The following is a 213,832-nucleotide window of genomic DNA, read 5'->3' as shown; positions in this document are numbered from 1 at the left end:
GCCAGACGGGCTGCTTTGAGTATTTCTGAAACTGCTGATCTCCTGGGATTTTCACGCACAACAGTCTCTAGAGTTTACACAGAATGGTGCGAAAAACAAAAAAACATCCAGTGAGCGGCGGTTCTGCGGATGGAAACGCCTTGTTGATGAGAGAGGTCAGAGGAGAATGGCCAGACTGGTTGGAGCTGACAGAAAGGCTTCAGTAACTCAGATAACCTCTTTACTACTGTGGTGAGCAGAAAAGCATCTCAGAATGCAACATGTCCAACCTTGAGGCGGATTTCACTTTGGCAGCCAGTTCACATTGAGCTGAAAGCTGATACCTACCCAGTATTAGTATGGTGTTCCTAATAAAGTGCTCGGTGAGTGTACACTAAGATCACTCTGAAGTGGTTTACATGCAGTGGTAATAATCCGTCTCCACAGTGCTGCATCTTTTCTACTTTTCTTTCCCCCCACTGCACCTCTGTTTTTTTTTCCCCCTGTCCACTAAGGAACAGCTCATCTTCCTAGTCAGGATGTGACCAGCTCTTCCTGGCGGCTCTACTGTACTCTGATGTGGTTGTTTTCTCAGCCAGACTTGACCAGTGAGTCAAGAAAGCAGGGAGGCGGTGTGTCAGAACCAGGCCTCCCAGGTTACTGGAAACCTGGACAGGGAGAGGAGCGGGTCAGGGGGCAAGAGTAGGATGATGATGGTGATGATGATAATGGAAGGTGATGAGGAGGAGGCAGCAGAGGATGGTGACAATTGCGTATGGATATGATGGGAAACGGAATTGACAGGAGTAGTAAAGGTGTTGATGATGATTAGGACCGAGCGCTTTTGATGATGCTGACGACGGTGATGACGCAGATGGGTATAATAGACGAAATGAAAGATATTGTGGATGTTTCTTCAGGGTCCCTTGTCACAAAGGGGCCTTCATAACCGTAGCCCGCCGTGTTTCAGGAACCTATGAGGAGTGAGTGATCATGCCCCGGGTGTCCTTGAGCCTGAAGCGAAGTTGGTATATTTAAAGCTGCGGCGTGGCTCGCCATCTGAAAGAAGGACACGCTCTGACTCACGCTTCTTTTTACGAGGGCCTTTGGTTTGTATTCTCTCCGCATGCACACACACACACACACACACACACACACAAACCCTGTCTTTTCTTTTTCCAAGTCTGCCCTCGTATGAGTCTGCCTACAGAGACTGAATATTCAGCTTGGGGAGATGTTAATGTTGGATTTTTCCAGCATCCCGCTCTCAGTGCGTGTATGTTTTCGAACTTGTATCTTTCCAGTGAAAACCTATAGACGGTATTAGTCTGTTCTGCTCAGAGTTGCAGTCCCAAGGTCGATATTCAATCCGTTTGGAAATAGCTTTACGGACGCAAACAGCAGGCTTTCGGCAAACGGCTGCTTATATTCAGCACAGCAAATTATACAGTAGCTGTGGCCAAAGCGCTCAAAAGGAAGGTCACTGAATGGGGAATCTCTCTAACCTCTAAGTGGGGGCATTTGATGGAAACATATGTCTAGACCACAAGGCATTATCGGTATGCCATCCTGCAGGATAAATCGCTGAATAGCCAGGCCACCGGCTCGGCCTCTTTGTCCTTGAGGCGTTCTGTGGATGTACTGTAACTCGGCTGAATGAGGCGGCCCATTGTTTCAGGTTGAGGATAAAGGACTACTTTATATGTGTGTGTGTGTGTGAGAGAGAGAAAAGAGCGGGAGACATGCTTTTTAGCCCCTGCTGAGAGGCTGGGGAAGGACACCTACACGCCAGACACAGGCGCTGTTCTTGTGTGCTACAATCGGGCACTTGACAGGACGGCCCAGGCCGGGTCCTCGCTGGGCCGGGAGCAGAGGGGGGAAAGTATGCAGCGTTTCCCACAGTCCTGGCTAAGGGATCAGGAGAGGGGGCTAAATTTAGGATGAATAAGCACAGTTCAGCCGTTTGTGGGACGTTTCCATGGCTGGAAAAACTCAGCAGTGTGACTGGGAGGTGACTGGAGCACGTTCAGGGAGCGAGAGAGAGAGAGAGAGAGAGAGAAAAGGGCCGGAAGGAGAAGGACAGAGAAATAGGGAGAGTTGAGAGAGAAAAAAGAATCACAAAAACTTTAAACCAGGACATGCTGAGGCTGAGGTTTAGCCTGAGGTATTGGGCACAAGGAAAAGGACACAGAATTGGCTCATGGGAAGATTAGAATGGCTCTAGAAGAACTTATTCTGGAGAAGCAGCTGCTTGGCTGGGAGTTTTTGACTGAAAATGTCTAATTCCCCATGAAGCTGTTGACTATTTTTTGCTGTCAGAAATCCCAGCTCCTTGCAATTGAAGACATGCTGAATACTGTGGGCTAGTTTAGTACTCTAAAAAGAAAGATGCATTTTGTTAGATAAGCCTCTGCAGCAGCCCACAAAACCAGTTTGGATGCCAAAAGAAAACATTATGAACAAGTGGGTGCCTAAAAAAGATATTTGAAAACTACGGTACCTACATTTACAGTTCAGGCATTTTGCTGACACTAATTCAGATTGATTTACAGTGAGTTCAGCAGTAGATTTGGCTTCAATTCCTAGATCACCAACATTACATGCAACAAATAGTAAGGAGTGCAAGGGTCAAAGCCACAGTGCTCATATATTAGGTATAACAAATAATAACTTTATTTGTATAGCACTTTACAGCTTTGCATACAATAAAACCCAAAGAAACAGTGATGTAAAAGTACCACAATCAAATAAATAAAATGAAGTTGAATATAAAAAGAATAAATAAATATAAAATAGGAATAAAAGGTAATACAAGAGATAAACAGATGCAACTAGAAAACAAACAGTAATGCAACTAAAAACAGATGGAACTTTACATAAAAGTGTGTGCCGAACCACATGCCCAGACAATACAAGTTGTCCCCAAAAGAGACAGTAATAAACAAGTGATAAAATGAGAAACACAATAAGGAGCAACTCACGTAAAAGCCAGCCTGTAAAAGTGTGTTTTTAGAAGGCATTTTAAAAGATGAAACTGATTTAGCTGGGCCTCACTTGCTCATAGCCAGGTGTCCCTCGAGTGCTGGCCCTAGAAGGTAGCAGCATACAGGCTGTAGCCATACTGACCCCTTATGTTTACATGGAGTGTTTAGGTTGGCCTCTTAAAGTGTGTGGAGAAGAAGGGAGGTGTTGTTCTTCCCCCCGGGGGTTGTGCTCTTTGCGTCGAGGAGGAGAGACCCCGCCAGTGACTGTGGGAGTCTCTGCTTGTTCGAGCCTGAAGGGAGAGAAAGAGATGCAGAGTTCATGAATATGTGTCTGTCAGTCACAAAGATCCTCTATTTTCACGCGTTTCACTGCATAATTCTCGAAAGGTCAGTGCATGTTTGCACACGCATGTCAGAATAATGTGTATTACCATGGGCTCTGGCTGCACACTTGTACATTGTGTGTGTGCATGTGTGTGTGTGTGTGCATGTGTGTGTGTCTATGCATTTGTGTACATGTATGTATCATATCCTTCTGGTGGTTGTCATATTTGATCATATACTGTATATTGGACAGAGAGATTATATAGGTTTCCCCTATGTAGACTACCGCCTGTTATCTGGAGATGTATGTGCCAGCTGAAAGATTTTCTCTGTTGCTCTCCATCTGTCTCTGTCTCGTTCTCTCTCTGTCTGTCTCTTTCTCTCTCTCTCTCCTTCTCTCGCTCTCTGGCTCTCTGCTCGGTTGGCCAGCCCTCATGTTTCTGTTCAGCTCAAGGTCCTCTCCACCCGAACGGGACGGGGAGGAGGGTCGATGAAAACTTTCGAGCGCTTTGTCCTCTCAGACATCGTTGGCAGCTCTGCCACTCAGTAAACCTTGGAACAGAAAAGGCCGCTCAAGGTTTTTTTCATTACAGTTCTAGCTAAGCCTCTGTTGCCTTTGTTTGCCATTTGATAAATCACACAATATTTCTTTTATACTCGTACTACATGTCTTGTTTGGAGAGGGCAGTGTGCTCGGATATTGCCGAGTGCTGAGCAGCTTGCAATGTTGAAAGCTGGAAGGAGAGATGTTACTGTCTGAAGAAACAAAAAAGTGAAAACTGTATGAACTGAGAATATAATACGGTACACCGCGGGCGATAAAGCAATATTATCGTTTACCGTCTTTCTGTGGAATCATATCCCGATTATATGATGATATTGTGATATCGTGGTACGCAATTCTACCGTCTAAATTGATGATAACAAACAACTTTTTTTTTAAATGAGGCATGGTGGGAATATTATTTGAAAATTTCGTTTTTTTTTTGACATCACACCTAACATTACCATTCGGCTCAATGGGAAGAACATTAACTTTGAATTATTTAACATGTGATTTTGCATACGTGAGCCATATCGTGATATATATCGATATCGCAAAAAGAACGTATGATTATCAAGATACTGATTTCAACCATATCGCCCACACTTTGTGATAAAAAATGTTTTATTTTGTGTAATTTTCCAATGTGTATGTATTTTTATACACATTGTTATATTTTTCACTATGTTGCTGTGGTCTGATGATTAAATGTGAAATATGTATATATAGCACTGGCCAATGAATTAGGGCTGGGCGATATGGACAAAAAATGGACTGAATGGCGATACACGATATATATCTTGGTATTTTCTACGAAGTGGGCTAAATGTTCAGTTGTAAGTCAAAGCCACATGTGAGATGTCACAAGCACTTTTATTAAAACAAGACTGTGATCAAAATAGTTTTAGAACAGTCTGGTAAGTTCAGAAAATGATCACTTTACTGTAATGCAGCCTTTAAAACCAGGAAAAGACAACACTTATGCCATATCACGATATTACGAAATCCAAAATCTAAGATGATATCTAGTCTCATATCACGATATCGATATAATATTGATATATTGCCCAGCCCTACAATGAATATTGAATGAATGAACTTGCATTATACATTATATCTATTAGATGATTCCCCCCAATGGGATAGCACAAGAATGAAAACACCTGTGTCACCTCCTTATTATAATTATAGAGGGAGGTGCACCCATCATCCACAGACACTGATAAAGGCCAGACAGTCAAAAACATTTTGTCTGCAATGGGGAATAAAGTGATCCTCTATTAAAGACTATTTATGTTGAGTGCAGCCCCATTTTGTCGATCCCGTACACCTTTTGGCCCTCCTCTCTTCCTCATCCCCAGTTCTCTCCCACCGACTTCTCCACTTACTATTTAACCGAAACCTGGTGCTGAAACCCACAGGCTGCCACTGCTTATCCATCAGTGGCAATGGACAGTTCCAGTCGAGCCGAAGCCCCGTTCTGTCCTGCTGTCTGTAGGTTAATGAACAGTGGCTGGGCAAACAGCGGGCCTGACTGAATACACAGATAGGACACAGGTGCTTTAAATGCCACCTGGTCAACTAGAAAGAGAGAGAGAGAGAGAGAGAGAAAGAAGAAACAGAGACAGAGAGAGAGACGCACAGAGATAAAACGATGAGAGTTCCCACTAGAACGTAGAGTGAAACCCGGGTCTCTATCGCCTCTCTTTTCCCTATTTGTCTTTCGCTCCATCCCTCCACACACCCACACACACACACACACACACACACACACACACAGACACGTATTCCCTCTCATCACCCCCCTCTCCCGTCACACACTCCATTCATATCTCATTCCTACTTTTTCTCCCCCCTATCTCTCCCCCTCTGCCTCGCTATCTCTCTCCTCTCCTCCATCTGTCTCTGTCTCTCTTTGAAAACCCTTCTCTGCCCCCCCTCTCCCCCCTCCTCCCTCCTTCCCCCTCCATCCCCCCGGTCTTCTAAGCTAATGTTCCCCGGCTAATCCACCAAGACCCTCACGTTCTCTGGGTCAGCTGCATTATCTTACACAGCTACAGGCCACATGAGGTCTGCCTGCTCTCTGCATATATGTGTATTTATGCGTGGGCTGCTTTGCATGCATGTAAGCGTGTGTGCGTCTCCATACTTGTGATGTGTTGTTGGTGTGTTTGTGTGACTGTGTGTGTGTGTGTGTGTTTGATATATTACTGGTGTTTCTCCTGATTACCCAGGCAATCTTTCTATTACTGATGATCCAATTTTCCCCCACTGGGCCTCTCCATCTCAATCGGATTACATCTTAGACTATAGACACAGGAAGAGCTTTGAGGAAAAAAAAAAAAAACCTTCAAATTAAAACCCATCCAGAGAACAGACCACAATAATACCGTTTTCAATTGGAAAGTTATTCTCAGTAGAGTGACCACTCTCTCAACCGTGCCCCAGTTTTCTTCGAAAAACAAAAAAACGAAGAAAGAAAGAAAACATGAAATATGTCCAATTTCATGACAAGGAAAAGCGATGTATTCCAGCTCCCATTCTCCTTCTTTCTCTTTGTATCCCTCTCACTGTCTCACATGCTTGCTTGCTTTCTTCATCTCTCTCTCTCTCTCTCTCTCTCTCTCTCTCTCTCTCTCTCTCTCTCTCAGAGCCCACTCATGGTCATATTCCAAACCTCACATCTCATTTCCCTTCCACGCCCTTATGAGTGTGGGCCGTGCAGCGCATGAAACACACACTTACTCACATACTCACTCACTTACGCACACACACACGCTCATACAGGATGGGCATTGCCATCCGATTCACCCCTTCTGGGAGGGTTTGTGGTTTGGCCACGCGGCTCAAGGTTTGTCCTGGCTGTCAGCATGGAAACTCTGAGAATGTCAGCGTGGCTAAATTAGGTCCAACGCTACTCTGTTAGCGCTGAACCCTGCCACAGGTTAGAGCCCCTTCTCTCTCTCTTTGCTTGTAGTGTAGTGTAAGTTGGCTGGCCTACTTATTTAACCAAAACTGGAGCAGTCAGCATGTAAGCCGACGCTGCTCTTTTCCTCAGATTGAGGCTGCTTTGGAAAGCGAAGCTGTTGTTCAGGTGCTAGACAGAACGCAGCTGAGCAGCTTGAGTGGTAAAGTGGCCTGAAAATGCCACTGAAACATTTAGCTGCTGCTTCTATTAAATATGAAAGGAGGTTAAACTTTTGGTCAAAAATGAAGGGCAAAGCTCATAGGATACAATGATTGGCTCTTCTGAGTTTCTACAATTTATTCATGAAGCTTCAATTGTGGTTGACCCTGCGCTTGTTTCACATCCCTTCAAAATGGCAGCTTATTTTGTGCTAAAAAATAAATAATCTCTCGCTTAATGCCTTTAAATTACAAGAGAATGTATGGGGAAAAACAAACCCTCGCTCATTTTTTATTCTCTTCTACCCGTGTTTGCCCACTGGACTACTTCTGTCAAGGTTTCTCACAGCTTATGCTGTTTTATCCCTTTGATTAATGTATTTTTAATGACTGTGAGTACAGCATCCAGTTATCTGAACCTCACCAGTACTGCTTCTGCTGAAGCTAATACAGAGAGACTTTGTTCCAATAGCTTGAAAATAGCCTACTGTATTTCCCTGCCAAGGTTCTCCTTCAGTAGGCAACTTGTTGCTCTGTTACTGCGCTAACACAGCTGATACAATTGGCAAATTGGCTCATGAGTCTTTGATTTGTTTTAGTGTTTGTGTTAGCGCTTGGATGAAACTAAATTATGTAGTTTCACCTGTAATCATTCACCAGCACCTTCCGCCGCCATTGTTATTTATCCTTTAAGTATGTAATTTGAATAAAAGTGTTATTATACTAAGTGTTTGGAATTTATCTTCTTGTACAATTTAAATATGTACAAGAACTTTTCTATAACAGGAATAGGCTTTGAAACTGGACTGGATTTTCTGAAATTTGCCCATTCTCCTCCACTACTACATGAAAAGGAAATGCCTGTATGAAAGTGAAATCTGTGAAATGAATGTGAGTCTGATTCACATCCCTCACTGCGGCCACAGCGGCCACCAGGTCATCAGATAAGCCTTGGATTCCAGACCCGTCCCTGGAGAAAACGGGATCCCGTTCCATGCAGGGTGTTTCCAGGCCTCTCCTCGGAGCCTTGTTCCCCGAGGCCACGGCAGGATCTGCAGCCTTTTGGGACGTTTGGGGCGAGGAGTGAGGGATCGTGGACAGACAGAACTTACTACTTACACCCCTGCACCTGTTGTTTTACTGAGGCTGAGGGGGGACAGAAGACCGCTTGCTGACATCTGCAGCATGGAGCTCGCTTTTTGAGGCAAATTGAATCCCCACCCCACTCCCACACATACACATATACACACATACATGCCCACACTGTAACATACACTACCAGTCAAAAGTTTGGACACACCTGATTGAATATACTATGTTTTTCATTATCTTAAAGCCATTTTGATCTAAATGCTTATGCTTAAATGCTTGAAATTTGTTTCTTAGACAAATATAAATAGTGAAGTTGTGTATGAATTTCTTTCCAAATCCTTTGTCTTTCCATTAAGGCAAAGGGCGGCTACTTTAAAGAATCTAAAATATAAGATAGTTTTGATTTGATTAATACTTTGGTCGCTGCATAATTCCATTTGTGTTATTTCAGAGTTTTGATGTCTTTACTATTATTCTAAAATGTGGAAAATAGTAAAAATAAAGAAGAATGCGGTGTGTCCAAACTTTTGACTGGTAGTGTAGTCAAACGGAGGGTACCAGGATTTCATGTCCTATCCAGATAACACTGTGCCAGCCCTCATATCAGTGATTTGTCAAGATCTGGTGCCAGGGTGCCAATTTATATTTAGAGGCACAACTGCGAATGATTGTGGTTGGAAGAGAACGCCTTCCCCCCTCTAGCCCATCTCAGACATCTGTCTCTCCGAAACTCAATACTGCCAGGCACTAATGCATGTCCAGGCTTGATTCATGCACTCCATTAGTTTCTATCCTTCTGTCTTCAGGATTTGAGCTGTGCTTGGAAGGAGAGGCAAAGTGTGAGTGGAGAGCTGGACGCAATCTCTTTGATTTCCTTCACGTCAAAGTTTTGGGCTAGGTTCCCTCTCTGAACGCCTTTCCCTCTACAGGTCTTGCGTACACCAATTAAGAAACAACCCAGTTCAATGGATTAGACCTAGTGTTTAGACTGAAGGGGGGATTTGATGGATCCCTGGTGTAAAAACCAGGAAAAAAACATTATGTTTACATTATAAAGACTGGATTAGTGTTGACTTAAATGGAACAAAAGATGTTTTTTTTCCCATGGTGCAATGACCGTATCATTTCATGCCCTGAGTCTCCCCATCACCATGTTACCGTGGAAATAGTGAGAAGATCACATGGCTGTCTTGTCATGCGGGTCATGAGTTGTTCCAGAAGTTTTGTGCGTGTGTGTATATGTGTGTGTGTGTGTGTGTGTGTGTGTTTACACTCACTCTGTCCCAGCACGGGGTAAACCCTCACAGTTGCTTCACCCATAGGTCATATGACCACCAACAGGAAGTGAGGCATGCAGCGCTCCCATCAGTCCCCTGCACAACAACAGTGTGGCACTGGACACCCCCGACTTTATCCCGACTCACTCTCACAGCTCCTTACATGGCGGCTCTATTCTTAGCACATGTGCATGATATGAAGAAGGAGCTGCTGCACACAGTCTTATTCTCATTCAAAGCACAGTCCAACACTGGCCTTGTTGTCCGCTACAGGTTTCAAGTCAACTGGAACTAACCAGACAGGCTCAGTATGGTTTATAATATTGTGGTGTGGAGAGAGAGGAAAAACTGTAGCTGTGGATGTGGTGTAGATAAGTTGAGAAGCTGTATTGCAAAATGATACATATCTGATTTGGAAACAGAAATATCTTACCTTTTGCCTTTTGAATCAGGACCTTTGTCACATGTCACCTTCCTCTCTCTCTCTCCCAATCTTCCCTGTCTCTCCACCCTGAACTGTCTAATAAAGGCTAAAATACCAAAACAATAATCCAAAAGCAAAAAAACAAAATATGGCTATCTCATGAATGAAAGAACCCCAGTGCACTCTTCTTTTGTGTGCAAAAATAAAAAAAAAATAGACTTATTTTCCCTTATTTTTCTATGGCTTGCTTACTGAATTTGCTTACATGTTTTGGCATCAATCATACACACAAAAGAAGAGCGCCTTGGTTTTCTTTTTTCCAATTAATCTTTTACCCCTGACTCTATTTTTGCAAAGAGACGAATGGTTTGGAGAAGCATAAAGCAAGGACACACTTTGCTATTCCTTCTCAAACTGTGGATGTCTCATATTCTGTGAATCTGCACTCGATTGCTCTTCTGAGTTTCAGAGCAAATGAATTCAATTTCATAATATTACATTCAGTTTCAAGTTTACTGGAATTCAGTTTCAAACTAATAAATTCAATTTCAAATTATGCTATTCAGATTCAGTTTTTCAATGCAATTATTCAAGTTAAACAATACAAATTCAAATTATGTGATTCAAATTCAGTTTTTTAATTCAATTATTCAAGTTGAGCAATTCAAATTCAAATATAGGTAAATAATTCAGTAATAATTCAATAATTTCAGTTTCTAGTGACACATATTTCTGCCCATAGTCTCATCTCAAATACCATTCAGATGCAAGTATAAGCATTCACATGACAAAATAAATCTCAAATATAAATCTCATGTTCTGTGACGCACCCGTGGACAGATATTTGAATACAATACTCCATGCTTTAGATGTCCCGGGACACCTGGCTCTGTTTGTAACACTAAACGCAGGCCTGCATGACATATCACATTTAGAATTAACAATCCGCAACATTTTAATATATATAAATGTCACTTTTGGTACTTTCTATCACCGATTGATATAACGCAACAGTGATTCAAATTATATCCAGTTCATCAAAGCTCATGAAATCCTCTGGCACGCAGCAAACGATGCGTTTAACATTCCAGCAGCAGCAGCAGTGGTTTGTTTTAGAATAAATAGGAGTTAGCATGAACAGAGATAGCTACCATGGCTGAACAGACAAAGAAAAGACACTCAAACAGAAAATCCAAGGAAAAAGACCGCCCACACTGTTTGATTGACAGGCGATCTCTGGGAAGTGCAGTGCAGAAACACCACAGAAATGAGCGCTTAGCACCACAGATGTCACCAAAATATTTAAAAAATGAGGAACTCAAGGATTACTACTTTATACTGGATCAACACAAAGCTATTGTTTTTACACCATTGTAAGGCATTTTGCTGTTTTTTCTCCAATGGATGTACTGTAATGCAGATGTACAGATTTAGTTTGCAGATTTTCATATTTTTAAAACGCAGTATATGGTGTTTACATCACTGAAAACAATTGTGCCACCCCCTAACCGCACCGCACCGCACCACACACACACACACACACACACACACACACACACACACACACACACACATCATGTAGAAGACTCTCTGTGGCCCCTGAGCCAAAAAGTTTGCCCAAACTGTCTGTATGGAGGAGAAGCCTGTGCATAATGCTGGTTATTCTAGAGTCATATACCCTTGGGGGAAAAATACAGTCAAAAAAATAAAAAAATAACGTTTCCATTTTAGGTTTTTAGCTGACACTCTAATCCAGAGCGACTCAAGGCAACAGTTGAATGATCTTAAATTAAGTGTCAGAAGCCACCGTGACCAGACAAAAGCAACAAACAATCCTGATTCCCCAAAATGTTTATGTATAATCGAGAGGCAGAAGAGCAGTGCAGAAAAGGTAAAAAAAAAGAAAATCTTTAAATGTAATAATTTGACCATATCGCCCCTAAACATGACATCATAGCACTGTTTAAGTGATCCGTACTCCCTCTGACAAGAGGAAAAAAAAGAACCTCTTCCTCTTTCTCTTTTTTACCTGACTCCAAACACTCCCACCAGTGGTCCAGAGCTGCGCAGCCTCGTCCAATCACGTCGCCTCACAACTCTTCTTCTCGCTCTCTCTGTGCTGGTTACCAAGGAGACAGTGAAGTGAAGTCTGGGAAGTGGAGCAATGGTTCGGCATGAGTGTTTTTTATTTCTTTTCTTCCTGTGACGACATCCTGGGAATGGGACTATTCCCACCTGTGCTAATGATTGTGTCTGTCTGTGTGTGTCGGGTGAAAGGTTACATGAGCATTTGTTTGTGTGTGTGTGTGTGTGAGAGAGAGAGAGAGAGAGAGAGAGAGAGAGAGAGAGAGAGAGAGAGAGAGAGAGAGAGAGAGAGAGAGAGAGAGAGAAAGAGAGAGAGAAAGAGAGAGAGAAAGAGAAATACAAAAAGTCCACACAAGTGCATTGCATGCCCCATATGTATGTATATGATATGCGAGAGAGCAGTTGTGTCATAGGCTGCCACCTGATCCCCACCCTCCCACCTGTTCTCACCATTCCATCTCTTTGATCCCAGAATTCCTGGCGGGATGTGAACGCGCTTCCTCTCGCCAGGAATCTGTCTGGAGCGAGAGGAACACGGAAAGTGGGTATTTTAGGAAGAGCGTGAACCGAACCGAGGTCATTTTGAATAATGAGCTGACCTTGATCCAACTAGGCCAATTTGGACTGGAGCAGTAGTAGAAGGAGAAGCGGGGGATGAGGGGGGGGGGTGAATGAGGAAACCCTGTGAACTCTGGGAACCTGATGAAAAAGTCAGCTGATTGAAGACGACAGCGGCCAGGAGATGATGTGTAAAGCCTTAGAGGTGGTTCTGTCCTTTCCTTTTCTCTCACCCACACACATTCAAACAGACACACACACACACACACACACACACACACACAGTCTAACATGTGCTTACACAACTACACACATGTACACACACACACACACACACACACACACACTTTGGCTTTGACTTTCTGCCCACCTCACGTTCTACCTCATCAGTCTCTTTTGTTAAGAAAGCAGAAAAAGGGATTCTGAAATGAGTCTCGTCTCTTTTGCGAATTCAGCATCCGTCCTTCTGGTTACTATTTGGTTTTCGGTCCATCATTCATCCATCCATCCATCCATCCATCCATCCATCCATCCCTCCGTGTCTCTCAGAGTGGGCTGTAGATTCAGCAGTATTTTTTGTCCCAGGCAGCGGCGGGGGGGTGGGGGTGGGGGGTGGGGGGCAAACAGCTGGGTGTGCTGCAAGTTTTCCGCTGTCACAGCAGTAGAGGTTATAGCATGGAGCCAGCTAGCAGTGAGCAGCGAGGGCCGCTCCAACCCACGAGGACGCACTCACCCAGCAGCTGTAGAAAAACCTTGGCTAAAGTACAGGGACTGTGGGAGGAGGAGGAGAGGGGGGGGGGGTGTCATGACATCCATTGACTCTCTCTCTCTCTCTCTCTCTCTCTCGCTCTCTCTCTCCTCTAACTATCCAATCAAGTGGAAATGGAAAAAAAAAAGAGACAGAGGCTCGATGGAAAGGTGGATGCAGATAGACAGATGGACAGGGGGAACTGGATCTGGGGATGGATTTTTTGGGAGGGGGGGCGCGGGAGATTGGTGTGTGTGTGTGTGTATGTGTGTGTGTGTGTGTGTCAATAGATCTCTCCATACATCCAGAGCCCCATCAGGCTGTTTGTTCACCTGGTTCCCCACGGTCTCTCACAGCCCTCAGATTCAGACACAGCAGATGTGTGATATCTCTCTTTTCATTCTCTCTCTCTCTCTCTTCTTCTTCTTCTTCTTCTCTCTCTCTCTCTGTTTCTCTCTCTTCTCTTCCCCCGCTCTCCCACCCTCTCTCTCCCTCTGTCTGCACTCCTCTTTCCTTTAATTCTCTTACTTCTGGGACCTCAAAAAACCTGCATTTTCCACTACTTTTTTCATGCACTCCTCAATCTCAATGCTACCTCTGATCTTGCTTACCCTTCTTTTCCTCAACCCTCCCACCCTCCTACACACACACACACACACACGCTCTTCTCCACCTCCTTTCCATCTCTGATTACCCCAGCAAACTGTTTGCTGCAGTGCTGTAAACCGTACTGTTGGTAGCCCTCTGCATCTCTCCTCTGCTCTGCCTTTACTTTCTCTAATCCCTCTCCTGAATCATTTATTTGATGGGTGAAATTGGGTAAACACAATAGGGCAGACACACTCACCTACACCTCCTGACCTCTGCTGCACCCTCCCTTCTCTCTATGTATCTGCCTCCCTTTCTCTTTCTATCTGCTCTGTATTATCTCCCACTCTTTCCCTGCTCTGTCTCTGCCTTCTCTCTCTCTTTCTCTCTCTCTCTCTGTCTCTGTCTCTTTTCCCCCCCCCTCCCCTCCCTCTGCCTGCACCTCCAGCTCCAGTGTCAGCACTTCTCTTCTCACCATGTTCATGTTGCTGTGCTTTATGAATAAATCTGGGCTCGCTTGACTCCCGTGAACCCCTCGGCTCACTGAGCCACCGCCGCTGCACGCCCTTGGGACCAAAGGCGCGTGTTGACAGGCTTTGATTTTTAGAATATGTGTGATATGCTCATGCCGGTGTACGATTGAGCCATTTGAGTCAAATCCCTAAGTGAAATAGTATATATGAAGGGTGGCATGCCAAAGCACCGTTTATCCACTTTGGGAGGAAAAAATATTACCTGATGTTTATGACTCAATCGTGAAAATACAGATGATTATATCCCCTAAAATGTTCTATTTTTTTAAGGAAAGGGTTCAACCTAGCTACTAATTTTAATAATGGGTTTTGCTTTCATGCTAGAAATAATTTTGTTAGTTTGAGTGGGTGTCACATTTTTCAAATGACTGATCTCTCAGTTTGAAATGAAGTCCACAAATTTTTCTCAAGTGCCTAACAGCCCAAAGAAGCCATGCATAGTTCAATTTGTCCAGTGTAGTGCTATAACACTGCCAGGGCTGCAGCCACCCATGCTGAAAATGAATGTGCAAACTCCTTGGACGATAAGGCACTTTGGATAAAGCATTAACCAAAATGGCATCTGTTATATGTTAGATTAAAACCCATAAAAGCATAATAGCTCAGTGTTCTTTCTCCGCTTGCTCCCACAGATGCAGATTCTTGACAAGTTCCCAATCGAGGGAGGGCAGAAAGACCCAAAGAAGAGGATCATCCCATTTCTCCCAGGTAATAGCCCGCTCATGAGCTCCTCCGCTCCACACCCCAGCTCCAGTTATCTGAATAGGCTTCCATATTAATAATGTATGACTGGCACTCGCAGGGCGTCAATATGAGCTGGTTACTGATGCCTGGCTGTGCTGTGCTGTGTGTGTGTGTGTGTGTGTGTGTGTGCATGTGTATGTTACTGTGTTACTGCTGACAATGCACTATCTGTGTCTTTGGACTCTGTGTGCTCTCCTGTGTGTGTGTATGTTTAGGTGTGTTTTTTGTTTGGTGATTTTGGACAATTTTCCCTGCGTGTTATTGACTGAGGATATGGTAAGGATGTGTGTCTGTGTCTGTGTGCGTGCATGTGGATGTGCATGTGTGTGTGTGTGTGTGTGGATGTGTGTGTGTGTGTGTGTGTGTCCCCTGGCATCGATTCTAGTCATGCCCCAGATGCTAATATCTCCCGCTGTTAGTCTCAATGTGTAGAGTGACATTCAGGCTCATGGCGACCTACAGTACAGTGTGGCAGTGATCGATGGCGGTGTTTGTGGCAGTTCAATGTCCAGGGCAGAAGGGCTGACAGCGGTCCTGCTAATCACACAGATAATGTGTGTGTGTGTGAGTGTTTGAGTATGTGTGTGTGTGTGTGTGTGGATTTGTGGATATCCGTGTATCCCAGTATGTGTGTTGTGTGCAGATTTCTGTAGATTTATGTGCGCGTGCAAGTGATGTGCAGATTAATCTTTGCTCAGCTGCATGTGTGAATCCCTGTGTTCCTGAGAGAGAGGGAGAGAGAGAGAGAGAGAGAGAGGGAAAGAGAGCATCGAGATGAGCGTAACCCTCCTACAGTGAGAGTGAAATGCTTCCGTCTGTTTAGTGCAGTTTATTTTGGTAGACGCTCTGCTTAAGCCCCATGGCCAACACATGCTCCCAGCATCAAGTGTAAATGCTCTCTCCCTCTCTCTCTCTCTCTCCCTGGAGCCCACTTCTTTCTCTCTCTCTGACATACACACACACACACACATACACACACACAACCACTTTGTAAGCCAACCAAACATCCACCTACCTCTTGTCTATGAAGCCGGTGGCGCCAGATGCAACATTACTGTCTGTCCGCACGTTAAAACGCACCGATGCTTGTTTCGAGATAAGCTCCTCTGCCCTCGCTGCGTGACACTTATGGACTACAATAGACCGCAGTACAGTGTTTCACTTCAGTGCGATAAGTACATAACCTCCTTACAGTAGATGCATAGCACTCCCCGAAGAGCTGATTACGCACTCAACAGCTCCGTCATTGCTTTACAAAGTAACCGGTGGCTGCTGTGCAAATGTGTCTTCGGAAACGGGCTGCAGTGCATAGTAGTTTGATGTTGGCTTCATGTTGTGTGATTCCTAGAGGGACTTATGCATGTTCACGTTCCTTTTAGTTAAACCCCCCCTAACCCCCCCAACTGCACACACACAACACACAACACACAACACACAACACACAACACACAACACACATAACACCGTCCAAGCTCTTCTGCTGTTTTTGGAGTTGACAAGAAGGGTGATATCACTTCCTGCGAAAAGGAGGCAGCTGTCGTCTGGAATGAAAGGCTGGGGGTGGCAGCAATCTCTGTGTGTGTGTGAGTGTGTGTGTTTGTGTGTGTGTGGGGGGGTTAGGGGGCTGGTGGGATGAGGGGGTTGGTGACTTTAATGTTCCCCATGAGCCGGACGGGGAGGAGGGCCCGGTATACATGACCTCTGCGTGTATAAATCCTATTTGCTGTTTAGAAAGCCAAGTCACAGGCAGAGGTCATGGAATCCATAGGGGGACGGGGGCCTTGAGTGTGGGACCCAGATTGGTTTGGTAATAAAGGACCACCGAACGTTACTGACATCTACTGGCGGCCTCGGGTACTACACAAACTACCAGCAAGTCCCGCTCTCTGGGTTACTGCAAAATAAGCTTAAATTTGATATGGGTGGCCATATGGGTGTTTCACAAATATTTGTCAAATATTTACCTCTCTCTTTCCCTCTCTCTTCCTTTCCACCTATCGTCATTCCTCTGGTTCCTCTCTCACCTTCTCCTCCTCCTCCTCCTCCTTTTTTCCTCCAGGCAAAATCCTGTTCCGGAGGAGTCATGTGCGAGACGTGGCTATGAAGAGGCTGCGTTTCATCGATGACTACTGCAGGGTAAAGAGGCCTTACTGTAAACATCCTTCAGCTCCCAATCTGCCTCCGGGGGGAATCGCCCCAGTCTGTTAGGGGTCAGAGGTTATGGGCTGCAGCATCCTTTCACATGCCTGAAACATGGGACATGTGGCTCAGACATAAGTGTGGACGTGGAAAAGTTTTGCGGAGAGTGCTCGCAGTGCAGAAGCTGTGTATCTACGCTATTTCTAGACTTCTCCAGAGTTTGTAATGTGCTCTGACATGTATTTTTGCCGAGGCTATGAAGGACTTGAATTGGCGGGGAAATGTTATGATCTTTTAGTACTACAGTTGAAGGGTTGTTTATTTTCATGTGCTCGTGTGCTGTAGTCAGAAAAGCGAGGCGACCTAGTTGCGCAGAGTTCAACACAACTTCCCAGTCACTGCACTACATGAAACAGACTTCCAGAGCTTCCGTTATTTCAAAGTCCCACACACACTAAAACATTATGCCCTCATTTGACACAGTTCTCATTTAGAAAAAAAAAAGTTCTCCAAATCTCCAAAAAAAAAAAGCCTTCAAGGCTTTGGTCTTTCGTCAGCCTCGAGTTCAAGGGAGACTTGCCTTATCACTTCCTGTTTGCCCCCCCCTTCTTATTTCTTTCTTATTTATCCCTGCTTCAGACTCTTTCCTCCCTCATGCCCTCCCCCTTTCCTTCCTTCCTTCCTCTTGGCACGTAGCCAGCGTCTCTCACATACACCACACTACCGAAGACCATGGAAGTAAACAAACATGGCTCTCATACAATGCATCTGCTCAAGAACTCATGCAGCAGTGAGAGAGCGTATTAGATGAGAATTGGGCTCATATATTTCTATCCATACACACAATTAGGGAGCTGTATAGCTGGATTGCCATACAGCATTAGGAAAGGTTAACCACAGTATCAGCGCCGTAATTGGGACCAAAAGAATTCTCACCTCAAGGCAACCTCAAACTTTAAACCGAAAGCAATTACACACATTTAAAATGAATGTGATCTCAAGCTCAGCACAGCCAAAGCCTTATAAAAAAGCAGAACTGGCTTCCTCATTACCTAAATAACTAAAAGCGCTCTAATGTTTAGACAGTTGCTATAGCAAACCTACTTTTGCCTAGCTCTGGAGTGTGCCGCGCTGTTTACTTCCTACATCCTGTTTATGAGGTAAACAACACAGAGGAAGAATAATTACCCAGTGTTCTCAAAGGATCAGCTCTCTGGGGATTGTGGGATGCTGAGTCCAGCCATCTGTGGGTGCACAGCGAGTTATGGCCTCTTCAATAACAAAGCTTATTCAATAATAGAGGATTCGATGAATGAAATATGAAGCCCGGGCGGTGTATGAGAATTTTAAACGACGGGCCTATACATACATACATGCATAAATTCACCGTCTGGCACCCCAGTATATTGAGCTATGCCTTTGGTGCGAGTTGGCCAGATCATTAAATATAGATGGCTAGATCACAGTGGAATAGTCAGACATATGATCCTCTCTTTGATTGTAGTCCAGCTTTGTCAACGAACATACAGGGAGAGAAAATGTTGGAGGCAGCATGGTCCAAAGTGAGCTGAATGCTTCATCAGTGAGATTTAACGAGTTCACTTCAAAAAGTAGGGAAAGTGACTCATGATTTTACTGTAGGCTGGTCCAACCTTTTTGATTAACAGCTGTTTTGCACTTTTTCTCTCTCTCTCTCTCTCTCTCTCTCTCTCTCTCTCTCTCTCTCTGTAGGCGCTGGTGCGACTCCCCCCTCAGATTTCTCAGAGCGAGGAGGTGCTGCGCTTCTTTGAAACTAAAGCTGAGGACATCAACCCCCCAGTGGAGTGAGTATCTTATATACATACGCACACAAACACACACATATATGCATACAGATACATATGAGTGCAAACCCACACACACAGCTGCATGCTGCATACAGTATGTAAACTTGCACACGCTATAATTAAACGCATACACACGCACAGCACACACATGTAAACATATTCACATAGCATGCATTAAACATTATACATTTTAAACAGGCACAAACACGCGTACAGAGTGATGTCGTTGATGGATTTAATCATGTTTGATCTCAGTGTGCAAGACGAAATTGTGCACAATAACTCAGTTGTTAATCCACACAGCACACATGATCCATGCATTCTCTGCATGTCATGTTTCACACTGAGCCCAAAGTACTGCATGATTATGTAGTTACCGCTCTGTCCCTCCTCACTTTCTAGTCGATTCCTGAAGCAGCTCCTTCTCTCTGACTTCGTTAAAACCTCCTACCAGGCCAGTCAGAGGGGGACAGAGAGAGGAGTTGATGGATGTGAGAGTGGGAGGAGGAGAATGACTTGCCTCATAGCAGGAGATAGCCCCTCTGGGTAGTTTTTAATTAGAGAACACGCTCTCCTCTCCAAACCATCAAATGCCATTGTCTCACTGTTCACTTGTAATGCGTTCCTGCATGCACCAAGACCAGATCCACCTGAGGCTCTGCAACCGAGTCGCTTGTTAGACCCGGGCTATGGCTTTTTTTTTTTGCTGTATTTTAATTACTTTGCTCATTATTTTTTCTTCTTCTTTCTTCTCTTATCCTCTCATCTCTTTCTCCTCTCCTCTCCTCTCCTCTCCTTTCCTCTCATCTCTTTCTCCTCTCCTCTCCTCTCCTCTCCTCTCCTCTCCTCTCCTCTCCTCTCTTCTCTTCTCCTCTCCTCTCCTTCTCCTCTCCTCTCCTCTCCTCTCCTCTCCTCTCAATCTCTCCTGTCAATCTGTAGTTTAGAGTTCTGTCCTTGCCTCTTTCTCTGGCGTGGACCTAGGATGAGAGGAAAGATGGGGGGGAAGCAGAGCAGGCAGGATTTAGTGACCTCTGCCTGCCAGTGTTTTTCAGCAGAGCATAATAGAGTATCTCTCCTCGCCACCACCTCTCCTCCTCCTCCCTCCCTCCCTCTCTCTCTCATTCCCTCCATCTAGCTCGGCCTCATAAATTCAAGTATGTTTAATTGACGTGACAGCTCAAGGTTACAAATACCGAACGCCAACGCTCACTCTTTGATCAACAGCTTTCTTTTCTTCTCCGTCCTATAGCTTTCTCTCTTTCCCTCTGTCTCTTCTCGCCCTCACTGTCTTTCTCTCGCTCTCTCCCTGTCTCTCCAGCTCCGTCTTTCATCCTGTCTCTCATCTGACTTATGCCCTTCAACTCTTCCACGTACATCGTCTCTCTCTCTCTCTCTCTCATCTCGCTCTCTCCCACTCTCTGTCTCGGTGTCATGTATGTGCCAGTGTATATTGGCGCATAGCGAAAGCACATTAATCATGTAGTCGGGCGGGGGGTGGGGGGGGTGGGGGGGTGGGATGAAGTCATACATGTGCAGGAGCATCAATAACATGTCCGCTGTGCCCTCACCACTCGCCGTCTTTTAGCCCCTGTCTATGAGACACACACACTGAGACACACACACACACAGATACACACACACAAGTGTTTTTCAAGTGCTTTAACAAGAAAAAGTTAGAGACTAAGCATAGTTTTGCTTGCTGTTATACACAGTTTACATGCAGACATAAATAAGGACAAGTAAATACACACACGCCCATACACACAACTCAATATAATCACATGCAGAAAGAAAACAAGCACTTACACAAACTAACTCAAGTGAGCACAGACACACACTCACACATTACACATATTGAGGTAGGATCCAGCAAAAGGAGTGCTGCTCCATCATGGCCCTCCCAAGACAAAGCGCACATTAAACCTGTTACCCAGCAGCCCTCCACTCCAAAGCCGAGCACTAGGTGTGCAGCGGGAGTGTTTGTGCCCGGAGATGGTGTATTTATCGAGACCCCTGCCTCAGGAAGCGCGGTACCCCTGTTGGCTTCAGATTAAATCGAGCCAGAACCTTCTCTGCTGTGTCTCTGCCTTCCCTGTTTCCCTCTAGGCTTTCACTCTATCTTAATAAAAGAGGAAAATACTCAAGGGAGTGAAGTGCCCGCTCTCTATTTAACAAAAAAAAGAAAGAAGAAGAAGTTAGAGATTGCCCGGTTAATGGTTAGTAAGACGTCATGATCCGGAGGACTAGATTTGTGTCAGAGCTAAATTGGATGGGTTCCTTTTGTTCCCTACCCATAATGCATCTGCTAAATGAAAATGAATCATGGGGGAGTGTGTTCAGGAATGAGATTGGCCATTGATTTAAAACCATGATTGGAGAGAGTGTGTGTGTAGTTTGTGCGTGTTGGTGTGTCTGTGTGTGTGTGTGTGTGTGTGTGTGTGTGTGTACACCAGTGTGTGTGAGTGAGCAAGTGCGCACGTATGTCTGTCCTAAGTGCTATGGAGAAGGAGAAGTGATTTGAAACCCTAAGAAAGATGGGCTGATGAAGAATGATGTTAATCCATCATGGTTTGTGGGCCTGCGTTGGTGTGTGCGTGTGTGCGTGCGTGTGTGTGTGTGTGTGTGTGTGTGTGTGTATGTGTGTGTGTCCTGTCAGCCCATCTATTAGATCCAAGTGATCTGATAGTGCCTGCTGGTCCACACCTTCCCCACCACCTTCTCCTTTTCCTTTATCTTAATTCCATTTGGTGAGCGCTGCTATGCAAAGATATGTGTGTGTGTGTGTGTGTTGTGTGTGTGTGTTATACGGATGGCCCCAGTTGGATGTTCAGACTGCAGGCAACTTGGTTGATGGTTTGCTCTGTTCTGACCGGCTGTTAGAGGCTCTGATTGCATCTATGTAGTCGTCTCACGCAGCTACAGATTTTTGAACAGTCAAAACACGTATTTATCGCTGCTTTGGTATTGACTTTCATAATGTTACATAATTTTGATGAGTTTGTATACCTGGCAACTGCTAAATAGGCAACATTAATTTAAAATAAACAGAAAGAACAGAACCACTGACGATGGATGCAGCCATTCTCCAAGCATCCTTTTTCACCAATATCTTTATTGGTTTTGTAACATAGCAGCCCTTGGGCTGAAAGAAGCAACAAAGTACAAAAATACAGTCAAATAAAAGCCAGATCAGCCCAACCCTCCCTCCCTAACACCACCACCCACCCATCCCCATAACCCACACATGACCGTCCCACCCACCCACCCACCCCTTCAGGTCCGACCACTAATTCTTTCAGAGTATGTACCTATACAAAGAAAAATAAATAAATAAAAACAGTACAGGAAAGAGAAAAGAAACAGCAATCACTATAAAACAAACATGTCTGACCTACAGTACACAGGACAGTTGGATTCAATACTTGCTTGAATATAAAAGGAGTATTATGTTGTGGACTCTGTCTCCAGAAACGTTAGAAAACCACCCCAAATCTTTTTAAACTCGCCAGGCTTTCCCTTCAGGTTATACATTATCTTTTATTTGGTACACATGACACTAATTCATTAGTCCATCTAGTAGATGTAGGTGGTGCTTTCCATTGCATGGCTATACATTTGTTGGCTGTGATAAGGGCAAGTCTAATAAATTTGAGTTTGTTTTTATTGACCTTTATCATAGATGTGTCACCCAGCAGGGTTACTCTTGGTTCTGTGGGATGTTTATTCCTGTGATGTCATTAAGCACATTGAGTATAGAGGTCCAATATGAATTTAGACATGGGCAGGCCCAGAACGTATGTATCAGTGTTCCTATACCAGTTATACATCTTGGGCAGAACTGGGAATACTGAGGCTTTATTCTGTGCAGCCTGTCAGGGGTATAGTATATTCTATGAATGAGATTATATTGTGTAATTTTATGTCTAGTGTTAAAAGAGAAGTACTGACTACTAATACATAGTGCTTCCCATTCCACTTCCTCCTTCCATTTGCGTTTCACTCCTAACACTTCCCACCCTATGGTTTGATAAATTCCTGAATAAGTATAAGATATAAACCCTCTTACTCCCTGTTTGTCACGCACAAGTTTATCTAGAGGCTCCAAGCATCCTTTTTGAAACGTTTATTCCTGTCGTCATTCAAATTAAAGGTGTAAGAGGACTGAGAAGCTTTGAATGGCTGTAATGGACTTGCTCATGAAACAAAATCACATCACTAGGGAAACAGGGGAGCGCAGAAATGATTGGTTGTTGAAGGCTGATGGCCGTGAAAAGTTCAGTGAATGTACTCCTGGTTGACTTGGTAGTGTTGCTCGCAGTGTGAATGAATGGTAACCATGGCAGTGTTATTGCTGCACTCTAGCCATTGAGCTACACAGCACAGGATATGAAAAACATTCTTCTCACTTCTATCAACCTCCTCTTCCTCGTTCTGCTGCCTCTCCACCTCTTCTTCCTCTATGTTTTTTCTTCTACTACCTCCTTTATTCCCCAATCTCTTCCTTCTCATCCCTCTGACTCTCCCACTTCTGATCCACCCCCCCTCCAATACTTCTACTCATCCTCTATTTGCTCCCTCCATTATGTAGGAGCCATGGAGCATCCCTCCCTCTCTCCTTCTTCCCTCCCACTCTCCAACCTCCGTCTTTCTCCTTCCAGTCGTCGGTCTGTTCCGCTCTGTCCGGTCCGGAGTAACAGACAGGCGACAGAGTCACTCAACCTTAATGGATAAGCCGCTCCACTCCCTTCACTATTAGGATCAATAGCACTCACCGGAGACCACACAGCACAACACAACTCCGGTGTACAGCATGGCGTTTATGGGGTTAAACACTTAAGTGTGTGAGAGTGTTGTGGAGTGGTCAACGGAGCGTATAGCGGGTTAGGTATTGTGTGTGTGTGTGTGTGTGTGTGTGTATGCATGTATGTGCTCCCATGTGTGAAACCCAAACACTAACACACACACGGCATTTATCGATTCATCTCAAATGGAGCGATTGTACGCTTTAGACGCAAGCAATTATATTTCAAAATGGCTTTGTTTTTGTTCCTACCTGACAAGATCCGGTGGCAGGAGAGAGGTTGAGTGTGTTTTTTTTTTTTTGTAGCAACAGTAAATTGGTCTTATTGGGGATTCAAGGCTCTTTGTCTGCCTGCCTGGATTGTTGGGATGGTCTGTTGAGAGAGCGGTTCAGTGCTTCAGTTTGTGTGTTGTATGTTATTTGTTGTAGGCGGGTTATTTCAGTGCATGTTCACATTCTTTCTGTTTCTTTTTTACAGTTTCACCTGAACAGTCCTTCTGTTTTTCTTTCACCGTCTCACAAACACACACACACACACACACAGATACACACATTCACTCGCACAATGTAGTGTATGACTCACTTGTGCTCTCTTTCTCTCTCACTTCCCGACACACACATTTAGACACACACACACACACACACACGAAACATACTTACTCACAGAGTGCTGGGTGTGTCTGGGCTTGGTCTGCTACAGTAATAGCATTGGGAGAGGCAGACTGTATGTGAGCATGATGAATAGAGCAGGCCAGGACAGCTATAGCTACTGTGCTGATGAAATGTGTCCTCCTCATCACTTCCTGGAACAGGAGGAGGAGGAGGGGTCGGGGTGGAGGGTGGGTGACGGGTCCCAAGGGTGAGGGGGGTCAGAGACAGGTGAGTGCGAGACCTGTGATGTGCTCTTGAGCTTCACCGCTCTGACAGCCCGCCCCCCATCTCTCTGACAGGCTATAAAAGACCTAAACAGGATCAATATGTAAGATATGGGATGCGATATATTGACGTTTAGGTTAAAGGGAGGTTTACGCTCTCAGCTCAGCCTCATTTTTAAGACCGGATCGAACCGTGACGTCTTATTTTCATACCTGCTCAGATAGCTCCCTCGCTCTCGGCCCATAAAAATCATATTAAATGAGTCACGCGTTGACAATAGCCTGTGTGTCTCCTCCTCTACGAGGTAAGATTGAATTCTCTTACTGTGATTTGATTAGAAAAGGGGCCATGTGTCTTGCAGCGCGGCACAGAAATCAATCCCATCTATCAAATCTTGAAAAGAACAGAAGACCTTCAGCGGACCTCGCGGTCAGTCGGTCTGTTTCTCTCCTCTGTCTTTCTGTGTTTGAGTGACGCTGACCCCTGTCTGTGGAGCGCAGTACTGCAGCTCCGTGGGACGCTGGGGCTTCAAGCTGATGTCACTCATGTGCAATCAGTGCTCATTTCTGAAGCGAGCGCCCTTTATGTTTAATGTATTTGGACTGGGCATTCACTAGCCGTCTGATCTTTTAGCGTGTGCTGCTTTCAGATGTCCTGCAGTGTGTAATAAGTACAAGAACAGCAACATTTTTTCTCCTGTGGTGCACAAGCCCGACGTCAAAGTACTGAATGCACAGACTTTACAATCTGGGGAGCTTATATTTATCCAGGGAAGGGTTCATGCTGAGCACACATTTGCCGAGCACACATTCATACAGTTTTACACATTTTTCACACATGCACACACGGGAACTGCCCAGTATAACCACGTTCTTCCACTATTTGCCACTGAGCAGCTTGCTTTTGGTATCACACCCTGTAGCTGCATCTACATCCAATTAATGAAGGAAATGTAAGAAATCACCAAGCCCTCTCCTCTTATCTCTTATCTCACTCACCAGTATCTCTCCACATGGTGGCGTACTTCACAATACAAACAGGCCCAAATGGAGTTTCCGCTCTCGGGGCCCTCGGCCGCTTTATCCAGTTCAGCCAGTGCTCCAGTCTCTTGTCCACTCAAGGCAATGGCCTCCCCCGGGGCTTTCTTTCCTCTATAAATGTATCCACTGTCTGGCCAGAAACGCCAGCATTTGCCTCTCTCTTTTTCTCTCCATTTCATTATTTATGTCCATTTTGGCCCCTCGCTTTTCCTGTGTGAGATCTATTTCCACTGGACGGAATTTCTCGCCTTTCCAATGCTTCCTAGACAACCCCCCCCCCCCCCCCCCCCCCCCCTCCCACCCTCTGCTCCCCTTGTGAGACATGAGAATTTTTTCTCTTACTTACTTAGCATTTTTTCCTGTGTCTTGCATTTTTATCCAGTGGATTTGCATGAGACGTTGGCGGTGATTTGTTTTATCTGTCTGGGCCCGTGGTAGGCAATCATATAACTATCAACCTAAATGGCATTATCTCTCCTCTGCAGACCATAACGTTGACAAATTTCCCCATTAATATGCGCATACTGCGTTCCAGCCATGATGAAAATATTGGCCACTTCCCCATAGGCTACCGTACTGTTAGACATGGTTGATGTTATCATTCATCATGCCCCCTCATAACCCTCTCTATGAATAACAATAGGGATCGACCTTGGCTCGCGCTTCTAGGAGGGAGATGTTAGCTCTGCTGTGAGATTATCAGATTATTACTGGGATAAATCATGAACTCGAGTGATTGGTCAGCTTTTGGGGTCTCTCTGCAGGGGATTGCCTAAGTAGCAGGGTTGCCCCTGGTGATGGGGTGAAGCCAGATTTGTTTTTTTGGGGCTAATTAGGAATAAGTGGGTGATGAAGTGTCTGTGTGTGGGAGTGTTTCTGTGCGTATGTTTAAACCAGTGTGATTTGAAAGTGATTTGAAATCACAAGCTTCTGTCAGTACAGTGTATTTGCTGCTCAATCCACAGAGCCCTAACTCTAGAGTAGAGAGAGTAGAGAAATCTTTATTGCTAAATCTGTCATTGATATTGACAAGAAGCCGATATCGCTCTACCTTAAGGTTAAGGTTAGTATGGATTAGGACTTGGGTTAAGGTTAGAGTAAGGGTTAGGATGAGGCATGTAGGAGAGAGGCTTATTGTTAGATGTGTTAAGGGTTAGGAATTACTGAATGAATGTAGTCACTGAAGGTCCTCACAAGTATAGTAATACAAACTTGTGTGTGTGTGTTTTATTTACATGTTACTTAAAATTCTGCAACTCCTTTTCCTTCGGCATATAGGAAGCGTGTATGTGTGTGTGTGTGTCTGTCTGCACTTGTGTACATGAATATATCTCTTATTTCTGTTTGTGTGTGTGTGTGTTTGTGTGTCTGTGTGCAGGGGTGTGTTGAGGTTAATTGATTCCTTGAACCCCTTTTGGAGAGTTAATGCCCAGAAGGGGCTTAAGACTTAGCTTGGCCATGAGGGCTAAAAGACTGGGGACGGCTGAGGGTAATTTGGGGCTCCTGAGGGGCTTAGAGTAGGTGGGTCGGTGGGTGGGTAGGTTAGGGCTAAGGTCCTGATTTGGCTGTGCTTAGGGAGTGTAAGGTGTAGGGATTGGAGGAGAGAGAGAGAGAGAGAGAGAGAGAGAGAGAAAGAGAGAGAGGTTCAGGCAGAATAATCGAGGGAAGTGTTTATTTACTCGTCTTGCAGGCTAGCCTAGCAGGGGGCCATTGAGTCATTAGCTTGCAGTCATTATGCTAATACTGCTAAACACATTGATTAGCCCTTTATCTGCCAACCTACCCATACACTCTTAATGAAAAAAATACGCTGCCTGCATACATGGACAGGTAAAGAAGACCCGCGTTCATATTTACAATTTTAAGCCTTGCAGGGAAATTTATACAAGGGACGTTGTGAAACTCAATTTACTCACCTTTTTATTTATTTAACAATTATAATAATAATAATGATAATAACCTTAAATTCTTCTTTCAGTATATCCAAAATGTAGGGGATCCAGCATGCAAGTGTTTTGTCAAACATAACCTTTATATTTATTCATAGTATTGCCATGATGTCACATGCATGTCCTACCAATGTGGTGCCATATAAACAGCTCATTGGCTGTGGCTGTCATTTGATTTATAACAATCACCTGTTATTTTCCTACCAATATGGCCGTGTGCTGCTACTATGAATATCCTTTTTTTTTTATTTGTCATAGGGTGTTTTGATTTTGTGATATTCAGTATTTTGGATTCACTTTATTCAAATGGTGGTCATCTCATTTTGGAACAAAAGAAAAAGAGTTTACCCACCATTTTCAGCTGATGTGAATCTTAATGATTTAAGTGGTCAAGAGAGGTGGAATGGTACATGTGAAAACAAATTGCAAGTCCAGGCTGCAAAATCTTTTTCTGGATATGGAAAGGAACTGAATTATCTGCCGTTAAATCATGGCCAGTGATTTTCTCTGAGAGGCTTAATACTGCTAACAATTTAATTTAATTTACTATGGCCCTTAAATGCCGACATGCCGACGTTCAGCAGCATTCCTATAATGTACTTTTAGATACCATTCAAGGAATACATCAAGCTAGACAGCAAGAAAAACAAAGTGGAGGATTTGCTTATCATCTGAATGTGTGTTAACTGTGTGAATTTGAGGGAATTGCTGAAAAATGGCAAATGTGCTCAGTCATCCTTCCTTCTGGGTATGTAAAGGTTAAGAAAAATCTATGCTCATTCATTGACAGCCAATGAAACGGCTTAAAATAGCTTGACTAGCCTTTCTACAGTCCACTGACCACTGGACTGACCTGCCTGACCCTTAAACCACATGGCCAGCCGCAGGAAACTGGCCATATCTGTGCTGGCCTGACAGTCAACTTGGAGACCTCTGGAGCTGATAGGACTTGCATGGAAGTGCCCTTGCTTCATGGAGCTGTGGTCAGTGAATACACTGTGACGAAATGTCAGTATGTGATGAAAAGTGTGACGAAATGTGTGTGTGTGTGTGAGCGAGTGTGTGTATGTGAGTGAGTGTGTTGGTGATTGGCCCATCTGTTTATGTTTTTGGTCAGGACATGCATGCCTTCCTTACTACGTCTGACAGATTTGCACACACACACACACACACACACACACACACACACACACACACACACACACGCACACACACAATCATACATTTCTGTGGGTACAGTGAGTCTGCTGCTAGTTGGTGTCTCTGCATCCTTTAAACTCTCTAATTATGTAACTAAAAACAGTTATTTGTTCTTGTCAAAATATAGATATTTCATTATAACATTTTCCTTTTTTAATGGCATTCTTTGGTTCAACTATCAACACAATCTGTTCCACCCTGTAATGTGTAGTCACCACAGGTATAATAGACTTGTTTTCTAATTCTCATCATCAGTAATGGCAAAAGTACTTCCTGAAACACAAGAAAACTTGTATTACCTAGATTGCATCAACAAGACAACAATCTTGGTCTGTGTTTTATGAATACAAGAGAGTTCCATCACTGCAGATTCCTGGGCAGACAGTATTGCTGTTAAACTGATCATAAACTCACAGTGATGATATTGGGGTATGAGTGCCAACATGAAGTTCCTACCTACCTGAGAGTGAATCACTTTAAGACTGTGGTTAGTGTTTTTTGTAGAGGAAGTACAGTATATTTTAATACAGTACTATCGGCAAAAACATACTGTTATTCTGGGACAGGACGGCATTGCTTTGCTTTTAATGGCTGCAACAAATGGCCTTCAAACCCCACATAACCACATAAAATATTTTTTCTCCTCCTCTATAGTATGTACTCTTCACCTTGCCTGTCACCCCTTGCTTCCTCCTTTCCATCTCTCTAGGAGACATAGGAAGAGAGCTGGCAGCCGGAGCTGGTTGCCTGGCCCTCCAGGGAAGAATATGATTTCAGCCTCTGGGACTCGGGTCACTGCCTAGAGAGGCCGGACCCCCAGTTTCTGTTCCCCCTTCTCATCCTCCCACCTCCTCCCACCTTCATTCTCCCCCTTGCCCCCCTCTGCCCCTCCTCTGTGCCCTAATGCTTTGCAGATGCCTCCAAAACCATACCTCTAAAAATATGGACAAAAATAGCCCTCTGTGCTCCCGCTGGCAAGTCTAAATGTAACACTAATTTTAGTTGCTGAGCTAACAGGCTAAACAGTTAACCTCAGTTGTTACTGCCATGTTTATGTCTTGCCTTGCTCAAAATTAGGCTAATTTTGGTTCTAATTAGCTGCTAGTTGTTAGTACGGCTAATGTGCTTGTGCTGACCGATGTTTGCTCATACTTAGTGTTTGAGTGGACTAACATACTTGGGTGTCATGCAGGCTCTTTGCTCTAAGCCCTCTGTGAATGCTTAATGCTGCCGACCACCCACACGTGATCTGAGCAAACCTTTACTTTGACCTGCTTGTGAAACAGTGAAAGCACATGCTATTGATCGGGTCAGTAGGTGCTCGTGTTGTCGAGATTAACACGGAGCTACAACAACTGTACTTTCGGTGAATGTGTCTGATCATTCATCAAGACCAATTAGCCCCAAAGAAACAAATACAGTGCAGCTTTGGTTCAGGCCTGCACTCATAGCTGAGTGATTTGTATGGGCATTTACAGTTGGACCGAAAACTGCTTACGCCTCTGCCTTTCTCCTGATTGGGACTTGTTTATAGAGCTTCGAGGTCGTGTTTGCCTTTCAAACCAAGCACAGCAGGAATAGTTTAACAGGCTCCCTGAGAGTTGGCTACAGTAAAGTACTTTTCATGCTGCTGCTGTTTTCCACCAAACAAAACTCTTTCATTGCCCCCTGTCCTCACCTCGTCGATAGGTTACAACACGCCATTTCCAGGTCTTCACTTTCACCTATAGTCACTCTACACAGATCATTAAACCTTTAGCTCATTCAATTAACACAGCACAACACTGTACATATATACAGTATGAAAACTAAATATGTGCATGTCATTGGACATATTCACTCTGTCAGTAGTTCCCAGATTGGTGACATTTTTACACACCACATCATTTGTATTTCGGTGAACTCTTCATGTAGCTTTTAACGCTGTGTGACCCTGGAGATCCTTGTAAAAAACAAATAAAAAGATAAATAGTAGGTTGGTAGATTGATAGGTAGATACACAGATCACACTAGACCTTCCAGACTAAAATATCAAACCCACTCTGATTCATCACTGTGCTTCCCTTCATCCATTTATGGCTGTTAGTAAACCAGGGAGGCTCTCAGGTTTTTAAAGGGCCAGATAGCCCTAGTAGCTGCTGTAAAGTGTAGCTGCTGTAAGCTGTGTGGGAGGCCTCTTGACCAGTCAACCTGAATCCCTGCTCCTCTGTTAAGTCTATCACACTGGGGAGCACTCACAAGCAGGTGGGCCATGGCAAAAGCGTGGATGAAGGCTAAAGGAAAATGGGCTCAATGCGCAGCAGCATTTTACGATGGGAAATCGCATGAATGAAATGGATGGGAGGACTTCATGGGGGATTTGACTCAATGACTGAAGAGTCAGTGAGTTTTGATGCAAAATTGGAATGGTGACATGAAAGTAAATCTTATTTTGGAAAAGCATTTAAGCTTGTACCTATTTTAAGACCTCCTACAAAATACTTTCTGACAATAGAAACATGTTTTTGAACCATTAAATGATGATTTTCAATGCATTTTTTTTTCCAAATGCAGATGCACTGTATGGTGCACTAGGATTAAACCTAATAATGTGCTTGAACTAGCAGCAGTCTGAGTGGGTGAGAGCCTCAGCACAGGACAAATGGAAATGTGAACACAGCAGTTAAAATTCCCTGGAAATCTTAAACATTCCCTTACACCCGAACAGAGGATATCCGCATCTGTAATGCCACTGCGGCAAGCCTAGAGCAAAAAGGGCAAACATCCTGGCAAATATCCCGCAAGCTCTTGAGGCTTGGCCTATCCACAGCATACTTTCCATTGAAACACATCCAGACATTCCCTAATACAACTCATTGAAAGTCGTCGCCCATTGACTGGAATATTAACCATTCCCCATATATATTAAAGGTCATCTGTCCAACACGGCTCGGGGTGGATGGGACTAGACGAGGGGTCAAGTCCCCCTCTCTCTGTGTGCCACTTTGGTGACAATGAAGCATATTCTGGTTACTAGCACACAGTGACCTCGGCGGAGTGGTCCGTATAAAGGCTTTATTCATCCGCTCTGGCCAGTCACAAAAGGACAGATAGATCAGATCACAGGGGGATGGATGAAGGGAGAGAGGGAAGGAGAAAAAAGAGAGAGTGGGAGAGAGAGAGGGAAAGCAAGAAAAAACAAGGGCAAGGATAGTGACACTAAAGTCCCTGTTGTTGTGTCTTAAATGGGACATGCTGTGGGAGTTGGGGACCTTGAACTGGTCTTTGGTCTCTTGGGTGTGTGTGTGTGTGTGTGTGTGTGTGCACTGCTGAAATGTCGTTGTGCGTGTCTGTGTGTTCCTTTATTAGCCCGAGTGCAGTTGCAGCAAGAGCCAAGGAGAAGTTTTCATTAACCTCACGCAGCGAGAGGTTACTGCTTTGACCACCAGCCAAGCTGTCCCAAGCACTTTTCTGCTCTCTTGGCACTGCAGTATAATCTTATGGGCCTATTTGTCCTGCATCATACCTGACAAGATGAGAGGTCCCTCGTTAATGAAATGGACTGTTTCATAGGGGCCAGCTAGGTTAACTGTCCCAATCAAGGATGCTCTCACGGCAGGTCCCACCCAGGTTGTCGATCCTTAATCTCATGGGAACAACCAGGGCCAATCATACGCACTGACTACTCGCTGACACATACTTACTCATGTTACACATATATGTATGATATATGTATGATATGTAGAGACACACACATCCCACTGTAGTCCCGAGATGTAGCAACAACCATCAGCTGCAGTGTAGTGCTGGTTTTCAAATGAGAGTCTCCAAGTTGCCATTTTAGTCATTAGGGAATGGGACAATATGTATCGAAATGTAATATATCGCAATGCAAAAATGTGAGAATATGTATTGTGGGGCAGAAAAATGAATTGCGATATTAGCTCCATTTTATACTGCTCTGGTAATCAATCAATTGTTGTTTTCATTCTAGCAAGCCAATGCCATTGCTAGAAAGAATTCTGCACAGTCATACTTTGTTGTCATTGAACTTTTATTTATTACATTGTATCGTGGTTGTATTGAATCATGAACCCCATATTTCGTATCGAATCGTAACATGAGATAAGCATATACAGTATATACACACATGTAGACACACGCACACACACACACACACACACACACACATCCCACTGTAGTCCTGGGATGTAGTGACAACCGTCAGCTGCAGTGTGGTGCTGGTCTTTAAATGAGAGTCATGGGTGTCGAGTTGCCATCTGTATTAGTCATCTGCAAGTCACTTCACCTGCTGGTTTTACTGTAACTTCTCTATGTCGTACATGCCGGACATATTTTCAAACAAGAGTGGACATTTCACACAGGAGAGAAGGTTCTGGTGGGATTGGAAACCGCAGCCGGGGGTCTTTCTTAACCGTTACACCATCTCTATCCGCTATGCTGCAGTTTCGTCTCAGTTTTTTTAGCTGTCTTGCGGCGGGATGACTTGGCTAAATCTGAGGTCATACGGAGTTTTTGAACACCCTTTGCGCAAAACTCAAAGGACACATTGATTGTGAGTAGTGCTGAAAGAGACAGAGGACAGGAGGGAGAGAAGGGAGGGAGGGTGAACGGGGGTGATGTTGGACCGATCATCAGGACTGCATTTCTATAAATAACCTCCTGTCTTCCCCTCATCTCTCTCTCTTTGCCCCCCCCCCCCCTCCTTTCCAGCTTCTATCTTTCTTAACCCACTCGCCCCACTTGAGTCCAAAAGTCACTATTGACAAGGGCGAAGGCAGGCGTGCACACACAGCAACCCTCACACACACATACCCCCCCCCCCCAGTTCAGCCTTGTGGCATAATCCAATTAGAATCCATTAAGCAGGACGTCTTAAACTGATCCTCCTCCCCTCAAATGTGGGGATAGGCCACTTTTTTCTCTCTCGGGGGGGGAGGGAGGGGAGGAAGGGAGGAGGAGGAAGAGAAGGAGTGGTGGAGGAGGAGGATGGTGGTGCTGCTTTGGAGTCACGTGACTGATTTGTGTCTGTTGCGGGGAGTACGGGCAGCTGGCCATATTCATCCCTCCCTCCCTCTCTCTCTTGCTCTCTCTCTCTCTCTCTCTCCTTCTCTCTTTCTCCCCCTCTCTCTCTCTCTCTCTCTCTCCCTCACACACTCCCTCACACACATGCATCTGTCGGCACGCAGGCTGACTGTGTGTTTGTGTTGTTGTTGTTTTTTTTTACATGCGTGCGGTTAATGCGGTTTAGGAGTATCACACTCCCAATGCGGTGCTGTACTGTTTGGCTGACCGGCATCCACTGACACTAACCATGTCCCTCTTGTGTTGCTTCTTCCTCAGGGACTATGGCTCCAAGCGCAAGTCAGGTAAGTCACCTGTTTTCACTATCCTTCAACTTCACCCTCCTCTCACTTATCCCCACCCTTCTCAACTTGTTGCTCTCCGTAAACCGCTCTCAGAGCTCCGAGGGGGAATGCTATGCCGCATGACGTATGACTCCTAAACCCCCTCTGTGACTGTGTCTGTTTCCCGTGTGATGAGTCTAATGTCAGCGTGTGGTTTGTTTACTCGTCCCGATGCAGAATCATGACTTACTCTCGTACGTGTCTTGGGATGGGTTCAGAAAGCTGTCAAGCCCTCCCTGGCTGTCTGGCTGTATCTTCGCCTGGGTGGGGTTTTGGAATTGCCTGATAGTTCTGGGAATGTCGAAATAGAGTCATTGACACACATCCCGTTGGGAGAAACTGTTGTTGTTCTCTAGTGCGGCAGTCAGGACATTTGAAAGGATTCCTGGCAGCTGAGGAGTCGTCAGCTGAAGTTGTAGGCGGTGGTTTTTGTGTGACACATGGCCCATGTTTTTGATGTTTTAATAATGAGGAAGGAAGAATGATTTTCATTTTAGACGGAAGGTATGAAGGTATGTTTATGTACTGTAACCCAGGGGCTTTTAGTTGTTTCCTGAGCTGTGGGATTCTGATTTCCTGGGATTTGATTTTCCATAAACAGTAAACGACATCCTATCATAGATTAGTCTTGGACTTGTTCCACTGCATCCAACATGTAAATTCAGTGCAGTAGGCCAATAGGCCATGTAAAAACTGTCTTGTTTGACTATAAAGCTATTCATCCATTCCTCACTGTCAAGGATTTTCAGCCTAATTATCCATCTTAGCGAGTGTATAGGTCTCAGAGGGTATTAGCTACAGTATAGCTGCTTAGCAATAGCGTTGGCACATGTGAGTCACTAATGTGTGTGTCTTTTGAGCCTCTGTGTTTGAGGCTTGGGTGATTGAGGGAATGTTGGGAAATATCAGTCATACCTCTTATGAATTATTAAAGAGAAAATGCAGGAAATACTTTGTGGTTAATGGAGAATGCAATTCTCCCGCTGCAGTTGCCCTAAAAGACTACTTTGTGATTATTTTCGAGTGGCTTAAAGCCCATGTTTGGGAATGGAAATATCCGGAGATGGGTTCTGATAATGAATGGGGAAACGCTTTGCAATGCAATGCAAAAGTAGCAATTCACAGGTTCTAGCCTTTCATTTTGACTTAATTCATAAGAGTTTTGAGTCAGGTCATGGTGATTTTCTCCAAGCAAATCATTATTTACAATGATAGTGAATTTATTTTGGACTGACAGCACAGGAACTCTGTGACCCTGCTGAAACGAATCAGTTCGTCAGTGCCCCAGAGTGAGTTCACCACCAATTCAATTACATCCCCAGTATCCCTCAAAGTGATTTGATTTCTTGGAAACTGATTGCTCCTGCAGATAAGCCGGCTTTTGTTTTTTTCACATCCCCTTAGTGTACAGCAATATGTTTCAAAACAGGTGGCTTTCATACCCTTTGTGTCAGCAAGCCTAACTCTTAGGGATAATAGCCGGTTGGATGCCACTCCACTGACCCATTGATCTGTGCTATGTCCTTAAGTAACAGGAAGTCCATCTGTCTATCAAGATGGTGCAGTGTCTGAATATGTATCTGGATGTGCGTTATCCTCTTAATGAAGGGGAGATGTGATATGCTGCCAGTGAGATGCCCTCTGCACCTAATTTCTTATGACCAAATAAGAATCTAACCAGAATTGCAATAACTAAAACTAAATTTCCTTATGCCAAATGAGTCTGTGTTTGTCTTCTTTGTATAAATTTAGAAGTACTGGCTTAGTACTGGTTAAATTAGATTACAACCCTTGGCTATCTTGAAGGGAAGGATTATTGTGATTCACCACTATATTTGTGTTGTGTTTTACTTGTGCTGTTGCTCTCATTGTAAATCCCTGAGATGTTTTTGAAGACTCCCCATTGAGAGTGTTTAGTAACTGTTACAATCCTTCCATTATCCACTCCACCAAGCCAGAATATGCACTCGTAGTGTAGCTCCTGTTCTTTTGCTACTATATAATCGTAGCTGTTTGCCCAAAGTTAATTTGTCTTTCTCCTTTTACGTCTCTGTTTTTCCATTCAATGCTAAAAAGACTTTTGCTAAGACTTACTCTGACATCCCCAGGTCTTCACTCCCTTTGCTGCTGCACTCCATGGTTACAAACCACACTGCAAACAAGACTAGGTCAAAACCTAGTATATGGCTGGACCACGTGCCACGGCCGACCATTGGTGTAACTAACTCCGCTGTAGACTGTTAATACAGAATAATAGTCCATACATCCATACTGATCTCCGTTCCAGCGCGTCCCGTTTCCTCTCTCCGCCGCTGTCCTCTCCACCGCGCCCACGGCCCGCACTGATCCTTCCGATCCAAGCGGCAGTCGCTCTGCTACCCATCGGTGCCGAAAACACTGTTTGGCGGACACCCGGTGACGCATCGGCGTCGGGACCCCCGCCGAAATCTCAGCCGGATCACCGGGAACAAATCGGCGCCCATCAGCCGGCACCGTGGCCCCGGGAAACTGGTGGAAGGTCGGCAGTAAGCCCTCGGCATGATGAAACCTCCATGCTTGTTTGGGTCTCTCTCTCCGCCGACAGAACAGAGGGCTGTCAGGTGGACTGAACTCGCGCATATGCATCGAAATAAACGGCGATATGATATAATTGTATAGATTCTACTTTAGCTTCAGTTAGCTTCAGCTTACATGCATGATATTGGTCTGCCTGCTTACTGTGTGGGAGAAACGGGCTCCCGATCTCAGCGGAGAAACAAGATGGCAGAGAAAATGAAACTTAAATTTCTGGCTCTGTGATCCTATGATGTGCCACGTGCCACGGCCGACCAATGGTGTAACTTGATCACTCAATCAGTCAGTCAGTCAGTCAGTGAGTGACAGACATTCGCGTTTATAGGGCTGGCCCCGCTGTTGCGGTCCAGCCAAAAATGGCAATCTTAACACGTCAGTTCATCTCATATTCACCTATTTTTGTATTTCACCAGATTCCAATGTCACTTAAAGTGGAAACATGTTTTGGTGACATCTTTGGTGCTAACCGGTCACTCCTGTGGTGTTTTTGCACTGCACTTCCCAGAGATCACTTGGCAATCAAACAGTGTCTCCTTTACTGGATTTCCTGTTGATGAAGTTTGATTTTCTGTAGGGGAAAATTGTCTGTTCAGCCATGGTGGCTATCGCTGCTTATGCTAACTACTAAGTTATTTTCTATATTCCAATCAAGCTACTGCTGCTGCTGCTGGAAATGTAAAACACATCACTTTCTGTGCGGCAGAGGGTTTTCCCCAGGAAAGACCTACCAGACACTGGGTGTTTAGAACAGCAAATGTAAAAGGTTCAGAGGTGGGGACTCGAGTCACATGATTTGGACTGAAGTCAGACTTGAGTCCCAGTTTTAATTTCTTGACACTTGACCTGACTTGGGTTCTGGTGACTTGGGACTTGACTTTAACTTGTACTTTGATGACTTGAAAAGGATTCTAAAGTCTTGACAAAAAATCTTGTGTTTGTGTAAATGACTTAGATTGAAAGTGATGAGATTTGTTCCAGCAGACGACTGAATTTTTAATTCTGTTTTCTGAAATTGTATGGAATGATTTAATTTATTGAAGTTGAAACTGATTATAGAAATCAAACTTGTGATGCTCTTACCAAGTTTTTATCCTATTAAAACCATATTGCATTGAAAAGTATATTTCGTTTTCTTTAAGATATTAAATTGATACTGGACTCTTGATTTGTTCTGACTTGACTTGCTTTTCTACATTTAGACTTGAGACTTGACATTAATGACATGGACTTGACTTGGACTTGACTTGGTAAGCTACATTTAGACTTGGGACTTGACCAAAAATCAACAGACTGGTGCCTCAAGACTTGAGACTGACTTGGGACTTGACCAAAGTGGACTTGGTCTCACCTCTGAAAAGCTTTCATGAACTCGATATCAGTTGAATCACAATCACGTTATATCAATCAGCAATAGAGAGTAGCAAAATGGAAATGTATTTATGAAAATGCCACGTTTTTTTGCTTTAATAGCGCCATTATCTTGAAACAAGTGATCTCACTTATTTTAAGGCGTTGTGAGAAGATTATTGCATCAAATGAAACTAAATACAAGATGAAATTATGTGTTCAGAACATTTTTTGCAGCGCATCTCAACAGAAACCAAACCCTGACTTTAGCTTACCACCAGTTAACAGGGGGGTACAGGGGTCAGTGGTGTTTTTTTTGAGGAGGAGGGTCAGGCCCAGACAGGACCCAGGGAGTTTTTTAGGGGTCCTGACTCTCTACTCCTTCCCTGTCCTGCAGACTAGACATGGTGTACGGTGCCTGAACTCCTCCATGTGAGGGCCAGATGCAGACGGAACGGAGGAGGGTGCTGGGTGGGCTGGAAGGGCCATGGGGGTTGAGAATGTCAGGCAGGCGCTACTTTGTTTACGTGGCACCCTGGATAAGATTTCAGACTGACGTACAAATGGCCAATAGTGTTTACATGGGGGTGGGAGGAGGAGGTGGGGGTGGAGGGGGAGTAGGGGACGGGGACAGCCCTAAGATAGAGGGGTAAAGGACAGGGGAGTGTGTGATTGTTTTGTGCCTGTATCTGTGTGTTGGTGTGTTTACAAGGCTGAGATTAGTAGGCAGGAGTGTGTGTGGAGGGTGATTTGTGTTTGCACGTACTTGTTTGTGTGTGTGTTTGGTTGTCAGCGATAGTTAGGGTCTTAAATGAGGGAACCAGGGCCTCCAAAAATAAAGGGTAGTGACTGCATGACAGAGAGATGCTGAGAAAATACTTAACTATCTTCATCTTCATTATCTCCTATCCTGACAAAAGCATTATTGGTAAATGGACTGCATTTATATAGCGCTTTTCTAGTCTACCGACCACTCAAAATGCTTTACAACAATGCCTACATTCACACACACATTCATACACCGATGGCGGCAAGCTACCATGGGGAGCAATTTGGGGTTCAGTATCTTGCCCAAGGACACTTCGACATGCGGACCGGAGGAGCCGGGGATCGAACCACCGACCTTCTGATTAGTGGATGACTACCTCCTGAGCCACAGCCGCCCCTAATGGTGCAGAAGTGGATGACATATATTGTTTTGTAGCAAATACAGGTCTAATTTCTGTTAAACCGAAATTACTTTTTACCTTTGAAAAATACCAAAAAATAGTTACTGCTGTTTACTTTTGTATTGTTTGCACCACACAGTTCCTCTCTCAATAGACACACATTTACACTCACATCCTCCTGAGACTCACCTCCACATAAGAACTCATAAGAACAAAAACCTCCTCTGTGTTGACTTTTACAGCACATTGAGCGCTTAATTGCAGCAATAATGTCAACAAACTCTTATCACACGTCAGCGTCCGAGATACAGTGAAATGAGTATTGATTTAGGAAGAAAACTGATAATTTTCTTTCCCAACTTTACAGCCGCGAGGCTCAGCAATCTCGATATTGCAGAGCGCTGTGCAGTAAGAGAGTTATTCCCCGAGGAGTGACGGGGCTTGGAGTGCGCGCCTTTGTTTGCACGGCTCTTGTACCTTTATAGCTCATCTCCATTAAATCTGAAAGAGAGATGTTTAAAAAGAGAACTCTGCCCACCGCTTGTGAGTGACGTGACTCAGAACAAAAAGACAGGGAAGCACACAGAGAGAGAGAAAGAGAGAGAGGAGGAAGGTAAAGAGGGGATAGAGAGACACAGAGAGCAGAGGAAGGGACAGAGTCGTGGGAGAGGAAGATATGATTCAAAACAAAGAGAAAGGAAGGCAAAGAGGGTAGAAAGAAAGACGGGGGAGAGAAAGAACGAGAGTGGAGAGAGAGGGAGCGTTGGGACGGAGACTGATGTGATTTTAAAAGAGGGCAAATGAGACTAGAGGGAAAGAGACGGGTACAGAAAGAGAGAGACAGACAGTAGAGAAAGGGCATAAGGAGAGTAAAAGAAAGAGACAGATGTGGTGTGATTAAAAAAAAAAGGGAAAGGCATGCAAAGAAAGAACCAAAGAGAGCAAATAAAAAAGAGGGGTGGCATAGAGTGACGTGACTCAAAGGGAAGCGGTGAGAGAAAGTGTGTAGACAGAGACAGAGAGAATAGGAAAGAGAAAAAGAGTGTAGACAGACAGAGAAAGAGAGAAATCGTGTAGACAGTGCTTAACTGTGGAGCAGATGTGGACTGTGGAGTGATTTGACCTCACCCTGAAGCGTCCGCCCACGTCGTGTCACTCTCACAGCTGGGAATCCAATGTTTGTCATTGCTAATGCCCGTATTTTGCCAGTATTGTGTCACCGCTAACGCCGAGGGCCTGTCACTCAAACTGGCTAGCCCCCCCCCCCCCCCTCTCTGTTTGCATACAAATGTCATTTGTCACCGCAAACGTTTGTGTCAGAGCCGGGGATAAAGTGTTTCATTTCCTTTTTTCCTGTTTTTTTTCTTCTGCTAACCATTGTGTCAATACTGGTTTGCTTCCATCCGCCGTTTGACATCGTTAGCGGGTTTTTTTTCACACTTGACCGCTGTGCTTTTTCACAACTGTCAGATCAATATTGGTTAGCGGTAATGTGTCATTGCTCGCTTGTGTCTCGGTGTCAGGTGATGAGGGATCATCGTTTAGGCTACCAACTGTGTGTCTCGCTGTGTGGTGACAGCAGCTAGCTAGCGGTGTGAATGACTTACAGTAAATGTAATTAGCCCTCTCGCTTGTCTCTGTCTTTCTGTATGTCGTGAGCTTGGAATTAAAAACGTTTGGTTAGACTTTTTTTTTTTGAGTTATCCACCTATTCATGATCTTTAAATGTTACTTTATGCTTGTGTGTGTGTTACTTTGATGCTCAGTATCTCAGAGCTGCACTCCACGCAGATGAAACCGTCTATTTCCAAGTTCACGATGCATCTCTACGTCTCTTTCTCTCCCTGTCTGTCCTCTCTCTCTCTGTTTGTCTTCCCCTTTTTTTTCTTCCCCTTTCATCTCTCATCCTCTTTCAGTTTTCAGTTAGCCAACATGGTCTCCAAAGCCTTGTGTGTGTCATATTGATACTTCGTTATGCCGAACAGTCTAGACAGATGCTCCATTCCTTCTATTCCACAGCCCATAGGTTTTAGCCAGACATAATTCTCTCTTGCCTCAATGCCCATAGTGTTGATTGACTGTGGTGTGTGTGTGTGTGTGTGTGTGTGTGTGTGTGTGTGTGTGTGTGTGTGAGGGGAGGAGGGGGAGGTGGTTATGTCAGCAACAGGAACTTTTCTTTCAAAACACAATCTACTAAGTCGATAGAATAACAAGACAGATGGCTAATAAGCCCCTCCAGTCCAAACCTAGAAAGTAGGACTTTAGAGAAGCCATTTTTCACCGTCCCTAGTCCCTTAATTGCAGGGTAATGGAGACGTTTGGGGTCGCGATTCTAGGAAAATTACCCATGGCGGCAAAGGGGCAGAGAAAACACTGGGTTCTGCTGGATAGTGGCGTCATCACCCAAACCTGAAAGGAATTAGGCATCCATATGTGTGTGTGTGCGTGTGTGTATGTGTTTGTACGAGTGGGAGGTGGGTTAGGACAGAGGACCCAGAGTGGAGAGCAGAGTTAATATCAATCAGATGTTGAGTGCTGCGCGGAAAGCAGCCGTGTGGGCCGTAATCACGGTAGGGCGTTAGTGAGCGGGGTTTGACCCTGGCTGACCTGGGACCAGCCTCTATCCCTCCCTGTGGGACCGACATCAATCTGCCAAAGCTCCCCGGGCTCTGGTGGATAGAGAGAGGGGATTTGACTTTTATTATCTCACGTGAGTCAGGGGAGGGGAGCCGTCCTCTCCTCAGCAGGGGCAGCGCTTGCCTGGATCCACAACCGCATGCTGCTGACGTTGGATAAAAACTCTGGCTCTTCAAAAGGTCAAGTTTATTATTAAGAAAACAGCCTTACTTTCAGATTGACGACCGTTCATTTTTTAAGTTTTGTCATGGGTTTTGAAGTTTCAAAACCCAGAGAGATGTTTTATGGGGTTTCATGGACCGTAGAGAGATGAAACTCCTTCTGCCTATAAAGGACAATGTTAACCTGCAATTGGAGAAAAACAAACTTAGTTACGAGGTCTTTCTGAGACAACAGCCTCAGCCACCTAGCTCTATTTGACTAGCTCCACACGATTGTTATCTATAAGTTAATGTAAGTATTTTTTTTCATACAAATATAGATCAGGTTGAGAATCCCACATCAGCTTTTTTAGAGTTCCTCAATCTAGAAATTTTGGCCTTAGAGAGAAGTGGTAGAAATAGGTGAAGGAAGATGTTTTTGGGGTGGGATGCATGTTCATGTGTAGATGCTGTTTCTGTAAGTTCCCTCCAATGGAAAAAGCCAAAGGAAAGAAAGGCCAAAACCTAGCTGGAAGTGAACATATTAAAAATGAATTGGTCAATCAAAGGGCTTTGTATGGTATATGTAAAGGATGTTTAACTTGTTAAATGTTCATTGGATGAAACTTTATTGATCCCTGTGGGGAAATTTGGAAGTCCCACGTATTAGAGCAAATAGGTGGGGTTGGAGCAGGGTGTGAGTGAGAATACTGTACATCTGTGGGACAGTGAGAGAACAGTTGGAGTGGGTCCAGGGTTGAGTAGTGGATGGCACTGCAGAGAGGGGTGAAGATGGGTGGGACAGAGTAGAGGCTGGTGGGGATCTGAGTGATGTAGTGTAAAATTAAAAAGTGGGCGAACTATAAACTCTCTTTGTTTATGACTATAAGGCTAACAGCCACCAATATGAATAAAAAGTAAGTAGTTTTGTTTTATTTTCTTGAAATGGACCCTATTTTCATCTAACTTCCTTCAATCTAAAACTTCTTGGTGTAATGAGTACTGTAAATTAAATCATAAATTGTTTTATTAACTTGAATAGGTGGGTAAAGGGTGTGGATGTAGTTTAGCCTCCACATCCCTGCCCATAGGGTCTAATGTGCTGGCCTGGGCCTTCCTGGTGTTATTTGGAGGAGACCCAGAACCAAAAACAAACTGGATGGGTCCAGTTTGTTTTTACTGCAGAAATCCCTAAGCTTTTTAAGATTATATTCATTCTTAAAATCTTAGTTTTCTTGCGAGTGAAAAAAATTTGCTAGTGGGGTGAGAAATTTTCACTGGTTTTTATTCTTGAAACAACTGACCTCCATACTAGAATTTTCTTGAATTAAGTGATGTTATCTTAAAAATCTTGAATTGTAGTCAGCTGCTTTACTCTAAGACAATGCTACTTGATCCAAGAAAATTCTTGGAACAAGATGAGTCGCTTTGAAACAAGTGGAATACCCTTGCCTTAAGCAAAAAACAAGTTTACATGATGATGGACATTTTTTTGCAGTGTATGACATTCCTGCTTATCCTCAGTAGCCTGCCCTGCCCTGGTCTTGGTTCCAGCCTCTTCATATTAGTATGGTCACCCATAATACACTTGGCCTAGTTCACAAGCAGTGCTCCTGCCCTAATGTTGGGTTTACTTCCAGCTAGAGAAGAAAAGGATTCTACTGTATGCCAACACTCCCTATTCCATTATGAACTATGAACTTGTGTTTACCAAGGCAACCCATCTCCATCCAAGCTTAATCAGCTGTACATATTGGTCACCCCCCCCCCCCAAGTCCCTGCCTTTTCTGATGCATGGCATTTAATTTCCTGGTTGGGGGCTGAGATGTTTGTTGAGAAAGGGGGGGGTGGGGAGTAAGGAAAGCCTTTAGAGGAGGCCGACGCCCACCTCAGACATTCCAGGAGGTCAGGAGACAGGGATGGAAGAACTGGAGAAAGGCAGCGATGTGAAGAGATGGGGGGGGAAAGAGGATCATGGGAACGAGACAATGGGAATGGTCGGGAAGGAGAGACAGGGATAATGTCTAGACGTGAGAGAGAGAGGAACTGAACAAGGGATGAAGAATGGAGGTGTGTGGATATACAGTACCAAACCATAGGCCGGTCAGGACCACCCTGCTACAGTTTGAATACTTCAGGTCTTCTCTTCCCTCAGATGCACTCCATTCACTCCAGTATGAAGAAAACACTAGGCACAGCATCAGATGCCACAGTACTGACTTTGAGTGTGTGCCTTCCATCTACCAGCCGATCATTCCCAGATGGGAATGGAAGCACTTTCTGTGACACTGCAAAACACTTTGTTTTGATGTCAACATTAGCCCACTGCTAAATTTGCAGCAGTCTCTCTCAGTCTCTTTATATTTTGTTTGCGTTGCAGATAGTAATTCAGAACCTGGTACTGATCAGGAAGCATGAGAAGATAAATGGTCTTGAGATAAGGATGTGCTCTACCATACTGTGTCTCTCTGCATGGTGACAAACTGAATAACTTCTCTCTGCTTCTCTCCTTCCCTCTCTCCATCTGCAGTATGGATGTACGGCTTTACAGACAGCCCAAGGAAAGAGGCCTCAGGTAGCCTTGTGTCCTCACGTTGAATATGCATGCACTCCCGTGTTTTGTGTGAGAGGCTAGCAAAGTCTGTGCGAGCCACATCCCATTTGGTTTCTCAGGTTTTTTTTGTTTTTTTTTCACAGTTGAGCTTTTTCTCAACGTCTGCTTTGCATGCGCTGTCACCATGTCTCTCCTTCCACCCATCTGGTCAAATTCAGCCGCTCAGGCAGGACTGCAATCTATCCATCCATCTCTGCAGACCCGGTTGGCGAACAGAACAGTCGGGCGCGGCGCCAGAGAGCTGCCTGGCCAGAACGTGGACCATAGGTCTGCGTGTGGTGAACCGCCCACGACTGAAATGAGGTGTCAAGTCTGGTTCTTTAGATTTGTCTAGAACACGGGTTCTGCCTGGATTGCACAGATTGATCAGTGCCTGTGACCTCGCTCAACTCAGAGTAGAAAGAAAGGCAGAGAAAGAGAGGGGGAGAAGGGGAGAGAGGAGGAGGAGGGGGCGGGGGGAGAAGAGGCTAAAGTGAAATTGTCTGCACTGCAAATAAACATCTCAGCGAAGAATGTTTTTTTCCTGCAGAAATAAACACACACTTTGACACAAATAAAAGCACAGATTTGCCCATCTGGTGAACATTTAGCAAATGTTCTTTGAGGCATTTAACTATAATTGGGCAATGCTGAGAAAAAAAAAATACAGATATGTTGTTTCCTTCCATTAGCGCTATCAGTACGTCAGCACAAGTTGAGAAAAGCAAGAAACAAAAATTCCCCCTATGAACAAACTGACACCAAAGGTAACCAGTCTTTATGGTTCCTGTTATTTCTCGACATCACACAAACATGCCGTTGTTTCCATAGGAACAGCATGAAGGTTTTGAATAGGTCTGTGCTACTTTATGATCATAGCCTGACCTTGATTTCTCCCTGCACATAGGCTGCTTATGCACTCTGCAGTATGCTATTTATTTCACCTTGTGGGATAGTGATAAAGAAAGACAGAGACAGTGAATACCTGGCCTCACCCAGTGGGGAAGGAAGGTTGCTAGCATTCCCTGGTGTTGCTTGTCTGTTTGTTTGAGTAGTACCATGTGGGGATGCTTAATTAAGTTTTAAGCACTGCACTTCTTCAAGGCTGCATGTTGAGTTGAGCTTTAAATGCATGACTTCACTGCACACCCTTTCACTTGGAACATCTTAATAAACAATGTTACAAGGCTACTGTGAAGACATAGCATTAAGCATTCAGCATTTCCATTGAACTCATTCTAGGTCATTTAGTTAGCTTGTGTTTTTTTCTGAGTGTCAGGTGAGCAGCTTTCTTTATCTATAGAGATACGCAGTAGTTATTAGACCTAATCTTAATGTGAATTGGTTCAGAACTAGGGAGGAGATCTTTGCTTAGATCTTAAAGGACTGTGGCATCAAAAGTACATGCACAACTGCAATGGTGCAATTTATGTTCAAGGTCTAATCCCATTAACGAAATTATAAAGTGGCTGACTGAAGAGAATCTAGCATCTCAGATGCAGTGATAATAAATAATTGGGGAAGATGTAGAAATTTGCTGACAAAGCATGATGCTCGTCTTTTCTTCTCAGGCGCAGTAATTGGCAAGCCTTCATGTCTTTGTTCATTAGAGACTCTTGATGGTTTCAGTATTGTGTCAGTGCTGGTGGTGACTTGCTACTTTCCTTTATGTATGAGGTATATTTTCCATGTTAAATATTAAGCGTAGACATGGTTTCAGTCCGTGTTTTCCATATCTCCCTGCCAGTGTGTGTCTGTATGTGTCTGATAGGGGGTCAGCAGCCAGCCAGGTGCTGGCCAGCCACTGCCTGCCTTCCTAACACAGCTCTTTTCTCTTCCATACAACCATAGCAGCCCCAGCAGGGTCCCTTGCTATCATCTGTCCACTGCATGTTCTCTGTTTTGAACATCTCCTCTCTCTCCTCCCTGTCTTTGTTTACATCTTCTCCAAAATCAATTTCCATAAGAACTCACAGAATGCTTGTGCATTCTGCTCAGGCTGCTGTAGCAGGTGGAGGGCCAAGATGCCTCAAAAAATGCCTTGGGTTATCTCCCCTTTTCCCTTGCGTTTTGGAAATGCTTATGGAAACGGACATAAACAACGTTGCTGTCATAAAGAGACAGGTTGATGCTAACATAGTGTTATGTGCTACGGATGGGCCGCAACCACACAGTGAAGCATACTGATGGTGTGCTTTTTCCAGCATGCCTTAGGGGATAATGTGAGTTACCTGCTGTGATTTGGCTTCATGTATAAACCCGTATAATATGTGTGCAAATGCATGAACTATGTGCACCTTAAAACTTAAGTGACATTTAAAGAGTTTCATTCCAAAATGAGATCCAGTATTTGAAGAATGTGACACCTACTGTGCACTGGCAAGACGATTGCAAGCATGAAAGTTAAACTCATCATTGACTCTTCCTGATGAACACCAGATAGCAAGTTCTATCCAAAATGGATTTATCATTTTGGGGTGAAACACGTCATATGTTATTCTAATTGTGTTGAACAGGTCAGTTGATATTTTGGAATGATCAACTCTTGGCCACACCTCTCTAGGTTGAACTGGCTCATCTGATAGTAATAACATATGAATCCTGTTGGAGGGTGGATTCTCTAAATTACGCATAGCTAAACAGAAATTGAAATGTCTGGTGCCACTTTATGCTGTAAATAAACAGAGATGTGTTTTTTCTGCCTTTTAAAGGATTTTAATTTTTTCAGTTTCGGCTCAATCTCAGGATTTTTATTTTTTAATCCTATTTTGGACACACAACGCCCATTTATTCTTAATGAGCGAATACTGTTATGAGTTTTGCTCTTGCTCTTCTGTGTTCCTGATCACATCTCTGATAAAGACATATTGAGATGCTTAAACAACAAAACACAACAGGATGTGAAAGATAATCTGCCGAAAAGTCCCTCATAATCTGTGTGGGTCATCTCTCTGTGGCCAAACAAGCAAATAGCCGTGTCTGCCACTCAGATCAAACATGCACTGCATGAACTTGGTAAATGAAGTCACTGCTGGCAATGAAAAGGTTAAACATTAGAGAGAGAGAGGGAGAGAGAGAGAAAACAGCGGCCTAACCCCAACTGAAATGCTTTCTTCTTCTGTTTCACATAAACATAGGCCCAGCCTCCCTCTCTCTCTTTCTCTCTCTCTCTCTCTCTCTAGTCCACTCATATGTTTCTATTTAAGGCCAGCAGTGCCGACTACCATGATTGGTGTGTTCGCCCCCCCCCCGACTCCCCGTCCAACGGCTGGCTCCCAAAGGCAGTGGAGGGGAGGCCTTTCCTCTCAACCGCACTGTTGATTTTCCACAGGGAAACTTCTCCTTTCTTCCACTCACTCGCTCCCCAGTCCTCCCCTCCAACCGTTAGCAGCTCCTCTACTTCTCCTCTCTCTTTCTCCCTCTCTGTCTCTCTCCTTGAACCTCAGACCTCGGTTCAGACTATGGATACTCCTTAGATGCGAGATGCAACCCCTGCAAGCATTCTCCACCCCTCCCTTCCCTTTATTTTGATCCCTTCCAATGTTCCTCAGTGCTTTGTTGTGGGCTGGGGGACGACTCAGCTATATGGCCAGAAGTTTGGGATTATGCAGCCTAGTCGTGAGCTCGCGTTCTGATTGGTCAAGGAGGAACAGCGGCGCCGGTGGCGGGGAGCGGGGGTTGGCCGATGGCGGCTTACCGGGTGCACGGCGGCAGCGGTGTAGTTGGTGGCAGCGGGCGTTCGCGAGGGGCCACGGCGGGCAGCTGGCTGACAGCCTGTTTCTTCCCCTCAGGGATTGACAGTTCGGAGCCCATGGTGCTGGAGCAGTACGTGGTGGTGGCCAACTACGAGAGGCAGGAGAACTCGGAGATCAGCCTCAAGGCCGGCGAGACGGTGGACGTGATTGAGAAGAGCGAAAGTGGTGAGTGGCTGTTTTTGCATTTATGTACAGAGCATGTGCACATTACACTCTGACAACCATGCATGCACTCTGTAACATCGGTTCAACATAGGTGGAGAACTGTACATATTGACACAGCATATGTTGTTTACATATGTTAGTAAGTAAAATAAAAGTGTGTGTCCCAAACTAGATACACGGAATTTGTTAAAAATGACATCCTTTTTAGAGCGTACACACTTAGAACCGCCTGACATTATGTTTGTTTGTTTCTGTTTGTGTCTCTCTCTTTGAGCACACATCTGTAGCATAAACACACGTACACATACACAAAGAGACGCATGCTCACTCAGCACCTCTCTGCCTCTGTCTCTCTCCATCTCTCCCTCTCCTCTCTTGCTTTCACTCCCTCCTCTTCTAACCCCTTTGTCCTCAAGAATCCCCCACTCCCGTCTCCCTCCCATCGCTCCGCTCTCCCCTTCTCTCCCCTCTTCTCCCAATCTCCCACCTCCTAACTGGGGCTTGGCACCACCTGGAGGTGCTGTTTGGCCAGCAGCATCGTGTGTGTGTGTGTATATATGAGTGTGTGTGTGTGTGTGGGGGGGGGGGTGTGTATGTGTGTGAGAGTTGGAGGGTGTTGGAGGGAGGGCACTGTTATGGCTAGAGGCCAGTCTCTTGCCTTCTGCAACAAGAATGTCGACTAAATTCATAATTAATTGTCTAGCTTACCATATGTGAGAAGGGAGATGTTGCATCAGTTGTTGCCTGTCTTGGAACTGAGCTGCAGAACGTGAAAAGGCAACATTTGTGAGAAGAGACAGAAAGTAATATCTTCCAATATAAACAATCCATGCAGTTTACCTCTTCAGAATTTCTCAGAATGTCACCACGCTATCAAACAGTCTTATAATAACTTTGTTACTGACAGCAATGCCGAATTCTGAGTTGGGTTGCGAGCGCTGACTTCACTGAGAATATTTAACAAACAGTGAAGCTTAAGTAATAGTGTTTGCATGACAGAGAGAAGCAGCAGTTTGCTTTTCATCTTGCCCCCCACCCCCCCCGTCCAAGTTCTGTTTAGCAATCCCAGAGCTGGATCTCATTTTCCATGCTAGCCACTGACAGCCAGCAGCTTGCACAACTCAAGATGAACAGCACAACAGCTCCGACGTCAGCAGAAAGCCTAAACACACCGCATCCCCTCTTATCTATACACTGATTATGTGTGTGAATTCATTTTCGCACAGCTATCTTGGCTTGCACATCTTTGAGTGATTATGTGACTTAATGAGTCACTTTTCAAATCGAAGCTCACCATTCCTCAAGGCTTGACATTCCTATGAGCGAACTGTAGCTCCATGATACACATCAGCCTGTTTGCTTTTTGCTGTCAGCTTTTTGTTGCATTTCCCATTCGCCCACTGTCAGTATAGAATGAGATCATTGTGAGATAAAGTTTTGACGGAGCGAAGAAGTTGCATGGGAAAAGATTGCTGTTATGATGTGGCTTTTGGTCAAAATATTATACCCAAGGCTAATCGGAAGTTAATGTCATCTGAACTATGACTTCAAGGATGAGGATGCCTTTATTTCTGGCTCGCTTCTCAGCCTTGTTTGTGAAGTTGTGAAGTGTAACTGTCAACTCTTAACTTAAAGGGAGGATTATTTTTTATTTCACGTCACTTCGGTTGCCAGAATTTCTTTGGATTTGGGCGCGTGTTGTTACGTGTTTTGTGTAATGAATATTCAAAAGTAAATTGACTGTCAGTGTGCCAATACCACACAGTAATTGGCTTCAGCGGTGATGTGTTTCCCTATATCCTGCCTGAAAACCTCTGCCTCACCCGACTCATCTGAACCTCGATGTAGTCTGTGGAGGTTTAGCATTAGTTGATGCACTTATCAAGAGCAACTTTTGGGCACGTAGGGGTTCAGTGTCTTGCCCAGCGGTTGGACACATGCACTGTTGTCCTTTACTGGGCCAAAGAAGTGGAGCAGCGATGATGATGGTGATGACATCACTAGGAGGCTATGCCAAGGCAAACACATCTGAGAGCTCGTATAATATCCCTCAACCCCCTTGCCGCTTTCAAGGCTTTGCTGCAGCCTCCCAGTCTGTGTGTGCTTATTTCCTTTGACATTTGCAATGCAGAAATGCTGACAGTAATTTAACACCCCAATCCAACCATTAATTAGCCTGTATTTTCTCACACATCCTCGGCAGTATGTGTCAGTGGAGCACGATGAGGTCTTTTAAGCCTCTCCTGGCAGTGCTGAAATCCATATTTTCCTTTTTTGTTCTTTCAACGTTGCTGTGATCCTCCGCATATTGTGAACACTTGAGCATGGTCCGTGTCACGCCTTGCACATGCCAAGGAGGAACAGCTTCAACCTCAGCAGTTTCAGCACTTTTTCGGTTCCTGCAGTCTTGACCTGATATAGTTATGGGTTCAGCTCCGGAGTCGGATGTTGTTGTTATACCCCTATGAGAAGTTATTGGCCTTGCATACTCAAGTCCAGTTCCAGCTGTTTCACAGTACTGTGTCAACAAGACCCGGCATCCATCCGCAATTGTGCGTGTGTGTATGTGTGTGTGTACTTGGCATGATGGCAATGGTGTGTAGTGAATACTGACTATATCATAAGCTCTTATGGTTTTGTGCGTGTGTGTGGGTGGGTCTCTATGTGTATGCGTCTGTGCCCATGCGGGCGTGTGCATTCTCTGTCAACGTCTGTATCTATGCATCCACGCACGATTATCTTACGATTTACGAGCTGCTATCTAGTAAAGAGAGATTTATGAAGGGCCAGGATGGTGGACACGCCGGAATCTTCTCTGAGAGAGGAGTGGAGGCCACGTCTGGGCCACCATCCTGGTTTTCTCCCTCTGGTTCCTCCTCGGACATGGGAACCACGGCGCGTCTGGAGAGAGGAATGTCCCAGCTGGAAAAAATAAATCTGCATGCGTGACCAGTTAAGTTATATGGTGTTTTGGACTAAAGGGAGGCCGTTGTGATCTTGATGTGAAAGAGTCAGAGAGAAAAGGTCTGCATAGTCACGTAGTATTTGCTAATAATTCTTAGAAACGCCACCCATCTGGTTCTCCAAGAAGGTTTTAACCTCTTGGAGAAGGTTTTAACCTTTTTGGAGCCTAACCTTCTCCAAGAAGGTTTTAACCTCTTGGAGAAGGTTTTAACCTTGTTGGAGTACCAGATGGGTGGCGTTTGCCACATAGGACAATGCAGTGAGTTCTTGAAAAGTTCTTGAAAGCCACTTTATTTAGCTTTCCTGTGATTGACAACTTACCTGGTTGTATCTTAATTGTCCTGATGTGGTAAACCCCATGCATGATGCAGTACAAAGAAATAGCTAAGAATTATTTGCAAATACCATTTGACTGATGTCTGCTAGGCTGTATGCTGTATCATGCATGGAGAGTGCTGAAAGTAATAGCTGCACATGGAAAATTTTTTTTGAGTTGGTTTGACAATATGGATGACTTGAATTTTGTATCTCCCATTGATGTTCTGGATGTCTGTAGAGCACATGACCTCATGAGCAGCGATTCTGCAGATCTTTTATCGCTCAATTTCTGATATCGTCATTTCAGAAAATGAATGGTAAATGTAAGCGACTAGCCTTCCATTCTGTGGCCACAGTAAGATGGGGGAATATGGAAAAAAAAATGCCTTTTTTCCCCGTTTCATCACCCGAGCCTAATGGATCTGCCAGGAGGACCTTGATGCTAAACTGCAAACAGGATCCTTTGGGTTAGTGTGCCGCCCAGCCCACAAAGCCAGCCGGAGAAGCCATTTGCCCAAATATCTTGGCCTTCCTTGTTGCCAAGTTTTAGGGGCATTTTGTCACAGTTGATTTAAAGAGATTAGACAGATTTACTTACCTCTCTCTGGACCTCAACATACACCTCACATAGTCTACAACCTCTTGCCGGGTTGCCAGATTAGGCTAATCCTCAATTTTGGAAGATGATAAAAGTTACTAAATGTTTTTTAGACCTCCATCATAAATTGCTGGAGTCTACATGGAGACATTAAGGAAATCTCCCAGTTATGCACCATTGCTTGTCAGCAGGTAAAATGCTGTTTCAGGGAGAGTCAATGCCAGGAGTTTTGGCAACCTTTTTCTACCACACCTCTCCCAGTACCCAGGGGATCTGGTTAGGCTGGCAGCACTCAGTCTAACCCATAACTTCTTTCCAGAGATTTGTCCTTAGTGCTTTGCTTGGTCTTTTTGGTGTATTTTTCCATGTGCAGATGAGCTTTATAAGAAGAAAGCCCTGAGCTAAAAGTTAGTGTCAAAACCTCACACTGCATTAGGTCATTTGCTGTACAAGCTGCAGTTAGCTTAGGGTAAGCCTTGCCTTCAGGCTACAGAAATGATTGTAGCTTTTGTCTGCTGTAGTGGCTACGAAGTGTCATGGCTTGAATAGAAATACCTCTGAATTTCAGCGCTGATGAGTTCAGTTTGTACTGAATTTACCAATACACAGGACTAACTATCCCTAAGAAACTATCTCCCTAAGAAACAAGGGTAAGTGCCTACACAGAAACCTTGTTTTAACGTTAGAGGCAAAGGAGGTTTTTCTTATGCCCGATAACACGTCTTTTTTTTTTTTTTTTATTAGTGAACATTCAATAACATTTTCTCTTAAGCCCCATGATCTGTGAGGGATAGCCCCATTGAGAACACATTGGCAAAGATGAAAATGGTGGTTGTGACCGTGGGTGTTTTTTTTTTTTTTTTTTAGGGTATAAAAGCTCACTCAACACTCTACCCAAAAAGTCAGCCTCCCATTCACTGGTAATGGAGCAAGTCCAGGCTGAGAATTTCACAGTCAGAGGTCTTTGTTATCATTTTAAGCTTTGGGAGGAAACTGTATATTGAGAATTGAATATGAAATATTGATTTGACTGCCCAAGGCCAAAAAATAATCAAAATCCCAAATTATGAAATTTGTTGATATTTCCCTTTAAAAGTCTTGTCCATGCGGAGGTTTAAAGGGGTTTTTGCATGAGAAAATCTAGTTTGACATACCCTCACCCTTAGGCTGTCAGATGTATGTCTTTAATCAAGGTGCACTGAGGGCTAGCTTAAAGGATGTTCTGGATGAGAGAAACCTGTTTTGGACAGAGTTCACACGGGAGGCTGTAGGCAGGCATTAGCATTGCCTCCAGGCTGTAAAACAGACAGCCAGTATCAATCAGGGTGGTATGTTTGAGCCAAGAGATAGCCTATCATGCTATGCATCACTCTCAGAACACCTCAGCTTAGCCATGTAGCTAGCTTCACCCTCAGGCAGTAAAAAATACTATCCTGCTTCAGTCGCTTTCTGCTCAGAGTTGAGCTCAGACAATCTGCGGATAGCGGGGGCTCACGCGAGACGAGCCGGCCAAAGAGCCACCTTTAGGGGGTAAGGCACAAAACAGCATGTTTCAATTTGCATAGCAAAGAGATGCGCACAAATACTGGCAGAAACCTGATGGATTGCTGTGTGCCTCCCATCCGAGTTTTGGAAGAGCTGCCCTCCTCGCTGGCGGGTGGCTTGTGTTGTGTTTGGGACTCTGGCACACATGCACAGATGCAGAGAGTATGTAAGCACACACACACACACACACACTCCATATGGAAGATCAATGCAGGGGTTTAGCGTGACCCCGCTGAGCGTGATGTTTAGTCAACATGGGTTAATGAAAGCCCCTCGGCTGGCTATCCCCTTACACATGTAACAAGACTGCCTCAGTAACCAGACCCCCGCGTTTTATGAAAACTTCAACCAGGTAACACGAGCCTCGTCCCGGGATGTAGTGCCTCCATCATCTGTCATGTTATACAGTGTCAATAAAGACCAGGGCCTTGAAATTGGCTGTGACTTTCTAGGAAGAAACAGCATGAAAGGGGTCGGGTGCCCTCAGTCTTGCCCCAGTTTGAACTGTGAGACAAAGCTTTGAAGTGTCCGTTAAGGGATTTTTGACGCAGCCATTTTACATGGATGTACATTGGCAATTAGATATGTGATATTTCAAAGCTCCAAAGGGGGTAAGAAACGGTTTCAAAGACAAATTTATTGTGGAGAGAGTCATCTGTTGTCCTTGTAGGGGATTTTGTCTGGTTCTCGGTTGGAAATGTGGTTCAGTCACGTTACTGACGCATTTAATCATGTGCAGCACATCTACTAAATTGATCCAATGGATTTTTTTAATAGACGGAATATACTTTATATGGAATAACATTACGGCATACAATCTGGGTCTGTCAAATTTCATTAATGAGGCTGGTGTAATCTATGATAAAGATGATACTGTGGCTGGTTTCACAGCTGGTTTTAGACAGCCGCAATTGTTGGGCTGCTATTTTAAGCGCATTCTCTCTCGTATCTCCTCTTCTGCTTACTCCGCAGAAAGGCAAGTAAGCAATTCAATACGCTGCCCTGAAAAGCAGCACTGCGTCCCAGCCAGCCTCACTGCTCTCCAGAAGATCTGGTCCTAATTAGAAGCTGAGAGGAGGAAACGAGAATCACAATCACCTCGTGGGTTCCCCCGAACGGCACGTTTCTAACAGGCGTCATTGTCGAAGCCGTCTGATGACTGGCCTGACACTCCCCAAAATGAGAAAGGGAAAGGAAAGTGTTTGGTGTTGTTTTTGGACAGGGAATTTGAGTGGAGTACTGCAGCTTTGAAGCGCCAGCCAAACATCTGCTGGCTCTCCCTCCTTTCCTCCTTTGTCTTTTTCTGTCTTTTCTCTCTCTCTCTCGATCTCTTTCCCTTTCTCCTAAATGCCCCTCTCTTTTAATCTCTGTTTCTCTCCCTCTCTGTCTTGCTCTCTTTCTTGCCCTCTAACTGTCTTTTTTTTACCCTTATTTTTCATATCCACGCATATCCCACATCACATCATGCATCTTCCACCCACCCCAAACCTCTCCCCCTGGGCCCAAGCCTGTGACAGTCCATGATAAGTGTGCTTTGCTCAATTGCTGTACCACTGTGTTCAGTGTGACCTCACACACACCCCCTCCGAGGGAGAAAGCCGGCAATTATTGCCTGCCCAGGCATGGTGCAGTTAGAAACTCCAATTAGAGCTCAACACTGTAAGAAATGCCAATTACCTTGTTCTGTCCTACATATTCATATTTTGTTGTGTATGTGTGTGTGTGTGTGTGTGCATGGTAGTGTGTGTGTGTGTTAGTGTGAGAGAAAGAGATGGCGGCAGGTGTTGCTGTGTAACCTTTCTGTGTATTAGTCATTAGTTCTTCAGCGCCTCATAAATCCTCCAAAACAAGTCCAATTGGGTCTGTTATGTCAGAAAAACCAGCAAGAGGATGTAAATCAATTGAGAAAAAAAAACCCCAGCACAAACGTTAAACCTGCTCTATGAAAGTGTTTGCTTTAGGTAAAAGGTAGCTTTAGATGGGTTTCCACTTCGGCGAGCACCTGGACAATAAAAAGGCCTGACAGCGAGCAGGAAATGAGCCCTCATGTTCTCATCTCATCGAACACAACACATTATTGCTCCGTTTGAGGTCGAGAGGACTCAGCCGAAGCATGGAGCTGCGGGGTGTATTTTGCTCATCTCTGTGACTCACACACAGAGAGACACAGACACACACACACACACACACAGAAGGGGACCCAGCCATCAATAACAAGGTGTGATGATTTCAACCTGTTAAAACAATAGCCCGCCCTTCCATTCTGCTGTATGTACAGATGGCTCCCCAGTATGCACTTCATTACATGGCCACCTTTTATTTGTCCTGTTCAACTGCTGGTTCATTTTCACAGCTGCCCCTGTACTGCTGCCTAACCCCCCCCCCCCACACACACACACACACACACATACACACCCCACCAGGCTAGTGTGACTCTTGTTTTTCCATGGTGAGCCGTGTATATGTACATGTGCAGTGATTCACTGCATTTCAGAGGAAAAGTGGTATTTTTGCTCTGAACTAAGGAGGTCTGTGATCATAGCTTCAACCTCCTCCAAAGTGTGCTTGCGCTTTAAATGAAGCCACACTGAACTGTTCCACAATCAGCAAGATAATCATATACTAATTTGTCAAGAAAGTATTGGACTCATTTCTCATCCATAGGTTGGAAGTTAGAGGACAACAGTTAAACTGACTGATTTCTGACTTTTTGTGCTCTAAATTATACACAGTATAATATTATTATAATAATATTATACACAGTTTCTCCCTGTGTCCACACTTGCACTTGCATGAAATACTGATGTAAAAAAAAAAAATATATACTGTATATATATCTAATCTAATGTATAGGTTACTGTCTGCAGTCTATTTGCAAGTGAATATGTTTTCCCTTTTACAGTTTTCTGTCCCACCTTACCTTCACTGAACAGCGTCTGTGCTTCAGTGGTCAGTTTATGCATCATTCCATGCATATGCCCAGCCAAATTGTGCTTCGGTTTAATTAACTCTGAGTAATTTTGCTCCATCTGGCTGCCAAACCTTTCCCCACATCTCCTCCTACGGGACAGCTTTTCTGTGAAAACTGTCATCTGTCTACAGGCTAATGTGTATGTATGTGTATGCCTGAAAAGATCTTATTCTCATATTCTGATACGAGGGGTCAGCCCATTTCCCCCGGTGCCAATGTTTGCCATGCTGCTAACTCACTCCTACAGAGAGTGAAAATGATTGCTTTTCTCTCTTTCTCTCTCTCTCTCTCTCTCTCTCTCTCTCTCTCTCTCTCTCTCTCTCTCACTCTGTCCATCCGCCCATCTAGCCATCCATCCATCCATCACATGTACATCAACCTTTTCATTTCCTTTTTCACCCTGTATTTGCCTTTCTCTCTCCATCTGTCTCTATCTGTCTCTCATATCTGCATCTCCAGTCTATTTTTTCTACCCTTGGTCTCCAGCCTGTTCTGCCCTCTGTGAGAGGAGTAGCAGTAGGGTGTATGTGTATATTTGAGGGGGTCCAGCAGTCTTTCTGGTGCTCATTTATCTGCTGTTACTGTGCCCACTTTCTCCAGAGCTGGATTTATAAGGGAACTGGGTCCTGTCAAAACCTAGCCCCACACTACCATGTGTGCAGATGATGGAGCCTGAAGCTTGGCGTGTGTGTGTGTGTGTGTGAGAGAGAGAGAGAGAGAGTGAGAGAGAGACTACACTCTGTTTTTGGCTTTTAGGATGTCTTGTGCCTGTGTGTTTCTGTGTGCTTGTGCATATGTGAATAGAACCAGGCTCGCGAAGAGTTATTGTTCATTTTTCTTCACACAGCACAGGCAAATGCACACATATGCCTCTCAGTGCTTGCAAATGGAAGAAATCCATGTCCATGCAGATTATTTTCCCTGTACATGCTCCCACTTGGCTATACCATCTGTAAACACAACATTTTCCTCCATTGGACAACAGTGACTCGAACGGCCTAGCCACTCTTAAGGATTGCCTCAGTGATATAAAGTGCTGGATGTCACTTAATTTTTTTCAGCCAAATGAAAACAAATTGGAAATAGATTTCTTTGGCCCCCCCATAACACACAAATTGTTTCATAATGAACTAGGCATGCTGTCACCCAGTGTAGCCAATTTCTGCCAGCAGGCAGAAATTGGCAAGTAATTTTTGATGCTGACTTAAGCTTTGATGAACAGGTAAAGAGAGTGGTGCAGTCTTGCTGCCTTCAGCTGAGAACGATTTCCAAAATTGTGCCATTTTTATCGTTTAGTAATCTGGACAAAGTAATTCATGCTTTCATCTCCTTACATTTGGACCACTGTAACTCTCTTTATTCTGGCATCAATCAATAGTTTCTCTCAAAAGTTTCTTCTTCTTTGCAGCTAGGATTTTAACTGGTACAAACAGATAAGATCACATCACTCCAATTCTTTTAACCCCCGATGAGGCGCTTTGAGAATCAGTATCATCTTTTAAATCACTTCTTACAACTTATTTTTACTGACGTGCTTTCATGTGAGTCTTTTTTGCTGTTATTTTTCCCATTATATTATTTTTACCTTCTATTTTTACATTTTTATCTTATTCTGTCTTTTTGTTTTTACTTTAGGTATGAGGTTTCCTTTCATTTGATTGATTGTGAACTGCTTTAAGTAAAGTGTTATACAAATAAAGATTATTATTATTAGGACCCTCTCCCTCTCCCCCTCTCTCTTCCTCTCTCTTTCTCCCTCTCTCTTTCTCTCTCTCTCTCTCTCTCTCTCTCTCTCTCCCCCTCTCTCCCGCTCTCTCTCTCTTTACACACACACAGACACACACACACTCCTATCAGCTCCCCCTAAGGTGAGGTACACAGCCGCTGAGGAACTCTACACTTTCCTCTGGTGATGGCAAACAGTCACCTCCAGCCACTGTCAGTGCACAAGATTTATTAATCTGTTTTTCCACCGCATGCCAGGTGGGCTAAAGAGAGGAAGAGCTCCCGGATTTGTCTCTCTGCAGAACTGGTGCTCCCCTCCGTACAGGTGGATCCAATTCTTTCCTAGCTTTTTGAATAGTTGCAATGAATCAGCCTGTAAAACCCCTAATGCGTTTCATATGGGCCAGGCTATTCTTATAGCTGGGCGGACCCTTCGCACGACTTAAAAACAGAGCCCCAGTGAACTGAAGTTCTACAGACGCCGCTGTGGTATGAATCGAATCCTAAACTTAACACTCTGTTCTACATTAGTGGCTCTCAAAGCAGGGTCTGAAGCCCCCTAGGGTCCTTGAACAGTTCCCGGGTTAACACCAAGAAAAATGAGGCCAACTGTTAGATTTTATTATAATTTACTAACCAGTGCAATAGCTGTATGTCCAAGTATGCTGCAACTACCTATGGATTTGGGGGCCTTCAGTTTTTTAACCTATATTTACCCAGGAAATGTTATTTTCTGAGCATGCATGCTCTGCAAAGACCCTGTGAAATGCCATCTTTACTTCCTGGATTTGATGCATTTTGTGTTGAAACAGCATGTTGGGGCAGGACATAACGCAGTGAGGGATCATTCAAAAGTCTAAACCAATGGAGTCAGGGAGAGAAAGGAAATTTAATTGGATGGGAGGGGTGCGGAGGGGTGCGGAGGGGTGCGGAGGGGCGCGATTGTTAAAAAATCTGATAGGTTTATTGGTTAGAATTTTTTATTTACACCTGTTAGTTCAGCATGAGGTCACCATGAAAGATGCTCTGTTTTCCAGGAAGTAAAAGTAATGGGAGTTTAATTCATGGGCACTGTGCATTAATACAGTTACATACAGTACATTCACACCTGGCTCTCCCTTATAAGCACAGTCTCCTACTGCTGGCCATTGAGCAGATCCACTATATGGCACTATAATGATAGTCATTGAGGGAGTAATTGACTCTCCAACCACATTTTCTCAGCCCTTGTGAGTATTCAAACTGGCAGCCTCTGGTCATAGCCTCGCCTGCTTCTCAAAGTTTGACAACTCCTCCTGAGTTTACAAGTCCTCGCACTGTGGTGAGCGCTATTCATCATAACATCAGGCTTCTCAAACCTGGAGCTACGGTGTAAGATTTAATTAGCATAGTATAACTGTCGTGGTGTCAATTCCAATTTCACGAGAAACCACCACCTCCGTAGTCCAACTCGGGCCTCTGGTCTAGGCATGCGGCACGGGCATTAACTCAAACAAGGCCCTAAATTGATCTTGACAGATTCAAAATGAACTACTCTGACCCGTCAAGGAGCCAGACTGCGGCGTAACGTCTGTTCGGGAGTCAAAAGGCAGTAGGTAGGTAGGTAGGTAGGTAGGCAGGCAGGTAGGTGGTACAGAGGGTCCACAGAAAGCTAGTGTGACTTTGAGGAAGTTCAGGGTGGATGGGCTACACTGCAGCTACTGTGCATAACCCCCATGTGTCTGTGGGCCCTCAGGTTGAATTAACTCCTGTGTTGTCTGCTAGACAGGACCCGCTGTGGGGAAATTCAATGGAGACAGTATTTCGCTGGGCTTTTGTGTGTGTGTGTGTGTGTGAGAGAGAGAGAGACAGAGAGAGAGACAGAGAGAGAGAGAGACACTACTTCACTCTCTTGCTGGCCTTGAACATGTTTTTGTATGTTTCTGTGTGTACATCTGTGTGTGTGTGTGTGTGTGTGTGTGTGTGTGTGTGTGTGTGTGTGTGTGCATATCAACCCATGTGTAGTTGGAGGGCTGGTACAGTTTAATTGAGACACTATTTCACTCATTTGGGAGGGCAAAGGGGCTGGTTGGTATGACCCAGACAGCACAATAAGAAGGCGTAATGGAGATAGTATTTCACTCTGTGTGTGTGTGTATGTGTGTGTGTGTGTGTGTGTGTGTGTGTGTGTGTGTGTGTGTGTGCTGCTGTCATAGTCAGGGTGGCGCAGGCCTCACTGTGCTTATATGGGTATAAGTAGAGCTGAGGCCACATGCAGGGGGCAGGGGAGGCTCTCCTGCTGTGGCCTGCTGAGTGTCAACCCAGTAATATTTTAATGCCTGTTAGTGTAGTTGTTGTACAGCATTCTCAGTTTGGCACAGATTAAGCTCAGTGCTGCTTTTGTTGGAGCAGAATTCAGTTTTCTATAGTGCTGCCATTTTAGCAGCACACGTTCCTTAAAATAAAGGCACATTTTACCTGTAAAATACAAAAAAACAACAACAAATGGAGTTTAACAGGCATTTTTAATTGTTTTCACAGATCATGCTCCTAAATGTATTTCTTTTCTTTCTGTCTTGGGTCCCTACATTTTTATTATTTTACAAGTACATGTGTCACTATTGAGCCCTGGTGTTTATTTGAGATTGCTGTGAGAACATACTGTAAGTTGGCCCGGGAAAAACTAAAGATCCTAGATACTGCTGTGGGGCTCAAGATTTCAACTGGCTTTGAAACTTAGTGACATTTGCTGCTTTTAACACATGAAACTATGAGCCGTACTAATGTACAAAGTCGAGAAATACCCGCTTATACTGTAGTATGTTTTATAGAAAAGACAACTTCCTCTATTTACCGTTACTGTTATTTTCCCTATGATACAGCTCTATGATACAGGCATATTTTCCACATCATTCACAACGTGTGTTAATGTGACTGGTGTCTTGCCGGGAAATAAAATAGGGCGTGATGGTTTGATTCACTAAGGCTTCTCACACCACATTAGAAAGCCGAGCCATATGGCTGTAAATACATTAGAGAGGTGATGACTTAATTGTTGGACTCATTTGGAGAAAGAAAAAAAACCAAGTTTGTCTTCGCTTTCATTCTGCCTTTCTGTGTATATCTGTGTCTTGGAACACTCGTTTCTCTTATTCTCTCACTTACACTCACAAGTACATTCTCTCACACTGGACCACACACTCGTAACAAAATTGGGACGGTTGCCAGTTTGAATCTGTGGGATGGCTAGGGACAAATCTGGGTGTGGGTAGTATGAATGGGCAAAGCTCTCCTCTCCCTCAATAACTACTATTAAGTGCCCATGAGCAAGGCACCGAACCCCCTGTGGAGCTTCTCAGTGGCCAAAAGTACAAGACTGTGATTGTACTGAGAGTGTGTGAATGTGTGTAACCCTTCCTCCCGCTTACAAATATTCTTCCATGCTGTCGCTGTAAATAGGAACGTGTCTTTTGATGTGATACATAATCCCGCTCTGTTGCCTAGGCCTCGGCACACACTGTCATGCTAGCCGGTATGTGTTGGTATTATGTGTCATACAGTGTGTTGTAGCCAGAGGAGATAATGAAGCCTCATCTCTCTGTTTTAAGACTTGTGACATGCTTTGCTTCTCCTACTCTTTATGAGACCGTAGTCCAGGCGTCCATCGATCCCACATGTTTGGTGCGCCTCTGAAGTTTGTAAACACCCTCCTCGCTGAAAAATGACACACGCTAGATGTCAAACTATGATCGATGGAGACGATTCGCCTCACTGCTTTTTGCGAGTTTTTTGGTTTTGGTCGCCGCCCCAAAGTGACATGTGTTTTTGTAATTCTGTCAAGTCAGCGCAATGGATACCATAACAGAGTAGCGTAGATGTGACCACAAACTTCTCATTAGTCAATTAGAATAAAGCATGATCTCTCCTCTCCAAGTTACGTCAGGGTAAGGGTGAAGTTGTAACCAATTAAAATGCACAGCAATAATAATGTAAAAATATACTGTAATGCAATACAACTAAATTCTGTTTTCAGAGCGTGGGATCTGATTGAAGGGTGTGTCCCTGCTCACTGTGCTGCCCTGCTTCCTAAAGAAACGAGGGGGAGATGGTCAGGAAAAATGTGGACACAGTTCAGCATGTTGCAGAACTGGTTAGGACAGGTTGCCCAAAAACGAATCCAAAAACGTTGCAGCAACTGTAGCTTCCTCTACCCTAGCCGTTTTTGTTTTATTTGTATTTGTATTGAGCCTTGATTTATCCGAGTTAGACTCGCTGAGATCAAGGATGTCAGGGAAGCCAAGACAGCAGCAGCACATTTAATTACCGACAGAACAACATATTTCATAATGAGTAATAGACAACCTAGGAAAAAGTGGGAAAAATAAAAGAGAGAGAGAGAGGAGAAACAGTGGCACAGTCCTAAAACAACTTACTCAAATCACTGACAGGTCCCAACAGATTAATCTTCCATAGTCCTAACAAGTGCTTTTTAAACCTCTGTTGATCTATGCTGCACTTCAAGCTCCAAAAACACTTCTCTTACTCTGGTGTCCTCCCAGTCTTTCAGCATCGGGTCTGGTTTAGTAATGAAGAGCGCCAAGTAGGTGAAACTTCCAACCCACCATGACTCCACCTCAGATCTGTCTGTCAAGCCGGTACAAAGGAAAGCCCATACCATTAGAAGTGTTAGCACCTACTAAATTAATACGCATGATTGATGCTAAAGCTAGCATAGATGCTGGCTCACAGTAAATTGCGCTGCAGTTCAGAGACTAGCAACGAGTGACACATACTTTCCATTGTTGGATGTAAATCACAATGTGGGAACGAGCTTTGAATCCGAGCACAACGCTATTCACTGTCATCCTTCAGGCTTTGTATAACTGTAAGATGAAGGTTAGCAGTGCTAATATGTCTCTCTCTCTCTCTCCCTCTCTCTTTCTCTCTCTCTCCCTCTCTCTTTCTCTCTCTCTCCCTCTCTCTCTCTCCCTCTCTGTTTCTCTCTCTCTTTCTCTGTCTATCACTCTCTGTCCTTCTGTCCCTCTATCTCTCTCTAGGTTGGTGGTTTGTAAGTACAGCAGAGGAACAAGGTTGGGTGCCGGCCACATACCTGGACTCACAGAATGGAACCAGAGACGATTTGGATCTGGGCACTTCCCGGACTGGAGAAGGTTAGCGCAGTACACACACACACACACACACACACACACACACACACACACACACACACACACACAGAGACACACACACATACACACACACACACAAACTTACATTACTGGATTCATAAAACACAAACACATAAACGTCATTCTGCATGACTCATTATTTTAGAAATGTCTGTTTGGAGCAGGCCTTGATTTCATCATAATTGGGAGACGGTTTTGGCAGGCGGTGTTTTCTGTGCTCACATCTCAATCTGAGACAGAAAGCAGCATAGTTGGGACTAAACACACAAACCCACACACATACTTGCATGCATGCACACACTTCCAGTCACACATTAGGAGCCTTGAAGACCGTAGTCGTAGCACCACACAGAAATGGTACCAGCCCACAGCCAAATGCCTTTTGTCCAAACCAGGCTGTGTGTGCAGAGCAGATATTTTGGCACTCCAGAAAATTCCTTTAAACTCCCGTGGGAGGCTCGACTCTTGCAGGGAGCCTCGTTTTGTCGTGACCTCTTCCACCCTAATGTTTAGTCTGACTGTTTGGAAGGGGCATTTCATCACCGTGCCATAAGCCCCTTTCTGCTTCGTGGCCCAGGGGGATGAAAAATAGTGAAATATAGTACAAACACACTCACACAGAAGTATTTACACCCATGCAAGTATGGACGCACAAAGTATGTTTGCACACATAGTCATGCAGTCACACAAATACATACAACACACACACACTCATTAACTGATGCAGAAGCACATATGCACACACTCATGCACGCAGGGTCACACACACACACACACACACACACACACACACACACACACATTGTTTTCTATCAGTGGTACTGTGTGCCATAGAAACAGGCATGGTGTAATGGTTTAGTGTGCCACAAAGCGCCACTGGACTATCTAACGAACATCCTGTCTCTCATTAAGAAAAGCTAGCCTCCACGCTCCATGGCACTTTGCTCATTCTCCTACACACACACACACACACACACACACACATGCAAACACACAGTGCTATAATGCTGACAGTTCCTGCACAGCTGCCACAGCCCCTATTTCCTTGCTCTCCTAATTCTTTTCACGTATTTACACACTCTCTCTCTCTCTGTCTCTCTCTCTCGCTCTCTCCCTCTCTCTCTCTCTCACACACACACACACACACACACACACACACACACACACACACACACACACACACACACACACCTGTGTAGTTCTCTCAGTCCCTGGAGCTACAATAACAGGCTGATGGACATGGAGCTTTAGTTGCCTGTGGATTGGACCTAGTCATTATGTTGAAAGGGACACACTCATATACCATTTGACATATATACTCTCATTAAGATGCACTGGCTTTCTCATTTTCTTCTTTCGCCGTTCACCCATGCACTCAAGTGAATTTATGCAGGAAGTGCCTGAGCACGCAGGTACACACACACACACACGCATACACACACACTCTCTCTCTCTCCACTTCCACTCTCTATCAGTGTCTCCCATTTTCCCATTAGGCCTGGTGTCTTCATGTTTGCACACATCGTCGCTTCGTATTTCTGATCTCCCTCTTCCCGTCTCCTGTCGTCTCCTACATCTCATTATCTCTGCGCGGTCTGTAACCTAATTCCAGTGACAGCCCGGCTCACTGAAGAGGAACCGACAGACGCAGCCTGGCCCACTGAAATTACCTCGAAATAACATTTCCCTTTGTGCCTTCCCTTAGCTGATATTTCAATTAGGAGGTCAACAGGAGTAGGGTGGCGGTTGGTGGGATGGAGGGGAAGGCAGGGAGGAGAGGAGGGAGAAAGAGAGGAGAGGAGTGGAGGGAATGACAAAGCAACAAAAGGACATAGAGGGAGGGAGGGGCGGATGTAGAGCAGAAGGGAAGATGCAGGGAGAGATGAAAGGATGAAGAGAAAGACGCAGGGATAGGGAGGGAAGTGCAGAGGATGGAGGGAGCGTGCGATGGCGAGTGGAGGAGAAATTAGATTAGATTAACAGAGAAGAGAGATAGAAGACAAGTGTCATTTCCATCCGTCCTTCCCCTCGTTAATGTCTTTCCTCTTCATGTGGCCCCGGAGAATGCATTAAGAGAGGGAAATGACTCATCATGTCGAGATAGGCAAACATAACCACAAATGACCGCTGATTTATCGTATAGACTTTGAACTAATGAGCAGTGCAAGAGGTCGAAACTGGAGACACGAGTTCAGAACACAACAGCTTCAAGATTCTGTACAGTCCCACGGTGCTATATAGACCTAATTAATTATCAGTGTCAATTAATGTGATCTCTGCTCTCTGGCTCCCTAGTTGATCAGCCGCCCTAATTTATTTTATGGAGAGTACAGGAATATTAGGCTCCCTGGTGTGCTAGTTAACATTTACAAACATAGCTTAGAACATATATATGTAATATGCACATACTGTATGTACATGCACTCCTACAGCAGTATGCTTTATTAGGTGTACCTCAATAGTAGCTGGACTCTGTGTGTTCATTGGTTTGTGTCTGATGCTTATTGCTATGCGTACTGCGTAGGGGAATTATGGTATGTGCTCCCGCAGAGCTGTAAGAGCCCTGCATAAGCGAAATACAGGGTGCGCTCGTACACCAGGCAGTACGGTAGAAGTGAAACCAGCTCTAGATCAGTGTGTGATACATTCACAGACCAGGACGTAGCTTGGTGATCTTCTAACTGTAGTAGCTAATAGGGCAGGGCAATATATCAATATTATATCGATTTTGTGATATGAGACTAGATATCGTCTTAGATTTTGGATATCGTAATATCGTGATATGGCATAAGTGTTGTCTTTTCCTGGTTTTAAAGGCTGCATTACAGTAACGTGATGTAATTTTGAACTTACCAGACTGTTCTAGCTGTTCTATTATTTGCCTTTACCCACTTAGTCATTATATCCACATTACTCATGATTATTTATCAAAAATCTCATTGTGTAAATATTTTGTTAAAGCACCAATAGTCATCCCTACAATATTGTTGCAATATCGATATCGAGGTATTTGGTCAAAAATATTGTGATATTTGATTTTGTCCATATCACCCAGCCCTACTTACAACTGAACATTTAGCCCACTTTGTAGAAAATACCGAGATATATATTGTGTATCGCCATTCAGCCTAAAAATACCGAGATATGATTTTTGGTCCATATCGCCTAGCCCTAGTGGCTAAGTAACTAAGATTCTCAAACAGGTGGAGTTTTAAAGTCAACGTAGCTTCACTCACTCCAATCATGCATACCCCCCTCCCCCCCACCCAAGCACCCAGAAAGCACTAGCACACTTGCTACACTTATGTGTTATCACTCATATAAACATATAGCTTCATTTACATTGCCATACATCACTGTCCAGTAAGACAGCAGTCCATGCAAAGTAATCAATGAAGAACCTAAAAAGTAAGGTCTAGTGTTGTATTGTATTGCGTCATGTGAATTAATTTGCGTACGAGAAGAGAATCTGGAGTTGTGTGGAAACTTTGTAAATAAGGTGTGAAGATTCATAGTTCTATTTTTATTAAGTGGATTCTGCTCAATAAAGAACAGACGTGATTTGTACAAAATGAGTTTCTCATATGCTGTACATTGTGATGAAGCGCCCAAGTAGAGAGGAGTGAAGTGTCTGACCTACCTGAATTTGTCTCTTGAAGACCACAGAGCCATGATGTCGTGGTAAACAGGGGAAGAGGTTTGGCACTGTAGTGATTTACAATGCTAACAAGCTAGCAGGGGTTCCAACACATAACTACTGAAGATGGGGAATAGAGCTATTTGGAGATGATTTCTAATGGAGAAGATGTTTGATGTTCCCATAAAGAACCTTAAAGTTTTACTCATAATAGGGAGATTTGTGTCCTTCCATTTTCTTCTCTTGTGCCCATATCCATAATTTTGGATTCACAAAGCCATAAAAGGTGTGGCACACTTAGAATTTGTGCTTTAGTTGAAGGACCAGGCTGCCAGGATTTCAGTTACCAGTGTCCAAATGCACTTAAGCAACACCAGAGAGAATAACATCACAGTATGGTACACACTATAACTCCTGTCTCTGTTACGAGGGGAATTCTCCTTGTCAGAGGGTGGGAAGGACAGTCACTCTCTTTGTCTGACTTGTAAGGAAATATCTACTTGTTTATGACAGAGCCCTAGCTGTCTTCATGCCAGTCAGAGTAAAACCCCATATTGGACCATCACTCTTCCAACATGCCCGCTGGATTGCTTTGATGATATGTGTGGGAGAGGAAAATGGGAAAAACATGTCATTATTTGCTGACGGCCAATGCGAGCTGGACGGCTTGTGCTATCATGCGATTTTTTTTAAAATTTTTGTTTCAAATTCATGAGGGGGATGGTAGAATGGCACAGCAGTGTTTTCTCTCATGTATTCCTGAAAGTAAGGCTGATGCAGGTCATGATGTACGTGAACAGAGATGGCCTCCCACTTCATCCTCCTCAAATCACTCCTCATATGCCATGTTATGTTGCTGCTGGTTTGTGTTTACTCAGTAAATCCAGTTAACTTATATAAGAATTCCTACTATTCAGTTAACATCTACGTGTATTTGAAATTGCAGAATGTGTTTTGGACTGTGTAAGCCTTTGAGCAAAAAACAAAAAAATGACAATGAAAGTTGGGATGTTTTCACAGAACAGCAGCTAACTTGGTATCTTAACATTTTGCTAATAGCTACTTCGCTAATATATATTATAAAGCTTTTTTCCCCATTGCAAGGGATAATCTACTAGCTTCACACTTGACCTCGAAGTTGTTTATTTGCCATCTTCCCATGGGAAAAAAAAAAATCCCTGCTATTAACAACAGCTTTAATGCCTTTGTTCAGTTTGCTAATTCATGCTTCTTACCTCCATGTTTGTTTGTTTTCCCTTTTGGTTGCTCCTCATCCTCATTAGTTACTAAGAGACGCAAAGCGCACCTGAAGAGGCTGGACCGCCGCTGGACCCTGGGGGGCATAGTCAACCGCCAGCAGAGCAGAGGTGAACACGCAGGAAACACACGCACACGCATACACACACACACACACACACACACTCAATACAAAGTTATACATCTAGATATCCCGCAGATGCACTCATGGATGCACATGGACAAGTCTGACCCATCCATACTAACCCATCTACACACACACACGCATACACACACACACACACACACACACACACACACTCACTCGCTGACTCACTTACTCCCTCACGCCCATACCCACACACACACACCTACTCCACATATACTGTAACAAACCAACTCCATAAACACCCTTACATGCAGATGAACATGTACGCAAAACACACACACTCACACTGCACTCTCTCTCTTTCTCTCTCTCTCTCTCTCTCTCTCTTTCTCTCTCTCTCTCTCTCTCTCTCTCTTTCTCTCTCTCTCTCTCACCACAAACCCACACCTACTTCACATACTGTAACAAACAAACATACAGCAGAACTCCTGAGCCTTTCTCCTGGCCCCTCTCTCCCACACTCTCACATACTTTGTGGTCTCATGGTAAACAACCTCATTTACATCCTGGACAGTCCGCCAACAACAACTGGCCTCCAGTCACCAGCAGCAGCAGCAGCAGCATATTGGGTGGCCATGTTTCAGCTCACACAGTAAAACTTCAAAACTTACACGACCAAACTTGGACACTCTTCTTCTCACACTGAGCAACAAAATAATTAGACTACATTAAACAGATTTAGATAATTAGGGCTATTCGCCTCCCACAGCACAAAAGCAACAACCTTGTCGGCTAGTAAGTCCTCTGAACATAAATGATTGTGCAGCAGCGTTGCCACTTAATTAAAGTAAGCTCCCTTAGGTTTTAGATGCTGTTACATTTTAATGACTCTTGCATGTTGTTAGCAATTCTTTTGAAAAAAAAGAAAAAGAAAAAAGGGTGACATGAAAACGTTCTCGTCTGCTTTTCGTATTTTTGTATTTGGCAAGCTCCCCATGGTTTAGTCAAGTCATTATTGCATTGCTTTCATACCGAAAGAGCAACATGAGTCTATGTCTGAAAATACACAGTCACTTCTCATGGGAACGAGTCGGCACTTTCGTATCCAAACGTGTGTCTCAGACTGTCAATAAGACACCTGTCTGGTTCCAGGATTACTAAGAGCTTCCAACAGACGCCTAGTAGTTTTATTTTATTTATGGAAGCTGGACCTGCGTAACCTCTTTAAAACCTCTAACACCCTTTGTTTCCCATTATCATAATACAGCCTGGCTCAACTTGCTTGAGTTACCGCCTTTCCTAGACCAGCCGGGAAGGGGGCATAGATTAGTGGTTCATTGGAGGAGATTTAATACACTCGGGTCTTCTACTCTAGAGGAGCGTATAGTGACTTATACAGGTGAGAAATTCAGTAGTGAGTATTTAGGCCCCTGCTCTGTGTTTTTTTATTTAGTAGAGTAGCTGCAGAGTAAGAGAAAGTTACACACACACACACACACACACACATTCACAGCACAGTAGAACCACAGCCTTATACTGTGTGCCACTCAGCAGGTCAACTGGAGAAGTGCCTTGCTCAAGAGTACCATACTGCTCTACAGAGTCAAACAACAGTAACACTGTTTTGTGTGTTTTAAAAGTAAAATGCCAATATCCCTAAATGCTATTCAGTGATATATAGGCCAGTGTCAACAAAAGTGGATGTTGGGGCAGGAGATACATTTTGAAGTCATTTTTCATTACTCATGCAGTTGCCACTCTCTGGCTTTGCAGGGCAGCATAGTGGTTGCTGTTGAGAGAGAGGGAGGAAATGTTTCTTATTCACTTCCCTTACCCAGCTGATTTGGGGATTCAAACCTTCAGGTCACACTTCTCCATCTACAGTATATCATCATTCATGGACTGGAATTAAAGCGTGCAAACCATATAGCTAGCGAGGGGCATAGTGTTAGCCAGAGCTTGTTCTTAGCCAGGTCTGTTACCTAGCTATGTCTCCCAGAACAGTAAGGCTTGGCTGGAATGAGCCGGTGGAAAGTGTGAAAGTGGGGCAGAAGCCCAATCTGTGGACTGGTTTTAATCACACAGACCTCACAGCCCATCAACTTCTGTAGAGCATGGATGAGTCACCCGGCTAGCTGTCGCCACCAGAGAATGAGGGCATGAAACACTGTCGGAGGCCATGTTCCTGAATTCCAATATCACGCACTAGCACTTTATTTCCTCAGGCACCTGGCCTTGTACATTCTCAGGGCAGAAGTGCCATTTCAGCTCTGTGTTTTTATTTGACCTTGCTTTGTACTCGTTGTGTGCATTCTTTTAATGTACAGTATGTACCTAAATACATACACATACTTGTGAAAAATGTCTTTGTACAGTGGAATTTGCAATCACTATGAATTTTACATCATGGAAAGTGGTCTTCCTCTAACATTGCATTAGCGCTTGGATACCACAGTGAATTATTGTATGTCAATACAAACGCACAGACCAGACTTGCAGGGTACAACTAAATTGCTCGTAACAAAGACTCATATCAACATCAAATCAACATAGCTAATATCATGACAGGCTAACAAAAATACCAAATACTGTAATGGTGGCCAAAATGCAGAAACCGTTGGCCATGTCTGAACACACCCTGTTTGATGCAGTTGTCTTTCAGAGCATTCTGATGAAAGGCAAGTGACTTGAAATCATAGGCTACATATTCATGAAGCTATATATGAAATTTAATATCAGAGTGTGCGTCCGGACCGATGCTGTGTGGATTTGGCCACCACTAGGAACTGGCTCACAGACGATCCCAAAATACAAAATCACAAGTGTTGTAGTTCTTCCTGTTTTGTTTTTTTTCCCCACTTTGCCCCCACTCTCCTTATGTATCTATAGCGACTGCTGCATGACACATTCAGTAATATAACCTTGGGTTAGCCTAGATAGAGACTCTTAAACAATGCTCTGAGACTGTTATGATTTATTGGTAGAAAGAATGGCGTCATATCTTTACAGCCACACAGAAGGTTACAGAGGACTTGAAAGAAACTGTGGACAGAGGAGTTTCAGCTGGCAGTTGGAGCTGCTGGCTGCACTGCAAACAAGCTAACGGCTGCTGGACCAGTAGCCCTTTTTCCACCATAGAAAATAATCTCACCATGAAAGCTTCTGCTGCTGCTGCTGCTGACTGGAATCATGTCAAACGTTTTTGTAGGTTTTCCCACTTTTTCAGTCACCACCTCGACACTTTGTAACTGTATTACTGTCTGTCTACTGTCCAATTACTGTATACTAACTGCCTGTTTCTCTCGTCCTCTACACTTCAGTCAAACCTGGGTCAAACAGTATTTGCAGATAATTCTTAATGTTTGTGTTAAACTCTTTGGTGTACCAGATGACTGGTGTTTCAAGTGTGGGATAATATATTTAGTGTCAGAAAAAGACAAACACCAGAAAGTATTTGAAAGTCAACTAACGATACTCTTCTGGGATTGATACGATGTGTATTGTGTCTTGATGCAGAAAATCCCACCCATCTGGGCGTCCAAGCAGATTTACACAAGCACTAAGAATTCTTTGCAACTACTATTTGACCCAGGTCTGATTTCAAATCTTTGCACCTTTCTCTTATCCTCCCCACTCTCATCTTGTCCTCCCCATTCCCCCTCTTTGCTTTCTGATGGGAGGCACCACTATCTCTGTCAGATAATGCATTGCCGAGCTCGTGATAAGAAGGGGATGAGTGAGGTTTTACAGGTCCGTGTAGGCACTTGAGATACAGTTTGATTTAGTAGCAGTGGCAAAGGACAGGAACAATCATTTTGAATTCATGCCCAGATGTAATTTGCTAATGGAAGAAAGCAGCCGTATAATCTCCAACCCTTTTGCTGACACACATTTCTTTGCCTTTTGCTTCATAAAGAAGAGGAGGACGTGATCTGAGATTGTAACAATAAACCGAGCGCGCACACAGGACTCATTACATTACAATATCCTTTTGTTGAATCCTCATGCTCTGACCCAAAGCCAGCGTCTTGACCTCTGGAGCGGTGTTAATTGGCTACTGACGGCGAGATGACCTCATTGTGTTCTCGGCAGGGCGGAGTCTTGCGCTGCGAGGTTCAACAAGAGCCGTCCTCCGCCCTGCTGGCAGGAGCCCGCGCTTCCACACAGCGCTATCGTTTACAGCAGGTCCCTAATCTGATTTATAGAGTCCTGCTGACCGCCCACTCAACTCACTGTTCTGTCCCCGCGGTGTGATGGGCGGGCCAACACACACAGGCCTGTACACAGAGGCACGTGTGCAGCTCATGACAGATACACACACACACACACACACACGTATAGTAGATATGATTAATAAATGTGATTTGCTTCAGAGTTTTTCATCTTTTGGACATCCCGTTCTCAAGGGCTTACAAGTTGCTACTGTGATCACATTGTAAACAACCACACGCATGAACACACACACTGTCAAACAAGGATGAAGTGAAAGATTTTGTTAATAGTGCATGAATACACAGATAGCAAGCGCACACTTTTAGGTAGACAGACACACATGCACACACACACACCAAATTATGTTGTAAACACCCTCCTTTGTTGCTCCCTGTCCATCTGTAAGTACTCACACTTCACACAGAGCATTTACCACGCCCAACCCTCTGCAGACACACACAGAGAGTCAAGCTAACCCCAATACCCATGCACACTCACCCACACACACACACACACACACACACACACACACACTCCCATTGCTAGCCCAGTTTCAGGGCCAGACATTCCACACTGCTCTACATTATTGACCTCAGCTGCTCTGGAATGACAGGCAGGAGAGGAACATGAATCCCTAACGGCTCGACTTACCCCACCTAATGAAAACACACGTGCAAATGAATGAGCATACACACACACACATACCTCTGAGATATCGCCACTGCTCCTTGCATTTCATTCAGCCATCTCATTCCCCTCAACCACCCAAGGTCACCCCACACACACACACACACACACACACACGCACACACACACACACACCCTCCAGTCTAACTTTCACTGCCTCTACATCCGTTTACATTCCCTTCAACAGCAATTCCTTTCTCGCATTCCTCTGTCACGTTTTTGGTATATATGGTATTTGTTTGGTATTACACTCTGAAATGTGAAGCTACTGGTTTCAAGTGTAGCTCTGCTGTTATTAAAGTCATTAGATAGCATACTGAAATAAATTAACATGCTGTACACTGATCTTCTAACCTCCGTTGGGCAGCCTGGTCCGATTTATCTTCCTATCTTTTGTCTGGTCCCCGGTTCCCTTCTCTTCTCTTGCCTATGTCTAAATCCCCTATCCTTTTACCCTTCCGTATTAAGCCCATTGTAGGATTTCCTTCCCTATCAGGGTCTTGAAAGCCTAGCAGAGCGTGAGAGAGAAGTGGCGGACAGATATGGATCTGAGAAGAGAAATCTTGCTCCAAGTATCTTATCTCCTCTGGGGAGGCCCTGATCTAGCCCTGCTGCTAGAAGAGGGATCTCCCCATGGAGAGAGACTCACACTGTGTCAGGCTTGGCTGGGTCCAAAGTACTTGAATAACACCGACCGGGGTCACAGTTTAGCAGGGATGAGAAAGCGCATGGAGCGAGGGGAGAGGGTCAGCCAGTAGAGGGAGCTGTTTGTTATTATTGTGTAGGACAAGAGGGAGAGGGTTGTATAAGAGGGTTGTGTTTGTGTTGGTATGGAAATAGGCAAAGCATTTTAAGTAGGTCACACTCACCACTTTTTCCTCCTCATAAAGCCCTCTGGGAAGAGTTTGGCCATACAGTAGATTTACCTCTCAAAGTAAGACTGCTTGATGGTAACATGTAACTCACTTTGGCTCACTGTTTCTTTCTCTCTCTCACTCTCTGTCTCTCTCTCTCTGTCCTTTCTCCCCCCCTCTCCCCTCCAGAGGAAAAATATGTGACAATACAGCCATACACCAGTCAAGGGAAGGACGAGGTCAGCTTTGAGAAAGGGGTCACCGTGGAGGTCATCCAAAAGAACCTGGAGGGCTGGTGGTATATCAGGTGAGCGCCGCCTCTGATTGGCCCACACCGAAGATGAGTAAACGGTGCGTCAGCCAACAGAATCCCCACAGCACAGGCCTTGATCCAGTTTCTCTTTGACGGGAATTTGAGGCCAGGGATAGCAGATAAACAAGGGAAATGGAATCTGTCCAAAGTTAAATCTTCGTTTTTTTTCTCATCCACTTTCAAAGCGGACGGGTCCTCAGAGAGCAGTGAGGATGTTGGTAGTCATCAATGCTCGGAGCTGTGATCAAGGCAGTGATCTACTCTAGCTCTCATATGGGTAATGGTATTGAGGAGAAACCATTAACATACAGCACTCTCCACAGATCCACTGGGTGTCCTGCGTGGGATATCTATGTGTATATGTATTTATGTGTGTGTGCGTGCACATGTGCGTGTATGTGTTTGCACATATGTGTGTTGTTTACTCAGCCAATGTGTATTTCCTGCTAGTTGTTTGTTTCCTTGTGACCCTGGGGGCTTACGAGTGGAGCTCCACTGCACTGCTGATTATTATCACATGCTGCCTCGTTGCATCTCTCACACACATAGCCATACATGTACGGGCGTGTGCGCGCACACACACACACACACACACACACACACACACAAACACCTGCTCGCTTTCACACACACACACACACACACACACACACACACACACACATACACATACACACACCCACACCCACACCCACACAAACAGTCCCTGGTGCAAATGGTGCAAAGTAGCACAATCTGCTGGTGTGATATTTGTGGTGTGGGTAATATGTATATACAAACTGCTTGTTCAAACAGCTTGTTCACTCCTCAACACTCATTGCAATGCGCAACGAGTCATTTTAGAGTGTGTTGTCCAACAATAAATAATACTCCAGATGTACCTCTGAGTCATGCTGCTCTCAGTGGGCCATTTTCAACAGTAAAGTCCAAGCATGGGGCTTTTTTTTGTTATGGGGACTCCTTGTGGTCACAGTCGGAGTGAGGAAACAGGGGAGCAGGAACAATCACATCCCTTCTCAATAGAAAATGGCCCACCTAGAGGCAAATGACTCAGAGTTACATCTGGAACGTTACTTATTGTTTCACAAAGCACTTTGAAATGACTAATTTAGCATAGCAATAAGTGCTGAAAAGCTGAAGCAGTCACTCATTGCATATATTATACAGTCTCTGTTTACTAGCCTTAGGCTACTCCTACGTCACAAGAATTAAAATAGCATGATATTTTTGTCAATATGCAGGATCTGATGTATCTATTATTTGTGCTATTTATGGGATGGCACGGTGGCTCAGTGGTTGGCACTGTTGCCTCACAGCAAGAAGGTCCTGGGTTCGAATCCCAGGTCCTTTCTGTGTGGAGTTTGCATGTTCTCCCCGTGTTTGTGTGGGTTTCTTCCTACCATCAAAGACATGTATGTTAGGGTTAATACTCCTGCCCCTGACCAAGGCACTGGCAAAAAGAACTGGAGCGGCTGCCCACTGCTCCTAGTGTGTGTATAGGATGGGTCAAATGCGGAGGACAAATTTCCCACGGGGATAATAAAGTATACAAATACAAATATTTAGGGTGAGAAGCCAAACTTGGATATTATAGGAAAGTTGGGTGGATGAGGCTAGCTATGTCATTGGGGTAATCAAGTCATCACCTCTCATCACAGATATTTCCTTTAATTAGGTCCACAACACCTCAAGAAGTCTCACTAGTAAGTCCTTGCGTCCCAGGACCAACCCCCTCCACACACACTGTCAGCACTGATCAGCCCTGTACTCATCTAAAATGCCTCTACACTAACATTGCACCCACTTTTGACCTTGCACCTAGTCCAACTTTCTGTCATTTCCGACCTCACCATTGATCTCAACAACAACAGGCTAATGGGATGGCCAACCCCTCTGCCTTAAAGTTGCCCTCTCAGCAGTTCAGAAACCACATTGTACCAACAATGGGAGACTAATGGGACAGCTGATCCTTGTGGCTTGAAACAGCCTGCACAGCAGTTTAGAAACCTACAATCACAGCAGAGGGATGGCTGACCCTGCTTACTTGATATATTTTATTATAGGATTTAATGTAAGAGGGTATAATATCAGACGCACAAGAGATGCAATATTTCATTTGTTCTCATGATATATTCTAGGTTTATGGTTCCATTGAAGGCACAGGTCCTATGTTTAATACCATACAAATAGCAAATAGTGAAAAGAAAAATACAATAGGATACAATGAAAGATGAGGATGACCAGTAGCATTATGAATGCCCTCATCATTATGTGTTCTACCCCCAGGTACTTAGGGAAGGAGGGCTGGGCCCCTGCCTCCTACCTGAAGAAGGTGAAAGAGGACTTCTCCCCCCGCAAGAAGACCCTGACAGGCCCTGTGGAGATCATCGGCAACATCATGGAGATCAGCAACCTGCTGCAAAAGAAGTCAGTCAGCGAGAAGGACATCCAAACAGACGGGGAGAGCACCACCATACCCGAGCGCCACATCTCCAAGAGCGAGATCAGCCTGCCCATGCCCTGTAACTCCGAACTGAATGCCGAGACAGGCAGGAGGCTGAGCTCCGGCTCCGGCCATGGCTCCAACAGTCCATGTCTAGGAGTCGGGGCTAGCGCCGTCCTGAATGATAGTAAAGGGAGAGCCGAGCCGGGGTCCCCAGCTGTCGCACGAGTGGCGCCGCATAGAGTGGAAATTGGTGAGTATTCATGGTGTTTTAAGAGTAGATTAGTAGAAGATTTAGTACTCTATAATTTATACCAATGAATAAACCAGTACATGCATTCCAACAGACAGGGTGGAATATGCAGTCTGTGTATGAGAAATTAAGATTGTCATTTTCCTTTTGTGTAGGCTTTGATGCCATAGGTAAGCTACCAGGGTGGTGGTATATTCTGTGACTAAATGAAACAACATAATGGAATAATAGAATTTTTCTTGCACTAATTTGGATGGTGATTTAAATCATTTCTCGGTTTACCACTGACTAATATGGGAAATTTTAAATGTTTGGGTGTGTGGATTTCCGTTTTACTCACATACTAAGAATGTACTTACTGTTTGTTTATGTCTGCTAACATTGCATTCCTGTTTAAAACTAAAGTAAGTAGAGTAAATCGGAAATACTTTTATTTTAATAAGATGTTATTTTGTTCATCAGGGTCTCCAAATCTGAGACAAAAACCTCCCCCGAGAAGAGAAACTAACTTGGTAAGACACAAGTTGGTAAAAATACTTAATACCAAGCTGTTGTTTATTATAGCTATAATACCCAAGAGGGTATGCTTCATTGTGATTTTGTGTATAACGGCAATACGTCAGAATCACAGAAGTACCCATAATCACGGTAAAGAACATACTCACAGATATTACGGTTACAGGTACAATGGTTACAAACATGTACTGGCTAAAAAGATTTCTGAAGCAATATACATGCATGAAGATAATAGCATTAGAAAGCAGGAAATACTCTTGTATGTGTACATTTTTACCATACCCAGCCATCCAACATGTCTAGAGATGTTTTAAGATGTCTTCCTTCATCTTGTGAACCTCCATGTCTTCAGACATCTACAGGCATTGTGAGATATAGTGATAGCTGGATATGATGCTAGCAGCTCAAATCTCTCTTCCCCTGTTGGTGTGCAGGGATTCCAGTTACCCAAGCCACCAGAGCCCCCTGCTGTGGAAGCAGAGTATTACACCATAGCAGAGTTCCAGTCCTCAATCTCTGATGGCATCAGTTTCCGTGGAGGACAAAAGGCTGATGTAAGAGGCCAGATCTACATTTGTTGCCATTGACATTAGACAGTCAGGGCTCATTGAATATGCATGTCAACTGAGCGCTCCCCAGATACACAGGAAAGCTGAGGCAATACAGATACGACCTTGAGATTTCTGCTTGAACGTGATGATGTAGACAGAATTCGCTCTACTGAGAGTCAGGTAGAGATAAGAAGATAAGAAGATAAATGCTTTCAGAGTTTTTTTATGAGTCAAATTGACAATGTTAGACAGTGTGTTAACTCATGACTTTAATGCTTGTGCAACAAGCATTAAAGTCTGCAATGGCAGAAGTAATGCAATGGCAGAAGTAATGCAACGGCAGAAGTAATGCAATGGCAGAAGTAATGACAATGAAAATGTTCTCACATAAGTAATTAATTTCAGTGTCAATCAGTGATTTTTCAATCAGTGATTTTGGTTATTACGCCAATGAACATGTAATGGTCATTTATACTTTGGATCATTATGGCCACAAATAATTTATTTACCACACAGTTTATGATAATGTATCATTATATTATATATCATTATATATTAGCATAAAATGTTTGACCAAATGTTTGACTTTTAAATAGCCTTTATTTTCCCCTTGTTGTTTAGGTGATAGAGAAGAACTCTGGAGGCTGGTGGTATGTGCAGATTGGAGAGATGGAGGGCTGGGCCCCCTGCTCCTACATCGACAAACGCAAGAAGCCCAACCTCAGCCGTCGAACCAGCACACTCACCCGGCCCAAAGTCCCGCCCCCAGCTCCACCTGTCAAGAAGCAAGACTCCGAGGAGGCTCCGCCTTCCAGTAACTCTGCCTCCAAAGCCTCAGAATCACCCAGCAGGCCTGTGTATGAGGAACCAGAATATGATGTTCCCGCTATTGGGTGTGAAGGTGAGTCAGATACAGATTCTCTAAGAGATGAGCGCCCCCTGGATGTGAAGATCAGCAGTGTGATCAGCGATAAGTACCGCAGTTCCCCTCCTGCCTGCAAAGCCTCTGCTCCTGTCTGCAAGGCCTCCCCTGTGTTCAGTCACCGAAGATCCTCTTTCAGGTCTGTGGAAGAGGTAGCTAAGGAGGAGTGTATCTATGAGAATGATGGCTTCAGGCCCAGCAGTGGCGATGAACGATCCTCAGCCAAAGGTTCCAGTGAGCCTAACTCTCCAAGGAGTTACCATTCCTCCACAGTCCCTCGCAAACCCTCTGGCTCCTCACCCTTAGCTGGGAGACCCATGAAGACCATGACCCCAGAGCTGAATCGGAGGAGCCAGACCCTGGGCAGACACATAGATATCAGCTTCAGGTCACAAGAGAACAGCCCTAGGTCTTCTTCAGATGAGTTGAGCAGAGGTCCCAAGAAAGGCCCGGGCTTCAGCCGGGAGGTGGAGCAGAGGATAGGCCAGAGCCCCTCCACCAGGCCCAAGCCCTCTGTCAGACCTAAACCACTCCTGACCAAATCAGAGCCCCAGAGTCCTGAGAGGATGGACATCACCTCTCTGAGACGCCAGCTGAGGCCTACAGGTCAGTTTCGACACAGCCTCAAACCTTCTCGTGGGGATGACTCTGAAACAGCCTCTGTTATTTCTTCAGAGGATTCCATCTGTTCTCGCAGTACCTCAGATCTCTCCTCCATTTACTCCAAAGGGAGCCGTGGTGACTCGGACTTGGAGGGTCCCAGCCTCTACCGCACCATGGATGCCTACAAGAAAGTCCAAGATTCTGAGGTCAGCTTTCCAGCTGGGGTGGAGGTGGAGGTTCTGGAGAAGCAGGAGAGCGGTTGGTGGTACATCCGTTGGGGCACAGAGGAGGGCTGGGCCCCCTCTTACTACCTGGAGCCTATCAGACAGGTGGGTGATGCAGGTGGGTTGGAATCAGATGGACATGGGAGTGGTGGTAGTAAGTCCAACAGCCTGGAGAAAAATGAGCAGCACGTTTTGGCCCTCAATAACATCAATCTTCAGGGCCTGACCCAGCAGCATCAAGGCTTGAGGAGGAACACTCCCCCCATTCCTTCCAAGCCTCCTGGTGGCTTCTCCAAGCCATCTGGAATGGTTAATGGAGGTGTGCGGATGAGGAATGGGGTGCGCCAGGTAGCGGTGAGACCTCAGTCTGTATTTGTGACCACAACACAACCAGCAAAGGACACCCATTACATGACAGGTTCTCTGAGGCGAAATGATTCACTGGGCAGCAGTGATCAGTACCGCTCTGGTTCTGCCACTCTTGGTGTCCGCCGAAATGCCTCCTTTAGCACCGTGCGGCCACATGTGGTTGTGGAAAGTCAGACAAGGCCTGCTGAGCGTTCCAGCCTGGGGTCCTCAGGGAGCGGATTCAGCACGAGCAACGTCCAGGATGCCCTTAGCAGAGTTAGCCAACGCAATGGGATCCCTGTGTCCACAGTCCGACCCAAACCCATAGAGAAGAACCAGCTGATCCACAATAACCTCGGCAGGGACGTGTACGTGTCCATCGCTGACTACCGCGGGGATGAGGAGACCATGGGCTTCTCTGAGGGCACCTGTCTGGAGGTCTTGGAGAGAAACCCCAATGGATGGTGGTACTGCCAGGTGCAGGACAGCCTGCTCCCCCGCAAGGGCTGGGTCCCCTCCAACTACCTAGAGCGGAAAAAATAAAAACAACCCCCACCCCACTCCCCCACCCCCCACCTTCCCATGTCGATGTCTCCAAGGACATGGGTGGCATCGCTCCTTAAGAATGTTACCTAAAATCACCCATAAGCAATATGCCCTTGAATATGTACATTTCTATGTACATTTCTGAAAAGACTGTGTAAAAAAAGATGATGTTTTAATCTTATAATGAAAGACACTTTTAGTGCTGGTTTACTAAAATGTATACGCGGAGGACTGTAAAGATTTTAAGTATTTTGGGTGAGAACGAGAGACAGAAAAATGGGGTTGGCCACCCCTGAGTGAGGAAATTTGAGGCGGACAGTGTCTTTCAGATATGGAATGGTATGAATGGGAATGACACCCTCTAACAGCGGTTTGCATCATGTAATACAGAAGTTGAGCAGGGTAATGGCTAGCCTTATTCCTGCCCATCATTGACTATGATGCCAAATAAGTGCCTTTTGTATATGATCACCTGAATGGAGGTTCTAAGTGGTGGATGGCAGCTCAGTAAATCAAACAAATCTATTAAGAGTGCCATAGGCCTATGAGCGCATGAACACCACCAAAAGTATTTTCCTAACCAATTGAGAGCTCCAGTTTTGGAGTGCTAACCAAGTAAAAAGGTTTGATCTGGAGCGTTGTACGTGAAATTGATTTAAAATACAAAATAAACAAAGAAAAAGAGATGTGAGTGGCTCAAGTCACAAGAGAAGTCACTCATTTTAAGCCACAGTCATCGAGCAACGTAAAACAAATAACCTTTGATTCTCTTTTTTTAGTGTTTTTGTTTCGTTTTTGTTTGTTGTTTATGTTTTTAATGTCTTGTGTGCATTCTAGTCTTCCTTAGAGAAATATTTCTGCTTTCTTGTGACATCCGTTCTCCACCAACAGCCTAGAATTGGAAGAGTTAAAGCTCCTGGCTCATGTCTCCTGCCTTTTGAAGTGACAGGTTTGATACAGTAAAGTGGCATAGCTTTGTTGAGTTACCCCATTTTCAGAGTCCCACAGACAAATGTTCATATTCATGTCTTTAACCAAGATGTAATTATCTGGGATAACAGATACAGTAAAAAAACAACAACCTGTAAAGCTTGAAAAAAAACAGTTAGATATTTTTGTTTCTTGGAGAAGCAGAGGAACAATTTCTAACTTGAGTGCTCTCCAGAACATAGCCACCTCATATGTGGGTAGCTAATACCCTCAAAAATTGAAAACAATTAGTTTACAAAAGTTTTAGGTTTACTGTAGTTTTTTAGTTTCAGAAACAATTGACTTTGTATATATTGCTGCTTTGTATACATATAATAGTACCGCTGCTGCGGTGGTGTAGAAAATAAGTACTGGAAATGCGGTGAAATAATTACCATTGAATCCCAGGGATATACTTGCGTAGCATTGAGCCCAAAATGTGATCAAACCAAAGAGGAATATAATTTCATCGGCTAGTGTTTGTAATTTTACTATTTATTTATGGGTACAAGTAATACAGTGTATTCTACAAAATACCTAAAACGAGGTTTCTGAACTGAAAAAATAAGAATATTTAATTGTTTTCCTATCAATATCTGGAAGCACTTGATACATTGTCCCCACATTATAGAATCAATGGAGCAAGTGGCAAATTTTAAGATTGGATATTGCTGTGCAGTATTGATTTAGACATTAAATAGTAGGCAATAGAGTTTATATTTCTTGTTTTTAAAGGTGTTAAAAAGTGTTAATTGGTGAAAAGTAGTCACCAATCATCTCAAAAATATTTTGTTTTAAATAATTTTCCCAAAAGCCAACAAAAAGCCCCAGAAATGTTTAAGATTCCAAGATGAAATCCAATTTGAAGAATTACTTCAAACGGCTGATGTTCAAGACTGCTGAAATATGTTTTCTAATGAACAGTGTGAGCTCTCAATATGAGGCTCAGCACTAACTTTTCATTTATGTTTCTGCTGGACAGTATTATAGTATTAAACAAAGTACAGTACCTGCTAGATTGCAGTTATCTATTTAGCAAACCATAGCTGTTTTTTTTGTTTGTTTGTCACTGTGTGATCACACATGGACAATAATGAGGATCGAAGTGGTTCTGTTTTGTGAATTAGTGCACTTTAAAACTTTTTTATGGTGCATTAATGTAAAGATGCAGTAAAAACTCAGCATATTATTTATTGATTTTTTGTAATTATTTAATTTGTCTTTTCTAATTTTTTTATTTTTTTTTTTACCTCAAATGAGAGGCTTAACTCTTGTATAGCACAAGAGTTCTCTCAGTTACAGCAAAGATGCCAAAGTCTCTTTCAACAGAATTGGATTGAAATACCACCCTCTTGTGGGCGGTAAGAGGTACTGCAACATGATTTTTACATCTATCCCTCAAGGCTTACTAGCCATCCTACCTCAGTGCAATAACAAATGCGCTGCTGGTCAGTGAGTCTGCCCACAACTGTACATGAATTGAATGTTTGTTTTGTTTTTTTGTTTTTTTTTCTAAGTATGAGTGCAGCTAAAATAATATTTTTTGTAGCACGTTTTTGTATTTGGCAATAACTTATTTTTGAAAGTTCTAAAATTACTTTTTTTTCTATGCTGTGTGCTGCAACTTTAGCAAATCATGGGCACTTCCTTCATCTTTATTGTGCTTTACATAATGCCCGATTTTAAATATATTTATTTTGTACGCTTTTACACTTTATCATGGTTTGACAATCACCTTATTTGCCCTTTTAATAAGCATGGCCTCTCATTCCATTCTTTCAGAATATTATTACATTGCATATACAGAATATTATTGCATACATTAGCCTTCAATCAACTTAGTGGGGTTACAGAATGCAAGATGTCAATTCAATATTCAACAAAACATAATTTTAGTTAATGAGTTTGTGAGCCATGTGAGTTTCTTTCTACAGATTGAAAAGGTAAAATGATAGACGATAATGATAATGATAAAATTGGGATGTTGATATTTGATGTGTCATATTCCATAACATAAATCAGGCAACAAGGCCCCTCCCATCACGACGAAGGCATTATGTAAATGTGTTGAATCACTCTTGACATTTTGCTCCAGCACATATTATTGCATATCGCTTTGTTTGATTGAGCTCAATTTACTTGGCATATTGGCGGCTAAAATTGCAAGGGAATTGTACTGTGTCAAGCATACCATTTAGCTTTGTGGCATCTATCTTTATTTGTATTTTCAATCTTTGACCATTTTTGTTTTTCTTTTCGTAATAATTCTCGTTGTTTCTTTCCTCTTTTTGCCCTATTGTATTTTGTCATAATTCAGAAATGTAACCATGAGGAAATGTGCAATAGGAAATAGGCATCATGCTTCAACAAGAGGAAAAATGTTATTGGAAAAACATAGGTGTAGAAAAACATGAACAACGCCATTATGTCTGTTGGGAGTGGATGGCAGTCTATTCCCATTCAAACTGCCAGTCATGAGCTTTTACCATGATTTCAAGTGTGTCATATTCCTTTGATATAAAGCCCACACTGCTTATCTAAAAGAGCGAAATGTTCAAGGCCCGAACAGCATCAGAAAAACTGTAAACCAAGCCCGCTGGAACAGAGCAAATTGTATGTGCTCCCACCTCATTATCACCTGACATGACGGACATTCATAATAACTAATGGTAACATGAGAATCTGTGCTCCTCCTGCCCCCTGATCAGCGTGAGTGGACAATGAATTATGAACGGCATGGCAGAAACCCAATGACCCGTTCTGTATTGACATTACAGACATCTGGGTCTGCTTCACAGATGGAGAGTCATGGGAGCATCACCAGGGGCCTCGGCTCTGAGCTGTCACGTTTGTGCCTGAATGGAATTTTGATAGTTTCTTGTGTTTTGTGTTTTTTTTTTTTTCTTTTTACCCTGGAGTGTGTCCTCTCTCCACCTACGCAGATGCCTCTCTTGACATTTTCCCCACTGTTGTCAAGCCATGTCAGACTCCTGCCCACCCATCACCGTGGCGAAGGTGACATTTGGAACCGCCGCCGACGTCGGGCAAGAGACGTCAACAGGAGAGTCTCGTTGGTAAACAACAGACCGGGGGAGATGAACGCTCCTTCAGGCCATTGCAGTTCAATCCATCAGCTTCCAAGATGTACACCCGTCTACGCCAAAAATAGAAAACCTTTATTTTTCTCTTTGCAAAGCCCCAGGCAGGCTTCTTCGATGTGAGCCACAGGTGACGACGTCATCGTGCTGAAGATTTCCTGAGGATACACACCGATACACAGTGCAGCCTGTGCAGTTTGGGGCCTGTGTCCATATATCCCTTTGTTTTTGATGGTTTATAGTTAAACTACACCTTGAATTGTGCAGGTTTCTTTTTCAATCATGTCGCTTGTCTTAGGCAAGGGCTTACTGGCTCAAATAGTCTTGATGTAGTTGGCTCTCCACTTAGTGGTTTTGAAAGAAAGTCTACCAATTGAGCTTTTCTTGGCTACACCTCGCTCACGCCTGCACGCATCTACATCGCAGAGTTTGACATTGGTGGAGGGCATATTTTACTGCCTTTACCATGCACACATGAGCGTGCGTGTGCCAATACACACACACAGAGTGATGAGGTGAAGCCATTCATGCCAGAGGAAATAGATTAGGTTCTAGACATATTCCAGGGGGTCAGTCAAGTGAGACAGCTCTGCTATGCTGGCTCCCCTCTGTTCTTCCCCACTCTCTTTTTATTTTAACAAATGGACGGCACCTCTCAGGCGTGAAGCGCCTTAAGCCCTGTAATCCCAGATAGTAGCTGCTGCCATAGCTTATTGCTCCTGGCTACACTTCTTTTCCGTTTCCTACTTCACTCTCCCTCCCTCTCTCTCTCTCTCTCACTCTCTTTCTTCGACACAGCCAAGCCCCTCCGTTCCTGGTGCTAGCTTGATGGAGTAGGCTAGGGAGAAGGATTGAGATATATTAAGTTTCTAGGAGGTTGGGTTTGGGGAGTATGTGTGTGCGTTTAGAGAGAGAGAGAGAGAGAGAGAGTGTGTGTGTTTTGCATGATGAGATGGATTGCGTGCAGGTGTGCTCAGGAGAAGAGAAGTTGGAGGTCAAGGTGGAGATTTGCTATATGTGGGGGGACATAAGATGGATCAGATAGTGGATTCTAGGAGACAGGGAGAGAGCGCAAGAGAGTGAGAGAGGGAGGTGAGAGTAACTCCGCTTTGATTCGAGACGAACGGGGAGTCGACACTATTCCGTACTCCTGCTGTCACTAAGAAAAGTTATTCCTTCCAATAGGGAATCTGTCTCATTGAACTTCTCTACCCGTCTCCCACAACCCAGGCCTAATGAGCTCTCCACTTATGAAGCCGGGCTGTGAAATCGCATCACCCCAAACAGTGTTTTAATTGCAGCACTTGAAGTTTGAAGCCGCCGAGTTCTCGCAATGCACCGGCAATTCAGACAAGGTGGATAGCTCCTCTCGCTCTCACTCTCTGTGCTTAGCATAACTTAGAAACAGCTACTAATCCTGCGTCTGGTTTTAGTTTCTTTTGCTGTCATGGAGTCTTTAGATCTTGTGTTGCCCTGAGGGTGCGAGGAGAGTCGGGCTGGGTATTTAAATGCGTAAAAAAAATACTTTTTTTTTCGTAATGATTTTTGGTGTAAGGCACTGGAAAGGTATCAAATGGTGGATTCCTACAGTGAGATCTCTAATCTTTAATCTTTACTTATTCCTCTGTTTTTATTAAGAAAATGAATTGAATGTGGTCTAATTCAGTGCAGTAAAGCCAATGGAACATACAAATGTAACACAGAGAAGGATTTACTCAGATATCTAATGAAATATGCTTTCAAAAAAATATGTAATTTTCCCAAATTTTATAAAATGTAATATCAGAAATATATTGGTATTCAGAAATTGTCAACAATACCCAGCCCTAGAAGGGAGTGACTGCAGATTTAGGTTAGTGATGGGGAATGTTTGATAGAGGATGGAGGGGTAGGTTTGATAAGAAAGTTACAGTAAGTGTGTGTGAGCAGGTGCAAGGTAATTAGGGGATGATTTTGTAGGTTTTTACTTAAAATTAATATCTAGTGTTTTTGTTGTTTGTGTGTGAAAGGAGAAAAGAAAGTGAAGTGAAGTGGCAGGGCTTACTAGACAGTGTTAGCACTGGGTCCCAAGCCTCTGAATTAGGGAATGTTGATTACCGGTATGTCATTCTAACAACTTAGTTACAGAAACAGTTGTTTAACGCACCAACAGGCATCAGCGGGGTCTGTCTCAGAGCGCCAAAAAGGCTGTGTCGAGGAATGAGGCATGCTGCGTCTTTTTGTCAGTTTCCTTGTCATGCTGAAGCTTTCTCTTTGTCTCTGTTTGAATCCCCATTTCTAATTAGCACAACAGTGTGTCTTAATTAACCTTAGCCAGTCAGATGATATCCCAGCACAACAGCTCCCTAATCAAGGCTACTGCGGCTGCCTCTGCATGGGAGTCTCTGGTGCCAGTTGGAGCTCGGCTGTATCTTCTGGGGAAGCGAGCTGTCAAGAGCTGATTGACGGCCGTGTGTGCTGAGGTAGATTCATGGAAGGTGGAGTCTGTTTTAGCCTTGATAAAGCCTTTGAAGGTGTCGCATTTATAGAATAGCATTCATGTCACTACCATGCTGTGGAAAGTAGTGTGCCAAAACTCTCTGTCATGGAAGCCTGATACCTTGACAAGGTCTCAAACCATCAACCCCGTAGATACACTCTTGATCTGTAACAGTTCTGTTAACCCCGACTTGAACTTAACAACTACGATCTGCTACCAGCATGTCAGCCACAATAACAACTACATGCCTCGAGTTGGACCAAAGGAGGTGCTATTGTTTTGTTTTTCTCTTGTGTTTTTTTATTTTAATTACCATTATTCTTATGCGATACTTGTGTTTAACTCTCGGAAAGTCCTTGTTTTCAAAAGAGATGCCATGAGGAGGCTAAAGAGGAGTGGGTTTGTTCCCGTAATTCCATTGTGAATGTCACTGAATCATCCAGTGATGATGACGTCTTATATCATGACAAGGCCTCACACACCAGTCTGTTCAAAACATCATAATACTGTGCACTAGTGCACTAGAGCAAGAAGCAAATACTATCCCAATTACTTTCTGATCAAAAACATTCTGCACATGTGCATTCCTTTTGAAAACAGGGCGTTTTCTTATCTACCATTTCATTTTGAAAACTCTTGTTCCTTTTTTTGTATCTTGTACATGTTTACATTGTATCTCGCATTGCCCTAAAGAGAAACAATATTAAATGTATTATCTTTGTTGTTTAGCCTGGCCCCTGTTCATTCGTTTTGCATTTCCATACACACCCGGTACAGCAGATAAAGAACAAAGACACATTCACGCTTGTGACATTTCTAGATATTTCTCACCATGAAATAGTATTTGACAGTAATTTTACAGATTGAGACATTTATCTTTATTCACCTTATTGTGCGGGTCAGATTAAGTGAGTTTAGATTTGGAACGGCAGAACAATGCAGCTGGTTATATATAGCAAGGCATGAGTTATGAGAGAAAAGTGTGAGGAGGTTGAGAGCAATGAATGAAGATGAACGAGCTCTCCAGGCCCCAGTTCCCCACTAAAGAGGGGAGACAGGGATTTTGCTCTCCGGTATCCAAACTTGTGCGCAAAGATTTATCACTTGTGTCCAAATGAGCATGAAATATATGCATACACCTCTATGCCATACCAGCACCACAAGCCTCCACCTCTTAAAGGAAGATGTAGCCTTTCAGACCTTTCAGGAGAAAGTGTGTGTGTCTTTCCACAGCAATAAGTCAGACTATCATTCATGTTTTTCTGAGACGGTGATAAGAAATATGGGAAGAAATATCATATAAATAAAACCAATATAGGTTAGTGAAACACGGACAAGTCTACATGCAGTTTATTAATGTCCATGTTGTGTATTTAATATTAAAATGAGAAAGGCATTGTTGAGAAGCCAGCACGTTTGGTAATATTACTTCATTGAAACCATGAATGAAATAAAAAATTGGTCAGAAAAACTGTTGTGTGGTAGGCATAGTCACACACACTAGTCACAGTCATACACTCCAAAGTGAGAAATCCACTAGTTGCAAAATATGACACCTACCCCTTAAAATGGTTGCAGGTATTAAAGTACAACTTACGGTCTATAATTGTTGGCTTGCTAACAAGTTAGAAAGACTTTTGATGACTTAATCAGTTGTATTTTTTAAATATTGAGCAATGAATGTTAGCTAATACTTTTTTTTTGTCCAAGATGCATATTGTGTTTTGGAATGAAACCCTTCATAGGCTACACACACACACACACACACACACACACATACATAAACACAGAGAAGGGAGTGCCATAATAATAAATCCCCACTAGATGGCTGTCTTGAGCCAGTCTTTGCTCAAGCCTTCCCACTGAAAGCACCAAATCCAATACGACAGACAGTATGCATCAACGGTTTTCAGAGGGATTTTCATATGAATAGACCTTCACACTACAAACTCAATATGTACGTTGGCATTGAGACTTGAAATGAAATTCCATTATGATCAATCCTGATATCTATTTTTTTTTCGCAGCATAACTAATAACATTGGACGTTAACATTGAAGGATGATGATCTCCGTAGCGGGGTTATGAATGCTTAGTTGAACGATGACAGGTATTAGATGCACTCGTATGGATTATTCTCATCATGAGATTATTACTCATCTTATTCACATCCCTTAGCGAGCTCTTTTGTGTGGAGCTGAGATTAATCGGTCCATTGCAGATGCTGACAGACAGATGGCTTTCAGACGACTCCAAAGGGATGTTTGGCTGAGGTGCTTCATGGTTCTACAGCACTACAATGTTAGTAGGAGCACACACACACACACACACACACATACACACACAACTTAAGATTCAAAGTAGGGTGTTAGCATTTTCAGCTATTTTCACAGATGACGGTCCTATGCTCCTAAGCCCCTGTCCCCTCCCTGTGGCTGTGAAGCCCCCCAGCAGCTGTGGCAGGGGCCGAGGCCACAGCACATGATGTAACACAGGGCTGCATGGGGCCCCCAGATGACTTCGCATTGTGTTTCACCCGCACCTCATAAGGGCACGACTCCGTACATTTGTGGTATAAACGGCATTTGGTTTCTTTGGGTGTCAGTGTCAAAGGTCAAGCGCACACAAACATTGTGCTGATGCATGGCCATTGCATTGTGGTACTGTAAGCTAAGTGGCACTGCTGTAACCAGTGGTAAGTGAAATATATTGTTAACTCTGTTACATGAAGTAAGGGAATGCCAATACGTATAATAACATCAGTACTGTATATATACCATGTACAGAGAGAGCCATTGTAGGATTTCCACTTTTTACTCCATGCTTCCCGAATTAGTGCTGCACTTTGGCTTCAAACACAAGAGGAAATGTTACGTTTTTCCCTTTTCGGCTTTTTTTGTTGTAATATACTGTTTTGGTTCTACTGTATGCATGCAGTATTAATGCAGGATAGATGCAGGATTAATGCATGAAGGGAGATTTCTATAAAGCCTACCACTGCATGTACTTCTCTTCCATTTCCTTAAAAGATGTATAGACTAGCTTAAAATATTTATATTATCATCTATCCATATTAATCTTGTCTCAGTAGTTATTCAAATATGGAGCAAGCAGACACAGTCAACAGTCTTTTTTTGCTCAAACACGTCTGGAAAGTTTATTGACCACAATCATCCGACTCACATTGAACAGAGCTCACAAACAAACACTTGGAAACTACTGTTGTTTCAAATGAGAAAAAAAGAAAATAAAAAATACAGGTCTGCAAAGTACTTCAACTGCTGTGTCACAACAACGGCCAAACAGCACTATATAGTATTTCAAATGTTGCCCATTGGTTCCAGTCTACACGACCACTACAGCATCCCGCTTTGATGCTTGTCTACCGTTGGTCCCAAAGTTCACTTGGAGTGAACAAACAACTCACGCATGACAAAACAAAAGTACTAAAATCTAAAGAAAAGGGAAAACGTCAATTCTCTAAATCTTCCCAGGTGTGCTCTGCCACACACAGAGTCACGGGGTCACGTCATTATAGAGGCGATGCAGAAGAAAGCAAACACACAAGTAAAGTAGGTTCAGAGGAATTAGTCCACACATCAGTGAAGGACAAATAATAGTACATTACAGGGTCAATAACATTCAAGGGGCCTGTGGAGTATTTTGGAACTTGATGCGAAAAATATAAATGACAAAAATATGACAGTGGCATGGCATCTTCTCATGAAAAGCCAATCTGAGTGTGTGTGTAAAATAATTCACAGATGGAAACGCTCAGCCAAGCGGTTATTTGGCTTGCAAACTGACTGTGGTTTAGCATGATACAATGTGTGGTCCAAAACCCATGATTGTAGGTTCAAAATGTAAAAAACTTAAAGTCCAAAACATGATTGCAGTGTTTTACACCAAGGGAATTACATGTATGTAACGATACTTATGCAAAACAGTGAGAAAAGAAAATGACAAATCAAAATGATTTTTGGATTTGGTCGGAGTGTCGGCACGAAATATAACATGCCATGGTCGAATCCCAGAGAGCAACTATGGCCTAAACATTTAAAAAATTACAATCAGGAGCTTTATAAAGTGACATTTATCATTACCATACAGCGATGGCTTCCAAACTATATAATGATAAGAGCTATAAATACAGAACTGGGTACTAGGGCTTCCTAACATGGGCTTACACACAGGAAGTTAAATTACAAAAAGAACACCTGAAATTCAGGGATTGTAATAAAATCAAGAGTTTATATCTTGCACCCCAAAGCAATGAGGTTGTGATTGTGTACTGCAATATCTCTTATTGCTGCAAGGTACAAGAAAACCTCTTTATCCTTACTTAGGATGTCTGTTAGAAAATAAGAATAAGTTTAGGTTCTTGTGGTTCGGATAAACAACAAAGCAAATCTTATAATCATGATTATCGATCAAAACAAACTTTAAAAAAAACAAAACAGAAAAAACTTTTTTTTTTTCTTTTTTTCAATTCAAGCACACCAATAAAAGTAATTTACCTCTCTAAATACATAAGTTAACATTCAAATGTGAATTAACACTTCAAGCAGTAGCGTAATCAAACTGTATGTGGGAGGGAGGATGTGCGAAACATCGATGTCAGCGTTTGCCGAAAAAGGACAGCTGGCAAACACCATAGCAGCATAGGTTCGAGCCCCATTTGTTGATTATCTACATCATGAAGTACAATGTAGTTCCTCAAAAACAGCCTCTCAGCTTCATGTGATATCCTGTAATCTAAGCTATGGCTTGTAGTTCAGTTGCTGTATATACAGGTGTGAGTGAAATTTGCGGGGGATATATCAAACATTTTATCATAAAATTAGGCTATAGGAATCATATTGTGCTGGACAAGAACAAATATTCAAAATATCAGCTTTTGATACTGCAGTTTTCCCTCAAAGTTCCTCTGCCCCTGAAGTGATTTCTGTAAAGGATCTTTGCTGCTGGTGAAAAGCCTGTACTTTAGTCACAAAGGTTAATATACATATAATTCATATTTTAACTTTGGACCTGTCGTGTATTTAGGTTACAAAAATAACTTTGTGTGAGTTTGTGTGCTTCTTCTTCTCCTCTGAGCGGACATGTTGTGACAGTGTGCGCCACACAACAGCATTATTTGGTATTTTGTACGGGGCCTTGGAAAACACAGCAGAAACACAGAATGCCATACATCCGCGCGTAACAAATGAACCTTCCATGAGTTAAGGCAGGAGGCTGTGTCGTATCTGTGGTGACTGCTGCTACCATGGCAACAATCCTTTGACTTTATGTGTTGTTATGGGAGCTATTTCGAGGGCCTGTCAATTTGTCATGAGAGCTCACAGTGTATTAGGCATGGATATAGGTAGAGTTTGGGAAAATAGTTCACATCTTCTAAAAAAAAAAAAACCCATAGCTGGCCCTGAGGAATATCCAATTACTGTTTTGCCACTTTCTATTTCCTTTCACATGATACAAAAATTCTGAGATGCAGAGGCTGCTAGACACAGGCTTGAAGATTGTGTAACATTTTTCGCCTTATCCTCTCTGTCAATAACGGGGCGTTTCTGAGAGGACAATGCTGATTTCAGTGCAACATACCACACTGCAGAGCAAGCAGCTAGCTAGCGCGACGACACAGCTACCACCAACATTTGCAATAGAACTACCATAAAGGTACATTAATTTGAGAATATACGAGTACAAGAGGTGTTACAATCCTATTTAATATACTCAAGTCCCTGTGCCTCGCATCATTAAATACAACATTACTCATCGATAATTCCCACAACAATGACAGAAATTCATCAGTTCATCACTGCGATGCCAGAAGGACGTCTTCTCTTTTCCACTGCAGTTGGGCTCAGTAACACACAGACACAAGTTGTGACATACTGAGATGAGTATATAAAGCATTACCAGCTGTGGGTGTGCTTTTGCCTGGTTAAGTCGGAAATATGCATCAGGTTGACAGCACACTTCTGAGCCTCAGCCACCCTCTACCACAACATAAAACAGCTATTATTGAGACACAAAGCCCCAAAAATCACTCATTTGCCTCGACGCAAATGGGTGAAAGTCTCTGAATCTTAAAAGATGGCTCAACAAATGAAAGAATGATGAATTGGTTCAGTCTTTTCCTTTCCCTCAAAGTCTTGAAAACTTCCAGAATCTCAGGAGAGAGTGAACACTTCTGGCGAGAAGAAAGTTCTCGCTGCAACCCCCTGCCACTTCAAGTGCCGCCTCCGCAGGGAGGCTGTGAGCAACTCTAAAGTGGAAGAGACCTTCCCAATGAAACGGTACCGACTTTGGAGCAGGTCGTGTGAGATAACCAACCAACAATGATTCTGTGAAAACACCAAATGAAAGTACCAGAGTTCATATTCCCTGAACTTAGAAGTTTCTTTCCCCGACTCAGGGATTTTGCTTCTCGGGAGGCCCCTCCATCCTTATTAAGGGGTCGTCCGCTTACGTGCTGCGGTAGGTCTTGATAATGTCTTTGATCTGCCTTCTGCAGATGGGACAGCAGGCGTTGGACATCTTCTTGAGTTTGAGGCCACAGGTGTAGCAGAGACACATGTGCCCACAGGCGTAGATGACCGTGTCCACCATGTTCTCGTAGCAGATAGAGCACTCGTCGGGCCAAGCCCCACGTCCTGATGGGAACGTAGGTGACTTGGGGAGGCTGACTGGTGAATTGGGGGTTGTTCCTGGTGTGAAATACAGAGGAAGATAAAAAAAGAAAGATGGGGAAAAGAGAGAGAGAGGCACTTAGCTTCAATGATTACAAAGTACCCAAATGAACTGGAGTCACAGAGAAAACTAGATACCATATGCCTATAAAGGTAAATACACATGGAGAAGTGGGGGCAAGCGGCAAACACATTCTGTTGGGGTACAAACACACACCGTTTGGCTCTCTGCTGCCAACAGACTGCAAAATGGTAATATTTAAAAACTGTTAGGTGTAGAGAAATACTGGTACCATCTGTAGGAAGTTGCTTATCGGGTGTATGTTTTGCAATATTTCGAAGACACACATTACATCAGGCCCCTTTACATAACTGAGCTTTGTGATATAACAACACGTGCCAAGCATGTTCTTTTCCCCCCACTTCCAGCTGCAGCTGCAGAAGCAACAGCAGCAGCGGTGGGACGGAGGTCCGGCCAGCGTTCCTGAACGGCCACAGGACGACATCTGCTCACCGTCCCGTAACGAGTCCCACTCAGTACGCTGTGGGGCGATTGATTCCCTGTTTCTGTGGCGCTAGCTCACTATGTAGGTGTACCTACCCCCTGCTGAGCTGCAGTAGGCGGCGGAGCACAACCCTCCGTTCAGGACCGGATCGGAGCTGCCGCTGCCCAGGGCGCTGGGGGTGTGCGGGGAGGAGGAGGGCGAGCTGGGGTTGGATGTGGCCCGCGGATCCCCGAGATGAGTGGAACCTAGACAGAGCAGAAAAACATGGAGAGGATAAGACGTTTGTGTGTGAGGATAAGACGTTTTTGTCAATCAGAATAGGAATTACTTACAGGAATTACTACAAATTTTCTTAACAAATGTGCTGGAATTTGTCTTGGTGACATGGCTGGAGCCTTGGCTTCAAATGTCTTGGAGAGGTGCTTATTGAAGGGTATTCGAACATTGTAAATAAAACAATAAAACATGAAAAAGAGTCCAAGGCACTCTCTCTTGAAAAATAAATAAATAAATAAACAATAAATAAATAAAAAATATATATGTATATATATATATTTTTTTTATTTATTTTTTTATTTTTTTCTCAATGGCTAATGCATAGCATCAAAGGTAAAAAAGGACCAATGTGTCTTTTTCTTTTTTTCTTCTTTGGTTGACAATACTACAGACAATGAACTAAAGGAGGATTAACTGTTTTTTTTCTGTTTTCAGGCATTTCATTTTTAGTCATGAGAGCACTTCTCTAAATTTGTGAGAGTGCAGTTACTTCAGAAGTGCACGCACATTCATCGCTGAGGAGGACTAGAACTCTTCCATCTTTTCTTTTTTGGGAAAGAGCATTTCAAAAGAGAGTAGGCGGACTCCATTCTTTCCACATCCTCCCTCGACACGGTGGGGAAAACAAATCGGAATTCCAAGTACAAGTTTAGGGAACACATGTTGGAATGCCGATGATGCCTAGAAAGACAGGTCAGGCTTTTAAAGGCTGCAGTCCTGTGTGATTGACATGACATCTTGGGTTCAAAGTCACTTGCAACACACAAGTTGAAAATCTGACCTCAAGTTGAAAATCTGATCCATATGATTTACAAAAAGGTATACAAATAGTGTCGGCAGGGATATGCAGCATGAAGTGTTTTATAAAATAATAAATAATACATAAACTTCGTAACGACGTGTCCTCCAGGCAATGTTACACCAATGCTATGATACGCCTTGTCATTTTAAATAACTGTGATAGTTTACCATAATCGTAGGTAGTGAAGATAGTGCAATGACACCAAAATGCTCGACAAATTAACATGCAAATTAGCTGTCTTGCTGAGCAAGCATGTAATCATCCACAAAGAATTCCCATCAAATGCTTTGCTGCGTTTCACGATAAATGGGGGTGACTTTAATTACCTAGCCTAAAGCTTGCTGTCAGAAAATAGCATGCCAACAACTGTGGTGAAACCTTTTTATTTCAGGATGTGAAGACAGACGCTCCGGCAAAAAAGCCTTACTGCGCTGTGGTGAACCTTATTGAGGAACATTTCATGGTATGTCTGTTTTCCTGGACAGTTGGCAGGAAGAATGTGAAACATGAGTCATCTGGTGTGGCACAGGCACCATCAACACTGACCGACAGCATCATGACGGTGCTGCACTAACGAATGTCCCAGCAATCTGCCAGACTGCGTCCCTCTTTTGCCATCTGCACCAACAGTTTGATCAATCCAATTGATGCCCAAGGCAGATGCCAGCCATCAGACAGATGCCTATTTCAGTTATGAACCATGCTAATAATGGGATGTGTTGGGCAGAGTGGCCTGGAAGTTAGAGAAACTGTCTCATAACTGCAAGGAGCGTCCATCGCTGCTGAAGTTTCAGCGAGCAAAACACTGGCTCTCCTCCTGGCTGCCCTCCAGTGAAAAGTGTATGTGTTATTCAGAGGATATGAGAAAAAAACAAATCCCTCCCTACATCCCTACATTGTGTGATAAGCAATAGGGCAAATGAAGAGAGCTAAAAGCAGGAAGACACTCAGCCAATATTTGGGTGTCCAGCTACAGTCTTTCAGAGGTGGGAAGTAACAAACTACAATACTTCATTACTGTACTTAAATAAGATTTTCAAGTATCTGTACTTTACAAGTTTTTCAAAAGAAAAATCTATACTTTCTACTCACTACATTTTCAAAACAGACTCGTTACACTCGGGAAATCATCAACTGTTATTTTTTTTATTTTTTTTTTTTTAATTTTCCGCATCAGACAGCTTCCATCCCAGAAGCAGCTGATCAAGTGCCAAATGGCTGGATGGATTTGGCTGCTTGTTCACCAAAGCGACACCAAAAAGGAGAGTAAGGGACAGAGAGAGAAGCAACATGAAGGAGAGAAAAGCAACAAGAGAGCAAGAGAATTAATGTTAGTGAATTCAGCCGTGCAAGAATTAGTGACTTGAGTTGCAGACTCTCTCATCTGGGATTCAGAGGAACGCTCAACAGAAACCAGTTTACTATATTACAAATGCTTTTTTTTAGAGGACTGCTTTTACTTTTATACCTAAAGTTAATTTAACACCATGTACTTTGACTTGAGTAAAGGAAATGGTACCAGAGTATATTTTTAGATGAGTATTTGCACTTTTGCTTGAGTAAGGACTTTGTGTACTTCTACCACCTCTGCTGTCTTTGTACTACCAGGAGACTAACATTACGTCACGGGGAGCAGCCTTAGCTTATTCCCAAAGCACCTTGGTGAACTGTACACTACAGCCTCATGATTCGTAGAAGCTCTCTATATCAGGATCTGTTTGGTATGGCATTTTAGGAGGGGAGTCAAAGGGTCTCTTTTGTTTGCATAGCGGGGGTTGCCCTGGTGCCCCCAAGCCCCTTGGCGCCTCGGTGTGTATGTGTCTATGATTTGTACGTACAGTGGTGTAACATGATGTAACATGCCGTTTGGTGGATGCTTGTCACCAACACGCGTCTGGAGTACCATGAGAGAATACAGTTTCAGCATGGGGGCGCTCCCACTCTGAGCCCAGGCAGTTTTAGTGCCACGCTCCACCCATTGAGCTACACAGTGTGTATAGATTGCACATCAAAAGTTTGGGGACACTAAGCTTTTAAAAATGTTCAATAAATAAGCATGTTTTCTTTGTCGGTTTACAATAACTTAACCCCATTAAAGACTATCTAGGTTTAGTTTGAGAAAAAAATCATACATGCAAATATTTGTGAAGATAACAATAAAACAATCTTTCACAAACTTTCCTAATGTCAACAGTCAGTTTTTCCAGGCGTTCCTCAGAGACACTCTGCCATGAAAAACCAAAAGACACTTTGATGAACATGAAGCTGAGTGTTGAATATATCCAAAAATATTTTATGTTAACAAAAGCATTGCAGGCATTTATTTTCCCTTACTTCTTCATTGTAAAATTGCAGAGAAAATCAAATAGTACTTTTTTTTTTATTGTTTTTATTTGGGATTTGAAAACTGACATGAAAAGATAAATACATAAACATCCACTTTTTTTTGATACATAACCTACCTCCCTTAATTCCCCTCCCTCTCAAGCCCACTTACCGTGCACCCTAACTAGAGAAAACAAAGCAAAAAAAAAAAATAGTACTTAGAAAAATTTAGAAAAGGCAAGGTGTCCCCAGACTTTTGATGTACATACTAGACAACAAAGACAATCAACCCCATCATACACTTACAAGATAGATAGATAGATAGATACCGTAGATAGATAGATAGATAGATAGATAGATGGAATATAGGAAATAGGAATGCAGCTTATGAAGAGCACTGATTAAAAGAGTAAAAATGTAACATTAAAATGAGGGTAGCATAGCCTAATGTATATTCTAATCACTAAACCATCGTGCCACTCCTATATGATGCTACTGCACACTGTTCAGGGTTCACCCTCTCAACTTTCACCCTTTACCGATCACCCTGAGGCCCCTTAGCGTGACTGGATACCCCCCCCCCGTGGAGCCGATGCCTCACTCCTCCCACTGTCCCTCTCTCTGTGTTAATCCCCCTGGCAGGCGGGCACCTCCCGCCCGGGGCAGCTGAGCCAGGATCTGTGGTGCCCGGCCCTGATCCCGCCTGTTCACCACCAGATTAACCAGACCTGTGTGAACAGCTGTGACAGGCACTCTGCCTCTCCCTCTCTGTTTCTGCCTCTCTGCCCACATCCCTCTCCTCTCTCTACTCTCTCTCTGCTCTCTTCCCTTTTCTATCTGTCCATCCATCCATCTTTAGCATAGACGTCTACGGAGAGAGCCTGTTCCTCTAAAGCTGGCTGCTATGGGAGGTATGCAGAGTATGTGACAGGGGGGCGTTGGCCTACTGGATATGCCTGTGTGTGTGTGTGTGTGTGTGTGTGTATGGACATGAGCAAGTGTATATACAGTATACACAGTATACAGGTTGGACACACAACATTTGTCTTCATATTTACTATTTTCCACATTTTAGAATAATAGTAAAGACATCAAATATAAACTATGAAATAACACAAATGAAATTATGCAGTGACCAAAAAAGTGTTAAACAAATCAAAACTATCTTATATTTTAGATTCTTTGAAGTAGCCGCCCTTTGCCTTGATGGAAAGGCAAAGGCTTTGGAAAGAAATTCATACATAGGATCAACTTTACTATTTATATTTGTCTAAGAAACTAATTTCAAGCATTTAAGAAGAAGCCTTTAGATCGAAATGGCTTTAAGAGAATGAAAAACATACATTCAATCAGGTGTGTCCAAACTTTTGACTGGTAGTGTACATGTGTATGTGTGTGTCTGTCTTCTCTGTCTGTCTGTGGACATGTGCATATGTACGTGTGTGTGTTTGTATGCGTGTGTGTGTGTGTGTGAGGACCACCCAGTCCCTCGACAGGCTTCAGTTGTGTGAGGACAGCTTTTGGTCACTTTCTAGAATAAAACATTAGGGAAGGGGAACGGTTGTGGATGGAAAATCTCCAGGCTTGTGTTTACAGACTGAAAGAGTGATAGAAGAGAATAGAACGGCAGAAAAGGAGAGGAGAGGGAGAGGACCCTCGCAAATAGTTTACATTAACTTTTCCGTGGTGAAATGCTATCCTCAAATACAGAGGGGGTGGAGGTTTTCAAAATGGGTGGCCGTTAATTTAATGGGAGAGAAATTGTTGTTGTTCTGAAGCGGTATCTGGATGAATGTGCACTTAGGCGGAGGGTTTTTTGTGTGCTTAGGTCAGCTGAGAGGAGAGCAGTTAGAAGGTAGTAGTTTAAGGTCATGCCTTGCTCAGCTGCATAAAATGTTAATAGTGGCTCTTTTCTCTGGTGGAGATATTATCTTGGACAGAAAGAGAGCTGTTTTGGAGAGAGGACACGGTCGTATGTGTGTGTGTGGGGATAGATAGAAAGCTCCGATAATTAAGTGTACCCTTTTCCGCCCTGTTCATATATTATTTGTTGAGTTATCAATAGTCACATGTGGGTGCTACTGTCTCCTGTGGGCCACCGTAGTTTATTTGTGGGAGCCTGTGACCGGCAGTTCCTTCCAGTGCGCTCTGAGTGAGAAAAACTGAGCGTTTTTTGATCAGAAAACAACTGAGAAAAACAGCCTGAAGCAGGAGAAACTGCCGACCCCGCACAAACACTGCATCAACAAAAATAAAACAACCAATATCATAAAAAAAAAAAAACTCGACAATCGAGGGGTGAAAGATGGTCTATTGGGATAGGAGTGGGGAAAACAGCAAAATCCTCTTCTGTAAGGCCTGCCGGCAGTTTCCAGTGGTGGGGGAGAAGTTAAAACAAATCTTAGTGGTATTATTAGTGGTATTAAATGTATTATTTCATAGTTCAATAGAATTGCACCCAAAAAGGGCCAAAATGCCCCTAAAAAGTATTTCAATGGGGCAAAAAATGCCCTGTGAAAAAGTATTTTTTTTTACCCTGATGCATATGGTTTTATATAACCACAGGAAAAGATTGCACACATAGAGAGAAAACTGCACATGTAGAGAGAGACAACTGTGAGAAAGCACACAATGCTGTATGATCACATCACATTCTGCCCTGTGCACTTCATTATAAATGACTGGTGAGTCAGTCAGCGATGGTGCCTGTTGTGTGTGTATGTATGTGTGTGTGTGTGTGTGTGTGTGTGTGTGTGTCAGTCAATGCAATGGCTGAGCACCATAAGTGAGTGTGTATGATAATTGAAGAGGGATAGGGAACAAGGGGGTGGGGGGGGGGGCGGGTGCAAAAAACAATGGAGGATGACAAAAAAGTGATTAAAAATGAGCGAGAAAAAGTATAATGTTCACGAAAGCGAGAAGAGAGAGGAGAGGAGAGAGTAGAGGAGAGGAGAGGAGGAGAGGACACCAGCAGAGATGACAGAGGAGAAGATGAGAAGAGGAGGAGAGACGAGTGTGGCAGCTGCAGTATATGAGGATGTGGGTGGCGAGACGGTTCACTTGAGCATGAACGCACTGACATTTTAATGGAATCTATAATACATGCGAAGTGGGTCACCGGACGGGTGTCCTATTTCCACGCCACAAGGCACAAGGTCCCTTCAATATCTCTCTCTCACTCTCCCTCTCTCTCCCTCCCTCTCTCTCTCTCTCTCTCTCAAAGTTCAACTCTGCCAACTGGTCTATTTTGAGCTTGTTTTGATATAATCATACTAATAAGAAATCCTTGCATTCAGGCAATGGAGAAAAATGTCGTGGTGAAAGCAGTCCGTGGCTTCCCGTACCCCAGGGGGAAAAACTGTCTTGGCATGAAGAGCTTAGTACAAACCAGTGGGTTTGATGATCTACACTGATTCTGTCACTTTCTGTGGATGTCAGACTAAACCACCCACATATGCTGTATATTGTTTTTCAGAGGTTAGGGTTAGAATTTGAATTAAGTAGAGAGACATATTGACATACAGTATATACATCCTAGGGATTGGATGATACATATATCGAAATTCAATATATTGCAATACAAAAATGTGACAATACGTATCGTGGAGCAGAAAAATTAATTGCCATTGACATTTTAAATTGTTTTTTTACATTCTAGCAAGCCAATGCCATTGCTAGAAAGATTTGTGTCTCAGAAATAAACATAATTCTGCACAGTCATACTTTGGACACACCACATTTTTCTTTATTTTTACTATTTTAGAATAATAGTAAAGACATCAAAACTATGAAATAACACAAATGGAATTATGCAGTGACCAAAAAATTGTTAAACAAATCAAAACTATCTTATATTTGTATTTATTATATGGTATTGTGGTTGTATCGAATCGTGAACCCCATATCGCATATCGAATCGTATCGTGACATAAGCATATCGTCCCATCCCTAATACATCCTATGTAATACTCTCCTTCAATTATACTTCTTAAAAAGCAGAGAGTAAAAAGAAATTCTACTATTTTGATTAAAAAAGATGAGATGAAGAAGCTACTACTATTACTACCACTGTCCTAACGACTAATTCTACTACTACTGCAATATCGTTTTCATCCAAAATGTCATTACTCTGTCCAAGCGCTCTTGACTGAACTGATGTATTTGTTGGAGTATGCCTGTTCCTATTAGACAGGTGTGCTTCTCTGTGCTTTGTGTGAAGTGAGAAGGCTAAACAATGACCGTGTTATAATGCCATCCCGAAGGTCACTTGCCCAGTGGGAGAGCTGAGCTTTTAGTCGACGTCATGTTGATGCACGCACCCAGCCAGGCCTCAGTTTAACATCCCTCCCTCCAAGCATATCGCATGGGCCAAATTCAGCTGAACCGAAAGCTGAACTGTTCTGTGGTCAACACAAAGCAATAGATCAAGAGTTGCAGCTGCCAGATAAGAGGCGCTTTCTAATTCAAAGCAGTCGGAACGTAAAGATGATTCACACTCTGGCCGGGGCGGGTGGGAATTCCTAGATCTCCAGCGATAAGGAGATGCACCTCAGACCGGTTTCATTGTTCTGCTATTCCTGTTTTGTTGCATCTGCCAAAGCTCTCTGGTTTCAGTTAATGATTGTTAGAAACGCACAGAGGGATACAAGGTGGTCTGTTTTGCACAGTTGTTTCCCAGGCAGTGTTTAATTTCAATGGTGAGTCAGGTAATCCGTCTGTGTGATAATACAAAACCTAGCAACGCTGCTTAGCACCAAGGTTACTTTTTTGTTATGTGAAACATCAAGGTAACCATAGCCAACCCAAAAGGTAGAAAATCAATTGGAGGAGAAGAGAACAGCATGTCCATGGGGGGTGATTTTCTGCTATCTTGGCATTTTCTAAATTGATTACATGTGTAGACCACTGGAGAGCTCTTATCAATACATCAGCAGTATACTGAGGCTCAGACAGTGTGATTTGTATTGACGGGGCTGTCATGGCTGCTGTGTTGTCAGTTAAAGTGGGTCAAGCTAATGGAGAACAACATTAGTCCATAGAGGACTGTGGTTTAACAGGCAAAGAGGGACATGACCATTTTAACCTCTAAGGTGTTTGGTGCATTACTTTAACAAAAGGGTAACTGATAAGAGGCAAAATATAAAATGACCAAAAAAGTGTTACCTTACATTTCCAGGCTTGCTTGAAAACATTAGAAGGACCCAGTCTGTCATTGTTTTTAAATTACAATTGAAAACATACTCTTTTAAACTTGCTTTTCCTTAATTGTTTGATTCTTCTTCTCTGCTGGCTTTTATTGTTTAGTGTATTTTTATGCTGTTCCTTTTATTTCATTGTTTTAATCTTTTGGTGTTCAGCACTTCGTAACTTTGTTAAGAAAAGTGCTATATACATACAATTATGATTAGTATAATTATTATTTCACAAATTCTGAGCAACTTTCAATAAGAGGGTTAATACCTTATATTTAATCTCTCTCTCTCCTCTCGCTCTCTCTCTCTCTCTCTCTCTCCCTCTCTCTCTCTCTCAAAACATGTCTAGTTAAAGTCAAGGTTGTCCCCCTCTAACCTCTTTTAACCTCTCCTTCCTTCCCTCCTTTTCCTCTGCCGTCACTGACATGAAAGCCGGTTATATTTATAGACCGCTCGTCCTCCACAGAGAAACAATTATGACACTTTGGAAGGGCCAGGTCTGTTTTGGAGCTGCTGCCTTCGACTCTTAATTGGTCTGTTCAGAGAAGACAGCCTCCACCGCTGCACGTGCCAATCTGCATTATACGGCCGACAAACATGTCCCCTTTTCTGCCTGTCGAACCTCTGCCGTACCTTACTGAATATGTAACTCGCAAATAATGAGTTGTAGTTGAAAAGTGATCGAGGATGAGTGCAGCGTTAATGTTTTCTTGCGCGTGTGTGTGTCTGTTTTGAGGGGGGGTTGTAGTTTAAAGATTCCACCAACTATCTTTGGCAGATCTCTGGGCTGAGCTTGGAATAAATGCTATTCTGAATGAGATTCGTAATGATACCCTGTTCTTTTCATGTCTTCTCCTTTTCATGCTCCCTGTGTAGAGATGCTGAGTGCCCCCCCCTCCCCCCCCCCCTCTCCACAGCAGCCTGCAAGGCCAATATGCTTGGCAGGGCAAAATGAAGTGCTGGGCCAATCCTGCCACACACCTTTCACGCTTCCCTGTCATTATCAGTGTTTAGAAAGGGTAAACAAACCTCAGGTGGCTTGGCACACCGCTGGCAGCCAAAGTGTCCGCCCCGCTGAGACATCATGTTGTCCCCGCTGTGCGCAGGTCACAGCGCTCCCTCCCGCGGTCTCCCTCTACCTCCACTCGCTCGCTTCCTGTTTTGCAGCTTCCCAGGTCGTGAGAGAGCATCTACTTTTCTCGTTAATCCTTTGAGTGTATATACATAGGCGCTTCCTGGGCTTCCTGCCTCAAGACATCTGCTGTAAGCACCGTGCCAAACAAAGCTACAAAGTGCTGTCCGTAAGTCTCGACTCCTGTACGGACCTATGGTTTCTGGTCACGACCCTAGCCTTAATTTCCATTGGGTGAGAGGCAGTTTGTCTGAATTGCCACACTGTTGATACTGTGAGTGTCAGAATACTCAACACTTAACACAAATAGATTTCAACCCCAGGGAGTAAGTGAATTAAGCATGGAGCTGAGAGCTTTCACCAACAGTCGAGCCTGCCAAATGAAGATCAATATCCTAATCTGTAAGTTCTTGACCCGGGATTGATCACTGCACTAAAAGGATGGTTATTTCCACCATCAATAAAATTTCCAGTGGGATTAATTCATGCAGTAAAACATGTGAAAAAGCACAAAGGGCGCTTACAACACTACTTAGGACACTCATAACTAATGTGGATGTATGTTGTGCTCACTTACCCAGAATCCTCAGCTGAGTGACGGCCCCATGCAGACCGAAGAACATCCAGAGCGGGCGGGAGTTGTCCACGCACACCTGCATGCCCACATTGGTGCCGTTGTGGCTGAGGATGACCTCCCCTTCCTGGTTGACCAAGAAGCCCAGGATGTCGCTGCTCTGGAGGGGCGTCGGCACCCGACACACCGCCCAGAACTCCTTCCTGTCCACCAGTGCCTCGGGGTTGTAGGGCAGGTCGCTGGGCCGCAGCACCGCCGGGTCACAGGACGTCACGCCGTAGGACAGCGAGCCGGTGCGCGCCGGGCTGGACTTGGTGACTTTGATGAACACGGTCTCTCCGGTGCGCAGGGGCCGGTCGGTGAAGACCAGGGTGCGCTCCTCGCGTGCGTGTTCGGAGCGCGCCACCGTCTGCTCGTCCAGGGTCTTAATGTGGGCGCCACGCAGCTGGTGGAAGTGGAGGTCGCTCTCCAGGGCGGAGGGCAGCAGGGAGGACTGCTGCGAGTTGAGGGAGTTCTGGGGGATGGGGCAGGCGGAGGAGGACGAGGCCGAGGCCAGGTGGAGGGTGTGGCGGTGGGCGTGGCTGTGGGCGGGGCCTCCGTCCTCCTGCTGCAGGTTGAGGTCGCACAAGCTGACGGACAGGCGGGAGTCGTCCGCTTCGCGACGCAGAGAGGAGGAGCGCACTGTGGTGAAGGAGCGCGGACGCAGGCAGTCGGGAGGAACAATCTCACTGTCTGGAAGCAGGGAGGAGAGGGAGGGACAGGAATTGGGAGTGAGACAGAGTGGACACAGTTAGTAGGAGTATTACTGTATTTTGCTTTGAGTAGCAATTTACTGTTGGTCTGTGGCAATAAAATTTGCAGCGGGCTGAATCACAATTGTGATTCAACACTGATGGAGTTCCAAGAATGGCTGAATCTGCAAGCTAGTCTGACAACAAGACATGGATAAAAAATGTCACTTCGGTTTTACAAGTTGTATGTAATGTAGGGTACTTCTAATAACTAAACACTGCAGAAAATGAGAGTGTCACGAAGCTTGTTTAAAGATACAGAAATTAAAGACTGTGGTTGGTTGCTCTAATATCTGTGCAGCGCTGAATCAGCTAATTTCATGTAAGAAGAAACTGCTTTATGGTATCAATTAAGGAGGAACAAATTAGTTTCAAAGAAATGAAATTGAATGTGCGTGTGTGTGTGTGTGTGTGTGTGTGTGTGTGTGCCCAGCCTCTCCCTACAGCCTGCATTCCTTGCACTCCATAGTACAGTATCTCTCTACGGAGGGCCATTTATATCTGCCAATACATGTCTCCCCTCACACTAGCTAATAGCAAGGGTAGTGGTGCCACACGCACACACACACACACACACACACACACACACACACACACACACATTACTCCACCTCTGGAAAGCGATAGCCTTTGAGTAGATCAGGCCGCAGGTTGCTTACAGTCTCATCCTACGCCTTGACATGGCAGCTCAAAATAACACCTCTAAATGTGCCCACCCTCTCCCCCTCCTCCCCCGTCCCGGCCCGGTGGCGGAGGTAAAATTAGCCTGGCGTCCTGAGAGAGACCCCTGCTACTCAGACTGGGGGGTTTACAGACACAGAAACTGCCCATTACTGCTGAGGGGGAGGACTGTCTGGGTTTGTGTGTGTGTGTGCGTGTGTGTTTGTGTGTGCACGTGTATGTGTGGATCTATGTGTGACCATGCGAGAGAGAGAGAAGAAAGAGAAAATGACCTCCTCTCCCCCAGGGAAGAGGTTATGGAGATACTGCGGGACCCCCATCAGTCAAAGCGAGAGGTGAGAGAGAGCGAGCGAGACAGAGCGGGTGGGGGGGCGCGGCGGGCCGGGGGGAGGGATGATGGAGGATGAAAGACAGCGAGCAGCCGCTAACTGACTGCAGCCATCTCTGGAGAGTCTCTCCAGTCCCGGTCAACTGCAGGCCCCTCCTCTATCTGACCAGGCCCTGAGAGCCTGCTCCACAGGCCGGGGTCCTGACTCCAGATAAACCTCTTAGCCTCAATTACCAGGGCTCTGGGACCGGCTGCCTGCCACCAACTGTACACTGCAACAGTGAAAACAGAGCAGCCAAGCCTCTTACGATGCTGCCCCCCCCCCCACAGCTGAAAGGGACCCAAGCCAAAGGGAGATGGATTCATGACAGCCCTACAGAAAGCAGATGTTTTGCTGGCTCAGATATGAATAGTTTGACATTTCTATTTTGTTACTCAAGAGCAAATAGTTTTCGCTGCATTTTGTTGCTGATCTGGGTATAAAGTTGAAGAAATGTTGCAGTGATGTATGGTGATATTAGTGCTACATCGAGTGTCTTATTAATTTAATTTATGCATGAATCACGAAACACAATCAGTAGACATTAATGGTTTGGTGCACACACACAGTCATGATGTGGGGACTGGTTACAGCTTGTTGGATCGACCAAGTCAGCCAGATTAGGGCTGTATCTTCTCTCATGCTGCTGCCTAAAGAGATTACAGACAGATTGACAAACTACTATCACTGGATAAGTCATTCCAGGATCCATGATCCAGCTCCACATCTTAACTAAGACCACATCAGTGAATCCAGCCTAAACTAAGAGTAGGAGAGAATACTTCAGTAATCTACAAAGGCAATGGCTGACACCACATATCATGTTTTATGTGTGAAACTGCAGAACTAGCGATGACAGAGATCTCCCAGTGTTTGATCCGGTGAGTGACGTGTCTGATTTTATGCGTCACCACTGAAGTGCCCTCTGATCAGCCCTCTTATGAAGCCGAGACAGCATCGTGCTCCCTCAAAGTCATGTCAGCTGTCAATTAACGTTAGCCGTTAACCCGTGGAGCACAACGCTTGTGATTAATGTTTAATGGAACTAAGGCCCAGTAATTGTGCTAATTGATCTTTTTGAGAGGCATAAAATGGAGAGGACAGCGCCTTTGGTGCTGCGGACAACTCCCAGAGACTGCTAATCGACCGTTAAACACCTCTACCCACAGAAGTGTGCAGCAGTTCACCGACAGTCCCTGAGGCTTGCAGAATAAGATGACGAGCGCACCATCTCTGATTTCATCTACTATTTCCTCCACTATCAATTCCCCCCTATGGACTCTCAGCTCTCTGAATACCCTTGGAAGAATTCGAAGGACAGGCTATGGAAATGAACACAGCCTGACAACTTATGACTGTTAAGCTGTAATTGAACAGCTCAATCTCCCAGGAACTTAATTTCCTGATTTTATGCAATTTCCTCAGACAGAGAGCCATATGCTGAAGGGAACCCTTTAATGAGGTAGAGAAATCTTAATGTGGTTCAAGCCTCAGATTTTGCTCTTGTGGGCTGATGATTAGGGAAGGCCTCTCCCTTGGCCATAGAGCGAAGAACAGGCATGCTAACCGTTCAACCACAAACCGATTCTAATGCTGAGCCATCGGCAGCCCACTCAAATCAAATTATTGGGGGAGTTTCAATGACATCATCAAACAGAGCTGTGTGTGTGTGTGTGTGAGATCTGTGTGATTGTGCAGTGAGTGTGTGTGTGTGTGTGTGTGTGTGGCTTCCAAAGCCTGTCGTTTCTTTGCTGCCCATCGCCCCATCCTAAATTGGATTATGTTGGGATAGACTTTGTTGCAGGACCTCCAGGACACGCAGGAGGAATTGAGCTGAGGAGAGGATGATGACATGTCTCTAGGGATAACGACGGATGGAGAGAGAACAGAGAGGGAGGAGAGGAGAGGCAGAGAGAGAGAGAGAGAGAGGCCAGGAAGGGAGGGATGGCTGCCTGTGACAATGTTGGATTTATAATGTTGAAAAGAGTCAGCGCAGGCTTCCAAAGAGGGCCGTAAATCATCTAACTCTCTCTCTGTGTCACTCCGACTTTAACTCCGTCTCAAGCGCAAATGCGTGTGAGAACACAAACCGACACACACAGTGAGTGAATTGATTCCTCTAAGAAATTTACTCTTTTATCAGTTACTTTCAAAAGCTTCTCAGAGGGTTTACGTCCCTTTTTTTTTATCTTCTCTCTCTTCCTCTTCCTCGCTCACTTTTCAAAGAGCAGTCATTTCAAATCCATATTGGGCTTGTGTACCTTTTACTTCTTTTTTTCATCAAAGGCTGTGGAGACTGAAGGCAGGAAAAGCCACACTGCTATACTGCATTAGCTCTTAATGCATCGTTGTTAGCTTGGAGGACAGAAGGAGGAAGGAAAGGAGGGTATAACATTTATTGTGCATTTGAAAAAGCCTGCTTTTGTGTGTGTGTGTGTGTGTGTGTGTGTGTTGTGTCTGTTGTGTGTGTGTGTGTGTGCTGTGTGAGTGCACGCGTTGAGTGTGTATCTGTGTCCGTTTGTGACCTCACCAGCTGCTGCCCGCTAATCGTGGTGCACCTGCGTTTTAAGCAGATACAACCCCTTTGTCCTATTGGTCCCTTTCAAATCCACCACTCACAGATGTGCTCTCCCATTGGCCGAGGCCAAATTTGGCCTTTCTGAAAGGAGCATCAAACAGTGTGTGTTCTCAATCGTCCCTGGTAGGAAGTCACTGTAATGGGGCCATGCATGGAAGATGCAGCTGCAGACGCTGTGAGTGGGGTTGGGGTTGGTGGGGGGGGGGATTAAAGACCACAAGTCTTCATGCAAATTCAATTGCTTTTGATTTAATTTCAAACCAAATGTAGCACCTGTTGGGTCGAACCATTAATTCATTCATGCAGGGGGGTGGGGTGTGGGAGTTATGGGTCAGCTCTGTATTAAGCTCTTTCATTGGGCTTTTTTTTTTTCTTTTTTCTTTTTTTTTATTGGAACCCATTTTTCAGCTTCTCCTTTGAGTGTTTTTTGATTAGAATAATTAAGCACCTGTTGGGCTAATCCAACGCTAATACATGGACAGGGGTGGCGGATGATGGAGGGAAAATGGCGGTGTTCCTGCTTTGGCCTGCGCAGCACTTTGGCTTGTGCTGTAAATGTTTCTGATTAGGGAATAGCCGCGAAGCAGGTTAGCTAATGCTGTGCATGGGGAGGTGGATAGAGGGAGAGGCTGGCTTAGTGGCTTTGCTAGCTTGAGCAGACGGAACGTGCCAGGGGTTTGAGCCAGGGTTGGAGGGTGAGGAGGGATTTACAGCTGAGTCTTTTGCTCTCTCTCACACACACACACACACACACACACATAAACACACATACATGGACACACACAATCTATCTCACAGGGCTTATCTTTATCCATAGTCTCTGGAGGGGCTCATCCGATGTCAGCAAATGGAAAGAGAGAACTGAGACTAGGCCGAGCAAATGGAAACAGAGATCTGAGAGAGATCTGAGACTGGGAGGAAGAGAGGAGGTAAGGAGGAAGAGAAGTAGAGGCGACTAGAATTTAGGACAAGACTGGAGAAAGAAGAAGGGAGAAGACTGGAAACAGAATGAGAGGAGAGGAGAGGATGATGAGAGGAGTAGAAAGTAGAGGAGAAGAGCAAGAGAGGAGAAGGAAAGGATATGAGAAGAGGAAAGGATATGACAGCAGAAGAGAGGAGAGGAGACAAGAGCACCTAGGAGGAGACAAAAGCAATAGAGGAGAGTATCTTCAGATGTATGGAGAACTGTACAGCTGGGATAGGCCAGGAGGGGAGAGAGCAGAGAGTGCCAGTGATAGAGACGGATCCCGAAGGAGACTTTGTGAGGAACAGATGAAGGAGCATGGAGTAAGACAGCACAGGGTGAGAGAGAGAGAGAGAGAGAGACCAACCTAGGGATTAAGAAATGTGGACCGACTGGCCAAGCGAGTGAGAGACTGAGAGATAAAACAACTGAGAGAGCGACACAGACAGAGAGAGAGAGAGGGGAGGCAGAAGGGTCTTTGTGTGGGATGTTTGGGATGTTCTTTATTCCCTGGCGCTGGTCCAATCCCCAGTCCCTGATCGGGTTGGGCAGCTTTGAACCCCGGGCTTTTGGAAAGAGCAGCAGGCTCCCAGGGCGACACATGGCCAAAACAAAGAGCCAGGCAAAATGCCCGGTAAGTCACAAAAGCCCTGTCCCTTAGGTCATCGGCAGAATTCAGCATGTGCCGCCCCTTCTCTGCCAATCAGCGTGCCTGGACCCAAGCGTTAATAACCTCCATCATAAGGTTCTTACATTAAAGCCCCTGTGTTTTATTCCTGTGCTCGAGCATGGAGGAAGGCTGATATTAGGCTAATCATTTATTACTGGGAGAAGAATGCCACTCTTACCACATGTACACACACACCAACTCCTGACTTGGCTTTGATTGATATTAATACAAAAGTGGGCTCGCTTCTGAAATAGAAGTGGTTCAATCCAGCGTTCAATCACGGCACATGATTAACACAGCTGCCTAATTTCAGAATGGTATTTCTGATCAGGCACGCTGATGGTCGCCCCCTTCCTTGAACTGTGTCATAAACAAACAATCCTGAGCAGATTCACAAACCCCGTGACTCTCGTTGCCATTCTCTGTCTCAGTCTAAAAGTGTATCGGCCGGCTGGTACAGTAAATATGGTGTTGATTCCTCTGGCGCTGCTTCAATTCCATGGCTAGATATTTTAGTGGCTTGGAACTATGGGTAAAATGTCCTCTCCAGAGCACAGGAAAGACACACAGCGGGGAAAAACAACATCAGGAAACTCTACATCAATTTTGGCGAGGCACCTCTGGTTTACCTCCACTAAAAGTTATTTTCTCACTACTGATAAAGTTCAAAATTGAATCATTTCAGTAATGTCTTGTATTTTTTGTCTTTGAACAGGAAATGAGCATACTGAAAGATTCAGCCATGGTAATCTAAAACTGATTCTTAATGCCAAATCATACAAAATCAGTTTATTCTTCTTAGCCTTTTGAGCACTGTGACCAAACAACCGTTGGTAAATTTATGATAGACATTTATGCCAAGAAACACAGAGTTGCTAAATCCACTTTGCTTGGTGTCTGGAGGCTTTTACAATACAAAAACCACTACATTTCCTGACTGAGTGCAAAAAATGTCAGATTTACGCCATTTTTCTGCTTTATGTATTATTGTTGGAGGATCTGTTTGAAGCATCAGGACTCGTAAGTGCTGCTATTAAGTAGGAAGCACAGTCAAGCCAAGTCAAACTCCGACGCGAGTCAAAGGTTCGCAATAATCAAATCGTTTTACCAAAAGTAGTCGGTTTCTCCCTTGGAGTATGGGAATCTTAGTCTTTCTCTCTGGGCTGGATAACGTAACAAACACTCCTAATACACTTCTATCGTTCCAGATGACTTCATGTTACTGGAGTCCTAAGACTGGAGCCAGAGCATAGTATGGAGAGAGCCAAAACACAGTAAGCGGCCAAAAGTGCAAAACCACTATTTCAGAAGTTCTGAGTCATTCAATTTTTAAATTCAATCTTCTTTATACCATACCCCCAGAAAAATGAATAACTGCCATCGTTTTTACTTATTCAAGAGACTATGAGGAGAGTCCAGTAGCATTTCAAATGTTGATTTCTCCGAACACTCCTTGGACATTCATAATCAGGCTCGGGCATAAATTTTGTCTCATCTCGTCCCTTGGTAAACTTAGCTCGTTGTCGTTAGATATGCAATTAGTTTCTCATGGTAATTAGTCTCTGTGTAGCCGTGGGCCAAAGAAAACATTCCCATTTGGCATGGGGAGGGTAATGCAAACAGCGAATTATCACTGATGAAGGTTGTGCTAATCCAATTCTCTTTATTCTCTCTCACACTCTTCTCTTCTCTCACCCCTCTTTTATCTGACTTTGCACCAACAGGCTGAGGCCTACACCATATGCACATGTAAGCCAACACCAGACCAACTGGTTTGATCCAGATTTCATATGTCATTAATACGTTGCGTTAATACGATAATGCTTTACAGCTGGTTCTGATTGAGTTGCTAGTCACACATAATGACCAAATCTCAGTGTTTGAAAAGGGAATGTTGTAACCTCGTTTGCTGCAACAAATCCCATGTTTGTATGTTACATTTGAGTTGATTGGAAAAAGTCCCTACCTGACCATTGTACTGAGTATTGTTAGATGCGAAGAGACTTAAATTTCACAGCGTCAGGTTTCAGCAAATTCAGTCCTAAATGGTACCAGACAAGGCCTGTATTGTATTTTGACAACTTGAGAATGAGGGATCATGGCATATCAGCCATATCCTACACCCAGCAAATCACAAGTGAAAGGGAACCTCTGAGCCCGCCAGAAGCGTAGCAGCCACTCTTCAACCTGCCTTTGACCAAACCAGCTGGGAAAGCTACATGATAGCACATATGATTTTCTATCAGAACTGGCATGCCTTGCCTTAGTAGCTCTGTCAACCTTGACTTGCTGTAAAAGGTTCAAATGGACAACCCTGCATTGCAGGCTGACACCCTGTCAGAGATAAGCTAGCTTTTCTGACATGTTTTGTGAAAGACGTAAACAAAGAGCCAGGCTTGCCGCACCTTCATCCATCAAGCTTTCACACATTGTTTCACTCTCATTGAAGCACTTTGGTTTCAGGATTAGTTTTTCTTTCGCGTACCCCACATCTGTCATCTCTACACATAAGCGCATTCCGCAATCACTGGTGATTTGTCCTGCAAAATAAACAATGCACCGTGCCATAATGGAAGAGGCGATTGTGGTATCATATATACACAAGATGCATTATAGGAAGAGGGGCATTTAAGGCACAAAAGAGTACGAAGCTTTCAGTGTCAGACTACACTTGTAAGCAAGAGTCTACATTACATTTTCTGCTTGATTTGATAAAAACAGCCGTGCCTGGTTTCGAAATCGCTGCAATAGAACGATTTTCTTTCATTACCCAGGCTGCTCTGCCAATCATTGTGAGTGACAGCAAATGTTCTTGCTTCCTGATGTTGCAATCGGGTCTCATCCTGCGGTCAAGAGCCACTGTGTAACTCAATCCATCACCTGAGGACTCACTGCAGAGCCGGTGGCGTCAACAGCTCTTAAGTGATTTCCACCTCATTCATATGTTTTTCCTGATGGTCTGCGGAGAATGCTTTTCTTCCACGACACAACGTTTTAAATGAACTAAATTAACTGTTTTGATCCTTTGAGGTGACAGCTAGATCGCCCAACTTCCTCTGTGAGTCAGCCCGATAGAGAGGTGTTAGGAGCCTCCAGGCTTTACAGTCAGACTTCATTCTCTTGTCCCTCAGGGAATGAAGTCCCACAGTGGGCCTCTCTTGATTAAAGCTCCACTGTGACTCACTCATACAGTCTGAGTCCTGCTGGCTTCACAACAGCTGGAATTACTCAGTTACTCAGCCTCCCTCCCTATTTCAACTGCAGTCCTGCTGTGCGTGCGTGTGTGCTTGCGTGTGTGCGTGTGTGTATCCGTATGTATGTGTGTATGTGTGTGTGTGTGTGTGTGTGTACATGTAAGAGTGACAGCTAACCTTAGGAACCAGGACATGGGTATATATTAAACAACCTTTCTGGCCTGTTGGATTTCAAGCCCATGGGGACAGCTTCAGTCTGCCCTAAAGATTATTCTGCCAAACCTCAGCAATATTGTATTTGCCCTATTCAAGGCCAGGTGCAGTCAATCACCTACTACCTAGGGGGCCTAAGCAGAGATGTCACCATATCTGGCACCTTTTCTCTGTAGCAGAACCATAAAAATGTGGATATCTCATGGCTATATATATTGCAAAGGAGGCAAGTTTTATCATGCCCAAAAGCAGAAAGCAGTTAGGAATGGAAAGCAAATCATTGCCAATGCTGTTAGATACACTGCGTGCACGTGTTTGTGTGTGTGTGTGTGTGTGTGTGTGTGTGTGTGTGTGTGTGTGTTTGTTTGTTTGTTTATATACTCATGCATGTATGCAAGTGCACATGCCAACAACGATGTGTGTGCACACTAGACTCTTCCGTGTGAGGATGTGTGCATGCATGTGTCTCTGCATGTGTGCTTGTCTCTTGTCTGGTATGAGATTTATACCAAGAGTTATGTGTCCCATAATTCTTTATGTCGCAGTTTCATTAGCGAGTGGAGGGTGGAGGGTGAGAGGGGAAGATCTTAAACTGCTATCATCATGCTAGTGGAGGTGTGAACCCACTAAATCAGCCCTGCCCCCCTGATCTCCTCTGCAGTATGTATGCCTGCGGTGTTTCATGCAGGTTGTCACGTGACACAGCCCCTTCACGTCTTTCTCAATCAGCATTCAAAGTGTCACCGGGGGCAACTAGGGGCATCCTTGAGATGTATCCAGATGATAAATCTCAAGAAACAATGGCACACGCAGGCCTTGACTGAGCATGTGCGAAAAAACAGGGTGAAAAGAGAAGGTCTGACTCAAGTTTTGAGATTGGCGCTCCCTCTCACATTTATATTGCTTACAACCTTTGTTTTACAGAGAATTGTAATGTGCTGTGAAGCACACACACTTATCAACAGTAACTTCCAAGGCTAAAATCATACAGTGTTTTGTTGCCTTCTGGTGCTTGTTGTAACTTCAGCCAAGTCATTCTTTATTCCTGCTTCCAGTAGTTCAGTTTTTTTGCTTTTTCTGTGTGGGTTATAAGTTCATTCACTCAATAATTCAAATTAATAACCTCCTGTGACTTCCAGAAACAGATTTGTGACTAGACCTGCCTTCCGCTTGCCTAACCCTTAGTCATGACAAAGCAAAATAGGACCACAGACTATAAGTACATGGGGAAAAGTGTTCATGACAACAACAAAAAAAATCCTGACATATGTACACAAGAGCAAGTTAAATACAATGTGTAACATAATGAAGAGCCCCCAAGAGAATATATATGGTGATTTCACAAGACAGCTGGAATGGCTGATTTGAATAGGGACTGAAAGCTGCTTTTCGAGGCAGTGTGTGTAAGCAAGCGTGCTTCCTTACATGCATGCAAGTGTGTGTAGCCTTATCCCCATTGAATGGACAGACGTCCCATGCTAATTTACATTATGATAGGCCTATATACACAGAGGCTTTACAAAAAAAGCCTTCAGATGTAAAATGTCTTAGCGCTAGAATTTAATTCAATCTTTATGTAGCAAGGATTAGCGTAGGCACAATGAAAAATCAAACTCACTGCTGAAAAAGGCTGAAATGAAGAGAATGTGAACTTTTATTGATCCCAGAGGGGAAATTTGGTCATTACAGCAACGCAGAATAGAGGTCTAGGTTGGAGAAAAAAAAGGGGAGTTGGAGAAAGAAGGTAATAAAGGATCTAAATTAAAGTAAAATAAAATGAAAGATAGTGGAGATAATGTCTCTATGCTGCCAACAAAGCCTTTCTCCATAATGGCTTAAACAAAATTCGCACCAGGATGGCTATTCACATACTGAAAGATTTACACGTTTATAGATGTCTGTAGTTTATCGATCTGCAAATTGCAAGATGACACCAATAATTCAGCTAAAATAAAAAGGAATAAAGAAAATGCTGCGTTTTTTCCAGCTTCTCTTGTCTCCCAAGCTATGGCTGTAATTGAGAGACTGAGGCTGAAAAAAAAAAACAGCAGCTCCTCAAATGCCAGATAAAATAAGGAGTGAAAGCGAGGAAAAGGCCTCAGATGTGAAAGCCCAAGGGCTTATCCGAGGACGAGGGAAAGGTTCACGGAGCGTTACAGATAGAAACGTGATGCATAGAACTGACACAATTGCCCATTCAGCGTCACAAAGGCCTGTGTCTAGTCTAGATGATGTATTTCTATCTTAACCTTCGGTAGCGTTCCGCCCCTCTGAACAGGCCCCCGTTTGTGAGGGCAGATGTCAGTCAGCAGGCCCCCCGAGGAACGGGAGTCCCTGCTCTGTAGGCCGCCCTGCATATGGCCTGACTGTAAAAGACACTGGAACTGACTTAAACAGCGCTGAGGAGAACTCCCGGGTTTTGATTGAAACGGCGCTTGGAGCAGTGTGCGCCTTACAAAGGGGTCAGACATCTTCCAGAAAGATATATAACAGAGCCTTCAATCAGACCAAAGCTTGGGGTGGAAGAGTGTATGTTCGGTTAGTGGGCCTCTGCTATTGACATTCGAGCCATTTTTTTTGCATGTCCCCTTTTTCTAATGAAGCCTTTCTTTTTTTTTCCCCCACTGCACACAGTAATTTATCAGGACGGTGTGTGTCAAATGTCCTCTGACAACAGGACTTCTGGGGTCGAGTTTGTCAATATACGTCCAGTAGCACTTGTCATCAGGGCTCTACGCAAGGGTAAAACACTAGGAGGGGGGGACATATAATATGGGTCCCCTCAGACTCGAAACACAAAACATCCCGCCCCCCCACCCAGCCGAGAGATACCAGTGTCAATCAACACCGTGCACAATTAGGATCGAATGTGCTATCTATAGGACATGTGACCCCAGGGCTATTTTTATGAGAGGAGCGGGGATGACAGCACTGGATCTCTAGGGAAAAGAAGTATGTGTATACATTCCCTCCTAGGTCACATCAAAGCCCGGGCCATACTAGCCTATGCTATGCCTTTGTGGTATGTATGCAAAGCTATGTAGCATGCCTTGATAATGCACAGCGGTGTGGCTTTTTTTCCACTACTGCCTTCATCTCATTGTTAGCCGCGTAAACATGGGGGCCAAATATTGGTCAGATATAGATAGCATTTGTTCATTGCTATTCCATTGCTTCACTGAGGGCTTTACTGTACACAGAGATAGGGAGGGCAACGACCATAAAGGACCTGTTTACAGTAAACACAAGGACCTTCAAAATTAACTTGCTTTGTCACATACAGAAACATGGAAAGTGAAAGCACCAAAATGTGAATTCATCCTGAAACACCAAAACATCTTATGACTTTTAAAAAGAATTCCATTGAAGAAATAGGTAGAAGAAATAAGAAGACTGGTGGCACAGCAAAAAAACATTAGCTTCAGAATCCTTGATGCTCTGATAAAAAGTTCACTGGAAATATGGTATAATATATAATAATATATATATACACTGAACAAAAATATAAACGCAACACTTTTGTTTTTGCTCCCATTTTTCATGAGTTGAAATAAAAGATCTAAGACTTTTGGCTTATTTCTCTCAAATTATGTTGACAAATTTGTTTAAATCCGTGTTAGTGAGCACTTCTCCTTTGCCAAGATAATCCATCCACCTGACAGGTGTGGCATATCAAGATGCTGATTAAACAGCATGATTATTGCACAGGTGTGCCTTGGGCTGGTCACAATTAAAGGCCACTCTAAAATGTGCAGTTTTATCACACAACGAAATAAGCCTTTTGTGTGCATAGAAAAAGCCTTAGATCTTTTATTTCAACTCATGAAAAATGGGAGCAAAAACAAAAGTGTTGCGTTTATATTTTTGTTCAGTATATATATACATATATATTTTTGGGGGGGTACAGTCACATCTATGTTATTCATGGACTTTTTGGAAGTCAGTTTGTGGTGCTTGTCAGAGCATCCAGCCACCTGCTATACATCCTTCACCAGAACACTTCATATCACTTCTACCATCTTACCTAGCAGCTGCACTCCGCGGGTTAGACCGTAAACATCGATGAGGGCCCAGAGGGGTTCAGCGGTGCGAACCCCGCTGAAGAACAGCATGGGGCTGGACTCGTTTATGCGGTAGAAGACACGGCCCTTCTTGTCCACCCAAAAGGCAATAACGTTGCCCTCGTTGGCAAACTCCTCAGGCAGGGCCTTGGCCCAGAAGCCGCTCTGGGAGACCAGGTCGGGGCAGGCGTACTTGGGCAGGTTGTCCGGGTTGATCCTGGAAGGGTCTTTGGAGGTGAAGCCCAGGCGCAGCGCCCCGCTCCAGCAGCACTGCTTCTTAGTGATCTGATGAGAACAGAACCAAATGTAGTTTTATTGCCGTATTATAAAAATACTTAATGCATTTCCTCGAGATATTGGGTTAAATGATGCTTATTAACTGTGGCTGACTTTTAATCAAAGACACCTGCCATCGACAAGAAGCACAGCCATCTGCTCTTTCACCAGCCAAGTTTGTTATGTGATGACAAAACAGGAAAAGAATAAGAATAAGATTTGTAATAGCACAATGTATGGAATGATGTCAGCTTAGGTTCTGTCAGTGCATCATATGCATCCCAGTTTGTCTTATCTCATCTTGCGGTTTCACAACCCAACAGTCTTTGTGTATTGAAAGACTGGTTTGTGTATTCTGATGCAAACATGCAGCCTGCCCTGACATTAGCTAAACAAACAAAGTACTACACACATAACCTGATGTGAGGCTTAAAAGTACTTTACAGTCTCACTGTTTCAATTGCTATGTCAGCACCGCTGTCTTAACCAGCAGAGCTACATAGTTACTGTCTCTGCATCTGTAATGAGCAGTTTTTGTATACAGTGACTGGTACTGTAGCATGCTGACACTAATAGACAGAAACCTGTTAGCTACTTGGAAAGACAATGGAAGAGAGGGAGTGAAACCAATGCAGACATGTAGAGGGATTTACCTGTTCAGTCTAATTAGGCGGTGAGTAGAGGAGAGCTTTGTGTGTGTGTGTGTGTGTGTGTGTGTGTGTGTGTGTGTGTGTGTGCGTGTGTGTGCGTGTGTCCAAGCCTGCATAAGGTTGAGTCTTTGTTTAACCTATTGCCCTTTCGCCACTGTATTGCTTATTTTTGTCTTTAGTCTTTACAAAACAAACAAAAAAAAAAACATACATACATTAGCCCTAATATATATTTCCCTTAAAATAAGTGAAAAATATGCAGATAAGGGTACATTAATTAAGGGTTAGTTAATAGCTTAATAAGCATTAACTAACTTTTAATTAACAGTTAACTAATGTGTCTGGTAATCATTTACTAATGGTGTTCATGTTAACTAAGGTATTAATTTATACATTATTTAATAGTCATCTTTATAAACTATTAAAAAATGTAGAAATTAATACCTTAGTTAACATGAACACCATTAGTAAATTACACATTAGTCAACTGTTAATTAAGGGTTAGTTAATGCTTATTAAGCATTAACTAACCCTTATTAAGCATTAACTTAACTTAGTGTACCCTTATTGTATTACCAAGTATTACCCAGATAAGTTGGGCTTTCTTGAATCTAGTGACTTCATCTTGATACTAGTGGTGTAATCTGACCTATTTCAAGATACTTTGAAAATATATTGTTGTCAGAATATATCAGTGAAATTAGATTGCAAATGAGTGACATTATTTTACCACCTACAAGATAAACTCACTTATTAAGATACACATACAATTACCTTGAGGCGGACTTGCTCATACAGCGCTATGGGCCTGTTGCTGAAGGTGATGGCGTTGCAGAAGCTGGCCTGTCTCTTGACGGTCTTCTGGGCCAGGTCCATGACGATTTGGGAACCCTTGGCATTGGGATGGAAGAGCAGTGGGCTGATGGCAAGAGGCCCACCAACACCACCACACTGGATGGGCAGGCAGCGCTTGGGTTTGTGGTGACATCGGTGGGAGGTGGATGGAAATGGGCCACCAAGAGAGTCTGAGGCAGAGAGAGAGAGAGAAGAGAGGAACAGAGCAGAGAGAGAGGTGAGTTAAGTTCCACTGTGAAAAAATGACATAATTTGGAATGGGAGTTTAGTCTATACAGTCACTGCAATCAGTGACTGGTGTTTTGGTTACAATATTTGGTCAAAAGCTTTGTATCACAGCAAAAAAGCAAAATAACATCAGATATTACAGCATGATCTAATGTCTAATCTAAGATTTCTGTGTTCTCTAAATAAACTCCTATTTGGGCCTTTGTTGAACATCTGTAACCACTGGAGTAATGAGCCAATCAGCAATAATCATATTGGGCCCTGCAGGGGGAAGAGCAACTCTCCATGCAGGTCAATTACGTTTTGCAGCCACGTCCAAGAAAGAAATGCTGCTTTTCAGTTATTCTCATGCTGCGCTGTTCCTGGCCACAGAATCCAACTCATTTTGGAAATCAAGTGATCTGATTAGATGATCTGTGCCCGCTGTAATCCGTTCTGTGGGGCGTCTGTGGGGAGAAATCCTTGGCAGAAGCCATGGGCTGACTGACTGACAGTATCTGTTGGGATGTGAGCATTATGCAAACAGTTGTTCCACATACTAATCCATTTTTTGGTTGATTTCTAACTTAAATGAATACATTATGCCTGAATGAAAAGTTTGTAAAGGTCATTCGCATTCATAACTAATAATATAATCCACTTATTTGGTTAACTTTGAACATAATACATCCATCAGAAGTCGCTAACGAGTGTGCATATCACATATCACACTCGTTGGCGACGAATTGCATGATTCATCCCAAACCCCGACGTGCTCTGTGGCTGTTTGCACAGGAAGGCTTTGGTGCGGTCCTGACTTGGTAATTAGACACATGGAGAGTAAATGTGTTTAACTGGAGACTGGGAGCAGGTGGCTGAGGGAATCTGTCCCTGGACGACCGGCACTAGAGCAGCCATACTAGAAACAGCCCTGCTCTCACCCAGTCCACCAAGCGGAACACTTCATTACCATTTGCCTTATTTTCCAACACTAGTAACTAACAGACTAAAAGGGATACTTTAATATTCTGAAGTGGAGCCTAGTTGCAGACTTTGGCTTCAATAAGGAACGCTAACAATGCTAATGGGCTATTCAGAGGAAAATTCCACCCCATGATAATAAAAGCAGTGCGCTCTGTGCCACTGAGGGATGGAAGAGAACAGTCCGGAGCGGTTCCGCCATAAAATCTTCTTCCAAGTGGAAAGTGATGTGCTCGTGCAGGAGGTGCAGAATCGCCACAAGTGAATATACAGGACCTTGAATGAGCCGCTGAGAGCAGATGATGTTTAAGTAGCTTGGGAGGAGATCACACATTTGGTTAACGTGTTGCTCTGGTCCTAGGAGAACCGTTGCCCAATGTAGGAAACGGTTCAATGATATTAGGCAAAGATCCAAACAGAAGTTGGAGACAAACCACCTGGATGGTTTGGCTACAGGAGGTGGGGGCTGGGGGGGGGGGGGTGAACCACCAGCCATTCCCTGACATCTATAGAGGATGCGGCTGCCTCCACAATCCCAACTCTGTGCGTCACGGTGCATGCTGACAGTTCTATGTTGAATGACAATCATTCACACCACATCCACATGTGTACATAGTGTAGATAGATTGAAAAATGTTGTAACTTATTTTTTCCTGCTTGAGGGAATTATATGAACATGGCCAACATATCATCCACACAGAGGGTTGGTAAAATGTCACTTGGCTGGCACAAAGCCCCACCATCCGCCATCACAAAAATAGAGCCCTACATGTCTTGCGGCTGCATTGCAGTATGGACTATTGAGATTATTGTCAGTGAAGAAATTGGTATCTCTTCCTCTTCTATGATGGATTTCTCCCTGTATGACTGTTGAATGTCAGTGCAAAATAGTGAGTCTAGATAGAAGCCCTTTCTCTTCAATTCCGAGGGGCTGACACCAAAACCTGACATTTATTGTTGATGTATCAGATAGTTGAAATTTCTTCTCCTATCAAACTCCATTGTAGGTATATGCCGGAAATATCTTGATGTGATGTGGCATCGTCTACGTTTGGCCACTTATCTTTGGGAATAAGAAAAATAGCTGTGTTTTTTAAGTGTTTTAGAGTGGATTTTTCCTTTAAGGGAAACTGCAGGAAAAATTTTGAAATTTCACTCCACCTAACGATAGGTGTCTGCTGACAAAATAGTGACTATAATTGAAAATGTCAAGGTATCCGTATAATATGCAATCTATGGTCCTTATTTTGACTCACTCTCTACCCAGACCTTGAGCACTGTCACTTTCGCAGAGGATTGTCTGATCTTAACAGATCTTCAACTCATTCCTTTAACAAACAGAGAAAGTTAACAGTAGCAGCAGCAGATGTCCTGTGGAGCCCTGATAAGACCATACAGTGAATCCCAGAAAACAGCATGCTTTGTGTTCTCTCTCTCTCTCTCTCTCTTCTGTGTTTATCTAGTAATGACCCTTCCAGTTTTTCACCCTGTAACCGTGTCCACCATCCAATCTGGCCCCATCCTAAGAGCATCTTTGTGGCCCTTTGTCTTAGACAGAGCCACAGGAGAGCAGTCGTTGAATGTGGCGCACATGGTCCAAGGCAGATTGAGCTGAATGCATTACCGAGCTCTAAAGAGGCGCAGCTGCTGCGGAGGGAAACGGAGCCTAAGTGTGAATTCACGTTCCTTAGCAACCCCCCGTATCAAAAGGTCTTGATCAGCACACTCTTTCAGGATACAGCTATCAGCTAGGATACAACAGATGCTGTTTGTTTTCCAGGACACAACAAAATGATATTTATAGTCTCAGATTTTAGCCGTTTGCAACTTGGCGCTTGTGTCTGCTTATCTGGGAGTCCATTTGAACATTGGGGAATAGCTGTTTACAGAGCAAAATTGAATGCTTACTGAAAATTCTTGTGCGACATTGTCCTACATTTTTTCAATATCCTATTTAGGCAAGTAAGTTGACCAAGAGCACATCCTTAATCACTCAGTAGCTTGGGGTAGCACTTGCAGGTCATGGGAGGGATATAATCATTTATACATCAACAATTTGGACGTCGCTTGTACTATTATAAAGTTTACTACTGAGCAGCTCCACTGGATCAGTGCCTTGCTGAAGGGCTTCAAGACAGTCCCAATCTGGTGAAGTGAAAGTAACCGCTGCCCAAATAAAAAAGTATGGAAGGGGAAGAGTGTTGCTTTCTGTGTGTAGTCCCATTCCACTTCAATACCCTCTTTCTGCCCCTCCAGAGACAATTTTAAGCATTTAATCTGGCTCACATTTGTCATCTACTTCCAAAGTTAAATGACCTAAATTATACCCTTACAAACATCCCCACAACACACACACACACACACGCATAGTTATACACATGCTCAATCTTGTAAATTATGTCCCTATCTTATTACTATGTGTTACTATGTGTGGGGAGTAGGTTATGTTAAGCAATGACGATAAAACTGTGCAAGTGTTATCACCAATACAAACTAATACAGACTTTCACAGGCCCAATTTAGAGCTCTTCTGTTGGTTAAAAATGAGAACAAACTCTAAAAAAAAACAAGTTGAATGGACATACTCAAACTGTTTTAAGTGTTTTGTTAATGTTCTGTGTGCACATGTGTAACAGCTTACTGGAACCACAGCATTTAATAGATGATTCTTGAATGTAATTTGAGGTTGTGGGCCAGGCAATGATTAATTGCCTTTCATCAAATAGGAAGTTCTGCCTTATCACAAAAAACCCCTAAAATGTATTTGTTGGACTGATATATTCTGCTTAGCGTGATGCACTTACACAGTAAGCGGGCCAACTCTAAATGCAAAGTCCAATCCAGAATTAGAATTAAGTGATGCCTGTACCAAGATCAGCCTACTGGCTTTGTTGAGGTCTATATTTATTTCATTGTTTTGACCGTTATTTTCCACTCTGAAGTTCCTTGGCGGAGCTCTTAAAAGGACTTTGACAGCAATATATGAGTTTTAAATTAGTTTTAAGGTTTGTTTGTATTTGTATTGTTATATTGTAGCAAAACTGCCCTGCATTTTGAATTGTGGGGAGACTATTTTTCCACAATTGGCATGTATATGTATATACGTTTAAACCCCAGATTGTAGTTTTAAGTTTACAGGCAGAACAAAGGAAGCAAACTCAAGCCTAAGGGCTGTTCTCTGGTCATCAATTATCTCAGCAGCACAAGTCCCACAGTATGTTGATGAGCCTGACAGCTACCTCTTGTAAAGTCATGTTTGTGTGTGTGTGTGTGCGTGCGTGCATGCTTGCAAACATGTGTGTGCATGTAGACTCTTATCTATGCAAAAGCAGTTTTAACAACCATGCAGGAGCCATTTTGTCAAAGGTCAAGGATGTCTTATTATGGGCAAACAGGGTGAAAAGCTTGTCCTCCTCTGGCCTAAAGTGTGGAGGTCTTTATTCCACTAATGACGGCACAGAAACGACAACTCCAATCCCTCCCCACAATGCCCAGGCCTGTGTGTGACTAATACTTGTCATACCCCAATGAACATCTTTGTGGAGCAGTAAGCTAATCTCTCGCCATTTCATTTGGCTGAGGACGGTGAACGAAAGGTGAGGTGTGTGTGTGTGTGTGTGTGTGTGTGTGTGTGTGTGTCTGTGTGTATTTTAGCTAACTGTGTAGTCTTATCTTCACTCACCCACCACCAGCTAAATAGTTTACCATGCAAATAGGATTTCATAGGTTTGAGAAAAATATTCAAATATTTGTTCAAGATGTTAGGCAAATTACTTCCTGGTACCAGGGAACAGCCGTAACAGCTAGTCTCAAAATGAATTCATGCTCTCATAAGATACAGATAAGCAGTATCATATTATATACAACTGGGTCATATAATATTTGCAAATAATCCTTGGCATTTTTAACTGCATGGTGCTCCAGATGGTTGGGGTTTACCACATTGTGACAGAATACTGAATTGTATACTGAAACTGTACTGAATTAATTTTGTGTGAATTATGCTTTTCTGTGATGGTCTAAACTTTCCGTTACTCATTGTATTGTTGTAAGTGGCAAACCCCACCCATCTGTCTCCACTAGACTGAAACAAATCATCAAAAGTGCAAACACTATTGACCCAGATCTCCACCATGGGCCATTATGCCTAATTTTATCACTGTTGCAACATGATGGGTTTGTACTATTCAGTCACAATAGCCTGTGATCAGTGCCTATGACGCACAGGTAGGCCAGCCCACATGGCAACCCACCCCCCTTACTTGTTGCTATGTAAAGCCCAGCTTAAAACTCATCCTAGGAGACTTGAGATATCCAGGGAACACACATGTCCACACACACAAATAGCCTGTGTGCTAGCCTCCTTGTCACCTCTCACCTTAAATCTTTAATGCATTTTATAGCATTGCAATACCCGATGCATGCAGTCCGGAGTAGAGTTTAAAGTTAAAACCAGAAATGCTGTTTACATTTCAAAATTACTTATTACCACTTACAGATGTAGCTGTTGTGAATGTCCCACTATTTACTGCATGATCATAATCTACTGCTGCACTTTGGCCCCATCCCCAAAAGGAACTGTTAAGAAAACAATCATGTTTTGCACCCTTTTCATGTTATGAATGAGGAATGGTCTGGTAACTAGTTCACTGAAAGACAGTGCAGTTTTGTTTTACAACGCTAATTTAGATCTTCTGTTTAACATTAAAGAAAGAATTGCAGTCATTATGCAGGATAGCTGCAAGATAAATGCTTGAAGTGGGACTTTTACAAAGGTTACTACTGTAAAATGTTCCTATTCCTGCAAAAGTTGCTTATTTGATTTAGCTCTCTGTGGATCTGATGGCAATGCCATTTACAATACAGCCAACAAGCCTGGAGGGCAATGACAAACAACATCTTAATGATGTTTACATAGCAATGTCTGGATGATGTATTCAATCCCACTGACTCATGAGAAAATGGCATTTCAGGCTGATGTAACACCAACTGTGAAATGAATCAGGCAATAATACAGAACATTAATCATACACATTATCATTTAGAACTAGATGCTTGAAATGCAGCTTAGGCAAGATGGCTTCTTATACTATAGGCAGTGGCACTGGTCCACAGCTAATGTGTGGTGCCATAGATGTTGGCCGATATAGTTCACAGGATATTGCATTTCCTGTCCTTACTAATCTGCAAAGTTCCTTGCCTGTGCGTTTATACATGTCTGACAGATGCTACACAGATAAGGGTCAAGTGTGTGAAACCCAGTAGGCTCTGTGTGGCTTAAAGATAGGGAGATTACTACAGTGGCGGTGACAGTAACTGTAGCTGTGTGTGCTATTCTACCCGGGGTCCTAGGTACCAAGGACTCTGATTGTAGCCATGCCAACACATTATGTTTGTGGTAACCAAGGGGCTTCATGTGCTGCTAGGCAACATCATGACAAATCCATTGATTCAATGTTGATAGATTGGCCCATGGCCGTGGCACTGGGTCATGGGGGGTTTCCATAGTAACGCAGATCCGAGCAGATCCGATTGGATGATCCCGTAGTTCAAAACTGTTCACTCTAGATTAACATAACATATGCCATTTGGTGGCTGCTTTTGTTAAGATATAGATATACATACTGTACATACGTATCGTAGGAAACAAACCCCTAACCCTACCTTACTGCAGTGCCATGCTCTACAATCTGACCTATACAGGGCCAGGATTATGCACATTGGAAAATTATTAGCTTCTACCACCAACCTTCTCTAGTGCCCTATCCTGAGCTTACCCTACTGTAGAGACAGTTTGGTATCAATAATTCAAACCGTAATGACCCGGGAGTGCAAGGTGAGACGGTGGAGCTGATGAAAGCCTGTGTCTGGCTGACATCGTCCTCTGCAGCCCACTAGTCTTACCCCCGTTACTGCATTCTCATGGCGAACAGGATTACGCAACGGTAATCAATAAGTAATAATAGCGCGAGGCCGCGTAGAGTGTAGTACAGTGTAATCCAATGACACTTCTTTGGCGGTGAAATAGAGCAGGATGGTGGAGAGGCGTAATGATATGCGGTGTGTATTGACTGAAAGCAGGCAAGATGCTATTGGCTGGAAATCATTATGTGGGTGCTGCCTTGAAGGTGACTTGTCATGAGGATGACGATGAAAGGCCAAGCTATATACACACAGACACACACATGCACACACACTATGTGATTTTGCATGGTTGCCCGTGTGTGCACAAAGAAATACAAAGGGTTTGCGAACATGCGCGTGTTTGTGCTTGTTAGCATTGTATCTGTACACAAAACAATGCTGCATGTGTCTATGTCTTGTGTATTTGTGAGTGTATCTTTATCCTGTGTGTTGATATGAGTGACAGCTAGAATTTGGCCCCAGTTCCTGCTGTCTTCAATGAGAAGAAGTAAGAATTGTAAGGATGACACTGGCACGCTCACTCAACAATGCCACCTGACCCTGAGACATATGTTTCTGTCACTCCATAGCAACTGTTGAGGCCTGATAAAAGCTCTTTCTCTCTCTCTCTCTCTCTCTCTCTCACACACATACACATACACACACACATATTAAATATTAAATGGTTATATGAAAACCATGGGCTAATTTGAAAGTATTTTGTATGGATGATCTCTAACAGAATCAATAAATGAATAATTAAACAAACGAATGAATGTATCAACAAAGAAAGAAAGGAAAGAAGAAAAACAAAGAAACTAAGAAACAACCAAACAAACAGATGCTGCCTTTCATGAAGCAACGTTTTCAGTGGTGGCTTGTGGCTCGCCTACGGTATTAACTAGCCATATAAAAGCATTTTCCCTTTTTTATACAAACAACAACCTAGGGCGTATCCCATGCCTTTTACTGAGATTCAATCTGATTCCAAGATGATGGGTTAAGAAATCAGTAGTTTTTATATGGCATCCCGTCAGCTCAGTCAACCGTTTGCATTTGAATACTGAGCGCAATTAATTCTGAAAGGAGCCAGACGTTCCATCGAATCAAACTCGGCAGCCTGAGACACTGGCCCACTTTCAGTCAATCGGGAGCAGCTCCCACACATTCAGCAGACTCAATTATGCAACCGAGTCAGCGAGCACTGTTTGGATGTGCTCTGGTGCTGCACACCTGAGAACAACAGCCTGCAGTGGTCTATCATTAGACAGCATAATCTGTTCCCCAATACATAATAATAATGAATTTTATTTATGTAGCACACTTTAAAATACAACAAAATCTCAAGGTGCTTCACAGAAAGAGTAAATCAATCAAAGTACAACGTTAAAACTGATCAATGACACAAAAAATCATGCGATTATAGGCATAAACTAAAATAAGGGTTGAAATAAGATGAATAAAATTAGAGACTAAAATTAGAGACCCATGTTTAAAAGGAAAAGCACATATGAACCAGGACCCTAGGGGAAAGCAGAGAGGAACGGGTGAGTCTTAAGATTTGATTTAAAAACAGCAAGCGAGGCTGAGGCCCTATACTATATATATACTAATATACTATATATATACTAATCGTTCCTGGGAGCTGATTCCGCAAGCGTGGCCCCAGCGATGAAAAGGCACGATCTCCCATGCTTCTCAGCTTTGTCCGTACATCACGTCTTTCTGGTGCACATGTAAACAGTGAGCTACAGTGAGTAGACATCTGAATACAGGCAGTATTCTGGGTAATAGCTTATAATTTAACATCAACTACTTATTACTTTTTGCTCTATTGTTCAGGAAGCACTTTAAAGTTGTATACAGAAGTAGGCTACTCAAGTTATTTAAATTTCTTGGTATTGTTAAAGACCCACTGAGCTCCTCTCTGTTCTAGATAAAAGCAGCAGTAGCAATCAAATGCTTTCTATCAATGGCTGTGGGACTAGTCGCCATAGCAACTTAAATTCAATTTAACCAACTCTTCCCATTCACTTTCACAACTTTATAACATTATTAACCTTTGAATCAGCCAAATATTCGGTGGTTAATGACTCATGGATAAAGATCAAGCGATGTAGCTGACAGAGGATCAGTAGAGCCGCTGTGGGACAAAGACAGAATCATCATCATCATGCACCCCCAGAATCCATTAGAGGAGGAGCTACAGCAAATGTTAATGAGGTGGATTCAGAGTGATCGAGCTGCCCTGATCAGCTGCCATGATGGCTAAGAAGATGAAGAAATGGGGAAATGAAGCAGAGATCAGGGAGGAATCCAAAGTGTTTGACAAGGATGGAACAGTTAGGCCTACATCATGGAAGCAGAACTCCACCATGTGCTGAAGAACATGGAGAGACCCTGATGAACCAATCAACAAAGTAGCCAAAAACTGGTCGGACTGCAAAACGTTACTATAGAACTATAGAAGCCTTGTCATTCCCAAGGTGATATAAAAAATGATGTTCAATAGAATTATGTGACTGTTCATTTGAAATACAATTCATTTTGAAATGTCAGCTTATAACAGCTTATTTTTGCAGAAAGTATTGAATATGATTCCCACTGTAAATACCTCAATACAATATCATTATAGCTAGATTACACATAATCTATAACATCATTAAAAAGAATGATAGCTAGAAAAAATGTTTGGGTAGCTAACAATAGCTAGCTTGCTGCAATGCTACAGTATTATGCTACATGCTACATTCAACATCTGGTTTAGTAGAGGGCAAAAGTTGGGAAAATTCATCTCCTGTCAGCAAGTTCCTTTTACAAGTGCAATAGGCGGCGCCTCATGTCAGCATTGGAGGAGTTTACCGCCCTTCTCCTAGAACAATGAACATCTGGTTTGCTGTCTTCTGCACATACATGCAACCATTACTGGAGCGTCCCTGATTGGATGCGCCCCCATCTGATGTGCGTCTTTCCAGATGCGAAGCAACTCATGTACACGGCAGGTAACTTACTCATTCACTCACTCACTCACATCCTCACAGTTAGTCTATCTGACCCCTTGTGACCGTTAGGAGGCATGGCAACGTCAACAGACAACACTGAACCAGGGTCATTCACTCACCTCCTCTCTGAAATACTGTTGAACCTTGTAGGCTGCTTCGCATTCTATGACACTGTGTGTCCTTGTTCAAACAAAAAACACTTCCCCACAGCCCGTCCACACTACTGCTCTTCAGAAATTGGACAGGTGCATCCGCCTAAGCTACTGCTAGACGAGCAACTTGAAGTATTTCACTTCTGTTTTCCCAGACCCAAAGCCTCTCAGTGAGTAATGTCATAGATACCCTTCCTCTTCTCAAACAGTTTTGGACATAAGGGGAAGTGATACCATTACTGTACAAGCCGGTAAAAAGGCCAAAACAATAGGCCTGACAAGTGTTAGCCTAAGCATTAGCCACGAGAAAGGTTATGTGTGTCTAATAAGGTTCAGCTCAGATTTTGCTTCAGATTTTACAATGTGAATACAGCATTAGGGGTTCTACAATGTTATGACAGTGAGAAGCACTTACATATGGACAATACTTCTAAGATCCAAATAATCAGTCAAGGTTGACATTTCTGAAGATGCGTGTTTGATTCAACTGTTTAGTTAAAACTGAAAAACTCACCCGTTCATCTTATATGCTAAGCTATTATCAGTAAATGAGGGGAAACTGAACACACAAATGTTGGCAGCGAGATAATCGATTACTTTGAAAACACACTACCTGTTAAATTTAACGGTCAAGTGTATTATCATAATGCAAATGAAATGAAAATGCTGTCACTATAGGTAATTGACTGTTTTGTGAGGTGCTGACCTTGATCCCAGAGAGAGGGAGCTAGAGCCTCAGCCACTCTGCCTGCTGTCTTAGTCTGTCCCTGTTTGCTTAATTGGATTAATCTAGAGGCTTTAATTAGAACATCAGGTGGTCAAAACCAAAGAGGCTCCAGGAGAAGGGACTTGGCTTGATGGCTACAAGCTCACTAATGAAAAATCACTAGAATATTCCCATAATAAATATGTTGGGACTTTATAGTAATCGTACTTTTGTTATTTTGTATGTCCTGTGTTATCACTATTGTATTCCTATAATATTCCTTTAGATAGAGACTGTAGATAGATAGATAGATAGATAGATAGATAGAGTTTTGTTGTGCTACTTTTATTGTGTCCTATAAAATATCATGATAGGTAGGCCTTTTGTTGTTTTTGTAAGGACACACAAGGCCTAAAACCTGGTCTACTGTTGTCCATGAACCTTTACAGTAGCCTACATTTCTGTTTATTAAATGACAGCAGCCTAAAAGCCAAAAAGTAGCCTATATGCTTTTCAATTTAGTAATGTGGCAGCTATAAAAGTTGTATCCAAAAACAAAAGCCTAATGCCCATTCAATTTTCATTACCATTAGGCTACCAGAAAATAGCAACGCTATTTCACAACGACCTAAATTCCTCCTTATGCTCTGCCAGAAATCCTCCTGTGAGATGTATGATTCTACCTTCCTGATAGCACACAGGATTACACAATAGGAAATTGATTTATTGATTTTCCTTGGCCAGCAGGCTACCGCACAGCTGAACACACTATGGCTGCCTATAATGAAGAGGAGGGGAAACCCCACCACCGTCCATACCAGAGGGAAACCCCACAACTTTATACCCTCCTCTGGAACTGAAATTGAAACGCTCCTGCGACCAACTCAAAACAAAACGGAAACATTTTAATAAGAGCATAGATTTGCCTTAGAGCGCGAGGGGGGATGAGATCCTGTTGGTTGCATCGCATTTATCAAAACACAACTGAGTATAAAGATGCATGTCATCAAGATCTATCGCCTAATTAACGGAGATGACATGACTGTGACATCAGGCTATATTGGCAATATGGTACCTGATACCACAGCGCGTATTGTGCGCCCATAAGATACAATGGTCGCCTATATTGATCATTGACTACTATCTTCCATCACGAAATTACCAACATTGGGAATACTATACAATACAGCCTACATGAGACTATACTACCGTGCAACATCCAAAAGCATTTGCATTTATTCCTTACCGTAAAAGGCATTTCGCGTTATCTGGCCACCCATGGCTTTATTCCTTAGTGGTCCGCTTATCGCCGGGTAGCCTATGGATTATTCAGATCCTCTCGTCGCACAGCCCAGCGCCGGTGACATGATTGCACTTTCACATCCAAAGGTGTCGGTTCTTTACCCCGAATAGATGCAAACATTGGTAAGAAACCCACACCTCCTTGAGCGCAGGACGGATCCGTGAAGGCAACTCCCCCCATTCACTGAGCGCTCCCTCCGCCTCGGGTCCCACTCACTCACTCACACTGGCATTTACATAAAAGGTGGAGACTCTTGGCGAGCGCTTTTAACGCTATCGCTGCCGCACCGAGCAGCCATGACAAGCGGTGGGTTATTTATGGACCATGCGGTGTGGAAGTGACAAGGGAAATATATCCAAAAATCCTATGGACTTCAAAGGTGTTGGCCTACACACTTACACGCATTCAGTTAATCCAATTATAGGCCTATAGGACAACATTGCTAATTAGACGAATCTATGAAATATATTAGCCCATGTCTGTTCCTTCTCCCTTGCTGTAAATAACAAAGAGGCAGGGTAATTCTAAGGCTATGTTTGGATCCAGAGCCTGCAGAGAGCAAGTGGTCACATTCTTTACTCTCAGCACTCAGCCTTTCACCTTAAGTTCCTACTTCCTTGTGAGCCTCGGGCCCCTGGCAGACAAACTGAGTGACCCCTCAAGAGTCAAACCTGTGACTTAAGCTGTCATCACGTATCCATGGTGACCCCGAGGCCCTCAATCTCTGACACCACTGTGTTTACTCTGGGCCTGAAGCTCCAGCTCCTAGATAGAGGGACTGCGAAGGACAGGATGAGGCAAATATGCTGAATTAATTGAATCAAAACGCCTGTAGACTTAACAGGCCGCAATATGAACCAAAGTCTATGGCCTGAGATCTTGGAAAACATCATCATCATTGTATCATGCTCAGTAATGTAAATCATTAATCATCTTTTCTAGGCGATGCACAATTTGTGTTTTAAAAATAACATTTAATAGACCTATTTTATTTGAAAACACTTGATAACCTTGTTCAGAAAAAGAGATACAGCTCTGGTTGTTAATAATAATGACAATGACAAAGTTTGTAATGAGGAACTCGTTTCATTTTGAAAGATGATGTTAACATTGTACAATTACCATCCTTTTTGTGAACGAGACTGTGGAGGCTGCTTTTGTGTGAATATAGACAAAAGCCCCGAGGGCCTTTTTCAGACGAGTGTAAAACAACTGGCTAGATAATGCTTTCTGGTTTTCTTGTTTATGTTTATAACATTACCACCGAATCCTGCAGGTACTAATATTTACATATTCCCATTTCCCCTTCACTTTTAATGATTACAACCATGTAACCATAACAAATACTCAAGCTCGCCCGGGACGATGATCAAGATGAAATCAGGGCCACAACCTCAAGGTTTGGTTTGCTAAATTAGATGCTGCAGACACACATGGTGTGCACATTTGAGGTGAAGACAGTTGGTTGAAAACACAAGTGTTAGTAGCACATTGAGAGCCTGAAACAGGGTAACCACACTGGGTTCGCATACCAACTCTGCAGGCAATAGTATATCTGAATTCAAGATTTTCACTTCGGTGTTTTAGTTTTTTTTAAATTGACTTGACTTGATAGCGTTTATCAGAATTGAAAACGGAGGTCAATGGGACACAAAAAACATTCTGTCAAAATCACACACAAGCCATTCCATGTAATTCACTGAAGTTAGAGTAAGAATGTGATGAAACTAGCACCAACAAGTCACTGGAGTCTCAAGTGTCCATGAGGGTGACATCATTACACTAAGGTATAACGGCTTTTTGTCACGCAAGGCACACGGTGTAGGAAGAGCGGGGACTGGACCCCGGCCAGGCAAGTTTCAGGAAGAAACATAGATCAACATCGCACTGCATTTACCTCAGGCATGTCAAGTAACCTTGGAGATACGCACTAAAGGAAAGGCCTGAAGTAAAATACACTTCCTTGCCTGGCTTGACATTGGTGCTGTACGTAAATGCATGGATGGAACATCCTTCCTTACAGTACCTTTAACTTCCTGTTTTAATAATGCAGCCACTGCTCTGTGAGCCTTCACCTTGAGCCTCTTTTGTCTACAGTCCTCTACATGATTTAGTTGCATCTCTGCGAGTCTATACATAAAATTGTATTGCATAACTCACTCAGATTAATAAATGCTGTCTGGTTCATGGTTCGCTACAGTTCAGCTGGTAATAGAGTGGACTATACATACAACGTCAGCCGATACTGCCTCTCTAATGGCTTGGATGATTTATGTGTGCCACTAATTCCATCCATATTGTCTTGGCTTAAAGGGAGATCCCTGGCTCGTGCCACGAGCAACATCAGCAGATGTTCATGTTCAGCCCCAGGCTGTCGTATATTTGGGGGATATGTTCCGCTCTGGGTTCTGTTTAGGTTTGGTGTGCAGTTGCCAAACCACGGACACAGAGCTCTCAGGATTTACGACACTCCATTGTCTGTGTGTTATGTGGTGGTTGCACAAGAATACAGACTGTGGGTATTTGTATGAATATATTAATGTGGATTTCTGACCACATGACATGTGCTTTTCACACAAAAAACAATCTTCTCAATGTAATTTATTGCCCTGTCTTCCCCTTCAGTCAAGATCTGTTATAGTACGATTTATGACAAGTAATTCTTACCTCTATGTTAATGTAAAAAAAGTTGTTACTGTAGGCTATCTGCTTTATTATTTAAAAGATAAAATGATTACAGTGAAAACTGGTGTGGGAAATTGGGATAAGACATAAAGGGAACCAATGAAAAAAGGACAAAAAGCAGAACTAGATCATTGTTATGCCAACATGAGTTTATCATTAACTGGTTGCTTCCTAGTTATGGGTGCAAACAGATTATGGCACAGTACATCTGCTCAGCACTACTGGTCTTTGACTTGAATCCTTAGTTCCTTCAATAATATAATATGGGAAATCACCAGTGACGTATGTGATGGTTGGCATGTAACATCCTCACAGACACGGGCCTTCATCTTCAATAGATACACACAAGAGAGGCAGGCTAGACGAGAGGATGAACCAAATCTTAGTACATATTTTATATTTTTGTTAGTCACAGTGTTAGCCATGTCAACTTTAACATATTTGGCCATCTCTGCTGTCAACAGAATAAAATGCTACAAATTAATTGGCTGCAGATCTGAGATTGGGGCTGAAAATAAACCAACTCTACTCTCTCCATGTCCCAGCATGCTTCACTCTTTGACAGCAGCTGGGGACCAGACCTGACCAAGGTTTCCACGACAACCGTTCGTCAGAGGGAATTACATCTCACAAGGATGCATATACAAATATGTGTATATGCACGCGCACATACACATACACATACACACACATAGAGCCCATAAGTCCAAGAGAATATAAATGTCCATGAAGAATAAACAGTGGAACAAAGAGAAACAACACAACAGAAAGCAGTTTAGCAGAATAATAGTACAGCAAGGTGACAGCAGCACACAAGGATACCAATCCACTGGGGTGGCATAACGTCCTGCCAGCAGAATGGGGCCTGCCACCTCATTCTTAGTGATTTGTGTGGAAGTGAAAGGGAATCTGGCAGCAGATGCTGAGTGGAGGGGAGGTCAGCATAGTAGGTCTCCTGCAGTTGGTATTGTCTGAGAGGGCTGTTCGGCGCGTGTGTGCAAACAAAACCTCCTATTCAGCATAGCCTCCAGAGCCCCATCACTGTGTCATGTGCAACATGAGTAACACTGGAACCTCATGCGATCTGGAGAAGACAGAATGAGAAACAGGGCAAGAAGGAGAGAGAGAGAGGGAAGAAGAGGTTGAGATGAGGAGAAACTGCAGAGAACTGTGACATCTTCAAGGATATGGCAGGCTCTATTTATATGGGCAAAACAAAAAATCAACATTTTCTGTGGTTGTTTTTTCTGTATTCTGATAATTTATTTGAAATGTGTGTAAATAATTTGTTGTTACCTTTTCACAGTTATCAAAGAACTGCAGTATCATTAAAACATTTTTTTCTGCAAGTCACAAAATGCTAACAAGCTAGCAAACTTCCGTGCAAACGTCCGTTCAAGAGAGGAGTTGTGTTAGCATTTTGAGACTTCAAGAAAAAAACATTTTATGATCATGCTGTTGTTTGACAACCATGAAAAGGTAACAACAAATTATTTACACCATATACATTTCACATAAATTATTAGAACACAGAAAAAGCAACCAAGGAAAATGTTGATTTTATTGTTTTGCCCATAGAAATAGAATAGGGTTTCGCACTTGTACCGCAGGCGTGGCCTTTATGCCGTGTCATCACCATTCTTATCTATCTAGAAGAAAGAAAGGAAAATGAGAAAAAGAGGAAAGAGAGGTGGGAGGTGAGACAGTGGGGAAGGGACATTTTCAGTTACTGCAGTGAGTAAAGGAATAATGATGGTCTCCTCTTTTCATAATTCCAGCCTTATTGCAAATCCCCTACTGTCTATTCTGAGACATGCCCTCAGCAGGTATGCTATAGATAACTACACTCTTAGTTATTAGCAAAGGTGAAAGTTAGTTTGAGGGCATAGCATGTCTGGTGTAATGTAGTACTTTTCATCAGAGTTGGAGCAGAAGGAGTGGGGAGGTGATAATAAGATCTGTCACTCTGCTTTAATATCTCTCAAACCCCCTCGGCCTTGGGCTGGATTGTTGGGAAGAAATGCCTTATTGTCTCTGCTGCTCAGGAACTGAAAATACTATTTCCATGTCTGATAGGCTACGGCAAAATGTGTTGGTGAAGAGTGACGTGAAGTACAGTGTGGCAACATTGTGCACATGCAAGGATTGGAATAAGGAAGGACACATATAATAAGTAAGCTGGTAATGTATAGTGGAAGTCAAGGTTTAGTTATGTAATGGGAAATTGTTTAATGGGATTTAATGAGATCCTGTGATCCTGTCCAATATCTGTTTCTCTGTATGATCTGATCAATAGACATCCAATGAAAAAAGTGTCAAAGATTTTACAAGGAAACTATTCCATTGTTTCCATCAGCCCTCCTCTCTCTCGTGGGCAGGAGTACATGTGGTTGTAATTCCCCCCAAAACAGATCACGGCGACTTTTTAATTGCAGTTCCGATCATGATGGGGTGTTTATTGTTCATTACATTAGGTTAATATGGGACAGCTGCTGCATGGGGAAACATACTTTTATGAATGTGTTTGCATGGATTTTCGGCGCCATTAATCAGTGGTCCTGCTGATTTAGTGGTTTCCAAATCGTGCCCTCCGTGAATCAGCGCACTGTATCCTTCCTGGCACCCGCCGGCTATTGTCAACTCTGGAAAAAGGGATACCTCCAGACACTGAGAAAGATTACCAGTCCTTTCTTTTATTCATTTCTGTGGCCCTCACTTTATCTTTCCTTTCACTTATCACTCTGTTGCAACCTTTGCTAGTCATCTCTCTCTAGGTTTTATGCTGCGTCTGGGTCCTTGAGGAAAAGGGTTGAGCTGAAACGAGATCAAAAGAAATTGGAAATCTTGAAAGTGTTGTGATTATCCCATGGAGCTGGCACAGCCCAGGATGAAAATGTAGCCCCAGTCACTGTTTTAAATGTGCTCACTAAAATGATATCATTTTTAATTAGGCACTGGAGAGGCCACCAAAGATATTACCAGGGGCTAATCTGTTCCCCTTCCCAATGGGGGCCGTAACTGAGATAAGCAGATTGAGGCACTCTTTTCGGGGCAATCCTCTCCTCTTGTTCATACAACCCAGACCTGGGTATCAGTTTCTTTCCAGCATGACACAAAAACACAGGGAGATGTCTCATGCTCTGCTCTACATGCCCGGGGGAAGGATGGATGACTGGGAAATATATAGTTGAAAGAAAAGAGATGAGTCACATGATTCAACTGAGATTTCATAGCTCAAGGGCACAGAGGAATCAGGAAGTCATGAGGATCAGGGAGCTAAGAAGGCTGTTCCTGATCCAACATACTCAATTTTCAGGGATTTATACAAAGACACTATGCATGTGCTATACAGTATGTATGGGTTAGGGAGTATCTGATTACATGGAAAGGGATTACAGTAACCTGATGAAGACAAGAATGGTAAATGTAATCTGTTACAGTTATTGTGAAAATGTCATGACGATACTTGTTACAGAGATTAAAAAATAGGTAAATGCTTGTGGAATCAGTAAAAAGCATGTGGGGGACGAAAACCAATTAGATTGTGAGGTTGTAGACACTAACACACTTACATCTTGAAATACGGATTGTTACTGGGTGTATATAATGATAACAAATACAGTCTGTAAATATATTACTTGTTCAATTGCATTCCTCTTATATTACTGGTCGACATTTTGGTGCCAATATAACCAAAAGTAACTGAAAAGTAATCAGATTGCATAACTGAGATTGAGTATTTCAGTGGATCACATTACTGATTGCAGTTTTAAACAGGTAATCATTAATCTGTTATAGAAAATGTACATTTTGAAAGTTATCTTCTAAACTCAGTATGTGTTACGTCCCCTAATTGGATCTGGGGAAATAAGGGGAGGTATGGCACAACATCCCAACCAGATGTAACAACAATAATGAATGAGAAGGAATGAGGAAGGGACAAATTACACTATATACAAAGGACGAGTATCAGTGAATTTATTTACAGTGCCCAGTAATAGAAAAGTAAATCTACAACGCTTGCACACAGCGTCGGGTACGGAGACAAAGAACTCCGAAACAGAAAATGGGTAAAAAGGGAAAGGACCACAGGTGTGCCACAAATCAAAGAACTAAATAAAACAAAAAACACACAAACTAGTTTAAGTTCTTTTAAGAACTCCTATTAAAGTAAACAAACAAAAGGGTATCTACACTATCTACCAAAACATAAATACAAAGGATTGGCAATCACCTCTTACCTAATGTTTTTAACAAAGCAATCCTACATATGTGCAGGTGTACAGGGTACCCCAACTGACCTAGTCCTTTCCCAAATGAAAAAAAAAAGGACAGACTGATACAAGGTATCAAGTGGAGGGGCACAGGTTAAACACAACCTCTGAGTAACAAAACTGTAGCAAGTCGACAGCAGCAAGTCAACAGGAAAGTAAGAGAGAGTCACACAGGAATCTGCGTAACTCACGCCTAGTTGTGGGCACCGGAAAAGCAGTGATGAGACTTTTGTGTCTACTGAACACACATGGCTCTGGCCAACTTGTTGGCCAAGGTAGAGGACAATGGCTTTCCCAAACTCACATTTTGCCAAGTTTAAAGTTAAGGAAGGCTTTGCCAAACATCCAAAAACCCTTCTCAGAGTGGCAACATGCTCAGACCAATCAGATGAGTAGACCACAATATCGTTAAGATAGGCTTTACAGTTAGGTACATCCCCTAACCCCAGGTTTGCAAGTCTCTGGAAAGTAGCGGGTGCATTGCACAGTCCAAAAGGGCATAACCGTGTATTCCAGGAAATTGTCTGGGGTCACAAATGCTGAGATCCCTGAAGCACGAGGGGTCAATGGGACTTGCCAGTATCCCTTGAGCATGTCCAGCTTACTAACATAAGTAGCTGAACCAATCTCTTCAATACAATCATCCATTCTGGGCTATGGATAAGCATCAGGGACAGTAACTGCATTTACTTTTCTGAAATCAGTACAAAACCTGGGAGTTCCATCAGACTTGGCATCCAACAGGCAAGGAGAAACTTTGCTCTTTTGGTGGGATTTGCCCGATAAGCATGTTGTTGTTTATGTATCATTGGTTCAGTGACCTTGGTAGATCCTAGCTGTAATGTACCTTTATTCAGGCTTAAAGAATAATTACAACAGCCACAACAATTGTGCCATAAGTGGATGGATCACCAGTGTATGTATTTGGAAGAAAGAAAGAAAGAAAGAAAGAAAGAAAAAAAGAAAGACAGAAAGAAAGAGAAAATGAAAAGAAGAAGAAGAAGAAGAAGAAGAAGAAGAAAGTGCACCAGTGTATGTATTTGGTACAAAGAAAGAAAGAACAAAAGAAAAAAGAAAGAAAGAAAGAAAGAATGAAGAAGAAGAAGAAAAAGAAGAAGAAGACGAAAGTCACCAGTGTATGTATTTGGTACAAAGAAAGAAAGAAAGAAAGAAAGAAAGAAAGAAAGAAAGAAAGAAAGAAAGAAAGAAAGGAAAGACAGACAGACAGTTAGGCAGTCAGAGCCTGCAGAGGATACACCACTGAGCTCCAGCACAGTATACTGTATGTTGCCCCCATGGATGGTTGCCCCCCTACAGATAAGTCTTCCTGTGTTTAGTCCGGCTGTCTAGCGGCTCCACCTCCCACCCAGCTGTAGCTGCAGGTCAAACAGTCAGAGTGGACTGGACCGGGCAGAGTCGGGGCCGCACTCGTGCCACAGAGGCTTTGTAGCCTCATAATGTGAGCGACAGAGATGCGGATTATGACATCAGCGCTGAGGTTTGGCTCTTAATCACCCTGGGACTAGTCAGTCAGTGGGAAAACAGGATCTATGGAGAGACTTCCCCCTCACAACATGGGAAAACTCCCAGAGGCAGCGAGTAAGGAGAGGGAGCAAGTGAGGACGTGCTCCACAGAGTCTGACGGTTACTGCTGGACTTTTGACATAACTGAACATTACTCTGTGGCAGGTGTTAAGGGGGATTTTGGCGCTCTAAGGGTTCACTGTTGGGAGTTGGGATATCCACCTGTTTTTCAAGTACTATCAGTATCTCGTTCCCTTTACTTCCTTTTTTGTCTCTCTCTTTCTTTCTCTAGGGTATTCACACTCACTCACACACACACACAGTCTCTCTCACACCCACTCTCTCCCTATAAAGCTCTTGTAAATGTCCCATGGCCACACTAGTGGCGACAGATGGTAAAGGCGGGATGAAAACTCCCCAAATAAATATGTAATCCCCTCCTCACATGGATCAGAGCCCACAACGCACAGATTATCCCATCAGAAACACTGCAGCCCCACAGTCCAGCAGGCTAAATGGGAGATCCCTGTCTGCCTGTGTTTGTCTGTTTTACACTTGACTGAGAAATCAAATGTCTCAGATTTCAGATTTTATTTATTTTTTACCACTTTTTAATACTTTACATTTTTTAAATACTTTTAATTGTCATCTTGAGGATGTTTTTTTTTTTTTCTAGTCAGAAATGATGACAGTATTTTTTTGTTTATATAACAAGGAAAACCTAGTGATATAAAGGCAACCAAAATGAAAAAAAAAAAAATCAAATAAAAGATAAGACAAGAAAAAGTAAAAAAAAAAAAAAAAAAAAATTAATAATAAACAATAAAATTCAGATTCATATTTGATTTGATTTATTTTGGGCAAAACGTATACATTGATACCTAAATTATTTCACACGCTTATCTGTACCCACAGATTAACACATAATGATAAAAACTTTCTACCATTGTCATCAGTGTAATAAAGACAGAGAGAGAAAAACTCTTCTTGGGATTCCACCAATTCAGAGTTTGTATAGATGAATGTCAAAGAAGAATAAAATTCTCCACCAGCGACACTGTATCTTATCTCCATTTTCATTCTGGGTTGTTTTTCACACAAGCTCAGCTAATTTAGTTTGCTGGGGAGCTGTTGACAAGAAAATGGATTGTAGCACAAAGCCAATCTCCTCCCATCCTGTAGGAGCTTTTCATGCATTGATTTCCAGAATTACCAGCTTGTACTTCTGGTTCACTTGATTATAAACCATAGGTAGAAACGGCAAGGGAGAGATACTGTAGTATGCAAGAAAGAAAGATAGATGGATAGATAGATAGATAGATGTCGCTACAACTATAATAACTTTTTATTAACGTAATAAACCATTATGTGAATGGGTGGCAGTTGTCAGTTATATATAGACTATTATTAGATTATGAGTGCAGTTATTACATTTTTGACTGAAAATATCAGCCTTCTCGGTAATGTAATAAAATCCCAATATGCAATAATTATTATGTTAATGTTATTACATTTATATGTATGTATCATCACATTAATAGGAAATTCGTTACTTTACCAGGATTATTACGCTATTATTTGCAATTTGTCATTGCCCCAATGGTTTATTACATTAATGGGAGAAAGTCAGGCCATGGAGACTTTCTCCTTCCTAGTAACACAAGATATTTAGTCTTACAATATGTCAGCTAGGGCAACTCAGAAACCTGCAGGTCTGCATCAGAGTTCAGCTGGGATCTTTACTTACCCTGAGTCACAGGCTACTGTTCACTCCATGTTAAGAAACAATGGATTGCCAGATACCAAATGCTTTGCTCTCCTCAATCATGACATGGAGTGAGCGGATGGCAAAGAGAAAGGTTAGCCTAACTGCATGTGCACACCACTGAAGTTCTCAGTTGCTAATGCTGTTACAGTCTTCTTCACCCCTTTTCCATTTAAAAATAATCACCCTCTTGTCATATTGTACTCTAGCATGCAACAAAATGCAAAACATCACTTCATAAACAAGACTGATTGCCTTGTAATTTCGCCAACTTTTACTTTCCCATTTCTCACTGCCATTCCAACTTCTAACATTTTAATTGGACAGTGCAATCAAAACCAATTCTGTGCTACTTTTTATCTGGTGCCATACAGCAAAGCTATTTATTTGGTGGTCTATTGGGAAGAAAAACAACAAGTTTTTCTTTTTTTTTTTTTCAGATTTACTCATTAGTTCACGTTAGGACACGGTAACAGCCTCTCCAAGTCAGTTCATTTTCCAACCACAATGACTCCACTCTGTAGAGCGGCTCACCACAAAATGCCTTATGTTCTGTTTCATTTGATCCTATTCGAGTAACAAGATTTGACTTAACACGAATTAAGCTGTTATCAATGCTACACAGACTATTCAATCATTGGAAAACATTACACAAGAGAATTTTCCATTACGCAAACCAAACAATCACTCAAGTCATTTAATGCAACAAGGGGAAACATTTGGTAAAAGGGATTTGTGTATCATAATATCACTGTGAGAAAACAGTCATGACTTATCTTGTGCCTTCTAGAGAATCAATGCAAATTTCATATACTGTATATCCAAGAGAGTTCTCCAAACAAAACTATTGGTCGGGACATTTGTGGCCCCATTCCCACAAAATATCACCACTGCACCTGGAGCCCAGAATGCTGAAAATGTGACCTGGAAAATCGAGGCACTGGAAGAACCAGCTGGAACTCCAAAACTACTGCTGAACCCCTGACTTTGCAATGCACCTTGATCCCATTTTGTTTTAAAGAAAACCTTCACAAAATGATGAGCAGACAGTCTACACGCTTGTCATTTCAAAGACCATAAATATGAATCATCAACATGCCCTTCCACAAAATCTTTTTCTGAAGGTTCCAACCTACTGCTACCAGGTTTGTACAAAGTGAATAAAGTTCACATGATAATGATTCAAATAACATTCATGCTGATTCAAGTTGTTATTCCCCTTCTTCCCCATAAATTCCATGAAGCTGCTGAGTACACAAGGCAAGTTGTTTGTCCCCATATTACAGAATAGCACCATTAAAACTGACATCTGTTCCTCTCGGTACAAGCAGGCAATATTCCCATCTTTATAGCCGGAATGTCAATACATTTGCATGCTTAGATAACAGTGACAAAGCTTGTAACTTCCAAAGTGCAATAATACTATCCTGGTTGCCATACACAGGGGGTTTCGGGTGGAAAAACACAAATAGTGGCACTGAAAGCAATGACTACAGCTACTATATATCCTCTCCATGGATCCATTATATACCATAACTTGTTTTTTTATTGTTACTAGGGTGTGAATCTGTTTTGAGTGCTGATAGCTGGGAGCTCATTTCAGCCTACAATTTCCCACAGTTCTTCTATTGATTCTTCCGTGCAATAATGAACACAATGATGCATATCTATTCAGTGGGCAATAACCACAATGCTTATTTCTGGGAATAAAATATATATCATTGTATTCATTTCAGTAAAGAATTCTGACAATACATCACATGACTAGACCATAATGTAAAAGGTGATTGTGCATTCAGCTTAAGAGTCCCTGAGATACTCTTAAGCTATTTAAAATGCATTCATTTTGAGTTAGATATCTGGCTTTGCATGTCTTATATAAGCGTGACAGCTAATTTAATGATGAGCTAATGAAGACAGTCTTTGTTCAAAAGTGTCTAGGACGGGAACCGTGGGTAGTCTTTTATAAGAAATGTTTACAAAGTGTGAACGCTGCATTACAGTGCCTGAGGTGCTTTTATCCTCCAAGGAGTGACAATGTGCCAGTATCACCTCTCTGTATTCGTGTTTCTTATTTAGACAGGTGTTAAGGATGTTAGAAAACACTCCAGGCAAGCAGCTGTACTGTCTGTACAGTGTTGCATAATCGAGGTCAACTGGCACATCAAAGAAAACACAGAAAGGCCACAGCTATAGTAAGAGGTGTTGGCCCCACAGTTCCATATCTTTATGGTAATATCGCTGTCAATTATGCCTCATGCTTGCGTAACGCTGCTAGAAATACCATGTACAGTCACGAACTGGATGCTGCAGAACATGGAACAGGTTCAAAGCTCAGCAAAGTGTCAAATGGAAGAGAATTCATTAATTGTACTTAATTAATGGCTGGAATGTTTTAATTGTAGTGATAACAGCATAAGATGAGAGAATTGTTTGTTACGTTATATTATTAGTGTCTTGTTTAGTTTTCCAGGTTCTTCTGACCTCACTTAACGATGCTTGAAATATGGTCTAAGGTACTCTAATCACAAAACAAATATAATTTCTTTTAATGACCATTCTCCAAGGAGTAAGTGCACTTATTTCTGATTAGACTTTATTGTTGGTCCATATGACTAATAGGAGACAGTGCCAATTTCCTATTACATAGAAACGCTGCAGCCCATTAACTTGCAAAAAGGTTTCTTTAATTTACTCAAGGAACGCCACCAAAGAAAGAGTGAGTTTGTGTTGAGAGGAAGAGAAAGCAGAGACCTTTCACTCAGTCCCTATTTCTGGGTATCACAAACGTCATTGCGAACTGCGGGGGAAAAAAAATAGCAGAAAAGTTGTGAGATACCACGGCCTTCTTTTGCAGATATCATCCGTTAAAAATATCTAAGGGTTATTTAGACCAGATTTCAACCAAGCGGAAAGTACTGTTGACATCTAGAGCTAAAATTTACATTTGTGTTATGATTAGTTTTTGAAAAAAAAAAAAAAAAGTTATTTCGAGTCCGTTCCAGCTCAGTCACTATGGTAACTGTGTTATGTGTGGGGCAGGAGAGAGACAGGGAGCTGTGATTATGCCTATGCCATCTCTGTCTGAGGCGAAACAGGTGGAGAGCGTGAGGGTTTAACGCCCACATTTACAGTCTGGAAGGTGGGCCAGTTTTTCACTACTGACTGACACATCTTAAATCGTAGAAGATCTTTGGTTTGAACAGCGATGACGTGTTTATGTGCAAATATATGTGAAGAAAATGTGTGCGCATGTGTGTGTGTGTGTATCTGCTGTGAGGTAATAGCATGCCCTTGCAGTGCCCCAGCAGTAATATCATGTAGGAGAATGGGCTGAGCTCATGTCAATTTGCTATAATGAAAAGGCGATGATATACGGCTCAAAACCTCTGTTTAACTCTGCTCTCCTGTCTCTCTTACTCTAAACGGTCTGTGGCACAACGCGGTGAAGCAAACCATGAAGGCCAATATAACACTTTGCACAAATACATTTTCTGTCCCTTCATACGGGGCATGAGCATCAGGGTGAAAAGCAACTTAATATCTTTGATCTCTTGGTGTTATCATTGGCATTCAAGAACTTCAAAAGTGCTCACTCTGCCCTCAGCAACTACTGTTGAAGTGCCCTTGAACAAGGCATCACACCCCCAACGCTCCCTCCCCTTGAGACTACTAGCCTTGGCCATTGCTATGAATGAGAACATTAATACGGCACTATGCCATCTTATCAAGGCAGTTCATAACTGCGGATGAATGGATTTGCTTTCTCAGTTTGTAGATATTACACATTCATTGTCTTACTTGGGCAGGACTTTCTTTTTCTCCAAAAAGATGGGGAAATGGGCTGGAACTAAACTGTTGTTTACCCACGGGGTATTACTCTACATCTTGCTCGGTGGTGCATTTGCATTCTCTCTCTCTGTCTTTCTTTCTTTCTCTTTCTCTCTCACTCGCTCCCTCCTGCTCTCTCTCTGTTCTTGCAGAGGTACACACACACACACAGGTACAGACACATTAGACTATCATACTACTTGTCTTTTTTAATCTACGTCTGTTTGTGCCTCAGTTTTTCTTGTCTGCCTGTGTGTACTTAGTGTGAACCTAGTGTGTACTTTCATACAAATGCATTGTGTTTGTTTGTGTCAGCGTCTGAGACTGAACACCATGTTCAAATGCATTTGGTGATGCAATGTCCCTGAGGATGTCTCTTGTCTGAACGCTGTCCCACTACCTCTCTGTCACATGACCAGCATGACTAGCTTAGTTGCATTCAAAGCATCACAGGCTGTAACACAGGCTCATACAATTCAATATCACTGCAGGGAAAATGAACCGAAACCAAGCTTAATCTTATGTAATTTCTTTGTTTGTTGAATCACAAGATGTCACTAGAGCATTGTGAAAGGCAAAAAACTGCTATGATCTAGGAAAAGTAATTGCACTTTGAGTCTCCATAGCATTTTCACTACATTTAGCTACACTTCGAAGTGAGCTTGATTACTAAAACAGAAATCTGAGTTTTTAATGTGAAAATAGTTTTTTGTTGTCATTTTTTCACACAATCTATTAGGCTGCTACAGCCTTTGGTTAAAGCTATCACAGACGCTTTTAGCCTACTTGCGTGGTTTATCTAAGAAGTGAGACGAGGATTGTTCTGATGATAGAGATAGGGAGTCTGTGTGAGAAGAGAAGACACACATATCCCCTCCACAAACAGACATAAAAGCAGTCTTCCAAATAATGATGTCTGTACACTGTGTACTGAAGCAGAGTGAGTGTGTGTATGTGTGAGTCTGAGAGAGAGAGAGTGTGTGTGTGTGTGGAGGGGTGTCTGTGTTTGTAGCTGTGTGAGACTGAGTGCATTCAGAATTGCCCCCGGGGGTCGAGCATTGATCTGCAGGGATCTGTGCACCATATCCAACCAATCACTACACACTATCTAAACACCGGCCAAATAATGCAAAGCAGAACAAACACATCCCTGTTCTTTCATTACTGAATGGCTGCCAGTGACGTAGTCAGGTACCCATCCCAATCCAACATCATCTCCCACTGATAACGTTCTCTGAAAACCATCGCCATGGGAACTGTTGCACATGTTATGGGTGGTCGTCAAGGAAACCTGGCTGAATAATGGGCCCTCTCCTCTCACGCACCGCCTTGCCTCTCCGCGCCTGACTCACTTGCTCTGCACTGTGTTCCTGCAATATGAATACAGCCGTGCACTTTTGAGAGAGGGAGAGAGAGAGAGAGAGAGAGAGAGAAAGAGAGAGAGAGAGAGAGAGAGAGAGAGAGAGAGAGAGAGAGAGAGAGAGCATAAGAGAGAGAGACAGAGTGAGTCCTTTGGATGTGAAAGGGCAAACTGTGTACTTATGCTGATTATCCCGATGGCAGCCCCATTTTGAATTGTTCCCCAGGCTCATTTTCCCTCTGTAATCCAGATGTAGCGGTGGGATCAGAATGGGGGATGTGGGGGTAGACTTGCTTGTACATTACTGTATTACACACGGGACTCAGCCCAAAGGGTACTGGAGAGAGCTTTAGAGTGGATGAGGCTTGTGAGGATAATAAGTTCGGCTGTAGAACACTTTGTATTATATCTCTTTGGAGTGAAGCACTGAGATGGATTTTGTTGCTTTACTTGGGCTTTGTACAAATAAACACCTGTCCACCTGCCCATTATTTTCCCTCCTCTGTGGGATACCAAATTGTGTATAAATGCATGTTGTGCATGCAAGGAAGCAATCTCAATTAACTCTGGCATTAAAAAAATCTTTATTCCATTTGACTGTGATCATTTAATGACTGGATTCCAGTGTTGGTTCAGTGATGATGATCAGGAGTACTTCATAATACATGGATTATGATTTTTCCCTCTAAGGGACCAGTTCTGAGCATCTATCCTTTTGCCACGGTCTCTCATTACCTCACTACTCATAACAACATGTGCCTGGGGCAGGTTGCTTCAGCAAAACAACACAACTCTTTAAGAAAACTTATAATAAAACTGGCTAAAAAATATTGTTAAATAACATTTTATTTGGATAGTCCAATGTGGATACTCAACTATCAAGTGGCAAAAAGTTGATGTTCAACAAAGTGCTACTTCATCTCCATAGACTATATAACCATAACCCTGACCCCATATTTAAACCTAAACCCAACCTTAGCCTGACCCTATTTCTACCATTAACCCCAACCCAAGATTAATTTATATCTATAGACTACTTTTCACACATTTATGAGTATCACTTGAAACACAATAGACTTTTTAGTCACTTGATAGGAAGGTGAGTGTCAACCTCAGCATTGGACTATCCAAAGAAAGTGTGACCCATTCTTAGTGAAATTTAGAGTCTGTCATTGCAAGTAGCCTATAATATCAAACTGATTAAAGTTATATAAAGATAGGGCCTTTGATCTAATGTTTTCCGTTCAAGTTTTAATCAGTTGTTCTTTATATTGGTGGGTGTTTGCCTTATGATTATCAAGGAGGTCATAGTTCACCCACCTTTTTTTATTTACAACTACATCTAATTGTACCTTAAACCCCATTTAAAGTGAGCTAAAGGCCCTGCCTCCAGCAGCCTGCGACGGGCGCTGTTCTTCAGCACCACGAGACAGCTGATTATGAGGGGGATCATCAATAGGAAAGTGTGTAACGGATTCAAAGCCTTTCCAGATACAGCAGTTAACCTTTCCTTTGCATAAAATGTTAAAACAGTGTTCCATATTAAGATGTCGTAAATACAACACACACTGAGAACCTACACACTTTAAAACCATATGCGTTCACAAATCGGTGCCATAATGTGCGTAAAATAATCGGTAATTTACTTTTACCACGTGTTTCTAGCGGCTACTGACCTTTTTGAGAGTTTGGAAGTCTTTGAAACCTGTGCTGTTGTCCTCTTTGCAGCGTCGATATGCCCGACACATTATTGCCCATGACAATAAGATGCTGATAATTCACCACGTCCAGATGTGCGCCTCGGGTTTCAATGCGTGAAATTGTCTTTATCCACTTGATATCCCGTTAAGACGCTTTCCTCGGAAGTTAACACATAAACACTTTTTTTTCTAGGCGAAGACAGAAGTGGTGAGGAAATGTTTTTTTTTTTTTTTTTTTTAAATGACGTCCTTCAGTCACCAGACGACACAAGCGGAAGAGGCAGCAGACACCACGTATACAGGTGTGCAGTCAAAGAGTGCAACGACAACATGACGATATTGCGTCCTGGATGGAGCCTTGACTAATCATGCGCGGACTTACAGTAGCCTACTGATTGAAATGTCCCCTTCATCACAGCTGTGCCTCCACATGACTCCCAAACAACACAGCAGATCATTCTTTTATTTTGCTTTCAAATTGCCAGAACAATAAAAAAAAAAAGTGCACAAAAATTCTAGATATGCTGCATTTTTAAATCAAAGTCCAGTTTGTATCATACTCCCTTTTCAAAGCCGGGTTTAATGAAATATAGCCTACTTAACATAGTAAATTACCTAATAGACTTAATAGCCTATTAGAAAAAATATTAAATAGATACAGGCCTGTAGCTATCTAAAACCTAACAAAGTGAGGTTCTGCTCAGCCTGGACTACCTTCAGTCTGACTAAACTTATAGCCTAATACAAACATATGCAAAAACAAATGCATAATGAGCGCTTTATCGTGGGTCCATGAACTGTGTAGAGCTGCCATCTAGTGTAAAACAACAAAAACAACCAAACAAAAGTAACCTAGATGACACTTAGGACTTACTTTCCAATGGCATTTCCTTCATGTGTGTCGATCATTTAATCAAACTTCACTAGATGGAGTTTATGCACAGTCGTGCTATTTATCATAACGGTTCCCCACTTCTCATAACGAAGCCCCACTTTGACTCGCATTAGACCACGGCCCCCTACGTGTGCAGCTGATCAGAGTAGTCATAGTTGTAGGCTACATTCTCATGGTTCAAGGGAATGAAATAACGGTGAAATGAAATGATTCGTCATTTTGCTTTGATCCCCTGAGACCCTGTCAAGGACCCTCGAGGTCCGTGGACCCCACGTTGAGAACTACCAGCTTAGATTACAATATCAGGCAGCGGATTCCATCACATTAGACCTGCGGCACCGCCTCCCGCGAGAGCAGTCGTCGCTTAGTAACCAGCAAGTACGACTTTCTTTTGCACGGGGATATATGGGCTCACTTTCAGCTTTACCTTGCTAAAATACAACGTTACTTTATGGCGAGAGATAAACTGTAGAAACTGAATGATAACCATAATGGGCGTAAGTCATCTTTTGAAAGTTTTGCTAAAAGCGAACACAATTTTGGTAAACTAGCGTTAGTTGACGTTAATGCTGGCAACGTAACGTTTACGGTAATATTAACGCTGGTAAAAATCTGGCACAGTCAATGACATAACGTCTAACGAACTTACTTGGCTCAAAGATTAACGTTGTTGCTGATATTTTTGGGCAAATTTGATCTCTGACTAGACCACATGGAAACTGCACTGTTTGGTTTGCTAAATTACTCCCTCTTCTGCTGTGGTAGGCTAGTTAGCTAACATTAGCTAACATTAGCCTGCAGAGTCAAGCAAGGAGCAAAAACATTTAATGCTAACATTATTCCATTAGTGACCCTGCAGGTATGCAGGTGTAGCCTATCATATATCTTTTGACTGCATAGCTTGTCTTTTCAGCAGGCACCACCTATAACCCTACAGCACACTAATTTCAGGTGTAGATCATTTCAGACATTTTCATAGAAAATCACTGTCTCCATCAGTATGGAAACCAAGTCTGGGAGCCTATGATTTAGCTTATGCTTCTCACACTCCCAGCCTTGGCACATTTTCAGTGACAGTTTGTGACTCCAATTCTCAATTCCCAGGAACCAGGGCGGAGAGAGGGAGAGGACACTTGTGAGGCCTTGGAGAATTTCAGGTGATCCTCAATGAGCTGGTTGGGAACAAGAGCACGGACAAGTTCATGTGGTTCACAGCAGCTCACCCATGCACTGAAGAAATCCCACATGAGTGAGAAGTGGCTAATGTCCAAATGCTGGAAGCTAAATTCAAAGACTGTGTCCAACTCCATCAAAAGCTGCTACTGCACTGAAGCTGTCCCAGGAAGATAAGACAACAATCACCTCTCTGAGGAAGGTATATTGCTAGAACATCTGAACACACTATGGTGCAGCATATCTAATGTATGGCATAAGTGGTGTTTGGTACGGAGTGTTGGTCTTTAGGTGCAGTTTGGTGATGTTTGATCATCATTTTTCAGTATGGCCTCCTCCTTAGTTTTCATTCACTCTGTCATCAGAAAGCTGTATAAAAAATCCCCCTCTCTACATTTTAGGAGCTAGAAAAAACTTGGAAAATGTTTGCTGCAGCTCATAATAAGGAGGTGAGCAATAAGAAGGCCATTCTAACTTTGAAAGAAGAGATCACAACTAGACTGGTTGAACATAGAGACAGCTTGTCCATGGGCCAAGACCACATAGCTGCATCACTTAAAGCCTAATAACAAGCCCATATTTACAGTAATCACATCTCCAATTGTCCCTATGCACTTACTGTAGATGAGTAAAGGGATCAACTGTGATGTATTTTTTTAGTTTAGATGATCAACTGAAGATGAATGAGGAACAGACTAAGGAGACACCGGTGGAGACTCTGAAAAAGAAGCGCCACCCAGCAGGAGATAGAGACCCAGACAGAGTGCCTTGGAGAATATTGTCCCAGAGAGAGAGTGCCTCGGAGAATATCGTCCCAGAGAGAGAGTGCCTTGGAGAATATCTGTCAGGTACATATATGGAACGTTTTCATAGAAGGTAAATGGACTATTAATTTAACTGTATGAAATCATCTCCAAATTATTGGTACAGACTGAAGGGGTTTCCATGACCCAAGGCTCTGCCCTTAGCTGGAGGCAAAGCATTTGATGAGCCTTTTAACTATGACTTATTATGATTAATTAAGATTGGCATAACCCTGCTCTGACAACTGTGTGCTAGATTGTGCTACAGCAAATTAATTGTGGAGAATTAGACAACTTTCTGATTTTCTGGCCATTCTTACGCAACTATATTTTGCTTTGCTTTTACCATCATACTATAAAGCAAGGAATCTCTGTCTGTCTGTCTGTCTGTGTGTCCGTCGCATATCTCGAGAACCGTTCGTCCGATTGACTTCACACTTGGCGGGTGTATTGCTGGGGACCCAAGGAAGTGTGTCGGATTTGGTGCAATTTGGACATGCGACACGTTCAATTTTAATAAGCTTTGAATAAACAAGCGAACAACGCTCTGTGCAGCAGCGGTGCGAACGGGCACTGCACTAGTCTTGTCAAAGATATAAAAGATAGAGATAAAAGATAGAGCCACTGGGCTTTTTACTAAACAAACTGTGGAAATCAATAAGGGAAATGTTACTTTGTATATGAGTAACTGCTGAATGTTGGCAGAGATAAAGGATACTTTACTTTGGAGAGTGCATGGAGAAAGGTATAAAGCCGCAGTGGGATTTAGTCCCATCGGCCATCAGTGGCATATATAGCTCTAGAAGAGAAGGCCCAACGGCTACACCAGCTCTGGGCACATTGCCAACTTTTTTGCTGTTTGGTGTTTCCAAACCCAGCTCTAGCAGGATCTCCCGGGACATGCGGCGGAAGGAGAAGCAGGAGAATGAGGAGAAGCAGCTGCACTCTGACATGGAGGCCAGGACGGCCGACATCAAAGCCCTGACCCTGCAGGGCCAACGGGCTGCAGAGGAGTAGCAGAGACTGGAGCAGCAGCTGAAGGAGCTGAAGGTGAACAATGGAGAGGGACAAGGGGACACAGGCATACACACACACACACACACACACACACACACACACATACATAGACACACACGCCCACAGACTTACACAGACGCACACACAGAGACTGTCACTGCACCATGTACAGATTAACGTGGCAGCACTCAGGCATTACACAGGAGGAAAACCTGGTGCCTGATCTTTGCCAAACAATGGAAAGTCATGGGTCAACTCTCAGTGGCACTGTTCCCCTTTAGGCTGTCTCAACAGGCAACCGTTCAATGATATCAAGGAAAGCAATGCAGTACAGAGTGGGTAGTGCTAACCACATCGCCATTGTAACCACAAATTGTAACCACAGGAAATTATCCTCTACAAATAAAATCATGATTAGAAGTACACACACACTTACTCACACAAACACACAAACAAACACACTCCTCTCCCTTTCCACCAGTCTATCCACCCATTGCTTATGTCCTCATCCACCCATTGCTTCTTCCAGTCTGTTCACATGGCTGTGGTGTGGTGCAGCAGTGCCAAGTTTACCCACCATGCCAATCGGCTATGTTGCTCGCTTGGATGGTGATAAATGCTCAGCTGTTGCGTCCATGGTTTGGCTGGTATGAATATCAGTTAGCTTGCTTTAGATGTTTTTTTTTGTTGGTTTTTTTTTTTACATTTGTGGTTTGCCATAGCTTGAAGTGTTTAGTGACATTTTGCAAATGGCTGCTGGTGAGCTAGCTGTTAAAAAAATGTTGAACAAACCTAATTCATTTTACTCCCTTCCTCTATTACACGCTGCCCTGCACCCGAATACCAAACAAACGGTTCGTGCTCTGCTGTGGGAAGTTTAGATGTCAAGAACTAGAACTCATTTAGACTTGTGCATCTCATCTTGTCCCATGTCGTTTGCACCGCCCCCACCCTCAAGCCTCCCCTCGATTTGACAAATCTTGAATGACAGAGAGAAACCAAGGAGCTGGAGCAGATGCAAGTGAGGAACATCAAGCTGCAGCAGGAAACGAGCTGCTCTTGCTCTCCTTGGAAAGTCAGCGGAACGCGAATGACCTGAAGCTACATCTTGTCCTGCCAACACATACACACCTGAGCAGCAGAGAAACACGTCCGCTCTGTCAGACGTCTGATGTACTCTGTGTGCTTATGTGTGTATATGTGCATGTTTGTGTATATTAACCATGTTTGTCTGTGTGTGCCTGTGCATGCATGTTTATGAATGTGTATGAGAGAGAGATCGAGAGAGTAACTGAGCTGAGGGTAAGTTCACATTCCACAGATGAAAGACACACATATAGCTCTAATCTCCCAAGTGTTGCCCACTGGATGGGGGCAGCATTGCTAGGTGGAAGAAGAGTCCTGTGGGTCCGGGGTTGCTTTTTTTACGGCTGCTTTTCCACTGGCCCTCAGGAAGGCAGGAATTGGATGATATTTGACCTTTTTTGAAAGGTGGAAGGGCTTCTAATGTTACTCCTCTCTCGGAAAACCTCCTCAACTCACCTCCATCGAAAAGCCTCCTCAAGCCTGAGGCAACGCTGTGTGCGCAGCAACGGTATGGCGAAAAGAAAAGCTTTTGGGTTGGCGTTCAGAGTCTTTACTGCATCCACATCCTGCACTGTGATATCATGTATGATAGGCATGACAATTCTTGCTCTTTAGAGTATGATTCATACTTAGTAGGACCTTAGCTGTACTCAATCCCTCCCCTCATATGCAGCTAAATTTATCCAATTCTAATAGTGCCATTGTATTCAGTATATGGGATTCATTGAAGAATCCTGAATAGAGATAGAAGAAATAAAGACTTTAAATCGTTTTATGTAAACTATAGAAATCACAAAGATGGTAAGGACTTCTTAGGTATGTACATGGTAAGGTACTTTTTTTGTTTTGCTTAGAATGGTGTCAAGTCTAAATTATTAGGAGATACAAGTTAGTGGATAATTTGTCATAGGAGATGGATTCTGTCATGTGCAACCACAAGGGGGCACTGCTTAGACACAGTTGATAATGAAATGGAACACCAAGGAAACAGGCACATCTGTTGAACACTTGTATTCCACCACCAGGAGACAGGGGGATCACCTCAAGTCTTGAGCATGAAAAAAATGCTATTCACCTTTACATTTAATTCAGATGCATCAACCATTGAAAAAAATCATGTAATCACGCATCCCCAGTGTCTTTTGCCGAACCAGAGGAGCATCCCAACACAGCGTGCTTTTGTTGTGCTGGCACATGATATGCATCCTGATTTTAGATGAGTAGCTCTCTTCATGCTCTTGCAGGATTGTTGTCATTTCCTGTGAAGTGGACATAGTCATTTCTGAAATGTAGAGAGAGAGAGACAGAGAGAGATAAAGAGAGAAAAGATAGAGATGGGGGAAGAAGGGAGGGAGGGTGGTGAAACACAGAAAGCGGCAAAAGGAGATTATTTTTGCCTAAACTACTGTGATACACTTGTCTTCCTCCAGCAAATCCATCAGAGAGACAAAGAAAATAAGGTGATAACCCTAATGCCGGCGACACAATAATATCTTATCCACCCTCCTCTCTCAATCCCTTTTTCTCTCCCCTCACTGTCCTCCTCTGTAAAGTTTCCCTTGACCCCTACCCTTGCCCTTGTCAGATGAAAGACGTGGAGGTGAATCAGATGCGCCTGGATATTGCCAAGATAACAAAGATGAGAGAAGCCATTCAGAAGACGTTCCCCCAGATGGAGGATCAGAAGGTGGATGTGGAGGTGCAGAGGGAGACGCTGAAAACCCAGATCACCGGTCTGGAAAAAGGCAAGGGAGAGACGCACGTCATAGACACACGTACACACCTCGAATGAAACATGACAACCGTCACCTCCTCTGTGTCCCCAGTCCCTGTCCCTCCCTGTCACGACTACCCCTGTCTTGACAACAAGAACCTGCTCCAACATCTTTTTTTTAGCTCCCTCTAGGGAACAGAAAAACCCAAATTCAAATATTGTGCCACTGACGTCACTATTAATTCAGCTGGGAGGGTGGAGGGTGGGTTGTGTGAAGTCTATTTTCTGTTGAAAGGACTTTTCTGCAAAAAAAGAAAGTCTGGCTTGAGATGGTGATAGCTAAACATCTTAATTAAGGATGAACTGCTTTTGTTCATGATTAACCTGAGGATTCTTTAGTCTGAGAGTAGTTAGAAGCAAGAACAAAGGGAAACTGGAATGCATGGTTTGGTTCCCCACATAGACATCAGGAAAAATGTATTAATTGCTAAATGAATGGGTGAGATGCTTTCGAAATTCTTGTTCAAATAACCTTAAAGCTGCTGTAGGTTCGTTCCGGAGGAAAGAGATCACATCTCTGGAAATTCAAACCAACACAAGGAATGACACACATCCCACCTCTCCTAGTGAGTGACAGGATGAATGATTGACAGGACAGAGTCACGCCTTCTGCCTCAGAATTCTTCACATTGATCGGATGGGTTTCAACACATTTTACTTTGAAATGAGAATAGCAGAGGAATTGGGGCTACCGCTGGGGGCTACCGCTCTGAGATTTTGACATATTATCCTGCTCATGTTTGGCCTCCAAACGTGGCGATTTATTTTTATTACTTATAAATAAACGTTAATCCATAAACGTTAGCTATTGCATCTTTAATTAATCTTAAAATAACAGCAAACACAGAAAAAAAACAAAAGACGCATTTCATTTACCCAGCCCTCAGGCTACTCGGAGGCCAAAGACCAATGTAAATATCACATGAATAAAAAACAGGTCTTATCCTTTAAGGAGAGAGTGGGGCTCGGTCTGAGTAATCAATCGTCTCAGTGGTTAGAGTCTATCCTTACCTGAGTACTGTTGGTGGGCCGTCTGATGTTGTGATGGATGAGCTAAAAACATGCTGTCACATTAATAAGTGTCCCCGGGGTGATGGATGGGAGCCCAGGAGCTGACAGGGAGGTCAACAGTCTCACTCTCCGTACGGCGACCAAGGGGAGTACACGAAATGCCCATTTCTTATGACAACCCAGATGCTCATGCTTTCTGACACTGTATGCACTTAGAAATGTTCACTGGTCTCTCAGTTGCTTTCTAAGACTCGGCCTCTCTCGCTGTTTGTGTTTCTCGCTTTTTCTCTCTCTCACCTTTCTCTCCATGTTTATCTGTCTGCCTGTCTCTGTTTAGATCTCTCTGTTTTTACCTGGCTTTGCCTTTCTCTCATGACTGTTTCTGTGCCTCTCACCCTTGCTTTTCTCCTCTTTTACTTTTATAAGGGATTTCCCTCTTTCACATGCACATTTCTCTCTACCTTCTCTCTCCCTGTGTGTTTCTGTTATGTATAATCTCATCATTTTCCTTCAGACATGAAAATAATAGGCTTCTTCTCACCAGTGTAATATTTCCTTCAAACTCCATACTCCACGTCCACTTAGTCATTTAAAATGGCATTTTGGCACACTTCACATCATGGAAGAAAACTATTAGTTATCAAAATATCCAAACAAATTGGACTGCTCTCCTCCCCCTGCAGAACTTCCCAAAAGCAAGCCAAGGCTGGCAAGAAAGCCACAGACGAGCTGGTCCGAGAGAGAGACATATTGAATAAGGTATGCGCTGCACTGTAGGTTATTGGAGACAGTTAGTGGTGTGAGTATAAGCCTGTCACTTCCATTCACCTATTCCTGTCCGAACTCATATGAAGGCGCCTCCTCGTTTTAGTGTAAAGGTCACCCCCTGCAGCTCTATGATATAACCGTTACACTCCAACAGGACGTATCTGGCATGTTATTACGCGCACAACACCATGTGTCAAATCTAATTTCATCCAGCTGCTTGGCTTTACAAATCTTGATTGTATCCTAGAATCACATGGAGCATTTACTGCCATTATAGAAGTGACCCATTGTGTATTTATCCTGTATCTATCCTTCATTAGTACTACAGACAATTCTTTCTTAATTCTTATACAGTATAAGCAAATGAGCATATTGTAAAACAATATTCCAATGTCTTTCAACCAACTAGCTCCAAAGCAACTCCTTGTAACTTTCATCAACTGAAAATAGAGCAACTTAATTTTTCAATGTATTCCTCTGGGAGACAGAGCAAAAGTGCAACAGTAGTTCAGCAAACATAACCTTATACAACGGCTACATCTGTACACTGTATGCAACTACTGTATATTTAATTTGATCTTGCATATGCAGGAACATACTGTATACAGCTGCCACACTTATAAGTATGGGGCAAAAGCCTACTTTTTATTGACAAGATACAAGCTAAAGCCCAAAAAAGGATTCGTAAGAGGCTACGACAGGCAGGCTCTTTGATCTAGAGGATCGCTGCTTCTAAAACACAGCTCTTTAAAGTCCCAGCCGTCTCTCTTCTTCCTGAAAAAGGGTCCTAATTGCTCTTCAAGGCTCTCAATGTGAGATGCAAGGAAAAGGAGAGTACTCCTGACACTGATGATGATGTGCTAAATATTGTATTGTTGTTGTGTATAAGGAGATGAGTGCCCATTCATATTTAATTGGCTCGGGCAAGACTGCGCTACACTCTGGCATGCTAAGAGACACAGACCCGTGTGAGCCGCTGTGGCGTAGACGCGAGAGATAGAAAGAGGAAGACCTGGGGAAAAGTACAGATCCAATCAACCTCTGACTCCTGACTGTCATAATTCAAACAAACTCACTGGTTGATGAAGCCTAATTTGCCTTACTGTGATATTTGAGGTTTCTTCTGCATCAATTTAATGTGTATGAGTTTTTTCATCTTCACTGTAGACCAAAGTTTCTTGTTCAGTGGATTATTTGCTTCATTTGAAACTTTAGGTATCAAGACAGCTGCTTTAACATTAACATCAAACACTCACCAAACATCCAATCTCACCAATCTCATCAATCTCTCATATTTAGCTAATCCCTGGTGCGTGTTTGTGTGTGGGTGTGTGTATGTGTGCATGTGCATGTGTCTCTATGCTTGTTTAGGTGAGAGTTTGCATGTATGTACGCTTGTTTGTGTATCTATTTGTGTGTGTGTCTGTGTGTTTGTATGTGTGTGTGCATGTGCATACATGCTCCGGTGTACCTGTGTGTCTACACATTAAGTTTGCTGATAATCCGAATGTGATCACAGCTGCGTTGACCCGTGTCAAATAGTTCTTGCAAATAATTCATTGCCTTTGCTTTAAGATGACTGCTGTACCAGATGGGTGGGGTTTATTGCATCAGGACTGTTCAGCATTGTGTAAGTTATCTATCACAAGAGTATATAGGGTTCTCTTTCAAAGTCTTCTCTGTGATAGCCTAAACTTTCTGGCACTCTGTGTGCTATCCTATGTGGTAGAACCCAACCAAAGACAAATATCATATTTAAGGTGGAGAAAAGCCCTAGAAATTAGCAAAGTTCAGGCCAAGATCCCCATGAGTTGTGGAATGGCTGTTGCAGAATTTTAAGAGTTGTTTACAGGGATTACAGTGAGTTTACAGGGATTTAAATGTTTGTCAGAATGTGTTTTTCAGCTTGTTGAAAAACACTTTTGATTAGAGGATTTCTAGCAGTTATACTTCTGTGTTTATGGAAATCATGGATTTTATTTCATTACTCCCAGGGTGGGAATCCTGCCCATTGCCCTTGGCCTATTGAGTAAGACATAGGAATGGTTTATGGGATTTATGAATTTTCAGTTTATTATTATTCAGCACACTCACACACACACACACACACGTTTATCCGTGTACACAGATGACATTGGAATTCATAGCCACTCCCCAGCATATGGGCTAATGACGTGCTCCACAAATTGTAAGATGTAGAACATTCAACATACAACATTTACACATGTTGATGAGCCAGAAAGAATGAGGGAGGAGGCAACATGATTTAAATATGGCAATTTATCATCTATGACTCCTAGCTATACAATGGCACTTTATCTAGATTATTGGTTGCAACGCAGACGGTTATCCTCAGCTTGCCACGTTTGTCTCACAATTTCAACATGTTTCTGTCAACTAGATACATAGCTTCTCCAAACAGACAATGATACTATTTAGATGAAGGAGTACCAGCAATTGAAGGTGGTAATGACAGAGAAAGATTGCAGATTACAGTAGCTACTATGCATCCATGTAAAATAATTCCCCCCCCCCCATTGGAAGACATCATGCGTGATGCGTCTCACTGTTCCACAATCGCCCGCTCAAAAGAGCGGCATGCAGTTTCTAAAAGGCTCTCATCAAAACAATAGCCTGAAGAAAGACTTTGTACTTTGCCATAGCAGTGCACTGTAGTAGCAGGCAGCATTATTACTACCCTAAGCCATGAACATTAATCTCTCATGACACAGTGCTATTCTGCAGTCCCTAATTGGCAGTGTACAGTAGTCAAAGTACACTGATTAATGACTATATTAGGACTAGTGTTACTGCACCTTATTATCTAGTTTTCTCCAGTGTCATTGTGCTACATTTTACTGTAGCACAATAGCAAGAGCCACAGGTAAGGAAAACACCACCAGTTACTGTTTCAAAAGCTATGCTAGCGCTATTCTGTATACCTTTCAAGTTAAAAAAAAAAGAAGCTCAAAGTATGCTTTCCCTATTTTTAACACAGTTTAATTCAGAGTGAGGCTTTATACAGCACATATCCCATCGTCTCCATTTCCTTTGTAAGGAATTTCATTTCATTGATGTAATTTTCACACAAGTTCACCAGGTGTGGTATCAAACGTAGATGTTCTATTCAGCTTCCTGCCAAACTTTTACTTTGATTTTGCTCACTGTCTGTCGCTGTTTCTTCATATTCTCCTGCCTCTGCCTGTACCTGTGTCATTATGCATTACAGTGCAAACTTCTGGTTGGTTTTTAAGCTGTCACTTTTGTCTCAAGTAAAAATTTTGATGCTACATTTCAATTTGAACTTTTAAACTGACTGACAAAATTCCCATGTTGGCCATTATAGCAATGGCTTGCTGAAGGTGGTGAATAACATCTCCCACAACCATAAGCTGCCACAATGAATGCTGTCATAAAGTGCCGCAGAAGATTTTAGAACCAGCCTCCCAGTAATGGTTTTGCGAATGTGTCTTTACCTCTGACAAGCACCCTGAATCACTGAAACACTTAAACATTCATGAATATTTCCTTTTTGTTTAAAAATCTGCCACCCGTGCACAAAACGGGGCTCGATAAATCAAGGCAAAGCTGTGGCTGTGGCGGTCAACATAGTTAAAACAATAAAATTTTACTTGAGCACTGCTGTGCAATAATTCATTTTAAAACTGTGTTCTCCTCTAATTGGTTATCTTCCAGCAGCATTAATTCTTGTTTCTTCATAGATTGAGGTAGTCACCTGTGAAGGGATAGCAAATGTCTATTCAACCTTTTTGTCCTGCAAAAGCAGCTAAATAATAATAACTATTTAATAAAGAAGATTGATGTCCTTTGAATGAGAATAATATGCGCTAATAATCATTATTCAGTTTGGCTGAAGACAGGCTGTGCGCTTGAGCTGAGTCATATTAAAAATATTAAACATTGATTTTTCATCTCACCCAGTATATACAGCGGTAGTTACTTTTAAAGAAGTGGCCTTAGCTTTAAATGGACACCTTGGTCATGAATGATTGCATTGTAGGAAAAATATTCATGTTTTGCATTCAGTCCCCTTTCAGGCTAATGTTGCATAGGAGTGTTACTCACTAACAAGAATAGGGGACTGTTCTATGATTGCTTCATTCATAAATCCCTCTTGAATAAAATTATTTGATTCTGTGCATGTTATCTTGGACTGGGGTGAAGTGAGCCTTGGCACTCCATGATTGGATTAGCAGACCCATGCACTAGGAGCAGTATAATACAACCCAGAAATCTAATTTGATTTGGAAAGGATTTGGGAATGTAATTTGATGTTTCTTATCTTGCTTTGGCGGATTTGCTGGAAAGAGGGGATGTGGAAAAAAAAAGCCAGGATATGTGAAAGCTGTATCGATCTCATAGAAATTGAAATTGGCCTAGGCTGTTAACAGAGCCTTTAACACACATCTCCAGCAGCCATCCAGCGGCAATGAGAGCTGAAGTTTACACTGGTGTAACACAGTTGTCGTCTCTGCTCGATTGTACACTGCATTTTCCCCTCCAGCTTTGTCAAGACGCCAGGCTTTGACTAGAGACGAGAAACAGAGAAAAGGAAATATGAATTTCAAATGCTTGTTAGCGTCAGACAGGCAGTGTCTAAGACAGCTACCATCCCCTTGGTTATGTAAGCATTCCCCTGTCTCTAATGAGGCCCCAAACTAAGACCCCCTACTGGGTTTGCTCTTCTCTCCCTCCTTCCCTCCCTCCTTTCCTCCCGTCCACAGGTGCAGCAACACGTGGCTGACATGGAAGTACAAGAGACAGATCTTGGAGTGTAAATAGAGGGTCGCTGAGGTGGAGCAAAGCTCAAGCAGCAACATGACCTGCTTGATTCTGTCATGTACGTCGGCAACCTCTACAGTAAAAACTTCACCGAGGTTCAGGTAGGGACAATGTGTGCTGCTGTCCACACCTGATGTTCGGCTTATTAGTCAGACAACCAGTTAGTCAGTCAGTCACTGTACACCTGCCACTGTGCGAGTTAGTTGGACAGTGTGTCAGGAAGTCAGATGATCAGTCAGTCAGTCAGTCGGTCAGCCTATTGGGTGGTCTTTTGGTCAGTCACTCAGTCGCTGACTTGCCTACTCACAAGTGACTTGGTTTTTCATGGTGCTTCACCAGAGCTGCACTATAAAGAGAGAAGGACTGGGACTGCCTTGTGCAGGTCGTTTGTAATGTGCGACCAAGCTCATTAACTCGGAACCTAATGTTTGTTTGTTTGAGCTTGTTCCATTTGATCCCCATTAAAATGCTGTTCAAGTCCAATTCCGCCTGCCAAACCCGACGCGGGCTGCCAATATTAATGCACCACACCAACAGTTACTGGAAAACGGGAAAAGTATGACTGTGAGAGACTTTCATGTCACAAAATGACATATCATAGGGAGGCTTTTGATTCAGCATATATCAAAGAGTCTTTTTCGATTCCCTTCTTTGTTTCATCATCTTTTTATATCCTGTCTTTGATAGTTTGAAAAGAAGGCTGAGGCACAGCTCCCACTTTTCTCTGACGCTGCCCTCCCCTGACAGGCAGAGCGACCTTGTCACATTTTCTCACAGCTTTTTGACCACTGGCTGTAATTATTTAATGAGAGTCCCCGTGTAGCCTGGCCTGAACCTCCCTGGCCCCACCACACCCCTCTTTCTCCTTCTGCATTGGTATCTCCGCTGGGATCTCTGCTTGTTCTTTTGGTCCATTTACTTTCTTTATCTGTCTGTCTGTCTGACTGACTGACAGACAGACAACCTGCCCTTTTCTTTCCTGTACTGTCTGTCTGTCAGGGTGAGGTCGTCCAGCTGAGGGAGGAGATCAGTTTGAAGGAGTCAGCCCTGGCGAAAGATCACCTGGAGTTCACGTGGTGAAAGACAACAAGGCCCTCAAGGTACTGTAGCCTACTTTAGTGCTTCTCAGTGGGGTATGACATAAAGTGAGCTCAGGTATCGTATGAGGTTTTGCTCAGGTGTTAAGAGAATCAGCGTTTAACTAAATGCAATTTGGGCCAAGTACAGAAGCTTATTGTACCAGCACAAGTATCATGTATCAACATACAAATGTTTTACTCTACATTCTTGTTACGGTGGTCAATAACATAAGCTGAGACAAGTTTTGGAGAAAAAAAACAAAATTTATTTCAAGCAATATAAACATTATGAATGTACAAAAAAGATAAAATCCAAGGAAACAAAAAAGGTCAGACAGACCAGCCAAACTCAACTGTGTAAATTGTATCTGTAAAGGATACCATGGCTGATTATCAATATGCGTTCTTGTGCGTTCTTGTGTCCTCGATGGCGCGTTTTACGTAATATCTAACCGCTGAAGCACGATTCCAAAACAAAAGAACGACAGGATGGAGGACAGATAGAAAACCAGCAAGTTTCCTTATCGAGGATGCATCGGATGGTGACTTGCCGGAAGAGAACAAATTGAAAGCCCCAAGATTCATTGCGACAACGGCGCATCACATCCGAGCAGAAAGCGTTGCAGTACAGAGCCGGCTAACAGGTGGGAAAATTAACAGCTCCGTGTCTTAATTAATCAAGTGTGCCACGGGAAGCACACAGTCCATCTCAAACTGTAAGGAAGCTTCTCTGTGCTTACTTGCATGAGAAGATCGTTCTCTCCAAGACAACTTGAAGAACGTTCTCCACAAGGACACATCGACTTGGCATTCTTGGATTTGATAATCAGCCCATGGGTTTCCCAGTTTACCAAAAATTGGCACTTTTGCCACCACGGGTTTACTAGATTAATTGGGGCGATGTATACTTGGAATGTGATGCAAATGTAGGTAGTCATAATCGTCATGGAGTATTATATCGACTCAGTCTATAAAATGCTGAAATCCTTTTTGGTTATGATGACTTATGCCACATGATAATTTAAGAAAAATGTCAGTAAGCTTTGAAATTGCTTTTGTAAATTGTTTTTGTAAATTAGTTATTTAATCTAATATTTTAGTCTAACATCCTTAGTAGACACATGCAGTTTTCGGACATTTCACATGTGAAAATGTCCTTTTCCTTGTTGTTAGTTGCAGCAAGTGATCAAGTCAGTTTGTGTGCCTTGGAACTTTGTGTGTCTAGAAAAGTATAACTTTTCTAGACACATTTATGCACACCTTTACTGTGCATTGCCAAAACCTAGTTTACCTAATTTACCTGAAAAATGTCTAGAAATGTACTTGGCCTTAATTGACTCTCTGTACTTGTATTTCTACATTTAAGATTCTTCTTTAAGCTTCTTTAAGCTGCACATTTTTCAGAGAATTACTTTCTGTGTGGTTCTATGTATTTAACTGTGTACTTGTACACTAAACATATGCAGCCAAGATAACAGGCATCATTGTGCTTTACAAAGTGGTTTACTGTAATGTTGGCCTATAGCTGTATATTTGATGTTGTTTAATGGATTGCTGCCATCCTTTTGGAAAAACCTGCTGCTGCATAACCTTTCCAGACCTTTGCATCATTTTGTGAATATTCCTGTTATGTCTCCTCTGAATTCCATTTTGCTATGCTTGTTTGTGTTGTGACAGGTTTCCATATCAACTACAGTTAATGCATGTTTAAAAACGACACTCAATAGTAGAGGGTTTTTAAATTAAATGGCTTTTCGATTTGAAAAGGCCACTGCGTGGGTATGTTCTGCACTGTGTATCTGTGAATTTTCAAAGGGAATTATGTAGCTGTGTTGCTTTTGTTTGCTGTTGATGGAGCATGGAACAGTGTCAATGAAAGGCCTGAGTTTTTTTTAATCTAGAACGTAACACTTCTTTATGATATGCTATTTCCTTTCCATAGTTTTACAAATGCATGAAATGCCGTCCAACCCACTTATGCATGAAAATATAGCTATACACTCACACATGGCAGTCTAAAACCTTTCTGACTCAAAGACAGGAAAAACACCACTAACAGAAGCTGTAGTGTAGAGTACAAAGCTGACTCTCCATTTCTCAGAGAGAAAGAGATGAGGGAGAGAAATAGAGAGAGGGACAGAGACAGAGACAGAAACCAGCCAGCCAGCCAAACAGGAAGGTGTGTGTGTCCAACAGTTCCCTGGCCGTGTGGTGTTGAAGCCATTGTGGGGGCTGCCTAGCACCAGAGGTCTGAACAGATGGATTTGGTGGGGCGCACCGGAAGGTTGTCAGGGAGAGAGCAGTGCTGATGTTCACGGCTAGCTGACTCAACCACTGGGGGGCTGGCTATAGACTGGACCAGGGAAACAGATAAAAGAAAAGGTATGTGTGTGTGTGTTTTGGAGACGTGAAGGGGTAACAGGTTTTCCTCTTTTTTAGGTCCAACGGTGCTTTCCCCACATTTATCAAAAGCCAATTATGATCCCTCTGATTGAGCACAGCACTGAAAGTGCCTCCAACCAACAAATTGAAATACAGCCCAGATGAATATAGTGACATAGGCATACTCATTGTGGCAAAAGGTGATATTATGTGAATCCCCTACTAATTCATTGTTCACTCTACATTCAGCATTCATTCAGCAATGGTGGGGCACCGCAAGAAGAAAACAACCACTACTGCTAGAGAAAATCTGGAATGAACATTATACAACATTATATCCCTCAAAAGGTACAAAGAATTAGGGATGGTGCTTTGAATATAGAATGTCTAAATTAGAATAGTTGTTAGTGCTGCAACCTGTACTGGACCAAAAACTGGCATGGAATCGAAACCAAAAATGACCAACAACCCCCAGTGCCACAAAATAATTACAGAGGAAACACTGTTATTTGTTATCTTTTTGCCCAGTTTGTTCCCGAACTAGAGTAAAAATGAAGTAGTGACATTTTACATATTTCATGTATCATAATGTCATATCTTTTTTATATAGAACCTGTATGCTAATCAGATATTTTGTTATTCAAACTGGCTAAAAAATATCCAATAAAATATTGTAGCTTGGGGTTCACATACTTTCTCTTGCCCCTGTAGTAGACCATGTTATCATTAATATGTATGCGATTGAGACCCAACAGCCTTAAGGGCTGTGTCTCGCCTAGCAATAAGGTCTGAGCTTATTTGGGATTGAAAGTCGGCTGGCCCCTGGACTAAGCCCCTCTACTCTCTTCTGTATGATCTTAACTATCCAGCAGCACTCAAGTCCACCCTTCAGCTTTAACCCAGCATGCTTCAGGGTCCAGCGGCGCTCACTCATGTCCGTCACACCATGATCCACGGGAAGCCGATGGCTATCGTTCAGCCCCAGGAACTGCTGCTGGTGCCCTCGGCCACTGATTAGCATGACGGCTTCCCGCTGTACTGTTATCTGTCCAGACTCTCAGGAGGAGAGGACGTAAAAAAACAGCAGGGGGGCCGACCTTAGCCCCTTTTCTCACCAGCCGGCAGCCTCCGAAGAGCTCCCTTTACCTTTCCCGCTCACCCCCCGAGCAACCCTGCCCCCCACCGTGATTTCTGAATTAATGAGTGTGCAGTGAGCGTGAAAATGTAGGAAGAGAGGAACACTTGCTGCTGGTCAGGCAGAAAGATGGGCCTCCTCCCTCTGACCACAATTGGACATTTGGATGACAAGTTCAAAAGGCAAGCTAGTAAGGCAGAGAGCAATTCACTTTGTCAGGTTCAGGAGGACAGTTAGCACTTTTGTATGCTACTTCATGATAGGCCATAAAGGAGAAGTGTGTGAAATTATACTGTATATACTGATCTTTATCAAAAACAATTGTATTCAATCATGGTAAGATTTAAAATTTGAATGTCAAAGTGCTGGAGATGGTGCCAGGTTTTTTGGGCACAGTATCTGACAGCAGTCTTTCCCAGGTTAGAGTTATCATGTGGTGCCTGGAGCACCAGCCAGTTCTGAGAGCCGGTACAATAAGCTCCAGCTCTCAAGTCGAATAAAGACAGTAAATAAGGGGGCAATTTATGGAGAAGGGCCTTTATAAATGAACAAGTGCCAGTGCTGATCCCGTCTAACAGAGAGAGATGGCCAGCCAACTTTTCCATACAAGACACAATGATGAGTACTATAATCACCCGTTCTAAGTGCCAAGTGGTAGATAACATCAAGGGGTTTTAGAGTGGAGGCAGCTGCATGCCTGTAAATTATGTCTCCATAATCCAGAACTGAAAACAAAGTTGCCTCTACAATCCTGTTCCTAGAAGACATGGGAAAGTACATCTTATTTCTGTACAAGCACCCAAGTTTCATCTGCAACTTTTTGACAAGGTTATTTATATTTACTTTGAAGGAGAGTTTGTCATCAATACAGATGCGCAAGTATTTAAGGGATTCTCTCAATAGGAGTACCATCTAATGTGCAAATCTGGAGATTGCAGTAATAACCACTTTTAGCTCTAGAGAACAGCATTTAGCACAAGTTTGAGATTTACAATGTTGTTTTGCAGGGCACTGAGAGCATATTGCAGAGTATCAGTACACAATTAGCATAACAATACAGAACTGTGTTGTCTGCATAAAGTCCACATGAAAAAGGACTTTAAGTTTGAAGTAACTAAATCACACTCTGCTACACAGTTATATAAAATTGAATGTCAATCAATATTATATGTCAATTTTACGAGAAGTCTGACAATCACCGCTTTTATTGTTATTATTGTTTTCAAAACATTATGGAGCAACTAACCGAGTCCCAAACAGGCCAAATTGTTGGTGCCTGAATTGCAGGGACATTGGTCACACAAACCACAAAAGAGTTTAATTTGGCAAGGGAATAGCCTGGAAAATCATGATGCCAAACATGGACAAACTGCACTGGCAACAAGGACAGTGGTTGCAAGTTGAAGCTCACTAACAGGGATAGATGGACACTTTCTGAACACTTAAAAACTACATTCTGAAAAATTACCACAGAATTGAAACAACTCCTTTGTGACAGTCTCAGCAAAAACTCTACACGAGTTTCACAACACTATTTATGAAGGGCTGCCGTTCAAAAGCATTTTATATCCAAGGCCAGTGCACAAAGATACATATCCTGGTGTAAGGAGCACTGGACCGTTGAATACTGAACCATAGGATAATATCCTACTACTCACAGCTCAGGACTTGTATGATAGTGTTTTAAGGACTGAAGCTGTTCTAAAGGCAAAGTGTGGTCCTGTTCCTTATTAGGTACTTCATATTCAATGATTTTTAGGTGTTTATTTATTAAAGTCCAGGCAAATGATCTGAAATGCTACCACATATTGATGCTAAAAATTTAAGTTAGTTCAAGTTAAATTCAATATATTTACAATTAACTCCATATGAAATCAACAGCTGACCAAAAACAGAGTTCTATGAAAATCATCATAACCAGCAAATTGAGAGAGAGAAGGAAGAGGAGAGAAACAGAAAATACAACTTAAAACTTATTTTCAGCAAAGAATTGTACACTGAAGAAAACAGTACAGCTTGACAAACCAAAACATTTGAAAATTTTTACTATCACATTCATATTTGATCTCATTTTTTTTAATGCAACTGATTTACCTTTTAGTGCAACATTTAAAGCCTCTGACTGCCCAGAGCATCAATTCCCCTATCTCACTCCGTTGTGCCTTTTCTGCTGTCTTATCCTGTCATTTCCCCTCCGTCATCTTCTGTCTTGCCTCTTTTCCCTCTGACTTTTATATTCGGGCCAAGCTGGAAGGCTTTCAATTATAACTGACACATTTAGCTTTTAGTTTTTGTCTGTGCATTCTCTCTCTCTCTCTCGCTCTCTCTCTCTCTCTCTCTCTCTCTCTCTCTCTCTCTCTCTCGCTCTTGCTCTCTCTTTCTCTCCCTCTCTCTCCCTCAATCCCCTCTCTTGGCTCTGAAAAGCTACCCTTAAGTAGTGATGAGGAGCCACTTAAGCGGTTTTCAGTGCAGCTCTAACTGTTCTGAACAATTATGAATTGGGCTCCATCAAGATGCTCTCCATACTGAGTACATGTGCTGGTACATCAGGAACCTGATCATCTCTTGACCTTGATTGTTTTTTTTGCATTTCAAAATGTGCAAGGCTGCTGTTGATGTTCTCTCTGGTGTGCTGTATGGATGGATAAGCTATTGAAATGTTCCTTAAAGTTTGATGAATTACATTTCTAACATGATTCCTACATGAAAGAATTGCCTCCCCACAGAGCACTGGGTACAGCTATTGTGTATAACACTTTGTTTCTCTCTTCAACTTACCGTCATCCTCTCTTGGCATTTTCCTGTCTATTCTGTTTCTCCAGCTGAGATTCGTGTAGATGTGGTTGACTGGGTTGGTTTTGAAGTGGAGGGAAGGAGCGAAGGAAGAAAGCGGAGGGAAAAGGGAGGGGATGCTGAATAAAAGAAAAGGCTTATCACGAAAGCTGATCAGCAAGGAGGAGTTCTGCGCTCTACTGACTGGCTTTCTTGTTGGCTTTTTTCTTTTCAAAAAGAGTAAAGCAGTGCTTCCACGGTATTGTTTTTTGACAGTATCGGTTTTACATGTATCTGGGAGTGAGGTGACATATTGCAAACAAATGTGTTGCGGAGTCAAAAGCAGAGAAGTAACAGCAATACAGATGTGCTACCATTTAAAACGATTTTTAATGTTTGACCCCTTGTGACTATTAAAGTTTATTGACACCCGGGTCCACCATTGAAGAAAGATGATTTCTGTATTCTTGAATTCTCCCTACCAATTTGTCAGGTGTCAGCCCCTGCACTTGTCAACCTCTAATATTTTACTCATTTAACAATTACCCTTGTACTAGTCCTATGACAGAAAATCAATAACTCTTTCTGTAGATGGTAACAACTCAACCTTACACACCCAATGAAAAAGAGGGAAAAAATCCTGTCATATCATCTTCTCTTCCCTGTCCTACTCCCCCCTTCCATCTCTGTTGAATTTCCATCGTGCTACTTTTTCTCCTGTCAAAAAGCGTCACCGTCAGCACGTTTCCCTCAGAATGGCATTGAAGCTCTAGTCGTCTCCAAACACTTCACTGCTGTACCCACTCAATTATTCCACAGCACGTGTTGCCCCACGCAGGTTTCCTGTGATATTAACCACTGAATTCTGTGGCCTTGGAGCCCTCTCAGCATGGATGTGTCACCCTGTCACTTGTGTTTAATTGCATTTCTGCTCACCACAACAAAGCATGAACTTTATTTCTTTCTGACTTTAAATTTGTCATGATGTAGTGGGGGAAAAAAAAAGCTTTTGTGTGAGATTGACTCCCTTCTGTTCAACATTTCTGAGACTCTAAGCCTATGTCTTATTCATGTAAGACTTTAATGTGCACAACTAGAATATGTCTTACATGTATGACTTCATGCCCTCTCTCATCTATCTTCTTTTTTGTAGTCAGAGACAGTCTTGTTACTTTGATATCCTCTGTTCACTAGGTAACCTGTATGAAAGGGAAGAAAAAATAGGATAGAGAACGGGCTCTGCTCCTCTTTGAAATGATTATGCAATCAGTAAAAACACAAAATCTCTGAAATTCTCATTAATGCCATGAGAAATGTATTTTACATCCACTGGTTTTAGATGCTGATATGGCTTTTGTATGCTTTCCAGGGCGTAAATACAGTTGGATTGCATACAACCAAGTGCTCAATTTAATGCAGTGGAACAACAACCTTTTCATGTTTCAGTATTGTGTCACCTGCTCCTCTATAGCATCATTTCAAGGGATCTGTTATATTGGACATCTTTATCTCTCTATCACCACCTGTGATTAATTTTAGTGTGCATTCTGTGATGCACAATGAATGCACTGGATGCTCCACTCTAAAGAGATATTGGCTGGTCTACCTGAATGAGGGATATTCAGCCCCTGTTCTTTGAAGTGTGAGCCTGCTCTTCGCAGAAGCTTTGAGTAGGAGATATGAGAGAAAAACTCTTTCTTTACTCTTTTTCTTTCTTCTTTAATTACCTACAGAAGGGCATGGTTTCCTTTCACTAAAATCTAGTGGGTGTGGATGTTGCAGATGCTACCTGACATCCTAATGATAAAACCCACCACCAATTAGGTCCTATTAAGCCTATCCACTATCCTCTGTGACCCTTAGCTACTCTCCCTTCATCCCCCTCTGCTTAAAGAAACAGTTGGGACACGGCATAAGAAGTCATTAACATTTTAATGAATGAGACACAACTAATTCTGATAATAAAAAACACAGTCACAGACAATGAGAACAATATCTTTGGGACCATCCCCTCTTCTGTTGACTCATATGGTTGCCCCTCCTGATTACCATTCAACAACTCCACATTGATTCATTCCAGAATCTTATTACATGCTTCATACACCGTCTCAGAGAGGTTCGGAGGTCTTTTCCCTCCCAGACTAATGACAACCATCCTTCAATTGTTTGAGTTTGAGGTGGAAGTACAGACAAATTGTATCAGTGCTGAAGCTCGATCATATTTGTCATGTTGCTGTCCATAAGGTCCTTAGAACTTTTCATGCTATATGCGTAGAGTCCAGGCAAGTGATCTGATTGACTGCTGACATTGTTAAATCATTGTGGCACTTTAAGGTCTGCGTTCACAGGGCAAGCTTTGTGGTAACAGGGAAAGTTCATCGAGGAGAGCTCTTTGTATCTGTGACGGAGGTTAATCTGTACATACGTACATATGTCCTCAGTTCATTCATTGATACTTCACTATGAGCCTCTCAGTTAGTGTAACTTCAGTCTGGAAACCCTCAAAGTAATTACCCACAGGGTGAGAGAAATAAGAAAAAGATAGTCCCCCCTTTTTGTACAAGGGACTGTTGTATCCAGGACTTCATTTTGTTGAAAATGTCACCACCAGCTCCACCACAGTAGTTGGGGCACCAACAGGGACCAGGGCCCATTCTGGGAGTGCCGCCAGCCCAAGGGACACCTGATCTGGGCACTAATGAAGATCTTTAGCCCTTTCAACTGCATCAGTATGGCAGTCTCTCGCCACAGGCCTGTCCTCACTGTCTCCTTAAACTGAATGAAGGGACAGGGGTTAAGGCTTATTAGATAGAACAAAATTACCTCACTTTTCTCCCTTGCTCTTTGCTCCCTCTCCTTCTATCTCATAGTTTTGCTCACACTCTCACTTTACTTCCTACAGGCATTTGCAAAGGAAGACCTCATGTTATGTGCATCTTAAATGGAACAGCAAAATCCAGTTTTCAACTGTTATTTATCCCAGAAAAGTTTTTACTCCCAGCACCATCTTGCTTCACAGTCATACAGTTACACATATTCATACCTGGGAGCTGCTCAGTACTACCACAGCTGTTGGCCACTGAGCATTAATCCCTATTAGCAATTAAGTGCCTTGCTCAAGGGCTTCTCAATTATTATTTGAGTTATTATTGAAGGAAAGAAGAGTATCACATCCGGTCTGGGGATTCTAACCTGCGGCAATGTCAGAGGCACTAAGCACTCTAAACTTTAGGCGACCTCTGTCCCATATCTGACATCTTTCAAAAACAGAACTTTGGTGTAAACCCTGTGTTTGTGTGTGTCCCTCTCTGCCTCTCTGTGTCCTGCTACAGGGGGAGCTGCAGTTAATGAAGCAGCAGGCAGAGGAAACAAAGCAGTGCATTGACAGCCAGAAGGCAGAGGAACAAAAACTGCGCAAGATCATAGCCGACGCTGATGCTGAGCAGATCCGACAGAAGAAACAATTGGACCAGGTAAAGGAACAGAGAGAGAGGTAGAGAAGAAGAGGTAGAGAGAGACAGAAAGACAGATAGAGAGAGATGTGAAGAAATAGAGATTGAGAGGGGAAAAAGAAAAGGGGTTGTGAAAGGGGTCTTTCCTTGCTTCAATGAGCTAACTGGCTGCCCTGACCGCTACAGGGATGAAAGAGACCAAAGTCTGGGTCCGCTCCAAGCTCATTAAACACAGAGCCAGCCTCTCCTACTGAAGCCTAAAGCCTTCAGCGACCTGGCTAACCCCACGCCAAGTAAAATGCAGCCGTCTGGATACAGCTCTCAAGCTCCCCTGTTTTGACACATTGAGAGGAACATTTGATATGCAGAACGGTAGTGTCAACAGGTGAAGTGGCAGTTGACACCGATCAGAAGGACACAATGGGCCCAGCTAAGTGATAGAATAGTGCTGATTTTGATGTTGGATGTCATCGTGGCACCCTCCTTTCAGGAACGGTGTCGGTGTACCTGTGTGTGTGTGTGTGTGTGTTTGTGTGTGTGAGAGTGAGTGTGTGTGTGTTCTCTTTGAAGCCCAGGATGGACAAAGATATTTCTATCAGCCAGCAGAACTGTCACGGTGTGATCTTTTCACACTGAGCCAAAAATAATTGTGTTGATGAGGCTATTCATTTTTGCCTCCTTAGGGGTGAATCACTGTTTAACGGGGTAATGACTCTTGGCTCGCCACACAGACATAAGCGGCAGAGCCACACTTGGAGCTTAAATGTCTGACAACCAGTAGAAATTGTAGAGATTCTGTTTTCCTGGAGAGATGCTAAACTATCATGTCAGTGTGAATTTGTTTAAAGAACTTTTCAGGAAGAAGTAAGGGCTTCTATTGTCTCCCCTGTATATATACCTAGCTGTTCTGTATAGCTCAGTGGGTAGAGCATGACACTAATGCCTGCTAGGCTTATGTGTTTGATCACCACTGGGAGCAACCATGCTAAAAATGTATGCACTCACAGTACGACAAGGCACTTTGTGTCCAAGAACCACCAAATGGCATATGTTATGTTACACATGGGTATGCACTAAATCAAAGTGCAGTAAGTTGAGCTTTTCATGCTGTTCATTACTGGGCCATTGAGAATTTTTACAAACTTCATCAAGCACGTCTGTATCAAAAGCAGGAAACTGACATTTTGTCAGGCTACAGTGGCTGAAAAATCCCCAAATTAACCAGCACTTTTACTATTTTATCAAACAAATATATTTTTAGGGATATGAGTCAGAATAGGATCTCCAAATGGTGGTTGGTTGCCTGAGTGAAGTGGTTGGTAGAATATACAAACTTACCAGCCACATTACAAATTGACTGGTGGCTGGTGTTAATTTCCCACCCTGCAGTGTGTTATTTTTTTTCTTGGTGCACCTTTGCTGCGGCCAAGGTAATTAGCGCGCTGGACATCTTGGGCAAACAGCTGCTGCACTGCAACGATGCACTCAAACGGCACCGCTGTACGAGAAGATCAAGATCCAGCAATCAATCCTGACCAAGGGCATCTTCCAGTACAGCCAGTGAGTGGAGGACATCCACCTGCTCAAGCTGGAGATCAAGAGGGCCAACCTGGACAAGACTGTACCCTGCTCAGACGATCTGAGGTAAAAGAGAAATAGAGGTAGGGAGGGATAAATAGAGAATGAGGTGGAGGAGGATAAAGAAAGGCCACTGACAAAATCGGATAGGTAAAAGAGGAGAGGGAGGAAGATTTGGAGGTAAGAGGGGGAGGAAGGTGGGCAGGAGACAGACATAGAGGAAGGATAGAGAGAGAACGAGGTTGAGGAAGACAAAGGGTAGAATAGATGGCATAAAAAATGAGAGGGAGAGAGGAAGGAAGGGTTTGAATAAAGAGGCACAGGGGGGTGAGTGGGATAGAGGAATAGAGGGAGAGATAGAGAGAGATTGAGGTAGAGGAGGACCAAAAGAGGCTACAGACACAGCGGGGTTGTTTTAGTATTCAGAAAAGAAGAAGGGTAGGACTGAAAGAAAAAGGGACAGAGATGGAATGAGATAGAGGGGAAGAGTTGGGAATGAGACAGCAAGATAGAGAGAATGAGAGGCCTTCCCTTAAACTTCCAGCTCCCAAGCCATGGTGAATTCATTTATATCAAAACCCTATCATCCCTCGTACTTTTGGGTTATTTCTGTAGCAAGACGCTTTGCTACATAACCTTTCAGAGACTCCAGTCAGTCCCCAGCCGCTTCGATAAATAATCAATGAGCCTGAATTATGCACTAATATTCCAAAAGGGCTTCTCATTTTGGATTATTTTATTATTAAAGTAAGATATTTCAAAGTTTTCTTGGGTGCTCAAGGGAGACAATACGACCACACTCGGTCCATGCAGATACATGATAAATGACTTGTGTCCGGTATGAATCCTTTTGCTAATCCAAGCGATAGTATGGAGGTAACATGAGCTGCCAATTACAGTAATGGGGACTAAAGGCTAACTGGAAATTTTGAGGACTTTTTCCATAGAGTACCAACTTTGTGAGCAATCTTTTTTTCCAATGGATTTAGTTTCAGGTGGCTTGTAAGGTTAACATATTACACAATTAGAATAAACTGTTGTTTAAAACGGTATATTACAATAATGCATGGACAACAAAAGGCTGATTTTCTTTGATACCTGTGTAGTATATTGTGCATACTACCTACTTATTTCCGTAGGTAAGGGTGTGCAGTAATTTGTGTGCATTGCCTTTTGTGGAAACGAGTGGGCTGAATGGTAGCTGGCTTTGAAGAAAATTGTCACAGTCCATGTTTGTCACTTTTAATGAGCAGGGCCTTACATTTGAAATGATTGCAAAAGCAGAGGGAAGTCAATTATGTGTTTTTTTTTAAATTCTTTTTCTTTTTTTTTGCCTGGAAATATGCATCAATCTGAACTCTGCCTGATGCATTCCCTCATTAATTAAAAATTTGTACTGCGTACAGTACATACTGTATGATATTTCGCTGTCATCTGACGTGGACTTGCGTACAGCTATTACGTCTGCTCCCCTTCTTTTTCAAAATGGCTTGTTTCACAAGGAATTTCATAATGACATTTCCATCAGATGAAATAGATGGGGCCGCAGTGATGGAATTTTTCGCTTGCCTTTCTAAACCCTGCGGACCTTTCTGCTCATCCTCTCCTTGTTCATTCCATCCCTTGGAGATCTTGTAACTACAGAAAACCTTGTGTGTCTAAGTAGACACATATCGGTACATTTCTCCCGACCCGACCCACCCACTCTTCACATCTCTCCCAACTCTCATCAGCGCTAATGGTGGAGCCAGGAGAACCGTACAGAACACGCCATATGCTATTCCCAGTAATCGGCTCATTAGGTGCCAACCTACTTACTCTCTGCCTGAATGGAAAGCTGAAATGCCGCAGACAGCCAGATGGATCCCAAGCAATCACACACATGCAGGCGCACATGTACCCTTACACACATGCAAACAAATGTGCGCATGCACATGCGTGCGCACACACACAGACACATGCACATACTGTGCACACGCTCAAATGCACACGCACACACACACACACACTGTATATACATGCACATGTGCACATACTTACGTACATGATTGCATGCATTAAGCACGGCCAGGTCTCAATCCATAATTACTATATTACTTTGCTGCTCTCTGTGATTAGCATTGTTCCATCCCCCAGAGCGCTATGTGGGTTTATGTTAGGCCCTGGCCTCCTGTGGATGGCTTTGTACCATTACGTCCATTATCTACACACGTCTAATTTTTCAAAGGGCTTTGGGGGCAAAATGATCTGTCTGGGAAGCTCTGTATGTGTCTGCATATGTGTATTTGTGAGAGTGTGTTTATGCAAACACAGGCATTACTCAGAGCTCTCCAATATGTATCAAAGCCCACAACGTTTCCCTCGAGTTCTAATTTTATTTATCTGCTTTTGCTACCCTGTGCTCTGTTTTGATATCTGTCCATGGTGTCTTTGCTCAGAGCTTCGTATATTTTTGTGTTGTTTATCTGTGAAACCTAATTATGATGATGGATTTAAACAGTGGTCAAATTCAATCTCACTTCAATCTCACCAACTGTGGTCTCTTTCTAATTGATATAATTATTTTTTATGCCTGTCATGGCACTAGGTGTCATAAACAAAGAAGAATGCACAAAGGTTTGTTTTTTTCAGTTTTTCTCACAGTCTGATGAAAGGATCACAGCAGGTCAGGTACAGTTTTTTAGAAGCATTTTCTGAGTAGATGCTTTTGTGCACGCAATCACATGCACAGACAGCCAGTCACACACAGGAGGCCAAGAGCACAGAGTTTTACGTGAGCTCACACACGTAGAATCAATATACAGTCGATGCATAGAAATAGCAGAGGCTGAATAAAATAGTTGCAGCTCTGGCTTCCAGTCTAAGGTGTTGATTAAACTTTGAGGCGGGAAGATAGCAGCACTGCAGCCCCTGCTAACCTCAATGAATCAATCACACACATACACACTCGCTTGTCTGCACAGTGCACACTTCCACTCGGTAAACACACACACATCAGCATCAATTTCCTCAACCCCATCACTTAATCGCTATGCAAATGTCTTGGAGCAGAGCAAAGGAAAAGAGGGAATTAGATGTGTTTTCGGGGTATATTTCCCATAGACTGAGGAGGACTCATATGTTTTCAGGTATTGATGTCCCATTTGCTGACGTTTGATGCATCTTTGCACACTTACCCTGTTTTTTCTGACAGCATCAGCACCACCTGCATTGTCTTGCAGTGACACCACTCTACTCCACCACCTGTTGTGGACCATGGTATCCTTGCCCCTTACATGACACTCACATGACACTCCAGACCTGTGTTCTCTTTACTGGCTTGACAGTCAGATTGATAGGAGATTGGTGAAACAACCACAAGGGTCAAACAATGGCCTCCTGCTAGTGTATTTTACCGAGGATGCAAGTGCACATATACCTTGATTGTTTTGTGCTAATGACATCCAGGAGATCCCTCATTGTGAGCGAGCTAATGGTCTGCTTCTCTCTCTGTATTTGGCTAATGACCCGTGCATTATCATCATTTGTCTCTCACAGGAATATAAGCGTTAAGTCTCTGGTGCGTTTGACTTTAAGTGTGAGATTATACGTCTCTGGTTTGCTAGTCAATTGGTTAGCATATGGCTTAGCTGACACCACCAATGCATCATTTGGAAGGTGAGGGAGGAGGCGTAGCGTTAGCGTCTCTTGTTGAAGGAAACATGCAGACACGAACAAGAAGTGTTTAAAATGCCTGGGCAGTAATGCAGGCGTCTGAAAGGCAATTGATTGGGCCACCACTGCTGCTTGAATCGCAATTTGATCCATTTACCTCTGTTTCAGCCCAGGGCATGATGATGAAGAAAGGCAACACTTACAGAGTAGCTAGCTCCCGAACACATTACCCCTTATCCCTTCTCTCATTTTGAACAGTCGTATTTACATACCTCTCGAACTCCACTGAACTTATAAGTTCACTCGCTTCATTTTTTCAATACTGTAATGATTGTGTAATGCTTAGGACTGAAATGAAAAAAATGTTTCTTCTTGTTCATTCTAAAATAGGATTTTGTGTTATTTAAAAACACCTAAGCAATAGTTAATATAGATTGTAAAACTGTGCTTTTGCCACAATGTTTCAAAAGTTAATTTTCAAGTTCTTATAATTAACAATAGATATTTCATTCCCCTCACCTGTCACCCACACAAGGCCATAATTTAGTTATTTAATCACATGATAAGTTTAATAAGCTGAAAATACAATTTTAATATGTTGGTTGTGGAAATATAGTCGTATGTGAGGATAGTGTGAAATGTGAAATGGCATGAGTGGGCCATGTTGCAGACGGAAGCTCTTCTACATGCAGAGGGAGATGCTCAGAGAGATGACAAGGTGCTGTGCCGTAGAGGAACAGCTGGCAAAACCCACAAAGGTTCACGGTTTGAGAAAGATGAACTTGTGTGTGGGTGTGTATGTGTGGGTTTGCTTGAGTAAAGTGGGGCGGATGGCCTATAGTTGTCAGAGAGACCATCCCGTAACAGGAAGGTCAAAGGTTCCCTGCAGCAGCTAACTTGTATTGTTGAAGTGTCCTTTAGTAAAACACTGAACGATTGCCTGCTCACTCATCATCACAGAGTGGCTAAAGGACTAAAATGTAATTCTAAAGCAAAGGGCTACTGAGCTTTTCTGTAAGTATACTGCACATTTCTATGGGTATGGTCCTTTGAAAGCCATGCAGACCTGACCTGTTATATTGGTTCTCTCTCACAGCAATGTGAACTTTCCCATTTCTCGTCCCTGTGAAATATGTTCAAAGCTATCTCTCCAAAAAAAATTAAGACCCCTCACACAGTTCTCAGCAGAGTACACTTGAGTTATGCGGAAAGGAAAAGGTCACGCTTCTGTCCGTGACCTTTTTTTAATAGCAGCTATTAACACTTTGTAAACGATTCTCACCCGCAGGCTAGTGACCCTTGCAAACACAAGCTGATCCAGAAGATTCACTCTTTACAGAAATACCTGATCACCGAGACCCAATACCTTTTGGACAAAGAACACACACACACACACACACACACACACACACACACACATGCAGATACATACTGTACACACCGTTTTAGATCTGTCTCCTATTGGCCCAGCAATGTGGCTTTTCCAACAAAGAGCTGGGTTGTAAAACCACTGCGGTAGGTTCAGGTCAGCCCACAAGAAATCAATGGCAATGCTTTCGGCACAGGGGAGAGATCTGTTCTCTATTTCACACCTTTCAAGAGGACACCACTGCTCTACAGTGCTGTGTTGTTCTTGCATGTTGCTGTTTTGTTTACATACGTTCACGATTACTGATGCGAGGGCAGTGTTGTTTTGCTTTGGGGAGATGCTGGAGTCATGCCAAAGCGTCTCATCTTGACACAACATCTAGGTCTGAATGCTGCACCAGCAAAGGGATTTACAGTAACTAGATATTATGTCTGCAGGCCCTTTCATAGTGATACTTTCATGGCCTTTTTGTGTTATGTTACATGTTTTATGTCTTGCAAGAATAGTTCTTCTCAACTTGATATGAAAAAATAAAAGTAAATGCCCCAAATGTCTTGTTTGAGATCGCTGCAGATCATAGCCACTAACATTTTACATGCAAAGCTTGATGTAGCCAGTTCAGCTTTGCTCATGGCCTTGCTCACCCTGTTGTCAGACTTGCAGCTGATTGCATCAATGCCACCATATCCACTTCTGCCAAATTCATTGTTCTGTTTGTCAGTTGTTGTTTTTCTCCACCCAACATCAAAACACATTGATCTTGACAGATTTCGACTGGGAATGTTGTTCCGCAGAGTTCGATGGTCTCTTTGACACATAGGTCCCTATGTATGGTGTAGTCGAATTGAGAAGTGCCAGGCAATGCATTCACCCTCCCTCCCTGCTTCCCCCATATCCGATTTGCCTCAGTAATTTAATCATATGAATGTTCAGTGCTGAGATTGGAAAACACAGACAACAATATCCCTGACATAAGCCTGGGTGAGATTAGGCTGTGAGATTTGTTACCGCAATACTTTTGGCTGCGTAGCCAGAATTACTGAGCTGATATAGTCTATGAGCATCAGAAAACAGAGGGGAGAGTGTGAAAGAGAGTTAGAGAGAGAGAGAGAGAGAGAGAGAGAGAGGCAGAGAAAGATGGAGAGGGAGAGTGTGTGAGAGACGGTGTGAAAGTGAGATGGTGTGTGTGTGTGTGTGTGTGTGGGAAGGCCCTGTATGAGATCTCTGTAGTGGCATGAACTCGTTGACAGGTTGCTGTGTGCAACGGGGATTGGAGTGGAGCCTTATTTTGACTACCCCTAGAGAAATAATGAAAAGGGAAAGATAGCAGAAATGGAGCATGATGCCCTATCATCCTCCTCCTCTACCACCACATGTGCGTAAACATGCACACACGCACACACAAACACACACACAGAATCCAACGTTGCCCTTCAGCATGTTTTCTCCCATTGAGACCATATTAAAGAACAGATGCAAAGGACAGAAACTCCATCAAATTTGACAAGGTCCTATCTGAGAACATTGGATTATAATTGGATGCCTTTTACACCTTACTTCCCTCCACTTGTTCATGTGAGCCGATATCAAGAGAGGGTATATTTCCATTGTACAATTTCATAATGGCTGAAATAAACCCTAGTCTAAGTGAGCCGATAGTGGTGATAGCCATAGTGATTTTCAGTGCTGCACAACAGGCACTTCCTAAGCAGTTTTTCACCAGTAACTCCTAGGGTGACTTGCTGTACTCATAAAAGACTGTGTAAACCATCTGTCCAAGTGATGTCAAGTATGAAAATTACCAAAAATGCGGTTTCAAGGTTTTTCTGTGGCAGCAGCGACATGCATGTGGTTCAGTGCCCAATCCCATGAACATTCAGTCTATAGGCTACAAATGGAGCCTATTAGACGATAACAACCCATAAGCCTTCTGTAATTTCCCGTTGTCAACAAACTAGCAGAGTTGCAATCATCTTCTAGTGCTTTATGTCGTTATTTAGACCAAATTCAAGATCCCATCCCCTAATGGAGGTGGTAGTACATAGAGGAGGATTTTGAAATGGAAAATGTGTAGGTGGCCTCTATATATCTGTATCTCATGCTACCATTTAGTGGTATAAGACCCTACACAAGTTCATGCTACTGAAAAACTGAGAACCATAAAACTGAAAAAAGGAGCATATGTGCAATTTGAGATTTAAAATAGGGATGAGTAATTAATTTCATGCTAAATCATGCTATATTTCTTACCTGCGCTTTAGTTTCAGTTTAGAGGCACATGTGCTCCTGGAAGCAAAATGTCACTGTAGCGCTAAATTTACTGAATTCTGTTTTGGAACCATGTTAATATTAATTTAATGGTGTGTTTTATCCATGTGTCATCATTGTACCATCATGTGGTACAATCCATTCAGTGCATAAATTGACTTAACTAATTGTATTTCACATGAAATGGGAAAAAGTGAAAACAATTTTTTTCTCATGCTGTACCACCCTTTACCTTCAAAAGAAACACGTAATTACACACACACACACACACACACACACACACACACACACACACACAGATAGAGAGGTTCATGAGTGTTTTTGCAGGCCTACATGTTCTGTGTCCTCTTTTGATCACTTGTTGATGACTGGCATTTGATGCTTTTAAGTTTATCATTAATTCACTAGATGGAGAGTCAGAGGAACTGCAAGGGAAAAATAAATCAGTGGATATTAGCCCATCTTTCAGTGGTGCGTGAGGATGCGTTGGGTGCACGCTGCCTCGAGGGTTATACTTCCTTTGACATAAACCTAGCGTTCATCTGTTTGTGTCGAGCGATGGGAAGAGGAGAAAGAGAGAGAATTGAGAATCCTGTGCATCCACAGCAGATATTAAGGGATTGGTTTCCCCCCCTCTCCAGTTTTTGTTTTGCTAAATCCCAGCTCCTTCGCTCACTGACTTCTTGTCTATGACTTTTTTGGTTTATCCCTTATTCATAACTCTTGGACCATGATAACACTTTTTCTTACCTTTATGTATCATGCATAAGAGGCTTAGAAAATTTCTCAATTTGGTGGTGCCTTGCTTGAGCCCTAATAGACTTTAGATTGTCTTTCTTTGCTTTCTCTCTCTCTCTCTCTCTTTTGTCTCTGGCTCTTATACATCTGCACACACACACACACACACACACACATACACATACACACACACACACCAGTGGTCAATATAAGAACCAGACAGAAAAGGGATTTATTTTTTAAGTCCTAAATAGACTAAATAAGAAAACAAATTAACTCATAATCTGTGAAATAAAAGCCAGCAATAAATGTACGACCTTAGGTAGTAACCAAATGCCAAAAAGTCTGTGGTGATGTCATCTTCCCCAACAGGACCTTTTATTTGTTGCTGTATTTTCTATACCAGAGAATGTGGAAATTTAGCAGATTGTCTGACTGACAAGGATCACTGCACTATAACTGACAATTATACTGTAGTATATGTATAGCACGTTGTCTTGGGGACACTGGCTCAGAGACATTGGTACATCACCAGGGAACCATGTTTTCTTATAGGCACATTGTTTCAATGGCCAAACTGTCACTGATTCTGTATTTTATTAATATTCATGTATACATTGTGGAAAACCTGCTTGTTTAGTATGTGCTTGCTGAACTACTGCTGCACTTTGACTCCAACCACAAGGGGAACTGTTTGGAAACTTCTCCAACAGAATATTTTTAGATTTAGATTTAAATCTGTAGTTTCTGCCATGGCATCATTTGAATTTGTTTTTTGGTTTCAGCTTGCCAGTAGCAGGTATAATTAATTTGGTCTGTCTCTCTCTCCTTTAAATGCACAGCTTGTCTTTCCTATAATATCATTAATGCGGTACAGTTAGCCTTGCTGCTCTGCTCCTCTCCCACACATGCTGGAGCCCAGCCAAATCTGTGTAACAGTAGTTTGGACTGTTACAGCTGTGGTGAAATTTTTGTAGTGCGAGCAAAGGAAGATAATGGAATTGTGGGAGGGTGTTGGGGTGACAGATTCTGCTACCGAGATACTGTGAGGCTGAATGCTATTCTGGAATTGAGATGATTTCAGACTGGTGTAATGATCCTCATTCTGTTTGCCTGTATTTCTCTCTGTTTCTCAGAATACTCGCTCGCTTGCTCCCTCGCTCTTTCTGTCTCTCTCTGTCATCTCTGACTCAGATTTCCCGTTGTCTCTGATTTTGGGGCAGCTCATTAGCCTACCATTAAAGGACAAAGGAGGCATCATGCATGGTATGCATCTGTTGCCACGGTTACTGTGAGCCCACCCTTGTTACTATCGATCAAAACAACAACCTGCAGATGGCGCTAGCCCCCCACTGGGTGTCCTGGAGTGCAAAGGCATATAGATGCATTATGCTGATTATAAACACCCATAATTATGATTGCTTTGGTTGGTCATTCGGCCCCATGCTTTGCCTATTGTATTTCCTTCTCTCATATTACTTTGCATTTGTTTGTGTCCCACTGATTTACAATTCACCAATAAAATTTTGTTTCCTTTTTTCATTTGCTCTGTTCCCTGCTCCTTCTCTTGCTAAGTGGCAGTCGATATACTGGCAGTGGTTTAATTTTCTGAGGGAGCTTGCTTGTTCTTTTTTTTTTTGTTTCTTTTGCAGCAGCAGTATTGCAGTCTGTCAGTTTTGAAATATATTAGTGAATGCTGGCTCCCTTTTGACAGTTTGACAGCTTAGATTTTCACCAGCCTCCAATAAAGAGAAACTCATTGTGCCCGGAATAACTGCTGTGAGAATATTGTTCTTCCAGGACAGGTAACAATGCCATTCGTAGAGCCCAGACTTGATAACATGCATATTGATCACTGTCACTCAGCCAGCAATTGCCAGGCAGATCACTCAAAGCGCACGGCTTGTCCCTCTATATGTACATCTATGGTGTTGCATTAGTCACACTGGAGGTATACTTAGACTTCCTACGAACAATCCTTCAAAAGCAGGTCAGAGCTATTTCAGGTGCCACTCTTTTTGTTTCTTTGTCGCTCCTTGTCATGTTTTTTTCACTGGAGTACCTCTCAGTTTCCTACCAGGAATACGCATGCGAGGGGAGATAAATGAGGGGATTTTGGAAACGTTTTCCTCAGTTGATTTGGATGCAGGAAGTGAGTCACAGTGATTTCTTGTCATGCACTGTGATGACTCAATCAAGATGGGGAGAGGAGGAGGAAATAGAGACGGCAAAGAAAGAGAGGCCAGTTGGTCCGTTTTCTCTGCTGACACGCATCGCTCTCTGTTCCCTCCATGAGCGCTATGTCAGGAAACATGCTATGCTTATATTTTCACACTGCACACAAACACAAAATCAGGGTATATAAATATCCTTAATCGTGATATCTGTATACCCTGATGAAGATGACCCTTCGGTAACCCTTCATTTTACAGGTCCCTAACAACGTATGAACTATTCCTAATTAGACGTTAAAAAAAAATCTTTTACACAATAACATGGCTGTGTTATTTGATCTTAAATAGTCCAGTTATTTTCTAACTGGACTAACTTACCATTTAGTTATTGCACTGTTAATTACTAACAACGTATGAACTGGTCATTAACAAAAAAGTTATTGTTCAACAACATATTTGCGTTCATATGTATTTACATAGTACCAAACCTCAAATGTGAAGCGGATCTATTTTCTAGAATTCAATAGTATTCATGTGTATTTTCATGGTACCGGACCTGGAAAATGAAGTGGGTCTATTTTCTCTTTGTCTATTTTCAGGCACGTTGCTGTGTAAATGTTTTTTTTTGTTAACGTCTAATTAGGAATAGTTCATATGTTGTTAGGGACCTGTAAAATGAAGGATTACTGACCCTTCCATCAAATCCAAGAGATTTATTCTGTCAGATTTACCAGTCTGCAGCTACTTTTGAGTCTTTAAAGCAATATTCCACTTAGTTTTAACATGGGGGTTATCGGCACTTAACCGCCATGAAAACCAGAATATAAAAATACTCACAAAGATGCAGATGGATGAGTTTGTAGCGTTCAGATTTTTGCTTCCCATTTGAATGAGGCCACGAAAATAGCCTGAAAACTGACATTTAACACCTTTGTGAACAGATTCAACAACAGATCCCACTACTGTGATTTTCAATTGACTGTGGGTCCAATGTTTTAGAACATAATTTTGCCAAATAGCATTTATATTGATAGAAGAGAACAAAGTGGAGGGATGCCATTTAGAAGTTTCTGTTTGGGAGACCGGATCTACTTTTATTTTTAAATACTTTTAAAATACTTTAAATACTACTACTACTCTACTTTAAATAATTTTAGCTTAAACCAAGAATAGAAATGCAAAATAACGACGGACCCAAGACGTCATTTTGCTTTGTTTTCTTAAAAGCAAGACATGTTGAATATGTTCATAAACAACCAGGCTATTTTCGTGGCCTCATTCAAATGAATGGGAAGTACGAATCTGAATGCTACAAACTCGTCCCAACTGCATCCGATCTTGATGAGTAGTTTATATTCTGGTTTTCATGGTGGTCAAGTGCCAAAGAACCCCCATGTTGAAACTCAGTGGAACATTGCTTTAAGCTTTGACACTGCAGATTTACAAACTGTAAATACACACCTGCTTACAGTAGGTGTGCACATATTCACCTGTCATTCCAAACATGAAAAAGAGTCTCACATTAAAGGATTAAGCCTTTTCATAGGACCAGGTTTTAGACACTTTTCACCCCTTTTCCCCCTACGGAGCACTTCACCCTCCCCTGGACCCTCTGGGCTTGGGCAGATCTGAACCACACAAATACACAACCTGATACAGGCTATTTTCACTGCTGCTAGCATAGATATTTCTGTGAAGGCTGTGCATATGAATGGGCTGGCTGCTATTTGCCCCCCAGTCATGAGTATATGAGTTTGCAAGCCGGGGAAGATCCCTCACCCTGGGGTCACTATTTATCTAGTGCTGCCCTGGCACGAATGCAGGCACACACACAGCGCGCACGCAGCACCAGCCAAGTTCATCCATATCTCACCATCACACACCTACTGTATGCTATGCAGGCACATACAGTCTTGAAAGGATCACTCTCTTTCTCCATCTCTCTCTCTGTCTCTTTCTTGCTCTCGCTGTCTTTTCACCGCTCCCTGTCTCCAGTCCACTGTATACATAATTGCTTTGTGTCATTAATAACCTATTAATATTGATGCATGTTATTTAAATGTGAGTGGTAACGACTCGGCGGACCTCATTAAAACTTGATGGGGTCAAACCTGGCCTGCAGTCCCACCACAGCCTGCCTGATTACACATTTAATAGAGTGACTTACAGTGACTTTGATTTAGTATGCTGTCCCTTCCATGTATTGTCTGCAAAGTCATGTTTTATTTGTTAACAATACTTTCGGGGGAGGAGTGGGGGGGGTGGGGGATTAGTGTGCTTTGCTGTGTAAGCGTGGAGGTAACACAGGGCAATCGACGGGATTCAAGTGCGTTTTAAGGAGCACTCTGCCTGGCTGAGCAAAATATCTACAGCAGGGATCTATATGGGAGTCTGTGGTGGACCTGTGCGCTTGGCGATAATGCCCCTCTCACCCATTACGCATCCATTCACAGCCTGCGACACCGTTGCCTCCGATCTGTTTCGAAAATAACATCTTTACTCAGATCTAAAAGTGTGGGGTAAATGTGTGAGTCAGTAGCTGGTAATGAAGCACCCAGCGGGATATGTGGCATGTTTTGAAAAGAGTGCCTCTTACCGAACTCAATACTCTCGCCTCACTAACTCTAACTCATTCTCTCTCTCTCTTTCTCTCTCTCTCTCTCTGTCTCTCTCTCTCTCTCTCTCTCTCTCTCTCTCTCTCTCTCTCTCTCTCTCTCTCTCTCTCTCTCTCTCTCTCTCTCTCTCCCTGCCTCCCTCCCTCCCTCCCTCCCTCCCTCCCCCCCACAAGGAGAAGGGGAGACTGTATGTGGAACTGAAGCACATTCTGGCGCGGCAGCCGGGTCCGGAGGCAGCCGAGCAGCTCCAGCAGTGCCAGAGTAGCATCAGAGAGAGGAACAAAAAGCTCAAGGTCCTCAGCGACTTTCATCTCTCTCTCTTTCCTGTTTTATCATTCCCTCCTCCCCTCGTCTCTCCCTCTTTTTTTCTTGCCAGTCAAAGCATCTCTCTCTCTCTCTTTCTCTTTATTTTTTCTCCTCCTGTTTTCTGTCTTTTTGACCTTTATCTTTATTTGTCTTCCAGTCCTTCATGCTCTCCATCTCTGTCCCTTTCTGTCTCTGTTCCATCTCTTCTACTTCTATCCCCACTCTCTATACCTTTCTTTCCTTCCCTCCCTCCCTCTTCTTATCTGTCTCCCTTTCTATCTCTTAGTCTCTTTTTTTGTCATTCTAGCATTTCTGACCACTGGCACAAAAATGGTACTTAAGGCACAGCGGAGCTGGGGTGGATATAGGCCTGTGGTGCATTTTGAGGCAGCAGTATTCCCCATCAGCCCCAGAGTGCCTGTTCCCCCCCCAGCCCAGTATCTCTGTGTCTGTCCTCGCCTTCCCTTATCCTCGCACCACCGCTGCCACCATGTCCAGCTGCCCTGCCGCGTCGCTCGCCTCTGCCGCCTGTCCCGCAGAGAGCTTTTCAGGGCTCCCATAAATCATTTCTCTCCCACTAGTTGTGAGTTCGGGGCCAGTTCACTTAAATGAATAATTAGAACCCCCCCCCACCCCACCACCCTCACCTAATTAAGAGCTCAACCATAAAGAACTACGAAGACTAAGTTAGCAAATGACATTTGGGATTTTAAAAATGCCCCCCTCCAGTGCATCTCTCACTCTACTTTTTTTTTTCCCCTTGTCTATTTTTTCCTTTTTGAAACTTTAAATACAGACACCATTAAAACATTTGGGATTGATATTGGGTAAATATGAAAGAGTTATTAGCATTTTTTTTCTTTCTGTGATGCCTTTGGTGAGGTCGGTGTGGTCATTAAGACGCTGAATGTTACTCTTCCCTTCTTTTCCTTTTCCTTTTAAGAATGAGTCATGGCTGCTATGTTTGAAGGGAGACTTTAAAATACTTCTTGTGTGCAGAATAGGTTGTTCTTGAATATCTGTAGTTAGCAGCACATACCTTCATGCGCATGCGACATATAAAGCCTGCCAATGCCCAGAGGTGGAGCCATTCTGAGCTTAATTCTCTGATAATTTATTACCAAGCTTAATTAAATGTGGACCCCAGGCACTGCTGGCAAGGGTTTAGCTAAACAAGCTTGCACCCAGGCAATTGCAATGCTAATATGTAGTAAGCACCGTTTAGGCCTGCAGTAAGCCAAAATTGAAAAATCTTTCTGAAATTAAAATAGCTGTCCTCTTCATTTGTAATGCTACTGATTAATACCCCATTATTTGCTTTGTTGGTCTTTGCCTAATGATCGTGCTGAATCGTGAATGAATAACACAATAGCAAATGGAAAACAGTGCTCTTGATATTTACTAATGTAGCTGATAAAATGACAGCGACCCAAATTCAGGCTTCTACCCTCCAACTGGTACACATGGTGTTTTGATTTTGACTTGAAATGGCATAATTGTAAATAAACGCATGTCATGGCACAGAAAGAATGACATTAATGACATTGGAGCTTACAAAGCCCCTGCTTTTTCTTCAACTCCATTGTTCCATTGCGTATAGTTCACCGCAGTGGATCTCTCTCTCTCTCTCTCTCTCTCTCTCTCTCTCTCTCTCTCTCTCTCTCTCTCTCTCTCTCTCTCTCTCTCTCTCTCTCTCTCTCTCTCTCTCTCTCTCAGCCATTAAGCTCAAGGGCAGAAACAGAATCTACAAGAAACGGCAATTAGATTATGCCAGAATCAACTGTCAGCCTTGCTTGTTTTGGCCATAAAATGGAATATGGGTTCACACCAGGACAATTTAGTTCATTACATTAGGGGACAAGGTTCATGGTAATGAATTAATAGGTGAATAAGGCATTGATTTTATTTCATCAGCCTCCTAGATTGGTTTCAAGGTGTCAGTGTGATTAACCGGTGCTAAATAGCATAATATTACTACTAATACTAGTGGTAAGTGAAGAGAAATAGTAGTATACTACTTGTTTTATTTTCTTAACAAATGTCTTAACAATGTTCTGTAAATTAAAAGGAACAAAACAATCAGATTAGCACACTGTGAGTAATACTGCAATAAAGGGAAGACATTCACTGCTAGTGCCATTAAAGCCCATGCAGTAGAACAGACATAACATAACACTATGTAATATTATCATAGCAATAAAAATTTACATTTAAAAAAATAACACTATACTGGTGGCTCGCTAAGGTCCCCTCAGTAAAATTCAGAAACCCTACTGGACTTCCAACATACAAATCAAGAATACTATTATAGCATAATGAGAGAGTAGAATAGATATGAATGCGTGTTAACAAATATGAGTTGTCAGTTACATAATACAAGAAGATACAGACTTTGCCAACTATGTTTTCAGGCAAAACACAGTACCTGTTTCCCTCTGTGCACCTTTTCCATGACAAACTGACATTTCTCTCCGGCTCCGCAGGCGTTATCGGCACAGCTGAACATGTCGGAGTCCAAAACTAAGGAGTAGAAGAATGAGAAGGAAAGGTTGGACAATGAGCTACAGAACATCAAGAAGAAGTACCTGAGTCAGAAACAGCAGAACAGGTGAGATTACTCTACTGGGTAACTGCTTCAATCCCCTGGAGGTGGACTGAACTTGAACTGTGCATGAGCCTGAGAAGATTGAGCGAGAAGCAATGTGCCAAGGAGAGTGAGAGTGAGAGAGAAAGAGAGAGAGAGAGAGAGCCAGAGAGATAGAGAGAGAGCCAGAGAGAGAGAGATAGAGAGAGAGCCAGAGAGAGAGAGAGAGAGAGAGAGAGCGATCCCATTGTGGACACTTTATATGTATCTATGTCTGTGTCTCTGTGTACACGTGTTTCTGCCTTGTGTGTACGCGTGTATCCCTTGGCCGCGTTTGATCATAACTGCAGATGACCTTCGATATGGCGATCAGCAGCTGTCAGTGAGGGCTAGCTTGACATGTGGTAAATGATACTTCAAATAAAAAAAATCTGACAGGTGAACATGGAGGCAGCCAGGGTAGGAGACCAGACAATCAATAAGCCTGACCTTTCTTTCTTTGTTACCTACCGTCGTTTGACTGGGTTTTAATAGAAACCGCGCCATGGAAGATTAAACAGTGATATGTGGCCAGCCCTCATTATGGGCTCATGGAGGCAACTGTGCTGTTGAAGATGTCCAGTATAGCCACACTCGTGTCTGAATCATCTGTTGCTCCTCCCTCGGGAATCTCCGCTCTGATCAAATTTTAACTAATGAAATCGACTAACCTCTGCAGTCCCATTTCACTGTGTGCCAGGCAGGAGGGAGTTTGTAGTTACTTGTTTACTTTAATATTGATTTATATCTCTGCGCCGGGATAGCCATTTTTTGGTCTGTGGAAAGTAATTGAAAGGTTTTACTGTTATTTTCGTCCCATTAAACCCCCCCCCACACACACCCCCACACACACACAGACGAGCAATTGCAGACAGAGGTACGCAGACACGCTGGCACACACAAACAAATGCACACACATGCAGACACATGCACACGATTTAACCAGATTCCCATTTCCCCTGCTGCTTTTTACATTTCAAATTCATCATCTCCTCCCAAACAAGGCTATGGAAATCTGCTGGGGGAATTAGGAAACCCGTCTAGTCCCCTGTTGCTAGGCTCCCATTTGCTCTCTTTAAGTCAAGACTTCCTTGCCTAGCTTCATTTTTATTTGCCATTACAATCAAATGCTACTCCCAAATATTGTGAGCTGTGACTCAGGATTTACTCACATATTTCCCAGCCCTCAGCAGCACTATGCATCACAGTTGATGCACACAGGAGACATTTGTTTTTGAGAGAAAGAGCATGATGAAAGAGAAAACCTGCTGCCGGTAGGAAGTTGGCCCACCTTGGATAATAGTAGCAGATTGAATCGCCATACTTGGTCAGTCCCTCAGCCATCTGCTGGTACCATGGGAGTCTGGCGTATGGACCCCCCACTGGCCCAGCCCCAGCCCAAGCCTGGCCTGGACACTGTTCAGGTGTCTGCTGCATATGCTGTCATCTCTGAACCGATGCCCAATCATGCAAGGTACCGAGCGCTTCATCCGATGTGTTCATTGACTAAAACAAAACTCAGTTTGATTCACAGTTGCGGAGCCCTGCAGCTTGGATTAAAACAGAAACATGAGGGAAATCACCATTGAAGGATGATATTGAAAGTCACATAAGCCAGTGTTTACTTGTGTTTACTTAACATTGTGACTCACCATGCACCTTTAGTGTTTCCATTTTTCATTCAGACAGTGGGGAAGCAGTGGCAGTAGGGTACTAGTAGGGGGGAGAGGCAGGAAGGAAAGCTCTGGTGGGATTTGATGTGAAGCCAGTGGGATCACACATCTGGTTTTAGTGGCATGGGGCGTAACCACTCAGCTACCTCCGGGTGTAACATTGTCACTTAAAGCTGCTATCTGTTCAGTTAGTAAAACCAAAACAAATTAACACTTTATTTCCTGATTGCAATGAGTGTACAGGGATTTTTCTTGGTGACACCAGTGCTCAGATACTGTATGGTGCAAAAGGGACAGTGCTAGACATACTGTGGACAATACACATATATCATACACATACACATATCATTCCACATACATTCACCAATCAGCAGTGAGCATTCCGATATCATGCTACCATCTCATACATCAGCTGCCATCCTCCAGGTTCACCATGCTCAGTTCAGGCCCAATTATCATGCAGTTAAAAATCATACTCTTGCAAATCATAGCCCATTTAGCACTGTTAGCCCATTGAACTGATGTGTAGGCCAACACACTGTTGGACTCAGATTTGAATTAATAAGCCCCCAGAAACATTTCCAATGGCTCACGACTTTGAATGTTAAACACAGAATGTTGAGGCAAGCTCTCTGATGAGACCATGCTAATGGTGCCTGTATTGATTTTACTCTCTCACTCAAACACTCCTTCAAGTCTTTAATAGATGGCAGAGAGAGAGAGAGAGAGAGAGAGAGAGAGAGAGAGAGAGAGAGAGAGAGAGAGAGAGAGAGAATGAGAGAGAAAGACCTGAGCTGTTAATTGTGCTTATTGAATAAAGAATTATTGTGGTTTTGTGGGCCAGCATATCCTTATGGGTCAGAGCACTTAAGAGTTCTGCCGCTTAAAACTGTTGGTTCGTTTCAGCTCAGCAAATCACAGTGTGTGAAGTCAGCAGTGTGCATTCCTTTGCAGTGCAATGCGGGTGATTGATTTGATTCAATTTTAGTAGTTCTGTTACTACTGTGGAACCACAGCCTTATTGGTGTACAAATCATCAGCTGAAGAGAAGCACAACAGTACGTCTAAGGGATCAGAGTTGTAAAACCTACATCCACTTTGATCAGAGGTAGAATCCAGGCCTGCCTCTGCTGCTGACCACCGAGTGAAATACTGCTTGGGGTTGTGAGTTTTACGGTCCCTTGATTAGCGTACGCTAGCGGCAGACCCTCGCAGTGGTGGCTACATCCTTAATCACCCGGCAGAAAATCTTTGAGAGCTTAAAGCAGCAATTACAGTAAAGTCAATCGATAATGACAGGTTTTAGAGGAGGCCAAACGACTTTTAATGGATTTTAAAAGGTGGCATAAATAATGCACAGGCTTAGGTGTATAATTATGGCTGACCACCAGCCGCTGTTTAACCAAATGTATGTAAAGAGAGGCCGTTCCCTCATTTCCTTCCTTTTTAGAGCCCAAAAAAACGAAGCACAGCACAGTATTAAGGTCGACCTCTCTTATGCAGCACTGTGGCCAAGGAAAGCCAAACTGTCACTGCAAATTAATGGCATCCAAAAGGCAGCGCTTCCATTTCAGAGAGCTTCCTCTCTGGACCCGGCACGCAGACCAGGGCGCTGTCTCCATTACTGCGCCAGCTAGGTCTGATGCACTAGATCCAACCGGGCTTATGTCAGGCCGCTCACCCTAGATGGCCTCTGTGGCATGCCTCCTGCCTAGCACTCTCTCAACACGACTCCAGTACACTTCAATAGACAATACTTACATCCACTTGAATCCTGTATCTAAACTTGACATTACATGTGCAGTGCACTGGATGCTTATCCCACTCATGGTGTTGGTGTGTCCAGACAGGTTTATTTGAATGATTGGGGCAATTAGAGTGGAAAGGTGTGAGATAAAGAAAGAAGGAATAAAAGAGTGCCAGACTCTCACGTGAAAGGGCCCTTGTTTATTGTCACACCTATTCTCACAACAATGCCTTTGTCTTAAGTAAGGAAGGATGGACTAGATTTCATTTATGCCCCTCATGGTGACTCATTGTTTTTTTTTTCCTGCTCCTATTTCATTCCCACCGTATGAGCTGTGCTCATGAAGTGTATCGCCTGTTCTATCAACGAAAGAAAAGTATTTTCCCTTGTTCTTGCCTCGCTGTTCTCCTCCATTGATGCCAAGGGAGCTGTGAGGCATAGGAGCTGACTCTCAGTAAACATAACATCACCTTAAACTGTGCCCCTTACAGCTCACCCTTGCCGCTCCCACCATTAAATAACTTACTCAGTGTGCCAGGGATCTCCACATCAATGACATGTTAAAATCAGCTCACAAACTTGGAGCCAAAGTCCGAGAAGAAGTGGATGAAATAAAGATGAACGCCTGCACCTACCCAGATCGAAAGAAGTATAAATCAACCCAAAGTTAACTTAAGGATTATATTTCTCCTTTTGTTGTTTTGGAGTCTTTGAGCTCTGTCTACAGTTGCCCTAGTGCATCACATTGGTTCCACTGGGGGACAGGTAAAATGAATCGAGTGAACTGAGGTAAATGTATCAGATTGACAGACATTGGGCGCAATGGGGAACATTTTGGAAAAATTATATCTCAGAAGCAGGATAGACAAGGAAACTAAACAAAAAAAATTCTGTTTGAGAATTGTGCTTTTGATAGCAATAAACGCATTCATTATTTATGGCTTGATTTCTCCTTTAAAGGGGATTTCTTATTGAATTTGAGTGCTGTCTTTTGGTTTTCCATAGACCAAATATGTACTGACAGTACGATATATTTGTGATATAACCTTATGATGTTGCTCCTCCTATATATTTTCTTTTCCATCAGCCAAAAGTGGGCTGACATTATAGTGGCCTGCAGTGTGTGAAGTGGCTTACATTCATAGACCCCTCTTTTTTCTCACTTTGACTCTGGGTAGCGTTTATAGTACCATGATCCAGGGCTTCATATTCACTCCATCACCTCCCCCTCATCTCTCTGTCTCTTGCTGTAACTCCCCCCTTGTTTCCCTCGTTTTCTACCTCCCAGGGTTCCTGACTGATTGACAGTTTTCTCCCTCACCCTCCTTTTTTCATCTGTTTCCTGCCCTCAGCTCTCCCGCCTCATCACATCCTCCATTACCCCTCCTGTCTCGTCTCTTTTCCCTCATGCTTGGGCTTTGGATTGGTGGAGGTGACAGTGGCCGAAAGTTGGGGATAGTACCGGAGGTGTGTGTGTGTGTGTTGGTGGTGGAGTGTGTGTATGTGTTAAAGTTGAATACCATTTATTTTACAACAGCCTTTAATAGAGTTCAGGAATTGAGTCCAAGAATAATGCAGTGTTCGACACTAGAAGTACAGGACACATCAGGGTTGAATGGCAGAGGGATTGAGGAATTAAGACCTTGGGGCCACCGCCAATGTACTGTAGATCAAAGCCTTATCTCTTTTGAGCAAGTTGTCTGGAAGGAATTACGGCACGTAGCTCTCTTCCAGTGAAAGTCACTCACACCTCTGCTAAATCAGCCATGCAGTTCAGATGGAGACCTTTGACATTATGACGGCTACTATATCTGAATGCCAATGCACAGATCAAAAAACACAATCTCATCCAGAAACTTGGAAAAAGTTATTGGACTCTTCATTGGGATTTAACTTTTTGAAGACCTGTCAAATTATACGCAATCAGAAACACAAGTTAGGTTTGTTTTGGCTTTCTTTTCCTCTTTTAACTCTGTGGGCTTGTCAGTAATAAGCTTCCAGCACTTTCTACATCTATTGATTGTTGGCAAGAGGAGATTGCCAGTGGGTAACCTCTTATCTCAATGGTCTGCGCTTTTTCAAATCCTACTCTCTCTTCCTTCAAATGAAGGTCACCCATTTTCAGGGCTCACATGTGTCAAGCCAGCCCTTTGTAATGGTCAGCAGAAAATCAATGGCAATTAAGAATATTCAAACAGCATTTGTTGACACAGGGAGGTACCTGTAACAAGACGTATTTAGGTATTGACATAGTGTGTCCATGAAATCCTCACTGATTAGACCATGAAATTGAATCGTTTAATGATACTGCAACTCTGCTTATCTTGATAAGGGGAGAAAATTGACATTTTAAACTACATCAGCCATGAAAATCAGCTATGTGTCAAGACTGCATCTTGCTCCTTGATGGAACATGTACCCTCAGCATAAAAAACATTTAAGCCCCTGGTTTCCAGAAGATTTCAAAAATATAAAGAAACGTGAAGGAAAATAAATTACTTTGACTACTGAGACAGCTCTTGTAATACATTTTGTCATGAAAATAATATTTTTGTTCTTTACTTTCCTCCCAAAAAAATTGAAGGTGGATTTGTTTCCACCTCATTGGTTCTTTGTGTGTGTGTGTGTGCGTGTGTTTGTGTGTGTGTGTGTGTGTGATACTTCTGTGGTTCTAATGATGTGCGATGAGCGATCACAGCTTGACGCCTTCCCTTGTAAAGAAGGCGAGACAGGAGGTGTCGGTAGAAGGCTGACAAGTTTGCAATAAATTGTATGCAAATGAGGCTATGGGTTATTGCATCTGCTGATGTGACTGTGCGTGTGTGTGCGTGTGTGTATGTGATACTGTTTCTGTGGTCATGTTTATGAGCCCGTCATGCAAACACGGCTGTAATAAGAGTTGATCAAGCATGACGTACACACTGTGGCGCCGCTGCATGGCTGCCCCATCTATCTGTCTAACCCCCTGCCCAGACCCTCCAGACATCTCTGTCAGCTGGGAAAGAGGGATGCTCACCCTGTCTGTCCCCTCTAACACACACACACACACACACACACGGAAATACAATGTGACATAAGCATACATCACAGACACAAAGACACACATTCACATGCAATCAGGTGAGGGGCGCACTAGCTATAAGTTTCCTTATTACCTCCCCGCCACTATGCACAAAGAGCTGTTGTGCAACTGAAAATAAACTTTGAGAAGTGCAGATAAAAACTCTTCTGTGCAAAAGAGTGTTGACACAAGCTTAGATCTGGGCCCGCTTTATTCCAAACAAGAAGGAAAAGAGTGAGACAGGAAGAAATGGAGCATATAAGGGCGGTAGATAGATTGGCTCAGTAGAAACTGAGAGAAAGGCTCAGAGAGAGAGAAAGAGAAAGCACACAGAATAGGGGATACTGAGAGGACCTGGGCAGCAGATATATTACACCTTACTCAACCAATTTGAGCTGGTTTATGTCTCACATTTGCACTTTTTTTTTCGAGTGGGTGGGGGGTGGGGTTATGTAATGGACCAATTCAGCACCACATTACAGTACAGTCGTATTTTATCTGCCGCTCTCTAACGCACTACGTAATTAGAGCTTAACAGGATTTTAATGTGACATTGGTCGTCCAGATAGCTTGCAGATGAGCCCGTTGATCCTCTACTAAGGTGCGTGTCCTTGGATAAGGAAGATTGAGGGGGTAAAAAAAAAAAAGGCAGGGATCATTGCACAGACAGGATTACCGTGTGGAAAGGGAGTCCTTTTCATCTGGAAAATGAAAAGTTATAGGATTCTCAGCTCCTTGCCTGTGTGCTCTGGAGGGGGAGGTTCTTTCATTCCATTGATGTACATCCGTCCATCCATCTGGCTATCGTTCATTCAACAGTTTTTATAGCCAACCCGAGTCCCTCAAACCTTCATGTATGTGTTTGTGCCCCCATACAGTTTGTGTGTGTATATTTGTCTATGCGCTTTCGTCTTATGCGCTATCGAGCAGCAGATCCTCTGCTGTTGGGGTGCTAGGGTGTGACGGTTCTCACTCCTATCTATCAGACAGGTAATTAATTAGGATAGATCGATTTAGGGCCTCTCCGATAATGATCTCGCCTGGACATCTCACTTATTTATCAGCGAGAGGACAGACAGGGGTGTTAACGTGGGAAAAATGTTGATAGTCTCTAGCCTCGACAATGAGATACATTGTTGAACATGATTATGCAAACGCATGCGATTGCACACGCGTACACACACCCCAAAACCAATCAAGACACTCAAGCACATTTACACACAGACCAAAACCAGTCAAGACACACACACACACACACACACACACACACACACACAACCATACTTTGTCTCTGTGCCTGAATGAAAAGGCAACTCTCCGTTTATATCCCTCAGGTGCTTTTGCCCAGTAAATACCTCCGAACAAAGCGCCTTTGCGAGCAGCCAACCCCAATTACAATCATGAGACACATTTGTCATATAAACATTGTGCACCATGAAATTTACTGGATCAGCAAGAAGCTCCCCTTTATTTATAGCGCAGGACAAACACAGCAGCCTTGACATATGGTTTAGTATGGAAGAAATGCAAAGAAAGTTCAAGGTTCAATACTCAAATTTTGAGTGTTTTCCAAACACATATGGGACATATGGGACCTTCTTATAGTCTGAGCGGGAATTATTTAATCTTATTGCTTCCCCTTTCCCCTATGTGAGCATGCACCTGCACTCGTGAGACCTTTATAACACATAGCAACACAATAGCAGGTGCTTTTACAGCCTGGCAGCAGCAAGCAGTGACAGCTCTTATATAGGTGAGATGAGTGGCAGCCAGCCCTCCCCTCTGCCTCTGGATTGGATTGGATCGGTGCCCTGTGTTTGACAAGCTTTGGCACCTAACTCTCTGTGCAGTGGCACCGCTGCTACTTGGCAGGCTGGCACAGAGTGGCATTAGGCTTGTGTTGCAGCTCTCTCTCTCAGTCTTTTGGTCTTTCTGACTCTCTCACTTTCTCTCCCTCTCTGTCCTCTCTCTGTTTCTATTTCCGAACTTCCAACATTGCAGGCAGGGTGGGGTGGGAGTGTTTAGGCACTGGCACTAGGGTCACAAACGGATGGCTCAGGCTTTGGCGCGTAGCGGTGTAGTCTAAACAAACAGGACAGTTGCCCTGTGCCAGTTTTCTTCCAATCCACTCCTCACTTCCAGTCTACAGTGGTTTGTAGTCCACTTTGCTTGTCATCTATGTAGTGTTGCAGCCCTTGACTGTAGAATCGCCAACCAGTCAGTCAGCCAGTCAGTCAGTCAGCTGGTTGTCACATTTTTTTCCCCTGGGATGAATGACAGAAGGCCTTTGCCTGCCATGTGCCAGGTGCTGTCATCACAAACCAATGCTAATGACTCATGGATGTGGTGGAAGTGTGTGACATCGAGGTATCCTCCCGCATAGTCATGTAGCCCTGTTTCCACATCAATCTCCCCTGACACAACATGGTTGATAGAACATTTTATCTGAGCTTGAACACAGGCTGCAGAAGGTTCAGTACATTTTGAGATATTAATGAATAGTCAGTAAACGGCCATTATTCCTTTTTCTCTGCTGTCGGAATATAAGCCATTATCACAGCACACAGCAAAACAGCTGCAGTTTGACATAATGATTTATGAGCCATGACTTTATTGTCAGTTGTAAAGCCTGTGCCTTATATGTCATTGCTAAACCGTGATTTTAAAAGGGGTTCAGAGGGTTCCTCTGTAAACATAGTGAGCAGAGCCAGCAGATTGTCACACGCCATTTATCATTTGCTTAATTGGAGTAAAGCAATGAAACTCTTGTTTGCTAATCAAAGGCATGATCTTTGTCGATTACGTTAGCGCATTTTATTGAGATAATTAAATACGCTAACCTTCTGTACAGTGTTATTCATGTAAACCCTAAGGAATAAACAATTAGCTTAATCTCATTTACCATGTCCTCATTTCCCTATTTAGCATGTATGATGTTTTCAGAACAAAATGACTCCACATAAATCTTCAACCAGCAACAACAGTAGCAAAACCAGTGTACACACACACACGCATGCACATGCGTGGCATCCAATGTCATGGAACAAATTACATCTAATTAATGATCAGACCAATTATTATTCAAATGCTTTGATTAATCCACTACTCAACAGTTGGAGCATTGCTAAATGTGTCACAGCTTTCAAGCCTACAGAAACACTGAAGTCATGGGTGTTTTAAAACAATGGTTCCTAATTTGGGGTCCAGGACTGACCCTCAGTGGGTTTTAAAGGTCTTGGGGGCAGGTGTGAAGTATGTTAGTATGAAGTATGTGTGAAGTATGTTAGAGACAGACCAAATATTCAGGACAAAACAGGTAATCTGTGTGTAGAGTTACTGCTTGTACCACTACTTAAAAGGGATGCTAGTGTGGCTGACTGGCACTGGAAAAACTTCAACAAAAGATGTCGGTGTGCTGAAGAAGGGAGTCATGAGGCAGAGGTATAGTGTAAAAGAGGTTGTGGTTTTATTAACCAAAAAATGATAAGCAAAAATCAGGAAACATAAAGATGCAGCCCGGGATGCTGTAAATAACAACTGAAATCATACAATACTTCCACAGCCTCACAGCAAGCTGTTACTCTCTCTCTACCAAGGTCAGAATGACCAGCTTATATACCTTCTCAGCCCTTGATTGGACTGAACTATTAGCACAGGTAAACATAGGATAGGCTATACAATAGGAGGTATTATAAATGTTCTTAAGATATAAATGAAAATAAGATGTCAAACATTATATAGGTTGACTATCTAAATAGTAATGTCTATTCTCTCAGGGGTTGGTATGGAGGAAAAAAGGCTGGCAACCACCACCCAAAGCATATCATTCTAATTCCACTTTGTAGAACCTGGGAAATGTAATTACTGCCCAATTTCCTTGTTTGTCAGAAGGCATTAGCCGAGAGATGATGTTTATGCTATAAGTGATGTAAGTGGGGCCTGATCAAAGGATTGATCGACAGATGCCTGGACCTAGATCTAACATATGGTCATATATTTGGTGCATAATATTAATCTTTTTTATGCACTAAGTTTGCTTGTTTATGTTGCAGCAACAAATCTGTCTGACAGTCACCAAATTATCTTCATCGGCTCTTTGAGGAATCAAAGTGGATGTTGTTTGAAGGCTTTGCCAGATCTCACAGGGGAGACGGAGAGCGGGGGGCGAGAGGTCACGTTTGGAAAGCCTTACAGAATTAGCCACGAGAGTTTCCTGTCTCTGTGGAGAGCAGTTGAAAGAGCTGTCTCTGCCAGTACCAGCTGCTCTGTTTGTGAGTGTGTGTGTGTGTGTGTGTGCCCTTGTAGGTGTTTGTATTGTGTATGCAGGATTGTGTTTGTGTATGCAGAATTGTGTGTGTGGGTGCTTCACAGGTGTTTGCATGAATGGGTTGTGCACAGTTTTATGTGCACGCATGCCTGCTTGCATGCATTTCCATAGGGTTCTGGAAAGTGTACTGTATACCCATACATATGTACTGTACATATTAACTTGCATGTTGTGTCATCCTTGCCTCTGCATCCTGCACTGTGTGATAGTTCTTACGCAGAGCTTTTCCCCACCTGATTTTCAGGAGCTGTGTGTCTCCCCAGCGAGCAAACCACAAACCAATAAAGCCAACAGCAAGCAGCTCCCACACACACATTTCCTCCCCATCGCTTCACCTACTCTAGGAGGAATCATTGTGAATTGCACACCATTTATTTGATCTTATTTAAGAAAGAGAGGAATTGAGCAACTAATGTTTGAGGTTTCTCTAGTCAGATTCTTAAGACGAGACTTTCCACAGATTTCATAGAGAGATACCTGATCATAATTCCTCCCAGGTCTGCTGTCCTGTGCGGCAGAAGTTACATAAATGCCATCTATCATAATGAATACTTGCATTTCAGAAAACAGATCTCGATAAGTGCTACCCCCCACCCCCCATAACATGCAAGCTCACATTGTCTTTTTTCGTAGGGGCAAAAATAGCATCTGTGAGATAAAGTTGAAGGGAAACCCTGCACAATTCTCTGGACTTAGCTAAGCACTTTGATATGATCATTCCGCACATAATGAGTCCAATTGCAGGATGATTTGAGAGAAATGATTAGCGTGTGGAACTCAGATTGTCTTAATTAACAGAGTCAAGTCATAAAGATTGAAAATTGTAGATAAGAATAGGTGTTTCCCCAGTGTGCTCTCTGTCATTGAAGTTTGTCACGTGTTTGTGTTACCACCAAGAGGTTTTTATCATCAAATTTAATCTTGCAGTACTGTATGTCTGTAATCACTGTGTGTCCATCTTACAAGGTGCTGTAGCCTCTGTGTGCTTCTATTTTACTCAAAAATGATCTGCCATTGCAGTTGTAGCTGTTTTCATGAAATTAGCTGGATTTATCATTGTAAAGAATTTACTGAATAATTTGCAAAACTTTTACTGGATTTGCTAATAGATTAAACACTTTATCATCTTTATTCAAAAGAAAAAAAAATACCCTGTTCACTTATGATAAATGATCTCAGCCATTTTAGAAAGGCCATATTACTGAGATTGTAAAAATTTGAATTAGTTCGAGTTTCAAGAGAGACAGATACATATAAAATATGTATAAAATATTATTCATTGTATGTATCTAATGAAAATTCTATTTTAAAAATCCAATCACTTCAGATTATCACCAGTTGACACAACTTGGACTTGGTCTTGATTGTCACTCCTTCCTAATAACTGTTTAAATCCTTCCAATCAGCCAGTTTACAGCATTTTTAATTGACACTCCCTGTGGAATGCCAGGGTTACATTGTTAAGATTGCGGGGGACTTCTGCAGGATCTTCTGCAGACTTATTTTAAACAAAAAACACAAAGCCAAACCCATCATTCTCATCCCAAAACTTAATATATTTGAAAACAAATTCCTAAAAAATAAATAATATGGAACATCTAATTACTGTGCCACTTCAGAGGAACTCATAATGTTTTGCCAATAATTAATTAGTGAATTTTTATGCTTTCCCTCCTGGGTTCAAATGTTTTGTAAACAAACACTATCCCACAAGTGTTGAGATAATCAAATTACCTCAGGGGCATTTTGTATGTCTAATGTAACCCCTCTTTATCATTGTTTACTTCTGAATTAAGCAACTATTACACATCTCCATATCTTATATTCATAAGCATAGATCCCATTGTCTGACACTATTATGCTGCTGTTTGTGTAAACTGTAGAAAGTACAGTATAAAGATACAATGACATCAGAGAAGAGAATAAAACTCAATGCAAAGCGACACAAACAATTATTAACGTTCAAAAATGACTTAAGGGGCGATCAGACCGAGAAGCGTCACTAGAAACGCGTCGCCACCAAAACCATTGGGTGCATTCCATCTGGTAACGATTTCTCTCTTGTCCTCGCCTCGCGTCTCTTCCTCGACTCCTCGGTCAAAGGTCATGGAGGAAACGAGGAGAAGATGCGAGGAGGCGAGTGAACCTGGCTTGTCAACTGGAACGTCCTCACACGCGCCATATTAAACTGACGTGTGAAGTGTTGCGTTGAGGCTCCTCCCGCGCAGGATGACAGCTGTCTAAATTATTCTAAGGCTCATGTTTTATCCACATAAAAACAAAGCAAACAAAGTTCAGATTAATGTTTAATTCATATAAATTATGCCAGCCTCTAATGAGCCTTGTCTACCTCATGAAGGTAGAACACTTAAAAAAAAATCCTAACGCCTAAAAAGCGTCCCGTTTCCTGATTTCTGTTTACTGTATGCTACATTTTAATTTTGTGAAGCACTTTTTAGCACTGATAAGAAAGGTGCTATACAAATTGTCCAACTTTTATCCTTCATGCGACAACGATCATGTGGGCTGTTTGACATCTCACTGGCAATGTACCAGTGTGCTTTCTTTTTATTCCTAAATAAATAAATTCCCAAATAACCATAGATCTAGCTGTAAGAGCAAAATGTGTGATTTAAAACAATGAAATGCTGTTAATGAGGTTTAGTAAGAATTTATTATCCCGAAGAGAAATTCCATGGCAACACACCCAAACACATTTCACAAGCATGATGAATACTGAATGAGAGACACATCAAACAAACGCAGTAAACCAACTGGTGATCCAGAAAAGACGCAGAAGTGATTCCAGCAAAAGACAAACATACTGGCCTGTATGATGAAAATATGTCCTGTCATGGCAACGGTCATTATGCACCGTGACCAAGGTTATGAATATGGTGAGAATGGAAACAGAGGTAGACTACGCCTAAAAGGCAAAGAAATTTGCATTTTATTTATTTTTTTATTAAAAAAAAAATAATAATAAAATTGTCTCTAATATAGTTGAAAATCGCTCCATCTGCTGTTCAGCCCATGCGTCCTTGGCCGCCTCTTCCCTGAGAAACCCCAGTAGCACTCCCTCTCCTCCTCGCCTCTTGGCTGCTGGGGAACCCGAGGAAGCTGCGGAGGTCACACATGGGAGCGGACAGCAGTATCTGATGGCCCCGGTTGCTCATCAGGGGGACTGGGATCGGGGCTGGATGGGGAGCGCACAGCGGCTGACTCTGGCTGCTGGTCCTCCACACATGAGTCTATGAAAGTGAGAGGGAGCGCCGATGGCCTCCCGCTGCTAGTCTCATGCATGAGGGAGAACCGGGGCCAGGCCGCAGCCTTGACACTACAACTACAACAGATCAGTCAGTATATGAACATTTAACGTATAACCCTTCATTAACAAATGTTCGGCTAACATTTACAACCTATCCTATTTCTGTTTGAAGAATATATAACAAGTTGGGGCAACTTACACCTGTGGATTTTTTTCTGCCAATGTCCGCACGTTTTCTGATGGTATGGAGGCGGGCTTATATCCACACGTGCCAATGGTTAATTGACTTCACTCATCATTTCCGCATCGAGGATACACCTGAGTATCCTCCGACCACGCCTTATTGGAGGACGGAGGCGAGGAGACTTGAAGGATCCTTCATGCGTCTTTTAACCAATTGGAACATCCTTAATGATGGCGTTTTTGGAAGCCGGGTCAGCGAGGAGACGAGGTCGCGAGGAGAGGACGCATTTTGGCCAAATGGAATGCACCCACTGTTTTCCTATGGTACGGAGCGCCTGCCGCGCGCCATTCTCCTGCTCCTGTTTTTCTGGCAGTTTTTAGGCGTGCAAAAAAATGTAAATCTTTTCAACTTTTCAGTGCAAGGCGCAGAGTCGCACTGCTTGTCAATGTCACACTTGGGCCAGGCAGCCAATCAAATCAAGCAGAAGGCGGGTTTTCTTTCCGGGAACGGTGAAGCACTGGCAAACATAGATGAAAAGCTGATATTAGCGGTCTTTAACCCGGTCGCACGCGCAGCCCTGCTCCACAGGTGCACCAAGCTGTTTTGCCCAACGTGGTCTGCCTAGGCGTTTTTGAAGCGGGTGTGCGCTTCTCGGTGTGATCGCCCCCTTACCACGTGCTCCCAGGCCAGCTGGGCGATGTCCCTGCAGCATGTCCTGGGTCTATCCTGAGGTCTCCTCCCAGTGGTCATCCTTACCAGGTGCCCGAACCACCTTTGCTGGCTCCTTTCAAGCGTGGAGGAGCAGCGGCTCGTTACCAAGGTCCTCTCAGATCGCTGAACTCCTCACCCTATCACACAGAGTGAGGCCAGCCCTCAGCGGAGGAACCTCATCTCGGCCGCTTGTATCCACAGTCTCATTCTTTTGGACTACTCAAAGCTTGTGACCACAGGTGAGGTTCGGAACAAAGATCGACCGGTAAATCGAGAGTTTTGCTTTGTGGCTCAGCTCTCTCTCCTCCACCACAGTCCCCTCACCTGACAGTGTCACAGTACATTAACTGACTAAATGCCATGTAGAAAGTCTGTAGCAGCAACATAAAGTTAACTCTACATTAAAGCTCAGAAGTATTTTTTATTTATGATACCTGTGATGTTCTTACACAGGGTATTGTAATTCCCATCATACCCCTGTGTCAGCTCCCTAGCTGCTACCTCTTCTGCCCCTCCCTTGGAGCCTATTTGGGGAAGATAGCTCATTACAAAGTGTGATTCTTCCTCCTCAGAGGAACTGCAGTCGCCTGTCAGCACAAAGGAATTGCCTGCCTGCTCCCAATCCAGAGATCAAGAGAGTGAGGAGAAGAGATTGTCCTCAGCCATCCTAGAGATGACAAGCACGGACTGTGGTAAGAGCCTACTATTGAAAATGGGAACCTGCAAAATACTGCTTGGAACTACTAGAGGCCTGGCTGGAATGACAATCAGCCTCATCCCCATGACCAGAAATGGCAAAATTAAAGTGTGACTCCCTTACTCTTTGAGTTTTAACTCTCTCTTTTATCCAAGGATATAAATCACAGTTACACACATACAAACCTGAGAACTGCAGTACAACCACCAGCCTCTACTGTTGGCCGCTGAACAGCTATGTGGTTTTGGTGCCTTGCCCAAAGGCTGCTCGATGGCCGTTGAGTGTTATTTATTCACTTTCCATACTTTCCCTGCCCAGATTAAGTGCCTTGATAAAGGGCACTTGGGGGAGAGTGTTACTCTTTCAGTTTTCCCTCCCAGACTTTTCAAGCTAGTGTTGGGAGGCAGATTGACTTCATGGTTACAAGCCCACTTCTGTAAACCTTAGGCTACCGCCGCCCCTCTTGCCTTCAGATAGGTATCGCTGGTGCATGTCACATAAACTAGTATGGCTAAGGGCGCTGTTTTATAGGCATTTTACATCGGCTGTGGTCAGCCATAGCAGGTAGGCCCTGAAGTGGAAATGAGGAACACACAGATTCGATAATTTTCCGGGGAAGAAAACCCACTGCCTGTTACTGTTTCTCATTTGAGAGGTTTCCTGGAGGCTATTTTAGTGAGCCAAATAAACTAACCAGGGCTGAAGACCTCCTTTTCAGTTTCTAACCTCTGCATGACACCCACCCACACCCCTCTCTCTCTCTCTCTCTCTCACACACACACACACACACACACACACACACACACACACATACACAGCCCTTCCCCTCTGACAGTGGCTGGACTATTTTCCTCCACAGGGCTCATTCCATTCACTATTCAGGGACAGTAGCATGCTGAAGGAAAATGGTTTCCTCATTGTTAGCAGACACTTTCTGCACAACTAATGGCTGTTATATTTCTTCAACAGTCCCTTTTAGGTTTCTGTTGTTCCCTGCAAATATGAATGCTCGTGCCCCAGGGAGTTGTTCCATTTTACATTCTCTCTCTCTCACTCTCTCTCTGTCCTGCTCTGTCTCTGTCTCTCCCCCCCTCTCTCTCTGTCTCTCCATGTCTCTCTCTCCCTCTCTCTCATCTTCACAAGAATACAATAATACGCCAACAGCTCAGACGTGTCACCCACTCCTTCCCGTCTTTAAATAGGGCTTAATTTGTTTGTTTTTATGTGGTTGTTAGTCCCACCTGGATGCTGCCAGCGTTTTCAGGTGTGTCGTTTTTCAATTTTTCACTTGGCACTGTGGGGGCACCTATTGTCCTGGTTCCATTTCCATGCTAATTGGTTGATATTACAAAGTATTGTGCTATTTATCCAGTGTCCTTGCTCTACATACAATTCTAGCCCATTTTGGGCACGTGTGGCTGATGTTCCTGGTGGCTGCTGAACGGCGGCTCTAAATCAAAGCTTTCTTAAACAAAGAAGTGCGCTCAAACATGAGCAGTGTGGCGCAGATCTTCGGAACCCCACAGAAGTGAGACCTTCTTGCATGGTTCTGTTCCATCTGGATTTGGTGCGGCCTGAGCAGGCGGCAGACCGCAAGATGAGTTGAAGTGGATAGTCAGTGTCTTGTGGGCCAGGTTGTGAATGGGAGTAATGAGAGAGCATCTTTGAAGTGCAGAGTGCAGAGAGGAGAGCCGTGCATTTGGAGCCAGACTCTAAGTGGGTCATACAGTTTGCCTTTGTTAACAGATGCTGTTTGTTTTATTGTTCTCCCTCTCTGTCTCTCTCTTCCTTTGCAAAACAAACACTGGCAACCCTCGTGCCCTCTCCAACTGAGCTGTTTAGACTTTAACATGGCTGAGTAACTTTCTGGTAATTACAACGTTACAAACACAGTTTTGTCTCTGCAGGCTTGTGTGGGTATGGATTTCTTTCCAAAACTTCATTTCTGTTTACCCATTACCGTATTTGTTCAGTTCCTGCTGGAGGTGGTTTTGATCCAGCCTCTAGTCTGTAAACAACATGATAGCATCAGCCTTGTGCTACGTGTGCCGACAACATGCGCTATCTTTTTCTCTCTTCTCTCTTTCAAACATCCTGAACCTGGCTCTCCAATATGTTTTTGATTTTGATATACTTTATTCATTTGCCCAGGGGGAAATTCCCTCTGGCTGGGGCACAGGGTCAGCCAGGTTGAAGCGCCCGTGGAGTAGGTCGAGGATAATTATCTTGCTAGATGACTAGCAAAATGATTGACAGTACAAAATTCAAACAGATTGAAGTCCAGACCGTGACTGGACACAATGATAAAACACACTGCAGCCTCTTTATTTTAGAGCTATTGAATCTTGAACTTCAGGTAATGATACCAAAGTGGATAGTGTTTTGGAAATTAAGTCTTCATTAGTAATATGTTAACAAAACATGGCACAGCACACCACCAACATCTCTGACCTCGGCTGCAGGGAACATAGATTCAAGTTATTTCAACCACTTGTTCCCGTAAAGGTTGAAATTGCTCTTCTTTTAACCCATAATCCCACATGCCTTTCAAATCTTTCATTTCACATTTGTACCACAGGGTCATATCTATCTTAAGTATCTTTGAGATAGTGGGGGAAATTTGTGTCCTCTGAAAAATCCTATCTATGAGACACGGGAAAGTCCTGTGAATTCACCCTCACTATTCACAAAGACTTCTGATCCTTCTGCTCCTCCAGTATTTATTTCTCTACTATCCCACAGCCAAGTCCATCTTAATTTGAGAGTTCCCCTGGCCTTTTCTGCAAAAGGCAGTATTTTGATGGACAGAAAAGCCCAGGATCAGTTTTGTTTTTTATTATTTTTTTAATATCATCAAAGATGCATCTTGCTGTTACACCATCTTTGCTTTGCGTTCTCTCTCATCTATCTCCCCCCTTTCTCTTCCCTTCTTTCTCTCTCTCTCTCTCTTTCTCTCACTCACTCTCTCACCCTCCGACCGACGTTCGACCTGTCTGGCATGATGACCATTAAGTCTGGGCCAGTGGTGCCGGTGGGCCTGCTGCTTCCCTGCCTGCCTCCCCATTGCACCGCAACGAGCGCGTTGGCCTGGAGCCGCTAACAAGCTGTGCGTTCAGACAGTTGACGCTACAAATGGAGCTGTGCAGTGGACCAACTCCAGCGATGCACAGCTGAAGCGCTGCTGAATCACGGTGGCAAGGGAGGGAGAAAGATCTTCCGCTCTCTGCTGAAGCCAAGACTGGGACTGACTTTCAATTACTTACAGGACCATACTGTGTGTCTGTGTGTCTGTGTGTCTGTGTGTGTGTGTGTGTGTGTGTGTGTGTTACTGTGTAATTAGCATGTGATCTAGTATCACATGTATGCTGCAATGTACTATACTATAATAATTAATGTAGTCCTAAGGTGATTACCAATATTCACTGACACTCCTGGTTATGGTAAACCAAACTACGGCTGCTAGATAGGCAATAGGAAACATTATTAAGGCATCAGTGCACTCAGAGTGGACAAAACAGACAGACTTCGTTCTCCTTCCCAAAGTCACCATAGTACCAACAGCTACAGGCACCATGGGTCTGACACTTAATGATGAGCTTTTGATTGCTGCCCGCTACCAAGCCAGTATTTACTTAATTAAAGGTGATGAGGTTGTCCACGTTATTGGAAAGCAGAGTGTGATCATTCCAATTACGTGTCCGGCATCGATGCCACTGGTGATAATAGGGCGGAGGGAGGCGGAGGGGAGGGGAGGGGAGGGCAGGGGGCAGTAGAGGGAGGGAGGGAGGATGATATCAGGGAGGAAAGGGGACAGTAGAGGGAGGGAGGAGGTTGGAGGATATAGGAGAGGGGACAGAACAGGGAGGGAGGAGGATGGAGGATATGAGGGGGCAGAACAGGGAGGGAGGAGGATGGAGGATAGGAGAGGGGGCAGAACAGGGAGGGAGGAGGTTGGAGGATAGGAGAGGGGACAGAACAGGGAGGGAGGAGCATAGAGGAGAAGAGAAGGGAAAGTAGAGGGAGGATGGAGGATAGGAGAGGGGACAGTAGAGGGAGGGAGGAGGATGGAGGATAGGAGAGGGGACAGAACAGGGAGGGAGAAGGTTGGAGGATAGGAGAGGGGACAGAACAGGGAGGGAGGAGGATGGAGGGTAGGAGAATGGACAGAAGAGGGAGGATAGAGGAGAAGAGAGGGGAAAGTAGAGGGAGGGAGGAGGGTGGAGGATAGGAGAGGGGACAGCAGAGGGATGGTGGATGGGAAGAGGGGAAAGTAGAGGGATGGAGGAGATTGGACAGGAGGAAAGGGGACACTACAAGGAGGGAGTTGGGTGGAGGACGGGGGGAGGAGGGGAGGGGGTAGAGAGAGGAGGATGGAGCGAGCAGAGGAGAATGGAAAATGTGTGTCTGAGGAGCTGACACCAGCACTGGTGGTGCCTAGGATACTGAAGCAGGGACTTTCTCTCTCTCTCTCTTTCTCTGTCTCACTACATGTACAATAGTATCACACTACACACACACACACACACACACACACATATCTATCCAGTTGAGAGAGCACAGCCCGGCCAGCACACAGGGGAGCAAGCAGCATGCTGCGTTTATAGAATGGGCTCCCTGATGGCCCAGTCCTATCAGCCTCTATAATCAATGGAGGCGTCAGGAGAGCACAGCCACAGCTCCCAGGGGGAAATGAACACACTTCAGGCACCTGCCAAGGTGGCACTAAAGCAATACAAATGACCTGTTAATTGGACTGGCTTTGATGCCAGAGGAAAGATCAAGTATTAAAAACATGCAATAAACCCTTTGAAAATGAACCAGGGCACTCTCTCGTTCTGCCCTTTGCTAAATGGTGCTCCTCAATGAAGAGGCTGTATATCTGACACTGCAGCGCAATATGCATCTAGGCACACATGAGACCTGTATAGACTGAGTCAGGTATTTCATAGTATGGGAACTAGTCCATATTTTTCTGTTGATTTAGCATTTCAATAGTGGAAAAAGCTAAATGTGAAACTTTCTGCCTTGAATATTGCAATACCACGGAGAGACATGAGCAAGCTGAGCGTTTTGATGGACATCACCCGGTTATGATATTTCGCATATTAAGACCTCCTCATTGCATGTGGTGCAGGAAAGGGCAACACCAGGGGAACTGCCAAGCACATTTTAATGTGTAATAAATGTGCTGAGCAGCCAATTGTGTGGAGAGAGGAGGTCTGAAAAAGCTTGCTTCACTGTGACAGCATCCATGTGCTCTGGTCGTTAGAATACCAATAAACAAATTGCCTGCAATGCCGGGGAATAGGGACCAAGCCCAGTAGATTTGTCTCCCCGTCTCGCCTTAATGATTTTTCTTGGTGATAGTGGGTAACCTTGAGTCCTAGAGGGCCTTGCTCCATTGAATGAAGAGGACTTGTCTCAGGTAAAATGAGCCCTTTTCTGCTCGCATGGCGGTTATTGTCATGTGAGCAGCACTTTGATGGTATCTCTCAGGACACACATTTTGCCGAGTCGTGAACTCATCCACTCCATGAATATTGAGAGAATTATTGTACGCCCTTGGTTGTCAGTGAGTATGTGCAGCGTGTGTCGTGTATGTGTGTGTGTGTGTGTCTGGTTGAGAGAGAGAGAGAGAATGAGAGAAAACAGAATAATGTGCTCTTATCTCTTTATTAATGGACGATATCTCTCCAAATAAGGCATCCTCATATGACTATTTTTTTAGGAGTGAGGAGTCTGCCCTCTCATAATTCTCAATTTCGCACTTTGCACATTTCCTTTTGCTTTGCATCAACCGTGTTTTCACTTTGTTTTCCCTCGACAAACCAAGTGATGAAAGACAAGAAAGTATCTAGAGGAAGAAACATAGATTTGCCAGGGTTCAAAACCATGTTGTCTGCTCACCTAAATTGTAAATCCATGTAGGTCAAACACATTTGTAGACTCACAAGAGAGAAAGATGGTTTTAAACGTTTCATTTCAAAGCCTGGTCAAATTGACCACTGGATTGAGAAACGTGCTATATTAGAGTTTCTCCCCTTATCTGTCTTTGTGTTATTAAACCCTTTATTGACACTCTTCACATGATGAATATCTGTCATGCCATTTTATTGGAAACCAACATGACATCTTCGACCTGACACTGTAAGTCAGCACTGTATTTGTCCAACACTCCAAACACATGCTTACTCTCCTCTTCCATGTTTTGAATATATTGACAATAATAAGAAATATAGCCACAAGCGGCCATTAGTGAGGTCCAAGCCTATGGGGCAAATGATTTGACAGTAACAGTGAGTTCTACATTTCAATGAAAAATTGCCAATTTGTCCTGACGGTGGTGCAATTCAACATGACCAAATAGACAAATTTTCGGGCCCCTTGCAAATGGGTATGTGAAGTTTGGCTGGTCTAGCATTAAGCATTTAGGAAATCTACCTGCCTTCTTGTTTGTGCATCTTTACCATCAACGTGTGAAGGACAAATGGTAACAAATATCAAAATTCTGTGATACAAAGTTGATGTAATTAAAATATGCTGTGTAGTATAGTTGCTATTGCAAGGTTGGCATGATGGTG

The 213,832-nt window shown here is 43.2% G+C and overlaps 2 protein-coding genes and 1 pseudogene across 3 annotated transcripts; 2 read left to right on the top strand and 1 right to left on the bottom strand.

Annotated features, from left to right (window-relative positions):
• Window positions 1-48,501: 48,501 nt before the first annotated feature.
• On the top strand, window positions 48,502-81,365 carry sh3pxd2aa (SH3 and PX domains 2Aa). 2 transcript variants are annotated; one of them, XM_071534121.1, is made up of 8 exons: window positions 48,502-48,625; window positions 63,783-63,896; window positions 68,835-68,918; window positions 74,839-74,956; window positions 77,249-77,658; window positions 78,121-78,170; window positions 78,609-78,728; window positions 79,347-81,365. In XM_071534121.1, the coding sequence occupies exons 1-8, from the start codon at window positions 48,517-48,519 to the stop codon at window positions 81,363-81,365; spliced, it is 3,024 nt and encodes a 1,007-aa protein (XP_071390222.1). In that variant the 5' UTR covers window positions 48,502-48,516. The 2 variants fall into 2 exon arrangements, with proteins under 2 accessions (XP_071390222.1, XP_071390223.1); XM_071534122.1 differs by lacking the exon at window positions 68,835-68,918.
• Window positions 81,366-94,207: 12,842 nt separating this feature from the next.
• On the bottom strand, window positions 94,208-150,166 carry neurl1aa (neuralized E3 ubiquitin protein ligase 1Aa). Its single transcript, XM_071534124.1, has 6 exons — window positions 150,085-150,166; window positions 120,634-120,884; window positions 118,897-119,218; window positions 105,417-106,145; window positions 95,208-95,357; window positions 94,208-94,624 (listed from the first exon to the last, which is right to left on the bottom strand). The coding sequence occupies exons 1-6, from the start codon at window positions 150,164-150,166 to the stop codon at window positions 94,383-94,385; spliced, it is 1,776 nt and encodes a 591-aa protein (XP_071390225.1). The 3' UTR covers window positions 94,208-94,382.
• A 1,328-nt stretch (window positions 150,167-151,494) lies between these two features.
• LOC139656513 (cilia- and flagella-associated protein 58-like) lies at window positions 151,495-191,572 on the top strand (annotated as a pseudogene).
• Window positions 191,573-213,832: the final 22,260 nt, after the last annotated feature.

The sequence above is a fragment of the Centroberyx affinis genome, unplaced genomic scaffold (genome assembly GCF_046629955.1).
Source record: "Centroberyx affinis isolate AG114_WGS23_722 - 3 ecotype Tasmania unplaced genomic scaffold, CSIRO-AGI_Caff_v1 ptg002491l_1, whole genome shotgun sequence".
Classification (NCBI taxonomy): Eukaryota; Metazoa; Chordata; class Actinopteri; order Beryciformes; family Berycidae; genus Centroberyx; species Centroberyx affinis.
The sequence above is the reverse complement of the archived record's forward strand: the minus strand, read 5'-3'. Positions and strand labels throughout refer to the sequence as shown.

Bases quoted from the DNA above. Each gene is read 5' to 3' on its own strand.
- sh3pxd2aa (XM_071534121.1), top strand. From the start codon at position 48,517: ATGGTGCTGGAGCAGTACGTGGTGGTGGCCAACTACGAGAGGCAGGAG. The intron at 63,897-68,834 runs GTTAGCGCAGTA...CATCCTCATTAG, and splicing joins CACTTCCCGGACTGGAGAAG to TTACTAAGAGACGCAAAGCG. The intron at 78,729-79,346 runs GTAAGAGGCCAG...CTTGTTGTTTAG, and splicing joins GTGGAGGACAAAAGGCTGAT to GTGATAGAGAAGAACTCTGG.
- neurl1aa (XM_071534124.1), bottom strand. From the start codon at position 150,166: ATGGGCAATAATGTGTCGGGCATATCGACGCTGCAAAGAGGACAACAG. The intron at 106,146-118,896 runs GTAAGATGGTAG...CCCTGCTTCCAG, and splicing joins CCGCGGAGTGCAGCTGCTAG to ACAGTGAGATTGTTCCTCCC. The intron at 95,358-105,416 runs GTAAGTGAGCAC...TGCTCTGTCTAG, and splicing joins CACTCAGCTGAGGATTCTGG to GTTCCACTCATCTCGGGGAT.